Source organism: Carettochelys insculpta, chromosome 1 (assembly GCF_033958435.1).
Source record: "Carettochelys insculpta isolate YL-2023 chromosome 1, ASM3395843v1, whole genome shotgun sequence".
NCBI classification, from domain to species: domain Eukaryota; kingdom Metazoa; phylum Chordata; order Testudines; family Carettochelyidae; genus Carettochelys; species Carettochelys insculpta.
Genome location: NC_134137.1, coordinates 44,810,782 through 45,099,139, shown reverse-complemented (window position 1 = coordinate 45,099,139; position 288,358 = coordinate 44,810,782). Strand labels below are relative to the sequence as shown.

The 288,358-nt window shown below is 43.9% G+C and overlaps 3 protein-coding genes across 10 annotated transcripts; 1 reads left to right on the top strand and 2 right to left on the bottom strand.

The window, feature by feature from the left end:
• The first annotated feature begins 23,524 nt into the window (after window positions 1–23,524).
• GJA3 (gap junction protein alpha 3) lies at window positions 23,525–25,985 on the top strand. Its single transcript, XM_074982065.1, has one exon. The coding sequence runs from the start codon at window positions 23,525–23,527 to the stop codon at window positions 25,028–25,030; it is 1,506 nt and encodes a 501-aa protein (XP_074838166.1). The 3' UTR covers window positions 25,031–25,985.
• A 48,287-nt stretch (window positions 25,986–74,272) lies between these two features.
• ZMYM2 (zinc finger MYM-type containing 2) lies at window positions 74,273–270,608 on the bottom strand. Of its 8 annotated transcripts, none has more exons than XM_074985228.1 (26): window positions 270,477–270,608; window positions 269,509–269,565; window positions 229,738–229,849; window positions 227,930–228,431; window positions 227,575–227,668; window positions 219,858–220,149; window positions 215,069–215,234; window positions 213,466–213,678; window positions 189,058–189,208; window positions 180,709–180,824; window positions 152,948–153,064; window positions 142,546–142,696; window positions 118,482–118,654; window positions 112,540–112,705; window positions 111,139–111,173; window positions 109,773–109,902; window positions 109,506–109,621; window positions 108,453–108,624; window positions 106,109–106,216; window positions 102,244–102,338; window positions 93,897–94,065; window positions 92,770–92,921; window positions 87,940–88,054; window positions 85,330–85,581; window positions 84,816–84,936; window positions 74,273–80,643 (listed from the first exon to the last, which is right to left on the bottom strand). In XM_074985228.1, exons 4-26 carry the CDS (start codon window positions 228,419–228,421, stop codon window positions 80,451–80,453), a joined length of 3,789 nt encoding a protein of 1,262 aa, XP_074841329.1. In that variant the 5' UTR covers window positions 228,422–228,431; window positions 229,738–229,849; window positions 269,509–269,565; window positions 270,477–270,608; the 3' UTR covers window positions 74,273–80,450. The 8 variants fall into 8 exon arrangements, with proteins under 8 accessions (XP_074841329.1, XP_074841319.1, XP_074841281.1 ...); XM_074985218.1 differs by adding an exon at window positions 229,594–229,692 and having other exon boundaries at window positions 227,575–228,431; window positions 229,768–229,849; XM_074985180.1 differs by adding an exon at window positions 269,829–270,100 and having other exon boundaries at window positions 227,575–228,431; window positions 270,477–270,572.
• Window positions 104,388–104,798, bottom strand: LOC142008177 (histone H3-like). The gene has a single exon (XM_074985245.1). The coding sequence runs from the start codon at window positions 104,796–104,798 to the stop codon at window positions 104,388–104,390; it is 411 nt and encodes a 136-aa protein (XP_074841346.1).
• Window positions 270,609–288,358: the final 17,750 nt, after the last annotated feature.

The window sequence follows — 288,358 nt, the reverse complement described above, 5'->3', positions numbered from 1 at the left end:
GAACCGGAAGTGACTGTCTAGAAAGGAGTAAGGCAGAAAGGGATATAGGGGCTATAGTGGATCACAAGCTAAATATGAGTCAACAGTGCTGTTGCAAAAAAAGCAAACGTGACTCTGGGATGCATTAATAGGTGTGTTGTGAACAAGACATGAGATGTCATTCTTCCACTCTACTTTGAGCTTGCTAGGCCTCAGCTGGAGTATTGTGTCCAGTTCTGGGCACCGCATTTCAAGAAAGATATAGAGAGATTGGAAAGGGTCCAGAAAAGAGTGATAAGAATGATCAAAGTTCTAGAGAACATGACCTATGAAGAAAGGCTGAAAGAATTGGGCGTGTGTAGTTTGGAAAAAAGATTGAAGGGGGGAACATGATAACCGTTTTCAGGTATCTAAATGGGTGTCATAAGGAGGAGGGAGAAAACGTGTTCTTCTTGGCCTCTAAGAATAGAACAAGAAGCAATGGGAGGTTTAGGTTGGACATTAGGAAAAAGTTCCTAACTGTCAGGGTGGTCAAACACTGGAATAAATTGCCTAGGGAGGTTGTGGAATCTCCATCTCTGGAGACACTTAAAAACAGGTTAGATAAATGTCTATCAGGGATGGTCTAGACAGTACTTAGTCATGCCATGAGGGCAGGGGGCTGGACTCGATGACCTCGCAAGGTCCCTTCCAGTCCTAGTATTCTATGATTCTATGAGTAACCTAACTCCTGGTTCAGATGCAGGTAGCCCTATTACCAGGTGCAGGGTCACCATATGTCCCGTTTTGGTTGGGTCAGTCCCATTTTTAAGTGGGCATTTGTCCCATTTGGGCTCACTGATGTGATCAGTTGGCAACAGCAAACAGGACAAATGTCCTTTTTTTATAAAAAAAAAGGTGGGGTTTGTTGTGGACGGAGTGAGCTAAAATGTCAGCCCCTTGCGGGTGGGAGGCAGGGCCTGGGTGGGGGGCTCAGGCAGGGTTCCAGCCACCAGTGACCCAACTTCGTGGGGGAGGGTTCAAGTGACCAGCATCAGCCCTATGTGGGGGTGGGGGAGGAGGAGGCTAGAAAAAGGAGGGCTCAGACCAGCCCCACACAATGTCCAGTTTTCCCTTTGGGAAACAGGGTCACCTGTAACCAGATGCCAGTGGCAGCAACAAGGGTCAGATACAATCTCTGTAGAGGTTCTTATGTATCACAGTACAGCTTTAGCCCTCCTCTCACCCAGCATACACCCCCTATAATCTTATTTCAGGCAATTCCTTCCCTCCCCCAACCGCCCCACTGGGCCACTTCTCAAGAGTCTTTTGGGGACATGAAAGTGTTTCTAAATGATGTCACTTGACTTACTCCCTTGAAGAAAGAAAGAAAGAAAGAAAGAAAGGCTTGGTGTGGCTTCCCATCAACTCTACTTTCAGGAGGAAACAGGAGCTCTTCCTTCTCCTTTAATTCTGTCATGTTTCTCTTCTGCCATCTTCTGTAACTGTGTGGCATATCAGACAATGTTATTTCTATTAGCACATAAATACACAGTGCAGGACTCCACTAAACTATTGTGCCACATGTAGTTATATTGTCACTGCCACCCCAGAACTGAAAGCGTCCCCACTTAGGAGAGAAATAACGTTGTATATTTTAAAATGTATAAGATAAACCTCAATTTGTATTCAAGGCTAATTTATAAAATTCAGTCTTCTTGTATTTTGCATTCCTTTCATGATGAGAGAGGCATCTTAAGTTCCACCTAAAACAAAAACATATCCCCTCATCCTGTAACTCCTTTAACTTCCTTCCTTGTGCTTTAAGCCCAATATTATATCCCATAGATCTTTTTGTTATTGGTATTCTTCTCTTCCCCTTCTAGACACCATTGTTTGACACCTCATTCCCTTTCATGGCTTTAATTAGTATCTTTATGTGACACTGCTAACTCTAATCTTCTTCCCCTGACCGCTCCCCTCCACTTGGTACCATATTTGCAGCTAGTCAGGTCTCTCTGCAATTCCCTCTCTGACATCTGTCAAACTACCAGCTTAAAAACAACATGGCAAACAGGAAACAGTGATTATGTTTACCACAGTCCAACCTTTTCCTGCATAACAGCAGGAGAATTCCACATTATTCCCGTCAGCTAGTATGATGACTGCATTCAAAGCAAAAAGGCACAGAACAAATTTAAGTACATAACTTGGGCTATCAATCAATCCCAGTTAACCACACATTTGATTTAAAAAAAATAACCCTGCTTAAAAATTAATCATTATTAATCATAATTTTAATCAGGCTGTTAAACAACAGAATATGTATAGAAGCTTATTAAATATTTTAGATGTTCTACAGTTTCAACTATTTGATTTCAATTTACAACACAGAATACAAAGTATATAGTGGTCACTTTATAATTATAATTAATTTTTTAGGAATATTTGCAGTATGCAAATGATAAACAAAAGAAATAGTATTTTTCAGCTTACCCCATGCCAGTACTACATTGCAATTTTTTATTGTGAAAGTGCAATTTAAAAATATAGATTTTTTGGTTATATAACTGCACTCCAAAACAAATCAATGTAAAATTTTAGATCCTACAAGTCCACTCAGCCCAACTTCTTGTCCAGCCAATCACTAAGACAAATACTTTTGCTTACATTTATTGGATATAATTCAGCCTACTTCTTATTTACAATATCACCTGAAAATGAGAAAGAGTGTTCACATGGCACAGTTATAGCTGACATTGCTAGGTATTTACATTCCAGGTATGCTAAGCATTCACATGTCCCTTCGTGCTTTAGCTGCCATCACAGAGAACATTCTTCCATACTGATGACACTCACTAAAATATGATTTAATTACATTTGTTACTGAACTCTTTGAGGGAGAACTGTATGTCTCCTCCTCTGTTTAACCCACATTCTGCCATACAGTTCAGATTATGGCAGTCTCAGATGATGTTCAATTTCAGAACATGTGCACTGAAGATTTCACAAAATACAAAGAATGTGATAGTGGTACAGCATTCTACCACAGGTTTTAAGACCCTGAAGTGTTCAACTTGTTCAACTTATTTGTCAATGATCTAGAGAAAGGGGTAAGCAGTGAGGTGGCAAAGTTTGCAGATGACACCAAACTGTTCAGGATAGTCAAAACCAAAGCAGACTGTGAAGAACTTCAAAAAGATCTAAGCAAACTGAGTGATTGGGCAACAAAATGGCAAATGAAATTTAATGTGGGTAAGTGTAAGGTAATGCACAGTGGGAAAAATAACCCCAATTATACATACAATATGATGGGGGCAAATTTACCTACAACAGATCAGGAAAAGGATCTTGGAATTATAGTGGATAGTTCTCTGAAAACGCAGCGTGCAGCGGCAGTCAGTAAAGCACAAATAGGATGTTAGGAATAATTAAAAAAGGGATAGAAAATAAGATGAAGAATATCTTACTTCCCCTATATAAAACTATGGTACACCCACATCTTGAGTACTGCGTGCAGATGTGGTCTCCTCACCTCAAAAAAGATATATTGGCATGAGAAAAGGTTCAGAAAAGGGCAACTAAAATGATTAAGAGTTTGGAACGAGTCCCATGTGAGGAGAGGCTAGACAGACTGGGACTTTTCAGTCTAGAAAAGAGGAGACTGAGAGGTGATATGATAGAGGTATATAAAATCATGAATGGTGTGGAGAAAGTGAATACAGAAAAGTTATTTACTTGTTCCCATAATATAAGAACTAGAGGACACAGAATGAAATTAATGAGTAGCAGGTTCAAAACTAATAAAAGAAAGTTTTTCTTAACACAGCGCACAGTCAACCTGTGGAACTCCTTACCAGAGGACGCTGTGAAGGCCAGCACTCTAACAGAGTTTAAAAAAGAGCTTGATAAATATTTGGAGGTTAGGTCCAGAGATGGCTATTAGCAAGGGGTAATGTATGGTGACTAGCCTTTTGTCGAAGGCAGAAGATGGATGGCAGAAGACAAATTGCTTGATCATTGTCTTCGGTTCACTTCCTCTGGGGCACCTGCCATTGGCTACTGTCGGCAGACAGGATATTGGGTTAGATGGACCTTTAGTCTGACCCAGTATGGCTGTTCTTATGGTCTTATGAAGTGCCTTCTCAAATCAGAGTGGGATAAGGTGTGGAGCACGTTTTAAGATGTCTTAAAAGAGCAACAGTCCATTGCAGAAACTATAGAACCCAAATCGCCAACAAAGAAAATCAACCTTCTGTTGGTGGCATCTGACTCAGGCACTGAAAAGGAATGTGTATCAGTCTACACTGCTTTGGATTGCTATTGAGCAGAACCTGTCATCAGCATGGGAGCATGCCCTCAGGAATGGTGGGATGAAACTTTACTGCATGTGGCACATAAACATCTTGCAACACCAGCTACAACAGTGTCACCTGAATGCCCGTTCTCACTTTTAGGTGACATTGTAAACAAGAAAATAAGAATGGCCATACCGGGTCCCTCTAGCCCAGTATCCAATAGCAACCAGTGCCAGGTACCTCAGAGGGAACAAACAGAACAGCACAATCCTCAAGTGAGCCATCGTCTGTCACTAATTCTCAGCTTCTGGCAAACGAAGCTAAGGACACTCCTGGCTAATCGCCATTGATGGACCTATCCTTCATGAATTTATCTGGTTCTTTTTTGAACCCAGTTATAGTCTTTGAATTGACAACAGCGAGTTCCACAAGTTGACCGTGCGCTGTGTGAAGAAATACTTCGTTTGTTTGTTTTAAACCTGCTGCCCATTAATTTCATGTGGTGACCCCCAATTCTTGTGTTTTGAGAAGTAATAAATAGCATATCCTTATCTCCTTTCTCCACACCCGTCATGATTTCATAGACCTGAACCATATTCCTCCTTAGATGTCTCTAAGGGGCGCTGCCAGGGGCTGGTTCCGTGGGGAGCTAGGCAGGCACAGGGGGCCCCCAGCTGGTGAGGGGCGATGCCTCTCTCATGCAGGGCTGCGCAGCGGAGAGGCCCCGCCGGCGGCAGCCGAGGTGGCAGCAGCGGGCAAGCCAGGCACTAAATGGGAGGGAACGCCACAGACGGCAAGTGGCGCCCGAGGCACAGCTGCGCAGGGCGGGTGGCGGCGGCCCCTGAGCTGCCCGGGGGCGTGAACGGCAGCAGCGGCGCCGGTATGGGCTGCGCACCCAGCATCCAGGACTCGGACAAGTCTACCTCCCCGCACCAGACTGCCGCCCTCTCGCAGGGCACCGCTGCCCCCCTGCACGGCCTCTTCGTCAAGACCAACGCAGCCGACTCCATCCCCTCGGTGCTTGCCTACCAGAGCCGCCAGCCTCCAAATTGGTCCTCGTAAAGGTGAAGAAATGCCTCGTAAGCTGAAGTAAGGGTATTAAATGAAACTCCTCATAAAATCGCATTCTCGTAACTCGAATGGGCGTATCCTGGGGTATGACTGTATGTCTCTACACTCTGCTTCTTGTCAATTAGCCTGCAGGATGCTTAACCCTTTCGGGGCCTGTATAAGATTTGCTGCAGTTATATAACGGTGGTAGCAATAATGATTTGCATGATTACATTTTAATTACATAACGTCACAGCAGGTTAACAAGTTATTTACTGGCTGTGAGTTGTCTATTCATAGACCATAATTTTAGTGTGTAAGCTGTTCTGAAACACCCCACATGAACGCAGAACCCTTGCGAATGTTGAGACCCCACTGTACTGTTATTGACCTTATTCCGAATGGCAGACCAGGGGAGGGAATGATGATTTTTAAAGATGTGATTTTATAATCCTCAGCAACACATGAATGAAATTATTTTAAAACAAATTTTAAACTAAGGTCCTGTAGATTAATGCAACAAATTCAGAAACTGACAGTATATACCTGGGGTTGGCAAATGCCTGTCAAATGGCTCCATTATCACATGAAAGGCTCTTTCAGTGTTCTGTTAAGAGGTCTGGCAGGCTTTTTCACTGATAACTAGCTCCTCTCTGGAAGAAGCAGAGCCACAGAGTAGAGATCAGAAGACCCCGGGGTACCCCACATTTTCAAATGCCTTACCCTACACAACTGTATATTCCATGTATGGGCAAGGATGGCTCTGTGGCTGCAGAGGAAGTACACGGTTTTCACAGTCCATGCACGCAATCAGCACACACCTCTCCTCATGTGTACCTGCTGTACGTGCATGTCACTTTAATTATATCTGTAGGGGAAAAATTACATACAGAAAAGCCAGAGGAATCTGGAAACTTTGTGCATGGGCAATAGAAATGAAACCATCTTGTGAGCTCCACTTAGAAACCCAACGGGCCACATTCAGCCTGCAGGCTGCCCACCACCGGAGTAAGAGGCTTAGAAATGTGAAAGCTGGAACTACTTGTAATTAATGAGTTGAAAGCATATGTGATTCAATCAAATGTAAAGAAGTAATTGGTGAGCAATCCAACCTACACTCTGAAAAAGGTTATTGTGGACCTCACATCAACAAACATCTGAGCAACAGAACCCCATTGTGAAAAATGTGTCTAGCCACCATGTAAGGGATGGAAAAATGGATTAATCTTCATGATAACCCCTGGCCCCACAAGAGCCAAGCAGGGTTTCTTAATTGTACAAACGTGCAAGTGGTTTTGGAGAAAATGAATGCCTCAGAGCAGCTCAACTGCCTACAGAATGGATGCACATATTTAGAAACATGAGCACAACCCCAAGAAAAGGACCACCTCTTCTTGTTGCAAGCTGTTGCTGCCCTCCACAATAATGTTTCCTTGGCTCTGACATGCACGCAAATACAGATATGGATTACTGTTATGGTAAAGGACATGATTGAGATGGTATGAGCAGGATACGCCCACTGGAAATTAGGGGTGGAAACATTCTACTCAGACAGAGAGATTTACAATTCTACTGGAAAATGGTAAATTTTACCGCTGATGATAGAGCTGTAGACATTACTGTATTTGTTTCATTAATGTCACAAGCAGAAAGAAGGTGGGTTTCCCTCACTGTAGCCTGGGATCTTAATGTTACTCAGAGATGGAGCTCATGGTCCACAGGGTACTGGGTAGCAGAAGAGAACATACAATACAATTGGGAGCCTACTTAGAAGCACCTAGGATTGGCTATGAGTGCACCACAAGTACATCGCAGCCGCAGGATGTGTATTTAGAAATAACTGTCGGAAAATGTAATTATGCTATTAATCCATTTGAAAATGAATCTGTGATTGTGTAAGTGGGTGATAATTATGTATGCCTAAGAAGTTGGAGCTTGGTGCTCATAATTAATAATGTGCCGCACGTACCTCAAAATGACCATTAAAGTAGTTTTTGAGCTACATTACAGCGAGTGAAAGGTGTGATTTTAATTTCAAGAGCAGATTGTTTGGAATTTTGAGCCTGTCCAGTGGGAAGGCTACCACATTGACCCCCGGTGGATTGTAGATTAGTCCCTCATACTGGTAAAGACTTATGTTTGTGGCTCGTGTGTAAAGCATAGCAAATCAAGAGGAAGGGGAAGATTTTCAAAGGCATAAATGGGAGCTAGATGTTATCTTCAAAGAGTGTCTCTGGAAAATTTTCCCCTACATATTTTTTCACAGACTGGACTACAGTATGATGCTGCAAATTTACTATTTTCTTGGTTGTCTTTGATTCAAAAGCATGTGCTTCAGGCTGAGGAAACAAAAGTCAAAGAGGCCACAGTTTCAGAAAGTCTAAGTCCTTCAGAAACAGGAACAGACAGTAATTCCAATACCCCCCCCCCCCAAATTATGAAATAAAACAACCAATGACATTCTGAAGTACAGAGTTTACATTTTTATAGCTAAAAAATCCAAAAGAACCTAGAAACACAAAGCAGTGTAAACAAAACCAGTGTTTCAGACCAGCAACTAGAAAAAGAAATGGGTGCAGGAAAAGATCTCTTCACCTGAAAGGATCACCTCCAGATGTGAAGTTAATTCAGTTCCCAGATCCATTCAGTCTCCCCTTTCTCCATTAGCAGTTTCTGGCAGTGCATAATTATTATGATGTTTTCTGTTCTGTGGATAAAGGTCTTCTAGGAACTAGACTGAAATCACCAATTTATTTCAGCTAGGCACCCAAATAGCGATTGATCCTAGATATTTTGAGTGCTGGTCAAATTGAAACCTGTGACATACAAGTGAAAGGCCACAATGCAGCCACTAATTTATATCTAGGTTATGAAAACATACAAAGAACTACCCGTTGAAATGAAGGCTATGCTGATGCTACTGAGAGTGTTTTCCCCTAACACAAGAGCCGATGTGAGTCCTGGAGGCTGAACCGGTGGCCGCATATGCACTTGGCCTTCACAGGGTGGCGCTATTCGTGCAAAGTATAATGTTACTACTGAACAGACATGGGCGAGCCGGAAGTTTTCAAAGCATGTGCCTCCCGCGCTGTGCCGACGTAGCTCACAGACACGAGTGTATCGAAATAACCCCGTAGTTCTTTACTCCCCAGAGACCGGTGACAGCAAATACAAGGCGCCCGCTGCCCGGGGTCTTGGAGCGCTGCTGACAGCTGGACGGGGGGAAGCACGTTACCCCGGGAGGAAAGGCCAGGCCCCCCGCCATTGTCACTTGGCCATGAGGGGCAGTAGCTGAGGGTAGTGAACGCAACCGGCTGCCCCTGGAGACCCTTTCCGGGCCCCGTGTCCGAGGCACGCAGTGGACCAGGATGTGCAGGAGGCGCAGCCAGACTGCTGCCGGGGGAGACCCGTTCAGAGTGGGCTCGGCCCTGAAGGCCGGGGATCCCCCCTCCCCGCCCCATTGTAAGCGCTGAAACCATTCAGGAGCCGTTGGCCTCTGTCCCGCAGCCCCGACTTGCTGGGCTCCGCCACGCGTGGGCCCCCAACGGGACTGCGGGGAACCTGGCTCCACCCTTAACTCCCCTCCAACTTTCCCCGGCGCTGCGTTGGGGGCTTTGCCTTACCGGCTCCCTCGCGTTGCCCTCCGGCGAGCGGCCGCCACTTCCCTGGGCCGGGCAGGGGCTGGGCGGGGGAGCCGCGCCATGCGAGAAGCGGGGCGAGCGGCTGCATTGGGCTCGGGGAAGAGGGGAGGGGGAGGGAGGGCCGCCGGGCCGCTCAGCCTATGGGCGAGCCCGTGAACTCCAGCGGGCCCGCACTCCGGCATGGGCAGTGGCGTGGGACCCGGGCTAGTCAACTACGCGTGGCATCCCCGCGTCAGGTAGGGGCTAATCTGCACGTCCACCCCGGCGGCGCCTGAGCCGGGCCGGGCAGCAAGTTTGCGGGATCGCTGCGTTCCCCTTTTGCACCTCTCCCCGGGCTGGAAAGTAACGGTGCGGTGCCCGGGCCGGCTGCCCTGTAGGCAACTCACTTCCCAGCGCTTTTCACGCCCCAGGAGCGAGGGAGCGTCCCTCGCCTCCCCCCGCTCCCTTTAGACGTGGGAAGCGGTCGGGTGGACCCTTTCCTTTTGGGGGGTTCTTGTAAACGAGCCAGGGCCGGAGTCCCCTGCACGGCTTGATTGGTTTTTATTGCTTCACAGGAATGCACCTACCGCAAAGCGTAAGTAACACTGACCTGCCTGCCTCTGCCTGGCAACAGCAACCTGCTTTCTATAGGCGCGGGTGTGGGTTTTGCACGTGCAGCCTAGCGGGGGAACCACACCGTTGGCTATGATCAGACGCTAGTTTCTGAGTTTTCCCCATGATTTCTGGTTTCACCCAGCAGGGTGTGCTTCTTTAAAAATGGTGATGAACTAGGCTGCCTATGATTTGTTAGTTAGGCTCGGTAACGTTCCAATAGAGGTGAGGGGTTTGGGCTATGTTTTTGCATTATCTGTCCTATAGCTTTGCTATGTGTGTGTGTGCAACAGAGGTCCTGAGCCACTCTGCACTGGTCAGGGAAAGTAGTAGTAGAAAGGAAGTAGTGAGAGAGGCATTGGCCACCAACGGCCGCTGAGCCCATTGTTGTTGTGGATGACGGTGAAGAACAGCGGTACAGTTCCATGGCTGCCTCATTGAAGTGGAGATCAGGCCAGGGTTTACTCTGGGATATAAACAGACTGTCCCGCCTGTAGGTCTCTGAAGGAGTGTGGAAGGACAGTTTGAAGAGTTGGCAGAGATACCAGTGCAGATGGGCGCCAGAAGGGTGTGGCAATTGTCTTCATTGCTTTACAATGCAGTGCCAGTCCCAGGCTGCCAGTGATATTATGAAATGGGAAGGGCAAGTAAATATGAAAAGATGTTACAAGAGAAAAGGTTCAAAAAAGAACTAGGTAAACTCATGGAGGTTAGGTCCAGCCATAGCTACTAGGTGGGGGGTAGGAATGGTGTCCCTGGCTTCTATTTGTCAGAGGCTGGAAACAAATGACAGGAGAGGGATCACTTGATCACCTGTTCTCATCACTTCTTCTGGGGCATCTGGCATCAGCTACTGTTGGTAGATGGGACCCAGTAAGGCCATTCTGTTCAGAATATGCATCAGTTGACCTGGTACTAATTGCCCTGGCTCAGCAGTTTGCTTCCTGCTGAGATAAGCACCTAATGAGGGTGGTACCCAGAGACCCATAATGCAGGGTGTTCATAAAAAGCCTGTTGCGATCATGAAATGGTAAATTAAGCATTCTTTGGACATTGTTAGAACAGTGTTAGTATATTATATATATCTATATATATATATCTATATATATATATATATATATATATATATATAATATACTAAGTCATGTTTAGTTTCACGTAGCAGTACTTCAGCAGTGGTATTATCTCCTGAACATTATCTGTTTCGTCTTCCCCCTCTCCTCCACCTTCATTTTATTTACCAGAACTACTGCCAAAGTATAGTTGGAAGGCTGTAGCTATTCTGTGAAATAAGTTTAGCAGTAAGGTACATTTTAATTCCTTTTTAGTCTTGTAATGGTGGGAAATTCTTCTGCCAACTACCTATTTCTTTTAGCTTCTTAAAACATGCGGTAACATGGAAAACAAAATGTATCTCAACTGCTTTTGGCTTTTCTTCTTTCACTGATATCTTAATATTATTTTGACACATATAAATGTGTTTGGGTTTGTCTCTACACTGAAATTGTTTATTTGGAAAAAAATAAAACCACCTATAGTCTGAGTCTTCCTAATAATAGCAAAAGCCTGAAAGGTACTTTTATACATACAGACCCATTTGCTTACACAGATGATAATCTTTGATCTAACTGTTCCACAAAAGCTAACATTCAAATGTTCAAAATCCCAAAATGTAAAATACCTGCAACATTAATACTCTTTCAAATACCAGAAGGATGTGTGGTTCAAATAGGCAATGCTTGCTAATTTAAGACTTAAACAGTAACAGAGAGGCAGCCATGTTGGTCTGTACTCCAACAAAACAAAATAACAGAAATGCAGCACTTTAAAGACGAACAAATAGTAGGGCTTTTCTTTAGGCAGAACTTTGTCCCTGAAGAAATCATATAAGATCGGAATGTTACCTAAAATCTTGATTGATTGAATGGCATTGTAATGAAATGTAACCAAGAGGACCAAGCACTGAACTGAATGTTCAGAAAAAGTAAAATCCTGAAATAGCTATCTTAGAAGAAAAAAAATATATATATACAAATATTTTCTTCTGGTAAAAACATGCCTGAAAGGATTTGGAACATGGTCACTCAAAAAAAAAAAAAAAGTTAACCCCCTCCAGTCTAACAAAAACAAAACAATTAGCTCTTCTGCTTCTGTCCAAAATTGTAGCAACCACAGTGACTGTGAGCTGCTTTGATATGCCTTTCCCCTTTCTCATTTTTCCCAGGAACTCTGGAAGCTGTTATTGATAGAGGCATTGCACTTTTAACTCAGAACTCAAAGGCTACGGTTACACTAGCGAATTTTGTTGACAAAACCCCGCACTTTCACCAGCAGCATTCTGCCTCAGCCATGATTCTGTCGACAAAAAAGCTGTGTGGAGGCTGTGGGGGGCCTTCACTTGACAGACAGGGCATCCAGAATAATGGGCAGTCCTGTTGGCTGTGCTTCCGGGTGCTTGTTCTGTTGAGAGAGCAGCTGAGCATTCCAGCCACTCTGTCAACAGAGGGGAGCACTCTTCCGATTGGCTTTTGTGTGTGGCCGCACTCTGTGGACAGAAGTTTTGTTGGGAAATCTCTTCCGATGGTTACTTCTGTCAACAGAGTGCTGTAGTGTAACCAGAGCCCTTGCGTCTGCTGACCTTCCATCCTAACTTTCTGGATTATGCAGTATCTCTGCTCAGGGAGACTGTGCCTGTATGAGCATCTGCAGATGCATCTCATTCATGCTTCAGCCCTTCTAAAAGTAGATTTTAGTTTAATTTAAACTCCAAGTGTTCCTCCAGTCCCCATTGTTCTACATCTTTAAAATATAATACTTTGCCAATAAAATTCTTCATTCACAGGCAACAAACTAAAATGGCAATACAACGGTTTTTTTTGTTACTCTGAAGGAGATGAACATTAGACTTGTTCTATGGTTAAACACAAGCAAGTAGCAGAAACAGGTTAATGGGCTTGCTTCCTGAGTTCCTTGTGCCTCTCTTTTAGTCAGGGAAACCTCTCACTGTAGTTAATGGGCATTTTGCCCAAGTAAGAATGTCAGGAACAGGCTCAGAACTAGTAAAGGTAATGGTAAGGTCAGCTGAGTGGTTTGCTGTCACACTTAGATTTTTTACAAACAGCTACAAATATGATCAATCCAAACAGTGTAGTATTCCTTCTGAATGCAACTGAGGGTACTCTTAGCATGAAGGACTGAATATTACAATTTTAACATTTTATGTAAGTTTGCAAGTTGAATTTAAAGGAAAGATTCTGTTTACAACCCCCCTCCAGGAAGGACAGACATTTTGGTCCAGAAACATTTGTTCTTTGCATATAATTTATAGGCACTTCTTCACAGCTCAACTAAAAAAGTGTATTGACTTTTTTTCAATTATGTTGAAGTTGGCTGATCAGAAATATAATGATGCTGACAGGAAAAACCCTTAATTGTCAGTTGTATTGTGACACGCTGGAAACCTCGTGTAATGTCACATTGTAAACCAGTTCTACTCAATTAAAAATATGATATTCAACCACTGGTTAAAACTACAATGGACAGTGACTGAGCTTATCTGGTAATGTAACTAAAAATAAGATGTTAATTTCATTTTTCAAAATTCTTTTCTTGTCTAAATGCCATTTTCTCTCAAATGCATTTATAGAGAGATTAATGTGACAATCTAAAACAAATAAATAAAGATGTCAAAAAATATATAATTCGGAACAATGGAATGAGAGAAAAATTTAGATTTTATTTCAGAAAAATTCCTGACAGTGACATTGATTAGGTTTCAAAATAATCTTTCACAGAATGTGAAATAAGCCTAATTTTGATGTATTTAAAATGAGATTTGACAAAGGATTTCATATACACATATTCTCTATTTTTGGGGAGAATCCTACACTGTCAGAAAATAATGACCCTTCAGTTGGTTAATATTTCTAATTTCAAAGACTGTCAGTTTTAAAGATGTTTCAAGTGGGACTGATGAGGCATTTTGTTCTATAATGGACATAGCAATATAAGCCTTGACTGGTATATTTAATTAACTAAATGGTTCTGGGGATAAAACAAGAGGATACAATTCTGAGATTGTACAATTTATATGTACATACAACTATAAATAAAATCATGTCATACCCAGTCACACACAATGTACGCAATGTGATCTGTCATGACACCTTCAAAAAGTATGGCTAAAAGTGCTAATTTTCATTGAGTTATCTTTTCTGTACCAAATAATAAATATGATAAGAGATCAGAACTATAAGGCCCTACTTGGGTCACAGGATGATCCTCAAATAATTGTAGATGAGTTGCAGACAGGACATGGAAAAATCCCAGAAAAATAATAATAGACCTTTATTAATAGCAGTAATTTGGAAAAGCCAGAGAACATCACTTTGTTTAAGAAAAATGGGCTGGAATGATACAAACACTCAAATATTATGTTATGGCTGCTAGTTTTTTGAGAACCAGACATTTTGCTGCAAGTAGATTACATAACTTTTAAAAAGTGACTAACACAATATGAAATTTAGAAGATTAAAAGCCTTAATGCAAGTGCTGTAGAAATCAAGTCGTCACTTTACTCTTTCACAAGCACTGGATGTTAGTGTAATATTAATTGCAAAATTGTGGACTGTGCAAAGTAAGCTAATTAAAATAAAAAAAATTAACTTTGTAGAATCCGCAATATCATGAATGAAGTAGGGTCATACAGTAACCTCTTTCACATCTAGCAGCCCTGGGATCAGGAGGTTGCCAGAGATTCAAATATTCTGGATAATAGAGGCTTTACTTAGCAATGCATAACAACACTAAAGGAAAACAAGATTAGATATTAACAAACAAGAATGTATGCAGAGTATTTCATTTACCAACAACATTATTGTACTCTATAAACTTATACTGCATTTGCTGTATTTATTTGTATTTACTTTCATGACACTGTACTTATGGAAAATGTAACTAAACTTTACTTATGGCTAAAATGCCAGTTATTTGAGAGTTCAGATGATAGAATGCCGGATATGAAAGAGTTTACTGCATATATATTTTCTCTGGCTCTCTTCACCACCCACCCTGCCACACACTGGATCTCATACCATTTTGAAGGACCAATGTTTGTGTCTCAGAGAGCTGTGATGCTTGGACAGTGTGAGGATGGAATTTTCTGACTAAGTTTAAACGGTTTTAGACAAGTTCTTCTCTCCTTATTCATGCAATTACTATTATTAAACTAACATATAATACCATGTCATTGATTTTTTTTAAATCCAAATTCCTCAATAATTCTTTTTTAAGCAGAATGCCGTATTTTTCAATGGAATGATATGGATCAAAGGAACTACTGGTGAGTTCTTTGCAGTTATGGTACCACCAGTATTTTAGAAACATGTTGTTTCATTCTGAGCAGAGCAAGTTGAGATAATTGATGGCAAAGGTGACTGTCTCCATTACCACTAACACTGACAAAGCTACACATGCAGAGGTAGGAGACTGATGGGAGATCTAGGATCTGATTTCCAGAGGTTATGAGTGTCCCCAAGTGAACTAGATGCCACTGCTCAGCACCTTTGGAAATTTGGCTTCTAGCACATTTTTATCTCTGTAATGTACAGAGTACACAGGCACTGGTTACAGCTGCATTGATAAGACTGAACTGAGTTTTACACTTCAGGCAGGCATTCAGTCTGAATACATTTTCTGATAATACAGTAAACTCTTTCATATCCAGCATTCTATCATCCGGAACTCTCAAATAACCAGCATTTTAATCATGAGTAAATTTTAGTTGTTTTCCTTAAGTTCAGTATAGTGAGAGTAAATACAAATATATACAGCAAATACAGCATGGCTATGTCTAAACTGCCCTCCCCCTTTGCAAGGGGCATGAAAATGTGGCAGTTCAACAATGCAAATGCAGCATTAATTTGCATATTCAGCACCTCGTTTGCATAATACCAGCCACTCGCCAGTGCAAGATAGCTGTGTAGACAGGGTTCCTTTGAAAGAAAGCCCCATTTTTGAAAGCACCCTTCTTCCCAATTTTTTTCAGGAAGAACGGTGCTTTTGAAAGGGGGGTTCCTTTCAAAGGAATCCCATCTACACATCTGTTTTGCATTTCTAAAGCAACACTTCCAGAACAGCCAGCAGCTGTTATGCAAATGTGGCACTGAATGTGCAAATAAGAACCTAATTTTCATATTTGATCTGCTGTATTTGCATTCCCCTTTCGAAAGGGAGGGGCCAGTGTAGATGTAGCCTATAAGTTTCATAGAATCATAGAAGAGTAGGACTGGAAGGGACCTCGAGAGGCCATCAAGTCCAGCCCCCTGCCCTCATGGCAGGATCAAGCACTTTCCAGACCATCCCTGAAAGCCATCTATCTAACCTCTTCTTAAATATCTCCAGTGATGGAGATTCTGCCACCTCCCTTGGCAATTCGTTCCAGTGTTTGATCACCCTGACAGTTAGGAACTTTTTCCTAATGTCCAAACTGAACCTCCCCTGCTGCAATTTCAGTCCATTGCCTCTTGTTCTATCCTCAGAGGCAAGGAAGAACAAGTTCCCTCCCTCTGCCTTATGACACCCTTTTAGATACCTGAAAACTGCTATCATGTCCCCCCTCAATCTTCTCTTTTCTAAACTAAACAAGCCCAATTCTTTCAGCCTTTCTTCATAGGTCATGTTCTCTAGACCTTGGATCATTCTCGTTGCTCTCCTCTGGACCCTCTCCGATTTCTCCACATCCTTCCTGAACTGCAGTGCCCAGAACTGGACACAATACTCCAGCTGAGGCCTAACCAACAAGTTTACAGTATACAGTGTTACTGTTGTTGGTAAATAAAGTAATCTGCATACATTTTTGCTTGTTACTTAATATCTAAGCTTGTTTTTCTTTAGTGTTATGCACTGGTAAGTGTACCTCTCTATTATCCAGAATATATGAATATCCAGCATCTTTCCGGCCCCTTGGCTGCTGGATATGAGGGTTTACTTTATAAAGGGAAATCCATTCATTAGCTTGTGGGCTAGAATTCATTTTAAAGGTGTCCTTTAAGAAATTTTGCATTCTGTCAAACCATTTTTGTCCCCAGTAATCTCAGTCCAAGCATTGCCTATCTTTGAAAGAGGTGTTTAACAACACTGATGTAATGGGAAAGTATAGAAAATAAATGCATTAAGATTACAGGTAATTTCACCTTGTGTTCTGCATAAATGGAAGTTTCTTTTTCACCAGAGACTGAATAATATAATTCTCCTTCAGAGAAACTCACCAAAAACAACACCTACTTTCAACATGGTCACCATCCCCTATTGTTCTGGATAGGACTGAGGTGATAGGTTGCCCTTAGTAAAGATGGCCATCGCTCCAATTCACCATGCCCCCAGAATTCTCCTTTCTGCATCATGACAGCATAGGGGTCATCAACAGTCATTAGGACAGTGTGGTGTCCCAGGTCCCCCTAACCTTGTCCATCTACATGCGTATTTTTCAATTCATGTGTGGAATAAATTATGTGCACCAAGGCATATGTGAATGTGCACCAACAGGAGAAATGCAAACCCAGTTCTGAGTGTTCTGCTAGTCAGCTAGGTGGCATTAGAATCTCTCCTGAGTAGCAGAAGCACGTATCTTACACTGTTGGTTTCACTTTTACACAGTGTGCAGCGGCAGTCAGTAAAGCTCTGAAAACATCCACACAGTGTGCAGCGGCAGTCAGTAAAGCAAACAGGATGTTAGAATTATTAAAAAAGGGATAGAGAATTAGACGAAGAATATCATACTTCCCCTATATAACACTATGGTACACCCACATCTTGAGTACTGCGTGCAGATGTGGTCTCCTCACCTCAAAAAAGATATACTGGCATTAGAAAAGGTTCAGAAAAGGGCAACTAAAATGATTAAGGGTTTGGAAAGCATCCCATATGAGGAGAGGCTAGAGAGACTGGGACTTTTCAGTCTAGAAGAGAGGAGAGTGAGGGGCAATATGACAGAGGTATATAAAATCATGAATTGTGTGGAGAAAGTGAATACAGAAAAGTTATTTACTTGTTCCCATAATAGAAGAACTAGAGGACACCAAATGAAATTAATGGGTAGTAGGTTCAAAACTTATAAAAGAAAATTTTTCTTCACACAGCACACAGTCAACCTGTGGAACTCCTTGCTGGAGGAGGCTGTGAAGGCCAGCACTCTAACAGAGTTTAAAAAAGAGCTTGATAAATTTTTGGAGGTTAGGTCCATAAATGGCTATTAGCCAAGGGTAAAGTATGGTGCCTCTAGCCTTTAGTCAAAGGCTGGAGACAGATGGCAGGAGACAAATGGCTTGATCATTGTCTTCGGTTCACCTCCTCTGGGGCATCTGGCACTGGCCACTGTTGGCAGACAGGATACTGGGCTGGATGGACCTTTGGTCTGACCCAGTATGGCTGTTCTTAGGTCAATGGGAGGCAGTGTCCGTCTTTATCAAAGATAGCCTGTGGCCTAAGTTCCATTCAGAACAGCAGGTGATGGAAACTATTTTGAAAAAGGGTAATTCTGCATGAGTTTTTGCAAAGTAGAAGATGTAATAAATCAGGCTCTTCTGATGGAGGAACATAGAGACCCTAAATACTGATCTTCCAAAAATTATCTGTTTTACTGGGTGTATTCAGTAGAGAGCGCAGGGATGGGGAATCTTGCAGTGTTTGTGTGGGTGTACAGAGGAATGTGAGATACGGAAGAAAGGAAGGAATCTGATTTAAGGTTGATAGTATCTCCCAATGATATCTTCAAATCATTAGAATTATTAAATTCTCATTTCAATATTCATGTAGAACCATTTGAATATATTTTTTAAAATACTCTCAAACAAAATACATTAAAATTAATTATTTCCACAAAATTAATACTCTCCTTAATTAAAAGTATCCTCAGAACAAATATTATAAACCCAGGAAATTCAAAGGTAATATTAACTCTAGAAGAAATGTAAATGTCTTAAAGTACAGAAATGTACCATTAAGATACTTGACCTTAGAGCTACCTTGGAGTGATACTGTATACCTTGTAGTGTACTGAGAGAAAATAATTTTTTACAAAGTGTGTCTTTTCAAAAAATCAATATAAACACATACTATTATAGGTCCCTATTACTAACCATGCAGTATTAGAAAAACAGCTTGACATGCAAAAAGAGTTAGTGTTTTCACAAACAGTAGAATAGCTAATTTCTCTTGAAGACCTAATTTTGTAGTGATGAAAGGAAGCGAAAGTATTAGCACGATAAGGTTTTCTTAATCTATAAAATAATAACTGCACATTGTATTAGTGTATGTGAAATAATAATATTCTGAAAAACCACTGTCTTTGTAATAAAACAGGTATGTAATTCCAATCACAATGCTAAAATTGAACATATTTTAATTGACTATCTGTAAGATATACTAGAACATATAAAACTGTACAATTTGAAAGTATGTTTTTTTAAATGGAAAAAAGAGAAATGAGATAGTTTCCCTTCTGAAAAAAAAAGGCCTGGATAGAATCTGAAGTAAAATGTAATCTAGCTAACAAGTACAGGTTGAACCTTTCCATTCCATCACCCTTGATGTCGAATGAAAGAATTTGCCAAAACATGGGAAAGCAATATTGTCTAGTAGCATTGCCAACACTTCCACTGGTCACTGGGCTCTTAGAAGACAGGAGTAAATTAGAGCTAAACAACGGCACAAGAACACAGAGAGCCAGGACTGGTGGCTGGTAGTAAACTTTATAGGACCATAGGAAACTTGGCCACGCCCATGATAGGTGGACATTTAGCTAACTAAAATCATGCTGGATAATGGATGTTGCCTGACGAGAGTGTGCCAGACTAGAGAGGTTCAACCTGTATTCGCTGGCTTTGCTGTATTCCCTAGAGAAAATAAAATGGTGCATTTTACATATGTTTATATCGCATTGAGCAAAATAAGTTCCTGCAATGAAACAAGATGTTAATGTCTGTAATGATAATTGTGTACAGAAGGGCTACGTCTGCACTAGCCAAAAACTTTGAAATGGCCAGGCAAATGGCCATTTCGAAGTTTACTAATGAAGCGCGGAAATACATATTCAGCACCTCATTATCACGTGGGCAGCCGCAGCACTTCAAAATTGACGCGCCTCGTGGCTCATCCAGACGGGGCTCCTTTTCGAAAGGACCCCACCTACTTCGAAGTCCCTTTATTCTTATGAGCAGATAGGAATAAGGGGACTTTGAAGTAGCTGGGGTCCTTTCGAAAAGGAGCCCCATCTGGACGACCTGCGTCAATTTCGAAGTGCCACGGTCGCCTGCATGCTAGTGAGGCGCTGAATATGTATTTCAGCACTCCGTTAGTAAACTTTGAAATGGCCATTTGTATGGCCATTTCAAAGTTTTTGGCTAGTGTAGACATGGCCAAGCCATTAGATGTGTTGGTCTCAGAGAGCTGTCCATGTTAATCTGTATCTTCACGAAACAAAAAAAGCAGTCCTGTAGCACTTTATAGACTAACAATATTATTTATTAGATGATGAGCTTTCATGGAACAGACCCACTTCTTCAGATCACCTCTTGATGTTTGTCATGAAGGCTGTTACACAGATTTTGAAAAAAGCAGGACTTTGCAAAACACTGGACATAACCGCTACAAATCTCTGCAAACAAAACAAAGATAATGTGCTTTGTGTGTGTCAGTAAATAGACTACATTTGGCTGTGGCAATTGTTTTGCTAGTTGACATGTGAACAGCACACATCTATCAGGTGCATCTACACTTGCATTCCTCTTTCGAAAGAGATATGCAAATGAGGTGAATAGAAAGTGCAAATGAAGTATATTTGCATACTTGACACCTCATTTGCCTATTATTTAGAAAGAGCTTCTTTCAAAAGAAGAAAACCAGTGTAGATGCTGCTCTTTCGAAAGTAAACCCCATCTTCGAAAGAATCCTTCTTCCCTTCATTTAATGGGACCCTTTATTTAATGGGAAGAAGGATTCTTTCGAAGATGGGGTTCACTTTCGAAAGAGCAGCATTTACACTGGTTTTTTGTCTTTCAAAAGAAGCTCTTTTTAAATAAGAATATGCAAATGAGGGGACAAATCTGCACCTCATTTGCATTTTCGATTTACCTCATTTACATACCTCTTTCAAAAGAGGAATGCAAGTGGAGACACACCCATAGTAGGTAGAGTAAAAGCTTTGTTACTGGCACTCTTTTAACCAGAAAGTTCAATTAACCAGCATTTCTGATATCTCCCAATACAAATCATTAGTCTAGTGGCTGGGACCAGTTTACTGCTCAGCACATTATGCAACTGCATATTCTGCACTCTACTTTCATGCAAAAGTTGCAGAAGACAAGTAAACAAGCTAATCCCATGGATTTACTCAAAAAAGCACCTTCCAGGGTGTGTCACAAGGTCATTACAGTTTCAGACCATCTCCTACACCTACTACATCTACGATGATAATTGCTATTGATGGTGATGTCCCTGAGTCACTGCACGATCCTGATGTGCCTTCTGAATCATCAAAGAAAGTTTACATTATGTTCAGTATAGTTTGTATGAACTGCATTTGTAGTCACCTGGGTGCACACCAGGTGCTGTTCATAGTAGTATGTAGCGTCATAAGATAATTTACTGGAGAGAAAACTTCATACACATACGGTCTGCAAGAAACCAACCACTCCGCAGTGCACTACTAATACTGGATTGGTAAGAACCTGCACACTATTTCATACTTTACAGTATTCATTTTACTATATTCTAAGTCAGTGGTGTTCAAAAGAAATTTAACAGTTGCCACAGCTCCCACCAACTCTGAGGCCAGGCGCCTCCTCCCCCCAGCCAGGCGCCACCTCCCCCCCAAACCAGGTCCCCAATCCCTGCGCAAACCGCCAGTGACTCACTGGAGGTGCTGCTGGAATGGAGCTGTGCCGCGGGAACTGTCTCACGACTGGAGCTGCCGCTGCGTGAGCTGCAAAAGAAGCAGTCTCTGCTGCTGCTGCGACACGCTCGTCCCACCAAGTGGTGGGGTGCATGCATGGAGTAGACTGAGGGCACGCCCCATGTGCGGCTCTAATGAGCCACACCACAGTGTCCAGTTCACCACATGTGGTGAATGGAAAGTGTATTGGACACTATGGCTCTAATTCCTTGAAAACGGTATTCCACAGGGAACATATAAGTCTCAGTTAACCAGAACATTCAGTTAAGCACATCCCCCATGCTGGAAAACAGAGACTGTGCTGTATACAGGTTCTTCTTCATGCTAAGGAGTGAAGATTTAAGACTCATTTCTTTGTAGCTGATCTGATTCCACCATGTTCAAACTTCAATTTAGCTATTTGAGTATCAGCATCTTGAGAACTTAAAAACCAAACCAAAGGCTGGATGCTCAAGCTAATATGATAGTACACTGATGGTCTTATGTATGCAAATTACCTGCTGGGATGCCCATCGATAAAGGAAAAGAGAAGCCATGTGACACAGATATTTCTGAAGTTAGCCAAATGCACTGCTCTTTGCACTTCTTTAGATGGATGTTGATGTGTACAACACAAAGCACGGTGAGAAGTATCAAAGCTTTCTAGGCTAGTGAACTGCATTATACGCCTGCATCCCCATGGCAGTGAAACAAAAAATAATGGTTTCTGTTTTCAGAAGTGAAGAATGATTGTATATGTTCCCATTTTTGGTGCCCGACTTGACACCAGGGGCCTGATTTTGTGAAAATGTTCAGTACCTGCCCTCTGGAGACCAGGTCCCATGAAAGTTTCTAAAGTGTGCTACTCAAAACAGATTTGCAGAATCACTGCCTGCTTTTGATGGTTTAGGCTGACAGCTTTTTGCACTAAGAATGAGGCCATGAGGCCTTTCTTTGCTAGAATGATAACTTTATATAATAAAAACCTGGGTTCCAAATGGACAGTGTTTGGCACTTATCACCTCATTGAAATACCAATTCCCAGTTTGACAACAGACAGAATACTGGGGAAAATACCACTTATGCTAGTCATCCTGTCACTTCTAATAATGCATTCTGCATGTTTGAAGTTTCTTTTATCAGTGTTCCCTTCTGATTAAACATAAACAAACTGAGCTGTTTGATTTCCAAGAGAACATGCTTATAGTCAATGTAAGCATTCACATTCATAATTGCAGCATTAAATTGTGGGCAAAGACAAGCTTTTTCTCTTGTGTTTGTACAGCCCCTGGCACAAAGGGATCAGGGACTATGACTATATTAATTATTATTATTATTATTAATATTTTAATAATAATAATCATCTAATAGTGTCAGCCAATGTTCCATCTAATTTTTTTCAACTAGGTGGAATAATTTTTGTTACGTGCACCAAGGCAAATGTGGATGTGCACCACCAATAGAAACATGCTGCTGGCTGTGGGCACTCTACTAATCACCTGGGTGCCATTTGACTCTCTCCTGGGTGGCTGCCCAAGCACTTGGCCTACAGGGAACATCGCTGTCAGCCAAACTTTGCATAACTTGGCAATTTTATCTCATTAACAACAACAACATTAAGATTAAATTAAGATTTTTTGAAAATAATCAAGAACCATAAGATGCTTGTTCAGCATATCTGAGATAGGGGAACAAGCAGGCTGGAACTTTGATATTTAAATTCTTCTATTAGAAATCACAGGTCCGAGTCACAGCTGCTTAACACTCTACAGTTGATGCATGGTACAAACCAGGTGTAAGATACTAGCAAATTAGATTTCTCTGTTCACTGACACTGACGGTCACCTTTTACACATGTCTGTGTGAGTCCAAATACACACACCGACACATGCAATATTCTATAATAAGAAATATGCACCCCAGTTTTAATAGATGTCGGTTGACATGAAACATACCAGTCAAGTATTTGTGTAGGGAGTTATATAATTATCTACTTCTCTGTTTTCTTTTTATAACACTGCTATAATGTTCTTATTGTAGGTTAGAGCTCTGAGACAATGGGTGACTGGAGCTTTCTGGGGAGACTATTAGAGAATGCACAAGAGCACTCCACGGTTATTGGCAAAGTTTGGCTGACGGTACTATTTATCTTCAGGATCCTGGTGCTGGGGGCTGCTGCTGAGGAGGTCTGGGGAGACGAACAGTCGGACTTTACATGCAACACGCAGCAACCTGGTTGTGAAAATGTCTGTTATGACGAAGCCTTCCCCATTTCTCACATCCGCTTCTGGGTGCTGCAGATCATTTTTGTCTCCACACCAACCCTCATCTACCTGGGCCACGTGCTGCACATTGTGCGCATGGAGGAGAAGAAGAAAGAGGAGGAGCTCAAAAGACAGGGAAATAGCAGGGACAGCAACCATGAGGGGGGAGTGGCCGCACTAGGTGGCGGTGGAGGAGGTAGCACCAGCAATAAGGAGCCACCCCCAAAGAAGGAGAAGCCACCAATCCGTGACGAGCGGGGTAAAATCCGCATTGGGGGTGCCTTGCTCCGTACCTATGTCTTCAACATCATTTTCAAAACTCTGTTTGAGGTGGGCTTCATCGTGGGCCAGTATTTCCTATATGGCTTTGAACTGAAGCCGCTCTACCGGTGCAGCCGCTGGCCTTGCCCGAACAGTGTAGACTGCTTCATTTCCCGGCCCACTGAAAAGACCATTTTCATCATCTTCATGCTGGCAGTGGCTTGTGTCTCGCTGCTGCTCAACATGCTTGAGATGTACCACCTGGGATGGAAGAAGCTCAAGCAGGGCATGACCAACCAATACGGCCCTGATCCACTCCCTACTGCCATTGCACCAGCTACCATTGCAAGGGACGCCAAACCTGTTACTCTGCCCCTGCCATCGCCAGCAGTGTTCCCTGCTGTCCCACCGGCTCTGTCAGATTCCCAGGCCATCACTCCACTTCTCTCTTCATGGACTGTGCCGCCTTACTTTGCGGAAGCCACTGGCAGGCCACAACCAGCCACCACAACTTCCATGGCTGGCTACTCCGGGACTGCTCCATTCTCCAAGGAGAGATACAATACTGCCACTCCCATTCCAGCCTCCACCCCCATCCCAACACCTATGCAAGCCATCACCTCCTGCTTCAATGGCAGCAGCCAGGCCCTGGCTGTTGAGCAGAACTGGGCCAATCTGGCTGTTGAGCAGCAGAGGAAGCCACCGGCTTCCAGCTCAGCTGCCTCCTCTCCCTACAGCAGCACCCAACAACCGTCTCCAAAGCAAGAAGAGGCCAGTGAGCAGCCGCTGCCATCACCACCTCTTTTGCTGCCTGTACCAGCAGTCAATAGTAACAGCCGCAGCACCAGCCTGAGCAGGGGAAGTGGCAGCAAGTGGGTTGCAGATGGTGAAGAGGCGGTCACCAGGGTGTGGCCAGTGTCAGCTGCCTGCACCACTGTAGAGATGCATGAGCCACCACCGCTCATGGACACTCGGCGCTTAAGCAGAGCTAGTAAGTCAAACAGCAGTAGAGCTAGGTCAGATGACTTAGCCGTGTAGCATGGTCCCCAGCACTGGGAGAAGCAAGGTGTGATGGGGAGCTGCGCTGGGGGTGAGGCTGTAGGGTTCCAAACTTTGAAGCTTGCTGTTCTCGCACTCTGTGAGTTGTAGTGGGGATACACGTCTACATTTTCTAGTAAGTCAGGAGCGGCCAAAGTGCAGCCCATGGACCAAGGGACCAATCCCCTTGTCATTGACATCAGTGACAGAAATCTCAATGGCAGCCACATGGAGGGCTTGCACAGATAACAGGTGATGGTGGTGGCAGATGACCATATGGAAGCTCTGCCAAGAACAGTGCTAATACTGTTAGCCCTCACCTTCACTTTCACCCCATCTTATCTAAGAACTTCATGAGTGGAAGCCATGACTTCTTTCCTTCCTTCAAAACCCTGTGCAACCACCTCCTTGAAAATGAGCATGGCATGTTGCCTGCCAGCACCTGTCATCTCTGTGGACCAACCTGCCATAATCAAGCATCAGGGTGATGGTAGTCTACTCCATTTAATGCAAATTAGGGCATGCACTCATGGCAAACTGCCAATGCAACCCTGTTGGCTGGGTAAAGTTTGGGTTACCCCGTAACAGCTTTTATCATTCTGATCTTCATCTTTGTATTATTATTATAATAATTTTTTTACTCTGACCCATAAGGAAATGTTCAGTTTGCCCTCTGTCCAGTGTTTGCTAATAGCAACCACTCACTGTTTTTACACCCGTGTATTCCTTTAAATATGTTTGGTTATATTTTGAGATGACCTCTGAAACTGCTGAGGAGGACAGTAAACTAAACCACACACCTCATGAAGTACGACAAACAACATTTGTAAGCCAGAAAGAAAGGATTATGGTTTCAGTACATTGTGACCCCTTATGTTGCTCATGAAAACAGTAGGTTAAAGAAGGTTTCTGCATTTAGACTATTAGATTCATGCTTATATTAGCTTAAAGTAGTTGGAAAAATGCTTAATAGAAGCAAAACTAGAGCGCGTACCTTTACAGTATTTGAACATTTTTAGGATAAATTTTAATATGTAGTGTTAAATTACTGGACATTTACTTAGACATTTTACTTTGGATCTTTGATCTCACAGGAAAAATTAAGGGGAAACAAAAGTAAAGTCCAAGCAGCATTGCTTTCTGCTGTATGCTGTAAGTGTTTAGCCACATTCTACAACAATCTGTAATGTCTTACAAACTAAAACACAGCAGACACAAAATACACTGGATTGCAAAAAAGTGACTAGGATATCATGATGACATTTTAGAGATGGAAGTACCTATTCTGATTCCATAGAAATCAATGGCCGAATTTCTACTGAGTTCCGTAGGAGCAGAATTGTGCCCTCTTGTCTGATAGTCCTTATTCCATCAAAACTCCATTAGAAAGGAAGTAAAGTTTTGGGTGCAACACGGAATGTAGGATCTGGCCCATTTCCCTTAAAATGGTAAAGAAAAGTGATGGGTATTTTTTGAAGGAGTCAGCTTTTCATAAAAGAGACTCAGCCCCTCATTCCCATTGTAACAAATACTCACAAATAAGTGCAGCAGAAGTTTGCACTCCTGACAAAGGTGGTTAGAGATTTGGGAGTAAAAAGTGTTGAGAATCAGACCAGCTTTAGTGCTTGTGGTTGAAGAGATCATTTCAATTAGTTGAAGTTCTAGTCCTCTGGCTGCCATAAAGCTGTCCTTGCATTCAGCTGTGACATTCAGACTACCTGTCTCAGACCTGAAGAAGAGCTCCATGTAAGCTTAAAAGCTTGTCTTTTTCACAAACAGAAGTTGGTCCAATAAAAGCTATTACCTCACTCCCTGGTTTTTCCACTATCTTGGGACCAACATGGCTACAACACTGCAAACATAAAGCTGAGCTGCCATAATTAAAATAACCTAGCTAAGTTCACTTAATCAGCTTTTGCCTGTTCTAAGTGCGTTGGCCTGGCTATACAGGGCTTATGTAGGTGAAGACAAGATCAGTTCCTGATGTAGCTAAAGGCAACTGTTAACGTGTTTTCCTGAATGTGTTTATTTTATCAAACATCTAAAAGTGTTTCCCATCAATACAGGCTAAAGTGCTATTTTTAGTATTTCCTGAACAGACTTAAAATTGTTTCTGAACAACCATGGAGCAGGATGGGGCTCCAGCTTGTGGCCTGACAAGCTGACCTACTTGGGTGAGAAGGGGCTTCAGGATGCAGCTGTGGCCTGCTAAAAGTTGTGGAGCAGACACTGCATATACTGGTTGAAATTCTCTAGGCTGGCGCCCTGGGGACCTGACCGATGCCAGACGAGAGAATTTGCTGGACCACGGGAGATCAATATTGTCTAGCATATGACCAACACTTCCACTGCTGGGCTCTTAGCAGACATTTAGGGGTAAATTAGAGCGAAATAACAGCACAGAACATTGAGAGCCAGGATTGGTGGCTGTAAACAAACTTATGGGATCATGGGAAATTGGCCACACTTATGCTAAGTGGTTTTCTAGCTAACTAAAATCATGCCAGATTACACCTGTTGCCTGATGTGAGTGTGCCAGACTGGAGAGGTTCAACCTGTAATACAAGAAATTATAATAAAACAAGGGACCAAATGTCACACTCTTTTTTTTGTAGTAGCAATTTCTGCACCCCTCCTCCTTGCTTAGCCAGTAATGCTTTGTAAGGATGCAGACTACCATGTATAAACAGATATTTAGTAGTCACATTTGAAGCATCCTCTCATGAGCTGTTTTAAGCCATTAAAAAGAATTGGACAAGCTAAAAGAACTGTGTTCTCACAATTACACCCACGCAGCACCACTGAATCTAGCCCCACGTTAATAAGGTAATATTAGTGTACAGAAGGACAGAATTTAGCCCTCAACATTTTTAGATCTACTAACATAGATAGCTGTTTCTGAGTGTTGGATCATTATATTGCTGAAGTAACATAACATGCACCTCTATATTTTAATAACACGTATAAGAGAACTGCGTCAAAACTCATAGGGCCAATTTCTGTTCTCATTTACACGTGTAAAGAATAAAGTTCCTCTAGCTACATAATAAGGCCTTGACTCAAAAAAGCATTTTGAGCACAGGCTTTGCTGGAGCAGGAACACAGAGCAGAATATGACCCCTTGTTACAAGAAAGTCAGTAATCCTGCAGTCCTTATTCAGGTGAACAAAACCTGGAGTGAGCCCTTATTATATATAAAAGCGTAAGAGGAGAGACTGTTGTAACATGTTTAGAGTCAACTGATATTGAATCTGCCATTTGTGGTTAGCCCTGCACAGAGTTCAAAGAGTTTTGTGACATGTAGCATTTTCAAGTACAGTACAGCCTGCAGAGCTGTCCCCTTTGCAACAGACCCATTTATTTCAGTTAGTTAGGCTTGATGTACGGAAGGAATGTTTCAGCTCTACCTGTACCCTCTGGAAGAAACCTGATGTAATAGTTTCCTGACCGGATCGACAATAGTTTGAACTGAAAAGAGTAGGTAAAACAAAGCAAAGCCACAACTCACAGGTTGTGTTTCAACAGGGGCTTCTTTAACTTTTTCCAAAACAACTGTAAAATCTCAAGGTTCTTGATTAGCAACACTTTAAATTAAAGTGTTGTAAACTGTTTCTTAATTACAGTCGTAACTGATCTTGCAAGTTTTTGCAGGGGCAAAGCTTCTATTGATTTCAGTGGACATTTTGTCTCTTTGAATAAGGATAAGAAAAGTGGACAAATTTATTTGAAAACATAATTGGTGGGTAAATACTGAGTGCTTTCCTCAGTCTTTACTCACTGCTATTTAAAATCAAAAAAGAATCTACTTCAGGAATAAAGTAGCAACCTTAGGATTTGGCATGGTAGTCATAATACCTTAATGTGTTTATTGGGCCTGATCCAAAGCCCACTGAAGTCAGTGGGAAAATTTCCATTAACTTCAGTGATCTTTAAATAACACCCCATAATGCTATTGGACCTGATTCCTGCACTTCTTACTTAGGTAAATCTCCTGTTGAAATTATGGAGTTTTCCCTGAGTAAAGAGTACCAATGCAAGCCACAGAGGATAGAAAAGTTATGGGTTTCTTCAGTATGTGGAAGGTGACCTATTTATACCTTTAAATCTGTGAGAACATTTGTCTGAAGAACACATTTTTGAATAAAAATTAAAATCAGATTCAATATGTACCTTACTGCTGTCTGAAAAAAACAAACAGCAAGAAGCAACAAATGTGCAATTGAATAGCATCTGTGGATGGAAATATTTGTAAGTTTTTCAGATCATTTTGTCTCTCATACTTTGTTACATTTGTCTCAAAATGCAAATGGTAGCAGACACTGTAAATGGACCTGACCCAGCTGCACTTACTAATGCCTCAATCCTGAAAACTGTACATATCTAATTTTAAGGAGATACATAGATCATTACAGGACTGGGACATCTCTAGGCATCATAGAATCATTTCTGAAATTATTTCAAAGTTGAAAGAAGTACTCTTCTTCACTGCATGGATAGAGGGTGGCGTGAAACATTATTATGAGGTAATTAAAGTCGTAAAGATAAAAGGAAATGCTAAAATGTGCAAAAGAAAAGAAAAAAGCAGAAAATGTCACACATAGGCCAAATTACCAGGTATATACGGTTATATTTTTTCAGTAATTAGAAGACTCCATTAGCATTTGTTTTTTCAAAAAGCACTAGATTCCCTTAGTATATTTTTCACTATTTTCACTACTGAATGAGTAGCAAAAATACAAACATAAAATTTATTAGTACTTTATTATCACAAAAATTAATTGCTTTTTGGCCAATAGAATATTTGTATTGTTTTCTGTAGCTGGGCCTATTTAGTTAGTGCAGCTATCTGTTAATACCAAAAAAAATGAAGAATCAGAGGGGGAGCCGAGTTAGTCTGTATCTTCAAAAACAACAAGAAGTCCTGTGGTACCTTATAGACTAACAGGTACTTTGGAGCATAAGCTTTCGTGGGCAAAGACCCGCTTCATCAGGTGCATGAGTGGGGGTTCCAGAGGAGGGTCCTAATTTATAGGCTCATGAAAAGGAGGGAGTCCCAGTCAAGAGGAGGGCTGGAGTTGACAAAGTCAGTTCAGACACAGAGGATGTGGCCCATTATCAGCAGCTAATGTGCAGCTGTGAACATCAAGAGAGGAGAAACCAGGTCAATTCAGTCAGGGAGGATGTGGCCCATTACCAGTAGCTAATGTGGAGTTGTGAACATCAAGAAAGGAGAAACTGCTTTTGTAATTGGCCAGCCACTCACAATATAGGCCAAGTTCCTCCCTGGTATAACAGCAGAAGTCAACTGGTATGCATAGATGAAGTGATTGGTCTCACTCCAGAAATTAATTTGGCCCGTTGTGTTTGCCATACATAAAGTCATTCATTAATAATTAAGTGCACTGATGTACTGTAATTCTTTATATTATTTTTGTATGAATACCTAACAGGGTAGGATTACATAACAAAATAATAACCCCTTTAAAATTAATATTTGTCTTTTTTCCCAGTTAGCTCTAGAATGAGTTGCTCAGCTGGTATAAATTAGTAGCGTTCCATTCACTTCAGCTCAGCTATGGTGGTGTATACAAGCTGAGGATCTACCCCGCCTCTTTTTTTTTTTTTAAATTCCTTAGTCAAGATGAATGAAGCAGGGTGTTCTAAATGCATTTGTTTTATTTTACTCTGATTTTCTTTGCAAAATGTGTGCTCTGCTTATAACTTTGGTTTCCTGACGTTTACATTAAATTTTTTCTTTTGGAACTGTACATTTGAACTGAATAGACTGTTCTGAAACTAGTTTACATTGGTATAATACAATTAAAGCTATGGTGGTGCCAATGTGTTAATCCTAAAATAAAGTGTCTTAATAGAAACACAGAACTGTTCAGCTATAAGGCACTGCTATTAAAGAAAATTCTTTTCATATTATGAATTTGTACCAGTAATCTACACTGTCAGTTTCCTCCATAGGTTTAAAATATAGGATCTTGATATATGGTATAGAGGGAGGATATCATTATGGGAAAAATAAATTATTCACCATAAATTGAATTATCACAGAATGAAATGTCCATTTTACCATTATCTGTTTACTTTGTGTGTGTGTTTATGATGTTTAATGGCAAAACTTAGCAGAGACATCAGTTCTCCGTGTGCTAAATTGACAATACGGCTTGAAGTCTCACACAAAACAATATTTTAAAATAAGTCACTGCATTGTGTAAAGGATGTTGTGAAAAAATAACTGTTTTGTTTTCCAGATAAAAGCAAGGGTCTGGTCCTGCAAAAAAACTCTCATGAGAGCAGTCTTTACTCATGCAAGTAGTACTGTTGAAGGCAATACAATTATTTATATAAGTAAAAAATACCCATGTAAAAAGTAACTTGAAGATTTGGGCCCCAGATTTGTGTTAATATGCTAAGCTAATTCTTGAGGTGTAAGTCCTTTAAAAGATACGAAGCAAATTTGGGCATATTTGAACATGGGGAATATATTCGTATTGCCAGTTACAGTTTCTCACTATTAAAAGGGGTTGTTGTGTAAGAAGGCTTTACTTGGAGATTCCTTGTTGCCAAAAAGATGTCTGTCTTTTACATTAGAGAACCTCACCATGAAAGAAGAGAGTTTTCTGGGCAGTCAGGGACTTTTAATAACACTAAAAGCAGCAAACTCTTTCAAGTGGTGTCTTTGAGGAAGTGCCTTACGTATTCAGTTCTGTAAAAACAAGTTGATGTAAATGTTAATTTACCTCAAATGTTTACAAACCTGTTACTAAATAAATTTCTTTTTGTACCATAATATTGTCTCTTTTAGATTAAATGTATCATGATGTGTAAATGATCACTGAGAACGCTAAACTGCAGAGAGACCCAGTTAAATTAGATCATTTGGAGATACACATCTGATAGAGCTGGAAGAGACCCTGGGAGGTCATTGAGTCCAGTTCATTATTCAGTTTATCTGTGTTTTTTAACCATCACTCTCATTCAGCTGACTGAACAAGATCTGTGTGAAAATTAAAGGCCAAATTCTATGAACTATGCACATGCAGATTTTCCTCTAACTTCTCTGTAAGTTCTTATTGCGGAGGGGAAGCTAAGGGAAGCAATCCTGATTTCACCTCAGTCAGTAGCATTTTTCACATTGACTTCAGGGGGTTCAGGATTTCACTCTAGATTTTGACTGACACACACTAGTCATAATTCCTTCCACATTTCATCTTTGCTCCTGGGAGTTGTTAGGTCTGGGTGGCCAGCCTCATCCTCCCACAGCTACTCTAAACACAAAGTGTAGCCAAAGCTCTGTCAATTTCATGTTCCATCCCATCTCTTCTGCAAACAGCAAATAGCCCTGCTTAGTCTTGTGTACTTGCACAAAGGTCCACATAGTTCAAGCAGAGGATGTAAGTGAATTTTATTGTGTGAATGGAAGAATAACCTCTGTCACAGGCTAAGCAATGTAATATAATGGGTTTAAAATGTGATACTTTGGAGGCAGTTTGTCCAAGTGGTGCTTTTTCCTCTGAAGCAGAAGGGCCAGTTTCCAGAAGAGTAACTTTCAAAAGTAGCAGACTGGATGAGGGTGACAGCTGTTAGAAAAGTTACTGAGCGTTTGCCTTTTTAATTTTTTCTTGCCAATGTAGGTGAGGTAAAGTGACCAAATTCTGTTTGCCTGAATCAAATAACCTGTCCTGTTGATTTTAGTAAGGCAATTCACATGAGTGAGATGACCTGAATTGAGTCCAAAATGCCATTTACATACAATGAATACCTAGGCTATTGGTATTCCCAAAATCACTGAGCTGCTTCCCTACTTAACTGCCAAGATGTATGCATTTTGGAAACTAATAAGACTCTGGTCCTGCACTCTTTACCAAAATGATACCTAGAGCCACCCCAGCAGGGCCCCGACTGTAGACAGGGCCAAGCTGGTTGGTGGTGAATGCTATAGTTAAAAAAACAATCAGTGAGTCAGCCAAAGAAACAGATTTGAAGGCCAAGTTTCAGGAAGTGGGGGCAAGCGGGAGGGGAGATGACATCCTAGTACCAGTTTTCCTTTGTGGCCTTGGAAATAAGCCCAACTGGAAAAGCCTGTTGACTCAGACTCCAAGAAGCAGCATGCTGGCTGCCACCAGTGAGTGGGTGCAGGAGGATTGGAAGTAAGGTCTGAAGGCTTTTTCTGAGGACAGTGGGAAGAAAGATGAGGTCAGTAGTGATTCAAAGCCCTAAGGAGGATTCAGGCTGACTGAAAGGCCATAGGCCTCGTCACACAGCTCCTCAGATCAGAAAATAGAGGGGTGAACTACAGCATGCACGAGTGTGCAATGCTGCCATTTGGACCCTGTCAGCACAAATTAAAAGGTACCTAGATCCAGATAACTTAGTCCTGTTTGAAAGGCTTCTGGTCCCTACCTACATCAGTGATGGGGCTGAAAATATGGCCAAAGGTCTTGAAGACTTTCTTGGAGCTCCTAAATAGGAAAGGCCCCTCTGGCTTCAGGTATGATCCTGAGGAGGTGGCTAAGCCAACAGCTTATGAAAGCCAACCAGCAAGATTGTCTAACTTGGAGCCTACAGCTGACACAGCCTGGGTGGAACAGAAACAGGCTGTGGAACATGCAGGCTGTAATGGCTGGCAATGGTGGTTTTCAGTCAAGGTCTAAGAGACCAGCCTAACCAGAGCTTTATTGTGGGGAGTTGGGAGCTGAACCAGGATTCTGAGATGAGGACTTATGAACTGTTGATTTAAATTGCCAGTGGGACCAATCGCCACGGTAGGACCTGAGCTAGGCAGACAGGGTAACCCACAAAAGGGATGGAGCTTAGGGCAGTCTGCCCCTCCCTGCCCCAAGCCCTGTGGAGCAGTACTGTCATGGTGTTCCAAAGGGGCCTGGAGCTCTGGCCACTGCTGCTTCCAAAGTACAAGTGGTGGCGGATGGAGCTCCGGGTCCCTTTTAAACACCAGGCCGTTCTGCAAGTGCCTCCTTTCCCCCTTTCTCTGCTCTGTCTGTGGGCCCAGCAATTACTTCGGTCCTGAAACCTTATTAAAAGCGGACATGAGAGTTGGTCAGTGCGTGTGGCTCTCCTAGTCACAGTTTGTTAAAGCCACCCCAGTTGAGGGAAATGAAAGGTGGGGTACCCCTGCAATGCCACACAGAGTCATAAGGGGGCATGTGGGGACTGCTCACATCTTTACAGAGACAATTTTGGTCTCTGGTGGGCGTGAGATCAGTGGCAATAAACATTTTTCTGGATTTCTAGTTTTGACATACACAAATGGAGAAAATTTTGCTGTGCTGTATGCATTAGCAGTGTTGCTTCTCCCTGAACTCTGAGAAAGAGCATCTTGTGGGATGCTGAGTACGTGCATTATGTGACAGTTCACCTGTGGGAAAAAATTAAATTTTAAAATCAAATATGTATGATAATGTCCCTTGCTCCCCCCACTTTAGGAATTTAAAGGTTAGGATCAGCTGTGTGCTTGTGTGCCACGCTGGAGAGATTCAAATGCCACCCATTAGCAGAGAGTCCACAACTACTTATTTTTGTTTCTATATGCTATGCGCATTTTTGTGTGTGCACATACAACAAGTGATTCCACACATGCATGGAAAAAACCTGCACTTGGATGGGAAAGGTTAGAGAGAACATTGGTTAGGAAAATTGAGTAAGTTCTTCACATGATTTGGGCATAGTGTGGGTTTAACTCTTTTGAAATCCAAGTTAAAACTAGTCAGGCCAGTGGTAAAAACCAGTACCAGGTTTTTTTCTGCTACGCTTTTTGCTTTCGGTGAGTCAATGCCAATAATATTCTATCTTCAATCCTTTTGGTTTAAACAAAAGCATACTTTTAATACAGATATAGTAAAAATGAAAACAATTAGTTACTAATTTATCTTTCAGTCCTCCTTGTTATACGCTAAGAGGATAACTAATTGCATTGAGATTCATGAATGAGTAGCATCATTAATTGGTATGAAGAGATTCTAAAATACTGATTTAGCACATGGTACTTCTAAAATTGAATTATTTGAAAAACAGTAAGATGATGTAACTGAAAACTGTCTTGTCACACACATACAGGAGACCAGAGCTTACTTCAGCACTTCTTGAAGTTTGACTACTTGAACATGAAAATAATAGTCTTACCATATGGTTTTATGGCAAGGAAAGCCTAATATGAAGGCGCTGCATGTTGCAGGCCTTGAAAGCCCCACGGGTTTTTTAAAAAGCTGGAAGTTCTGTAATCTGGAACTATTTGGCTAGATGCCACTGGAAGTCTTTGCCACTTAGGAAGTGCACAGCAGGAATTTACTTTCCTGAGAATCTGAAGAGCTTAGAGGCTCAGCAGATAACACGATGGCTCCAAAACGCCAACCATACAGCTACCCTCTATATCTCCCTTACACAAAGTTCATCGGGGGTTGGATTAAAGAGCTTGTTTTGAGTTCTTGCCTCAAGACATACTTCAATACCCTTTTCACAGTATGAGACTAAGGCCCTGTCTATACCACCTCTTATGCCAGCAAGGCTTACCTGCCTCAAGGGTGTGAAAAATATGCCCAAGTAACATAGTTTTGATGGTGAAAGTAGGTGGTCTGAGAGGTTAGGCAAACACATACATGATACCTGCCTTAATTATGCAGATACAAGCTTAGTAATAAAGTTCATGTAAATTGTACAGGGCATGTACAGTTTTCCAAAGCTTATAATTGAGTCAAATAAAAAGCAGTTCTTACTTGAATATTCAAAGCCTGTTCTCCTCATTTAAGGGCTGTTTCCGTGCCAAATTTCAATTTTGTGCTTTAACTGATGAAAAGGTTTTCTTCAAACTTTCTGAACTTTGGGATGAGATCAGCCCTACAAAATTTTCACCCTAAAAAGGAGATTTTTCTGTTTTTCAGAAAGCACTGAAGACTATGGCCTATGCATAGACTATGGAATTGCCTATGCAACTTAAGCTGTTATGCACTTTTGCAAATCTTAACTTGCCATTACTTCCACTTTTTATGTAACTACAGCAAGAACTAAATGGCATCGAAACAGTATTAAATCGGTATTAAAGATTAGACAAATTAACAAAAGTGAAGAACTTCAGAGTGAACTGGATTTTACAGAACATACTGCTGAATGCTTCAATCTCAATCCAGAAAAGCGCTTAAGCATGTGTTTAAGTGCTTTGCATGATCAGGCCCCAGTTGTACAGACTTTTGAATCTTCATCAAGTGAATCATGTGTGTTAAAGAGATCTTATTTCATGTTAAAAGATTCATTGATGTCCCAGGGAAAATTTTTTTGTAATTTAGAAAATTGCTGTTTATAGAGGTCCAATGCCGAAACCCTTCCGCATGTTGGTAAGCAATCGGACACAAAGTACTTATGTTTCTTTTCTACATTTTTACTCAGGGATATTTACATGTCAGGAATACCGTTTGCTTGTTTTGAGTTTATCACTTCCTTTTGCGTAACTCCTTTTATATAACTGCAAAATCTTCTTCTTGGAGAGAACAATGCAGGACTGTTAAGACTGAGTGTTTTTCAGGAAATTTCAGTGCACTGTTGGAGTTGGTTCCACATGCCTACTGGCTGATTAAAAATCTAGCAAGGATTCTGTAAGGGTATTATTGGACAGAATTATCAGTGCTTCCCTTTGAAAATCAAAGATGCAGACACCTCTAAAAGAAGCAATTATTAGGAATATTTCTAATATTAAGAGATTTCCTAATAGTTTGTAATATTCCTTTTCTGGGCAATGTTATTCAAAAGAATATGAGGAATCAACTCTAGCAGTACGCAGTTACTTCAACCTTCTTTGACACTGAGCCATCCATTTTTACGTCTGGCCTCAGAAAAGAAAAATACGCTGATTTTGTCAGTTGATCATCTCCTTAAGGTGATGGAGAAGACAGTGCCCACATGGATTCTCATAGGTCCATCAGATGCCCTTGGTACCAGTGATTACAAGATATTGCTGATGTGTTAGGATCATCTCCTGTTGAGAGCTACCCTGTGACTCACTTGTCCATTTCTGTAACAACTCAAATAAGTTGCTACATGTGCCAGAGAGGTTTCAGCTGAGTTTTCAGCAGCTCTTCCTTTTAGATACTCTCTGTTACAGCCTGGGTGTTAATGTTAATACCACATCATTTTTCTCATACACTGACTTTCGATTCCACCAGACCACTAGAAACACACCAGGGGGCATTAACCTGATATTGAGAATGACTGTCTTTTGTCTTGACTCTTGGATAGGTCAGAGTGGGTAGCAGTGGCTGATGGTTCATCTCTCCCAAGATTTTTCATCTCTGTCCTTCAGATTAGTGTAGTGTTTTCTTGTTTTGACACTGTGTTCACCATTACCTGAACAGTAAGCAGAGAAAGAGAAGTGGTAGGTACTCTGACTCCAATATCGAGAAGACTCCCAGCTCTTTTTCATCTGACCCACCTGGTGTAACTGAGCACTTACCAGGACTGGAGCTTGGATGAAACAAGCTGACTAAAATAGAACCTAGAAGAGACAGCTGATGCTGGTGTAAGGGGGAAGCCAAGGAAGAAATGGTGGAGGTGATATGAGCCAGAACTAGTGGTCAAAGCCAGTCTAGAGTCTTGAGACAGGAGTAGAATCAAGCTTCATGATCTTGTGAGATTCTGGCTTCCTTTAACCTCCCACTGAAGCCAATGACATTCACCACCTGGTAGAACGAGGCCCTTAGTATGTAATTTTGGACAGACAAATGTGCAACTTGTGCCATTAGTAACTGATGTCAATTTTCAGTTGAATACACTGTGAAACAGCTGTACGGAATCCCCAGAACGTAGGAGATGGATGGTAGAAATGATTTCTAGTGAGAGGGTGTTACACCAAGAGCACTTTGCATTAGGAAAAATTGAGGTTCAAGGGAATGCTCATGGACTTGACAGAGACCTGATGGAAATATATTTATTCTACTTTAATTACATGTAACTTTGGCTAAACTGCAGTGACAAAAGACTAGAGTTATTGTCTAAAAAGGAGGGTGGCTATCCTTTACTTGCTGGCACAATGACAATTACAAAATTCTCCCCCTCCTTTTCTCTAACGAGCCACCCTGTTACCAGAGTGGTACCTGTTTGCCTTTGCATCATGCCTGTGGAAACCACAGGAAATATTCGAGGTAGCCATGTTAGTCTGTAACTTCGAGAACAACAAGTCTTGTGGCACCTTATAGACTAACAGATATTTTGGAGCGTAATATTGTCATAGGAAATATTGTTAGTGTAAAAGCGGTGGGTCTGAGATTAGTAAAACGTGTACCCATATCCTGTTTTTAAAAGTTGAGGTCTACTTCAGAAGCTAGAGATATGGGCCCAAGATGCATCAGGTATACAGGTGCCTGACTCCCATTAATTTCACAAATCCTACTAATACCATTGTTGTGGCAGTGACTTCAGAGGCACAGAGGAAATGCTTCATGAAATGAAAAATATTGTTAAAGATCAGGGAGAGAGATCTTCCTTCTCTGGCGTGCCCCAAATCAGTACAAAAATTACACAGCTTAACAACTAAGAGAGAGATGGATCAGAGCATCCTCTTCTGGACAAACCTTACTCTGCCACACCACGGTACTGCCAGCACGGGGGCATTCTGTGGCACTCAACAGTTGCTTCATCCAGGCCAGAACCTTCCTGCAAGGGATCTGCACAGATGGCTATGTAAAAATGGCTACAAGTATTGCCTATCACTCTTCCACTCAAGGCTTGGCATGAGGTTTGGCCTTGGAGGCTTACAGCCAGAAGGAGAAGGATATAGTTTATATATTATGTTTGAACAGAACTGGTCAGGCAGCTGCTTACCCCCTTACTTTGCCCTGGAGAGAGAAGCAAGGAACTCACCAAGTGTCACAGGTGGCTTTAGTCTCTCTCTCTCTGCCTCTTTTTCCCAATTTCATTGCTCTCTCTCCACCATTTATGTCTAATGTGATCCTTGTCACCTGCGTTACTCAGCTGCCTATTAACAGCACTTACCTGCTACCCCTTCCTCCCTTGTAGCCAGCACACTTTCCTCTGTCCTCCGTAACTGCCAGGCAACCTCCAGATTCCAACATTCCAATGCAGATTTAGACTGACAGTGAGTATGCACTGAATACACACTAATCATGTGGCATCATTTCACGGATACAACTAGAAAAGAAGGAATGTCACCAATGCAATGTAAAAATAATCTTACAAACAAGGGGCTGTTGTACTATTAATACCAAGAGTCTCCAGGAACTGGAAAACAGAAAGTGAGAGAAAGAAACCTAACAATAAAGTTTAAAAAGTGCAAAAGGAAGACTAACAAATCTGTACAAGTTCTGAGCACCTACACTGAATTACGTCAGAGGCAGCCAGGGGTAATGACAGAGGCTCTACTGGACAGATGCTGACCATAGATAGTTTGTTACTGATTCAGATAAAATAAAAATAATCATTTAAATGTCTGCTCTGCAATATGAAGTGGATCTGCAGAGGTATATGTGGATGATAAAGAGTTACGCAAAATTCAGATACTCTATGTGATTAAACATATAAGGAAGCTACTGAGAAATTACAAGACAGACATTCCACCATGATTTGACTAAATCAGTTACATTGCCAGTTATTGAATACTTCAAAGGACCAAGTACCTGCAGGAAGTGTAAAAGGTGGTATTAACATTAAGATAAGTAAACTCCGCTCACATGACTGTTTTCTTATGTTCTACAAAAATGCATATGACAGAGAAGGTATGAAGCAAGTGATTATAAATCAGCTGAAAGTTTGTTTAAAAATGCTTTGTCATTAGCACCATCTAGTATTAAATTATCAGTCTTATGGTGAAGCATAGGGGCCAATTAGTCAGCTGGTGTAAATGGGCAGAGCTATTCTGATGTCAAGGGATAATTACAAAAATAAAGGCCTATTCTACATCTATTTTCTAACCAACTCATATACCAGAATCAATGGAAAGAAGGGCAATAAAACAAAGATTTCTATGGTTGTCATGCAAGATTACTGCTCACACGAAAAGCGAGGCGAGCAGACTGCCTAGAAGTGGAAGATAACTGGAAACCAGCAAGAATTTACTCCTGGAAGAGAAGTACAAAGGTATATTATGGAACAACTTACCCTTAGTAGAAGTTTGTGTCAGACCTTCTTAGTTGGTTCATGCCCTGAATCATCAGCTTATAGTCTGTAACAGGCATACTGAGCAGACAACAATTTTGGTTAATGAAGTTCATATATTCTTAGATTCTGATTAAAACTGGTTTTAAAAATTTCCAAGCTAGGTCATAGACCTTTATAAGCACCATAAATCATTCTATTACTGCTGTGATTAATATATATGACAATGCATTTTTCCAGGAGAAAAGGACAACTTTTCAACTAAAGAGTATTTTCAAAGATTGAAAGCATTCTGCAGATTCAAGCCATTAAAAGTAGAAACAAGTTAGAGATTTCCATGGGCCTAATTTCTGTCTCACACAGGAGTAATTCCATCATTGAAGTCACTGTGTAAAACCAGGATGGGGATGTATATATTTTTCTGAGTTTTGATTTTTATCTTTCTAAAACAAATTAAAACCATGCCATAGAGACAGAGGAGAACTCAGCTTTAGTTTGACAAAGTTAAATGGTGTAAAAACTGTTTTGGTTTTAAATTTCTTTTCTGAGCACAGACTAAGAGTAATATGGTTGAATGATCAAAACCCTTAAAAGGAACTTACTGTTTATTTTACAGTAAATTCTTTCATATCCAGCATTCTATCAGCCAAAACTCTCAAATAACCAGCATTTTAACCATAAGTAAATTTTAGTTACTTTTTCCATAGTACAGTTTAGTGAAAGTAAATACAAATAAATACAACAAATCCAGTATAAGTTTACAGTGTACAATGCTACTGTTGTTGGTAAATAAAGTGCTCTGCAAACATTTTTGTTTATGTCTTAATATCTAATCTTGTTTTTCTTTAGTGTTATGTGTTGCTAGGTATACTTCTCCATTAACCAGAATATTTGAATATCTGGCAACCTCCCAGTCCCAGGGCTGTTGGATATGAAAGAGTTTACTGGGCATGGCTTATGTGATGATTTCTGCTATCTAAATTCTGCAGAAAACACAGAAGTGAGCAGTTGGGCCTGGTTTAGCTAAACAAGCTTGTCCTGGACTGGATTTAACTGTGAATCATTTGGAGAAAAATAATCCATTTATCAGGCCACTTACTCTGGCAATTCTATGAGGACTTGGAGTCTAACTTCATGTGTCCATTTTAAAAAATCCCAACTTTTGTGGACATCCTTACATTTTGTGCATTTTAGCTAGGCATACCCCAGCCTGAGGGACCTGTGCGAACCTCAGGGGTGGAGCTTCATGGTAGAGGGACATAAGTAGAGGTGGGAAAAGCTGCTGGATCTCAGACAGTCTATGCTTACAAGCTTACAGTGGCACTAATAGAGCTGTGTCCGACTAAGAGCGCTCATATAGCCATGATATGCTGGTGGGAGAGCACTTGCCCAGTTACAGTAAAAAATCAGTCCCTGCTAGTGAGTAAATCATTACTAAGAAAATGAATAAATGCCATCCTGCTAGCATGCCTTCCATCACTAGCCTCCATTTTTCCTGTCAGACTTTCCTCTATCAAACTTACCACACTTTGAAAGTTTTGCCTATGTGGTTTAAAGTTACAAACCTTGGAAAAGCACTTTTAGCTTAGTTTTGATGGCCAATGAGCTGGTGCCATTTTGTTTACTTGTTTGTGAAATAAGAATTCCTTGCAGCAAGAGATGGCCATAGCATATTGGCTCTGTGTGTGTGTGTGTGTGTGCGCGCACGTGTGCACGCAGATGCTCATAGAATCATAGGGCTGGAAGGGACCTCAGGAGGTCATCTAGTCCAGCCCCTGCTTCAAGCAGGATCAACCCCAACTAAGTCATCCCAACCAGGACCTTGTCAAACTGGGACTTAAAAACCTCATGCACATGTACCTCTCCTAGTGGCTGGGCCATGTAAAGAGGTTTGAATATGCTGCTACCTCCAAGATGATGGACTGGTCCTATAGGTCACAGAAGAGTAACTCATGCTTTTCAGTGGAAAGTTCTAGGGCTCAGTTCCCATGGATAATCTTGCCATGGTCATTGTTCTGTTGCTCTGAGGCTGAGTCAAGGAAACAAGTGCTTCCTGTCATATGAAGACTAAAAACTTTTGGTGGGTGTTAAAACTTGCTACAACTTGCATAAGGTGAATAACTGTTTTTTTCAGTTCAATAGCCAAAATTTACAACAATTAGTTCTGGATTGATCAGCAAATTTTCAGAATTTCAAATTACTTTGCAGAATGAGAACGTCACAGTATTTTAGTTGAATGTATGGCAAAGAACTATGGATAGACATGCAGTCTCCATACAGATTTTCAATCAAGTTCATTCATTAATAACGGGGGCTGTCCCATTGTGCTTTATAAAGATGAAGATAGTTGGAGGTACCCATCTCCTAGAACTGGAAGAGGCCTTGGGAGGTCATCTAGTCTAGTCCCCTGCCCTCTTGGCAAGGCCAAGCACCATCCCTGATATCTATTTGCCCCAATCCCTAAATGGCCTCCTCAAGGATTGAGCTCACAATCCTGAGTTTAGCAGGCCAGTGTGCAAGCTACTGAGCTATCCCTCCCCCGCTTTTGGAATGAGGCCTCATATAACTGGATTTCACTGGATGTGTATTTAGCATAGTACTCCTGTCTTCTCCCAGTTTTAGAGGCATGCCTTTTTTTTTAATTGGAAAGATCATTTGTTACTGTAAAGACTGAATGCCTAAAATATGCTTCTTCAAAGAAAAGAGGGAGGGACTTAAGTTAAGAGACTCTCTGGTCAAGGAAATAGATGGGTTGCAGAGAGCATACAAGATTGACCCAAATAATGAAAATCTCTTACATTCACTAATCAATGCCAAATATAACGAATGCCTATCCCACCAAGCTGAATTTACACTCTAGAGTGTCAAACAAAGACACTGCAAATGGTGAGATAAAGCAGGTGGATGACTTGCCAGAAGATTGAAGATAGAACTAGCAAACGACAATAGTTTTTCATTATTACAAGGAAAAGGGAGCATCAGCCTTAAACCAATAGCTAAAAATCATCAATTTAAGCAATTCTCTTAGACTTTACATAAATCAGACAACCCATTTGTCGCTAATAAATTTGACCATTTTGTCAGAAACCTACCTTTTAATACCCTAATTTCAGAACAAGTGTTTGTTTATGGACAAAAACTTAATAATACAAGAGCTGAAACAGGCTACAGACATATGAATTCCACAAGGTCCCTGAGATGGATGGCTTTCTAGCAAAGTTCTAGAAAACATTTTTAATCAGCTATTTTCTATCCTTTCAAAGGCCTTCACTGAAACATTCCAAAAGGGAACCATGACATGAAAACTGCTTTAATTACTTTAATATCAATGAAGAAACTGTGGTGACTTCTTCCCGATAATCGTTGCTGAACACAAATTGCAAACTAATTATAAAAATTTTAACAACATGACAACACCATCATCCCATCAACTGTACATACAGAACAAATATGTTCCATTAAGGCAGACTGGTTGCTGGTAATATAAGAAACCTCACTCCTAAAACCAAATAGGAAAAAGGGGCTTTTGAAATCAGGGGGGTCCTTTCAAAGGGCCCCCAGCTACACAGGCAGTGTTCATTGTGAAAGCGGCACTTTCGAATCATTCATGGCCACTGTTATTGCTAATGAGGTGCTGCATATTCATGTCAGCACCTCATTAGTATCGTCCAAAATCCCTCATTAATATGCCCCTTCCAAAAGGGAGGGGTAGTGTGGCCAAAGCCTCTGTGGCTTGTTTCCAACTCCCTGGACATAACAGCAACAAAAGGTTCAGTGGGCCTGACCCAGATTTTGTCTGGGATGCTCAAGCTGTATAGGCACAGTCCTAGGGTTTCAAAAGAGAGGGCAAGCTGGCGAGGGAGTGTATCTGTCTCAGTATCTACCAACTCAATACAATTATTAATGAGTTATAATATATATTAAGTGAGTTGGTAGATACTGAGACAGACACACTCTCCCGCTCAGAGGTGTCCTCTTTTTTGACGGTTCAAATATGGTAACACACACACACACACACACACACACACACACACACACACACACACACACACACACACACACACACACACACACACACACACACACACACACACACACACACAAATTTGGGATGTGACTCTGCCACACAGAAAAGACATTATCTACACTCATCAACAAGAGGACTGAGGTTCTCTCAGTTGGACAGTGTGTAAATATAGAAGATGTGAAGTCTACCAGGGCAAACTGGCCTCAAGCACCATGCCCCAATGTTCGTGAGGGTCTCCTTCAGCTTTTTCCCCTCTCTCTTGCTTTGTAACATCCAAACCAAGAGACTTAAAACCCAAAGAGGTAAAGAAGGATTTCTTCCCAGAAACAAACTAAGCTGAAATGAATTTAAAGCTCAAGAAAGAGTAACAGATCAGATACTTGCCATACGTCTTGTCCTGGGTGGTAGGAGGCAGGGTTACAGCTGTCATGCCCTTTAAAGTCCTCAAATAGGAACACATGGTGGACAGGGTGCATGGGTGGCCCTAGTAGACCTGTTATTTTAAAGAATTCAGACTTGTCTGCACAAGACAGTGGGGCCTGTGTTGACACATACTTATAGAACTGTAGTATAATCAGCAGAGAGTTTCACATGTCATCCTTAGACATAATACTAACGATTGTTTGAACTTTAACTGCACTATTTCTTCTGAGCATCAGGAAAAAGGGCTAATATCAAAATTACTGTGCCAGTCTCTTAACGCTTATGTTCTAAATTTAACTGTGCCACATGCTATGCAGCTGATGCTATTTTATCAATGGTTTAAGAAAGTGTTGTTTGCTACCGTGCAATTGGTTTTAGTAGAGCGTGACATTTTGTCATATGATGAGAGTATAACACAGTCTCATTTAAAATAGTAAAATCATTCAAGGCACAGCGCAAACAGGATGGGGGGGGCAGTTTGAATAGCCTCGTAAGACTGGTTATTACTAGAGTTGAATCAGCACACTTTACACTTTAAGCATTATAATGCCATTTGATGTAAGAAAAAATACGGACTACCTTTATTAGACAGATATGCCTCCAGCAAATCCAATGAAGTCAGGGGGCTTCATAAAAGTGAGGAGGGGTATAATCACTCTAAATATCTGTTGATTAAAAATGCCCAATATTCCTACATATCTATTAAACATGCACAATTATAACTCCAATGGATAGCAACGTTAATTATGGCCCTGCTTGTGTTCCCACTAAAGACTCCCATTGCTTTAATAGTGCATATCCTTTTGTGCCTGTGACCAGAGAAGAAGAGCCATAACAGAAAAAAATTCTAATGCAATTGTATTGGATTCTACTAGCTTACAATCATTTGTGAGGGAGTCTTCTGGGTAACAAGACACAATCAACTCACGTTGGCTTTGTTGATCTTTCAGACATGCTGGAAGGCCCATCTCCCCCCACCCAGTTGGCTGAAGAGGTTGTTGGCTAATGGTGATGGATGACTGTAGGGAATGGCAGTTTGGGGGGGGAAGTCTCACCTCTGGGTGATATTTGGGGGTTGAATTTTGCTGGTATTTTCCCCTGCCTTCTTGATGCTGATTCTTGTTTTGTTGTGTTGTTGCTTTGGATAATATCAAAAGGCACTCAGCAAAGAAAATGGGTGCCTTTTTGTGCGTTATAAATCATAAACAAACCTGCTATTTTAAATATTCATTCTAAATGAATATGTATTTAGAATCCTTGTTCCATAAACAATGTATTTTTAGTTTTTCTGTGAAATTTAAACTTCCAAAGTGTATGTTTTGAAGATGCTTATAAATATTAGCCTGGGCACATTTTGTTGATCATGGTCTGCCATGAGCTGCTTCCCTTGTAAGTCTTCCCAAGAGGCCTAGCGATATCACTGAGAAAGTTATGGTGGGCAGAGCATTTGTTGCTGAAACTAACTTCTGCAAGTCTGAGGCCACATCTACATTACTCAGAAGATTGACCCATTCATGGTCCATCTTCAGGGGTTTGATTTCATGGTTAGTAGGCATGCCTGAAATTGACCTAGCAGGGGGGCAGCAATCAACCTCTGTACTCCTCACTATTGTAAGGAGTAAGGGAGGTTGACAGGAGAAACTCTCCCATCGACCCTTCTCAGTGAGGATGGCCAGGTAAGTCGATTCTAGCTATGCGATTGCCGTAGCTAGAATTATGTATCCGAAATACACTACTTTTCATAGTGTAGACTTGGCCAAAGAGTATGTCTATGTGGGAGCACGAGCACCTGGTGGCCGGGCCTCACTCGCAAGGCAGAATGACCATACACTCCATCTTGGAATGCTATCATACAGCGGCGGGAAGGTCTGAAGTCAGGCCAGGAGAAAGAAATCAGAAAGTTGACAAGTAGTTGGAGAGTCCCCAAAGAGAACATCCTGACAAGCAGATAGTAAGCCCCCAAAGAGAACAGCTGGGGCTAGTAGCTGGAAGCCCCCCCAAAGAGAACATCTTGGTTGTACAACATCAGAGGGTCTCAGGGGAGGTTCAGAAAAAGACCAAGGACAGAGGAAATCTTGTAACATGTTCTAACAGGCCGGGAGGATAGAAAGCCCAAATTAGGTAACAAACGCTTTAATTGGCCAGGTATCGAACCCCCAAGTAAGAAACAGTATAAAAGGTGATTTAGCAGGAATAAGGATGTGGGCTCCTGGACACAAGGCGGAGGCTAGCAACTTCCAGTCCAGACAGCAGACCCCGGCCTGATCACCCGGACGTCACCACCATGAAAGGTCCCAACCAAGCCGTATCTCTGACTTGAAGGGCCGCTGTAACGTAGTTATTGGTGAGATGTGGGAGCATTGGATGTTATTGGTAAGTCACATGTAATTATATATAGTTATATGTAACCTAGTATTTAGCTTATGCCAAATAAATAACTATATATATATATATATATATATATATATATATATATATATATATATATATATATATATAACAAGTGTTAAGTAATTGTAGTTACAAATAAATAAATAAATCACTATTGGTAAATACCACTAGCTGGTCTAGCTGGGTCTGTATAGAGAATTATTGGGACTTAGAACAGCCACAGGGCATTGTGGTGTTCACAATCGGAGTGTTATTGTTCCTGGTACTCATAATACTGTGGAAACCTAGGTTTTAAAGTGAATACACTAAATCACATATTGCTGCTACACTATATCAGGCTGCTATAAAGGTGGGGTGGTTGATCCCGGGCCACCCGACTCCCCCCGCTGTATCACACCCCACGCGCACCCACGGGACCCGGAGTAGGTCGGCACATCGTCAGTCTACAGTTCTGGGAAGATCTACCTGGTCAGGGTCAATCTTCCAGAGTTTGATTTTTGTGCCCCTTGTACAGTGGCATGAAATCAAACTGCCTGTGGTCTGTGATTGGCCCCTGTACTCCTCACTCTCACAAGTAGTAAGGGAAGGCAAAACTCTCCCATCAACCTCCTTCAGTGTGGATGGCCAGGTAACAAAAAAAAAAAAAAGACCCTGGACTCAACCAACATGCATTCTTCACCGGAAGCTTCCCTATGCCTAATATTTTGAAGGGCTTGTTGCCCAAGAACTATGCCTCCTGTCCAGCTACAGATCAGTGGTAGACATCCAAGCAGGTGGCCTTCTCACCAGGATTTTTCTACTCAGCCCCAAGGATGCTGGAACAATTTTTGTAATGGAAATGCAGAGAACCATTGAACCAAACTGTAAACCCTGGGTATGATGGAAATCATTTCAATCTAAGGGGTTAACAGTACCTCCAGCATTGCTAGTCCCACCACCTACATTTCGACCTCAGTGGTGGGCCCCTTACCCATGGGGGTGGGGTCTGTGGAATTTTTCAAGCCCTACTTTTAATGGTAAAATCTGTAATTTTTACAAGTAAGGAACAAATGTGAATTAACTTGCTGCCTATTGGTGGCAAACAGATGGGCCATCTTTCAGTAGCTGTGTTAATTGAAATATACCCACACCAAACAGGATGGCTAAAGAGTTAAGGCTAAAATGTAGTTACCAAGCAGCTTTCTTCCTGTAATACACAACACTCTGTTATCAATATGCTGCTCAGCAAGAGGAATGTCTGACACTGAAGTGGTCCCAAGAAATGCAGTCTGCTTTGTTTCTCTTTCTCACTAATGCTGTCCTGATTTGTTTGTTTTAATGAATAGTTGCAAATCATCGGACGCCCCCATAGGAAAGCACATTTTGAGTTTTAAAACACCAGTTGTCATTTAGACTTTATTGCCTAAGTTATCTGTGGCTCTAGAACTGAGAACATGAAGGTTAGGAATTTCAAACTGTCCATAGATGTAAGCCCTATAGTTCCAAGGGAATGTGATTTGGCTACGGTGACCTCTTACAAAAATTACTTCTTGCCAATCCTGGATTCGCATAGTAGTGGGAGCTTTTATAATATCTCATTACTTATACATATCTTACATGAAATGAGAATAGCATCTTAGATTTACAGCAATTTTAATCTGAAAAAGATATCCCACAGTATTGTAGACTACAAGGTGCTTAGACAACATGGTCCAACATAATGCACTGCCCTGGGAATGGAGAAACTTGAGTTCTATTACTAGCTCTAGTATGTGGTCCTGAGGAAGTCATGCGATTGCCGTTTGCCTCAGTTTTTCCCTAGGTAAAGTGGGGATGAAGATACTTTTCTTGATTTATAAAGTGCTGTGTTATATACAGATGATCTTAAACATACATGGATTAGGTATACGGTACAGGAATGAGTTCTCTGACTGTCTGGAGTGGAGGCACTGTAGTAATTTAGAGGGGTTAAATGGACCCAAAGAGTCAAAGCTGTTAATGAGACTGTCACTGTTCGTCATTACACTGTGTTAAACAAGAGAGCTCAGCCTGCTTGGTGCAATGGCAAATGCACTGTTAAAAATCCTTTTAACCACATAGGGAAGAAGGAAAAAACAGTTAAAGTATTTGAAGTTTAAAACACACTTGAACCACCTAATCTGGGTGTCTGTGATCCAGGAACACCTGTGGCTCAGACCCCACCTCCAACCCCCCCCCCCCACTGTGTTTCTTCACCCTGCCTCTCTCCCAGACTCCCCATCTCCAATAACAGTTTAAATACAGTGCATTAAGGATTTCGCTTGAGAAGTTACACGTGTTCAGTACTCTGCAATGGTTTGTACATACGAAAACTTTAATAGTACACTTTGTTTACCCTTCATTAGGGCAAACACCCCGGTCTTGAAAAGTCCACAATCTGACACAGCCTATTTCCCCAGGTTGCTGAATTAAGGAGGTTGAAGTGTATTAAGTAAGGCCTTCATTTTAACCATATTCCTTGTTCCCTTTAGCTGGACAGAGTTTTTAGAAGGGGGAAAAAAATACTTTGTCTGACAGTCTCTTAGGCATGGTCTAAACCAGGTACGGGGAATCAGGGTTAGCTGCTAGTGGGCCTCTAGACAGTTTGTGACCTGAGCGTATGCCGCCCTGAAGCTCTCAGTGGCTGCAGTTCACCATTCCTGGCCAATGAGAGATGCAGGAAGTGGCCTGGCCTGACCTGCGGATGCTCAGGTAAGCAAACCATCTGGTAGCCCACCAGTAGCTAATTCCAATGCACCAAGTACAGCCCGCAGGCCAGAGGTTCCCCACCCCAGCCTAAAACAAAATTGGAGCTATACAAAACAGTTTATGTCCACCTAAATATGGCAGTATCTAGGCTACTCTACTCATCACAAATGAGATGCGTTGGAACAGAGAGGACAAGAATCTTAAGGCTGTGTCCACACCGGAGAGTTTTGTTGACAGAAGGGGCCTTTCTGGCGACATAACTCAGGGAGCGTCTACACACTCTTAAAGCATTCTGTTGATAGAGTCTAGACAGAACTCTGCATTTACCTCAACAGTATTATCCCTCAAAAAATTGAGGTATAACAATCCATAGACAAAACAAAAAAGCAGTCAAGTAGCACTTTAAAACTAACAAAATAATTAATTAGGTGAGCTTTCGTGGGACGGACACACTTCTTCATACCCTAGCCATTCTGGTATAGTGTATAAACTAGCATGGCTCCCTCTCTGTTTCCAATCCATAGACAGAGCCTGTCGACAGGAGTGCAGTGTAGACACTTCTGTCGACAGAGAGGGCTCCCAGGTAGCGGGCAGCCCTCTTTGCAGAGCTGCCATTCCACTTTCTGGCACCAGAGGGCAGTGCAGTCTGGTGGTTCTCTGTCGACAGAGCAAGTTGTGTGTAGATGCAATCCATTGAGAGAGGTTCTGTCAAGGTTTCCCTGGCAACAATAACTTCTGTCAACAGCTGCTTCTAGTGTAGGCGTAGCCTAAATGTGTAAAGGTTAACATACAGTAAAAGAAAGATCAGTCTAACAAAAGCATGTGATCAGCATGTCTGTTTAGAGCTATGGAATCAGGCCTGCCAATGGGAGGAGGGGGCAAAGAGGGCAGTTATCATGAGCCCCTTTGAAACAGTAGTGCTAAGTTGCTGCTCTGTGCACAGCTCTGAGGGAGCTTGGGGAGGCTCCAGGGCTCACTGCCCTAAGTCCCATCTCTTCTGCCTTCGGTCCCACCCCTATGCTGGCTGTTGGCTCTGCTGTCTGGTATGAACTACGAAGGGCACTTTGCAGGTCACTGCTCATGAACATTAAAAGCAAATGAGATAAAATTTAAGTCAATACCCAAAAAGACTTTTTTCCTCACTGGGTAGTTGCTGTTGAGAATTCTCTTCCTTCAGAGGAACTGAGATAATCTACTTTTTAGGTCAAATATTGCCCTCCACATCTGAGGGAGGCAGGGACACTAAGGCTAGCCCAGGGAATTACAGCCCAGGCATCTTGACTGCTGTACCAGGAAAGATAATGGAGTGAGTAACGAAGGAATGCATTTGCAAACATCTAGAAGATGATAATGTGATAAGTAACAGTGAGCAAGGATTTGTTAAGAACGGCTCATGGCAAACCACCCTGATAGCTGTCTTTGACAGGGTAAAACTCCTTGTGGATAATGGGAAAGTGATAGATGTCATATATCTAGATTGTAGTAAGGCATTTGATATTGTCTCATGTATCCGTCTCAAAAACAAACTAAGGAAATACAACTGAGCTGGAGCTACAATCATGTGGGTACATAACAGATTGGAAAGCCATTCCCTGAGAACACTTATTCGTGGTTCACTGTCATGCCTGGAGCTCATAACAAATGGGATCCCACAGGGATCAGTGATGGTTATGCTCAATATCTTCAATGATTTAGATAACGGCAAAGAAAGTATGCTTATCAAGTTTGCAGATGATACTGGGCTGGGAGGGGTTGCAAGTACTTTGGAGGATAAGATTATAATTCAAAATGATCTGGACAAACTGGAGAAATGGCATAAGAGAAATAAATGAAATTCAACAAGGACAAATACAGAGTACTGCACTTAGCAATTTGTGTCACACAGACAGAATGGAGGAGTATTGAAGAAAGGGATCATGGGGACCACATGCTGAATGTAAGTCAACAGTGTGATACTGTCACAAAACAGCAAATATTACTCTGGTATTAGCAGAAGTTTTGTCTTGTTAGGCAGAAAGAAATTTAATTTTTTGTTGTGTTATGTCATATAGAAAATGGGAAATATGATAAATTGATAAAAATGCCAGTTTAATAGAAAATACTTCATGCAAAATTATTGGGATTGTGATGCATTTAAACACTGACTGTCTCTTAGGCAAGTAAGGGGTAGCAAGACGCCTGTTAAAGGTTTGTTCACCAAATCAAGTCAGTGGAAATTCATACTTCTAAGTCGAATTAGTCTTTGCTAGACTGGCAGGACAGACAACTGGAAGTTGATTCAGGATTTGCTCCACAACCTGTCAGTGATTTAAACATTTATTTTTACACCCTGCAACAGAAGAATATCAGTAATTGTAGCGGTAATCTGTTACAAAAACATGAGGCAGTGAATTAGCAGTATGATATCAGTATACATGTATACAAGCTGCAATGGCCACATAATTTTTCCTTCACTAGGGTGTATTTTTCCCTTGACCCCTTCAAAGCAGAGCAGAATACAACAGGCACTCTTTTTCTGGTCTCTTGTGGAGATGCAACTCTTAGCTCCAACATGCTGATATCCGACTTGCCAGCATTGCTTTGTTGGCATTAGTGATGCAGCTCAGCTGTTGTTAAAAATAAATTAACTTCATATCTCTGCGGCATCTTCAGTGCTTTAGTTTGGGTGTGAATCACTAATGACCCTGTTTATGCGAAATAGACAGTGTTGCCTTTCAAGTGTGTGCTTGGGTGGCCACCCAGGAGAAATTCAGGTGCCGCTCAGCTGAGTAGCCGAGCACCCACAGCCACACACAGTGGGCTGCACATGTTTCTATGGGTGGCGCACATCACACTTGCCATGGCGCACATAAAATTTCTTCTGCCCATGCATGGAAAAAAATTAGAGGGAATGTTGGCCATCGGAGCAAGAAAACAGGTATTTCCCCAATGTGTAGAATGCAGTTTAATTTCATAACCCCCTGTACTAAGTTTTTTTAGCTCCTTCCTTGTGTTTGACATTTCTTTCTTCAGTTTTGTTTTCCTCACCACCTGCTTTGTGCATGTTATATTACAGAGAGGCCCATCAATGTCCATCATCACAAAGAGCCATGAAAGGAGCTTCTGAACCAGGGATTCTCTGTATCACTAGGCTCTCTGTGGTTTATGGACGCTAAATAGGCACATAGCTCATAAAAAGATTTTGCAACTAATGTAGAACTATATGGGGCAACCAGGAAGGACAAGAAGCTTATTAATGAAGATTCAGAAATAAGTGTTTCCAATGCAGTAGTTATAATTAAAGTGTCATTGCTTTTAAATGATCTCCTAAATAATGTGTTAGGAATAACAAAGGTTTCTTCACTGACCGTTTATTACATGGGACTTGATTTACCTAAAACTTTCATTATCTTTTTACATTATTTTGATAACTATTCATTTGTATTTTCTTCCAGGCCTGAACTTTTATGTATCATTATGTGCTCTTAAAAAGTAATTTCCCTCTGTTGTGATAATTGGGCCTTCAAATTTACCTTCATTGTAAGCTCAGCTGTAGAAAGTGAGTGAAAGTTCATAAAATCTTATAACAGTGTATAGGAGCAGATGCTGATAGGGGTGCAAAAGTGAAATAGAATGGGTTAGTCCAAACAAAAAGGCCTACAGATGTAACTCAAGGATTGTGTTATGACTGCAGCTGGTAAACAAGAGAAGGATGTAAATGCAAATCAATAAACCAGAATTTGTATGTCAGGTGATAGGGTTAATTGATGGGCAAAATAACGAAGGGATAGAAGCTGCAATTTTTAAAATTCCTATTGTTTTCCCTCCCTTTTGTGGATATTTGATTTGTTTCATCTTCTTAGGAAATGGGATCAAATTTTAACAACAGCTCCAACCCCCAACCCTTCTCAATTGACTTTTTCTGTTTTACCCAAAAGGACAGTCATTACCCTCTACTGTTGAGTCTACACTACATTCTGACATCAACTGATGTTCAAACTATTATCTTCTAGGGGTGTGGGACCTCATCCAGGTCCTGAAGAAGGGCAGTGGGGGTGGGAGGGGTGAGATCCAGGGCCTCTCAGCTCCATGCAGTGCCACACCAGGAGCACAGCTGACCCCTGAGCTTCTCAGGTCCCCAACCCCAGCTGGCCACAAGGGGGAATCTTACCAAGGCTGCTTAATTCTGGTGAGGCAATCCATGCACGGAGCCTGGATGACTGCTGTGCTCCAGGTGGAGATCATGAAGCCAGGAAGCTGTGGCCAGCAAGGCTCCCCACAGGGAGTGGGAAGCCTGGGTACCAGGCGAAGCCAGGAGCCAGGGTGGCAACGTGGTTGGGAGGGGAGACTAGGTAGCAATCTCACTGGAGAGCCAGAAGAGAGGCTTTCTGGTCTATTTCATGCTAAAATTGACAAGACAGCAAACAGCTGAGTTTAGCAATGCAGAGTCTTAGGGACCCTGCATCACCCTAACTACACTGACATAAGCCCTACGCCTCTCATGGCAGTGGTAGTGTACGGCGATCTAGGAGGGCACATATGTCAGTGGAAGCAAGGCCATAGCGAGACTGGCTGACTTACTTGACTTGAACCCTTGTCCTCTGAGTGGAGCATAGGCCATCTACAAGTCTCCACTTCACTCTGTCTCTGAACAAAACCTCCAGCTGACCCTAGGAGTACCTCAGTTTATTGCCCTTCAGTCTCAGTAGATCTTCTCCACATTATCCAAGGCCTTCCTCTTTTGCAGGTTCCATGTGAGAGCTTGACGGTCTATGCTGGATGATGGCTTTCTGAGAGTCTCGCCTAGCCATCCCCACTTTCTTCTGCTGATTTGAACATCAGGTGGTTCTTGTCCTCTCTGTTCCAAAGCTCCTCATTTGTGATGAGCAGTGTAGCCTAGGGACTTAGGGCAGTGAGCCCTGGAGCCCCCCCAGAGCTGCATGCAGAGCAGCAACTTGGCACTACTGTGGCGTTTCAAAGGGGCTCAGTGATAACTGTCCTCTGTGCCCCTCCTCCTGTTGGCAGGCCTGATTCCATAGCTCTAAACAGACATGTTCATCACATGCTTTCGTTAGACTGATCTTTCTTTTGCTGTATGTTAACCTTTATACATTTCAGACACGGTAACGTTCAATTTTTATTATTTAGATGAGATGTAGACATGTTTTGATATTATTGTGTTAACTCAATAATAAGAATCATATAGATCAAGTGAATTAGAAATCATAGAAAAGAATTCTGAAAGCAAATAGTTGAATTCCTGTCTTGCTGACCTTAATTTCCCTCCATTTCCAGAACAGAAGTGTGAGAATATTTCTGCTCTACAGCGGCCATGGTTTGACCTCCCACTGCTGTCATCGCTAAAGAGAGATAGAAAGCTTGTAAGAGAAAAAAAAACAAAACAAAACTGTATGTTTTGCAATCAGCAGCCTTTCATTTCACATGCACTTTTCACAAAGCTCTGTCATCAGTCACTAAAGTACAGTATAGAATATTACTTAGTGCATTGCCAGACGCTCATAGACTGAAATTCTGGCAAAGATGAACCAAAATCCCAGACCAAAAATACCCACATGTAATAAGCATGTGATGCACAGCAGTGCTTGGACTTTATCATTTGGCCCCAGTCATCTGAGCTGAATGAGGAATATAAAGGTCCATGTGCCCATCACATGATAGAGATCAGTAATCTAGTAGCTAATATTATGACCTAAAGTACAGCTCACTCCTTTTCCTACATGCCTGTATTACCCAAGTGTTTAATGAGCTAGAAGTTCACTTTTATTATATGATTCTGATTTTGTCAGGAAGGATAATTTTGTGGTTAAGATGTTAAGGCACTGGACTAAGACATAGATTCAATTCCCAGCTCTGCCACAGGCTTTCCATGTGACCTCAGGCAAATCACTTGGCCTCTCTGTGCCTCAGTCCTCATCAGTAAAAGAGGGATAATCATATTTTCCTCTCTCTTTCCAGTTTTGCTGTTGACTTGATCAGTGCTCTGTAAAGCCCTAATCACAGAATCATAGGGCTGGAAAAAAACTGCAAGAGGTCATCAAGTACAAAGAGAAGTTACTCACCATAGTAACGGTGGTTCTTCGAGATGTGTCCCCGTGGGTGCTCCACAATAGGTGTCGGGCTCGCCCGGCGCCGCAGATCGGATCTTCCAAGCAGTTTCTGCCGGACCACGCATGCGCCGGCGTGCGCCGCTCCCTTGCACACTCCTGGCCATGTGCGCGATCCGGTCCCCGCCAGTTCCTCGACCAACCGCCTCGGGTGCCCCTGCAAAACACTAACAGAGATCCGAAGCGGGGAGGATGGGCGGGTAGTGGAGCACCCACGGGGACACATCTCGAAGAACCACCGTTACTACGGTGAGTAACTTCTCTTTCTTCTTCGAGTGTCCCCGTGGGTGCTCCACAATAGGTGACTACCCAGCAGTAACCCAAGATAGGAGGTGGGTAATCGGATTATGTGCAGCTTGTCCCCGAGAGGACCGCTGTCGAAGACGGGTATCCTCTTGGAATACCCTGTGAAGGGCGTAATGTTTGGCGAAGGTGTCGTAGGATGACCAGGTTGCCGCTCTGCAAATGTCTTTTAATGCAACGCCCTTGAAAAAGGCTGTTGATGCCGCCACCGCCCTAGTGGAATGAGCCCTGGGAGTGGCCGATAAAGGAGTCTTTTTGAGCTCGTAGCACATTTTTATGCAGGATACAATGTGCTTTGAGATTCTCTGCGAGGAGAGACCTTCTCCTTTCGATTTGGGAGCGAGGGAGACTAGGAGTCTATCCGTTTTCTGGAAGGACTTGGTCCTGTCTACGTAGAAGGCTAGCGCCCTCCTCACGTCCAGGAGGTGTAGGCTCGCCTCTTCATTGGAGTTATGAGGCTTTGGATAAAACGAGGGTAGAACAATAGGTTCGTTAATGTGAAACTTGGAAGAAACTTTGGGAACAAAGGCTGGATGCAGCCGTATGGTTACCGCCTCCTTGGAAAAAACAGTGCAGGGTGGCGTTACCATGACTGCCACGAGCTCGCTCACCCTACGAGCTGACGTAATTGCAGGAAGAAAGGTCGTCTTTATTGTAAGGAGGCGGAGGGGAACCGTGGCCAAGGGCTCAAGCGGTGGTCCCATTAGCGTGGTAAGCACCAGGTCCAAGTTCCACGAAGGTGGAATCGGTTTCTGAGGGTGGTATAGGTTTACCAACCCTTTGAGGAACCTGGTAACCATAGGGTGGGCGAACACCGTGTGCCCTTCCTCCTCATGTCTGAACGCCGAGATGGCGGCAAGGTGGACCTTCAACGAGGATAGCGAGAGTCCTCCTCTCTTGAGGTCCAGTAAATACTCTAGTGTTGTAGGTATAGGCACCAAAAGGGGGGCCAGCTGTTTGGTAGAACACCAAGCCGTGAAGCGAGTCCATTTTTGCTTGTAGGTCTTCCTGGTGGAAGTCCTCCTGCTACTTTCTAGGACTTGCTGTACTTCCACTGTGCATGTGCTCTCTAGGGAGCTGAGCCATGGATTAACCACGCTTGCAGTTGCAGGCTTTGGGGGTGCGGGTGCACTATGGACCCCTGGGCTTGCGTGAGCAGATCCGGCGCCACCGGAAGAGGCATCGGTGGACGGTCCGACATGCGCAGGAGTAGGGGGAACCATTGTTGTCGATCCCACGTTGGGACTATCAGGATCATCCGGGCCCTTTCCCTCCTGGCTTTCTGCAAGACTTTGTGGATCAGCACTGTGGGAGGAAACGCATAAAGCAGGGGGACCCTCCACGGGATCGCGAACGCGTCCCCCAGGGACTCCCATCCCAGTCCTGCCCTGGAGCAGAATCGTGGGCACTTCTTGTTGTGCTGAGTGGCAAACAGGTCTATTTGGGGAAAACCCCATGCGTGGAAAATCGGCCGTAGCAGATCGGGACGGATCTGCCACTCGTGTGTGAGTGCAAAACACCTGCTCAGCTGGTCTGCCTTCACATTGTGCGCACCCGGCAAGTATGAGGCTTTCAAGATTATATTGTTGGCGATGCACCAGTTCCATAAACGGATTGCTTCCGCGCATAAGGCACGGGATCAAGCTCCTCCTTGCCTGTTTATATAAAACATGGTGGAGGTATTGTCTGTACTGATCCCGACGACTTTGCCTTGTATGTGGTCTCGAAAGTGTCTGCAGGCGTTGAACACTGCTCTGAGCTCCAGTACATTGATGTGTAGTGACTGTTCCGTGGGTGACCACAGTCCTTGAGTCACCTCTTCGCCCATGTGCGCTCCCCACCCTATGAGGGAGGCATCTGTAGTGAGAAAAACCGATATCTGCGGCTGGTGGAAGGGTACCCCTGTTATCAGGTTCCTGGGGTTTACCCACCATTGTAGGGATTTGCGCACCCCGGCTGTGGGCGACACCACCCTGTGAACGGTGTGTACTGCCAGTTTGTATACACTCGCCAGCCAGTGCTGCATGCCGCGCATGTGTAACCTGGCGTTCTGTACTACGAACGTCGCCGCTGCCATGTGGCCCAGCAGCTGCAAGCACGTCAAGACTGGCACCATAGGGCTGAAGGTGATGACCTGCACGAGGGAACCGATGGCCCAAAAGCGAGCCTCTGGTAGATATACTCTCGCTGTAACCGAGTTTATGCGAGCCCCTGTGAACTCTATGTCCTGTGTGGGGTCTATTTTTGATTTTGCCAGATTGATAACCAGGCCGAGTGAAGAGAACGTGTTTGCTGTGACGCATATCATGCGCAGAACCTCCCCCTTCGAGGCCCCTTTGAGCAGGCAGTCGTCCAGATACGGGAAAATAAATACCCCCTGTCTGTGCAGGTAGGCTGACACCACTGCCAAGGTCTTGGTGAAGACTCTGGGGGCCGAGGAGAGGCCAAACGGTAGGACCTTGTATTGGAAGTGTTCATTGCCTACCATGAACCAGAGGAATCGCCGGTGAGCCGGATGGATAGTTATGTGGAAGTACGCGTCTTGTAAATCGAGGGCTGCGAACCAGTCTCCATCGTCCAGTGCTGTAAGGATGGAGGCGATTGTGGTCATCCGAAAACTCTGCTTGCGCAGGTACCTGTTGAGGCCGCGAAGGTCTAAGATGGGCCTCCAGCCTCCTGTCTTTTTCTCCGTGAGGAAGTACCTGGAGTAGAACCCTTTCCCTTGCAGTTGCTCCGGCACTCTTTCCACTGCCCCTATGAGCATGAGATGGTCCACCTCCTGCCTGAGCCTCGGTACATGGGAGGCCTCCTGGAGGTGGGGCTTCGGTGGAGGTCCTGACGGTGGGAGCGACTGGAAGGGGATGGCGTACCCCGTGGCTATGATCTCCAGCACCCATTTGTCTGTGGTGATCCTTTGCCACTGGTCGTAGAATGGTCGGAGGCGATGGTGGAATAGTCGCTTCGGATGACCTTGTGCGATGATAGTGATGGCGCAGCCCTGGATCTGTATGTCAAACTTGTGGCCTTTGGCCCCGCCCCGAGGACGCATGGCTCTGTTGTGAACGTCGCCTGGGAGTTCTGTACTGCTGGTGCTGTTGATGTCGCCCTTGCTCGTAACCCCTGTGGTACTGGGGGCGCTGTTGCTGGTACTGGTACCGTCTTTGTTGAGGGTAGTACCTTTTCTTTGTGTATGGAGGGGTGTAAAAGCCCAGGGTCCTGAGTGTGGCTCTTGAATCTTTACTGGAATGAAGGACCGAGTCAGTTGATTCAGCAAACAGCTTCTGCGAGTCGAAGGGAAGGTCAACTATCTTCGCCTGCAGATCCCTCGGTATACCCGAAGTCTGGAGCCAGGACTCCCTTCGCATCACCACTGCCGTTGCTGTGGAACGTGCTGCTGTGTCCGCAACGTCCAGGGCGATCTGAACTCCCGTCCTCGAGGCCGCGTAGCCTTCTTGCACTATGGCCTTGAGGACCGGCTTTTTGTCCTCTGGAAGCGAGTCCATGAGGGAGGTTAACCTGGAATAGTTGTCGAAATTATGGTTCGCTAAGTGCGCTGCGTAATTTGCCATTCGCAACGTTAAAGTGGAGAAGGAGTAGACCTTTCTGTCGAACAGCTCTAGCTTCTTGGCATCTTTGTCTGTTCCCCCTGTCCTGAATTGAGATGTCTTTGATCTTTGTTGCGACGACTCCACCACCAAGGAATTTGGCTGTGGGTGGCTGAACAGGAACTCCATGCCCTTCGCCGGCACGAAGTATTTCTTATCCGCTCTCTTTTGGACAGGCGGAATAGTCGCAGGGGTCTGCCATATCGTAGTGGCGGACTCTAAGATCGCTTCATCAAGCGGTATTGCTACTCTGGAGGAGGCCGGAGGTCTCAAATTTTTGAGGAGTTTATGGTGTTTCTCTTGCACCTCTGCTGTCTGGATGCCTTGTGTGAAGGCCACCCTCTTAAACAGCTCTTGAAACTGTTTGAGATCGTCCGGAGGATGGACGTCCCCCGGGGCCGTAGCCTCGTCCGGGGAGGAGAGCGAGGAACCGCTGGGGTACGTCTCTCTGGACCCTTCCGGTTCCTGCTGGTGATGGTACACCCTCTCGCTAGAGGTTTGCGACGGAAAATCTCGAGGTTCCATAACCAGTCCCCCCTGAGATGCTTGAGTCTCTGTCCCCGGTCACAATTGCCCTCGGGGGTACGAGATCATCTGTGGGGATCTTTCCCTAGTAGATTGCCGATGGTGTCTATGCCCTGCGTGGTAGGGGCGACCATGGCAGTATAGGCACTGTTCTTGGGAAGGTGACCTAGACCACTCCCTTGGTGCATACCCTCTGCGTCTGGGGGAGGGAGATCGTCGAGACACTGGAGAGAGCGATTTTGCATAATAGTCCAGCGGTTCAAACCCCAGGAAGGGTGAAGGTGGTCCCAGCCAGGGTGAGGCTGGTTGCAAAAATGGAGAAGGGGGCTCCGGGTAGGCTAGGGGGGACCCCTGCCTTCTGGTTGGAGTCTGCAACATAAGCGGAGGGCTGTGAGAAAGCAACTCCACAGCCCTGTCCGGAGAGGGGCTGCAATGCCTCCTCTTGTGTGCAGCCTTCCCCCTCCCTGGAGGAGGTAACTCCGCCCCCTGATGCACAGGGGATCCCGGCCCCGTCCGCACCGTGCTAGGCACGCTCGAAGGCGGTGCCGCACGTGCGGTGTCCTTCGGTGCCTGCAGGCTGCGTGCCTGCACGCTCTGCACTGCTGGTTCCCCGGGGGTCGGTGCCGCTGCCTGCGGTGCCGCCGGCACCGGCGCTTGTTTAGCCGCCGCCCTGCCTGCGGTGCGGGGCGGCTGGCTGATTATCGGAGGCTGAGCCGCTTCCACGTGGCTCTCCGTGTCGCCGCCGATCAGCTGTTGCTGTGGCTGGGGGCTGCTCGTTCCTCCCGTCCCGCTCGCTGTTGCTGCCGGCAGGGATCGGGCTGGGGAGGCTTTCCTCCATTTTTGCGCTGATGGGGTGAGGGAGGCAGCTTTCCTTTTATGGGCCCCGGAGGGTCCCTCCTGCTGCGGCCGCTCCGGCACGTCTGGCTGGAGGGCCTTATCAAAAAGCAGCATTTTAAGCCGCATCTCCCTGTCTCTCCTTGCTCTGGCTGTTAATTTAGCACAGAAGGAGCATTTCTGTGCAACATGGGACTCCCCAAGGCACCTTATGCATAGACTGTGCCCATCGGACGCTGGCATCGCCTCTCGGCAGGACTCACATTTTTTAAATCCTGAAGAGGACATTGTTGGTGAGTCTTTCAGTTGTTAAACGGGTACTTAGCACCTTCTCTGTGCTGTTTTCCCCTTCCGATGGCCTGCCGCAGCAGGAGGGCTGATGGCCCTATGCTCCTGGCCTCCGGCGCTTGTTACTGGGACTGGATTGAAGCTGTCCCGCTTGTAGTTTGTTTGTTGCTTTTGTTTGTTTTTGTTTTTTTTTTTGCAAAATAACAACCGGCTAACTTGCAGTAGCCTAAGTACTTGAAAAACTTTAAAGAAAAACAGTTAAAGTCATTGAATACGTTACTTGGCCTTAGCCTAGTTCGGATTCTGTCTGCAGCCGACGGCGGTTAAGAGGAACTGGTGGGGACCGGATCGCGCACATGGCCAGGAGCGCGCAAGGGAGCAGCGCGTGCCGGCGCATGCGCGGTCCGGCAGAAACTTCTTGGAAGATCCGATCTGCGGCGCCGGGCAAGCCCGACACCTATTGTGGAGCACCCACTGGGACACTCGAAGAAGAACCCTCTGTTTAAAGCAGGACCAATCCCAACTAAGTCATCCTAGTCAGGGCTTTGTAAAACCAGGACTTAAAAACCTCTCAGGATGGAGATTCCATGAACTCTCTGTCCTTTGCAGCTAGCCTTCTGCATTCTTGTGGTGCCCCTCATATTATAATGGGTATGTGTCCTTTGTGGGATTCTGCCCACATACAGCATGTTGCAGTTTAGCAACCAAGTTTTGAGAAGGCTGTTTATCCTCTAGGGCAATGTCATCCATATGGTTAGTTTCATATAGCTGAGCAAAGTCCATCTAAAACCCCTGGCTGGGTAACAGAAAGGACTTCTTAAATCTTTGTACTCTGCGTGTAGCATAGGTCATCTACAAGTCTCCTCCACTTCACTCTGTCTAAGGACAAAACTTCTAGCTGACCCCAGGAGTACCCCACTTGTTGTCCTGTCTCAGTAGATCTTCTCCACATTGTCCGATGTCTTCCTCTTTTGTGTTTTCCTTGTGGGTTCCATCTGAAAACTTGATGGACTATGCTGGATGGTGGTTTTCTGAAAGCGTGGTCTAGCCATCCCCACTTTCTTCCCTTGATTTGAACATCATCAAGTGGTTTTTGTCCTGCTCTGTTCCAAAGCTCCTCAGTTGCAACCATGCCTTGCTATTTGATGCAAAGTATGTACCTCAGGCATCTATTTATGAATGTCTGTAGCTTGTGATTTGAAAACATTTTAGTACACCAGGTCTCGCATCCATAGAAGAGCACACTCTTCACATTTGCACTGAAGATACGTAGTTCCGTCTTTGCAGATATTTGTGAACTCCATATGGGAGAAAGAATCTTGAAAGCATCTGTTGCTTTCTGTATTCTGACACTGATATCCTTGTCTGTTCCTCCAGCTCTGCCCATAACACTCCCCAAATAGGAGAACTGCTCCACATCTTCCAGGTCATCCCCTCTCAGTGTGAAAGTGTTGTTTTTGAACTGGTTGATCCTCATTGTCTTGGTCTTTCCCTTGTTAATGCTCATCCCAGGCACTGAGGCAGTTTTGTCTAGTGTTGCGATCTCTTCTTCCATGCTTTCACATCAATTTGAAAGGAGAGTGACATCGTCAGCAAAATCAATGTCTTCTTGCTGTTTAAAAAGTGGACTAACACACAGATTTTACACCATACACTTCATTGTGGAATTGGAGCAACTGCATCATACTGGTCTGTCTCACCGTGCCTTTTCCCTGCCAACACCATGCATTTGTGTCGCAGCACATATTTTGAAACATATCAAAATCTTGTGATGAGTTTCAATCTTCAACTGATCTTCGAGCTGAGATGTTAGACAGCAAAGGGTTAATGCGAGTGCAGAGAGCACGCGTTGTTGCTTCAAAATTATTTTAAAATTGCTGCTGAGCTATTAACCGAAAACAAAAAATACTAAGTATGGCTGGTGCCCTGAACTTATTTCACAGCAGTACTGAATCTTGGAGTTCTATAAATAGTTAATATATATTAAGTGGTGTACTTTTGATCTTAATAACGGAGCTTAGTTTTCCGTTCTTTTTACTGAGACCAAATATGATCTATAAACAGTGCAAGAATTGTAAAGAATACTGAATCTATTACCTGCTGTAAAGTAAGAGAACACTAGTCCTAAAGTGAAACTCACTGAACAAACGTACAATTATTTTAACTTTGTTTTTTCCTTGTCTAAAATGATCACACTGTACTTGCTTAAACAAGACCATTTAAAACATCTAAATGTTGAAATAACATTTAAAAATGCAGTTGTCATCCATTCTGTTCCTCCCGTAGCCGGACACTTTGTTTTCTAATAAATGGTGACATTAGTTCATATCATGTGATTAAAAAGGATTCATGACACATTAGAGCCCATAATCACAGCCTATAGTCTCATTTTCACGTTTCTCCCTGGCACATCCTACTTGACCCTGCTTACTGAAGCACTTTTATTGTACTGACTAAAAGGACAAGGGATTGAACAGAAACAAAAAACACAGGGGTGAAACTTGTTTTTACACTCACAGTGATGTGTTCTGTACTGTTATAGCTCTAGATTAATAGAATTTGACTGTGGCCAACAGCACTTGATAGAAATCTCCGTCTTCCAAAAAAGCTTCCTGATGTGTTTAAAATGCATTCAAACAACCCAATCAGAGAAGAAATAAATGTTTTCCCAGAGATATAGAACGTCTACTCAAGACCACATCATATACCATACCACATAAACGATAGACTGCATTTACCATTACTGCTTAGTGTGGTTAATTTTCTTTTTTGCCCTGTGAAAAGTATATGGTGCTGATTTTAAAGGATCGATATCTACAATATGCTGTTGACTTACAGTTTGGAGAAGAAAGCCCTTTTATAGTTTGTGCACTTATTTTTCCCCCAAAGCTATGGCTTATAAGAACTGTTCAGTAACAGCCAGTGTTGGATTCACTTAACTACAGACTGGTTCTTTTGAAAATTAAGCCTTGTCCAAGGCTTGGGGGAGGTTTGTATACAAATAAATCAAAACCGTTGCAGTTGAGGTCCAACAAAAGTGATGCCTTAGGAAAACAAAGCTTTTGTGTTTCTGCAGAGTGGCACCTAAAGAAAAATAGACTTTTTTTTTAAATAAAAAAAAGGGAGAGAATCACATGACAAAACAGCATATGAGAAAGTAACAGAGAATGATCCAACTCTGGCATAACAATGAACAAATCAGATACAATGGTTGCTTGAGCTCAGATCCTGATAGGTTTGTTCTTTGGAGCTGTCAGGAAAGTTGACAAGCCAGTCAATTTCCCCATGGACCACTGACAGAATTCAGTTCTGTGTCTTCGACAGCTGTGAGCACAATGCGTTAATAAGAGCCTACAGTGGTGAGAAAATCATTGTAAAACTGCTATACTTCATAGAACCCTTGGAGTTCATGAGAGAAATCCATTCGAAATTATCTAGAGTATCATTCTGCTAACACAGTATATTTTCTAGGCGTTTGTCCAGAGAGCTTTCAAAAGAACTCCACAATGGGGTTTCTTTTCCTTACTATCACATTTCAATACACCTCCCTGTAAAAAAAGCTTCTCTAATATTTAACCTAAGAATTTCCATGTCAGTCAACTCTCATTACTTCACAATTATATTCTATGATTCTAAATAATTTATCTCCACCCTTGGAGTTGAAACCCTGCAATTTCTCCAACCCATGTTCTCCCATAGTTTCTAAACAAGGATAGTGCTAAAGCCCCAGCTGGGCTCCCCATCCAGCTCCGCATTGCAGGGCTGTGGGTCTCCTCCAGCCAAGCTACCTGCCGTAGCAGGGATCCCTGCCATGGTGTTCCTGACAGGTGTCCTGACCCCCACTGAGCTCCCTGCAGTGGAGGTCCTCAACCCAGGCTAGGTTCTCTGCAGTGGGGCTTGCAGCCCCACCTCTATGCTCTGGGGATGTTTCTGGGGCTCCCCAGCATGGACTGTCTGGGGGGCTCCTTCCATGTGCTCTCTGGTCCAACAACATCTGTGGTCCTGTTGGTCCAGGGATGTTGCCAGACGAGAGAGTTTCAACCTGTATTAGAAAATTGGTGACCCTACAACCTTGGCATGATCAAAATCTACTCTCTCCTTCCACCACAATGGCCCTGTGTCTAATTCCATTTACTAGACATAGACAGATGTCTCTAATTCCTACTCGTCCATCTCCTTTATCTCGGAAAAGGCCCTTGTCCAGATCCTGACCAGTTCTCTCCGCAACCTCCTCCACCCTGGTGGCCCGAACACCTAACTTGTTCCCCATTTAATCTATCCACAATGAAACCACAACCATTTTATTCACACCTGCACCTCCTGACTTCCAGGACACAGAAAACCAATGCACACTTCATTTTTTCCATGAGCCCTTATTAGTAATGAGATTTTCCCACCACCACATTAGCTTAGATGGACATTAGATTACAGCTCTTTGAATACATTCAGTATCTAACAGGCAAGATAGGTACCCAAAATACAATTGCTGGTCTTCCCTCTCCTCCTTCAGTAAATGGATTGTAAAGATGCACTTGTTGACATTAGCAGCCAAGAATTCATGCATTACATTTTACTTCAGTATGAAACTCTCAGAATCCTTCATTGCTTTAATGGTCCTGCATTTTCATACAGTTAACAAAAATATGGTTACATCCACCTTTCATAGTATATGGTGTCAATTATGTGGTTGCCATCTTTGTTAGGTACTGACTGTAAGCTTGGTGACATGACTGTCTTAGACATGTAACACAATGGAATAATGAGGTTTTCTTCTCAGCATCACCACGTTTGCTGGAAAAAAAAGATTTTAAAGCATTTTCCTTTCAGGGGAGAGGAGAATACCTCTTAACAGAAACATCTTTCATATACCCAATAAAATGTTAATTTAGGCACTTACAACACTAGCTACTATTCAGAGAGTTGATTTTAACCATGAGGTACGCATTTAAGATGAATTCATTGCAGACACACTCCTATAGCACTGAAAATCTTCTCCTTTGTTGTTTGTAATTAATTTTCAGCTATCTCAGAAATATGCAAAAAGTGCACTGTATTCTCTGTTAAATTCACAAGCTGTTTTGTCTGCTCAAAATAAAAATAAAATCCATGCTCACCCCCCTTTGATAAGCCACAATTTTTTAAACAGTTGTGAGACTGAACAGTTTCAAATGCTGTTGACAAATGCTTACAAGGTATACAGTAGCATTATTGGTATTCAACTGACATGTTTGTATGTTTATATTGGGATGGGTGGGTTTTGCCCCCTGCACGTGTGGTTACTGAACTCAACCAAAATCTATACAAAACCAACTCAGCAGAGACAAGATCAAAAGATACAGAAAATGGTGATTGTGTTCCTGAACTACAGCAAAAAATGGTGCCCAGAATGGGACACTGTACTCCAGTTGAGGTTCTACCAGTGCTCAGTGGAATGTAATAATTTTCTTACAGGAGTCCTGCTGATAACCTACCAGAATGATGGTGATATTTTTGTACCAGTATTACACTGTTGACTCATATTTCATTTGTGATCCTCTGTAACCTGCACATTCTTATTTGCAGTACTCCTCCCTAGGAGTTATTTCCCATTTTGAACTTGTGCATTCATTAGTCCATCCTACATCTAATACATGGCATTTGTCCTTATTAAATTTCATTCTATTTATTTCAGATAATTTCTCCAGCTTGTGAAAACAATTTTGAATTCTAATCCTGTCTGACAGAGAAACTGCTACTCTTCCTTGTTTCATATCATCTGCAAACTTTTAAAGTTTACTCTCCATGCCATTATCCAAATAATTTTTGAATAGAACCAGATCCAGCTTGATCAGTACCACTGATAACTATTCTAAAAGTAAAGTTTTATGGCCAATTGTGACCTCACCTTACAGCAGCTTCATCTAGGTTATGTTGCCCTAATTTATATATGAGATCATATGAGACTATCAAAACCTTAGTAAAGCTGAGCTATATCACATCCATTGCTTTACCCATATCCATAAGAATTATTACTCCATCAAAAAAAGGATATTAAGTTCATTTGACATGATTTGTTCTTATAAAATCCCTGTAGTCTGTGGCTTATCACCTTACTATCTCTTTTTATTAATTTTTATTATTATTATTATTTTCTCCTTTATCTTGCTGAATAATAAAGTTAAGCTAAGTGGTCTATAATTCCTGGGGTTGTGCTTATTCCTCAGTTTATAACTAGGTACTATAATTTGCCCTATTTCAGTATTTTGGGATATCTCTCCTGTCCTCCATGGGTTCTCAAAGATAATCACCAATGCTTCAGACATCTCTTCAGACAGTTCCTTAAATACTGTAGGTTATGCTTCATCAGGCCCTGCCAAATGCTAACTTGTCTAAGTAATTCAGAATCTCAGTCTCACACTGAACAACAAAAAGATGAAGGTGCTCCAGCAACCCTTTCTGATGGGACAATCTCATATATCTTCTGTTGAAGTCAACAGAACACTGCTGGAAAACGTAGAGCATTTCCCATACCTAAAGTCAACATCAACGCAGAAATACAGCATGGTCTGAGCTGTGCAAGCTCTGCTTTTGCCCACCTGAGACAAAGGGTCTTCTAAAACCAGGACATTCATGAGATGACAAAGCTCCTTGAATACTGTGCAGTGATTATTGCAATGCTACTGTGCACATGTGAAACCAGGACAACATACAAGCATCATTTGAAGGCACTACATCAAATCTGCCTCAAGAGAATCCTAATTATTTCTTGGGAGAATAGGTGCATGAACACTGGTATCCTGGAAGAGTTGAACATGACCAGCATTGAAGTCATTATCATTCACCAACAACTTCGTTGGACTTGTCATGTGGTTTGGATGTCTGATCATCGCTTTCTAAAATAGGTTGTTTTTGGAGTTGAAGGACGGATGGACGGACAGAGTGTTGAGAGCCAGAGGAGGCGATATAAGGCTCTGAAGGCACACATGGAAAAGTGAAGCATCAGTGTCAACACATGGGACAATCTTGCCCAGGACTGTCCTCAGTGGAGAGCAGTAGTAATCCATGAGAGGGTGGCACAATTTGAGAAGCCCCACTGCAGTGCAGAAGAGGAGAAGAAGAAAAGAGCAGCACAAACCGCCCTGTGCCCCTCCAACAGCTACCAACACCTGCCCCTTCTGTGATAAGATCTGCGGCTCCAGAATCCGGCTGAACAGACTGACAACTAGGAAGGACATGAAGACATCCTACTTGTTATTCAGCGACTGCCAAGAAGAACTTGTTCTTTTCCTGTTTTAGCCTCTGATCTTATCTCATTTTTGCTAGTATTCGGTATGCTTGATGTTCAACTGCTACTAATCTTTTTGGTGAAAACTAACAGTCACTTAACACTTCGTCCATTTCTGTATTTTCTATTATTGTTTTCCCCCTTAATTGAGAGGTATAGAAGTGCTGAGAGCCATTGAACCAAACCATAAAGCCTATATATAATGTACACCACTTCAAGCCAAAGGGTGCTACAGCACTCCCACACACTCCTACTTCCAGCACCTATGAAAAGGTATAAGGTAGGTATCTGAGACATGCAACTTGGTTCTGTGGAATATAACGATGTAACATATAGATGATGGCCTTTTGTATATATCCAAACCAGAAATCGTATTTCCAGCTCTCTAGCCAGTAATTCAAAAAATTTGATTACCTTGTTGTGATAGAGTGTACAGGCCGCACAGCAGGCAACAAAGAGTTAACAGATTATTTTAGGCTCAGCCAACCCCACCATGACACATCAGCAGTAATTGTTCCATCTACTGGAGGAATTAAAAAACAGGGAATCAGGTCACCACTGGGGTTATGAGGGGTAAATGGGGCAACTACTCAGATGCCCAGTGATTCAAAAGGGCCTGGGGCTCCTGCCCACCACCACTGCTAAGCCTCTGGAGTTCCTCGCAGCACTGAGGGCGGATTGCCCTAAGCCCTGCCTCCTTCCTGGAGTGCAGAGCCTCCTGCTCCACCTTGCTTGGCAGCCCAGCAAGCCCATTGGCCGTCCTGCAGGGAATTAGCATATTTGGATGGGAGAGCCAGAAATGAGCAGAACTGTGACCTACAGCTCCAGCTGTACAGAGCAGAGGGAAGCCTGAAGGCTCTGACACAGGTTTAGGAGAGAATGTAAATTTGCAAAATGCATGAAAATTGGCAGCTCAGACTCTCACCCAGCATTTGGCAGAATTTGAGTTGGTAGAAAGACCTGTATCAAGAGAAGTTTTCATAAATGTTTATAAACCACAGTCTCGAGCCCTTGCAGTCAATAGGCTACGATGCTCAGCTACGCTTGGATAGGGGAAAGCAGGACAAACCAGTAGAGTAGTTCATGGCTGTTAAGGGGGTCATTACAGAGAAGTCGTGAGACAGTTCTACTAGATCCAAATACCATAATCCTCTTGGCTAGTGTGAACTGACTGCTGCATCCCTTGACAACTCTTATATGACTTGAGATAAGGATTGCAAAATTGATTAAGCCATGGAGGTGCCAAGAACATCTGCTCCCAGAAAGCTTAGGTATGCTTCCTAACTCATGCTTCCTGCTTTTGTTCTTCAGGTTGGGAGAAACTAGGGTGACCAAATGACTGATTAATGTGTCACAAGACTTCCTTGTTTGGTGTTGATTCTAAATTGCAGACTGATTGACAACCTTGAAGTCCCAAAGACAGTCCTGGAAGGAGCTCTCATGGAAGGGGAGGAAAGGAGTGCATATTTCCCTCAACAGGTTGTTCCCAACACAGCTCACTAAGGCAGCTGCTTTCCTTCCAACCATCATGTACATACATCCTTCCCTTTCCCAGCCTGCAGACAGCAATATAATTTATTTATCTCTCCATCTCAATACTGCTAATCTAGGCCTGGTACTACTTCTCTGAGGATTCCCATACTACTGCCATTAAGGAAATACCTCATGATTTCCTCTCTTTTCTAAGGAAGTAGCCCACCCATCCAGGAACAGACATCTATAGCTTTCCCTGAGGGGATGGGGTACATAACTTGAGGTTTGCAGATGATATCAGAGGAAGATGAGGAGAAGCTAGCAAAAATAGTGCAGGTGCTAAATGAGGAAGGGAAGTGGTATGGACTCATTATGAACATTAATAAAACAAAAACAATGGCATTTGGAGGTATGGAAATAGGAAGGAAGGTCAATGTAGATGGGATTGAACTAAAGATTTTTCACTTATCTGGGGAGCAACATATGATTTAGACTCTAAGAAGGAAATAGAGACTAGAATAGCAAAAGCAAGAGTGAGTTTGAAGGCAATGGATAAGATCTGGAAAAGGTTATACAAGAGATGTTACAGCTATTGAGACATATTTGGAGAATGAACGATGAACAAAAAATCAAGACCCTGGTATTCAGCATAATGGACAGTTGGAACAGGAGGAACAGATCCCACAGAGAATGGGTAGACGATATAGTAGATTGTTGTGGAGTTATGGCTACAGAAACTAAGCCACTCTGCACTGGACAGGGAAAGATGGAAGGAAATAGTAAAAGAGGCATCAGACACCAACCCACGCTGAGCCCACGGTTGTTGATGATGACAGGATGATGACAGTGATGGGGCAAATCAGGAACCAGCTGAGCCAGGACACTTGTAACGGCAGCACTCACTCACTCGTCCATCAATTAGAAAACTAGTTGGCTTCTGCACTCCCCAACTGCAAGCCTCTCTTCGTAGCTGGAAGGTAAGGGCCAGGTACAGAGGCAGCAGAGAGTGTAGCTCTTGGAAGAGACTTTTTCCAGTCCTCCCACTTCAGCCAGCTACTGCTCTTCATGTTGCAGGACACTGCCTGAGAATGCAGCACAGGGTAAGGGAGAAGCTGTAGGACTAAACATGCCATGCACAGAAGACAGTAGGCTTGAAGACTCTGGGTAATGTTTTTTTAAAGATACATATGATGTTGGGTAACGAGTACGTTTACACTAATTGCCTAATCCTCTTTGGACCCTGGAAAATGCTTGGCCCCATTGTTATTTTATGGCAACAAATTTGTAGTATGTGAATTACACTGCATAGCAAGCATTATTTCCTTGTATCAGTTTTGAATTTGTTGCCTGTCAGCTTCACAGGACATCGCTTTTCATATATGTCCTTTCTACCCTACCAACTATCTCTCTCCATATGTCAGTGCCAGTTAAACTTTACTATTCATCCCATCGGCACTTCAGTCCCTATTAAACTCTGATGAGGAACTTTCTAACTGGTTTTCAAAATGCCTCATTTTCTGGGAACGTATCTGAGCCACAGGACAAGGATCTACTATGACTTGGACTAGCTCCTTGAACCTTTAAGATTTCAGGATGGGGATAGCAATGTTGGGAACTTGCATCTCCCACGGACTCTTCAATCCATCCCCACTCTTGAGTCTGCACTTCCCCAGCTGGCCCTCGCACCCCTGCATCCCACCCTCTGTCCCAGTCCAGAGGCTCTCATCTCCATCCCAGAGGCCAGCCCCTCAGCTAGAGCCTCATGCCCCGCCCCCATCCACGCTGTAAGACTCTCCTCCTCATCCCAGAGTTCACATCCCCACCCAAAGCCTCCTCCCTCACAACTCCTTGCCCCCACATCACATGAGTTTTGTTATGTGCACCAGCATCAAGGGGAAATGATAGCAGCTCCCAAGTACCTAAAATAAATTGTTCTCCTTAACCTCTGACATGTCAAGCACTGGACTTAAATTGCAGCAAGGGAGGTTTAGGGTGGATAATAACTGGAATAAATTCATCACTGGTGATAATTAAAAGCAGGTTAGACAAACACCTGCCAGGGATGGTCTAGAAATGGTGCTTAGTCCTGCTATGAATGCCGGGGTCTGGACTAAATGATCTCTCAAGGTCTGTTCCAGTTCTGTGTTTCTATATTAGCACCTGTAACAAACTGCACTCCCATCAAGGATGGAAAAAAATGGAGGGAAACTGTTGTATCATGTTCAGTTCTTTGGGTATGGACCACAAAGCTAAAATCTTTGCTGTGGCCAGGAGTAGTTTAGCACAATGAAGCAGGAGACATCACAGAAGCTGTTAAAATGTCTAGCTTTTCTGCCCGAGTGCTGAGTCAAGTTGGAGAGTATGGCATTACGGACATTTCAGGTAATTTATTTTTCGAGCTCCCAACTACAGCCATCCGACTGAACTAACCACCTGGTAATGAACCTCCAGACTCTGCACAAACAGAGCATACCTGCTGTGCACTGCAACCCAGCTATCCCTTCCTGTCTTTTAAACTCAATAAGGGTTGCTGTACACCCACTGGGGGCTCCCCACATGGAATCTCCAACAGGCAGTTTCAATTTCCTTGCTGCTACCCGAGTAGTACAAAAACCAGAGCTAAAAAAAAATCAAACCCTCACATCCCTCACTCGATTTTGTGAAGTGCCTAACATACTTCTGGGTGCTCACAAAAAGGCAAATATTAATTTGTCACAACACTTGTAGTGTTATTGTGTTAGAAATTTAGCATATTTCACCCATAGATTGGGTGTGTCAGAGCAGTGGATTAAGGAATTCTTGGTATAATCTGTACATCAAGCAAGGCAGAGGCCTTTCAGGCTGAAAGCTTTTACAGAAAAGATCATTTTCTTTAAAAAAAAAAATTGGCAAAATAAGAAAGAACTACACTAGACCAAACCCCTGTGGCATGGCAGATCTGAGATCATCTATCTGGACAAAGGTGTCACCCTAAACCCTGATAGTTAATTATTTTAAAGTTTTAAGAAAGATGTTTAATATCTCTTATAACTCTAGAGAGTCTTGTTTTCCACATAAAAGTCTAAACCCTCTTTGGATTTTGCTAATCCTTCATCTACATGACCATTGAGATTAGAGAACTGATATAATTGTGTTGTGAGGATCAAATACTTCACCATTTTTAAATTTGCTACTGTGTAAATCATTAAGTGTGCGTCTACATGGGCACAAATCTTCGAAATAGCCATGCTAATGGCCATTTTGAAGATTACTAATGAGACACCAAATTGAATATTCAGCACCTCATTAGCATTAGGACACTTCCAGCCACAGTGCTTTGAAAGCACACAGCTCGGCGCGGCTACACAGGGGTCCTTTTCAAAAGGACCCCGCACCTTTCGAAATCCCCTTATCCCTCTCACTGATCGGAATAAGGGGATTTCGAAAGGTGTGGGGTCCTTTTGAAAAGGAGCCCGTGTAGCTGCGCTGAGCCGCGTGCTTTCAAAAGCAGCGCCTTCAAAGCGCCACGGCTGGAAGTGTCCTAATGCTAATGAGGCGCTGAAAATTGAATCCAGTGCCTCATTAGTAATCTTCGCAATATGGCTATTTCGAAGATTTGTGCCTGTGTAGACACAGCCTAAGTGTTCACTTGTTCTTATGTTACAAGTAGGAGACCAGAAGCTCCCAACATGCATTCTCTTTAAGACTCATTATTTTTGAATAAAATCAATTAAACATGCCCAATTTTTTATCTATTTAAGAGAAAATTAGACCAAAATTAATAAACACAGAATAGGCAAAAATAGTTAATGAGCTAACATTTTAAAATTATGCAGGAAAAAAATAGAACTAAGATGTGTGCTTAGCATCATTCTGGTTGTCTGTCGACTTTCCTCCTCTGCATATACAACCCTTTTGTCTTTTTCTAAAATGCAAGCTCTTTGGGGGCAGAGACTTTTTTGTACATTTGTACCTAGCATAATGGAGCCTCTAAGCAGTACAGTAATACAAATAAATTATTATTACATTTTAGATTTTGTTTTTAGCCTTTTCAAAATCCTTTGCAAATTGTATGTTAAAAGTTGAGGTTATCAGCACAACTATTTTTGCTCAATTAAAAAGTTAATCTCTCTAACAAGTCCTCATTGAGCTTTATATCATAAGCCAATAACTACAAAGGCCTGGTTTTGCTTATATAACGTATATTTTCTTTCCACACTCAGAAGGTCAGTGCATAAAAATCATCATTTTAATAGAAAAACAACACTTTTACAATTTCAAAATGGAACTTTTCCTTTTGCACAAAATATTCACTGCAAGTTGTATTTACATTGCATCTTGCCTAGTGTTGCCACTCTAATTTTCTCAGTATCTTCAAGTTGCCATCTTTGTTTTAATTATTATTATTAAAAATATAGGTTTCTTTGGAAAGTCAGTTCTCTAGATAAAACTTCTCCTTCAAGCAGAAAAGACGACATTTAGCACAATGTGAAAAATGTTGAGAAGTGGCAGAACAGTTATGTCTTTAGGCTACCACATTACCAGTGCCCACGAAGTAAGGGGGCTCACACAGACAAGTACAAGCTGTATTGCTAAATCAGGTGAGCATTACCAGTTAAAGCCAAGAAAAGCAAGATACTTAGCACTTACTTTCCTCTTTACTCTGCACAAGATGGGGAAGGCGAGAGGAGAGGAACCCATTGAACAAATTATTGATGTAAGCCATCAACCTAGACACTTGGTATAAGTTGGCTATACATTCCTACACTTTAATTTATGTCTTCATGTTGTTCCTTGGAACCAAGATGGTTGAGAACTTGACTAGCAATTGTCTTCAAAAAGAACAAAAGTTTTTGCCCTGAACTCCTAATTATTACAAAATTGCACTTATTTATATATTTAGAGCTAAGGATGTTTATTGCAATTTGCATCACTATTAAAGCTTACAAATTATGCATTAACAGGTATCTAGAGGCATCATGTATACCTGATTCAATAGTTTACGATGTTTGATGTAAATACACTAACACCTGAATAAACATTATTGCTAATAATGGAAGAGCTCCATCTTCTGGAATAAGAATTATTTTTATGTCACCCATCTTTATACTGGCTTGGAGCTACATGTAAAAACTTCTATTTTAAAGCCTGCCAGAATTGTGTACTTTCAATTAGGGAATGGAACAGGAGTAGAAAATAGAAGAAATTTAGGGCAATAACATTATTTCTAATATAATTCAGTCATCATTTCCTTATGAAATAGAAAACAATGTAGATTAGTCTCCAGTATGTCATATGAGCAAGAGTCCTTATTTACTCAAAGGATATCCACAATCAGCTTCTGATTCAGGCAAAAAATACCGGGATATAATCAATTTAACCACAGAGTCAAACATTAGGTCCTTTATTGAATCAGGCCTAAAATGTTGTCCTCAACAGAGATGGATATAAGCCTGTTTATGAATCTTCACGAAATGGGATCTTCTACTGCTTTCAGCAAAACACTTAGGTATGTGCTTAACTAGTAAAACATTTAGGTTACAGTTACCCTAGCAGGTTTTGTTGACAAAATCTGCGGACAGTTTACACACAAAAGGAATTTTGTCAACCCTGTGTCAACAAAACCCAGTACATTTGCCGGCAGTATTTTGTCTCAAAGCTACGAGGCATACTTTTGTCAACAGATCCTAGTGATGGAACAGGTGTGTAAATGGCCAATGGGGAAGCTTTGTTGACAGTAAGGTCCTCCATGGCACTGGCCAGCTGGAGTACTGGGACGCCCTCCCCACAAAACTCTGACCTCTATGGTCAGTGCCTCTGTCCACTTTTAAAGAGACAGGCAGCTCCAGAAACCTCATGGCAGGAAGTTGGCCCCAGCAAGCAGCAGAGCCACATCCTGCCAGCTGCACGTGTGGCTAGCCACTCCCTGAGGCACTTAAGGATGAGCCAGGCCTTCCATGACACACCCCCCCACACACCCAGAGGATGTACCCCGAGGGTCCCAAGAACCACGCTGGGGTTGAAAAAGCAGGTTGCCCTACGGACACACCCTGAGCTGCAGGACCTCATAACCCTTTGTGGTAAAGAGGCCCTCATCCTGGACTCCAGTGCAAAGTGCAGAAACACACCCAGGGATGTTCACCTGGCCGAAGCCCTGGCAGGGCATGGACACCCATACCTCACCGTGCTCCCAGCCCCAACCCAGCCCTCATGGGGATGCCGCACCCCACGGTGGGGGGGGAAGGGGCAGAACCTGCGGCTAAGGCCACTTGGAGTGCTGCTCCTATGCAGGGTTGCAGCCCTCAACATCCCTCTCCTGAGAATGAAGCCCCCAACATACCCTGTCCCAAACTCCCTGCCTCCCTTGTACATAGCTTCCAATAATTGCACTGGGACAGAGTTTGGGTTAGTGATGTTTATTTTAACACCTCCCACATATCCCAAGCCAAGCCCCCCCAAACAGTGTTCAGATCCCCCCATCCCTCAATATAGTTACCCATGATCGCCCTTTGTAAATAGTTTACCTTATTGACTTTTTTATACACATTTTCATGTTGTTGTTTATATAAGGTTCTTTTTTCACCAACCTTGTGTCCTTCTTTATTGGGAAGGGGTCACAGAGGGGATGGGGTAGAACTGTAGGTCCAAGGGCCCCGCCGGGGGCACCTAGGGGTGTGTGTGTGTGTGCGCATCATTGGGAGAAAGTCACCAGTAGGACCTTCCTGATGAGGACCCTGTCTGTGTCCACCTGGTGGGCTGGGGCCGTGGCTAGCGGCTTGTAGGCATGGTCTACCTCCAACCCCCAACCCTTGGAGGAAGATCTCCTACTTCCCCTCCACTACGTTGTGGAGGGTGCAGCAGGTGGCCACCACCACAGGGACCAGGTCCTCCTCCACATCCAGGCAGGTGAGGAGACAGGAAAACTTCACGGTGAAACACCCGAAAGGGCACTTGACTGGGAGACACAGGTAGGCGTTGAAGAGCTCCTTTTTCTGGTGGCCAGTGTATGGGCCACATTAGCCATGGCAAGACACAGCACAAGGGCATCTCCAACAGCCATGTGCTCGTTGTCATCCCATGGCAGAAGCCAGAGTTCCTGAAGACCCTGACATCATGCGCCTGGCCTGCCCACACGATATAGATGTTGGAGAACTAACCACGGTGGTCCACCAGGGCCTGCAGGAGGCCTCTTTATGTAGCATGCCACACTGTAGTCCAGGTCACGGATTGATATGTGTGTCCTGTCAACTGCCCCCAAACAGTTCAGGAAGCCTGAGGCGTCAAATCCAGCTGTGGTTGCATCCAGGTTGTCAACTCAGATAAACCTCCCCAGCGGGATGCTGTTGGTAACCCTCACCACCTGGAAGCAGAAGAGAGTGAACACACACAGGTGGCGTCCCCTGGACCTTTGCGGCTTGCCCCTCCCCCTCCCGTCCCGTCCCGCGGGTCTCAGAGAGTAGGGTGGGCTTCCCCAAACTCCCCCCCCGGCTCTCCTCCCATTTGACAGGGCTCCATCCTTCCCCCTTCGCTGCCATACTAAGCCCATGGCCTGGGAGTGGCTTACCTGCATCAGGATGACCCTGGGGTTCACTTCCCCACCGAGTGGTAACTATCTGGGGTGGCAAGCTTCCTCACAGTGATGGCTACTCGCTTCTCCACTGGGATGGCCAGTCACATTCGGTGTCCTGGTGCCATAGTGCGGGGATGAGCCAGGTGCACAGATCTGAAAGGTGTCCTTTCTCATTCAGAAGTTTTGGAGCCACTGGTTGTCTCCCATTCCCCCCATCACTAGGTGCTCCCACCAGACAGCGCTGGTGTTGTGCTGCTACACCTGCTGTGGCATCCAGGGGGACAAGGACAAGCTAGACCACCGGGGCATCCTTATGGGCCTTGGGGTCCACCAGGTCCCCACCAGATTAAGTGAAAGGGGTCCAGCAGGATCAGGAGCAGGACTTGCAGCAGTTGGGCTGCTCCTGGTCCGTGCTGGCTGTGGCCTATGTTTGATCCCTGAGGGGAAGCATGCAGGCCTAGCCTGTGTGTGCCTCATAGACCACTGAGAGGCTCAGCTTTGGCGGGCATTGGCTGGGTTGTGCTTTAAGGGTGTGCCTGGCCATAGCACCAGAAGGGCTTCCCAAGCATGAGTTTGTTTGCAGGGCTTCCAGGCCCCCGTTCTGTCGACAGAGTGAATTGCTCTGTTGAACCACTTTGGTGTGTGACCATGCTGTTGACAGGGGTTTTGCTGGGAAACATCTCCTGATGGTGACCTCTGCCAACAGAGGGCTGTAAGTGTAACTGTAGCCTTATAGTTCAAATTTCTCTCTCAAAGTTGAGCATTATTTAAGTGCTTTGCTGAACTGAGGTGCTAAGCACAAGCTTAACTAAAAGTAGGTTGATAATATTTGTAGTTCCACTAAACTTGCTTAAAGTTAAATTTGTACTCAAGTACTTCACTGAATTGGAAACTTACTTCTCACAACACAAACATTAAAATTGTGATTATAATGCTTGAAATTTATTTTAAAACTAAGTGCCTTTTCTATCTCATGGATATTTTAGACTAATGCTGCTTGAAAAAACAGGCATTGTTTTAGTTACTGAAGTGGCATCACTGCTTGGAAAAAGGGAACATTTTAGGGCAACAATCAACAGACTAATGAACATCATATGTTAGATTATCTATTGATCGGTGCTGTGACTTGTTGCCTGCCTTTTCAGGTAATGGTATAACTGCAATAATTTTGGGGGACCTAGTGCAGATTCAGCCAATCAAAATAAAGAAAAGTTAAAAATGTGTATTTTCATCTGCTTTTCTATTATTAAATTCATCGGCTTTTCTATCTGAAGCTAATAAATACTCATGGACAAAAGAGAGCAGCAGAAATTTGAAGAAATTTCTTTATCAAAACAAAGCACTTGCAGCTTTATTTCTCTTTATAGAAGTAAGCATCCCCATGTCCATTCTTCTATAATAAGGAAAATGAAAAAGTTATGCCTCTTTGCAGGAAATGAATTTCATGGCAAAAAAGACACATAAAACAAATTAAAAAGGAATTTAAGAATTTAACAAAGAAAATTATTTTTCTTTCCTTCATCTCAGTAATTCATTCTTATCAACAGCTACTTAAATCATTAGGAATGCCATACTAATTATCTACTTGTTCACAGAATGCTGTACTATGATTTCTTGCATACTATAGGAAATACAATTGCACAAACCACCACATTACCTGCATTAGTCAAACAAGAGCAGGGAACAAACAAAACTTTAGAGACTAAACATATACAAGAGGAAATCAGATTCCTTATACAAAATAAATATTTTTCTTTTTTAAATTATCTTTTGACTTCCTGGAACTTCATGTGTCTTCTGTATCTTTAATGAAGACATTAGTTAAAAGAACTCTCACAACCCATAAATCAAATTTTAGTTGTATTTAAGTACAGCATAGCAACGACAAATGAAAAAAGTTAAAAAATTTAGCATGCCGTATTACTGTACGTAATACTGCATTAAACTCCCCTTTCCTAAGGCTAAGAAGGACCGATTTATAGAAATATGAGGTAACTAGCATTTATGCTTGGCAAAATAAAAATCGAAAAGAAAATTGTAGCACAGCCATCAGACATTTTTACAAAATAAATGTCTAGATGATCACATGCCTTACACTTATACTCATTTTTAATATATATTTTATTTGAAGGGGCAATTCAGAGAGTCACAAATAAGGAAAGGACACTAAGGTTTTAATAAGGGCAACAAAAAAAGTTGTTTCCACCAGCATAGAGTCACATTACAGTACACCAATATTGACAGCATTCTTTTTTGTCTATTTTTGGTACATAAGATGGAATCTCTCTACATAACCTTGTAAGGCTTCAGTAACTAAAAAGTAAAAAACCTATTAGTTTACAATTTATTTAAAAATCCTGAAAGACACAGCAAGTTCTAAACTTTAGTAGTGCTACCCACACACAACCATCTGGTTGAAGAACCCAGTAAAAGAGCCTCTCCTTTCAAGGAAGCTTGCAACAGTAGAGTTGTGCAATATGGATGTTTCTTACTACAAGAAAAAAAATTACACATGGCACATTCTCATTCATATTTCGCAATGTAAAAAGTTACAAACATACCTAATCAAATAAATAATAAAAAATGAACTTGAATGTGTTTGTTAAGTATCCTAAAACCACTACATAGAATAATGGCAACTTTCACTCACGGATTATTTACATGGTAATACCCAGGTCAGGGTACACTGCTACAAAACTCATAAAACAAAAAGTAAACTTGAAATGTTTTCCATAATAAAGGTCTAGCAGCATGACTATCTAATGCTGTTTTGTTTTTCCTGACAGCTTTCGGAAGTTTATTTTAATCTAGCTCTTCATCCAGTTCATAATTGTCTTTATCATAAATGTCTTTTACTAAAAGAACCCGTACGAGCATATGTTCCAAAGTGTTGCGGTCCAGTGAAGTCGAAGTATACCAGACAGGGCTATCCGAGGAAACGGAGCATTCCGGTTGTAAATAGAACACATCCATTCTCTGATTAAGATTCTGTGGGCTAACAGGAGAAAAAAAATGGTTAGAAGAGCCAAGGTTTCTCATGATGAATGTATAATATGTTTTGATTTTTAGCATCCTGTGTGTACAACTATAACTAAATATACACAACAGGAGTTGAGGATTAATGTGGAAAAATAATGCCCCTTTGTTTTGAAATGGAACCTTATGGTGGCATAAATTCCTTCAAGCATTCATATCCAGCAGAGGTTGCTTTTTCAATCTAGTTTTCTATAAACTAAAAACTATTTTACATTTTCTAAAATTAAGAGACAAAATAAACCTCAAAACCTCTTTTCCTGCTTTTTCTCCCCAAGGTCTGTTCTGTCATAAGGCTTTACCTATCTTGCTCTTTTAGCTCCTGATTCCTACTGAATGGGCCTGCTTGTTTCCCTTATGAAGTTATTTTGCAGGTTACTACTGATCCAGGGAAATCTGGTGAACACGGTGCTGTTGTGGTTCAGATGCAGCTCAGAATACTTTAAGCTAGTGAACAACACAAAGATGCCCATCTAGGAGAGTCTCAAAAAAATTGACAATTTTATTATGATGTTGTTAAATTATTTCCTCCCCTTTAATACCATAGATTTTAAGAGCCAATAATCCTGATACGTGCCTTTTGGGTCAAACTATTTAGCTGGCTATCCCAAAGTCTGTCAGCTGAAATCTGACAGCAGTTACTTTCCTGTTGTGATAGAAATAGATGTAATTGTTGGAAACTGTTTGGATTTGAAATACACTAGAACTTCTGTAATCCGAAAACCCAGACCTTGGCAGGGGGAGGAGGAACCAACTCTGAGCACTGCCACTGTCCTTCCCCCACAGCTGCAGGAAGAGAAGCAAAGTGGCTGTGCTTCCAAGGAGGCTGCTCCCCTGCCACTCCCACAGTGGGGTGTGTGTGTGTGAGGGATGCCGATGGGAGGCACAGAGCCACATGTGCCCCTGGGAGTGGGGCACCCCATCCCCATAACCCATAGAGCCCTCCATGGCCCAGAACATTCTACACTTTGGCATATCCTATTTCCCAGGGTTGTATTACATTTAAGCGTTTTAATAAGCTCACCTGATTCTCAACAATCAGACCTGTTTTATGTTGAAGCTGGCTATGAAATGTTAGCTGCTGAAAGTGAGTCATCCTTTTAAAATTACAGCTGTAGGTTGTCAGCTGATTCTCAAGTAACAGTTTCAAACCCACTTACAGAATATAGGGGGCCATTGGTTGAAAATTGAGAGAAGAGTTTTAATTATTGTTTTAAAGAGATTTTATAAAATAAACTTCAATTGAGCATTGGGTGAGGACATTAACAGGTGTGGTAGCAAACAAGAGCAGGGGAGACCACCTGCAACTCTAATGCGGGAGAATCACCAAGACCCATATGAAGATATTTTATTTTAAACTTGTGACATTATTAGGAAAAGAAGAGCTATTCAGGAAGCATCTAAAATTGTTTACTTTTCTCTTTCCTTTCACTCATTTAATTTCAAATCCACTTACAGAATATAGGGACCATTGCTTGACAATTTAGGGAACATATGTAATAGTAGTAGTTAACAAAAATATCTCTCTCCAGTATACAAGTATGTACACTCCTCTCAGTGTGTGACTTTAGTATCCAAGCAAACCTATTTTAGCAGGGAACGGACTATTTAATTGGAACTGGTTTTTAAATATTTAATATAACACTGTGAACCACTTTGAGAAACTATGGATGTAAAATTCCATATTTGAACTTTGTTTCTGCCATACATTCAAACTATATCCTCGCTTTTTAAGGATACAATGCAGTCTGCTAAAACATTTTTGGATTTATATAATACTTTGTATGGAACTTAGATTATTCACTTGCAGAACCTGCAATGTAAGTTCCCTCAGTTTGCATAAGAATGCAACATAATAACTGACAGATATATATATCTATATCACAGCAATTATCAGTCATGTCTTCTATTTAGAAGTTGAAAATGTTTCCCATTTTAAGTTCCTCAGTTTCCTACCATAGAAGCATTTTCAAAATATTCAACTTTTGAAATGAAAATTAAGTTTTGTCTCCCATGTTTTTTTTTTTAAATTAGTTCTTTTAAGGGAAAACATCCATCCACTTCTAAGTGATAGGTCAGTGACAAAATTGCTGATTCTTATTATGAAAATATTTTTACACATGCATTTTGCCTGGACTACAGCAAAACTATCTAAATGTGGACTTTATTAGCCATATAAGCAGTCTTCAAATGAGAATAAACTCCAGATCTTTGCAAAAAATTACTGCATAATATATTTGCACAATAGAATTTCTAAGTAAATTGTAACGAATGGGCAACTTATTTTCAATGGGATTTTTGTTTGACTGAAAATCACACAACTGAGCTATTAAAATCAACTCATACATTCACAAGCACAATAAAGATTACAGGGAAAGACATAACTTGCTCAAATTAATACTAATTCATTCTGAACAGATCAAAATAATACTTGTATGCAGCTGGAGTCTGTTAAAAGTAGAATTACAGCTGTTTGAGAGTCTTTTAATTACTAAGGAAAAAAACGTTAAAACATTTGCCTTCAATAAAAATAGAGAATATCTGCTTGGAATAACCATATATAGGTTGAACCCCTCTAATGAAGCACCCTCCAGACCTGACTGATGCCAGATGAATTTGCTGGACCACAAAAGGTTAATATTGTGTAGCAGCATTACCAATACTTCCACTGCTTAAATGGCTCTTAGAAGACATTTAGAGGTAAATTACAGTTAAATAACAGCACAGAACACTGAGAACCAGGATTGGGGGCTAGAAATAAATTTTATGGGTCTATGGGAAACTTGGGCAGACCCAGGATAAGTGGTCATCCAGCTAACTAAAATCACGCTGGATTACGGATGCTACCAGATGAGAGTGTCCAGATTAGAGAGGTTCAACCTGTAATAGCACCACAAATAAAAGGCACTACCTTGGTGTTGAGTATTGGAACCTCTCCAAGTTCAAATACCTTGTGGTTTTCTTGTATGTATTTCACATTCTTATTTAACATCCACATAGAGTAAATCAAAGGATAGTGGAGTTTTTTTTAGCCCTAATGTTTCTAAATCCCGAAAATCAGTACTAACTGAAAGTTGTTGCTATCACATGACTTCCTGAAGGGATACACAAAATAAGGCTGTTTTGTGAACCAATATGCAATACTAAAGCCGGGTCTAAGTAGCCGCGCCAACTTCAAAATAGCGCCCACCACGTCTACACGTGGCGAGCACTATTTCGAAGTTGAAATCGACGTAAGGCGGTGAGACGTCGAAGTTGCTATCCCCATCAGGAGATGGGAATAGCGCCCTACTTCGACGTTGAACGTCGAAGTAGGGCATGTGTAGCCTATCCGCGTCCCATAACATCGAAATAGTGGGGTCCGCCATGGCGGCCATCAGCTGAGGGGTTGAGAGACGCTCTCTCCAGCCCCTGCGGGGCTCTATGGTCACCGTATGCAGCAGCCCTTAGCCCAGGGCTTCTGGCTGCTGCTGCTGCAGCTGGGGATCCATGTTGCATGCACAGGGTCTGCAACCAGTTGTCGGCTCTGTGGATCTTGTGCTGTTTAGTGCAAGTGTGTCTGGGAGGGGCCCTTTAAGGGAGTGGCTTGCTGTTGCCCGGGAAGTGCTAGTCCGCCCTGTGACCCTGTCTGCAGCTGTTCCTGGCACCCTTATTTCGATGTGGGCCGCTTTGGTCTGTAGACGCTCCCCTGCAGTGCCTACTTCAATGTGGTGCTGCCCAACGTCGAAGTTGAACGTCGACGGCACCAGCCCTGAAGGACGTGTAGACGCTATTCATCGAAATAGCTTATAAGGTATTTCGATGTCACATACACGTGTAGACGTAGCTTAAGAGACCTAACATCAGTATCAGAGTCAAATGGACCTCCTGTTGGCAAGCCTGAGCAGAGACTCTCATGATTTAATACAACAGATAGAAAAAAAACATGCTCTGACCCCTATTTGGGAGTCCTTCCTACAGAACAGAAGGGAGAAATTCATGCTCTGTATTTCAGTGCTTTCAGTCCGGCACATTTTACAAGCACTATATTCCTTAATTTGTTTAACATTATTTTGCACTGTACCCTAATTGTCTCCCCTTCTGTACCCTAACTATTCTAAAAACACCCCTACACTATTACATGGAAACACTCACCTCTTAGATAGATAGCACTCAAACATTTTCACGGGACATCTAGCAGGATTTGATGTATTTTCAATTTGTTCAAACACTGGCTCATCATCTTCATGTTTCCTTTTTCCAGTAGTAATCTTATCTTTAAAAAGGAAAAAACCCACCTAAGCCCAAACTTGAAAACTTTAGCTAGTATAATTGTTTTCATTTAACATAATTCATTAGGGTGAATAGAAGTACAACCCAAAATACTGCAATGCAGTCATTTGCATCTCTAAACTGGAGATGTAGCCCACAGAAAAGGTTCTAGCACTTGACACAGAGGCTACTTAGATCAAAAGGGAACATTTAATGCAGGGACTGTGTAGTCTCTGCAGACCACATGCTCACATTGAAGATCCAGTAGCTGCACACTTCTCATTTTTATGCAAATGAGGTTCAGTTCTCAAGCTCCTGGCAAGGTGCCAAAGTGGCCCTCAACTGGGCAAAAATTTGGATGCCCATTCAATACTTATTTTGAAACCATCAATAGTACCTTCACTACCAGCTCCGCACAGAGAAGAAACCTGGTATCGAAGACAAGCTTTACTGTCCATCGTTCGAGGATTTTTTTTCCACTGTCGAAAAACAGTGCCAAAGGAAAGTCTTAAGTGCTGTTCCACTGTTTTCAGGCCAAAATATTTAGTGTTAAAGTAGAACAGTGTATTCAGAAGAGCAAATGGAGAGTGTGATCCGAGCTGTTTTATCCTCCAAAGATAATCTTCTTCAACTCGAGAAAATATTGACCCTTCCAGGAGTGGGGAAAAGAAAAAAAAAAAACACTATTAGAGAGAAAATACAATGAGGCAAAAACAACTCATATTCAAAAGAATCGGAAAGTTCTATCAATTACAAAAATGAAACAAAATTTTCAGTATTCCAAGTAACACTATCTGCACACATCCCTAAGAAGAGAAATGGAAGCCCACTGATTGAGGAAGACAACAGCAATTTCCACACAGGCAAGAAACAGATACAGTTCCTTTTTAGAACTATTTTAACAGGATTCTTCAAGTGTCACTCACATAACTGGTGCCACTTCATAAAGAAAGTGAGCAACCTTGGACCTTCAATTAAAAAAAAAAAAAAAAAGCACTTATGTTTGTGGGGTGAGTTTGAGAGTTTTTTGGCATATGTAAGGGTCCTGACTGACCCTCTCAATTTTACTCTAACTGAAGACAGAAGCCTTATCCAGAAAACACTTCAGCTACAGCAGCAGTTGCTATCTAAAGAGGCTACTGCAGACTTAAGATAACTGGAGGCAGGACCAGCCCAACCATATAGGCAAACCAGGCAGTCGTCTAGGACACCCTGCTTTAAGGGGAGCCAAATTAGACACAAGTGAACTTTTTCTGTATTTATAAAAATAAGTTCTCTCTTATCAATGAAAATATCAAATATTTTACTTGTAAATCAGGGCACCATTGCCGTGTCAGAAATTGAGTTGTATTATTTATTTCATATTGTGGAGCATGGCTGTATATGCAAATACAGTTAAAATGTGTCACAGCATAGCTTCAAAAGAGCACACCCAGGTTTGCTGCCCAAGGGTGAGGTCTGGCAGTTCAGTCATTCTGCCCTCTTGTGAGCTGTACTCCTGAAGACACTGTGCCCACGAAGAATTTGTATGTGTTGAACTTGCAACATTTGTTAAGCCCTGATTTTTGAACATCTGACTGCTAATGTTAAACTCACAATATGCATTCCTCTCCCTTCTTATTGCAATAACGTTTGATAATAACAATTCTGGCCTTCTGTTTCAATTTTTAATACTTTTAAGTAAACACTGAAATGATAAAATAAATTAACATTTACTAGGTGTATATTACTATGATGTCATCACATGTGCAGTGACTCACCAGGAAAGGTTTCAATGGGCAGAGAGCTACATGCATTCATAATTTTTCTCTTTTTGTGCATTTAAGTCCACATTTAATCATTCTTACTAATCATTTTAATTCATTATCTTTTAGTTTAACATAAATAGTCTTCTACTTTACTATCATTGTTCTCTACTTTGTTAATTTAGTTGGAAAAGTTGCTTAAAATTTCCTTTGGAAGGAAGACAGTTGCAGCAACTTGAAACACAACTGTCTATAGCGCTGAACAGAAATACTGTGTACAATTCAAAATGGTTAGAACTTTAAAAGGTCAGCTACTGGGCAGTTTACTCTATATGGTATAATTATGTTATGATTAACGAAAAGTAGAAAAAATCAATAAAATATTCTATATTGTGCATTTCAACTGTCACGTAAATAAAGGTAAAATTTCATTCTAGATGTCTCATTTTTCTCTATACTCAATATGTGCTTGTGAGGGGAGAGGGCACCAAGGTCATAGTCCACCTAGGGTGGCACAAACCCTTGGGATGGCCCTGACTGGAGGAAAGGGAGAAAGGAAAGCAGAATTTCCCTTCTTCCCATAAATCTGTGCTGGACAAATTCTAGGGCAGACTGACAGATCACAATCTCGAGAGGAAAGAAAGGAGACTGTCTGGGAAACGGTATTTTTGCCCCCTTCTCCTATTCACCAAGGAGCTGGAATAGCTTGAAAGAGAGGAAGAGAAACAACAGGGCTGTTCCAGCTTCAAAGGTGGAGTGATGGCCATAATTGCTACTTCGCAATTGCTTCCCCAGAGTTTCCCCTCTCATTCCCAGGGAACAGTGGTATGTCTTTCACCCCTAGATTCTGAAAAGGACTGAGATTCCTTTTGGCAAAGAGGAGGCACTACCCAGGCCTTCTGTTTTTTCCTCGAGTATGTGTACATGGCTAGTGCAGATGTTCCTCTCCTACACAGTAACTGATGCCTTAAAGGAGTGGAGGAGTACAGGTTCACCTTTGCCGCCATTTCCTAAATTGTCTTACTGTGGCTGCATCTTCTTTGCACAGCTGCTGTTCAGTAGGCTGGATTCATCTCTTACAATGATTTGGAGGAAGAGGGAGGAATGGGAGGCAGTTAGGTGAAGTGAATGATACCTACGAATTTACTTGTTTTAATTTTATCAATCACCAACACAAGGCTTAAAATATTTGTGTATATCTGCATTCCTCAGAATACGCAACTGCTAGTAGAAGAAGGTGCATGACAAAAAAAAAAAATTACCATCTGGAAGTATGCTTGGTTGCCAACTTCTAAGGATTTTATTTAACTCCTGCTCAAACCTCTGGTAGCTTGGATTAATAAATATATTGTCTTTTCGATTGCTTCCATACAAGTACTAAAAATAAGAACAAAGAATATTTGCTGTGTTGGGAGAATTAATGACAAAATAACTTCTGCTATGAGCCTGCGTTTCTTCTCATAATACATCAGAATTTTCCAATACTTTAGTTGTTACATGCTGGCTAAAAAACAAAGTAGTGTAACATTTAAGTCATATAACACTGAGTACAACGAAGTTACAGAGAAAAATATTGGATAAAATATTAAATATTAAAATATTGGTTTAATTAGAAGCCTCATGCATATCAATGAACAGGATATTTTTTAAATCTCTATAATCTAAAGTATTTATTTGTGGTACCAACACTTATTTTTCATTTTCAGTTAGGCCTTCATAATACACATTTTTAAGCAGGATGACATTTTAAACAAAGTGTGAATATTGACAAAAATAATGGAAATAAAAAATTACCTTTATTTCAAAGTCAGAATAAAAAAAAAGTATTTATTCATGACAATGATGCAGAATATTACAAGAAAACTGGCAGACTAGGCAAAGTGCCTGAATATTCTTCAGCCTAATGCCTAATTATCTTAATCCTCCTTATTTTACAGACAGAAGTGGTTGCTCTTTTGAACACTGACCAAAAATTAATTATAAGGGCTATGCTAGTATTGACATTATCCTCTCTGGAGACATTTCTAAGAAATGGAGTATTGGCTTCTTAAAACTTCCACTTCAGTATTATCTTAGCAAAAACCAGCCTGTTGCTAGTGATTACAATAAAAGTGACAGACTGAAAAAACATGTGCTCACTTCTGCAAATGGCATCTATTTCTGTACACATCCTTGAAATAACATTAAACACAGCCCTCATTTGTATTAAGCAGAAGTTCAGCATATCTTGACTACCTTATCATTTAGCTTTATAGAAAGAAAAAATGAATCTGTACACTTTTATTGAAGTCTTAAGTCTCTTAATACACAATACCTTATTTCAGAGAACCAATACATACTGGATACATTTACAAAAATAGTTCCATAAAAATTTTAAACCCTTACAAATATTTTCACTACTGAAGACATGAAATTTTCAATCTCTTACATTCTAAATCAGGTAATGCAACAGTCTCAAGAGGCTACCACAACTTATTTTTACCGTTGTTTTGGTTAGCACATTTATTTGGGTCTTGAACATATTCATGCTTTTTTCTCCAAGTGTCCCTTTAAAAATATTCTTATGTGCTTTCAAGGCACATCAAAATCAGAAAAACAAGTACAAGTAAGGGTTCTACATGACCCTCATTATGCTCAAAGCTAACCCCATCCCTGCAACACTCTCTAGTCCTGACAACAATGGTAATTCCACTGGAAGCCAGAAATATTCTCTATCCTTCTCCTTGCCTTCCTAAGCAACCTTTTTGGACAGTATTAGTTACAAATTCTGATACTAAGGCTATGTCTACACTTACCTGGAAAGTCGACAGCTGCTATATGATTTTTGATACGCCAACTGCAAGACAAAAATTGACTTTGCAGCTGTCAACTTCCACACCTGTCTTCACAGCAGAAGGTTGACAGGAGCGCTCCTCCTGTTGACCTTCCTTAATCCTCACGGCTCACAAGGAGTTCCGGGGTTAACGCTGACCCGGGAATGAGCCATTTGTGCATGGAAGAAATGACATTCCAGAAGATCAAACCTAAATGGTGGATCTTCCAGAGTTAGTGTAGGTGTAGCCTAAGTTACTAAAACACCGCTGATTTGATTTAGAGCCATGGAAAATTTTCTGGTATCTGCAGGATGGCTTAATACTGTTCTCAAATCATGACTTTTTTTTTTAATTATTATTACGGTTGTCCCTCGAGTAATGACAGGGCTGCATTCCCACGCACCCTTGCATAACTTGAATTTTGTGTAGGTTGGGGGGTGGCTTTTTTCCCCGGCAGAACGCATGTTCTACAGCTGAGGAAGCAGCAGGAGCACCTGGAGCTCCTTTAGAAAGGTAAGTCCTGGGGTTGGGGAAGGAGGGGCGTTGGGGAGCATTAAGCCTGGGAGCTGAGCAAGAGCTGCGTGTGTTAGGGGAAGGGTGAGCCGGAGCAGCGTGCATGAGGGGGAAGGGTAAGCTGTTGTGGGGGTTGAACTGCGGTCATGCATGGCTGGGGAGCTGAGCGAGGGCCAGGGGGAGCAGGATTTTGAGTTGCACTTAACTTGCATTAATGTAAGTTCAGCACAACTCGAAATCGTGCATTTCGAGGGATTACTGTATTTACCTGCCCAGATAATTTCTCAGCTTTCTTTCTCAAAGTTATTCCTTTGAGCCGAAAACAAAATATACTTTTTTTCTGGTAAACCATGTTGCAATCTCTCAATTTCAATTTCCTCCATAGGGCAGTTATCTGTTTTATTTGACCACCTAAGTCTGAAGATTTTTTCATATTAGTTTTGTTTTTATCATACTAACAAAATCCTTCAACAACTAATATCTGACATTAACCTTCCTGGCTTATCAAAGCTCCTTCTGTTCAAATCCTTTAACAGTTTTCCTGGAAGATATATTTATTCTCCATTCCATGGATTTCAATCTGTGTTATCAGCAGAGAGGAACGGATGTAATGCATAAGAAGAGAGCCAGGCTTTGTTGCGCACAGGGACAACAGGATTAAATTTAGTACATTATAAACTAAAAACCATTCTCAGTGCTAGGTCCCAGGAGAAAGTCTGAACCAACTTTTGCTTGAATGAAACAAGGAAAGAGGATAATTGAAGATATCCTCAAATTAGAGTATATTTCCTTACAAGGCACAAAATCTGGAATTGCCAAGATGCCTGCTTGTCACTGTGACTGCTTGTGTGTACATCTCTCTTTGTGAACTCTAAGTTCTTGAAATGCACAGGAAGACATGGTCTCTGCATTGAACAGTGTCTAGCACAACTCTGGGCAACAAAGAAGAGTGAGCTGGCTGCAGGGCTCATCTCAGTGGGCTGCAGCAGCCCATAGCCCATGGGGTTCCATCAGCAGCCCTCTGAAGATTCACAACATTGCAGCTTGGGAAGGGGAGGGAAGGAAAAGAATGGAGACTAAATGAATCTGAGGTGCTCCAAAAGTGTTGGGATGGAGGGGGAGGTGTAGGAAGCGCAGGGCTCCAGTGTGTGAGGGGGAGGGAGGCAGACCACAGGTCTGGTGGGGACTGCAGGTGGAGCCCCATTGAGCTGCATGCAGGCTGCAGGTCAACCACAACTGATCTAGCACAACTGGGCCCAAAACCACAATGAGATATACAGGCACTATTTCAATTGACATATCAAATACACACAGACACAAGAGTTGCAATGGCACGATCAATTAAGAATGCTACTCCAGTATCACAATATATTATTTTTGTGTTAGGTTTTCTGGATTCATGTCCATGAAAGACAAATAGTTTACTATGAGAACTTAAAATTAAATTAGGTACGTAATTAATGTTGGCAACAGAAATTCTAGGTACGCTGAGGAAACAAAAGAACAATCTGCAGAGAGTAGAACTATTGGAAGAACACTTTTATAAGCAGATGGCTTATTTTTTTAGTAATGAATATGTTTTAAATTTAATAAAAAGTTCTGGTGTCAGAGTGATAAACGATAATGCAAGGACAGTGACAGAAAGCAACCCAAGATTAAACATTCTCTTAAACATGTAGCACATGTTGTCAAATAAAAGATAACTTCTCAAATATCAGCCAAGAGGAAAAGACATCAACTAGCTTCCACTAGGGAATAGTTGGAGACGTATGTTTATGATGTTTTTAATGGTTAAACAGATTCATTATTTGATTCTAATACCTTCCCTTAACAGTAAGGTAATTCAGCTAGTGTGACAGGTGGTTAAAGAAGAGGTGATGTTCTATATTAGACAGATACATAAATAACGTTTGGACTGATTCAAATTTTTCAGCATTATAGTTTTCAGCTCAGAATTTAGAATTATTTAATCGACAGCCTGCTTTCTGCACCACAAACAGAAATAAAATTGAGATGCTCCTCTCTTTCAAAATAAAAGTTACAGATCATCTTTTGCTAAGAAGCAAAGGGTCTTTTATTGTCTTTGAAGAAATTACATTGGCTTTTCTGATTTGAAGTATGATGGTATTTTAAATCACTTTGTGTAACTATTAAACCTTTTTACATTCCACAAAATAAGGCAGGCTAACAATAGCGATCAGTATTCAGCAAAGGCAGATTAGCCCAATAACACTGCCCCATACAGCTGTCTCCTCCATCCACTAATGGATAAATTAGTCATTGTCATGATCAATATTGTCACAGTTGGTGAAAATTCTAATTTTCTGCATATATACAGTTAACTGATTAATTCTGCTTCATCATTATGTCATCTTAGGCAATCCATTCAAGCTACAACATTTGAAAAATTACTTGTGTCAGACAAGAGAAAATACAGCAACCTTTAGCAGAAAGTTGGGCAGGGGCCAGGGGAAGGACTTGATGACCTCCTGTGGTCTCTTCCAGATCTAGCATTCTGTGATTCAAAGTTTATAATTATCACCTTACACCACCCTTTTTTTTAAATTTCCAGATGTATGTGCAATTAATCATTAAAGCACACCCGTTTTCCACTATGTAGTTTATATCATCTGTGCACTCCAGTCTAACAAAGATCCTATGTTCATAATGCCTCCTAGTCAGCTAACCAATAAATCCACAATTTCTTAAGCATGTCAGAGTCAAATCATTAGTTCTGTTGTCTACTGCCTCTTCTAGATTACTAACCTCCTGAATCCCAAGACACAGATAATAGATGCTGTCAGGTGTATAGCTCTCTCCATTTGGTCTTCGAACTTCATTGACAAAACGTGCCAACCCATGGTCCAGCTCAGCTACAGTATGTGATAAGAGATCTTCCTTTAATTTCACAGACTTTGCTGTCAAATAGAGATAAAACAAATAGAACATTAAGGAATATTAGCATTACTTTTTATTGTAGGCAGATGGTTTACATGTTCTCTGCACAAACTAATGAGTTCTAGCGCTGTACCCGGTGTATTTGATCTATATTACACAACAAAGCCACCACATTCAAGGCTACACTGACTACACTGCATTGCTCAGTGATGAGAAAATATTACCCACCACAGAGAATTGACTATCTTGCACAGCTGAGAAAAAAATGGAGGCAGACAATAGCTCAAGGTATTAAAATATAGGGAGTGGGTAAAGGAGGTTTCAGGAAGAGTAGCTGCATTTCTGGAGATCCAAAAGTGCAAACAGCTGTGATAAGGCACATTAAAAACTAGTGAAAGAGGAGATTTAAGTCAATATTGATCCCAGAGGTGCCTTGCAGAAAGAGCAGATGCAGTCCATAGCTGCCAAGTCCACTGAAGCAGAGCCCCACATTCAGGTAGAACTTAGAATCTGTGCACTGCCAACTCCATCCCCAGCCTAAGGTCTCTTAAAGTGTGAAGAACTAGGATGCCCATACTGTGCAGTTTAGGAGAGCCAAAAGTGGCATGGATCCTGGGGCTCGTTGAGCAATAAGGAGAACCAGAGGGCTGCTAGAAAAGTAAGGAGCCACAATAAATACTGAGAGCTAGAGCGGTCCATCCTGTTTCACACCAGGAGCCCAAGACCCAGGACTTGGCATCTAGTGCAGGTAGCATCTTCAGGAAAAAAGTTCACTTGTGGGGACTTGGAAAAGGAATTTAACATCCATTTTCAGCAATAAATAATCCTGTTGTAATCAGGATTTCATTCAAACTTGAAAACAGGTTATGTTTTGTCTTAAGAATTAGTTAAAAGGTGTGTTTTGTCTTAAGAATTAGTTAAAAGGTGAAAAGTTCATTAAAATATTTGTTTTTATAAAATATTAAAATTACTTAAAATATGTGGGAAATACTTACTTGATTTCAGTTCCTCTAATACCGGAAGATCTTCATCCAGGCTCCTAGTTTTTACCCAGTGTTTCCACGCATTTACACCATATGCATATTTGAAAGGAAAACTACACTCTGAATTCTCAGAGCTATCATCATGAGACTGGTATTCTGACACTGCTTTTCTCTTCACTCCCTGCCATTGAAATAAGTCTGTGAATATTACTGTTCATTAAACTGATCTAATAGTCAGTAACATTACCCTAAAAACTAAGCAAACAATATTAAATTGCCAGCTAGATTTTGAATTATAAAACGAAAGTAGCAATATCTGTTTCATCCACCTAGAGTCAGTAGATGGATCTTAGCCCTATATTAAGAATAGTTTTACCTGTACAGACTCAGGTACTTCTAAGACACCTAACAAAGTGGTATATAAGATAGATGAAGTTAAATGGAATTTGTTTAAAAAATGAAATAAGCTGATGCGTTAATGTCTAACAACAAAAAACCCACACTTCTGGCACCGCCGTTCACAGGGTAAGATTACAAGATTAATTTTCAAGTCCTCATTGTGCATGTATGCAAATCAGGAAGTTAGAGGTGCAACTATAAGCTTTGTGTCCATCACTCATTTTGTAAACTGCAACCAAGAACAGGGAGGCTGGACCTGACCACATCTGAAAATATACTGAATAATGAAACAATAATTCCAGCTTGTGCAGGCTACATATTTAAAATTAGTAAGCAACCTATAAAGGTTTTAGAAATGCTAGCATTAATAATTTTTTCTTCATCATTTTAAAAAAAATGCTATGAAACAGTTTGCTAGAGTACTAGTTTGCTAGTTCTTGTAATCCAAACACTACACGTCCTGGTGCCTGTGCATCACAAAGAGAAATGGACTGGAAAGAGACTATGCACAAACAAAAATCTGACTAAATTATTTTCAATGCCTAAGATGAGTGAAATACAAGAAAGTTATGATGAGCATAAACAATGGAAGGCAACACTTTCATGACCAGGATGTATTAGTACCATACACATAAAGATATTTGTTTACAAATATTTATTAATAATATACACTCTTTCAGTGTATATTTCATTTTGCACACTAAAAGCAGGATTTTCAAATAAAATAGCGCATCTTTATTAAAACTGTGGTGTTAGAGAAAAGGAAGCCAAATCTTATATAGTTAGAAATCTTGGGATTTTCCTTTTGTAGACTGGTGACAGTTGGTATACTTGTAATCCCCCCTCCCCACGTCTAGTGATATTTTAGTAACATTTTGACATTTTCTTCCAAATCTCTCCCTCCAAAAAGTGGTTTTAATGCTCATAATGCACTTTCTTTTCACTTCCCCCATTATCCCATTTTATAGCTTTTTGATATTCAAATAGGGCGACCATATCTCCCTGTCCCAAATACTGGACAGGGAGATACGGAGAAGGTGGGAATGAGGGGTGACTCCACCTGGCTCCACCAAGTCCCAGGGCTGGGAAGGAAGTGGCAGCCACCAGCCCTCCCCAGGAGCCATGGGGAAGTCACAGCTGCTGGCACTCCCCGAGCCCCAGGAGCATCAGAAACATGACAGCTGCCCACGTTCTCTCTGCTTCCCCAAGGCTCAGGGAAGTGACTCCTACCAGCAGCTGCCCCTGCACAGCTGCTGGCGGAAAAGGTCAGCAGGTGGAGGGCCAAATACTGGACAACGACTCCCTTTTAAAAAATAAGTAGGGACACCTTTTTGGCATCCCAAATACGGGACCGTCTCCCCTAATACAGGACAGATGGTCTCCCTATATTGAAAGGAATGGAATAATTCTAAGGTACCATACTAAAATCTCCAGGACAGGAATTAAAACATGTGACAGTGTATCAGTAGGGTAGACTCAAAGAACGGTGTCAACAACAGTGTCTATCTGACTTACTAATCACCAGAGCGTGCCATATATGAGGCTAGTCAAAAAAGACAAAATCACTCAACAGTAACAAATATTCTTTAACTGATGTGCCCACCTACACCCCCCTCCCACCCAGCTCTGCCTCATGGATAACTGACACAGATGGACAAACCCTGCACCATTCTTTCTCTACTGATGAGAACTATAAAATACAGTGGAGTTGGGTGGGCTGTGGAGTACTGTTAGGGACCACACCTGAAAGAACTTATTCAGCAAAGCTAAACATTAGGAGAGCCTGAATTTATACCTGGGCAGGACAAAGATCTTCAGGAAGTCTCCTAAGCTTTTACTTTCTGTTGCAGAGGTCTGAAGGTGCAGCAGTACCAGCCCACTCTCCACATGGGTCTCAAACAGTATCAAAACACTGCTATGGAAATCTGTAGTGCAGCAAGCTGGGCATCTGCACTTAACTTCACAGAGCACTATGCAGCTATTGGGGAACGTGATTCTGATGCAGTCTTCAGCTCTGCCGTATTGTCATCCATAACAGACTTGAGTGGGACAACTAGCCTTGGGAATCATCCACCATGGAGCATCCCTAGGGGCACTTATTGAAGAAAAGGAGATTACTCCTCCAATGCAGTGACTAACAATGGTTCCCTGTTATCACAGTCAGGTTTAGGGCAACTGCTCAGGAAGTGAATCAGGTAATTTATGTGAAAAGCTGAGATACCCTTGGGGATTAACTTGGGGTGTGATCTAAGAGTAATACTGTCTCCCCCTACTCCCCAAATTGCATAAGGGTGCGTAACAGGACAGCTGTCTCATACTAGCACAATAAGGGGGTAAATCAATCCTGGGAAGAAGGCTGGGAGCCAATCAGGACCCAGTTGGGCCCTATGAGAAGGGCACCAGCACAGGAGGAACTCATTCTCGCTCCAGCTCTGGAGGGCAAGGAAGCTGTATGCCTGTTGGCATTTCGCAGGGGGAAGGAGGATGGTACCTTTGACCAAGCAGTGTTGGGAAAAGGCAGGGTGAGCCACGGGAGCTCAGGCCTGAGTTAGGGTAAAGGACTTTTGTACTCCTGGAAGGCAGGCTGCTGATAGCGTGATGCTGGGGAAAATGCAGCAATTCCATATATGTAGTGCTTCCATGAAAAGGGAGGGTGATCTAGTGTCTCCCTGTTGAGGTATGTAATTTTGTAACATACCCACTGTACTGTCTAACAAGACTTCTTTGTGCTCCTTTGATTAGCGGAAGAGAAAGAGTGCAGGTCTTCCTGACCACTGTAAGCTTTAGGAGGTCAATGTGAAGAGACATCTACATGGACAACCACTTGCACTGTCTCATAAGACTGTGGTGATGTGTGCCTCATTCTATGAGGGATGTGTTGTTAGTGAGTAACAATGACAAAATTTATGAGAAAAGGATCACCATGTAGGACATTTCCTGGGTCCTTCATCTTCCCCCAAGCTGAACCACATCTGGAGTCATATCATGGGAAGTCTGACATGAGATACCATGGCTGTGTCTGCCACTCTATGCCCCAAAAGGCAGAGGCAGAGTCAAGCTGATATTCTAAGACTGATTTATACGGCCTCTAAGAACATGACCAGGGTGTAGAACTTGTACTTTGGCAGAGCACCCTAGGCTGTAATGAGTCAAGACTGGCTCCAATGAACTCTAAGTAGAGCTTAGGGGATGAATGTTGATTTTTAGACACTGAACTGGAGACTCAGTCATATAAAACAGGCTGGTGGGCCTCACTGAAGGAGCAGGCTCTGAGGAGACAATTGTCCTGGCAGGGGTGGACCACAACCCCCAAAGAGCATAGGTGAGCTGCTGCTATAGAGACAACCCTGGAGAATACTCTCAAAGCAAATGAGACATCAAAGAGGCATATGCTGTATTGTTAATGGTCCTGACCCAGGGTAAGGCTATGTCTACATTAGCATGTTTGTTGTTATAACTTATGTTGCTTAGGGGTATTGTTTATTATGCTGATGGGAGAGCACAGGGTAGGAATACAGGATCTCTCATAGTGGTGCAACTGCACTGGTACATCTGTGCCGCTGTAAGCGCTCTATGATAGACATGATCTAAATCTGAGTAATCAGCTGCAGCAAGGTAGACTCAATATATGGAAACAAGCATGCTGCATGTCAAGAGCTGTAAACCAATGCCCCTGTTCCAAAGGTGGGATAACCCCACTCCTACTGTAACCATTCTGAGTTTTTGAGCTCTGACAAATTTGTGCAGTGCTGTAAGAGCCAGTCTCCCACCTCTCATCTTTTTGGGTCTCAGGAAATAACAAGCAGAAACCTTTGCCCCCTGGATATAGAAGTACAGGTTCTATGGCTCACAGAAGCAGGAGGTGATCTACTTCTTGTCATAATAAACTTCCATGAGACAAATCCCTCAAGAGGAATAGGTAAAGGTGTTGGGGATAGCTTACCCATTGGCTGGATATTTATTCCCAATTACAGAATGGAGCGAGGCGGTACCCACATGGGTGTGATGGGTTGATCAGCTGCAGTTGGTGTTTTAGGAAGCGCTTTGACCAAGCGGTCAAAAATGACATTTTGAGGTAGATGATAGTGAAAATGAAGACTGGGGGCCTAGCAGTTTATGTTTGGACAATCTGGATTTTTCCTTTGAGGCTCATAACAGCATTGAGTTGGAAAATGTAGAGCGTGGGATATATGCCTAAGGTTGCAAACTAAATGGCTGGAGAGAAGCCCTGGAGACTTCGGGTGTTTAGAGGGATGTGTCAGTCTTCTCAGCAAGCAATACGATGCCTTTGAAGGTGTCATCATCACCATCATCAACCATGGGCTCAGTGTCTGTTGATGTCTAACACCTCCCTCGCTACTTCATTCCATACTTCCCTGTCCAGTGCAGATAGGCTTAGTTTCTGTAGGCTACCTCTGAACCAATCTACTATATCATCTACCCATTCTCTGTGGGATCTGCCTCTCCTATTCAAACCGTCCATTATGCCAAATATCAGGGTCTTGATTCTTCATTCGTCATTCATTCTGCAGCTACATCCGAATAGCTGTAACTTCCATTGTATAACCTGCAGTAGGCTCTCTTTTGGCTGTATCTTCCTATATAATCCCTCATCGGTGACCTTCTGAATCTACCCAGTTCTCAGGATCTTTCTTTAACAACTCCTCTCAAATGCCAATATCCTCATCTTTGAATCTTTTGTTAACACCCATGTCTCACATCCATACAACAAGCTGTTGAATACACACATTTTCAAGATGCTCAGCTTCGTTCCTAAGCTAATCGCTTTGCTCTTCCAGATCTTATCCAGCGCCTTTAAACTCGCTCTTGCTTTCACTATGCTAGTCGCTATTTCCTTCTTACAGTCTAGATCATACATTATGTTGCTCCCTAGATATGTGAACTTCTCTACGTTCTCTAATTTGATCCCATCTACACTGGTCTTCCTTCCTATTTCCTTATCTTCAAATAACATTGTTTTTATTTTATTGATGCTCATAATCAGACCATAGCGTTTCCCTTCTTCATTTAGCATCTGTACAGTTCCCGCTAGCTTCTCTTCATCTTCTTCAATGATAACTATATCATCTGCAAACCTAGGTTGCTGATTTTCATCCCATGCACCGATATCCCTTTTCCCTCTTCCTTGATCTTGCCCGTCACTCTCTCTAGGTGCATGATGAAGATACTCAGTGAAATCGGATCTCCTGGTCTTGTATCTCTACTCATTATAAACCAACTTCCCAACTCCCCACATGTTCTCACCACTGCCACCGCACTGTCATTGATATCCGTCAACAACCGTTTCAGTCTGCTATCCACTCCATATGACTCCAACACTGCCCAAGTTACTTCACTTTGGCTATATCTACACTAGAAGCATCTGTTGACAGAAGTTACTGTTGACAAGGAAATCTCAACAGAATCTGTCAAGAGATTGTATCTACACACAACTTGCTCTGTCGACAGAGAACTGCCAGACTGCACTGACCTCTGGTGCCAGAAAGCAGAATGGCAGCTCTGCAAAGAGGGCTGCCCGCCACCCGGAATCCCTCTCTGTCGACAGTACTCTGTCGATGGGTTGTTATGCCTCAAATTTTTGAGGCATAATACTGTTGAGTCAAATGCAGGGTTCTGTCAAGAATCTACCAACAGACTGTTTTAAGTGTGTAGACACTCCCTGAGTTATGTCTACAGAAGGCCCCTTCTGCAGACAAAACTCTCTAGTGTAGACCCAGCCTTTCTGATCCATACTGTCAAATGCCTTCTGAAAATCAATGAAGCAACTGTAGATGTTCTTGTTCTTCTGTCAATCTTTCCCACTCTCAATCTTAGTGCCAATATCTGCTGTATGGTACTTTTATCTTTCCTGAATCTCGTTTGCTTGTCTGCTAGACGTTCTTCTACTTGCGATCTCAGTCTCTCCGCCAGTATCATCAGCAGCAGCACCTTCTCTAAGTGACTTGTTAGGGGAATTTGTTCAGTGCAACGTCACTCTTCTTACCAACGTTCCTCCTTTATCCAGGCTTGGGCCTGGCATGGAACCCTTGAGGTTTCATGATACACTTGAAGGGAAGGTGCTTTACTGTAATCTGAACTTCTTTAGGGAAGACAGAGAGGTACACCCACAATGCTCACCACATAACCCCGACTGAAGAGTAACAGAAGAATATTCTATTCTATTCTAAGTCTATTCTTTCCCCACTGAAGAATAGACCTGGCTGCTGCATTAAGTGCTGACTGGAACACTGTATGGGATACCACCCTCTGGCCAATCACTGGATGGCTCGCTATTGATCACACTTGCAGTGTCTTCTTAGAAGCGGCTCAGTTTCTCTCCTTGCCTCTGTATGGTAGTACTGTTGCTTTGGTGCCTATGCCCACCAGGTTTTTAGGTGCATCAATGGTACCTGCCAGTTATGGACTGATGACACCAAAATGTGTTGGTGATCTTCTCTGGCTAGCTCAGGCCTCACAGCTCTTTTCTGTAGCCTTACATAAGGGGTCCACAGTTTTCTTTGACCCATACTTCTTAGATGTTAAGAAAGAGAAACTAAAGAAAGCTCTGTAATTAAGAGAAAAGCATTAACTACTGAAATGCTAAGAAAGAGATAATGATCTGAAGAAGGGACTCCTGATAGCTCCATTTCTAGCCAAAGTTAGCTGAGAAGGAACTAAGAGGAGTTCACCTGTGAGTGATGTTTAGCCTTGTGGCAGACGTTGGGGTAGGTCAGATTAAGAAGGAAGTTCATGTATGGGCCAAATGCACACTGCTATTTCTGATCAGCAGGGCCAGGATGCAAGCATACCTAGAGTGGCGCAGGTACAGGGATACTACTCAAAGGAGGCTAGAAATTGCTGTATAGAGAGAAACAGCAAGTGAAGAGCATCCCAAACACTGCACCTTCTTAAAAAGGCAGCACACAATCTATCTCAATGGCCCCACCTGACTTACAGGATACAGGGACCAATGTTCCTTTAATTTTCTTCACCTCCAGTAGAAACACATGCTACCAGCTGTCAGAACTATGAGTATTCTGCTAGTCAGCTTGGCGGCCTTTGAGTCTCTCCTGAGTGGCTGCCAAGAGATTACTTGACAGGTACACTGACAGGGACATTCATTAAATTTGTCTCTCATGTACACATGGTCAGAGCAGCCTGAATTCTGCACTTTTCAAGTTTAGAAAAAAAAAATCTGTGCAAAATATACTGTGCCCTGCAAAGGTCAATTTTTGACAAATCTCAACTGCCTACCAAAATCGATTTTCACCAAACCATTCCAAAGTACTTCTCAAGGAGGGTTTTCCATCCAAATTTCAGCTTTTCTAAACTCAACCACTGTCTTTAGAACTGTTAAATTCAGAAGCATTTTTATTTTTTAGTTTAAAAAATAGGGAGGGAAAATATATTCCCCAACTTTCATAGTCAAAATTGACAGAATTGGTTTTGCTCAGATTTTCAACCAAGCCTGGAAAATTTCAGAATAGAAACAAAGTCTGGGAAAATTCTGAGCAAATGAAAAATATTTTTAGTCCTTACTTACAGTGGTAGCTTGATAAGCGAATACATTTATATTATTGGATGAGCGAAGTGAAACCCTATACTGAATGGAATTTCTTGCACGATCAGTAAGTTTGGCCATCCCTGATTTAGTATTTCCACTTAAAAGAGGCACAAGTAAATTATTTGTACAAGGCTACGCAAGTAAGTGGCAAAGTGGGATTAAATCCCAGAAATTAATGGAAGTCACTCTCCTCACTCTGTCTGATGATAAATCTTGAGTAAGTATTACAGTGAATTAATTGTATGGCACTGACTTAATGTTACTACTTGAACAAGTATACTATTTCATTCCAAATAAATTAGACATTAGCAATAACATCACCTCTCACAGTGATCTAAAATGTAGACAACCTACTGTGTATACTTTTTTTTTTGTATGTGAACCGTGATTTAATACCTTCTTTTTGGATCGAGGTCTTGGCTGTTCCTCATATTCTTCCCCAAAGACGGGAGGCAGCAAAAATTCATTTTCTGTATCAAGCTCTTCAGCGGCTGTAAATATATTAGAAACTTAAGTTTCGTAACACATTTTTGAAAGATTACATGGTTCAAAGTGTGAATTGCATAAACCTACATATTATAAAGGAGTCTAGTAGAGCACAAAGATGACAATGGACTGCTAGCAGTTGGTGCAGTAACAGATATAGGATTTCTGGAGAGGCAATTCATTCTTTTGGTATTTTATATAAAATACCTATTTCAAAAGCAAATACATGAGGAAGAAAAATTTCAAATGGTCTGTTACATCACTAAGACTATGTGTAATTCTACTAACTGTGATGTGCAACCTATTACTTAAATCTCTACATCAGATAACTGAAAAATAGCTAATTTAATGCTGAAGTTTTAAAAAGGTTCTATAGATAATCCTGGAAATCATAAACCTGCAAATTTAACTTTAGTACAAGGCAAAATGATTGAGATTATAGTGAAAAACAGAGAGTAGTTAACAATGGTTTGTGGTCTTGCTGGAGGGCATAACAAGTGGGGATCTGCAGGGATCAGTTTGGGGACCAGTTCTGTTCAACAGCTTCATCAACAATTTAGATAACAGCATACAGAATATGGTTATAAAGTTTGGGAGGTGACACCAAGATAGGAGTGGTTGCAAGTGTTTTGGAGGGTAGGACTGTAATTCAAAACTATCTGAATAAACTGCAGAGATGCTCCTAGGTAAATAATATTAAATTAAATAAGAACAAATGCAGAGCACTCTGCTTAGGAAGGAGCAATCTGTTTCACAAATGGGAAATGACTTATTGAGGAAAGTGTACAGCAGAAAGGGATCTCGTGGCCATAGTAGACTCCAAACTAAGTATGAGACAAGGGTATGATACTATTACAAAACAAGCTAACACGATTCTGAGATGTATTCACAGGTGTGTTGTAAGCAAGACATGAGAAGTAATTCTTTTGCTTTACTCTAAGCTGAGTAGACCTCAACTGGAGTACAGTGTCCAGTTCCAGGCACCGCATTTCAGGAAATATGTAGATAAACTGGAGAAGGTCCACAATACAGCAACAAAAATAATTAAAGGGACTAGAAAATATAACCAATGAGAATTAAAGAACTGGGTTTGTTTAGTATGAAAAAGAATGAGAGGGAAACATGATAACAGCTTTCAAATACCTAAAAGGTTGCAAGGAGGAGGGAGAAAAAATATACTCCTTAACCTCTAATAACGGGACAAGAAACTGTGGGCTTAAACTGCAGGAGGAAGTCTTAGGTTGGACATTAAGAAAAATATCCCAACTGTCAAGGAGGTTAACCACTGGAATAAATTACCTAAAGATACTGTGGAATCTCCATCATTGGAAAGTATTAAGAACCAGTTAGACAAACACTAGTAAGGCCTGGTCTGGATGGTGCCTGGTCCTGCCAGGAGTGCAAGGAACTGGGCTTGATGACTTCTCAAGGTTGCTTCCAGTTCTAATATTCTGTGATTTACCAGACACACAGATGAACACACTGGCTGTGTCTACACTGGCACAAATCTTCGAAATAGCCACGCTAATGGCCATTTTGAAGGTTACTAAAATTCAAGTCTCTTCTGACTGAACAGCTATACTCCATTGAAAGCAAAGTCCTCAACTGTACTCTGTAATTCCCTAAGGAAGCCCAAGAAGCATAACCAGTATTTCCTCCTTGTGCCAATTCTTGGTGCCAGTGTATACAAGGATATGTCTGCAGAATCAACTGCTGCCTGAAGCACGGTTCCAACTTTCTCACCTCTAAAACAATGTGAAAGGAGGCAGTCTCGCTGCAGCATCTCATTCACAAAGTCCACCAATTGGCCAAAGCTACCTCTCAAAGTCCTTAATCAGAATAAATTACTAAAAAAACAGTAAAATCCTAGGAACAAGAATAAAAACAGTTTTTCTGTGAAATCTGCATGTCAACAAGAAAGAAAGAACTCCTACTTGGACCATGCATCAGTGGGAAGGAGCTGAAGATATGGTTGGTACTGCCCTACCACATCAGGCAAAAATCACAAGATGGTCCCAGGGCACATGAGTGGTTGTTGGGAGTTAGGGAGTGACCTAAGCCCTCTCCCCGCGGATGCAGTGAGCCAGCTGGATATCCTTAGGCACGATAGTGACGTGCTTGGTAGGGATAGCGCACAGGTTGGTGCCCTCGAAGAGAGCTACGAGGTAGGCCTCGCTCGCCTCCTGGAGGGCCATGACAGCCAAACTCTGGAAGTGCAAATCCATCTTGAAATCCTGGGTGATCTCCTGCACCAGGTGCTGGAAGGGCAGCTTACGGATCAGCAACTCTGTAGACTTCTGGTAGTGGCAAATTTCCCACAGGGCTACAGTGGCAGGGTGATAGTGATGAGGCTTCTTCACCGCACCAGTAGCAGGAGCACTTTTTCGGGCAGCTTTGGTAGCGAGCTGCATACGGGACGCTTTCCCACCAGCAGACTTACAAGCCGTCTGCTTAGTACGCGCCATCTTCACAGTAAGACACTACTCCTTGGCTAGAGACAAGAATGTGGAACAACAGATACTATTTACTTTAAAAAAAAAAAAAAAAAATCCTCTGGCTCCAGGAACCTAGTGCTTAACTGTTAATGGAATACAATAGGGATCATCACTTGAAGATGATGACAGAGGTCTATACATATGCTAACAGTGTGGAGGAAGTGAATAAAGGAGTTTTATTTCCCCCCCCTTCACATAATAAAAGAGCCAATAAAATTAATAGACAGAAGGTTTAAAAACTAACAATGAAGTACTTCTTTACACAAAGCATAATTAATCTGTGGATCTCACTGCAGGGGATACTGTAAAAGCCAAAAGATTAACACAACCAAGTTCACAGACGACAGATCCAAGTACACAAACACTAGCACCCTGGAAGAGTTGAACAAGAGCAACATTGAAGCCATTGTCATTCACCAACAACTTCATTGGACTGGTCATGTGGTTTGGATGTCCAATGAGCGTCCCCCAAAATAGACTGTTTTCAGAGTTGAAGTAAGGACAGAAGAGCACTGGGGACCCACAGGAAGTGATACAAGGTTGTGCTGAAGGCACACAAGAAAAAATGCAGCATTGGTGCCAACACTTGAGAGAACCTTGCCCAGGACCGTCCAGAGTGGTAATCCGTGAGAGGGTGGCAGAGTTAGAGAGATCCTGCCACAGTGCAGACGAGCAGATGTGAAAAAGAAGAAAAGAGCAGCAAAAACTACCCCACAGCCTTCCAAGAACTACCAGCACCTGCCCCTTCTGTAATGAGATCTGCAGCTCAAGAATTGGGCTGATCAGCCATCAACAGACTCACAAGTAGGAAGGTGACATAGAGGTCCTACTTGTTATCAAGTGATCACCAAGAAGAAGTAACACTTGTTCTTTTCCTGTTTTAGTCTCTGATCGTACCTCATTTTCACTGGTATTCAGTAAATGGAGAGTGATATGAAGACATCTTACTTGTTACTGAGTGGCTACCAAAAGAGAGAGAATTACTCAAGATGGCCAGGAAAGCAACCCCATGCTCCTAGTGCCACTACTTTTCCAACTGGCAGAAGCTGGGACTGGGTGACAGAGGATGAATCACTTAAAATTACCATGTTTCCCCATATTCCCTCTCAAATACCTGACATTGGCTTCTCTCAGAGACAGGATACGAGGCTAGATGAACAAGTACGGGTGTTCTTATGTTATAATAGTACAGATCACAAACCAAAAAAAACAACCTACAAAGACAGCTCAAAAAGACTATTTCATTCAATATATATGAGTTGAAAGAATAGCATAAATACCTCTTGGAAAGTCAATTTCAATATCAAGGTCTGGTTCATATGGAATATCAGGCAAGCTTGTCTGCATCTCTGTATTAGACGTTAGCAGGTCTGTCTCAATTATTACACCTGTAATTAAATAAAAGAAAACAATATTGTTTAACAGTTAATTTTCATTTTGTGGCTGCGTCAAGACAGTGCAGCAACTAAACTCCTCCTCACATACTCACTGCCAGGCAGGATGATGGCAAATCACCAGCCCAGGTCTTCTACTTCTAGAGCTCTCTATTCTGCTTCTCTAGTGTGGTTTCTTTCCATCTAGAAAGATACCTGTTAGCTTACTCTGCTCTGTTTAATTATGAAGAATCTCTTGCTGAAGTGAAGGTTTGGGAAAGCACAGAATTGGGTAATGTAGGCCAGTGTTCCTTAAACTATGTTCCGCAGGACGCTGGTGTTCAGTGTGCACCCTGCAGGTGTGCTGTGAGCATTTAGAAAAAATAATTCAAAGATTTTGATATCGTACGCTGATGGCATATTATTTTCTGTTATGAAAGCCAGATACTGTTACTTCCTCATTGTTATTATACCCAATTAAATTACTTCATTTTGGTTTTGCTGTATATGATGCTATTTTTTCCTTTTGTTTTGGTATGACAATTTTTTTTTTTTTTAAGAAGAAAATTTTCACAGGTGCCCCTGCATAAAAAATATTAATGTTTGGTGTTCCACAGTCTCAAGAAGTTTAAGAAACACTGATCTAGGCTGTCTCAACCAGCCACAGAAAGCTACTTAGCACAAAACAGAAATATAATTTCTCTTTCTGTGGCTTTGCCTGCAACAGTACAAATCTAGGCTTCTTTATAGCAGACCTTATCCAAACAGAAAAAGAAAACCAAAACCAAGATGATAAACCAGAAAAGGAAAACAGCAGTCTTTGAACTCTGCTCAAATTTCTGTCAGAAATAGAGCTCTGAGCACAGAGAAGCTCTCCACAGTCCAAGGCAAAGCATACAAGTGCTCTACAGTCAAAGAGCTCTGTTTGCGTATGTTCTGCCAACAGCATCTACTGAAAATGCAAAGGGAACTTAAGGTGGCAACCTTGCAAAATTTTTCCAGTGAAACCTTCTACTTTCTAGTTCAGATGGTGGCCCTGACTAGTTCTGCAGCCTTATAAACCTCCTTTATTATTCAAGGCTTAAAACTTTTGTCCATATCAACTCTGGATACTTTGAGGAAACAGTTGAAGCCAAAAAAGCTTCTGGAGACCTCCTTAGGTTATTGTTTGAAGGCGAAATTGCAGTTTTCCTGTAAAATTTAGAAGGCACATAAATATATGATGATACATGGGGAGAAAAAAGTGTGTATGGCAGGAAAATGAGGATGCCTCACAGAGTCTCTCTCTGCCTTCAGGTGAGCTGCAAAGGGGGACAAGAAGAGAGTGGGAAAGCAGTTTCACTGTCATGGCCCCAGAAACTGCAGCAATTGCTTCTTTACTCTGCTTCAGGGAGAGAATCTGCTCTTGAAGGTTTGTAGCTTCTAAGGCCAGAAAACTATTTTGACCATCTAGTCTGACACCATGTATAGGAAAAGCCACAGAACTTCCCCCAAATAATTATTGGGGTGCGTTTTAGAAGAACATGCCATCTTCATTAATAATCTTGATTTATAAATTTAAAATCCATCACAAACCATGGTATATTGTTCCAATGGCTAATTACTGTCACCGTTAAAAATTTACACCCTTTCCCTAAGCTAATAAAAAAAATAACTGAAGGTGCCTGCTAGAAAAGTGCTACTGCAAGAACAACAGTTAGTTTGTTCTTTGTTTAGCCTCCTTCGGCTGACAGATGAATGGTTGCTGGAGCAGTTGCAGAAGCCACTTTCCTGTGTTGGTAGCTATAGAACGAAGCAGCAGTCAAACTAGAGATGTAAAGGAAGGAGCCCTGCAGAGTGAGAAAATCCAGGGTGACAACATGTCTGTCTCCTGGCTTTAGCAGCAGCTGAGGAGGAAGAGTCCAGCTTTTACACGGCTGCCAGCCAAACCATAGAACAGACTTCTAAAAGTTCCCTTCCTCTCAAATACAGTGAAATATTCCAGAAATTTGTTTGAATAGGTAATATTTCCAATTAAATTTGGAGTTCACAAATAGCAATTTTGCATCACAAATAGCAATTGATGATGATGATAGGTCCTGTTGTGAGTGTAGGGGACTGGATCTGATGGCCAGTCAAGGTCCTTTCCAGTTCTACAAGATGTGTGTATCACCATGTTACTTTACTTTACTACACTACTGTAATAGTACAGCACTGCATCCAGACAGAGGCAAAAAACTGTGGATTTAAAGGCCACAGCAATAATACATACTGTTCAGATCTGTAGTCTCTGTTTTTCCATCATCTTGAGGCAACATCTCAGCTATATTCAGTAGCTCAGCCTCCAGAGCATTTGAAGGAACTTTACCCCTTAACTCTTCTATTGCTTCAAGGATCTTCTCATTGCTGTCCAGAGTGGTGGGGAGAAAAACTGGAACTGGCACCTAACCAGACAGGAATGAATAACCCTTTGAAAATTTAATTGTTAACAAAGGATTACAATGTAGAGTTAGAGGCAGAAGCTTTACATCTATCATTCAAAAGAATTAAGAGGCCAGGCCACAGAACCATAACATCCATTTGGGTCTAGCAGAAAACCCAACCGTTGACTAAGACAGTTGAAAAACAATGAATAGAGATGATCACAAAGGGAAAAAGGAGGGAACAGAAATGCCACAAGAAGTAGTACAATTTAGTGGTGAGAGTAAGGAACAGCACCATGACATTCCTGGCACCTAATCCCAGGTCTGACTCCATCTGTCTAGTGTTTGTGGCCTTGGATAAGACACTACCCTCTTTTGGTATCCTTAAGTTCCCCATCCGTAAAATGTGGAAAATTCATTTACATTTCTAGTCAAGGAAGTGTTGCAAACATTATCACTTGGGCACATCACTTTTAAAATGGAACGATAACTATTAAGAAGCTTAACTTGCTAGAAAATTTGTAATCCACGCCTTATCCTGATTTTCACTGCAAACCCGTCAATCCCTCTTTGCTTCTACTCCCTCCTACAAGTCTTACTTTGCCATCCTTCAGGCAATTTTTCACTTCTCAATCATGCAGCAGAGATGCACCACTCCAAACAGTTGCTGGAGCAGAACAGCACTCGAAGAGCTTGCATATATGCAAGTATGCAGGTTGCATACTGAAGAATGGGGAGGAATATGAAATGTCACTGGCAAAGCACTGCTTTACCTAAATAAAAAAGTTCTGAAGCTCCATTCAAGTAATATGGTGCTAACGAATGTAAGGTGAAAAAAAATAAACAAACACCACAAATTATTTTCTTAGCTACATTTATCTTTAAAATAAGGCATGACTTACTGGAACAGGAACCATGGCTGGAACAGGAACATTTTGACTGTACATATGCATAGGCACCGGAACATAAACAGGTACAGGAACAGGCACTGGGACATATTCTTTCTTCCAATCATCTTCTATAAAAATAAGCCAAATATTGATAGACACTTACAAAAGCAGCTTGGAAAAGTTAAACTTTCTATAGCATATTCCAAGCCAACATAACCCAAATACATGAGAGGTGAAATGAAGGAACCGGCACTTCTAATAATATTCAAAAGTATTTACCTGTCTGACAACATTTTGTCTGCATGTGAGGTTTACAGTATGTGGCTTTTGTCATTGTCAAAGGTTTGCAAAGAATTGCCTTGTTCTTCATCTCTTTGTTAGGTGTTGGAGAAGGGGGTGGTGCTGAACCCTACAAACAAGCAAACAACTGCATCATTATTGTTGTGTTACATTTTTTGATTTCACATACCAATGAATATTTGTGCTCTAGCATATATAAATATTGGAAGAGAAAGCAAATGCAAAGCAAGACTGGTGGCTGCTCTTTAGTTAGAAGTTTTTTAAGACTTACAAATAGATATTACAAAATTATAAAACATTTAAAAATAAACAGTAGTTGGCAGCATACTCCTTAAAAACGGAAAGGCTTTTAGTTGCTTTTTTATTCTAAAATTGAGCATAGAATCAGTGTGCCTAAAAGCAATTTTCTATGGATGTGCTCAGAAGTTTTTAATCAAGGTGACTTGTGGCTGACATCCACAATTAATACAAACACCTCAAAATGTTTAACTCACACATTTATACATAAACTAAACATAAATTAAGATACTTGATTACGTGTGTTTAATATTTAGTTCTATGAAAGACAATGTGTTTTTTTCCCTAAAACAGTAAGGAATCCAAAGAGGAAGGAGCCAATCTAGTCAGGTTGGAAAATAAGCACTCTGAAAGTCTCAACAGAAGAGATCAAAATGAATTAGTGTAAAATTAAAGGTAATCTGGAGGAAGGGGTCATTATTAAACCCCCTTTTTGTGACAACCTAATACAACTTGGTAAAATTCAAACGAGGTTACTCCATACTCCATTCACACTCTGCCTTGTTTTCCACTACACAGACACAAATCATTAAGAAAGTTACATTCTGTTATTCCTAAATAGTCTCAACAACACCAGTGAGACCCTGACAGCAGTGACCAAAAGTTCTGATAATTACTATTTGAATAGATGCCTTAACTTTGGATTTTCTGTTTTTCAAAAATGGGTCACAACCTTAAAATGCTAATTAATCAGTGTTTCACTCCCCCTTGTACATTTATCATACATACTTATTTGTGAGGAATACAAAAACATAGAAGAACTATGTGTTAATTATCTTTAAAGGGATATTCTCACAAAACTCAGAAATAAAATGCATAGCACTTTGTTTTAATGGAAGAGGTTTAAAAAGACATTTTTAATAAACTCATCAATTTAGTTTCACTGGTCATAACAAAAAAAAGACACCCCCCCCGAAAAAAAAATAGCTAACCCTGAAAGCTGGATTAACATTTTCTAATTTAGTCATTTAAAAGTGTTACTTATTTTGTTGGTGTTTAAAATTGAAGATGTAATTTTAATGTATCTCATTACATTTTATATACTTACTGTAATTTTTGTTCTGGAAGTCTGACAACCCTGATCTAAAACATAAAGAGATTCAAAATTAATAGTGTTTATTTTATCAGTTTATGAGTCTATAAAATAAACTTGCAACAACAAAAATTAAGACAGTTACTATAATCCTGGTAGCTAGCATCACAGCAGTCGTGCTGACTGCTGGTTTATTACAATACCAGACAGGTGGAGCCAACTGTCTGTGAGTCTTGTGCCGAATCCTAGGCCCAGCACAAACAGACAAATATCTCTTGAACTAAGCTGGTTTCCAAATCCACAAAGTTAAAACAATACAATACCAAAGACTAGTCTCTTGATCTGGTTTAAGACTGCCTTACATAAATTTATCTTAAATTGAGCTCAGTTAAGCGTGACCACTCAGATTTAAAAGTGTACTCACAAAGAAGCTGCACCAGTTTGAATGAATTGATTTAAAAACTAATTTAATTAAACTGATATCACTTTTGTGTGCAGACAAGCCCCTAAATATTACTATGATCCTCACGTGCACATGAGCTTCTTGCTCTAGCAAAGGATTTAGCTGCCTCCTTGTTAAACATAGAGTTAACACAAGTCAAAAATGTGGGTTTAGTTCTCACTTGGGAAAAATGTTTTTAACTAATCCCTGGTGCCACCCCTATCCCCATGCTCTGACGACACTTGAAAAAAAAAGACTCCAAAGTACTAGAAAGGACAAACTGGGAGTGAGGGAGGAAGAGAAGGCTCCCTGTACACTAAACACCAATGTTAAATGTATAATTACACTGGAGCTGAAGGGAAGCTAAAATGAGCATCTCTGTGTTCTATTGTCTCATCTTCTCCTGAGATTACTTGGTTTCTTTAACCAGTGTTTGGTCCAAGAGATGCACTTCAAACTGTGACTCTTAAAGTACAAGTACATTTTCTATATGAACAAACGTACAGTAAAGGACAGTTATTTAGCATGCTCTAGTGGGAATCAGTCCGTTTTCCCCTTTAATATTGTACAGAAATTGTGTTGAATTTTACCCATGCAATGTTCTGACCACCTGTCCACAGAAGCAGAGTATTTATTGACAGGTTACTTTTTTTTCCACCTTCAAAACTGTCAATAAAATGATAAGCTAACATTAAAAATCAAACATAATAAACAAAGTTCTGATAGTAAAACATGTTTGGACAATGTCTATCACAATGGGGCTAGTGTCTGTAGGCTTTATCACAAGAAAAAGGCATAAAAGAAAGCAGAAATAGATGAACTTAACAGTCCCTCCTTTGTAAATACAAGCTCATATTACTTTTAATTGTCACAAGTGAAAATATTGATCCACAACTGAAATATGTAAAAACAAAACCTTTCAAAAATCATGATTGCATAGTTCTGCTATTTGTCATCTATTAAACATCACATACCATAATGTAAATTTTCAGGTCCTTTTTGTGTTGTCATATTAGGTTCATTTTGCTGACAGTAGAAACGCAGTAAGCAGTGCTGATCACAGAAATGTTTCATTTCTCCACGCCACTGCACTTTTTCTTTCAGAGTTCCTTGAGACTTACAACAGTCACACCTGGCAGCCTTAACAAAGGAATATTTTGATAGTTTTTAAAAGAAAGAAACCACAGAAAAAGAACTGAACATGTGGTATTTTAAACAAGATATGTAATGATGAAGCTATTTATAATTGATGCTAGAGGACTTTTAAACAGTTAATTGACACAGCTACTTTGTCACTTCCACAACTGCTGTTACCTTCCGATTTGTACGTAAGGACACATTACTCATTTAGTTTTCAACTCTATAAAACTGAAAAAGGGTGAATAGGCCTCATTTTGTTTACATGCTTTTAAGTCCATAAAACTAGCTCATCTCTGCATATTCAGCAAGATATTTGTGTGTCATGGAGCAATTTTAATAATAAGATCCGCTGAAATACTCTGCAAAACAAGAGAGAGAACAGATTGAGACCTCCGTAAGGGTTCTTTCCAACCCACACTGAAATAGTAATTAAAGCAGCAATATTTTTGTCCAGTGTCTTGCATTTGAATTATATTGTAAGCTCCTTGGTGCAGAGACCTTGGTTCTTAATCTACTTTGTACTATAGCAATAATAATAAATTTATTATAATATTAATATGATTTTTAATTTACATTTCTACAGTTTAAGAGCAACACATAGGCTGTGTCTACACTTAGGAAAAAAACTTTGAAATGGCCATGCTAATGGCCAGATCGAAGAATACTAATGAGGCACTGAAATGCATATTCAGCACCTCATTAGCATGCCAGCGGCCGAGTGCTGCAGTTAGCTTGGCTTTGTATTCTATTGGTACACCTACACCAGGTGGAGTGACAACTTTACTTGGGCATCTACTCCAACAAAAGATAGGTTTCCTTCATACTAAATAAAACTTCCAATGAAGCGTATCAGTCACATTAAGTTATAATCCAAACACTGATAGTGCCAGTTGCAGTCCCTCAGCAAACAAGCAAATCCTCCAATACACAATCCTCTTCACATTTGTTGACACCTACATGCTAAATGACACCAAAAACAAGTGTATGGGTTTGTTTGGTTTTTTGGAGGGAGGAAGAATACCAGATAGATTTGTTGAAAGAAACATCCTGGAAAACTCAATTTAAAGCAGCCCATAGGACAACAGATATAACTTGTCAAGTGACATGTGGTCCTTAAATTACATGGGAGGTTCTGACTGCTGAGGAATTGCAATTTGCACCATCAGTGTTCAAGGAGTAACAAGAATTAATTGGCCTCGTGTCATTCTCAAGCACAAGAGAGAATAAGTGGTATGCTCTAATGTAATATTGTGTTTACGTGTATCAAGCACATGATTTAGTCTCTTCTGCTTGAACTTGCTTGGAGTCATTCTCTGGTAACCCTGTGACAATTTCTGCAGAATATAAGATTGGAGCTAAGATTCTGAAATATTAAATGTAAGGTACCTATCCATGGACTTAGGAATTGAATTTTAGGCACCGGTTTTCAAAAATATTTGCATTAGAAGCATTTCTAACCCTTCTGGATGTAACTCAATGCAACTGCTCTTCAAGAGCTAAAAGAGATTGAAATGTTTATTCTGAGAGTTGCAATCTTCCCCTTTCTCCTCAACAGGTGTTCATTCTCCTCATGCTAATATTACACTAACTTCTCATCTTACCAGTTGAGCACAAAGATCCATCTACTTTGCACTTACAGATGGAGTGTGATGATCGCAGCACACCTTTCTTTCCACCTGACTTCTCATTGCAAATATAAGGAATCAGATCTTGAAAAACATGAAGGAAGTGTTCTTTCTGTAGATAAAATTTACCTTGCTTTCCCCTCCACCCCAGCAAAATCTTTGACATAGTGGAGCATGGTACCCTCTAGTACTAGTTCTTATTTACTTTCTACGCATACTTCGTTTCTATTTCTACCCATCATACTATATTGTCTTTACACCTCAGCTACTATTTTCACACCCATTATTCAAACCCATGTAGCTTCCTATATCTTTAATAACTCTTCCTTATAAACACCCTCTTCCTTTCCTGGAGCCAAATAAATTTGCACTATTGTCTCAAACAATTCTGTTTCCTAGCTCCATTTTCCCTTCCCTCCATCTGCCTCTATCTAGAACATTGGCATTGTGGACCTGGAATTACCACAACTTTTTGCAAATCTGCATATCATCACTTTCCCAAGATTGATTGTCTGTGCTTCAGCCTTGGCTCCACCACTACTGAAATCTTTATCCATTCTTTTCTTCCTTATCAAATCCTATTTCTCTAATTTCAGAGTACACAAAACATGGTTGCCTGTATTTTCACATGTACAGAGTGTAAACTTATTGTTATTCCCAGTCTCAAACTATACTTGCCCACATTGGGCTTGAGGATAGCTTTTTTAGTTTCTATTTTAAAAAACATATGTGGTTCATGGATTTGTTCCAAGCTGCTGTGGGAACTTTTTCTCTCTTTGCTTCCCCACTTTGGTTCATGCTACATTCACTTACTCTCCTCTGACTCTTCATAAGTCTACGGATGCATTGCTAATGCAATCTCCATCTTCTGCACTTTGCCTTCTGAAACAGTTTGCCTATGTCTTCGCCCTTGCAAGTGTCAATCTCCTTTCAAGGCGCAGTTCAAGAGGTATCTTTTCTCCCCCAGCAATGTTTCAATTTTCAACCTACTTTTATTTAATTCTTTAAACACTATTCAACACTAAAATATTTTTATAATATTGCTTGTATAAAAGATCACACCCAAAACACAGCTGTGGTATATGGAATGCATAGTTAATATTTGAAATAATTCCTCTCAGTACCTTTGCTGTTATCATACATGGTTGGCCAGTGGTAAATTTGGATCACCTCTAACTATGGGCACAAGAGACATGCACTGTCGGAAGCAGTGACGGGGAAAAAAAACCTCTTTTTCCACAATTCAGAATTGGAGGTAAATTCTTTAAGTTATCATGCTTACTTTTTTCAGCCAGTATTCTTTTACAGTAAAAATCAAATTATTTTACTGGAACTGTGGCCAAATGTCACAAATCAACTAAGAATAACTTTCATATATCTCATCTACCAAGATGTTCCTTAGAATGATATCCAAACCACTGTTTTTGTATCACTGATTGATTAAACTGATTAGCATAAAGGGATTCAATAGTTTACGGAGCTGGCCTCAGCATAAAAAAATCCTTCACTTTCAGATCATCTTTTTCTTAATGGATAAATACCTGTACCTCAAAAGTTATTACTAACATTTGGCACTGACAAGCTCATAGGGCTTTCAGCAAAGGATGATGATGAAGGCTGACCTAGTCTCACCCTTTGAATCTGGGCTGAGGTATGACGGAATGAGGGTACATCTACACTGCCTGGTAGAGTGACCGGGTAAGCATTGATCTTCAGGTGTTTGATTTCACGTGCCTTGTGGGGACATATGAATTGAACTATCGGGTATCAAGAGCCAACCCATGTACTCCTCGATCTTGTGAGAAGTAAGGGACGTCGACAGGAGAAAAGGGAGTTTCTCAGTGAGGATGGCCACGTACATCGATCGTAGATAAGTCAACTTCTGTAGCTAGAATTGTGTAGTATAGACCTGGCCTAAGATAGGGTAGGGACCATGACCTATGGCTGCCTTTGCCATAGTTGCTATCTGAAGAGAGCATTTCATCCTCCAGGGCTGCTATTCTGAGTGCATTTCATGGGAAAACAGAGGCCCCTGCCTGCTATTTACAGTACACATGACAAATTTTTCCAGTTTAAAAAAGTAGACAACAAAGAAAATGGAGATAAACACTTGTTTAATTAACAATGTTGGTATTAAACATTACTAGGTCATTACTAATTTTACTAACTAAATATACTTAAATCTACTGAAACTCCAGTATAACACTGGACATTGCATAAATGAAACTAACAGCTCAAACATAAAGTACTATTCTTAATTTTTTTCTTCCAAAAGACAAAATATCAAATGATGTACAAATCGGGGGGGGAGGGGGGGGGAGGAGGAGGGGAGAGGAGTTATCAACATCGGTTCATTCGTTCTTCCTACAGCTTAAAATTTTATTTATCTGTAGTTAGAAAAGGATATGAACTAATAGTTAATATTAATACAATGTAACTGTAAAATGTGAAAAGCAAGATACATTGCATCACTTTTTTAAAATAAAGAAGGCACTTCACAAGGGTAGGCAGAGACACTTTCAGCAAGATGTACAAATTTCCAAAAATCTATGAATGTATGCATGTCTCCCCCATGAAGAAACCCAAACTTTATAATCATAACTAAGTTAGCAAAAGGCACTAAGCAGCACTGAAAAACAATGCAACTGAAACAATTAACAATTCAACAGTATTTTCTAACACTAGTTTTCCCTCTGAAATGTGAAATCCCAAAATATGAAAAAACCCTGAAATTTTAAGACCAAAAGCATCTAATTACCAGTAAGATTGCTTAAATTACATTGCCTTTGCCACACCATGGTACCAAGGCAAAAGACACCATAATATAACATTCTGTCCCTTCTATCACAGAAAGAACAGTAATTCTTCCAAGCAGACTCATTGGACCATCTGAGGCATGCCCTTACCACACAGAAATGCATTTGAAGTAATAGTTTAAAGAATTCCCAAACCCAAATCCCATCTCCCTGCAAGTTTAGATATTTTAAGACAGTCAGGTAAAGGCTGAAATAGATTTTTCATATCAGTAGGCACTTTTTAATATGGGATTAATGTCACTCTCTTGCTCTGAGTTTAAAAACATATTCATCCACTTAATATAACATATGAAATAAAGTCTGTAGTAAGTTTTCTAAAACCTGCAGGCAGTTTTTAAGCCTCAACATTTCCAATGAGACAACAGAAGGGGAAAAACCGCCACAACAAGATAATCTGCAGTAATATTGTTACAGGAATTCCTAACTGGACCCTACATATGTTATCGTACAGTCTTTATTTAGAATATTTGGCTGTAAATTCCATAAAAATATCAACTCTGTCTTCAAATTTGGTTCTTTTTGCCGGCTTATCTTTGATAACTGGACTGTATCTGGTCTGCTAACATTCCTTGTGTTTTATTGTCTTACTTCCACGCTGTGTTCACAGTTTTGGAAAGATGATGTATTTTGTAAGCCTTTATTTTCTGCATTTGCATCCACAAGTGTAGCTCATGTTTTTGGTATTTCAAAGTAGTTTTCCAGGTTGTTCACACCAGAGATCAAATACTTTATTCATGGTGCCAATGGCAGGTTAAACCCAGTCCAATTTCACTTTAACTCTTTCCCAAAAGACCTTAAGGCATAATCTTGTCATAACAAAGTAGTTAAACATTCAGGGAATTAAAAAAAGAAGGCACCACAGTTGCTTTACACTTTTGTATTCTTTGCACTAGAAAATACCTAACAATTAAAGCTTCTGAATTTCACAAACTGAGGAAGAAGGGGACAGTCTAAAACAGGAACAAAGACCACGAATTTAGCTAACCTAATCTATCATCAGTTTACTTGAGGTGCTAGTCAGCAACTATTAATGTTTTTTCTGCACCATTCTGAATATAAACTAAAAATCATTTTTAATTGGCAGAAGTATCATTTGAGGATAAAAACTTTTTTGCAACTGTAAAATAAACACATTGCAGTTCTTTATTAGTTTGCTTAGTAAACTACTTGGCGAGAAAAACTTGGATAACGTGGCTTATAAATTGTGAGAAAACTGAAATGATGGAAAGAACATTTGATTATTGTGTTGCACAAGCTATGCTGAAGTAAGCCACATTTGCTATACTGGCCTTGGCTTTACTTTGAAGCATTTGTCAGAAATTCTAAGTTACTTGCCTTGAAGTACCAGTCTTGAAATTTTTTAGAACATTCTTCACTGCAGAAATCTCTTACTACACCATCAAGTTCTTTAGTTGCTCCTTTTTTACAGAGCTGTGAACAGTAATTGCAAGTAACACATCTCAATCCTAACCGTCTTGCAAAATCTTGTTTATATAGCAGCTTGCATCCTGGAAATAAGTTTAAAAGATAAAAGAAGACCTTAGAAACAGTTTTTATAATTTTTAAAACTGAAACCGCACTAATAAGCATCAACTTCTGTGCTTCAGACAAATTCAGATTACACTGTACACTATTGTCTGAACTATCAAACTTACCTGAATAAATCCCCTGCACAATTTTAAAGTTCCATATAATTCCCTTATTCTTATCTCACAATATGTAACACTCTGTCTGCTTAACAGCATGTAAAACACAAATATCACAAACCCAGTTTCACAACAAGAAGTGATACTTAGTTTTGCCTTTTTTGTAAGCCCCCACAAAAAATCCTTTATTATGAATATGTCTCTAGATCATGATAAAAAAAGACTCAGATGTAGGGTGATGGAAGTCACATGTCAGCTAGCTCAGACCCATGGGCCTGGACTGTAGGACAATACAAATCTGAATGTGTAACGCTGCAATTTTATCATTTTGCAGCCCAACCCCCCCAAACCCAAATCAGATCATCCAGGTTCAGTAGCAAGATTATCAGCGCAGTCTAGATACACACTTGTGTTACAGCTGCTCAAGTGCATTTCCTTAGAATGCAAACAACAAAAAGCAAAGCATAGACTATGACAATTTTCAGACCTATACAATACACTGAATTTCAAGCCTCAGCTTGCTACCATAACTACATTCAAACACATTAGCATTTCAATTCTCTATGAAACTGTTCCTTTTCTTTCAACAATACTATCATTCAACACACAGAACAAAGAACTGAAAAATCACACAGCAACAGATAATCTGAACACAAAGCTAGCAATTGGTTATTTTGTCACATAACTCACAACATATACAGGACACCAGAAGAATGTATGAATTTTAACAAAATTCATTACGGTTTTGTTTGTAATGCCATAGTACTTCAGATTTTTTTGCAATTTATAATTTAGCCATAGCTGCAAGTACTCCATCAGCATGCTGCGTCTGGATTCTTCAGTCATCTGGTACAACAGCAGAGAAAATTCTTCCTGCATTTCCTTTAAAAGGAGGCTTTTAATGCATGAAATATGAAAAAGATTATGACAACAGCCACTGTTACTTATTTTTAATTAAATTCTACCTTTTATGCTGTCCGCACATTTTCAGTTTTCAATATGCCACAGAGTTCTTGTGAACTCTGTCATGGAAAGCTGGAGGTTCCGTCAGGTGAGTAAGAGATATTTGGGTTTCTGACATGAGGAGAAGCAAAGGTGGCAGTTGGGATTGCTGGATAAATACATTAGCTGCCACATGTAACCGATAAAATGATCACCACAAAGAATTAATATAAACAATGAAATGGTCAGCTTCACACTCCAAAGTTAACATTCCAGGACTGAGTGAGGACTGAAAATTAGGGATGTAAAATCTTTTTTAATTGGTTAAACCGTTAACCAGTAGGTTTAACTGGTTAACAAATTAAAAGGGAAGGGTGTGCACCTGGGGAGGCTACTCCTGCACAAGCTGGGCTGGCCCTTCTACTGTGGACAGGGGCTGCTCCAGCCAGGGTGGAGTGCTCCCACCCATACTGTGCCAGGGACTCAGGCTGCTGCTGCGGCCTGCCTGTGGCACTGCCACAGACGGTGAGTGACCGGACTGGCCCTCGTCCACAGTGGCAGATGCGCTGCAGACAAGGATACTCTGAATGGGCAGAGTAACCTGGGTCTCCTGCATGAGTGCTCCAGTGAATCAGGGAGCCACTTCTCAACTCTTAAAGTCCTGATTTTGAAATCCTTAAAAGTTAAATAGGGCACCAAGATTCCATTTTTATAGAAGGTTTAGAGACTGCAACCACATTTTAAGGCACTTCTACCAACTGTAATATACCATCATATAATACTACCTTGTATTTAATGAGTCGTTAAAGGCATTTCCATACTGCAATAAAAATTCATGGCTAGCTCTTGTAAGCTAACTTGGGCTCAAGCTGAGGGGCTATAAAACCACACTATAGACATCGCGGCTCAGGATGGAGCCTGGAATCCAAGAACCTGCAACAGGGGAGGGTGCCAGATCTTGGGCGCCAGCCTAAATCCTGATGTCTACACTGCCATTTTGTAGTCCTGGAGTCCAAGCCCCGTGAGCTCAGGCCAGCTGCATCTGTGGCTTGTCTTTTATCACAGTATGGATATATGCTAAGGCACTTATATCCACAGTAATGTTTCTCTACAAGCCCTGGCTTTCAGGGATGGGCAACAGGAGAGATAAGAACACAGGAGGGATCTGCTGCCCTGGGGAAAGCACAAGAGAGATGGGTTCCCCCCACCTCTCATCACTGAGCAGGTACCCAGGACACACAGACTATATAGGGTGTGCCCACAGGGTAAAAGGAAGCCCTGCTGAGGCTTGCCAGTGCCTTCCCCAATGATGCATACCCCCCACAGATCTCATACTGGGACAGGAAACTGGAGCCAAGGTGCATGGCACCAGCGAGAGAGGGATGTAGCCAAGTGACAAACACTGAGCTCAGATCAGGAGTCATACACAGCCTATGGATTTGGGAGGTTTGGCCCTGATTTGGGTAGGTCTGTGTGCTAAACTAGTGATCACCATAGTGGGCCAATATTTTTATGGCTGACTAAGAACACTTCCTCAGCTCTTGTCCCCAAATGCCCCTTCTCTAGTTGCATTACACTGATGGCATCTCGAAAAGAGGACATTCAAGAATTCCACTGGAATTTCAACAATTTCCACCCCATCATCAGTCTCAGTCTGGACCAATACACACAAGAGATCCACTTCATGGACCTTGAAGTGCAAGTAAGTGATGGTCACAAACACCACTCTAGAGTAGACACCTACCACTAGTTATACTTATCTACATACCTCCAGCTTTCATCTACAACACACACCGTCTATAGCTAAGCCCTAAGATACAACCTCATTTGCTCCAATCCCTCAGACAGAGACAAACCTTTACAGATCTCAAGCAAGCATTCTTAAAACTACCATAGCCATGTGGAGAAATGAAGTAACTGACAAGGCCTGGCAGGTACCCAGAAGTCATCTACTACAGGATAGTCCAAATGAGTATCATAATAGAGCTTCACTAGCCATTACCTACAGTGCCCAGCTAAGAGCTCTCCTACAAATTATCTGGACCTACAATTTATCATAGATAACAATCCCTTGCTCTCACAAACCGTGGTAGGCAAGCCAGTCCTCGTTCACAGACAGATCCCTAACGTGAGACACTCATCACCAACTCACACCACACAACAGAAACATACTCTGTCCACCATCTACCCTAGTGACACCATCACAAGAACTAATAACATCAGCTATGCCATCAAAGGTTCATTCACCTGAACATCTAATGTGATATATGCCATCATCTGCCACCAATGACCCTATGTCACGTACACTGGACAAACTAGACGGTCTCTACACAAAATAATTGACCACAAATGAGATATCAGGAACAGTAACATACAAAAACCAGTGGGGAAGCACTAACTTCCTGGACACACAACTGCTGACTTGCAAGTTGTCATTCATGCGGGGAAGGTGGGGGGAACAATGCAATGTAAAACTGCTGAGCTGGAATTCATATGCCCTTTTCTGAACCTTTTAAAGCGCCAATGTATCTTTGTCGAGATGAGATGACCACATCTGTACACAATATTCAAGATACGGGTGTACCATCGATTTATACAGAGGCAATATGATAGAGAATAAGACAGAGATGATCCCTTTTCAAATGATTCCTAGCATTCTACATGCTTTTTTGACAGCTGCAGCATGTTCACTGGATGTTTTCAGAGAACTATCCATAATGACTCCAACAGTGCCGTAACTAGCTAATCCTGAGCCTGAAGCAAGAATATAAACTTGCACCCCCTCATTTTATCTATTCATAGTTATTTCATACAAAAAGGGAAAACACATAAGTAATTAATTATTATTATTATTATTATTATTATTAACAACATTATTTTATTACAGCTGAGATCTGCATAATCTATTAATGCATATATATCTTAATATATATAATTATAATATAACCTATAAGCATAACCTTCATATTAATACATATAAAATATCACCATGTCAGGTACTATTAGGTATTTATCTATAATTGTACTTTGCATACTTTTAATAAGACAAACTCATCAATAACTGCATTAAAATTAATATTATTTGCTACCTTGTGTACTATTGATAAAATGGATGGACCTATTTGATAAAAACTTTCCTGAACTGGGGATGCTCAAAGGTAGTTCTTAATTAATTTTAATTTACTGAAGCTTCTTTCTCAAGTAGCCACAATAACTGGCAAGCAGAGAAATATTCACAGGGCGACTTCCAAGTTTGGATAAGATCAGGCCAGATTATAGTAATGAATTAACTGCAGAAGGTCCAAACTAATTGCAGATGAAATGTTTGGCAACAGTGCTAATGCCTGCTGTTTAAAACTCTGAATTTGATGAAATTTCCAAGCCATTCAAATTGCTGTCATGTAAAACTTAAATCTACTGCTGCTTTTTGAAGATTAGCAGTATCCATTTTAACAAAGAACCACCTGAAAGAAAATCAAAATCCCAAGATCTCATTTTAGTGCTTTATACATCCAGTTTTATCACTCTTTATCAATTCTGTCAGTTCTATCAATCCGATCACTCAACTGGAGTTAAATGATCTTTAAAAAAAATTCTCATATGTTGATAATGCACACATTATTCAGAGCAAATCCCACAACTCCTCATCAGACACAGAGGGTCCTGGTGAAGTGGAACAAATGCAGTTCTGCCACTGAAAGGATGAGGGGAGAATCTGAGGTCTCCACATGAGGATTCCACACCTCTGCACGTGCACAGGGATTTTCTCAATGTACGCTCTTTGTGCACTGGCTATCCTCCATTGTAGAGAGAGAGCACCAGCAGCAGAGGCTATTACTGCCATTGGGACATAGCAGTGCCACAGAGCAGTTTCTTGTCATGAGGCAGCCTCAGGAGACAGTGCCACAGTTGAGAAATCCAGGCATAGCACAATTCTTTGGGTTGTGTGTTGGAGTAAGAATTTTCCCCACCAATTAAAAAAATTAAATGAAAAGGCTTTCTGTGTGTTCTTCATTTTTCTCATGCAGCTTATTATTAAATTGTGAAGCAAAGCCATGCTGATTTCAGAAGCTGTAATTTCCCCTACTGAGCTGAAGTAATTTAGCCAGAAAAACACCTTCAAGATACAAAAGCAGCTCAGGCTGGACTCACCCTTAAAACTGTAGCACGGAACGGAAGTCAATGACCAAAAACAACCCCCCGCTTGTGCCTTTTTCTTCCCTCATCCCTCAGTCCACCTTTCCCTCCTTCCTCCTCACCCCCCACATCTCTGCTTTCTGACCCATGGCATTGTCCCTCTCGTGCTCTCTCCCTTCGTCCTCTTTCTTCCTGAAGGTTTTTTCTTTTCTGAGAATAGAGATGACTACTTGGCATATTGCAGTACCATAGGACAGCTATATCATGTTTTTCTTTCCCTTTTTAACGTTTTTGTCTTACGCGTGCTGACCCCAATTTGCCCCCATCCCATAAGGATCTTGCATTTCTCTTTATTTATTACTGTGGCCCAGATACTCAGCCAGTGTAAATTACAACAGTGACATCAATGGGACTAAACAAATTCGTAGTAAAGAACCTGCTCCATCGTTGTAATGCATTATTTGTTCATCACCTAGAGGGTTTGGGCTCCGTATAAGTCCCAGTATTAGACCTATCTCGGCTCCAAACATACACTTTATAAACACAGGCTTCAAACAGAGCTTTGGATCAGATCATCATCAGGAAATTCTAGAGCTAGCTCAGATTCTGAATTGCCCATTATAAGATCATTTCTACGAATGGCCTCCGGCCGTCTCCCATTAATGCTGAATCAGACACTAACTGTTGCCAACTCCTGCAATTTTTGTTGCAAGTGAAATTTGAGGCTGGGGCTGGTCCCCATCTCCAACCCTTCTACCAAGTTCAGAGGGGGAGAACCCCCTGTGATTGGCTGCCTGCCACAATTACCAACCTCCTGGGGAGGAGCCATCAACCAGAACTCTTGTAGGAAGAGTGTGCTGGGGCTGGGAATGGACAGAGTGGGTGAAGCAGTGTTGTCAATCTGACAGTATTACCTTGAAGCATCCAGGAATTAGAGATTATTAATCTTTAATTAAAAGTTGTCATGTGATGAAAGCTCAAGGAATATGTGCAACCAAAACTTGTAATGCTAACTGGCAAAGAGCAGGTGGAGATACACTCCCAGTACCAAAGCAGGGCCCACTGAACCTTGCCCCTACATGTAGAATCTAGAAGGAGCAAGAGGAAAGGGAAGAGCAGGTGAGGGCACTGACAGATGGGGACTGAAGTTAAACGGATGTGGGGTGAGGAGAGGCAACAGATCGGGACTGGAGTAGAACTGTGGGGTGTGTGACTGACAAGGGAGGGAGCTTCAGCTGAACTGATGGGTGGTTAGAAATAAATTTGTGTAAATAAATAAATAAGTAAATGAATAAATCTGTACAAAGTTCTGAACACTTTTCCTTTTATGTGTGTGAGAAAGGGGCATCCCTGTCAAGGGCCTGAAGGGGTGTGAATTTAAGAAAAGTCTGTGTTGAAGGAGGAGCATGGGGTTGGCCAGCCTGTAACCACGAGAGCTTAACCATCCACCCACTGCCTCCTGACTCCATCAGCTGTTTCACAGGAGGGGGAGGGTGCTGAGGTAGAGCAGCCAGGACACCTCTCTCTTTCCCCCTGCAGCTTCCCTGTGGTGCTGGAGCTGCAAACCCTGCACCAGGGCAAACTCCCGAGACCTAAATTTGCCTTGTACCACATATCTGGGAGTCAAGACGAAGGTGACAATTGGCCCCAGCCTCCTCCAATGGGGTTTTAACTTCACCTGTGTCACAGCATTGCCTTTTGCCCCTCTGCACCCATTCAGCTGTGCACCTGAAGTTTCTGCCTCACTCACCTTGCCATTGTTACGAATCTGGACTCCAAGATCTCTCTCGAGTGGTTATTTTGTATGTATTATTGGGATTATTTTTTCCCAATGTGCATTATTTTACATTTATCAACATTAAAATTCATTTGCCATTTTGTTGCTCAACCACTAGGTTTTGTGAGATCCTTCTGAAGCACTTCACAACCTGCTTTGTTCTTAGATCGTTTGAACTGTTTAGTATCAGCAAATTTTGCCACCTCACTGTTTACTCCCTTTCCCACACCATTTATAAAGAAATATCATTTATAAATAGATTGCATAGGATTGGTCCCATTACAGACCCTTAGGGTACCCCACTAGTAACATGTCTCCATTCAGAAAACCTACCATTTAGTTCTACCCTTCGTCTCCTGTCTTTTAACCAGCTTTCAGTCCATGAGAGGACTGAAAAGAGGACTGTTTTCCCATGACAATTTATTTTACTTAAGAGCCTTTGGTATGTGACCTCATCAAAGGCTTTCTGGAAATCTAAGTACACTATATGCACTCATTCCCCCTTGTCCAGAGGCTTATTGACTGCCTCAAAAGAACTTTAATAGATTAGCAAAGCATGATTTCTCTTTACAGAAACTATGTTGACTATTACGTTTGTCCACGTGTTTGACAATTTTATTCTTTACTATAGTTTCAACTAATTTGCCTGGTACTGATGTCAGACTTATTGGTTTTTGATCGTCAGATCACCTCTAGAGCTCTTTTTAAATATTGGCGTCACATTGGCTATCTTCCAGCAAACAGGTACAGAAGCCAATTTAAAGGATAAATTACAAACCACAGTTAATAGTTCTGCAATTTCACATTTGAGTTCTTTCAGAATGCTTGGGTGAATACCATCTGATCCTGGTGATTTGCTATTAAGTTTATCCATTTGTTCCAAAACTATCTCTAATGACACCTTAATCTTGGACATTTCTTCAGAAGTGATACCTAAAAAGAATGGCTCAGGTTTGGGAATCTCACTAACATCCACAGCTGTGGAGACCAAAGCAAGGAATTCATTTAGTTTCTCAGCAATGGTCTTACCTTATCTGGTTGTTTAGCAGGTTTCCTGCTTCTGATGTACTTAAAAACATTTTACTATTACTTTTGAGTTACTAGCTAGCTGTTCTTCAAACTCCTTTTTGGGTTGTCTTACTATGTTTTCACATTTAACTTGACAGAGTTTATTGTCCTTTCTATTCTCCTCACTGGGATTTAACTTCCACTTTTTTATCTTTTACAACTTCTTTTACCTGGTTGTTAAGCCACAGTGGCTTTTTTTTGGTATGCCTCTCCAGTTCTTTCTCTAACCACAAATCTACACATGATCTGTAGAGGGGATGCAAGATGTGCAATAAAGATAGGGACAACAAATCTCAAGGAACCTCCAGTTACAGGTAACCCTTTCTCTCTCCCCTAGTTGAGGATGGACTGAATGGTTATTGGCAAGGAGCGTGCTATGCCTATTGTCCATTCAAATACAAGACTGTGAGGTCAAGTGGCCCTGGGCTGGGATGCTTTATCATGTGGTTGTGTTGAGTCAGCAGGCCTAACAATAGTTGGATATCAATGGGATGACAGGATGAAATGCTCATAAAATGCCCTGGCCAATTGGAAACAATGAGGATGATCTGTGCTCTTTCATGACTGATCCTCTGCAACACTTTTAGTAACAGCAGGAGGAGAGTCAAGGTATACACATCCAGAGCAACACAAGGTTATTGCCCTTAAAGCCTCTGCCAAGAGCCATTCTGGGGCAATAGAGGAGAAGCTTCCTGTTTTCTTGAGAAGCAGACATCTTAGCAACGTTCCTCACTGGTTAAGAGGATGTTAAGAACAGAATTGTAACTTTCCCATTTGTGGTTTGTTGGAAAACTATGTGTTGTGACTTTCTGATAGTGAATTCTACATGCCCAGTAGATATACAGCATTGAGAGTAACTGATAACTGATGCACCAATTTCAGAGGTCAATAGTTTCTAGACACAGGGAAGAATCACATCCCCCACCCCCCCGCCCCGCTTTTTTATGTAGGAAACAGCATTCATATTGTCAGACATTACTTGGATATGAGGGGACCGAATGCACAGAAGGAATGCAGTGCAGGCCTGAAGTAATGAGCAGCTTGTCAGCTGGTGCAGTCTTGGAGTACTGTGCCCTGGACTTTGTGCTACTTGTACCATGAAGGAGTGGAGCGCCAAATATAGGAATATGAAAGCAACTCATTTAGCTAGTATGATATACTTTATCTCAGCTTTTTTTGTGTAGAGGCACTACAGGCAGGTGTAACGCACCAATCTGGTAGGTACTAAAAGTGGCACCCTCCAGGGGCTAGAGGGCTATAGGCACCACATTTCAAGAACACTAACAGAGAGGGAGCCGTGCTAGTCTATACACTATCAAAACAAAAAGCAGTCAAGTAGCACTTTAAAGACTAGCAAAATAGTTTATTAGGTGAGCTTTCGTGGGACAGACCCACTTCTTCAGATCACAGCCAGACCAGAACAGACTCAATATTTAAAGCACAGAGAACCAAAAACAGCAAGCAAGGAGGACAAATCAGAAAAAGGCAATCAAGGTGAGCAAATCAGAGAGTGGAGGGGTGGGGGGGAAGTCAAGAATTAGACTGAGCCAAGTATGCAGACGAGCCCCTATAGTGACTCAGAAAGTTCCCATCACGATTTAAACCATGTGTTAATGTTCCGAATTTGAATATAAAAGTCGGCTCGTCCACTTCTCTTTCCAAAACAGTGCGATAATGTCTCTTCAGTAACACACATACCTTGAGGTCACTGACAGAATGCCCATTCCATTAAAATGTTGAGTAACTGGTTTGTGGATCTGGAGTGTTTTGATGTCTGTTTTGTGCCCATTGACCCTTTGTCTAAGGGAGTTAGAAGTCTGTCCAATATACAAAGCATCTGGGCATTGTTGGCACATGATGACATATATGATGTTAGTAGAGGAGCATGAGAAAGTGCCCGTGATTCTGTGAGTAACCTCGTTAGGTCCAGTGATGGTATTTCCAGAGAAGATACGTGGACAAAGCTGGCAGCGGGCTTTGTTGCAGGGAAAGGTTCCAGGACTGGTGTTCCTGGGGTATAGACTGTGGCTGTTAGTGAGGATCCTCATGAGGTTGGGAGGTTGTCTGTAGGAGAGAACAGGCATGTCACCCAGGGCCTTCTGGAGTGTAGCATCATGATTAAGAATAGGTTGTAGGTCTTTAATAATTCGTTGCAGTGGTCTGAGTTGGGGGCTGTAGGTGATGACCAGTGGTGTTCTGTTCTTGGCTTTTTTGGGCCGATCCTGGAGTAGCTGGCCTCTGGTCTCTGGTCATTTCAAGAAAGATGTGAAGAAATTGGAGAAGGTCCACAGAAGAGCAATAAAAATGATTAAAGGTCTAGAGAACATAAGCTATGAAGGAAGACTGAAAGAACTGGGCTTGTTTAGTTTAGAAAAGAGAAGACTTAGAGGGGACATGATAGTGGTTTTCAAGTAACTCAAAGAGGGCTGCAAGGAGGGAGAAAAATTGTCCTCGTTGGTCTTTGAGGATAGGACAAGGGCTTATGGGCTTAAACTGCAGCAAGGGAGCTTTAAGTTAGACATTAAGAAAAACTTCATGTCAAGGTGGCTAAACACAAATAAATTACCTAGGGAGGTTGTGGAATCTCCATCACTAGAGATTTTTAAGAGCAGGTTACAGAGACACCTATGGGGGAATGGTCTAGACAGTGCTTAGTCCTGTTGAGGGGGCAGGGAACTGGACTTGATGACCTCTTAGGGACCCTTCCAATTCTAGTATTCTATGATTCTAGGATGTCAAATAGGCCCTAATATGTGTCTTCGACCTCTTTGAGAGGCATGTGCAACCACCTTCTGCAACAATGGGTACAATTTGTGGTTGAAGGTTGAATAGAATTACGATGAAGCAAGTGCTTCATCTGGTGAGGTTACACAGGTGCTTGACAGAACTGCTTATTTGATCAAGGGCTAAATTAGTACACGTCCAGGAACTGATACAGGTGATTCTGGCTAAGATCACTACTAGATTTTGGAAGCCAACAAAAGGCCAAACGACAGTAATTTGTACCAGTACTGAGTCATGCTGTATGCAGACCTCCATATGTGACAGTCATCTGTGGAGATAAGCATCTGCTACATCCACTGAGGCAAGGAAATCCCCTTGAGACAGAGGTGATACTGTCAAGGCTAGAATTTACATCTGAAATCTCCTTTTCTTCATTTTGTGCCATCTCAGACACAGAGAGCTCTGATGTCCCTTGTATGTTTCTCAATGATGACTATAACTCTTTCCTCTGCAGGAACGAGTTCTACTGCTTCTATATCCAGAAGGTGAGAGCTTGTTCAGTCCCAGACCGTGCTTCAAATGTTTGCTACCAATGAGTAACTGGATAAAGTGAGGGTACACGGACCTTAGTTACAGGGAATTATCCAAAATTTGTTCCTACTTTCACATACCTGTCCATTGTAGAAAGGGAACTTTTTGAGAAATAAAATATCCTCCTACACTCAAACTAGGCAAGAGGCATAGTTTTTCCACAATCACAATAAGATTAAAGAAGCATGAAGTTTGGCTATCCTCTCTGATTTTGGTATGTTTTCCATGGTTCTGGGATTTTCCTCTCATTTGCCTGTCATCCTTCCTCTGTTAATTCTGAGATAAGCATTGACAAAAGAGCGTGACTACTGCTGGATATGTAGCCCCTTCTTCCAGTAATTTGTGGAGAAGGAAGGGACTGTTTGAGTTTGGAAGTACTGCCTGCCATCATCTTATCCAGCTTCCCTTCAAGTTGGTGAGGGGACCTATGAATCTGGAAAAAGCACTAGACGTGTTTAGAATGGGCATAATGGTTTAGGGGTGTATCCACAGGAAATTCACTGACAGATGACATGGCCCTGGCTGAGAACCTTCATGTGTCTATGAAGGCATCTATAGTAAAAGTTGTTGCTAAATTTGTCAAGTGTTGACATGAAGCTAGGATGGTCCCTGTTGTTCAGGATCTTTAGGTCATCCAGTCAGAACACTGTAGCTCTTGCAACCACAGAGTGGTAAAGGATGCTATGGCAGTGACTAAGAAAGCCTCAAAATTGAGCAAAAGGGAGTTGTGTCTTTGGGCAAGAAATCCCTATTTGATGGTATGGTCATATCATTTGCTAAGCAAACATATACTGATAATATTTCTGAGGGTATTTTTCAGTTGCTGTGTTTTGCAGTTATTTGTGTACCAACTTAAATGGTTCCTTTCCTTGTCAAAGCTTTCCCTTTCTCATGAAAGGAAGGGTAAAGGGGAATTGCTGTCATAAGCTGGGATTTGGCTAGTAGGTATTTGCCTTAAATGGCAAAGGAATCAGGTCAGGATCAAAACAAACCATGACTAACTGCTGCACAGGGGCTGCCCTGCAAAGTTTAACTGACACTATAACTGAAGAGAAGGCAACAACACTATGCACCACAGAATTATGGGAGATGCTAGACTACAATGCAAAATGTCCAGAAGGTTAGAGCAACTTAACCCTTCTTTTTTATGAATTATAATAGGGTCTTTCATTATATAAAGAAGCCACCAATTTGACATGCTATTTGGTAAGCACCATACACACAGGAATTTCCCTGTTTCTATACTACATATTTCATACTACATACATATCTTGCAACATTTAAAAAAGAATAAAGCAGCAACAGATTTAAAATTGTTATGGAAATTAAAATGCCAACATCTTATTTTGTTTGATAAAAGTATACATCTTAACACTCCTTCTTTCGTTGTGTCAGTCTAAAGGAATACTTCCAACACACCAATGAGTATCAGTCTGACTCGCTAGATTCCATGCTACCAACACCAAAAGAAGAATTCTATGTGGACTCCCCCTAAAGGGTGTAATGACAGTCTAGATTCCTATACACAATGCTTCCACAACCATGCACAGACTGAAATTATACACAAATATCAGCAAATGAAATACAATCTCAACTGTGCTGAACACTATGCTGTCCAGAGTCTCAAAAATAACTGTCATTGTAATCAAGCCAGCTGACAAAGAGGGTGCTTTCATCATCATGATTAAGTCAGACTATGAACAGGAGGCAGCTAGACAACTATCCAACACATTTTACAAACCTTTTTCCTCAGATCCCACTTTAGAATTCCAAAAGAAAAAACACCATCTACTGAAAGAACTCCCTGCCTCTACTTGGGACCAAATTCACTCAGACACACCATCTGAGCCCCGACCTGGATTATTCCACTTACTACCTAAAATCCACAAACCTGGAAACCCAGAACACCCTATCATTTCAGGTATGGGCACCCTTACTACTGGACTGTCCAGCTATGTAGACTCCCTCCTCAAACCCTACGCCACCAGCACTCCTAGCTATCTCCGAGATGCCACTGACTTCCTGAGGAAATTACAAAACATTCGAAACCTTCCTGACAATTCCATCCTTGCCACCCTGGATGTAGAGGCTCTCTTTACCAATATTCCACATGAAGATGGACTACAAGCTATCAGGAATACTGTCCCTGACGTTACCACAAAAAATCTGGTGGCTGACCTATGTAACTTTGTTCTCACCCACAATTATTTCCAATCTGGGGACAATTTATACCTCCAGATTACCAGCATTGCTATGGGCACTCACATGGCCACACAGTAAACTAACATTTTTATGGCTGACTTAGAATAATGGTTCCTTAGCTCTCGTCCTGTTACCCCCCTTTACCTGTGATACATCGATGACATCTTTATCATTTGGACCCATGGTAAAGAAACTCTGGAAGAATTCCACAGAGATTTTAACAACCTGCATCCTACCATCAATCTCAACCTTGACTACTCAACATGAGAAATACATTTCCTGGATATCACAGTACAAATCACTGACAGCCACATCAACACCATTCTCTACCGGAAACCCATTGACTGCTACACTTACCTGCATGCCTCCAGCTTCCATCAAGCACACACCACATGATGCATCATTTATAATCAATCCCTTAGACACAACAGCATCTGCTTTGATCCTACTGATAGAGACTGAAAACTATAAGACCCTTCCAAGCATTCATAAAACTTAATTACCCATCGGGAGAAGTAAAAAAACACATTAAGAGGGCCAGACGAATACCGATAAACCAGCTACTTCAAGATAAAGGCCCCAGAAGATCAACAACAGAACGTCACATGTCACCACGTATAACCCCCAACTCAACCCCCTGAAATGCATAATTAAAAACCTACAACCTATTCTGGATCATGATGCTGCATTCCACAAGGCCCTAGGCGGCAGGCCTGTCCTTTCCAATAGACAACCTCCTAACGTGAGAAAGATTCTCAGCAGCAACCACAGGCTACACCACATTAATACTAATCCTGGAACTTTTCCTTGCAACAAACCCCACTGCCAACTTTGTCCACATATTTATTCTGGGGATACCATCACTGGACCTAACCATGTTAGTTACAACATCAAAGGCACATTCTCATGCACGTCCAGCAACATTATATATGCTATTATGTGCCAACAATGCCCTAATACTATGTACATTGGACAGACTGGGCAAAACCTTCACCAAAGAATAAATGGGGACAGAACAGGCATCAAGAAACTCAGTACACATAAGCCGGTCAGTGAACACCTCAGTACTGTGGGCCATTATGTTAAAGACCTGATAAGTTGTGTACTGGAGCAGAAAGAATTTAAAAACAGATTAGAGTGAGAAATTTGTGAGTTGGATTTCTTATTCGAATTCAACACATTAACACTTGGTATGAGCAGAGACATCAATTACCTCACACGTTACAAGGACTGTTTCCCTTCCTTTGATGACTGTAATTATCTCAGGCAGGACAAGTAACATCCCACATGCCCCTCTTATGTATTTGATTTGTCAGTTTTTATTGCCTTTTTTTTTTTTGGTCCTCTGTATTTATAAATGTCAGTCTGTATTGGAAATGAGATTGATCTGATGAAGTGGGTCTGTCGCACAAAAGCTCATCACCAAATATATCATTTTGTTAGTCTAAGTGCTACATTTCTGCTGTTTTGTTTTGTTGAAGTACAGACTAACACAGCTACCTCTCTGTTACTACTCCACAAGCAGTTTTCTGCATGCCACCAAGGATTCTGCATGGCATTTATCTTCTTTTAAAAGGTAAATTATTGCAAGTAAAAAACTGAGGGACATCTTTTTGTGGTGGCCACAGGAAACATAAACCAGGAAAAAGTAATTGAAACAAAATGGAAAAAAAAATTTTGAACATTTTCTGAAGACTGACTGTAATGAGATGTAAAAGACAAGGCAGTAATATACAGGAGTTAGTCAGATGTCTTCCTCCCTGTAATTTACATTTTTATAGTCAAAGATGAAAAACAACATGCATTTAATTTAAAAAAAAAAAAAAAGGAGAGAGCGAGAGAGAGAGAGAGCGTACGAACTTTTCCTCAGTACAGTTCTCCATCTAGTGGTCAAACAAAAAAATCAGAACAAACAAAAAAAACAGTATGAACCATTTGTTATATCATATCATATAAGTGAAGGTATTTTTAATAAAGTTAACTGACAAAAAACTATTCCAGCATAAAGAAGAGTGCAAAAATTTTGTAATGAGCCACTGATCTTTCCATAAACTGCTGACATTCTCCATGTGTAATTAAAATAGAGATTTAGGGACTTTCCACTATTTAATACACCTATCCCTTGATTTACAACATTTGTGCTTTACGACTTTTCACTAGAATGAACCATGTAAATGTATACCTATTTTTCAATTTACAAACACTATTTTCACTATAATGAAGAACCAACCTTTGTCCAAGCAATGTAATATATATAGCTTGTGCTCTGCTGGCAGCTCCATTATTGATTTATGAATTTTTACCTTATGAACAGTTTTTAATCGAACAAATTATGTTTGTAAATCAAGCGACAGGAATATACATAATCGAAGATTTCTTATATGAAAGACAAGAGTCTGTAGAGTTACAATTCAAGACATTTCATTATGCATTGTGCTAAAACTTGAGGGTCTACCCTATTGGGAAATATAAAATCTGAATATTATGGTTAAATCTGGGCTGCGGTTAGAAACAAGGGCAAAAATTTAAGTATTTTATTCAATGGATGTGCAGCCAGCAGACATTCTATGTCAAAGCCCCTTAGTTTTCTGAGAAAAGTTTATGCTGTTTTAAACTCCTGTTTGCTTTGAAAAAAACAACACCACAATATTGTTGAAGTTAAGCTGGATACTGTTTGGCTGAAGAAACTACAGAAACATTCATGTTGAGCTCTTATTTGCACAATCTTTATATCTTAATGATATTGAAGGTGGGAGGGGGCAAAGTATTACTTCATGAGAATTCTGATGCTTAAACCTCGAACATTCAACAATCTTAGAAGTCTTTTTCCTATTCAAATCCTTTGACCCTACAAAGAAATAGGAATCAGAGAGAAGCCACACCTTGTTCAGAAATCCTACCTAGAGACAACAGCTAAGTGGTACAGACTCAAAAACTTAACGGCATCATCATATGAAACAAAGCCTTCTGTCAAATTTGAGATAATTATTTTAACCTCATCTAGCTTTGCCCTTTCAGAATAAGTCAGACATGAAGTGTCTTAAAAAGAAAATTCCCAGATAAGAATACAGCTTTCCTTCTTCAAGATTGTTAAGATATGTAACTGTGTGATGTTAACAGCAGTGAGGACCATTTCTAAATGAAACAGAGATTAGTCAAATGAAGATTCTCGGCTTATCTACAAAGCTACTTAGCATGCAGCAAGCCAGGCCTGCCACATATTAACTAACTACATGTATCCTCTTACCATGTCCTACAGAACTTCAGAGACACAGCAACAGAATTGATATTGTCAGTTTCTGACAGTCCAGCATGCTGCATGTTCACTGCCCACCTTGCTGTGCACTAACACAAATCCGACATCAGACATTTGAACATACATAAGCCCATAGGGAAAAGCAGTCATTCTTCCACAAAAGAATTTTACCACAAGATTACAGAGGGAGACATCTGAACTGGGATTCACTTGCAAATTTGATGTATTCAACCTAGGCCTTAACAGAGATCTCAACTACCTTATGTATGACACAGACAATTTCTCCACCTTTAGTATTTGCACAAATGGGACACATGCTACTCAATTTACTTCAACTGGCTGTACTAGTGACAGGTAATCCTCTCCCTCCCATATAAATCCTAAAAACTATTTATCTACTCCAACCAACTGAAGAAGTTGGGACTTACCCATAAAAATGCACAACCTAATAAATATGTTAGCCTCTAATGCGCTACAGGACTGCTTGTTATTTGTGAAGCTACCAGACTAACAAGGTTACCCCTCTGAAGCTATGACAACACAGCTCTGAGGGTCCATATGGAAAGAAGTTACCGAGTCACAGCTTGTGCTTATGGCAAGGTGTTCTCAATGCAGTTCAGAAAACATGTACTGAAGGCTTGTACTGAAGGCTAAGTTACAATTCTGCACATTTCCTTAGATTTGTTCATTCTGTCTTCAATGCAGTCACTTATCTGTTGGAAAGCACAGGAATACCTACAATTAGGTGTGCTTCTTTTGCTTCAGGCTTCACAATAAAGCTCACCTAATAAACTATTTTGCTAGTCTTTAAAGTGCTACTTGACTGCTTTTTGTTTTGATAGTGTATGGACTAGCACGGCTTACTCTCTGTTACTATTCCACTTGTTACTGAGGTTTTAAAACTCATTTTCCCTTGAATGCAAAATGGCACTATAAAGTCACTTTAACTGTCACCAGTCATTGGTAGCCAGATTTTCTTGACCCTTCTATTGTTCAATTTACGCAATAGATTGCCATTCAACATTCCTGGAGTGCATGGGATTTGAACAGACACATCCACACCACACTCATGAAAAAGCTACGACACAAATACCAATTCAGGTCTGAGGACAACCTCATCTGGATGGAAGGTTTCATATTCTCACCCAGGGACAGACCCTATTTTTCCAAATCTCTCTTGATCAAAATAAGGTTTTGGAATGAAAAGTAGAGAGATACCCCTTCATGCTGCTAGGATCACTATTCCAGGGCCCCAAAAAATAAGTAAGATTCCAAACAAATGATGAGAACAAAGATGCTGCCCTCCACAATGTCAAGAAATCCTGTCAGAAAAGCCCCTGGCAGGGTGTTGAGAGGCCCCCAGCCTCTGGTGTACTGCAAGGTCTCCTTGGTGACAGGTCATGCCCGATACATTAACAAAACACAAAGTTTTACTTCGGAAATTTCTTCAGAAAGTGATTTTAACTTAAAATCAATACATAGCCATCCATTTAATCTGAGGGGGTAACTTTCGGCAGGAAAAGACTTCTGGAAAAATCCGAAGTCTCCGGACCTGTCAGGGGTAGTTCCCTGTCAGGTCCACACCCAGCCCCCAGACTCATGAATAATTCATGAGCTGGGTGTATAAAAGAAGGTTGCTCACCACAGATGGGGCCCTTGGGGAAGGCCTTGTCTTATGACTTGGACCAGCCCCTTTCAGTAGCCCCTCGGGATGAAGCAGATGAAAAATCACTTCGCACTACCCTGAGGGAAAGCATGCCACCGGACAGACAAGCGGCACTGAGGGGACCTGGATTGCTGCACCAGGCATCGCCTGCAGCTCGCAGCTATAACATCGTGGCGAAGCCCAGCAGTGACGGCAATGTACCACATCACCTGACACCGCTCCCCAGAAGGGGCTGACTGGACCAGGACCGGCCCTCGCTGCAAAGAGACTTCTTTACCGGACTGGACAACTCATCAACTAAGCAGCTGTGAGCTGAGGCTACAAAAGAAAGGCCGCTCCTGCTGCTGTATCCTTTCAATATTGACTCTCTTTCTCTTTACTCCTATTCACAGTTACTGATATTACTGTTTATTATTGTTAATTATTACTGTTGTTATCGTTAAGTATTAGGTATAGTATTATTATTATAAGTTTATTGTTTAGTGTCTCTTAAAGACCTTTTATTGCTGTTAACTTTGTACAATTATATATACTTACAAATTCGTTATAAGTTATTATTGGTGTCAGGGATTAGCAACCCCTGAGCCGAACACTTATAACTAAGGGGTGCTAGGAAGCAGCAGCTCCACACCCCCTTTAGGTAAACGCAGGGGGTAGCAGGGCCCCCAAGCGTATTATACTTGAACACAGTATTATACTGTCCTATTTTTGGGTCCCTGGGGAGTAGTGCCCTCAGTGGACTTAACTGACAGCAGGGATTGTTGTCCAGTTTAAACAACACCCTGTCGGTCATATAGAGCAGTGTCTCCCGCACAGGGGCACACTAGTGTATATTCTTTGGTGCTTCTTCGGGCAGTCTGTCAGAAGGCATGGGAATGGCACTTGTATTCATCTTTTATGTAAGTAGATGTAATTAACTGGATTAACTATAACCAAAAGGGTTTTTTGGTGAACACTTATAATAAACTTCCACTTTGTTTTTTGCAACAATTAATTACTCTTAGCCTCCATTTTCTCTGGGTCATACAGGGAACTGCAGTGACCTAACACCAGGGGACGCCCTCTAAGGAACTTTATTAGCTACTGCTGACACCTGTGGTTCTTTTAATCCGACCACCGTGCTAAATTGCCCTGGGGTCCTTTTAATTCAATCAGGCATCTCTGTGTCTCATCTTTAAAGCAAACTGTTTTTATTAAAAGAGGGAAACCCACCAGGGGTCGTTACACCACAGACCTAGAGCCATTGTTAGAGCCTAGGTCTGATACAGCTTGGCATTTTTGGTCGGCTCTCGCAGCACCCTCATCTCGCGGTTGCTTGCCACATTCGGCGTCTCGGCAGCGGCTGCGACACACAACATCGTGGGATGGAAGTAAACAGCACAGCCAGTCAAGTTGTTCTGTGGCTAATCAAGTGTATAACAGCTAAAGTATGTTTCTTGACAGCAATTGCTTTGAAACCCGTAGATCAGCAGCCTTGCATTAATTCCACTAAGTGTTTACCCTCTGTTGACTTTGCTCAGACGACTTTCATAACATCAGTATCTGTTTAATTTCTTCGAGGAAGCTAGAAATGTGTCCATATCTTTGTGACTATCCAAGGCAACAGCAGTTCATGCCTCCAAACTCTCAATTAATAAAAGCATATTAAAATTTATTTTTTGATTCCTTCTTAACCCCCACATACACACACCTCATGTCAGAAGACTTGCACTGAACTAGATTCCTGTAAAATGATTTGCATTGGGATTATATCCAAGAACAAATTACTTGCCTGTCCTTTGTGGCCAATCACCATCTTCACAGCTTATTCAGCTCAATTCTTCTTATAGTAATTCCCAGGGTATGTCTACATTGCACACTAAACCTGAGCTCTGACTCAGGTTTGAGTCCCAGGCCAGCTTCTGTCCACATACACACCAGTCTGACTCTGTTCAGCCAGCACTTAGGACCCAGGTCCCTATGAAAACGGGAAGGGTGGGTCAGGGCCTATCTCCCACTGTAATTTGGGTCCAAGCCCTGTCATTTTGCAATGTGGACACCAAAAAAGCTGCAGACCCATGTCAGAACATCTCAGTAGCAGAGTATGGATGTATTACAAGGCTGTAAACCTAGGCTGAACAACTGTAAACCCAGGTTTAAGCAGCAGCGTGAACACTCCCACATGGGTTGGGAAATACTGAGAGCAACAATCCTAAATCCAAAAAATGCGCATTTATAGTGCAGTGTAGACACACCCTCAACTGAGCAGCAGTAGCTGTACTTAACTTCACCAAAGTTAAACTGACCTTTTTGTTCTTCAGGAGCGAACAGGACTTCTGAAGTTCTCATTATTTTACCTGGATATTCCTGTTCTATTTATAAAACATGTTGGATGCTGGAACATTGGATCATCATCCAGAGTGAAACCTGGGCTACTGAACAACAGTGTCCCCAGAATTCTGCAATCCACGGAACCTTTTACATTGTTTCACTGCAAGAGCAACCACTCCCTACCTATTCACACATAGCTTTTAGCATGTAAATTATTCCCAGCTATACTGTCCCTGTACTTAGCCAGCCACTTCTGAATTACATTGCAGAGTGACACCAGTACATCCCACACTTTCCCAAACTTTCCCAGAAACATGCATCCTGTATTGCCTAGCTTTTTCTTTCTGGACAATACAAGCTCATAAGAAGTCAACCATTTTATGAATAGAAAATAACATGCACAATTCTGTTATCTCAAATAAAGTTTCCCAACCCCATCAATCAAAAACACTGGTTGTAACAAACAATAAAACAAGTTTATTAACCACCAAAAGATAGACATAGCCTTAAAGTCTGCACCCTAGTTTTGTCGGAAAAACCCACAGAGCAGCTACATGCAAAACGTGCTTTGTCAACGGACTTTCAACAAAGACAGCATTGTGCCTCTCTATGTTCAGGAATAACGCCTTCGCTGACAATTTCCTGTTGACAAAAAAGCCATGTAGACACTCCAGTGACCCTTTTGTCGATGGACAGGGTTTCCAGTTCCCCGGGCGGCCATGTTTGCTGCACTTCCAGTCGGCCCTTCCGTTGACCCAATGACTGGGCAGTCTGGCTGCTATCTATCAACAGAGCAGATTGCTCTTTCGATCAGCTTTTGTGTGTGGACATGATCTGTTGACAGAGGTTTTGCTGGAAGATCTCATCCGACAGTAACTTCTCTCAACAGATCAGTGTAGTGTACACATAACCTAAGTGTTTATAAGTAATGAGGCATTAAAAAAAAAAAAAAGGTGAGTTGGTTAAAAAGAAATAAAAGGTAAAATACAAACTAATTTAACAAGTTAAGAAAACAAAGCAAAGGGATTGATCTCTCTCTCTCTTATCACATCTTCTCTTGAAGTCTTACTGGATGGATTTTTCAGGCAGGATCCCTCCACAGTCCAATGATGCTTCCCTTATTTTCAAGTGTTCCTGCTTATTTCAAGTGCGTTTCCCACTCCCCATGTTTCAAACTTGCTAACTTTTCTGGCAGCTATTATGGAGAACAGAAATGTAACTTTCAATGGAAGACGGGACACAGATCAGGTGGGCACTCGACTAGCACCTGAGGGCTGTAAAATGTCCCATAATCTATATTTGAGCTCCTGAATTTCAAGTTACACCTGCAGCTTGGATACCACCTGTGCAGGAGTTCCTGATAGTGCCTGAATGCATCAAATTGAGACAAAGAAGAAGATGGGGAAACTGCCTCATCAGGGGAAGATGATGAAATTGCTCCCAGTACCTCTGGATCTGGATCGCCTTTGTCCTCCAAATAGGCCAAGCGTACCGCATGGACTTAACTAGGAGATGCTACTTCATGTTCACATACCAGTCTCAGGTGCCCCAGCATTACCAGTATGAGCAATTAAATGGAGCGGAAAAAAGAACAAAGGTGGATTTTTTTTGTTTGGTTTAAAGATTTATAGAGTAAAAGAGCTTTAACTGAAAACTGGATCCTACTACCTGCTCTACTTGGAGACAACAACAGATATTTTGGAGCATAACCTTTCATGGGCAAAGACCCACTTTGTCAGACGCATGAGTGGGGGTTCCAGAGGAGGGTCCAGATTTATAGGCTCATGAAAAAGAGGGAGTCCCAGTCAAGCAGAGGGCCAGATTTGACAAGGGGTCAGAGTGGGCCACATCCTCCATGACTGAATTGACCTAATCAACCAACTTTGGCCCTCCTCTTGACTAGGACTCCCTCCTTTTCATGAACCTACAGATTTGAACCCTCCTCTGGAACCCCCACTCATGCATCTGACAAAGCAGGTCTTTGCCCACAAAAGCTTATGTTCCAAAATATCTGTTAGTCTATAAGGTGCCACAGGACTTCTTGTTGTTTTTGGAGATACAGACTAACTTGGCTACCTATCCAATACTTGGAAGCAGACACTTCTGGGCAGTTTCCAAAATTAGGTTACATCTGCTTACTGCATCAAAAGACCAACATGGCTCTAAAGCTTAACTATCTCGTTTATGTCCCTGAGGCATACTGAAGCACTATAAGTATGACTCCAGACAGAAATGTAGTTCTGTGTGTCTTTTGATATCCTAGTGCTCAGTAGGAGGTGCGACAGCATTCCAAATCCATTCAATGTGTAATCTCATCAATTGTGGCATTCTGCGACAGCATACTCAGTAGGTAGGAAAATGTCTACACAGATTTAATTACTTAATTTGATAGACATGTCCAGTCCCCAGCATGGGGTGGTACTATACTTCAGTTGTCTTTAGGCTGATTGCGAAAATAAAATAACTGACTTCACAGTTATAACTGGACATCATCAAATGAACAAATTCTGGCTCACCTTTCCAAGGCAGTGCCACTCCCCTCTCCCCCTCCATACTCTATGTCAATATAATTTCCTGGTGACTTTTCTTTTTATTTTGCAAGGTTGTTGTAACCATATTTGTCTCAGGATAAGAAAGGTAGGTAACGTATCTTTCACTTGATCAACCTCTGTTGCTGGAAGGTACAAGCTTGAGGTTCCGAGAGAAGAAAAGGAAGAGTTCTCTGAAGCTCAACAGCTTGTACCTTCCACCCATAGAAGTTGGTCCAATCAAAGATACTACTTCACCTACCTTGTGTTTTTCTTTTTTCGAAAGTGAGAATAACAGGGTAGCTTGATTTCAACCACATTTAGAGAACAGATTATGATTAAATTCTTATTTATAGTTAGTAAACCAAACTGACCTCACCTTCGGAGAAAGAGAGGCCAGAAGGAGAAGGACCTTGTCCCAGGTCAAATACTAATGAATAAATTAGTATGGAAGTATTTTATTTATATATATAAAATGTGAAATCTCATCATAAATCAAAGGTAAACAGACAATAAAAATAAATCAGTATTGTAAGAAAGAAAAATACATACCTTCGCTACAGAATGGTCTTTTGATACCAGAGAAATTCACCATTTCATGCAGTGTTTTTTCCTCTTGGCAGTATTCACAGTATGTAACTATGCAGTGGAGTTTCTTATAATCATCAGAACAAGTTCTGCTACAAAACTGGTATACTTTGTTCTAAACACAAAATAAAGTATAAAAAAGGGGTTACGTATTCGGATTTGTATAGTGTCCACTCAACTAGAGCTCAGACCTTCCTGGCATGCATCCCTCTCCAAGACATCTTAGAGCCACAACATAGCCCCCTGTTCACACATCCTCAGTGAACCATTTATGGTGAACGTTGGGGTTGCATGTGGCGCCTGGCATGGCAGACCATAAATGTTTGCGCAGCCATGTGGCCCAGCAGAAATAGGCACATGCCTGGCTGTTGTCAGATGGAATGCAGATAATGACATAATGAGCTCAATGAGCTAAAATTGTCTAAAAGACAAGAAAATCCTTGTATGGGTCAAGTCAAGCACTCCTCCAAAGAATTCTATCCTTAGTGGAACTATTCACACATTTTGTCATTGACCAGTAGTTCCAAGGAAGCAGCACGTAGCTTGCAAAACAGTGGCTTCTTGATGGACCTGCTCCTTGGAGCTGCCTTTGACCAATTAGTTTTCAAGGTAAGGGTAGATCTGGATATCCCAGTGCCTAAAATAAGCCACTGCTATGCACCTAGTAAAAACCCTGTGTGCTGTAGCCAGGCCAAATGGGATGACCTCAAACTGCTAGTGGGCAGACCTCATTGGAAATGGAGGAAGGGTCTGTGGCCTGGAAGAACTGCTATATAAAAGTATGTACTCTTCAGCCTCCCAGACCCAGGGAAGGAATAATAGAGGCCAGGGAGACGATGAAAAACTTTAGTTTTCTTTAATTGCATGTTGAAATCTTACAGATCAAGAGAGGGGTGTAAACCACCCTTGGCATTTGGGATTAAAAAAAAAGTACCAGGAATAGAACACCATATTTGCATGGGAGTGAAGTATCCTCTGCCACATCCAGTTGCAGTGCCCCCTGAACCTCCTGAACAAGGAGACTTTCCTGAGCCGCATTCCTGAGAGGAACAGGGGGTTGGAAAGAAATTGGAGGTGTAGTCTTGAGACATCATGTTGAAGACCCAGCAGCCCAAGGTTACAGCAGTCCAGGCACAGAAGAAAAAGGAAAGTTGGAAAAAATGGGTAAATTGGATGCAGGAAACAGTCTGGAAGGTCACCCTCAGCTGCACTTTCAAAATGAATTCTTGGTCCTTATTTGATGAATAAAGCTCAACTGAGTGCGGGGAAGGGGCAGATGGCTAAGGTGGAGTCTAAACCCCTTGGCCTTTCTGTGCAGTTGGTTAGGCCAGGACTATCTACTTTGTCCCTCAACCAGCTGTAGTTTGAACTGCTTAGGTGCCGGTCCTGGGACAAAAAGCCCCAGGGTTTATAGGGTAGTTCAGGAGTCCTCCGAACCATGCAGCTTGCTGTCTGTCTGTTCTGCAAACACAACCAGGCTGTCAAATGGGAGGTCCTGTATTAACTACGGTACCTTGGGGGACAAACCAGAGAGGACCAGGCAGAAAGTTTGCCACATGGAGATGACGGATGCTATGGTATGGGCAACAGAGTTTGTTGCATCAGACGTCATTTGAAGGGACACCATAGCTACGTCTACACGTGAAGCCTACATCCAAGTAGCCTATTTCGATGAATAACATCTACACGTCCTCCAGGGCTGGCAACGTCGATGTTCAACATCGACGTTGCGCAGCACCACATCGAAATAGGCGCTGCGAGGGAACGTCTACACGTCAAAGTAGCACACATCGAAATAAGGGTGCCAGGCACAGCTGCAGACAGGGTCACAGGGTGGACTCAACAGCAAGCCGCTCCCTTAAAGGGCCCCTCCCAGGCACACTTGGACTAAACAGCACAAGATCCAGAGAGCCGACAACTGGTTGCAGACCCTGTGCATGCAGCACGGACCCCCAGCTGCAGCAGCAGCAGCCAGAAGCCCTGGGCTAAGGGCTGCTGCACACGGTGACCATAGATCTCCGCAGGGGCTGGAGAGAGAGCGTCTCTCAACCCCTCAGCTGATGGCCGCCATGGAGGACCCTGCAATTTCGATGTTGCGGGATGCGCAACGACTACACGTTCCCTACTTCGACGTTGAACGTCGAAGTAGGGCGCTATTCCCATCCCCTCATGGGGTTAGCGACTTCGATGTCTCGCCACCTAACGTTGATGTTAACATCGAAATAGCGCCCAACACGTGTAGCCGTGACGGGCGCTATTTCGAAGTTAGTGCCGCTACTTCGAAGTAGCGTGCACGTGTAGACACGGCTCATGGCTGCAGCCATACCCTCATCAAGGAGAGCTCAGAATTTTTTCTGGGAACCTTCCAGGAAGGAGCTCTCAAACTTGACAATGCTTTGCCACATACTGAAGTTGTAGTAGCCAAAGAGGGACTGGTGGTTGGCCACTCTCAACCCTATACAGGAAAAAGTAATAAACTTTGTGTCCAAAAAGATCCAGCCTCTGAGTCTTTGTTCTCTGGGCAAAGCCCCAGTTTCCCACACATTCCCTACGATTAACTGCCTCAACCTGGAAGTGTTACAAGCCAGACGCCAGAGGGATATCCTAAAATAATGCAATCCTCCTTCTCAGATACCCTTGGCTCCAGTCCATTGAGCTCCCAGCAATGCTAGTTGTCCGTTCAGATGTTCCTGCCAGGGAGCAACTGTCTTAGGGGGTCTGCACAAGATTAAGGTATGCCTCATATCCTGCTGCCAGCACCCATAATCCAGTGTTGACAGTGCACACTGCTGAGTTTGCCTCCTTAGCTCCAAGGAATGACGACTCCAGGTGGACAAGCAGTGGCAGGACATCCCTCACAATGGGGAGTGGTGTCGCTGAGGTGAGGTCAAGCAGTAAGATGACAAAGACCAGTTTTCCCCAAGACCTGGGTACCACCAGGGCCAATGCAGGCAGCACTGAAAGTGTTAGCAACTCCTAAGCAGCCTGGAGGATTTTAGGCATATACCATCCCGAGGCCCACATCTGTGTTTGGACGCTCAGGTAAAGAGCAGGGTGGGCTGCATCACTCAACTTGAGTGGAGGCCCGAGTTTTCTGAAGGGGGAAATCAACTGCTATGCATGGGCCTTTGCAGGGAGTAGCAGATCATCCTCTAAAAGCCTTAAAACAGCAAACTGAAATACTAACACTAAATTACAGGTTCTACTTCTTGCTAGTGTTTAACCTTCATCTGACAAAGAGCACCAACCATTCCATGAACCTTAAACAGGGTAAGCAAGAAGGAACTGAAAATCGGGGGATTTGGTGGCACCCCACACCAGGCCATATAAAGGGTACCCCAAAGGGCACCAGTGCCGGTCCTCTATGGATTATTGCTGAGGGACACACTTCTGGCAACAGTGCATATGGTGAGCACACACACCTAACATGGAAATGGACAAGAACAAGAATTCAAAGAACCCAGTCCCACCACGCTTAGAATCCATGTAACTGTGGTTATTTCCTAAACACTATAAAAGAGGGATAATTTGCCCCTAAGTGGGCTGGAAATTGGTATGGAAGTTGATGACTGTCATGCTGACTTTCACAGGACAGCCAATTTGGCTACTCGCCTAAAACTAATGGAAGATTTGAAGATGTAGTACTTCTCCTTAATTTGCCCCTATCCCAGACACAATACACACTGAAAATGGGGACTACTATGGCAGATGGCTATTTCACGTGAGAGACAGCACTTGAAATTTTGAGAAGGTGGTTCCAATTATGTAACTAATCTAGTACTAAGGTTTACCACTGACTGTGACTACATAAAGAAAGAAAGAAAACTCTCAGACAATACATAAGGTAAATATCACATAGAACGTGCTAACTCAGGATATGGGTAGTGAGAGGGCACTGAGAAAGTTTAGGGATGCACCATCAAAGCCACCACCAAACCCTTGGAGAAACAACAAGGGGCAAAAAGGAGCATACATCACCCAATTGGTAATATTAAGTAAAACGCTCCAGCACAGGCACATCTGCAACTATTTGAAGAATCAGCAGACTTCAACTTCGACTACTGAGGTGAGGCTAGAAAGTTACTTTTTTACTATAAACTCTAGATCCTTCAGTTTTTTAAATGTATACATGATATTGAAGTACATGCACATGGATGCACACAGAAAGGTTACTCACCGTAGTAACGGTGGTTCTTCGAGATGTGTCCCCGTGGGTGCTCCACATTAGGTGTCGGGCTCGCCCGGCGCCGCAGATCGGATCTTCCAAGCAGTTTCTGCCGGACCGCGCATGCGCCGGTGCGCGCCGCTCCCCCGCGCGCTCCCGGCCATGTGCGCGATCCGGTCCCCGCCAGTTCCTTGACCAACCGCCTCGGATGCTCCTGCAAAACACTAAACAGAGATCCGGAGCGGGGAGGATGGGCGGGTAGTGGAGCACCCACGGGGACACATCTCGAAGAACCACCGTTACTACGGTGAGTAACCTTTCTTTCTTCTTCGAGTGTCCCCGTGGGTGCTCCACATTAGGTGACTACCCAGCAGTAACCCAAGATAGGAGGTGGGTAATCGGATTATGTGCAGCTTGTCCCCGAGAGGACCGCTGCCAAGAGACGGGTATCCTCTTGGAATACCCTGTGAAGGGCGTAATGTTTGGCGAAGGTGTCACAGGATGACCAGGTCGCCACTCTGCAAATGTCTTTTAGCGCAACGCCCTTGAAAAAAGACTGTTGATGCTGCCACCGCCCTAGTGGAATGAGCCCTGGGCGTGGCCAGTAAAGGAGTCTTTTTGAGTTTGTAGCACATTTTTATGCAAGATACGATGTGCTTAGAGATTCTCTGCGAAGAGAGACATTCTCCTTTTGATTTGGGAGCGATAGAGACTAGGAGCCTATCCGTTCTCCGGAAGGACTTGGTCCTGTCCATATAGAAAGCTAGCGCCTGCTCACGTCCAGGAGGTGTAGGCGCACCTCTTTGTTAGAGTTATGAGGCTTTGGATAAACAAGGGTAAACAATAGGTTCGTTAGTATGAAACTCAGAAAGAAACTTTAGGAACAAAGGCTGGATGCAGCCGTATGGTTACCGCCTCCTTGGAAAAACAGCGCAGGGCGGCGTTGCCATAACTGCCTCAAGCTCGCTCACCCTGCGAGCTGACGTGATTGCGAGAAGAAAGGTCGTCTTCATCATAAGGAGGCGGAGGGAAACCGTGGCCAAAGGCTCAAACGGTGGTCCCCTTTTCGCATTAAGCACCAGGTCCGAGTTCCACAGAGGTGGAAGCGGTTTCTGAGGGGGGTATAGGCTTACCAGCCCTTTGAAGAACCTGGTAACCATGGGATGGGCGAACACCGTGTGCCCTTCCTCTTCGTGTCTGAACACCAAAATGGCGGCCAGGTGGACCTGAAACGAGGATAGCGAGAGTCCTCCTCTCTTGAGGTCCAGTAAATACTCTAATATCACAGCCATAGGCACCGAAAGGGGGCTAGCTGTTTGGTAGAACACCATGCCGTAAAGCGAGTCCATTTCTGCTTGAAGGTCTTCCTGGTGGAAGTCCTCCTGCTACTTTCTAGGACTTGCTGCACTTCCTCCGTACATGTGCTCTCTAGGGAGCTGAGCCATGGATTAACCACGTTTGTAGTCGCAGGCTTTGGGGGTGCGGATGCACTATGGACCCCTGGGCTTGCGTGAGCAGATCCCGCGCCACCGGAGGGGACCTCAGTGGCCGGTCCGACATGCGCAGGAATAGGGGGAACCATTGCTGTCGATCCCACGTTGGGACTATCGGGATCATTCAGGTTCCTTCCCTCCTGGCTTTCTGCAACACTTTGTGGATGAGCACTGTGGGAGGGAAAGCGTAAAGCAGGGGGCCCCTCCATGAGATCGCGAAGGCATCCCTCAGGGACCCCCGTCCCAGTCCTGCCCTGGAGCAGAATTGTGGGCACTTCTTGTTGTGCTGAGTAGCAAACAGGGTCTATCTGGGGAAAAACCCCATGCGTGGAAAAATCGGTTGCAGCAGATCGGGACGGATCTGCCACTTGTGCGTGAGTGCGAAACGCCTGCTCAGCTGGTCTGCCTTCACATTGCGAGCGCCTGGTAAGTACGAGGCTTTCAAGGTTACATTGTTGGCGATGCAGCAGTTCCACAACCGGACTGCTTCTACACATAAGGCACGGGACCGAGCTCCTCCTTGCCGATTTATATAAAACATGGTGGAGGTATCGTCTGTACTGATCCCGACTACCTTGCCTTTCAGTTGGTCTCGAAAGTGTCTGCAGGCGTTGAACACTGCTTTGAGCTCCAGTATATTTGTGTGCAGTGACTGCTCCATAGAGGACCACAGCCCTTGCGTCACCTCTTCGCCCATGTGTGCTCCCCACCCTATGAGGGGGGCATCTGTAGTAAGAAAAACCAATACGTGTGGTTGGTGGAAGGGTACCCTTGTTAGCAGGTTCTCTGGGTTTACCCACCGTTGCAGGGATTTGCGCACCTCCGTTGTGGGCGACGCCATCCTGTGAACAGTGTGTGCTGCCGGTTTGTATACGCTCGCCAGCCAATGCTGCATGCTGCGCATGTGTAACCTGGCGTTCTGTTGTACGAAACGTTGCTGCTGCCATGTGGCCCAGCGGCTGTAAGCACGTCAGAACCGGCACCATAGGGCTGAAGGTGAAGCCTTGCGCGAGGGAGCCGATGGCCCGAAAGCGAGTCTCTGGTAGATACGCCCTCGCTGTAATAGAATTTATGCGTGCCCCTACGAACTCTATGTCCTGTGTGGGGTCTGTCTTTGATTTTGTCAGATTGATAAGCAGGCCGAGCGAAGAGAACGTGCCTGCTGTGACACATATTATGCGTAGTACCTCCTCCTTTGAGGCCCCTTTGAGTAGGCAGTCATTCAGATACTGGAATATAAATACCCCCTGTCTGTGCAGGTAGGCTGACACCACTGCCAAGGTCTTGGTGAAGACTCTGGGGGCTGAGGAGAGCCCAAACGGTAGGACCTTGTAAGTCGAGGGCTGCGAACCAATCTCCATCGTCTAGTGCCGTAAGGATGGAGGCGTTTGTGATCATCCGAAAACGTTGCTTGCGCAGGTACCGGTGAGGCCTCGAAAATCTAAGATGGACCTCCCCGTGAGGAAGTACCTCGAGTAGAACCCTCTCCCTTGCAGTTGCTCCGGCACTCTTTCCACTGCCCCTACGAGCATGAGATGGTCTACCTCCTGCTTGAGCCTCGCTACATGGGAGGTCTCCTGGAGGTGGGGCCCCGGGTGGAGGTCATGGCGGTGGGAGCAACTGGGAGGGGATGGCGTACCCCGTGGCTATGATCTCCAGCACCCATGTGTCTGTGGTGATCCTTTGCCACTGGTTATAAAATGGTCGGATGATGGCCTTGAGCACTGGTTTCGTGCCCTCTGGAAGCGAGTCCATGAGGGAGGTCAACCTAATGTGGTTGTTGAAATTATGGTTCGCTAGATGCGCTGCGTAATTTGCCATTGGCAACAGTAGCGTGGAGGAGGAGTAGACCTTTCTGCCCAACAGCTCTAGCTTTTTGGCATGTTTGTTTATTCCCCCACGTTGCGACGACTCCGCCACCAAAGAATTTGGTTGTGGGTGGCTGAACAGGAACTCCATGCCCTTCGTGGGCACGAAGTATTTTTTTTTTTTTTTTTCGCTCTTTTGTGGACAGGCGGAATAGTCGCAGGAGTCTGCCATATCATAGTGGCAGGCTCCAAGATTGCGTCATCAGCGGTATTGCTATTTTGGAGGAGGCCGGAGGTCTCAGATTTTTGAGGAGCTTATGGTGTTGCTCTTGCACCTTTGCTGTCTGGAAGCCTTGCGTGAAGGCCACCCTCGTAAAACAGCTCTTGGAACTGTTTGAGATCGTCCGGAGGATGGACGCCCCCCGGGGCCGTAGCCTCATCCGGGGAGGAAAGCGAGGAACCGCTGGGGTACGTCTTTCTGGACCCTTCCGGTTCCTGCTGATGATGGTACACCCTCTCACTAGAGGTGTGCGAGGAAAAATCTCGGGGTTCCATAACCAGTCCCCCCTGAGATGCTTAAGTCTCTGTCCCCGGCCACAATTGCCCTTGGGGGTACGAGATCGTTCGTAGGGATCTTTCCCTAGTAGATTGCCGATGGTGTCTATGCCCTGCGTGGTAGGGGCGACCACGGCAGTATAAGCACTGGTCTTGGGAAGGTGACCTAGACCACTCCCTTGGTGCATACCCTTTGCGTCTGGGGGAGGGAGACCGTCGAGACCCTGGAGAGAGCGACTTTGCCTAATAGTCCAGCGGTTCAAATCCCAGGAAGGGTGGAGGTGGTCCCAGCCAGGGTGAGGCTGGTTGCAGAAATGGAGAAGGGGGCTCTGGGTAGGCCAAGGAGGGGGGGGACCCCTGCCTTCTAGTTGGAGTCTGCAACATAGCGGAGGGCTGTGAGAAAGCAACTACACAGCCCTGTGCGGAGAGGGGCTGCAATGCCTCCTCTTGTGTGCAGTCTTCCCCCTCCCTTGAGGAGGTAACTCCGCCCCTGACATACAGGGGATCCCGGCCACGTCCGCACCGAGCTTGGCACACTCGAAGTCGGTGCCGCATGTGCGGTGTCCTTCGGTGCCGGCAGGCTGCGTGCCTGCGCGCTCTGCACCGCCGGTTTTCCAGGGGTCGGTGGTACCGGCGCTTGTTTAGCCGCCGCCCTGCCTGCGGTGCGGGGCGGCTGGCTGATTATCGAAGGGTGAGCCGCTTGCACGTGGCTCTCCGTGCCCCCGCCGATCAGCTGTTGCTGCGGCTGGGGGCTGCTCGCTCCTCCCGTCCCGCTCGTTGTTGCTGCCGGCAGGGATCGGGCTGGGGGGCATACAGGGCATTCCGGCGTCCGCACCGAGCTCGGCACGCTCAAGGGCGGTGCCGCACGTGCGGTGTCCTCCAGTGCCGGCAGGCTACGTGCCTGCGCGCTCTGCACCGCCGGTTCCCCAGGGGTCGGTGCCGCTGCCTGCGGTGCCGCTGGTACCAGCGCTTGTTTAGCCGCCGCCCTGCCTGCGGTGCGGGGCGGCTGGCTGATTATCGGAGGCTGAGCTGCTTCCACGTGGCTCTCCGTGCCGCCGCTGATCAGCTGTTGCTGCGGCTGGGGGCTGCTCGCTCCTCCCGTCCCGCTCGCTGTTGCTGCCGGCAGGGATCGGGCTGGGGAGCATACAGGGGATTCCGGCCCCGTCTGCACCGAGCTCGGCACGCTCGAGGGCGATGCCGCATGTGCGGTGTCCTCCGGTGCCGGCAGGCTGCGTGCCTGCGTGCTCTGCACCGCCGGTTCCCCGGGGGTCGGTGCCGCTGCCTGCGGTGCCGCCAGTACCGGCGTTTGCTTAGCCGCCGCCCTGCCTGCGGTGCGGGGCGGCTGGCTGAGTATTGGAGGCTGAGCCGCTTCCACGTGGCTCTCCGTGCCGCCGCCGATCAGCTGTTGCTGCGGCTGGGGGCTGCTTGCTCCTCCCGTCCCGCTCGCTGTTGCTGCCGGCAGGGATCGGGCTGGAGATACTTTCCTCCGTTTCTGCGCTGATGGAGTGAGGGAGGCAGCTTTCCTTTTAAGGGCCCCGGAGGGTCCCTCCTGCTGCGGCCGCTCCGGCACTTCTGGCTGGAGGGCCTTGTCAAGAAGCAGCATTTTTTTTTTTTTTTTTTTTTTTAAAGCCTGAAGAGGATATTGTTGGTGAGTCTTTGTGTTTTTAAGTGGGTACTTAGCACCTTCTTTGTGCCGTTTTCCCCGTCCGATGGTCTGCCTTAGCCGGAGGGCTGATAGCCCTAGCTCCTGGCCTCCGGCGCTTGTTACTGGGACTGGCTGAGCTGTCCCTCTCCTAGCTTGTTCGTTGTTGTTTTTTTTTTTTTTTTTTTTTTTTTTTACAAAATAACAAACGGCTAGCTTATAGTAGCCTAAGTGCCTGAAAAAACTTTAAGAAAAAACAGATAAAGCCATTGAATACACTACTTGGCCTTAGCCTAGTTGGATTCCGTCTGCAGCCGACGGCGGTTAAGAGGAACTGGCGGGGACCGGATCGCGCACATGGCCGGGAGCGCGCGGGGGAGCGGCGCGCACCGGCGCATGCGCGGTCCGGCAGAAACTGCTTGGAAGATCCGATCTGCGGCGCCGGGCGAGCCCGACACCTAATGTGGAGCACCCACGGGGACACTCGAAGAAGAATCTCTTAGTTATAGGTTTAACCTAATACCCAATTTTTCCCAATTAAAATATTAAAAAGAAAAGTTTTTCAAACTTTTAAAGTCTTCCCCACTATTAAAAACACACACTTAAATAACATATAGGTTTAAAGAACCCTTTGCAGGCAACCTATTTGGCAAGCACAAGTATCCACTCTCTACTTCTGCTTCACTATTATCAAGGAACTTACCTCCCATTCCAGTATTTCTGGCTTTGAACAAAAGGAATTTTTGCAATAATTGCATTTCAGCTGAATGTCACTTGGAGAAACAAACTGGCCATTGGTTGAAGACTGAACACCAAGAGTCTACAAAATATAAAAATACACACATCATTGTAGAAAGTGTTTTCTACAAATTCATATATTTCTTACTTAAAATATGTTTCATTAAAGTTATATTGCTTAAATGATAACATGGGTTTTTAATATTATTTAAAGCTTTCCTTGTAGAATGAATAATAGATAAGTCTTTACACTTTAGATACATTCTCTCCACAGACTTGACATTCATTCTCCTCCACTGGCTTTACAGGACTTTTCCCTCATATTCATAATTTCCCACTCTTGCTCTTGTTGTAATACATTTGCTTAACCTCTGTTGATCTTCAGTCTTGTTTCCCATATTCTTCAATCTACTGCACTTAATATCCAGGAGCTATTTAGGCTTTCTCCTTACATGTACATATAAAGCTGATGTACACCCCTCCCTCCCCAAGTCACTGATCAGTTGATGCAACTAATCACAGACATGTACCTTATAATAAACATAATTCCCACCTACAACAATGCTTATATCAGGGGTTTTGTAAGAAAGGAATCAGATAAAGTAATATGTTTAAATAACTCCCCCTTCAAAAAATAAAAAAAAAGGCAGATCTGTCTTGCCCTGAAGCAAAGACCTGAGACTGGAGAGAATGTATCATATCTTAAACGGTCAAACTTGGATTCTAGCAGATGAAATGAGAAAATAAAGGCAAGAGTAGAGGGCTATCTACATCGAATACCCTGTATCCAGTTCCCAAAAAATACTGGGAATACAAGTTGTGTTCCAATGGAATCAGCAGATATGGCAAAAAGAGACACTAGCTCAGGTAACCAGATATCAAGCTATCTGGGGCTTTCAGATTAAAAGAGACACCTTGAATTCCATCTGGAGGTGTACAAAAAGCCAGCATCACAGCTGAAGAACTGGTATAAAATATTTCATGCATCTAAAGCCACTTAGAAGAAAAAATCCATTCTTTAAGAGCTGTAGCTTTCCATTGGTCTTAGAGACCCATTATAAACATCATCAACCTCTGCATATCACTAGATCAATCACCAACTAAGCTGGCAATATTCTCTGTGCTGCAGTCAGGCCAGAACCTCACTCTGAAGTGATCTCAGAAAACTGAAGAAACATGAGATAGCACTTAGCTTCCTCACACCTACCTTCTTAACAGCCTTTCCCTAAAGGCAAACAGACAGGAGAGTCAGTCTGTAAAATGTTTTTTTAAGACTTTACTTTTACAAAGTAGGAAACCAACAAGTGTTTGGGATAAGAAGAATTTACTCATCTCATGCAGGAACGATGATTCTGCGAGATGTGTGTCCCTGTGGGTGCTCCACTCTGGGAGTTGGCACGTCCTCACATCAGCTATCAGAGATTCATTATTAGCAGTAGTTTCCTGTGCTATGCATGCACCGTAGCACCTCCTTGTGCTTTTGGCATGCATGCGGCAGACCCCTCCATTTCCTTTCTACCCATGCTAGTAAAGCAAGGGGCTCCAAAGCAGGGGAAGGAGGGAGGGCAGTCGACTGCCCATGGGGACACACATCTTGAAAAGCCATCTTTACTGCGCAAGGTGAGTAACTTCCTCTTTTTCGAGTAGTGTCCCTGTGGGTGCTCCACTCTGGGTGACTATAAAGTAATAATCCATGAAGACAGGTTTGGAGCCCTGTCACGACCACAGTTGACAGAGTTGCCTATCCCACTTGCAAAGAAGCGAAAGAGCATAATGTTGTGTGAAGAGGGATGGAGTAGGAGGGCAGGTAGGAGGAAGTGACGTATAAGGGATCAACTATCCCTGGGTGATGAGTTCCAACACCTATTTGTCTGATGTTATGCTGGCTTACTGGTGGAAGAAAGAGCGGAGGCCATAGTGGAACTGTGGGTGACCTGCAGATAATAAAACTGGAGTGGGAAGATCTTCTGGAATCTCGAACAAAATCTCAAAACTGCAGTTTTGAGGCAGATGGTTGAGCACGGAGGCCTGATGTTGTTGATGCAGTTGTGGATTGTGCTTTTGAGGCCAGTGTTTCTGCCTGTAATTAAAGGACTGTTGCTGCCTGTACTGCTCGCTCCCTGGGTTTGTGATATGTGGAATTCCTTGCCTGCTTAAAGGGAGGGGAATATATACCCCTCAAAGTCGCCTGGGAATCCTGCATACAGTGAAGGAGCTCATTAGATTTTCTGCAAGCAGATTGGTTTTGTCAAACAGAAGATCCTAGACCTTTTCTGAAGCTGCCTGGGGACATCGAAAGACTGAAGCCATGAGGTTCTTCACACGATGGCAGAAGTAGTGACCCTGGCTGCAGTGTTGGCCACGTCCATGGCTGACTGAAGCACCATACGTGAAACAACATGTCCCTCCTGGACGACATTAAGGAGGAGAGGCTGCTGTAGTTCAGGGAGGTACTGGACAAACTCCTGCAACTTGGAATAGTTGGAATGGTTGTAAATCAGCAAGTGTAGCAGCATGGTTCACCACTCAGAGAAGTGTACCAAAGAGTATGCTTTCCTCCACATGATGTCCATCTTTTTATCATGGGGCATAAATTTAAATGTAGGCTGCTTCGATCTATGCCATACAGCATCCACCACAAGCGAGCTCAGAGGTGGGTTTACAAAAAGCAAGTCCATACCCCCCGAGAAGATAAAGTATTTTTGTCAGCTTATTTATTTGTGGGAGCGATGGAAGCCAGCACTGCCAGATGATGTCCATGGGGTCCCTGGTGGCATTGTCCATAGGCTCCTGGAGGAGTTATGTGGCTGAAGAGTATGCAGCAGACTGTACTGCTTTTCCTGAACCTCCTGGGAGGTCCTTGTCCTGAGCTAAAACAACTCTTTTGAAGAGTTCTTGAAATATTTTGCTGTCATTTGGAGGAGGCACGATGAAGATGACAGCATCACCCGGGGAAGAAGAGAAATTGCATACTGGGGATCTGTCCTCATCTTCTCAAAGAGTCTTCCAAGCCCATGTGTTGGGGGGTTTGTGGCTGATGTAGTGGGCTGAGGGAAGGCAGGGGGGATCCCTGGATGTAGTGGAGTGCACCATGTGGTGTTGTTTCCTGGAACAGCAGGACTCCCATGAAGCACATCGACCAGAATAGTGCAGTGGTGGATATGGATAGGGATGGGAGAACCAGGGAGGAGGTGGAGGCGGGAAGGAAAGAATGACAGGAACCTCATCCCAATGCTGTATGGAATGCATGGGGCTTGAATGCTGAGAAGAAAAGGTGCTGTACTGGACCAAGCCTTCCTCACTTGGAGGAGGTGATCTGGCACCAAGTCCCTGGGAGAGAATGAAATGGTGCGAAGAACAAGGAGAAGGCAGCAGAGAAGGAGATCTGTGCCATGAAGAAACTGATGGTACTACAGCCGATGCTGAACGAACATGGGACGTCGAGTAGGTAAGGACCTCCTCGGTGCCACGTGCACCGATGCAATAGAGCAAGCCAGCAAGATGGCTCAGTGCCATGTCCAGCACTAAATGAGCACAGGAGGGCAAGGTGATTTCCTCAGTGCCAAATCTGGTGCTATGTTTAAGTGGAGTAGTGAACCAGCACAGAGTTCTTTGGTGCCATGTCTCGTGCCAATGACAGCATGGGTTTTTGCAGTCGGCTTCTCGAAGGGGGTAGAGGAACATTTATTGTTGATACCTCTAGCATCAGGTCCCAACTTAGGATCAATCTGTGGCTTACAGGATAGCAGCTGCAAGGACCTCTCCTAGATGAAGGTCTTCAGCCTGATGGCTCTGTCCCAACAAGCCTTAGCAGTGAGACTGAAACAACGGGGGCATTTCTGAGTTTGTTGTGCCTCCCCTAAACACTTAATTCAGGACAATATAGGTGGGTGTAACATCCCTGCAGGAGAGACAGCGTTTGAATTCAGGGGAGCCCAGCATGGGGAGAAGAGTGATACAGAGGTTTAACAATGATGAACTTAAAAAAAACCCAACAACAAAAAAACCCCACAAGGGTAGAAAAGCTTGGAGAATTTTGTAGAAACAAAGAAAAACTGCTAACTCTAACTACAAAGAGAAGTTACTCACTTGTGTAGTAATGATGGTTCTTTGAGATGTGTCCCCATGGGTGCTCCACAGCAGGTGTCGGGCTTGCCCCGGCATCGCAGATCGGAAAATTTCCAGCAGTCTCCATCGGGTCGCGCATGTGCCCATGCGCGCCGGTCCTTCGCGTGCCTTCAGTCACGTGCACGATCCGGTCCCTGCCAACCACCCCGGATGCTCCTGAAAAACACCAAACGGAGCTCCGAATTGGGGAGGAATGGATGGGTAGTGGAGCACCCATGGCGACACATCTCAAAGAACCATCGTTAATACACAAGTCAGTAACTTCTCTTTCTTCTTCGAGTGGTCCCCGTGGGTGTTCCACAGTAGGTGACTACCCAGCAGTGACCCCAAAGATGGAGGTGGGTACCCGATTTATGTGCAGCTTGCCCTTGAAAGGACTGCTGTAGATAGGCGTGTATCCTCATCGAACACCCGGTGCATGGCATAATGCTTGGCGAAGGTGTCGTAAGATGACCAAGTCGCCGCTCTGCAGATGTCTTTTAATGCTACTCCTTTGAAGAAGGCCGTCGATGCCGCCATCGCTCTGGTAGAGTGAGCCCTGGGCGGAACTAGCAGAAGGGTCTTACAGAGCTCATAACACAGTCTTATGCAGGATACAATGTGATTTGAAATTCTTTGTGAGGATAGGCCTTTCCCTTTCGACCTGCGTGCGAGACACACCAGGAGTCTGTCCGTTTTCCAGAAGGGCTTAGTTCTGTCTATATAAAAGACCAACACCCTCCTCACATCTAGTAGGTGCAGCCGCGCCTCCTTGCTGGAGTTGTGAGGCTTAGGATAAAACAAGGGTAATACTATTGGTTCGTTAACGTGGAACTCTGAGGAAACCTTTGGAACGAAGGCTGGGTGTAATCGTAAGATCACCTCTTCCTTTGAGAATACTGTGCAGGGCGGCGTTGCCATTATTGCTGCAAGTTCGCTCACCCTGTGGGCTGACGTAATCGCGAGAAGGAAGGTTGTCTTCATGGTAAGTAACCAGAGGGGTACCGTGGCCAATGGTTCAAAGGGTGGTCCCGACAGCGTGTGGAGGACCAAGTCCAAACTCCATGACGGTGATAGTGGTTTCCAAGGGGAGTACAGGTTTGCCAGCCCCTTTAGAAACCGTGTGACAATAGGATAGGCAAATATGGTTGGCCTTTCCTATTTGTGTTGAAACGCTGATATAGCTGCGAGATGGACCTTTAGTGAGGATAGGGAGAGTCCGTCTCGTTTTAGCTCCAGCAGGTATTCTAGAATTACAGTTATAGGGACGTCCAGAGAACCTAACTGCTTGGAAGAGCACCAGAAGATAAATCATTTCCACTTCTGCGCATAAGTCCTTCTGGTGGAAGTCCTTCGACTGCACTCCAAGACTTGTTCGGAGGGAGTAAAACATGTGCCCTCTCAGGTGCTGAGCCATGGATTAGCCACGCCTGTAGGTGGAGTCCTTGAGGATGTGGGTGCACTATGGACCCCTAAGCCTGCATGAGAAGGTGCAGTACTACCAGTAGCGGGAGTGGCGGGCGGCATGACATGCACAGAAGCAGAGGAAACCATTGCTGTCGGTCCCAGGTTGGGACTATAAGTATTATGTGTGCTCTCTCCCTTCTGGCTTTCTCTAGAGCCTTGTGGATGAGTGTTGTGGGAGGGAACGCATAGAGTAGAGGGCCCTTCCATGGAACCATGAAGGCATCCCCCAAGGATCCCTGACCTATGCCTGCTCTGGAGCAGTACTGGGGGCATTTCTTGTTGTGAGTGGCAAACAAATCAATTTGGCGAAACACCCATTTGTGAAATACTTGTCGGAGCAGATCGGAACGGATCTGCCACTCGTGCGTGAGCGCAAAGCATCTGCTTAATTGGTCCCCTTCACGTTGCAGGCACTGGGTAAGTATGAGGCTTTTAGCGTTCTACTGTTGACAATGCACCAGTTCCACAACCAGACTGCCTCCGCACATAGCGCACGGGATCTGGCCCCTCTTTGTCGATTGATATAAAACATTGTGGAGGTGTTGTCGGTATTGATCCCGACTACTTTGCCGTGCAGGTATTTTCGAAAGAGTGTGAACGCATTGAACACTGCTCTGAGTTCTAGTATGTTTATGTGCAATGTCTTTCCCACGGGGGACCATAGCCCCTGAGTTACTTTGTTGCCGATGTGCACTCCCCATTCTATGTGGGATGCACGCGTTTTAAGAAAAATCGCAATTTGTGGTTGGTGGAAGGGCACCCCTACTAGCAAGTTCTTGGGATCTGCCCACCATGCCAGCGATCTTCGCACCTCCATTGTGGTCGATACTGCCCTGTGGATGGTATGACTATTGGTCTGTAAACGCTCGCCAACCAATGCTGCAGGCTTCGCATATGTAGCCTGGCATTTTGTACCACAAACATGGTGGTCGCCATGTGCCCCAACAGTTGTAGACATGTTAGGATTGCCACTGTGGGGCTGTATGTCATTACTTGTACCAAGGATTTGATGGTACGGAAATGGGCATCAGGCAGGTACACTCTTGATGTAATAGAGTCTATGCGTGCCCCTATGAACTCTATATTTTGCGTGGGCTCGATCTTTGATTTCAAGAGGTTGATAACTAGGCCCAGCGAGGCGAATGTGTTTGTAGTGATGTGTATCATGCGTAGGACCTCTGCCTTTGAGACCCCTTTCAGTAGGCAGTCGTCCAGGTACGGAAAAATGAACACACCCTGCCTGTGTAGGTAAGCTGATACTACCGCCAGCGTTTTGGTAAAAACTCTGGGCACCGAAGAGAGACTGAACAGAAGAACTCCGTATTGAAAATGCTCCCTGCCTACTTTGAAGCGGAGATAATGTCTGTGTGCCAGGTGGATTCTTATATGAAAGTACACATCTTGTAAGTCGAGGGCTGCAAACCAGTCTCCATCGCCCAGTGCCGTGATTATGGAGGCAATTGTAGTCATCCTGAAATGCTGTTTGCGCACGTGTCGGTTGAGGGCTCGTAAGTCCAGGATTGGCCTCCAGCTTCCTGTCTTCTTCTCTGTTAGGAAGTATCGTGAGTAGAAACCTTTCCCTTGGAATTGTTCTGGTACTCTCTCCACCGCCCCTCTAAACATGGGATGGTCTACCTCCTGTTTTAACCTTGTCTCTTGAGAGGGGTCCTTGAGGAAGGACTGGGTGGGAGGTTTCGGTAGCGGTAGTGATTGGAAGGGGATTGTGTACCCCGTGGCTATTATTTCCAGTACCCATTTGTCTGTCGTGATGTTCTGCCATTGAGAATAGAACGGTTTGAGCTGATGGTGGAACATGTGCTGAGATTAGCATTGAGAGATGGTCTTGATATTGCAGTCCTCGACATACCCGTCAAACTTGCTCTCTCAGGGCTTGCCCAGAGGGTGCGCGACCCTGCTGGGGACGTCGTCTGGGGGCCCTATATGGTTGCTGCTGTTGGTGGCGCCCTTGGTCATAGCCCCGTTGATATTGTGCACGCTGTGGTTGATAAGCGTAGCGCCTTTGTTGGGGGTAAAACTTCTTCCTCCTGTACGGTGGGGGGGGGTATATACGCCTAGGGTCCTAAGTGTGGCTCTTGAGTCCTTGCTGGAGTGTCGGAGTGTAGTTGAATCTGCGAATAACTTTTGTTTATCAAACAGAAGATCTATGATTTTTGTTTGCAGATCTCTGGGAATACCGGACGTCTGGAGCCACGATTCCCTACGCATTACCACTGCTGTGGCTGTGGAGCGTGCTGCCGTGTCCACCACATCCAGGGCAATCTGAACTCCTGTTCGTGAGGCCGCGTAGCCCTCCTGGACGATCGCCTTCAGCACCGGTTTCTTGTCCTCTGGAAGGAAATCCATGACCGAGGTAAGTCTGGAGTAATTGTTGAAGTTGTGGTTTGACAGGTGTGCCACATAGTTTGCCATTCTCAGTAATACGGTAGAGGAGGAGTAGACCTTCCTGCCGAACAGGTCTAATTTCCGCGCATCTTTATCTGATCCTCCTGATTTATACTGGGGTATCTTGGATCTATGCTGTGATGATTCAACCACCAAGGAATTTGGCTGGGGGTGGCTAAACAGGAATTCCATGCCCTTGGCTGGAACAAAGTATTTCTTATCCGCCCTCTTATTTGTAGAAAAAAGCAGTCAAGTCGCACTTTAAAGACTAGCAAAATAGTTTATTAGGTGAGCTGTCGTGGGACAGACCCATTCTTCAGACCATAGCCAGACCAGCTATAGTCTGAAAAAGTGGGTCTGTCCCATGAAAGCTCACCTAATAAACTATTTTGCGAGTCTTTAAAGTGCTACCTGACTGCTTTCTGTTTTGACAGTGTATAGACTAGCACGGCTTCCTCTCTGTTACTATTCTTATTTGTAGGTGGGATGGAGGCCGCAGTCTGCCATATGTTGGTGGCTGGTTCCATAATCACTTCATCTAGTGGGATGGCGATCTTGGATGAAGCCGGGGGTCTCAAATCTTTTAGGAGTTTATGATGTTTCTCCTGCACCTCTGCTATTTGAATGTCCTGTGTGTGTGCTACCCTCTTGAAGAGCTCTTGGAATTGCTTAAGGTCGTCCGGGGGGGGAGATACCCCAGGGGACAACCGCCTCATCTGGGGAGGATGAAGAGGCGTCGCTATGATATACCTCCTCTAATTCCTCTGGTTCCTGAATTTGTTCATATGCTTGCTCTTTTAAGGGTTCTGAAGGAAGGTCCAGGGCCTCTGGACCAATTTCCACCTGGGAAAGCTGTGTTCCTCTCACAGAGTGAGACTGTATGAAGGGGTGTTGGTGAGCTGCGGGTGGGGATCTACCCCGGGTCTGGACACCCTGTACCGGTGTTCAGGATGGTAAGGACGGCCATGACAACAGGGGCAAAGGCCCGGTGATGGAGATCTGGACCACGATTGGAATGTGCACACATGGTGCCTAGACGAGTGTTACCTCCGTGATCACGTTGACAATGGCGGAGATGTTCTGTGATAGTATTCATCGGGATCCGTACTGGAGATTGGTGAAGGCTGCCTAAGCCAGGGGGATGGTGGTTGAAGAAACGGGGATGGAGGTCTGAAGCAGGCTGCTGGAGTTGCTGACTGGTGTGATTTGTGTATCTCAGGGGGTGGGTGGGGGAGCTAGGCGATAATGGCAATGCAATGACGTCCGGAGATGGGCTACGGTGCCGGGTTTTGGCTTTTGCTTTCCTCCGTCCTTGAGGAGCAGGTGCCACCCCCTCCAGTGCTGGGGACCTCGGCACCATTGTCGGTGCCGTGCTCGGTGACGCTATGCACGGTGATGTGCGGGTAGCTTCCTCCAGCACCGTTGGATCCCGTGCTGGGTACCCTTGCTCTAGTGCCGTCGGTGCTGCCGATTCCGGCGCCTGCGGAGCCCTCGGTGCCAACTGCTTAATGGTTGGAGCCCGTGCACAGCTATGTGTGCTGCCATCTTCCCGCTATGAGCAGCCAGCGGGTCAGGGCCCTGTGCTCCGCTCGTCCTGCTCGCGGATGTTACCAGCAAGGATCAAGCTGGGGAGAGCTTCTTTTTCTTTTGCACAGAGGAGGTTAGGGAAGCTGCCTTCCTCTTGTGCAACCCTGACGGCCCCTCTTCATGGGGCTTCTCTGACGGTTCAGGTTGGAGGGCCTTATCAAATAAAATCATCTTCAGCCTCATTTCCCTGTCCTTTCTGGCTCTGGCTGTAAGCTTAGAGCAGTGAGGACACTTTTGTGGAACGTGGGTCTCCCCGAGGCAACGAATGCACTTGCTGTGCCCATCTGAGGCAGGCATGGCCTCGCACCATGACTCACATTTCTTAAACCCCGGCGAAGACATCTCTGCCCAGGCGTTTAAGTCTTTGAACGTTAATAGGGCACTTAGCAGCTAATCAGTTGTGGAACAGATAGCGTTCGCGGCCCTTAGGATAGCGGACCACCTAAGGCGGCTGCCTCTGTCCTCTCTTCTCCCCCTTTTCTTCCCCTCTCTTTTTCTTTTTTTTTTTTTTAATTACTATATATGCATCTAACAGAACAGCTTCAACAGTGTTAAACAAACTATCAACTAATAACCATTAACAGTAATAAACACAGTTTTCTCTGTCTCAGGCATTGGAGCCAGAGCGGATTCCGTCTGCAGCCGTTGGCGGTTGAGAAGGAACTGGCGGGGACCAGATCGCGCACGTGACCGAAAGCGCGCGAAGGATTGGCGCGCATGCGACCCGACGGAGACTGCTGGAAATTTTCTGATCTGCGGCACGGGGGCGAGCCCGACACCTACTGTGGAGCACCCACGGGGACCACTCGAACAAGAAAGAGAAGTTACTCACCATAGTAACGATGGTTCTTCGAGATGTGTCCCCGTGGGTGCTCCACAATAGGTGTCGGGCTCGCCCCGGCGCCACAGATCGGAAACTTTCCAGCAGTTTCTACCAGACCGCGCATGTGCCGGCGCGCGCCGCTCCCTTGCGCGCCCCCGGCCACGTGCGCGATCTGGTCCCCGCCAGTTCCTTGACCAACCGCCTCGGATGCTCCTGAAAAACACCAAACAGAGATCTGAAGCGGGGAGGATGGGCGGGTGGTGGAGCACCCACGGGGACACATCTCGAAGAACCATCGTTACTACGGTGAGTAACTTCTCTTTCTTCCTCGTATCCCCGTGGGTGCTCCACGATAGGTGACTACCCAGCAGTAACCCAAGTAAGGAGGTGGGTAATCAGTTTATGTGCAGCTTGCCCCCGAAAGGACCGCTGTCAAGAGGCGGGTATCCTCTTGGAATACCTGGTGTAGGGCATAATGCTTGGCGAAGGTGTCATAGGAAGACCAGGTCACCGCTCTACAGATGTCTTTTAACGCGATGCCCTTGAAAAAGGCTGTTGATGCCACCACCGCCCTGGTAGAGTGAGCCCTAGGCGGGGCCAGTAAAGGAGTCTTTCGAAGTTTGTAGCACATTTTTATACAGGACACAATGTGCTTCGAGATTCTCGGTGAGGAGACACCCTCTCCTTTTGACCTGGGAGTGAGAGAGACTAGGAGTCTGTCCGTTTTTCGGAAGGACTTAGTTCTGTCTATGTAGAAGGCCAACGTCCTCCTCATGTCCAGGAGATGTAGGCGTGCCTCCTTGCCGGAGCTGTGAGGCTTCAGGTAAAACGAGGGTAAAACTATAGGTTCGTTAAGTTGGAACTCTGAAGAAACTTTCGGAACAAAGGCTGGGTGCAGCCATAAGGTTACCGCCTCCTTTGAGAATACTGTGCAGGGTGGCATTGCCATGACTGCTGCAAGCTCGCTCACCCTGCGAGCTGACGTGATTGCAAGGAGGAAGGTTGTTTTTATCGTAAGGAGACGCAGGGGAACTGTGGCTAAGGGTTCAAAGGGTGGGCCCGTTAGCGCGCTGAGCACTAGGTCCAAGTTCCACGATGGTGGAAGCAGTTTCCGAGGGGGGTACAGGTTTACCAGCCCCTTCAGGAACCTGGTAACAATAGGATGGGCAAACACCGTGGGCCCTTCCTCTTCATGCCGAAAAGCCGATATAGCGGCGAAGTGGACCTTCAGCGAGGATAGGGAGAGCCCGCCTCTTTTGAGGTCCAGTAAGTATTCTAGTATTACGGGTACAGGCACATCAAGGGGAGCTAACTGCTTGACAGAACACCATGCAGTGAATCGAGTCCATTTCTGCTTGTAAGTCTTCCTGGTGGAGGTCCTTCTGCTACTCTCCAGGACTTGTTGTACTCCCTCCGTACATGTACTCTCTAGTGAGCTGAGCCATGGATTAACCATGCTTGTAGGCGCAGGCCTTGAGGGTGTGGATGCACTATGGATCCCTGGGCCTGTGTGAGCAGGTCCAGCGCCGCCGGAAGGGGAAGCGGTGGGCGGTCCGACATGCGCAGAAGCAAGGGGAACCATTGCTGTCGATCCCACGTTGGGACTACTAGGATCATGCGGGCTCTCTCCCCCCTGGCTTTCTGCAAGACCTTGTGGATGAGCACTGTGGGGGGAAACACATAAAGCAGGGGGCCCTTCCACGAAATCGCGAATGCGTCCCCCAAGGACCACCGCCCCAGTCCTGCCCTGGAGCAGTATGGGGGGCACTTCTTGTTGTGCTGGGTGGCAAACAGGTCTATCTGGGGAAACCCCCATGTATGAAAGATCAGTCGTAGCAGATCGGAGCGGATCTGCCATTCGTGCATGAGTGCAAAGCGCCTGCTCAGCTGGTCTGCCTTCACATTGTGAGCGCCTGGTAAGTACGAGGCCTTCAACGTTATATTGTTGGCGATGCACCAGTTCCACAGCCGGACTGCTTCTGCACATAGGGCATGGGATCAAGCTCCTCCTTGTCGATTTATATAAAACATGGTGGAGGTATTGTCTGTATTGATCCCGACTACTTTGCCTTGTATGTGGTCTCGAAAGTGTTTGCAGGCGTTGACACTGCTCTGAGCTCCAGTGTATTTATATGCAGTGACTGTTCCGTAGGGGACCACAGTCCTTGTGTTACCTTGTCGCTGATGTGTGCTCCCCACCCTATGTGGGAAGCGTCGGTAGTAAGAAAAATAGAGATTTGTGGTTGGTGAAAGTGTACCCCTGTTAGCATATTCTTGGGGTTTACCCACCATTGCAGGGATCTGCGCACCTCTATCGTGGGTGACACCACCCTGTGGACAGTGTGGGACGCCGGCTTGTAGACGCTCGCCAGCCAATGTTGCAGGCTGCACATATGCAATCTGGCGTTCTGTACCATGAACGCTGCCGCTGCCACGTGGCCTAGCAGCTGCAAGCACATTAAGACCGGCACCGTGGGGCTGTATGTAATGACTTGCACCAGGAAACCGATGGCGTGAAAGCAGGCGTCGGGTAGATAGACCCTTGCTGTAATAGAGTTTATACGTGCCCCTATGAACTCTATGTCTTGTGTGGGGTCGGTCTTTGACTTCGCGAGGTTGATGACCAGGCCCAGCGAAGAAAACGTGTTTGCTGTTACGCGTATCATGCGTAGTACCTCTGCCTTCGAGGCCCCTTTCAGTAGGCAGTAGTCCAGATATGGAAATATAAATACTCCCTGTCTGTGCAGGTAGGCTGACACCACTGCCAGGGTTTTGGTAAAGACTCTGGGGGCCGAGGAGAGGCTGAACGGCAGGACCTTGTATTGGAAATGATCTTTGCCAACCATAAAACGGAGAAAGCGTCTGTGTGCCGGGTGGATCATTATATGAAAATACGCATCGTGTAAGTCGACGGCTGCAAACCAACCTCCATCGTCCAGTGCCGTGAGTATAGAGGCGACTGATCATCCGAAAACGCTGTTTGCACAAGTACCGGTTGAGGCCTCGAAGATCTAAGATGGGCCTCCAGCCTCCTGTTTTCATCTCTGTGAGGAAGTATCGTGAATGAAACCCTTTCCCCTGGAGTCGCTCCGGTGCTCTTTCCACCACCCCTATGAACATAAGATGGTCCACCTCCTGCTTGAGTTTTGCCTCGTGGGAAGCATCCCTGAGATGAGGCCTGGGCGGAGGTTTTGGAGGTGGGAGCGACTGGAAGGGGATCGCGTAACCCGTCGCTATGATCTCCAGTACCCATTTGTCTGTGGTGATCTTTTGCCATTGTGAGTGGAACAGTCGGAGGCGATGATGGAACATTAGTTGGGGATGGCATTGCACGATGGTAGTAATGGTGCAGCCCTCGACCTGTCTGTCAAACTTGTTGCCTTTGGGCCTGCCCCGAGGATGCACAGCTCTGTTGGGAACGTCGCCTAGGAGTTCTATACTGTTGCTGCTGTTGATGTTGCCCTTGGTCGTAGCCCCGTTGGTACTGAGCACGCTGAGGTTGGTACGGGTATCGCCTTTGTTGAGGGTAATACTTTTTCTTTCTGTATGGAGGGGTATAAATATCCAGGGTTCTGAGTGTAGCTCTTGAGTCCTTACTGGAGTGAAGGACCAAATCAGTTGACTCTGCAAACAACTTCTGCGTGTTGAAGGGGAGATCAACAATTTTTGCCTGCAGATCCCTCGGGGTACCCGATGTCTGCAGCCAGGATTCCCTGCGCATGAGCACTGCCGTAGCCATTGAGCGTGCCACCGTGTCCGCTACGTCCAGGGCGATCTGGGCTCCCGTCCTCGAAGCTGCATAGCCCTCTTGCACAATGGCCTTCAGCACCGGCTTCCTATTTTCCAGAAGCGAATCCATGAGAGAAGTAAGCCTGGAGTAATTGTTGAAATTATGGTTCACTAGATGTGCTGCACAATTTGCCATTCTCAACAGCAGGGTGGAGGAGGAATATACCTTTCTGCTGAATAGCTCTAGCTTCTTGGCATCTGTCTGTGCCCCCTGCTTTGTACTGGGAAGTCTTTGATCTCTGCTGAGACGATTCTACCACCAGTGAATTTGGTTGTGGGTCACTAAACAGGAACTCCATGCCCTTCGCCAGGACGAAGTATTTCTTATCCGCTCTCTTGTTTATAGGTGGAGCGGAAGCCGGGGTCTGCCATATGGTGGTGGCCGACTCCATGATTGCTTCATCGAGCGGGATAGCGATTTTGGATGAGGCTGGAGGTCTCAGGTTTTTGAGGAGCTTGTAGTGCTTCTCCTGCACCTCTGCTGTTTGGATGCCTTGCGTGAAAGCCACCCTTTTAACCAGCTCCTGAAACTGTTTGAGGTCGTCCGGGGGAGCAACATCCCCGGGGGCCGTAGCCTCATCAGGGCAGGACAAGGAAGAACCACTAGGGTAAGCCTCCTTCGAACTCTCAGGGTCCTGCTGTCGGTGGTACACCCTCTCGCTAGAGGCTTGCGAGGGAAAATCTCGGGGTTCCAAAATCAACTCCCCCTGAGACAACTGTGTTTCCGTCCCCGTCCGTGAGTGCCCACGGAGATATTGGACGGTTGGGGGGGACCTGCCCCTGGGTGTATGCCTGTGGTGTCTATGCCCAGCATGGTAAGGGCGACCATGGCAGCACGGGCACGGTTCCTGGGGTGGAGACCTGGACCACTCTCGAGCTGCATACCCCTATGTCTGGGAGAGCAAGATCTTCTCGATGACTGAGACAATGGTGAAACTGGTTTGTGATAGTACTCCAGGGGGTCAAATCCCAGAAAAGGCGAAGGTGGCCCGAGCCATGGTGACACTGGTTAGAGGAATGGAGGAGGCGGCTCTGGGTAGGCTGGGGGAGACCCATGTCTTCTGGTTGGTGTGCACAGCATAAGGGGAGGGCTTGTTGAAAACAGCCCTGCAGCCCTGTACAGGGAAGGGCTGCGGTGCCGGGTTTTTGCTGCTGCCTTTCCCCTCCCCTGCTGGGGATCTCGGCCCCACTGTCGGCACCGTGCTTGGCACACTTAGCTGCGGTGCCGTGCGGATAGCCTCCTCCGGTGCCTGCAGGCTGCGTGCCTGCTGGCCCTGCACTGTTGGCGCTGCGGGGATCTGTGCCGCTTGCAGTGGTGTCGCCAGTTCCGGCGCTTGACTGGACGCCGCTCTGAAGGCTGTGCATGCCGGCTGTTTAGTAATCGGAGGCTCAGCCTCTGCCACGTGCACTGCTGCTTGTTTGTGATTGTGGCTGAGGGCTGTGTGCTACGCCCGTCCCGCTCGCTGTGGCTGCCAGCAGGGATCGGGCTGGAGAGAGCTTCCTCCGTTTCTGCCCTGAGGGGGTGAGGGACGCCGCCTTCCTTTTTTGGAGCCCTGTGAGTCCCTCTGATTGAGGCCTCTCCAGCACGTCTGGCTGGAGGGCCTTATCAAACACCAGCATTTTCAGCCACATTTCTCTGTCCTTTCTGGCTCTGGCTGTGAGCTTTGCACAAAAGGAACACTTCTGGGTAACGTGTGATTCCCCCAGGCACTTAATACATTGACTATGCCCATCGGAGGCCAGCATAGCTTTGCGGCAGGACTCACACTTTTTGAATCCTGAAGAAGACATCACGGTGAATCTTTTGAGCTCTTAATAGGGTACTTAGCTCTGTCTCTGTGCCTGTTTTCCTCTCACGGACCCCAGCCTGCCGCGGCAGGAGGCCTACTGGCCTTCACGTCCCCGCATTGTCTCCGCTCCTCCCTCTTTTACTAAAGCTTTCTACATATATATATATATATATATATATATATATATATTTTTTTTTTGCAAGAAAAAGAAACCAACAATCTAACTAAAAACTCTAAGTACGCTGACTCCGGCCGCAGCCTGAGCGGATTCCGTCTGCAGACGATGGCGGTTAAGAAGGAACTGGTGGGGACCGGATTGCGCACGTGGCCAGGGGTGCGCAAGGGAGTGGCGCGAGCCGGCGCATGCGCGGTCCGGCAGAAACTGCTGGAAAGTTTCCGATCTGCGGCGCCGGGGCGAGCCCGACACCTATCGTGGAGCACCCACGGGGACACTCGAGGAAGAACTAGTTGTTCTATTTGCAAAAGGGGCGAGAGTAGTCTGCTGAGAATAGCAAAGAAGGAACTGAAGGGACAGCTTGCATGCCAAAAGCACAAGACAACGCTACGGCCCATAAGCGGCGCAGAAAATTACAGCTAACCAAGAACCTCAAAACACCAAATCACCGGAGCAAGGAAGCACCAACACCCAGAGTGGAGCATCCAGGGGGACACTACTCCTAAAAGAAGGTTTAACGTCAAACATTAATGGACTCAAAGACTGCTCCAGCTGACTTTACAAGTCATTCTGGTCCAGGATTTACCTCGCATTTATCAAGACAGCTCTCCCTGAACCTTCGAGCTCATACAGATATGTTTCACTGTCACACAATTGGCCAACACTGGCCCATCTTCCTCAGGCAACATACCAAAGTATACCAGACTGGTACAAGGCCCACACTGCACAAATGCGACATCAAGAATTTGCATGAGTATTCTCTCTGATATAGATGAGGCTTCACAGTAAAAGTGGCCTACCCTCAAACAGAAGAGGTGATCCTTTGCTTCCTCAGACAACTATGTCGTCATAACTTGAATCCAGAGCAATGTCCACAAACAGTACTGCATGCAAGTATTTCAGGACCTGTGAGTCTTCATAGCTGTCACGCTGTTCAGCACAGATCCTTGCAATATTATGTAATGGGTTTATTTAAAAACTGGATCACATTTTGGCTTGTAGTACTACCTGCTTTAAATGGTTCTATTCTGCATTGGCAGATGCACAAATACTATCATGAATACGACCTACAACTTGCTACATCCTCACACTTGCAGATGCTATGACAAAGTCAGCAGCTCCTTTGGCACATGCTACTGGACTGTTGACAAAAGTTTATTCTGATAAGCAATCATGCCTCTGGGTGCTGGTGCTCAAAAAGTTACATAGTATGATTTTTTTGAAGTTGAAGCTTTCTTGCTCTGATGATTTTTTCCCTCTTATTACTGAAAACGTTCTCTTATGTTTCTCTCCAAGATCCAGAGGAAAATGTAGGTTAAGCCCACAGCCACACTACCACGGAAGATCAACCTGCTCACGGTCGATCTTCAGCGGGTTTCATTTTGCATGCGTGAAATGATGCTTTCAGGGGAGCAAAGTCAACCCTGGAACTCCTAGCAAGAGGCAAGGAATAAGGAAGGTAGCCGGGAGAAACGCTCCCAACATTGACAAACATCAAAATTGACCACCAATAAGTCAATTAAAAAACAGGAGCTCCCCCAGGTAAGCACCCCACATCTCTAGCCTTAAGTCCCTTCCCACACTCTAAGCCCTTAACTCCACTGCCCAACCCTGAGCCACGTTCTGCACCTTAAGTCTTTAAAACTCCCTCACAGATCCCGCATGCCACTCCAGAAGAGTGTTCCCTGTAAACTGAGTGCAGGACAGATTAAGGTGCCACCAGCCGATTAGCAGAGCATCTACAGCCACCCACAGTGGGCAGTATGTGTTTCTATTGGTGGCACACATCTCAGATACATTGGTGAACATATAAAAATATATTCTGCCCACAGCTGGAAAAAATTAGAGCAAACACGGACCCAGGCCCCCAGCTCTGAGCTCCCTACTATACATTAGCTCCCTCCTTGACACCACAAACCCAACCCTGAGTGCCTTCCTGCACTACATCTCCCACCCAGACTTCCCACATCCACCCCAAACTCCTGCTTAAGACCACTACCACATGCAAAATCCCTTGGCCCCGATCTGAAGCCCCTTCATGCACACCAAATGCCATACCCCAGGGCCCTCACTCCCCCCCAGAGGCCTCGTCTCCCCCAAACATCTCAGCCTCATCCTCACCAGTGATCGTCCACGTGCATATCACCTCCATATTGGTGCACATAAAATTCATTTCACACATGGACATTCAGATTAGTGGGCACATACTGGATAAGAAATTAACAGGTATTAAAACACCATGCAGAGATAGATGGTTCTTTTTATCAGAGCTTCAGAATGTGGGAGCTGAAGCAACTGACAAAGTTCTGACAACTCCTGCGCAATAAGTATGTTAGAAATGACATGTGTCCATGACCACTGATCACTTTTCTTTTTGACAACAAAGGGAGGGCAAAAGAAAGATTTAAGGAAATGCAGGGAAAAAAAAAATCAGCCTGTGTGTCCCTGTTACTTTTTTGCTGTGTTAAAAAAGGACTTGAAAGGATTTTTAAGGTACTTTCTTTCCCCTGTTTCTCTTTTACAAATATGTTAGAAATTCAGGCCCTCTCTAGGCTGGAAGACTCAACTAGGTAAGTAGCAAAATGGTAATATGACAAAAGAAAATTCAAGAGTGGAAAATGGAGGGGAATTTTAGTTAAGACTATTCAAAATTTGCTTTTAATTAATATTTAAAGCACAGTCTCCCAAACTGGGGGGTGCATATGGTGACCCAGCCCCCCCCCCGTCATTTCCCCCACCCCAAGAAAGATCTGGTCCATGATTCCAGCCCTCAGCCCCTGCCATTTCACATGGGCAACCCGGTGCAGCTGCTATAAAAAGCAGGCAGCCAGGGAAGGCCCACATGAAGCTAGCTGCCTCCTGCAAAGGCGAGTGAGTGTGGGTTCGTAGTGAGGGGGAGGAGGATGGGGTTAGATAGGGGGCTGGCAGTGCCTGGCTTTGGGAGAGGGGTAGGGTTTGGGCAGGCAGCTCATGGGCAGCTGTGGTGGCTGGCCCACAGGTCAGGGCGGGCAGCTTGGGCGGATGGCTCTGGGAGCGCAGGGGCTTGGGCCAGCTGTGCGGGACTCAGGCAGGTGGCTCGGGCAGCTAGCCAACTTGGGCTGCGCCAGGCACCCACAAGGTGGGGCCTGTGCCATTAGCCTAGATGGTCCATAGTCGGCCTCCCAGGATTTCCCAGCTTATGAAGAAAATGCAGCAGCATCTTTCACATTAATTTAATTTGTTTCTGATGTTAAATTATGTTATTATTAAATTTTTGGGCCAAGAAAAAAACTATTTGTGATTATTTTTAATTTTAAATAACATTTTTATATCAAGATTTTGTGTTTACTTGAAATTACTAATCGAATTTTTTCTTAAAAAGGGGTTAGATGATGGTAAAGAAGAGGTGGGGGTGGGTGAGAGTTTCTTAAAAATCAAAAGTGGGGCATGATGCCGAAAAGTTTGGGAACCACTGATTTAAAGTTTAAGTACTGAGGTCTAACAAGAGATTCCCAGGGAAGATCATAATTCATTCCTGATATTGCTAAAACAAACAAACTATTTTTTAAAATAATAGTCCTTAAAGCTGTGTATAGCACTTCACTGAGCTCATCTAGAACACCGCTATACCATCTACAATTAAATCCTTCTTTAAGGTCTAATTCTGTCATGTGTTTACAATGGCTCAAGTGGACTTGTAAGTTTCTTATTGACATTACTTTCCCATAACTCTATCTATCCTTACATTGCAAGCTGTTGAAAATAAATGCCCCCAGCTGTTGAAAGAAAACGTCCTTGAGTATCTGGAAAAATATCTAGCACATAGTGTGTGCTTCAGTTAGATTAAAGCAGCAAAAAAGGGGAACGAGCCCATTTAAAAAACAACTTCTGCAGATCACCTTTAATACAATAAATGACAAAGCAACTGTTAAAATATTATTTAAAATTATACATTTGTACCCTTCTTTGCTGAGCCAACAATAATATTTTGTGCCACCTGCTCAAGGGCTCTCACACAATACAGAGAACATAGATGAGACAATCAATAAGCACAATCAGGCTTCCAAACAATCAACAATCCATCCAATCAACAGGTGACAGAGGTAGTGCCCTAAGCTGGCTGTCTGTCACTAAGAGTGGAACAGGAACAGTCTGGGATTGCAGTGGGAGGACTGAAACAATAACACATCTGCTAAACCCAGCATTTATATTCTGCACTGGCACATGACAAAGTGCTGAATAACAAGGAAGTTAGATTTGCTTTTAACAAAGGCAGTTAAATTGCAGTGGGAAAAGGCAGCCAAGGCAACAGGAATGAAAATGGAGAGCACTTCAGTGACTCTTGTTCCTTCAACGGATTGGTGACAGGTGGTAGTGTTTTTCCACACAAAACGATCCATAAGGTCACTTGGTTCCACCAAATCACCAGTCAGAAAACCAGACTGATCACACCTCAATCAGCAGTTCTTTCAGAAGATCAATTCAGGACGTCCACGCTAGAAGAGGAGCAGATGCAGGTTCAGACCACAGTTTGGTCATGATAAAACTCAAGTTCAAGCTCAAGTGGTACACAACAACAGTGACCAAGCTGGGATTGAGATTCAAAGTGGATCAGCTGAAGGCTTTAGAGACAAGAGCCGGTTTCCAAGTGGAGCCCTCCAACAGATATGCACTCTGGCAACCTCATTCCGAAAGATGCTACCTTGGAACAAATTTGGGAACAGACCAAAATAGCTGGAAAGAAACCTGTGATAACACATTGGGAAAGAGGACAAGGTGTCGCAAAGAATGGACCACAGCAGAAACTCTGAGAAAAGTGAAGGAACAAAAGGACAGAAAATCAGCAGAATAACAAGAGCAGCCAAGTTGGAAACTCAGAGACTGTTTTCAGAAGCCATATAAATTAAAAAGGCTGTAAAAGAGAACAAGAAGAACTTTGTGGAAAACCTTGCACAACGAGATGAACAAGCTGCAGGACAGAGAAACTTGAAACAGCTCTATAACATCACATGGAAGCCAGCTGGGTCATGGCATACAGTGGATCAGCCAGTATAGGATAAGGAGGGGGCATGTGTTAACAAACCCAGGTGAGTAGCTCAGTAGATGGAAGGAACACTCTGAAGAGCTACTGAACCGCCCTGACCACACTGAACCTCCCGAGTTACTACCTACAAATATACTGCAGCAAACTAACAGCAGCAGCAGAAGAAATCAAAAAAGCCACTGCTCATCTCAAAAGTGGAAACGCACCTGGTACAGACAACATTCCCACAGAAGTAATCAAGACAGATAGTGAGACATCAGTCAACATGATGTATATTCTATTTGGGAAAATATGGGACACTGAAGAGATTCCAAAAGACCAGAAACACGGCTACCTTAACAAGCTTCCAAAGAAAGGCAAACTGAAGGAATGCAAGAACTGGAAGGGCATCACATTACTGCCTATTCCAGGAAACGTGTTCAATAGGAGTCTCTTGGAGAGAATGAAGACAGAAATTGATAGAGAGCTCAGGGTATAACAGGCTGGCTTCCAAAGCAAGAGATCCTGTATTGAAAAAATAGCAACTCTCAGAATGATCACAGAATAGTCGCTTGAGTGGAACTCCCCCTCTACATAATCTTCACAGACTTTAAAAAAGCCTTAGACAGTACTGATAGAGACACTCTGCGGAAACTCCTGCAACACCATGGCATCCCATCCAAAATTATTAACTTGATTCATTCAACTTATGAACCCTTGATATGTCAAGTTGTTCACAATGGTGTCTTGACAGAATCCTTCAGCATACTGCCAAGAGTGGAACAAGGGTGCCTATCATCACCTTTTCTTGACCACAATCCAGTCGGATTATGAACAGGACAACAGATGGGCCTCAACGAGGCATTCAATAGTCACTTTTCAAATACCTAGAGGACACTGACTTTGCTGATGATGTCACCCTTCTTTCACACCAACATGAAACCATAAAAGGAAAGGTCACACAAGACAAAACTGCCTCAGTGCCTGGACTGAGCATTAACAAGGGAAAGACCAAGACAATGAGGATCAGCCAGTCCAAAAACACCACCATCACACTGGGAGGGGATGACCTGGAACATGTGGAGCAGTTCACCTACCTCATGTTAAGGTCATAGACTGGAGTAACAGATAAGGATATCAATGCAACAGATGCATTCAAGTGTCTCCATCCCATATGGAGTTCACGAATAGCATCTGTGAAGATGAAACTGCAGATCTTCGATACAAATGTGAAGAATGTGCTCTTATATGGACATGAGACCTGAAGTACTAAAAAGTCTTCAAATCACAAGCTACAGACATTCATAAACCCTCATGCCTGAGGTACATCCTTCACATCAAATGGCAAGAGTTGGTCACAAATGAGGAGCTTTGAAACAGAGCAGGCCAAGAATCAACTGACATTGAAATCAAGAGAAAAAAAAGTAGGGATGGCTAGGCCATACACTCAGAAAACCATCATCCAGCACAGTCCATCAAGCTGTCACATGGAACCCAAAAGGAAAATGCAAAAGAGGAAGACCTCAGATAACATGGAGAAGCTCTACTGAGACTGAAGGGCAACAACTGAGGTACTCCGGGACCCAACTAGAAGTTTTATCCCAAGACAGAGTGATGTGGAGGAGACTTGTAGATGACCCATGCCCCACACAGAGTACAATGATTAAGTAGTAGTAATAGCAGTTAAATTGCAGTAGCAATTGTGTATGGATGCATGTATAACAAGTCTCTTAGGAGGTCGAAACAGTAGTTAGCACATAAAAGTTTTTCTAGTTTTGAAAAAGCTAAAATGAACACCGCAATTTTTCTTCCGAGACAACTAATGTAACCTCACCTCCCCCCCGCCCCTCTTCAACATGCATAACATCTGTTTCTTAGAAGAGCTAATTACCAGTCACTTTGCCATTCATGATTGTTCCACAAACCAATCTAAACAATGCTACAGCATGGGTGTAGCATTTTGGGCTGTAATGCAAGAAACCTACAGGCCTGCATCTTGTATGATTTGTAAAAGCAACTTAATATAGATATTTGTAACATTTGGCAAAGATAAAAATAGCCTACCGGTTACCCCTCAACTTTGGGGAACCGAATGGGTGCCCAAACAGAAAACTGAATCTGTTTATTCAGTTTCTAGATCTGGTTTGTAACCACTGGGTACATCACACAACATGGAAGTTACAAGTAAGGCCAAAGATAACAGTTTCAGGAGTGAGAAAATTCTTATTAATACATGGACATAGGTGTCATAACATTAACCTATAGAGTAAGCGTACATGAACATTTAGTAGAGTGAAGAAATAAGATTTGGACAAGACAGGTTGGGCCTGAATTAAGCAGTGCCAGGGCCCTATAAAATAACTAAACTAGGAATCACATGGGGGATTGTTCATTCTTCAGCTTCGATCGTCAATCAGGCTATGAGCTCAACTTTGCAGTATAACTTAGTCACTCAACTCTCTACCTGTTTGAACCATCAGATTCAACAGGCATGGCAGGGGTGAGGCTGGTCTGCTATTTCTTATCACCAGGTCTTCAGGGAAGGATGTGAGGATCACAGAAATGTTATTATAATGTTATCACAAGGACTCACAGAATTGTATTATTGTCTTGCAACCCTAGGTTTTACAGCATTTTTTTATTCGGTCATTTATAATTATTTGGTATCGTCCTTAATTTTTGCCAAGCACCCCAAGAGTCCTTTTCTGAAATAGAACTCTGTGTTCTCTCACTCTGTAGCCTGAATTGGGACAAGAATCTATATATATATTCTGGTCAGATTCCGTCAGTAGTGAGCAATAACGCCTGGCCCATAAATTCAAGTTAACACTGGGAAAGAAAGAAAGAAAAACTATCTCCATTATAGCCTCAGCACAGGAACGTCAAATATTCTTTCTAAGACCTTCAAACTCAGAGCATGGATTTCCACCACCAGCATTCCAACCCCCATCACATACATTCCATGATAAAGGACAAGAAAGAACAGCATATTATCTGGCCATCAACAAAATAGGTGACAAGCTACAGGACTCAAAATCTGGAAGACTAGAAAAGAGAGGTCAAGATGTGACAAAAGATACAACTATTTAAATGAGGCACTTGATCCCATTCAGGACTGATACTACTGGCAAGATGACCTGGTGAGCTCATACTGCAGAACCACATCTTCATAAAGAAGAAATTTCCTACCTCAGTTTCCCTGAATGTAGAGTTCAGATAGGAAAAAAATAAATAAAAAATAAAAATAAAAATAAAATAAAATCTTCAATTGTCCCGTTAACGGTACCACAATGTTGGAAGCAAACACCAACATAATATGGTAATTTCATACCTAACCCTGAAACTTAGTAGATTCAGCAGACCAAGAAGAACATTTAAGATGCATGGAAAGGCCAAAAACATTTTTACATAGTGTTTCACCAGCAACTACCTATGGAACAACAGTTTTGGGTAAATATGCCTGTTCTTCTCTCAGACACAAGGATGAATGCTTACATTCAGCTGCTCACTAAAAGAACAGTACTTATGTACTTGGCATAAATCCCACAATTCAACTGTTCATATGCTTTTAATATGCTAACAAGAATTTTCATTTGGAAATGAAAGGCTTACTCAGAATATATAATGAGAATGGAAAACATAGCAGCTTATCTTAAGAGTGAAAGAATAACAAAGGCATTTTCTCTTACTAGTGCAGAACCACCCATGACTCGTAAAAAGCAAAAATCATAGGTGGGACCCTAAATCCATTTCCCTTCTACAAAACTTTCAGTCCTTTAGGAGTAAAAGCAAACTGTACAGAGTGGCTAGATGACAAATGCTCATTTATAATTAATATTAATTCACGTCAAACTCATTTTAAGTGACTAAATCCCAATGAGAGGATTCATTTAAAGTCTACTAAAGAAAAAAAAACAGATAAACTACTAGGCAAATAATACCTATTGCTGTTGAGATGAGTAAAAAGTGAAGCTAAATTTATATTAGCAAAACATTAAGGAGATTCAGAATTGTTATATTAAATCAATTAATTAGTCACATGGTCTGCAGTATTATTGCTCACATAATTCATTAAATAAGAAAATAAGTAAATTAATCATCCAATGCTTGAAGCATTGCACGTTTATTTTGGTTGCCGAGTGTCAAAGCCGCCTTCTGTCAGAGAATCTTTTATTTTTCTAATAAAAATCAAGCAGATTCAGAACTGTCTGCTTCCACAGCTAAAGGACACCACCTTGACTGGAGAAGTGAAAAAAAACAGTTCTCTCATTTTGAGTTGAGTACCATGCAGATCACTCTGGTGTTCGAGATATTGGGAATACTTCATGCCAAACCTGTGTTTCAGATCTCTGTCCTTCTACTTTGAATAAACGCCAAGGACGGGAACATGGGTGAACTGCCGATAGATATTATCAACTCTTCCTTCAAGAAACTTGGCTTCTATTAAGTAGTTAGATGACCTAAAACACAGGTCTGCAACCTGCAGCTCTGGAGACGCATACGGCTCTTTAAGGATTTCTTTGTGACTCCCAAGGCTATAATTGCAAAGTTTAAAAAAAACAAACAAAAAAAAAAAAACCTCCTGATTATTTTTGATGAACAGTGAACATCTAAAAGCCCAACAATGAACAACTCCTACCCAAACAGCAAACAATATGGGATGCTGTAGCACTGGATAACTCTTCCTTTAATATATGCAGTGCATTCTGGGAAATACCATATCTGTATTTTGATCATGCTGCTAATAAAGTCTTGATTCTGAAAAGGAAAAGAAAGCTTGCAGTATTCCTGCTCTGAAGGGCAACACATTTTAAGAAAGAATACTGAAATTAAATGTGAAGTAAAATCGGCATAAATAAAAGTAGGTTCAGGAGTAAAACTCAGGAAGATAATGGTAAAAACCCACACATGTAAATTGTGAGGAAATAAGACTATATAAAACATTTGTGAACATCCTGCAGTAAACAGGATCACATTTGTATCATATTTGTATCACATTACAAATCACTGTGTGCGCACTATTGTTAAAACAGGGTTACAAAAAAGCATGGTTTGATATTAAGGGCTGTTGCATGTTTATATGCATTGCAGCTCTTGAATTACTGAGTTCGTTTTTTTTTTTACCGAATTTGAAAAAACATGGCTTTTCCTGATATTTTGGTTGCCAACCCCTGACCTAAAGTTATGACCTCAGGTGGATGATTTAGCCACTAGATATTAAGTATCTGACCCTCCATCCCTGACCAAAGCATTTAAAAGATTGAAGCAAAACACCTGACAATATGTGGATGCCTAAAATCACCTTACTCCACGTTAATCTGGACTGGGCACCAATGTTTCCTCTAATCTTTTCCATCCATGTCTGAAATAACATTTTTATGTGCACAGAGGCATGTCCCAATGTGCACCACCAAGAGAAACAAAAAGCCCAGCTTTGGGCACTCTACTCATCAGTTGGGTGACATATGAACCTCTCCTGAGCAGCCACGCAAGTGCACAGCTTGCAGGGAACACTAACGGGCACACACACTGAAGCGGTAGCATTGGCACAGCTCCCAGGCAAGAGGATGTTATCCAACAGCACTGCTGGTTACCATCAACATACTGAAAATGCTATAACCCATGCCTCGTGCTAATCCTCCCAACAGTCTTGCATCTTGGTCATTTCCACCTACCACTTGGTAAAATGGAATACTGCAGAATTCTATGCGAGAGCTCGTGAGGCTGAGAAGCAAGTACTCAAAACAGTTTGGTATCTCTTTGGATAGAGAGCTACAGAAGGATAACCTTGTAAGCTTCTGTTCAGTTTTACAGACCAGGCGGCATTTCATCAAGAATACTGAAAGCAGCTGACAGATCTACAAATGTGCATGGTTACAGGCTCTTCCCAGGCATTTACTAGAGACAGGGACACAGGTGAAGGATAAATTGCATATCCTACCTGAAGAACAGAGTAGCAGATAAGTATGCCCTGGCATAATTATCGGTAACCTGTTTATTTTCTAGGTACAGCTGAAGAAGTTACTTTTCATCTGTAAGTGCTCAGCAGCACTGGATGTATCTATTTCAGAGAAAATCTCTATTGTCATGAGATATTGCTGTAGTTACAATCACTGGCTCTCCGTATCAGAGGTGTTCAAACAAGAATGGCCCTCAACTTTGGTATTTACTTCCCACACTTGGTCTGAGGCAGAATGTATCCACTTCCAATACATGCTACAAGGCTCATCTCCATACCCACCCCACCCCCCCTTTTTTTTTGGAGTGGGGGCCAGGGGCTCAAAGAGATGTGTTGAGAACTCATATCGGTGGATTGCTGGGGTGTATTTGTTGATTATTTTCAGATTTTTTAGGTTTTGAGTTTTATTCTTTATGACACTGTACTTTTTACATTATGTCAAAGTTGAGTATGGACTAATATAGGAAATTTTTTAATCTCAGTAAAAATCAAAATAAGCTATATACAAGCCAGATTTTAATATGCACATATTTAACACACACACACAAATATATATATATACATATATGTATATATATGTATATATATATTCAGGAAGGAAAAGATTTAAACACAACAGCTAACCTGAAATTTAGCTACACAACTGGAACTGCAAAAGTTGTACAGTTTTCCATCAGGCATTGTGGCTTGATATTGAGGTAAAGAGGTTCGTTTACAAAAGTGGCAAATAATTTCCATACCTAAAAGAAAAACGTAGTTTACAAAGAAAATAAATACAAGTAGTAGTGTAGAAATTACCTGGGTTATAATTTACCACTACCCATCATTTTACTAAGGTAAAACCAAAACTTCAAAATTGAACTTTCTTATTAAAAAAAAACCAAACCAAAACAAAACAAAACACTACTGGTTTCTGAAAAAAATGGCTACTCACCATTGTAACTTTAGTTCTCCGAGATGTGTTACTCATATTTATTTGACTTAGGTGTGTGTACATGCATGCATGGCCATTGGAAAGTTTTTCCCTAGCAACAGCCAGTCAGGTCAGCTGGGGTACCCCATGGAGTGGTGCCTTAGCAGAGCCTACATATGATCCTGTTAACCTAACTCCCCCACCTCAGTTCCTTCTTGCTGGCCACTCCAACAGTGGGGAAATAGGATGGGTTTCAAATAGATATGAAGAACAGTTACAATGATAAATAACTGTTTTTTGTCTTCTTTCGCCATGTCTACACGAGCCCAAAACTTCGAAATGGCCATGCAAATGGCCATTTCGAAGTTTACTAATGAAGCGCTGAAATACATATTCAGTGCCTCATTAGCATGCGGGCAGCCACGGCACTTCAAAATTGACACGGCTCACTGCCGCGCGACTCATCCAGATGGGGCTCCTTTTCAAAAGGACCCCGCCTACTTCGAAGTCCCCTTATTCCTATGAGCAGATGGGAATAAGGGGACTTCGAAGTAGGCGGGGTCCTTTCGAAAAGCAGCCCCGTCTGGATGAGCTGTGCGGCGGCGAGCCACGTCAATGTTGAAGTGCCGCGGCCGCCCGCATGCTAATGAGGTGCTGAATATGTATTTCAGCGCTTCATTAGTAAACTTCGAAATGGCCATTTGCATGGCCATTTCGAAGTTTTGGGCTTGTGTGACACGGCCTTTGAGTGCCTGCTCATTTGAGTTAGATGATTCACAAGCATAACCCGACAAGAAGAGGTCTCAAGGACAGCAACACCAAAGGCTGCATCCCATCTAGATTGCTACACAATAGCACAGTGAGACTTAAAATTGTGTACAGAGGACCACGGTGCATCTCAACAGATTTCTTAGAGAAGCACATGAGCCACAAAGGCAGTTGAAGAGGCCTGAGCTCATGCAGAATGCGACATAACAGGCAGTGGGGAAACCTTAGTGAAGTCATAGCATGTCTGTATACAGGACATGATCCAGGAAGATATGAGCTGTGATGAAACCATAAGTCCTTTCACGTGAGGTCTTGCGGAAGGGCTTGGTCCGGTCTATGTAGAAGGCAAGCGCCTGCCTAACATCGAGAGAGTCCAGCTGTTGCTTCCACTGGGAGCCGTGGCATTGAGAGTGAAAAACAGGAAGAAAAACGTCCCGGCTACCATGGAAGCCGAAGACCATTCAGCAGGAAAGTCGGGTGAGGGTGGAGTTGGACAATGTCCTTATGGAACAACATGTACAGGGGCTCTGACATGAGGGCCCAGAACTGAGACACCCTTCTGGAAGAGGTGATGGCCTCCAGAAAGAGATAAAGGAGGAAACAAATTGCCAAAGGGTTGGCGGGGGGGAATAACAACCAGTCTGAGGTCCCAAGCTGAAACCAGCCCATGAAATGGCAGGCGAAGTTGGTTCATGCCCTTGAGGAAGTGGCCCCCCTCACCTGGTTGAAAGGCTGAGACGGCTGCCAGGTGAACCTTTAGTGAAGAAGCAGCAAGGTCTCGCTGTTTCAAGGAAATGAGGTAGTCTAGCACCTGAGATACAGAAGTAAACACAGGAAGGTGGTCATGCTGGCTACACCAGCAGAAAAGCATGTCCATTTGGCCAGGTATGATCGCCATGTAAGTGGCTTGCGGCTGCTAAGGAGGCAAGACTGCTCGACAGGGTTGAACCACAAAGCCACCATGGACCGTGGATCTATATGGTGAGGTCCGGAAATAGAGGGAGACAGATGGGCAGGAATAACGAGAGCTCCAGCAGCATGGGATACCAGTCCTGACTAGCCCAATCAGGGGCTATGAGGATCATATCTGTCTGGCCCCTGCAAACCTTGAGGAGTTCCTCGTACTCAAGGGAAAACTGAGGGAAGGCACAGAGTAGCCCTGGAGCCCACAGAATGAGAAACATGTCCATGAAGGAGGGACTGAGAACCCAGAAGGGGCAGAACTAACAACACTTGCAGTTGCTCCGGGATGTCAAGAGGTCCAGACAGAGAAAGCCCCACTTTTGGAAGATAGAGTGGAGAATGTCCACATAGAGCTACCACTTGTGAGGAAAGAACTGTTGACTGAGGTGGTCTGCCAGCTGGTTCTAGACCCCTGGGAGATAGAACGCCTCCAGCTGAATAGAGTGGGCATTGCAGAGCTCCCACACAGGTACAGAATTTTGGAGCAGAGTAGGAAGGAATGTCCCCGTCCCCCCACACACACACCCCAGTAGAAGTAATATGTGGCCACAGTGTTGTCTGTTCGGGTGACTACACAAGTGGCTGCGGAGATGAGGTAGAAAAGTCAGACAAGTGCGGCAAACAGCCCAGAGCTCACACACGTTGATGTGCAAAGAGAACTCCTCCACTCACCACATCGCCTGAGTGGTAACATGTCCCAAGTGGGCCCCTCAGCCCAGAGCAGACACATCCATGATCCAGGACAGGGCAGGCTGTGGGGCATGAAAGGGAACACTGACAAAAACGTTCTGCAGACACAGCTACCAGTGTAGGGCATCGGAGACACGTCGGAGCACCCTGATTATCATGTCTATGCTTTCCTGGGCGGGACAATATGCTGAGTCCAAACATACCTGAAGAGGATGAAGTCTGGCAACAGAGCCAGGTATGTACACACTGCTTTCTATCCCAGTAGGTGGAAGCACACATGGACTGTGGTGATCAGGAACTCGGACGGGAGCAAAGGAGTTGGGCGACAGCCTGGAGGCAGTGACCAAGGAAGAATGCTCTAGCCAGGATGGTATCAAGGACCTCCCTGGTGAATACTATGCACTGGGTTGGTATCAACGAGGACTTTGCCAGATTGTGCAGGAGTTCAGTGTTTCCCTGGTGAAATCGCCCGACCCTGCATCTGGTGCAACTAACAACCCCACAGGAGCCAGTCATCCAGACATGGGTAGACGTGAAAGCTGTTGCAGAGGAGGAAGGCCACCACTGCTATACAATTGGTAAACACCCTGGGGCCATGGAGAGCCCGAAAGGAAAGGCTGTAAATTGAAGATGCAAGCGGCCCATGGTAAACTGCAGTTATCATTGACAGGAAGCTCAGATGGAAATATGGAAATAAGTGCCTTTTAAGTGGAGAGTGGTGTACTAGTCCTCTGGATCCAGAGAGGGAATAATGGTGCCTAGCAAACTATATGAAACTTGTGGGAAATGACAAGCTTGTTGAGATCCAGGATGGGCCGCAGACCCCCTTTTCGCCTTTGGAACCAGGAAGCAGCAGCAGCAGACTCTCCAATTCCTGTACTGAGGGGACACCTCTTCCGCTACCCCAAAGGCAGGAACGACTGCAACTCCTGGAAAAAAAGCTGCTCATAAAGAATACGTGAACAGGGATGGGGTCGAGGGTGTGTGTGTGTGGCGGGGGGGGGGGATGTGAAAAAGAATGGAATGGGATGGTGTACCCAGAAGCAACTGTCCTGAGGACCCATTTGTCAAATGTAATGTCTGACCAGGCCAGGAAGAACAGATAGTCTGAGGAATGGAAGGGTAGGATCCAGTCGTGTCTGTACTCTGATCTCACGCACACCTTAAAAGGAATGTTTGACCCTGAAGGAAGATTTGGACTGGCTGCGACCGGCCCTGGGCTGCTGATGAGGGAGCTTGTGACAAAGGTAGCAGGGCTTGCACTGCTAGAAATCTGAGCAACCATGTGGTTGAAAAGGCTTGCACCGTAGCTGCCGTTTGAAAGATTTCCTCTGCATAGGAGGGGTGTTCATGCCCAAGGACATCATAGTACTATGAGAGTCCTTGAGACTATGAAGGCAGGAGTCAGTTTGCTGTACAAACACCACCACACAATCAAAAGGGAGATTGTGAACTGTTTGCTGGACCTTTAACAGGAGGCTAGAGGGCTGTAACCAGGCCACCCAGCACACAGCAATACCAGAGGCAACAGCCCAAGCTGCCATGCCCCCCCACATCTTAGTGCCACTTTACTCTCCTGCATAAGGGCAAAGAATTCCTCCCATAAGTCCTCAGGTAATGAGTTTTTGAACTTGAGAGCCACGACCCAGGAGTTGTAGTTATACTGGATCAGGACAACCAGCTGGTTAGCCAACCTGAGCAGTAAGCCCCCCACAGAGTACACTGTTGTCCTGAATAGGTCAAAGTCTTTGGACTTCAGGGCCAGAGCCTGTTGAACTGGACACTCCCACTCATTTACTACATCCACCAAAAAGGAGCCCGGGAGGGGCCATGGAAGCAAGCGAGGGAAATACAGGTACAGGTTGAACCTCTCTAGTGCAGCAGCTTCAGGACCTGTCCATTGCTAAACAAGAGTATTTGCGGAACCACGGGTGGTCAATTTTGTCTCGCAGTATTACGAACACTTGCACTACATACTGGGCTTTTAGAAGACATTTAGAGGTAAATTACAGCTAAGTAACATCACAGAACGCACAGACCCAGGACTGGCAGCTGTAAACAAACTTTCCGTGACCATGGCAATCTTGGCTACACCCATAATAAGTGGTTGCCTGGCTAACTAAAATCATGCTGGATTATGGATGTTGCCAGACAAGTGTGTTGGATTAGAGAGGTTCAACTTGTACTCACACCCTTTGACAGGCACGAAGTAGTTATGCTCCACACCAGGAGCAAAGGGAAAAACGGAAGCCACTGTTTGCCAGATAGTGGGGGCAGTGGATGATGATGATTTTGTTCAACAGGAGGGCCACATATGATGGTCCCTCCAAAGTGAGAATGTCACATGTAGGGTCAGTAGACTTAGCAACTTCCTCCACAGGGAAGTTGAGGCTACTAGCTGAATCCTAAAAGAGGTCCTGGAACACACAGAAGTCTGTGGGCAGAAGCCCAGAGACAGATGCACCAGACATCACCTCATCTGAAGAGGAGGTAGAGGAGGCCAACAGCCAGCACCAGGTCCTCTGACAGATCAGGTGGAGCATCAGAACCTGCCTCCAGAGGAGTAGAAGGATGAAGGTCCAAAGATGGGAGACTGACAGTAGCCTCAGGAACCTGAGTAGTAGCTAAAGTATGAAACAAAACAGGAGACATAGGCTACGTCTACACGTGCAGCCAACATCGAAATAGCTTATTTCGATGTTGCGACATCGAAATAGTTTATTTCGATGAATAACGTCTACACGTCCTCCAGGGCCGGCAACGTCGATGTTCAACTTCGATGTTGCTCAGCCCAACATCGAAATAGGCGCAGCGAGGGAACGTCTACGCGTCAAAGTAGCACACATCGAAATAGGGATGCCAGGCACAGCTGCAGACAGGGTCACAGGGCGGACTCAACAGCAAGCCGCTCCCTTAAAGGGCCCCTCCCAGACACAGTTGCACTAAACAACACAAGATACACAGAGCTGACAACTGGTTGCAGACCCTGTGCCTGCAGCATAGATCCCCAGCTGCCGCAGAAGCAGCCAGAAGCCCTGGGCTAAGGGCTGCTGCCCACGGTGACCATAGAGCCCCGCAGGGGCTGGAGAGAGAGCATCTCTCAACCCCCCAGCTGATGGCCGCCATGGAGGACCCAGCAATTTCGACGTTGCGGGACGCGGATCGTCTACACGGTCCCTACTTCGACGTTGAACGTCGAAGTAGGGCGCTATTCCTATCTCCTCATGAGGTTAGCGACTTCGACGTCTCGCCGCCTAACGTCGAAGTTGGTGCCGCTACTTCGAAGTAGCGTGCACGTGTAGACGCAGCTATAGTGACCTGCACCTCACGGTATTCCCAGTGTTTCCAGAACTCCTACTGGGAAGATGACAGAGGTCCCCAAGGCCAGAGCTGTCAGACATGAGTGAAGCCCCTTGGAAAGAAGCACATGAGGCCAGGCAGGAAGGTCATGATGGGGCCGACCCTGCAAGAGCCATTGGAGAAGCATGGTCAGCATTGATCTTAGAGTGAAAGCTCACAAGATTGACAAAGTGAGTGAGAACAGCAAGGAGCGCAATATCAGTGCCAGGATGAGAGGCAGTGCCAAGAGCCAGACTGGTTCTGAGACGGAGACTGGCATTGAGAAACAGAGCAGTACTGTGATGACAGGATGTGGAGAGCCGAACCGGCACTGAGACAGGGACTGGTGAAGTGAATGAGACCAATCCCCTGGCAAAAGGCGGTACTGGGGGCAGAGGTGGTGCCACGATGAAGACCAGTGTCGATGGGGAGAGAACAGCATCAAGAGCAGCAACAGAGACTGAACCTATGAGTGCAACTGGTGCCAGTCATCAGACAGACAACACCATGAACAGCCATGTCAAGACTCTGAGCAGGGCCAGGATGCCGAGCAGTTGGGCACTTGTGCCTGAACAGGTGAGGCCAGGAAAGCAGACTTACATCTGGTGATGCGACAAGGGACAGGGACCTCATTCTGCATTGGGGAGCTCATCATTTTGATAAGTTCCTGCACTGCCTGGTGCGTATAAGGCATCAACAAAGACCCAGCCAGCACCCGATCACCTCTGGGTGAATCCAGGAGGATCAGGCTTGGTGAGCATGATGCTGGGGCATCATCTATGCCAAAGAATTCCGAGGATGACTGAGCCAGTGCGAACACCAACCACCTTAGGTGTCTTGGAGACACACACCAGAGAGTGAGAACAGTGCCAGGTCAGAGGCTTCGGGTGAAATGAACACTTTTCCAGCACTGGGAACCGAGCCACAGATGGCGTGCTGCACACCGAAGGAGGTACGGACCTCTGCTGTGGAGAAGTGCAGATGCCATGAGGAGCTGACAGAACCAAAAGTCACACTCCTTTTGAGTCTAGGGCTTGAAGCCCCTGCAGATGTGACACTGATCTGACTGATAAGTTTCCCGCAAACAAAAGCGGGAATCATGAAGGTCACTCACTGGCATGGACTTTAAGTAGTCAGTGCACTGGTTAAAGCCTCGAGGCGTCTTCATTCCCTTAACCTCAGTAGGGGAGACGGTAAGAGGAGACTTTCCCTATCTGAAGATTGCCTAACACTAACTTACTAGCATAACCATTCTTCTAAAGACTATTATTTACAACTACTTACACAAGAAAAGCTAGGGAGCTGGGGAATAGGAATAGGCACTTAGCCAGAATACCAACAGCCTCAGGAGTGGTAAGAAAGGAACGGCGGGGGGAATTGGGTTGATAGGATCACATATAGGCTCTGCAAAGGCACCACTCCAGGGGGCTCCCCAGCCAACCCAACTGACAGTTGCTAGGGAAAAACTTTCCGACAGCTGTGTACACTTAACTCAAACAGATGTGAGCAAGCACTCAAAGAAGAATCTCAATCACATATGAAAGAAAAAAAATCATTCTTCCTGATCTTCTTTGTTAATCCTCAAAGTTAAAATATTTTCATGTTCCTATAAAAACCTTACAATTAGTTTCAATTTAATAATCTAAGTAATTCACTCTGTCTTGCTTTCCCACTCAGACATCTTGACAGATATATATGCTCATTTCCAAAATAAATATCTTAGTTCAATCATCTTTAAATCTCTTGAAATAGACATACTGGCAATGTCACATGCACATGGACAGAATTTATTCAATACTGCTTGGTATCAAATATGAACAAGTACCTACATGCATGAAGACCATACTATATCTGATCATGTAGCATCACTAGTGTACACTATTCATTATGTTTCAGTGTTTTCCCCTAGTAACCTACATGTCTCAATACAGCGGAAAACTTTTTTTAGAGAAGAACAATTTGTGAATCAATAAGCTGAAATGGAGACAGGGTTGCAATATTCCAAATGAGAGATTACTAGAACTGGGACTAAGACATTACAGGTCTAGAATGTAAAAATATAATTTTCTTTTAAAAATATGTAAAAACACTCAGATACAATAGTGATGAGTGTAATTTAAAAATCAATATAAATTATATTCTAAAACAGAAAAACAATCAATACAAAATGAGCCTATTTTTGCAAATTTTATATCTTTTTCTTCACAAAGAGAAATAAACAAATAGAACATGGAAGGCAATTTTTTTAAAGTCAAGTCTACTCTTATTGGTGATGAAACACCACCATCCTTTTCACTTACTTTGTGATTGTGCATATTGTGAATTGTGTGTGTTCATGCATGCAGTTGAACAGTATGGCTCCATGTATCCATTAGGTCCTATGCACTGAGTCATTTCAAAAAACCTGCACTGAGCTCTGCAACCAGTACAAGTTGTTAATTTGCCATATTTCTAAAACATAAAAAAAGCAAAACAATGCATTAGTTATGACTAAGATATAGTACAACATGTATACAGGAAGATACATTTTCTGCTATTCTAACTTCTTTAAAATCTTCCTGTATTATAGGAAAAAAATCTAGAACAGAGGTTCCCAACCTTTTCAAGACAGCAACCCATTCTGACAATTCAGTAAGACCTTGTGACCCAAGGTAATTCAAATGGGGGGAAGGAGGTTCTCTTCTGGAATTTTTTTTTAATAAATCTTTATTCACACCCCATTCTCCACCCCCAGGTTTAAACCTCTCACAGCCCCCAACAGAGCCTCCCCCTGCCCCTCAGGGCTTAAGCTCCTCATAGCTCCAAATGGCGCCTTTCCCTCCAAGACTAAACCCCACAACAGCCCCAAACAGCCCCTTTTCCCCCAGGCTTAAACCCCTCACAGCCACAAAATGTGCCCCCCCCACCTCACAAGCACTGCTGCTGGCCCCCACTGCTCCTTTGCCAGGCCACCGCCACCTCCCCTGTGCAGCTCCCTGCAGCCCTCCTACTCCCTTCCACTACCTGCAGCACTGGCAGTTCCCTTCCATGCCACGCTGAAATGAGACTCAGTTTAATGGTTTAACAGCCAGACCCCTCCTGCTGTCTGTTAAACCAATTAAACTGAGTTTAATTTCAGCATGGCATGGCAGGGACTGGGAGCCAGAGTACTGAGTGGGGGGAGCTGCCCAGCTAGCGACCACTAGAAAAGCTAACAGCAACCCATGTTTGGGTCCCAACCCACCGGTTGGGAATCCCTGATGTAGAACATTTCCTTTGGCAGGAAAGGAGGCCTTAAGCCAAACATAAGCAATTTTTAAAGTTTCAGGAGTATCAAAAACAGTTTTGTGAACTGTGTAAGAGTCTAGGTAAGTTTGAGTGGGTACAATAATTTGGAAGGAACCATATTTATCCCCTACCTGCTAGTGGATAATAGTGTAGTGAAAGATGGGTGTCATTTCTTACAGAGAAGTAGAACACAGAACTGAAGTTTAAAATAGGGAGGAGTACTCAAGCCTCCAAAAAGGACTTCACCCATGCAGGTATAAATGGCACAAGCAATCAGGCACCAAAACAGAACTCGCTATGACAGATGGAAAGTGAAATTTCATGTTAAATGCTAAAAAATAAATATTAAAATGCTTTCATTCAGTTGAGCTAAAATACATGGATGATATATAGATAGGCTAGTAAAGCTGATTTCATCTTAAACAGCTACCAAGGCAATTTTAGATATAAAATTACCAAGCTCTTACACAACAGTATCTTATAGAAATACCCTCTACTTGACCTTCCACCCTGAATGATTCCTGGAAGACTATATATATTTTAGAGGGGTCAAAGGCTTTGCTGAAGCTGCCTGCAGTTTTGATATATCATGGGTACTACAAATATTGTTGCAGCCGGCAGAACTAACAGTACTGTTAGAGCTGAAAGTTGCTGGTTCTGACTAATCCTCAAGAGTGAATTTCTCTTAGCATTAAAATATACTGGGATTCCTGTCCTGGTGCAACTGAGCCACATCTGAAGGAGTTTCTATGTACCTCAGCTGATCACCCAATAACAAGTTAAGACTTTGAGGACCCAAGGTAATTACAGCATGGCAAGGGCGACTGACTGATCTGGACATCCCTCATTCCCTCAGTAGCATCATTCCACCCCACAAGAATACTCTCAGAGCACGCACATAAGTCAAACTAGGCCAAGGTAATCATTTAGTGAATAAAAGCACAGCTGCCAACACACAAAATGGACAGTGCTGATGTCACATATGAATTCCTACGCATCGCACAGTGCGACCGGGATCCAAATGTACACAAACACAACAACAAGGTACAGAACAAAGACAGCATCTTCTCTCTAGCAGAGAGCAGTGATTCCCAGGTGACCACCTTGAATTTTTCCTTTTAAAAATTACTGATCCATATGCACCAAGTTGGATGACACCCCTTTGACATTTTAGATATCTAGAAGCACTTGGGGAAAAAAATCCATTTGCTAATTTTGTCAAGTTGCCCAGGCTTGATGGTAGCCTTTTTCAAGGAAGATTTTTACATCATTTTTTCCTAACAGTTTCCCAAAAAATCATTCAACACCCAAGTGCAGGGGAAAGAAGTCCAATGAGCTTTCTGCTTCTGCTTCAGACAAGAGGCGGATGTGTAAGGACATAGCAATCCTGTTTGCAGTGGGAACCTGGTTAGGGTACTTCTGGCTCTCTCAGTCTTTAAAGAGTTTTCATCAGTTATTCAGTCAACTTCACAAGGCTAGCCAGCCACTGGAGAAACTTATGAAAGGTTGATTCTTTCAGAGCAGAGTCTATAATATTTTCTGGCATCTGTAAAATGCTTATGTACACACGTGCACACACAAACACATACCACCAGATCTGGTGATTTTATTTTCATGGATAACAAAGCCTCATGGTATTCCAAATGGTTAAGTTTTAGGATCTGTGCTTAACAGTTTAAGGCAAACTATGTTGTCGATCTATTCTGCCTAAAGAATGTCTGGGTCTGTATTGACATGGACAATCTTAGCACCAAAACAGAAGGGATTCAAACACAGGCTTCTATTTAGAGAATCAATCCTTTGAAGGATTCCAAGCCAATTTCATGCCTAGCTTACAGGAAATTTTCCTCAGAGCCTTTTAGAGAGTTCACACATTGAAGGTGACATTTCTGATCAGACATCTGATACTCCACAAATTATTTCAATTCCCAAGCACAAAATGCAGCCATGTTCACCTTGAGGAATATCTGTAAGCACTACTTCTTAAAACCATGTACAGCACAATTAAAAGACCTCAAGTCAGAATCTATGCAGAACTGGAAATCAGGAAGAAACAGCACTGAGTAACTACTAATTAGTAATTTCCAAGAGCACTGTGTAAATACTCTAAAGTCTATGCAGATAAGAGCTCAAAGGTTCTAAGCAAAATCTGAAAGCACAAATGCAATTATGCTAAAAGGGGACTTTATAGAAAGACCTGGTCCAGAAGAAAGTATGCAATGTGCCAGCAGCCTACACAATCATGATGGTCCCTTATGGCCTTTAAGTTTATGACAAATCACTGTGGAATGCACAGGTTTCTCAACTGGAAGAAATAAAAAACAGCACTAGAGACAGTACAGGTGTCCCAAATGGCTTCTGTATTAAACAGCACAATTCTGCAACATTACAAAAACTGGCTTCTGCTGATTCTGCAATTCTACGAGTGAAGACTTACTGTAAAATGTAACCTTTGCAGTAGAAATGGATGATGGAACCTAACTTTTTATTAAAACACAAACAAGATTCTCTCTCTCAAAGTTGTGAAGACAACTGTCAAAATTCAAAAACATAAGCTGTAAGATGTACCGTGGAAAGAGATCTGTGGGTTATAGGGGCTCATAAGCTAAATGAGACACAAGTGCAACACTGTTGCAAAAAAAGTTCTCATTATGGGAAGGATTATCAAGAGAGCTGCAAACAAGTTGCAAGAAGTAAATCTTTTATTCCACTGTGCACAGTTGAGGTCTCAGGGGGCCTCATGTATCTAGTTCTGGCTGTCATATTTCAAGAAAGATATGGACAAATTCGAGATAGCCCAGGGCACCAAAAATAACAAAAGGTCTAGAAAGCATGATCTAGGAGGGAACACTGAAAAAACTGGGTTTGTTTATTTTTCCCATTCCTGTCAGCGGTGTGTCTCAGAGCCGTTTCCTCTCCCGCTTTCCTACTTCAGGCCTGGGACTCCAACTCTTGGCTTCAGCATGGCCTGACTTACCGAGCACCACAGTCAAGAGGAAAGCAGCAGCATGAACCTGTGGAGCAAGGCAATGGAAGGGAGCTCAAAGCAACAGGATGGCAGGAAGCAGCAGGGCCCAGAGGGACAATGGAGGGGAGGAAGGGTCAGAGGGGATCCATGGGGAGCCAAAGGCACCAAACTACAAGTGTACATTGCTTCATTTTTGAGTCTGCCAAAAAAAAACCTACATAAATTAAAATGATTTGGACATGTACATTTGCATATTTGTTTTTCCTAAAGTTAATGAAGTATTTTAAGAAAATTTGACAGAGCAGTCTCAAGCAAGAGCTGGTAGCTATACTTTGAGGCCACGAAAAAAGTGTTGTGAGAACCCCTGGCCAAACAGTACTCAGCCCTACCACAAGTGCAAGGTATTAGATTAGGTGGACTCTCAAAGTTCCTTCTAGTTCTATGATTCTATAAATATATGAAAAACAATTTCCTGCTCTGAGTTAAGCAGTTTCGTGGGAGATGGGGGGAATAAAGATACAGTCTGGTTCAGATGACAATTCTGATAGGAATTCAAAGTATGGAAATAGTAAAACCTAGTCTTTGAAGAACACTGTAAAATAAGGATGTCACCAAACCCCAATTTCTCAAACTCTCTCAGCCAACGTAATGGCTATTAGAAAGGCCATCTTCATAGATAGGTTAATTAAGAAACAGATCATCATTGGTTCAAATGGGAGTCTTGTAAGACTTCTGAAAAATAAACTAAGATCCCAAGCCAGAGTGAAGGGGAACTGTTACTTGAAGTCCCAGGCCATTCATGAACCTTCCAGTTGCAAGGTGAGCAAAATCCTTCCAGTCTCCTACTTCCTTCACCGGGGGAAAAAAAATGGTTTCCTACCTTCCCAGAACTTTTGTTCTTCAAAATATGTTGCTCATATCCATTCCATGAAGTTGCATGTGCATTGCATGAACACTTGGTGGATGGTTTTTCCCTTAGCAATACCCACCGGGTCAGCTTTGGAGCCCTTTGGAGTCACGTCTTCATAGCATTACAACAGGTCCCTGCCAACCAGCCATTTCTTTAGTTCCTCCTTGCCACACTATTCCAAGGTTTAGGCAAGGTGGTCTTGGAATGGACATGAGCAATACATCTGAAAGAACAAGTTACAGGAAGGTAGGTAACCATATTGTCTTGAAGTGGTTTCTCATGTCAGTTGCAAATAGATGACTCCCTAAGCACCTCCAAGGAAGAGGGGGTCGAGTTCTGCAAGTAGCAGACCACCACACTGCTCTACCAAACGCAGCATCATCCCTGGCCTGTTGCGCAATAATGTAATGTGATGTAAAAGGTGTAAATTAATGGCCACAGAGCTGCCCTGCAGATGTCCTGGATGGGGATCAGAAGTAAAAATGCTGCTGCATTGCCTGCCCTCCAGTGGGATGTGCTGCTTGTGCAGGAATTGGTACATTCACTAGGTCACAGTATGCCCTGACTCAAGCAGTGATCCATGAGGAAATTCTTTTTGAAGACAATGGAAGCCCCCTCATATGCTCCACAAATGCAATGTACACTGTCAGAGTCATAGTAGTACATAAAAATTATGTAAGTATATACATTTATAATACATATTTAATTACAATAAAAAGCTTACCCTTTTACTTAGTGGGACTTCTGCAATTCTTGCTTTCAACAATCCCCTGCAACTTGATTTTCTATTCACCTATGTTCACACACAGCAATTCTCATAAGGAGCGGTCCACCAAAAAGATTCAGTGCAGAATTTCACAGGAGTATCGAAAAAACAGACTGAAAGACTGGTCAAGACAATCATCCAGATTAATTTTAGGGATGCACCTAAATGTTGGGTATTTAGCCTTTGCTACAATTTCAAGCAAGTAAGGGTCTCCTCTGTCTTCTGCGCAGATTTCAATTTCTCATCTTCCAAAAGTCCTATTTCCATCTGGCATATTAAGTCAGTGACTGAAAGAGGCGTCAATCAACTCCAGCACTGAATGGGTCAAAAAGAAATCTGATTTGAGGTCTTTTTTGCTGCAAAACTTGGAATCTTTCCTTTAAACTACCCGTAAGATCTTTAACCATGCTTGCATATCTTGTTGTCCTCCATTTCAGGGGTTCTGCTGCATCTTCTTTTAATCTGGCTTGAAATGTAACATTCAGGGAAAGTGTAGCTAGCAGCTCTCCCTCAAGCATTTATCTATGAAACAACTATTGTTTGTTCATGAATGCAAATTCTCTTTGCACTAGATCACACAGCAACCAGAATTTTCCTTGTAGCTTGAGGTTTAGTTTATCCAAATGGAGCAACGTGTCTGCAACAAATGCAAAATATGGAACTCATCCAGGATCTGTAAGCTCTGGGTGTATTCTGGGTTTCTCTCCCATCAATAATTTTACTGATTTCAGGAGTGTTGGGTGGTATTTTTTGGTCTTCATCCAGGACTTCAATTAGATTTTGAAAATATTTTTGAGCGAATGCAATTTGCAACATGCTAGACAGGTTCCATGACGATCAAATTTGAGATTTTCAAATAGTAGTTTTTGCTCATAAATACAGTGAAATGTTCAAAATTCAAAAGACGTTTTACTCAGACCTACAAATGTTACCTTCCTACATTTATAATTATCACAATACAATTCCTACCAGGCCACACAAAAAAAAAAACCACCACAGGCCCAGACCCAGCACACTACAACAAACACATCATTCTGACTCACTCTTAAAATGGCCTTTAAAAGTCTCTCTGAGCTTTATAGTTCCATATTCAGTTCCCTAAGAGTCCTTGTTCTGGCTGTTCAGTTTTTAGCAGACAGCCACACAAACTTTTCCCTCCACCTCACTGGAAAACTTCCACACCTTTGCTTTACATATAATATGCAGGACAAAGCAAGTAGTACAGTCACTCCACTGATGCAAGTATATCCACTGTGTCCTGAAAACTGCTCAGAGTCGTAGTAAGCAATTCATGGCCCTGCACGTCTGTGTGACCACTGCATTCCAGGATTGATTTCCTGACTTCCAATTGATTCCTGACTGATAAGTAGAAACCTAGCATTGAAAGTTTCCACACTGTTATCACCATTCACTTTTCCACAGCTAATGCACCTCTTACTTTGATGTCCTTTCATTGGCTGGAGGGAGCTCCAAGCATAGATCCAACATGTCCTTGTACATCCCATGTTCTGCAGACACTGCTTCTCTTCTTAAACAGGAATTACAATGTGATTCCATCACTCAGTGCTTGTTTCTTGAGCACAAAATCAGCACGCTACCATCTGCAGCTAATCCATGAACACCAACAACCATGTACAGCAACCCCTGTCCTGAAAAGAACAATCATGTTTCCCCACACACTTGGTTATTCTTGTGGCTCTGCAAACACTCCAGGATTGCACATCTGGTGCTTGCAATGCTCGTGACAATGATGCAGAGTTGTGCAGGCTACAGACTTCTGTCAGAGATACCAGACAGTTAGGAAGACCATGCAGGATTGTAGGATTTTGAGAAAAAGGCACAAAAAGTATGTGATACAAGTAACGTAAAATGGAGACAGCTGCACACTCGAAGTTGACCGCATGCTACCAGTCACCTGAAGGGACTCATTTCACTCCCATTGTGCATTACCAAAACTTTCCAAAAGCAAATTACCAGCTAAATACTGCAGTCTCCACTTAGCCTTCCTAAATCTTTATTCTATATTAGCAAAAGTCACTCCACACTGAGATGAATGCTGCAGACCCTAAACATGCTCAGTAAGAATTTAGATTTCCAAAAGGATAACCTGGCAAAGAGTCAGGTATGTGTGTGCATGGCTTAGCAGACTCACAGCTCTGGGGTAAATGAAAACAGTGAACATATATAAGATTGCTGGCTACTGACCATGTGTAGTAAGGGGTGACAGACAGATTAGTTAACTGAGCCAGTAGCAGGTCACAGCCCAATCATACTGGTCACAACTTGCTTCAAAAGGTCAGAGCTGTCAATCATAATTCTAAGGTAACAGCAGATGCTAATACATGCAAATTGATAATTCCTTAAGGGTATATATGAAGGTCCCAAAAATAGTACAGCAAGGTCCCCACATTCATGAACTTAAGGTTCGCTAATTCAATTATTCACGAGCAGGGCTGCCACTTCCCCAGTGCTCCAGGAAGGAGCACCAGCAGCTGCCGCCTTGCCAGGGCTCCAGGCAGGAGAGCGGGCAGCCGCTGCCTCCTTGCTGGGACTCCAGCTGGGGAGCACTGGCAGCTGCTGCCTCAATGGGGCTCCGGGCAGGAGCCCCAACAGCCAGGGCTCCAGGTGAGGAGTGCTGGCGGCTGCCATATTCCTGAAATTCAATATTCGCGAGGGTTCTCAGTACTGAACCCTCGTGAATGTTGCGACCCTACTGTATGAAAACCCTGATATTTAGAGCAAACCAATCAGTCGACAAAGAGAGAAAGAGAAGTTACTCACCTGTAGTAACGATGGTTCTTCGAGATGTGTCCCCGTGGGTGCTCCACAATAGGTGTCGGGCTCGCCCGGGGCCGCAGATCGGAAATTTTCCAGCAGTTTCTCCTGGATCGCGTATGCGCCGGCGCGCACCGCCCCCCTGTTGCCCCCAGCCACGTGCGCGATCCGGTCCCCGCCAGTTCCTTGACCAACCGCCTTGGATGCTCCTGAAAAACACGAAACAGAGATCCGAAGCAGGGAGGATGGGCGGGTGGTGGAGCACCCACGGGGACACATCTCGAAGAACCATCGTTACTACAGGTGAGTAACTTCTCTTTCTTCTTCGAGTGGTCCCCGTGGGTGCTCCACAATAGGTGACTACCCAGCAGTAACCCAAGTAAGGAGGTGGGTAATCGGTTTATGTGCAGCTTGCCCCCGAGAGGACTGCTGTCGACAGACGGGTATCCTCTTCCAATACCTGAGGCAGGGCATAATGCTCGGCGAAGGTGTCGTAGGATGACCGGGTTGCCGCTCTACAGATGTCTTTTAACACGATGCCCTTGAAGAAGGCTGTTGACGCCGCCACCACCCAGGGTGGAGTGAGCCCTGGGCGGAGCCAGCAAAAGGAGCATTTTGAAGCTCGTAACACGTTTTTATACAGGACGCAATGTGCTTAGAGATTCTCTGTGAAGAGAGACCTTCTCCTTTTGACCTGGGAGCAAGAGAGACTAGGAGCCTGTCCGTTTCCGGAAGGACTTAGTTCTGTCTATGTAGAAGGCCAACACCCTCCTCACATCCAGGAGATAAAGGCGTGCCTCCTTGCCGGACCTGTGAGGCTTCGGGTAAAACTATTGGCTCGTTAAGATTGGACTCCGAAGAGACTTTTGGAACAAAGGCTGGGTGCAGCCTTAAGGTTACCGCCCCCTTTGAGAATACTGTGCAGTGCGGCGTTGCCATCACTGCCGCGAGCTCACTCACCCTGCGGGCTGACATAGTTGCAAGGCTAATGGTTCAAAAGGTGGACCCGATAGCGTGCTGAGCACCAAGTCCAAATTCCACTATGGTGGAAGCGGTTTCCAAGGGGGGTACAGGTTTCCCAGCCCCTTCAAGAACCTGGTAACGATAGGATGGGCGAATACCGTGGGCCCTTCCTCTGTATGCCGAAAGGCTGATATAGCAGCGAGGTGGACCTTTAGCGAGGATAGAGAAAGCCCGCCTCTCGAGGTCCAATAAGTATTCTAGTTATTACAGGTATAGGAATGTCAAGGGGAGCTAACTGCTTGGCGGAACACCAGGCTGTGAATCGAGTCCATTTCTGCTTGTAAGTCCTCCTGGTGGAGGTCCTTCGGCTACATTCCAGGACTTGCTGTACTCCCTCCGTACACGTGCTCTTTAAAGAGCTGAGCCATGGATTAGCCATGCTTGTAGGTGCAGACCCTGAGGGTGCGGATGCACTATGGACCCCTGAGCCTGCGTTAGTAAGTCCGGCGCCACTGGTAGAGGGAGCGGTGGGTGATCTGACATGCGCAAAAGCAAGGGAAGCCAATGCTGCCAATCCCAAGCAGGACTATGAGTATCATGCGAGCTCTCTCCCTTCTGGCTTTGTGCAAGACCTTGTGGATAAGCACTGTGGGGGAAACGCGTAAAGTAGGGAGCCCCTCCATGAAAACATGAATGCGTCCCCCAGGGACCCCCGCCCCACTCCTGCCCTGGAGTAGTACTGGGGACACTTTTTGTTGTACTGAGTGGGAAACAGATCAATCTGGGGAAACCCCCACGTATGAAAAATGCGCCGTAGCAGATAGGAGCGGATCTGCCATTCGTGCGTGATTGCGAAGCGCCTGCTCAGCTGATCTGCTTTCACGGTGTGAGCGCCCGGCAAGTACGAGGCTTTCAACGTGATGTTGTTGGCGATGCACCAATTCTACAATCGGACTGCTTCCGCACATAGGGCATGGGATCGTGCTCCTCCTTGTCGACTGATGTAAAACATAGTGGAGGTATTGTCAGTATTGAATCCTGACTACTTTGCCATGTAGATAATCTCAAAAATGTTTGCAGGCGTTGAACACTGCTCTGAGCTCCAGCATGGTTATGTGCAGTGTCTGTTCCGCAGGGGACCATAGCCCTTGGCGTTACCTTGTCGCCGATGTGCGCTCCCCATCCTATGTGGGAGGCGTCGGTAGTAAGAAAAAGTAGAAATTTGTGGTCGGTGGAAAGGCACCCCCACTAGCAGATTCTCGGGGTTTTCCCACCACACCAGGGATCTGCGCACCTCTGTTGTGGGCGACAGCACCCTGTGGACAGTGTGGGATGCCGGTTTGTAAATGCTCGCCAGCCAATGCTGCAGGCTTCACATGTGCAGCCTGAGATTCTGTACCACAAACGTCGCTGCCGCCATGTGGCCCAGCAGCTGTAAGCATGTTGAGACCGGCACCGTGGGGCTGTATGTGATGACTTGCACCAGCGAACTGATGGCGCGGAAGCGGGCATCGGGTAGGTGCACCCTTGCTGTAATAGAGTTTATGCATGCCCCTATGAACTCTATATGTTGTGTGGGTTCGGACTTTGACTTTGCGAGGTTGGTGACTAGGCCCAGCGCAGAAAATGTGTCCGCTGTGACGCATATCATGCGTGAGACCTCTGCCTTTGAGGCCCCTTTTAGCAGGCAGTCACCCAGATATGGGAAAAAAAAACACCCCCTGTCTGTGCAGGTAGGCTGACACCACTGCCAGGGTTTTGGTAAAGACTCTGGGGGCCGAGGAGAGGCCGAACGGAAGAACCCTGTGCTGGAAGTGCTCCTGGCCGACCGTGAAGCAGAGGAAGCGCCTGTGTGCCGGGTGGATTGTTATATGAAAGTAAGCATCTTGTAAGTCGAGTGCTGCAACCCAGTCTCCATCGTCCAGTGCCGTGAGTATCAAGGCAACTGTGATCATCCGAAAACGTTGCTTGCGCAAGTAACGGTTGAGGCCCCGAAGATCTAAGATGGGCCTCCAGTCTCCTGTTTTCTTCTCTGGTAGGAAGTAGCGTGAATAAAAACCTTCCCCTGGAATTATTCCGACACTCTTTCCACCTCCCCTATGAACATAAGGTGATTCACCTTCTGCTTGAGCCTCGCCTCGTGGCAGCATCCCTGAGGTGAAGCCTGGTGGGAGGCTTCGTCGGTGGAAGCGACTGGAAGGGGATCGCATAACCTGTGGCTATGATCTCCAGTACCCATTTGTCTGTGGTGATCTTCTGCCACTGGGAGTGGAACAGTCTGAGGCGATGATGGAACATGAGATGAGAGTGGCATTGAGCGAGGGTATTGATAGTGCAGCCCCTGACACACCCATCAAACTTGTTGCCTTTGGGCCTGACCCGAGGGTGTACGGCTTTGTTGAGAACGTTGCCTAGGAGTTCTGTACTGCTGCTGCTGTTGATAGCGCCCTTGGCCGTAGCCCCGTTGATATTGAGCACACTGTGGTTGTAAGCGTAGTGTCTTTGCTGAGGATAAAATTTTTCCCTCCTGTATGGGGGAGTATAAATGCCCAAGGTTCTAAGTGTAGCTCTCGAGTCCTTACTGGAGTGAGGGACCGAGTCGGTTGAGTCTGCAAACAGCTTTTGTGTATCAAAGGGAAGGTCCACGATCTTCACCTGTAGGTCCCTCGGGATACCCGACGTCTGGGGCCAGGATTCTCTACGCATGACCACTGCTGTAGCCGCTGAACGTGCCGCTGTGTCCGCCACGTCCAGGGCAATCTGGACTCCTGTCCGCGATGCTGCGTAGCCCTCTTGAATAATCGCCTTTAACACCGGCTTTTTGTCTTCCGGAAGTGAATCCATGAGGGGAGTAAGCCTGGAGTAATTATCAAAATTATGGTTTGCTAGGTGTGCCCATAATTTGCCACTCTCAATAGCAGGGTAGAAGAGGAGTATACCTTCCTGCCAAACAGCTCGAGCTTCTTAGCATCTTTGTCCGATCCCCCCAGTTTGTACTGAGAAGCCTTTGACCTCTGCTGGGACGACCCGACCACCAAAGAATTTGGTTGTGGGTGACTGAAGAGGAACTCCATGCCCTTTGCCGGCGCGAAGTATTTCTTATCTGCTCTCTTGTTCGTAGGCGGAACAGAGGCCGGAGTCTGCCATATAGTAATGGCTGACTCCAGAATGGCTTCGTCCAGCAGAATAGCAATTTTAGAAGAAGCCGGGGGTCTCAAATTTTCCAGGAGTTGGTGATGTTTCTGCTGCACCTCTGCCGTTTGAATGTCTTGCGTGAAAGCCACCCTTTTAAACAGCTCCTGAAACTGTTTAAGGTCATCTGGGGGAGAGACATCCCCGGGGACCATGGCCTCATCTGGGGAGGATGAGGAGGAACCACTAGGGTAAACCTCCCTCGAACCCTCGGGCTCCTGCGGTCGATGATACACTTGCTCCCTGGAGGATTGTGAAGGAAAGTCTCGGGGTTCTAAAATTAACTCCCCTTGAGACAACTGTGTTTCCGTCCCCGATCAGGAATGCCCACGGGGGTATTGAGCAGCCGGGGAGGACCTGCCCCTGGGTGTAGGCCTGTGGTGTCTGTGTCCAGCATGAAAAGGACGACCATGGCAGCATGGGCAAGGGTCCGGGGATGGAGACCTAGACCACTCACGGTGTGTGTACCCCCGATGTCTGGGAGAGCGAGACCTCCGCGACAACACAGATAGAGGTTCCGGATGGACCGGTGGAGACACAGGCCTTCAGTGCGGCGTGTGTATCACAGGGGGAGGGCTTGGTGCTAACAGCAGCGCAGCCCTGTCCAGAGATGGACTGTGGTGCCGGGCTTTTGATTTTGCCTTGCCCCTCCCCTGCGGGGGATCTCGGCCCCGCTGTCAGCGCCGCGCTCGGCACCGTCAGCTGCGGTGCCACGCAGGTATCCTCCTCCGGTGCCTGCAGGCTCCGTGCCTGGCGCCCCTGCACCATTGGTGCCACGGCGGCCGGTGCTGCCTGTGGCAGTGCCGCCGGGTCCAGCGCTTGCCTCGCTGACGCTCTAGGCGCCGCGCGTGCCGGCTGTTGTATAACCGGAGGCTCAGCCGCTGCCGCGCGACCACCTCCCTGAGTATGCGGCTGGGGGCCGTGTGCTCCGCTTGTCCTGCTCGCTGCAAACGCCGGCAAGGATCGAGCCAGGGAGAGTTTCCTCCGTTTCTGCACCGAGGGGGTCAGAGAAAGCTGCCCTCTTCTTATGCAACCCAGAGGGCCCTTCTGGGTGAGGCTTCTCCGGCAAGTCCGGCTGGAGAGCCTTATCAACAAGAGCATTTTACGCCTCATCGCTCTGTCCTTCCTGGCCCTGGCTGTGAGCTTAACACAGTGAGAACACTTCTGGGTAGCCTGTGATTCCCCCAGGCATCGGATGCATTCGCTATGGCCCACGGAGGCCGGCATAGCTTCACGGCATGACTCACGCTTTTTAAAACCTGAAGAGGCCATTGCAGTGAGTCCTTTACTGTTAATAGGATACTTAGCACTTAATCCGTGCCCTTCCACCCCAAATAGTGATCACCGGCCTGCGGGGCAGCGGGAGGCCTAAATGGCCTTCACGTCCGCTCTTCTCTTCTCCGCTCCTCTCTTTTTTTTTTGCTGATATTCTTTTTGTCTTTGCTTTCTCTCTCTCTTTTTTTTTTTTTTTTAATAACCAAAACCAACAAATGACACGTAGAAAAAATCCACTATTTAATCTGACTCTGGCCTTAGCCTGAGTAGATTCTGTCTGCAGCCGATGGCGGTTGAGAAGGAACTGGCGGGGACTGGATCGCGCACGCAGCTGGGGTTGCGCAGGGGGGCGGCGCGCGCCGGCACATGAGCGATCCAGGAGAAACTGCCGGAAGATTTCCGATCTGCGGCGCCGGGCAAGCCCGACACCTATTGTGGAGCACCCACGGGGACCACTCAAAGAAGAAGAAAAACATCTAGACCAGAGTTTTAAAAGAGCATTTTCACCTGAAGACTACAGTGAATGGGAATACCACTCAAAACAAAGCTGCTCTACAGAAGTCAGAACTATTGCAGAAAAAAACACCAGGGCAGAGCAAAGCAAAGCTGAATGACTACGAGCTCAAAAACAGTAATTTTAAAGGAATACCAGCAGATTGATAAAGTAAGCTTGCCAGTTAGCAATACAGTTTTAGTGTAGTATTTAATATAAATATATTAAAATTGTGTGTATTTTACTTGTATTTTGTTCATGCAAAACAAAATTTAAATCCTCTGTCAGTAATTTGTTACTAATCAGACACTTGTAATAAATGGTTTTGCCTTCAATTATCTGAGCCATATGCTGGGGGGATCAAGCCACTGTCCTTTTACTGTTAAAATGCAGCTGGTGGAGCATCCTCCACCTCAACCCCTGCATTCTCCACCTATCAGACTGGAGTCAAGAGGCACGGTAGTGAGCCTCAGGGCTTCTTTTCTGTGGGGCACCTCTTCTAGGGCTCGGAGCCTCAGCAGAAGCTCTGATCCCTGGCAGGCAAGCCCCACAGGGATGATGCTCCAGCAGACACACACAAATGAAGCCCAAGTCCCAGCATATGTACCCAGCTGTTGAGTTCAGAAACCTTATCATATGCCGCTTGGAGGACTGTTAAGTCTGATCCCTGCTATTACTATTGTAGTCTGAATGTTCGAACTTTGCAATAAAGGACCAGTGCCAGGAATTTTGTGCTTTATGACTTTTAGACCACATTGTAGTAAGAATTAAATCTCTACTAAAATGAAATAGTTACCTAAAACAAAAAGTGGCTTTTTTTTTTTTTTTGAAATAATACTGCCTGTACCAATTACTTTATTGAAAGGTTATGTCTGTGTCCTTCAGTGCTTCTTTACCAACTCCAGGAACCTTTACCTTGGGAAAACAGGTGCAGGGGACAATACACAGGATATAACAACAGCTCCCCACAATTCATTTTCCAGGTAACAAGCCAATGTGTCAGACAGTGGTGACTTGCACAAAGGGATACCAGTCCATATTTCAATGCTCTCTCCATTGATACAAGCACTCATGGTGAGCATGCACATTGTTGACAAAGGGAACCAAGTATGCATGTACATAGTGACTAAACTTCAACTGGCATAATTTAGTAGTGTAGACAGGGCTACAGTGTTAGTAGCACAGTAGTAGTATGCAATCTAGTAAAAGTAGGAACACTGAATTCTGCCAAGTTTAGACTGAGCAAGCTCAGATGAAAGACAGTTGATATCATGACCAAGACAAATGCTCTGGTTTGTGTCCAAAGATGATCATACCAGGCCAGTGCTCAAAGCCAAACAACAATCCTAAAGCACAACCACTTCCATGTGATTGTTTTCTATGGATTAGGTTGTGAAAACAAGGAAGACTGATAGATACAAATAAACAAGAATCAAGAGGTGTCACTTCTCGTTATACATAATTATCCAATGGACCTACTGGGGGTTGTTTCAACTTCTGTAATTGCTTCCAGTAACTGTCATTCTTTGAAATGATGTAGACACATACTCCATTTCAGTATGTATGTACCCAGGGCACTGGAGTTGGACAAACTTATCCAGCAATGCCCAAAGAGAGCTAATGCATGTGTCTTTGGCCATGGCCCCTCCCTAGACTACATGAAATGGGACTGCCCTGACCCTCTCTTGCTTAACACCAAACACTTGGAAATGAGTGTCTGTTGCAAGCAGTACAAGGGTTGGTCATGCAATAAACATCTATATATCACATTGCAAAAAACCACCGCTATAGTAAATAACCATTTCTTCTTCTTCAAATAAATGCAGCTGTGTATTCCACTTACATGACTCACAAGCAATACAACCTCCCATTCCTAGGAGGCAGGGCTCAAAAGTGTAACTAAAGGACCGTGGGACTGCTCTGTCAAAGATTCTAATCACCTTGGAAGATGCAGTTATGGCATGATTTGTGAAGGCATGTATCAATGACCACAGAGCACCCCCGAACATGTGCAGTAGGGAAATATCACCAATGTACACCATGGATATTGCTTGCACCTTCACACAATGAGCTCACATACACTGAGGCAGCACAGCCAGGACTACTTCATGTGCCATCTTGATGCAGGATGTTATTCATTTGGAGCGCTTTAGCTCAGTCAAAACAAAAGGCTAAACATCACCTGACATTTAAAGTATGGAGGCACTGCTGTTCCAGCTATGAAGGCAACTTAGGGTGAGAAAAAACCACTGGTAAATATATCGCATGGTTCAAACAGAACAGAGATCACTTTAAACAAAAAATTTGGGCTTAGGTCAAAGACAAAATTTTTGGACATAGTCAAAATCACCTTTGAAGAACTGTGTATAAGGAAGCTCTGCCACGAGAGCTCACAACTCTCACACTCCCCCTGCAGATGATGTCATTACCAGGAAAGCAGTTTTCCTACACAAGAGTGCCAAGGAACAAGATGCTAGGGGCTCAGAGGACCCATCAGAACCCACTAGGGTTGTGTTTAAGTCCCACCAGGGAACCATTTATCAGCTTAGAGGATGTACATGAAGAAACCCTTTTAACAATCTTGTTACCATGGCATGGAGAAGATTATATCTTATTGTTCAAGTAGTTCATACCAGTTATCACTATCAGATGCACTTTTGGTTGTTAGTGCTTAGGCATAGTTCACGGAAGGTGTAGCAGATATTCCAAGATGTCCTGGATAGAAACCAGTATCATTTGCTTTCTGAAAGCTAAACATCAAAAAACACTTCCATTCCACTGAACAGGCTATTCTGGTAGACAACTTTTTGCTGTGGAGCAGGATTTACTGGTCAGCTGTGGAACATCAATCTTTCTCCTTGTTCATGAAGTAGCCACACCATGAGATGCAGGAGCTGAGCACGGGATACAAGCTATAACTGTGATTCTGACTTAAGTCAGAATGCAAAGTGATATGGGAGGCTCAGATAATGTCAGAAAAAAATCAGAGAACCAGCACTGTCTCAGTCACACTAGGAGCAATGAGAATGAGCTTAGCTCAGTCCCGGATCTTTAGGATGACTGGAAACGAGGGAAAGACACACAGGAGAGCAGAATGACAATGAAGATGGAAAGACATCAGACAGGGTCCCTGAATTGAGGCCCATCAACAGCAGAATAGAGGTTTCCTTTTGTCAATTGTTGGAATGCCCCAAGCTTTGATGATGAGTGAACTATACTTCTCTTAGAGGAAACAGCTATTGGAGTAATGTTCTCCACAATGCAGAAGTTCAACCATCTGATTGCCTCTAAGCAGAGTGACTTAGAGTTTTCTCCACCATTTTTCTTCAATAATACACTGCAGAGGTATTGCTGGTAAATATGTGAACAACAGTGTGAAAAAACCTGACATGCATCAGACATGGCTCAAAGCCCCAGCAACCTGAAAACTCCTGCTCTGACCACAGTAGTTGCACTTCCAGTGACCACTGGTGCACACCACAACACTTCAGGGAGGCACTGGTAATATCAGACTCACTTGGAAAGGGCTAGACAAAGGGGATGCCTGGACAGATACTTTCTGGATGCATCCACCACTGCAGGAAGTTCAGGAGCAGCAGAGGAAGATGAATCCATCTGTCTAAATGATATATAGCAGGACAGTACACCATCCTGAGCCACATTTAAAAGGAAAAAAACCACAAATTTTGTACAATGAACCACCAATGTGCAAGTGGACATGTGACCCAAGAGTCTCAGAGATGACATCGAAGACAGAGATTGTAAACAAAGACAAACAAGGCAAACTGTCTGAAAATAGCCAATCAACCAAAATGTTCCCAACCTGGAATGTGCCAGAGCTCCACTGAACTAGATTGTGTTGGAGCCAACGCTGACTTCTCAATGTTTAGGATGAGACAAGGATGACTGAGCAAGCAGAGTGTGGTGCCAACAAGAGTCAAAACTTGCTCTCTGGATCCATTGTCTAAGTCTTCTGAGATGCATCGTAACAACTATAGGTTTTATAAAAACCATGTGTAACAAAGGATACACAATGCAATAAATTTGTCTAAAGTGGTCTTCCAACACAAGAAACTTAGAGACTTCTGTGGTCAGCAAAACACACATGACGACTATCCTGAAGGTTCAACGCAGAAAATCAGTCATTGTGACTCAGGGACATTTTGACCAAGTGACCACTTGGAACCTCAGGTATATTTATTGAGAAAGATGAGGTGTGTTGTACCCCTCCCTTGTATTTGCACATTGAGAAATATTAGTAGAAGACATGACCCCCTATGTTTTGATAGAACTTCCTTCACCAGTCCATAAACCAGCAGAAAACAGACTCCCTTGAGGAGCAATATCCAGAGGTCATAGCTGATTCAAGGAGGGTGCCACCAACACGCAGTGTGACTCTCTTGGGGCAGATGGATGTCAAATGTCCATCAAGTTGTGGGTGGTCTCTTGAAAGAGCTGCATCTGTATTTCGAGGGAAGCAGCTACACCACACAAAAGATCTTGTTATGGCTTATAATCTTTCGGTACCACAGCAAAGAGTAAACCAGATAGCACACTCCACAGACAAAAAATGATCCTGAACTAAACCAAAGCCAGATCCTGTTGCAGGGCTGACAGGACAAGACAATTCTGGAGGAAGAAGTACAGCTGAAGCCTAAGACTTCAGCAGATAGTCACCACTGCAGACCTAGCCAGCAATCTCACCTTTGAGCCAGACAGAGTGAGAACCACACAACTGAGAATCATCCCACAAACTCTGAGGCTAGTAATATAGATGTGGCCTTGGTGGCCAGCCCAGCAGATATTTAACCAGAGACCTCCTCCCCAACACAAGATGCAAGCCAATCCCATATTGACCCATCAGCAGCCATCAATGGAGAGTTGGAGGGTGATAAACCTGAAGAAACAGAGGACTCTCAGGATAGCAGATATAAGGTAGAATCTATGTCCCTCTCAGATTTCTTTGCTTCCCAGCAGAAAAATGACTTTCTGATGAGGAAGCAAATGGAAGACACAAGAGTAGTCATACAACCCTGTTGTGTGCGCCCAGGGCAACCATCAGGGAGGTAAATCATCGTGGGCACAGAAGGTGGGAGTGGAGAAGACCTGACTTGTGACTCCAACCCTGCCCAGGCTTAGCTGCTCATCCCAGCTGGGCTGGAGGGGGCGAGCAGGACTCCCTCTTGCCTACATGGCAGCCACAACTGGATCAGACATGCCCTAGATTTCTGCTGCATTGGTACTGGACTCAGTGGATATGCAGAGTTAATGATACCAGGCTTCTAACCTAACTACTCAGTACAACTTAAGGGATGGATACACTTGAATCATCATACATAGTAGAACCATTTCTGTATCTGTCCACATTTTTCCATGGGGAGATAGAAGTGTCACCCCGAGACAAAGGGCAACCTCCGTTAAGTCTCATGTGACCTTTCCCTCAGCACTATTTCTTTATGCAGTGGCTTGCTCCAGACTGTAGGGCAGCAGTGCTCTTGAAGTGCCTTGTCCAAAATTAGGTTGCATGACCTGTTCAAGCAGGCGATGCTTCAGGCAAAAGTCTTGAGCCGCCTGAGTCAATTTCTTAAATCATCTGCAGATCACATCACACCACACTCACTGATGTAGGCCTCACTAAGAGCAGGCACCACGTGTGGGGATCACTGATGGGAATCACTCCCTCCACACAACGGATGTTTAATACAATAAGGACCACCTCAGGGAGGGTCAAGAAAAGCGCTACCTCAAGTAGCCAGGGAAGGGTCTACCACCACAAGGCACAAGCACCCCTCTCTGTACATCCTGGTAGGCATCTGTTTTCAGCTCCACGGTGCTGGACACCCATACATTTAAGCTGAATACACGGCTACATCTACTCAGTCATCATCTTGTTTTATTCTGGTAATTCGGTTCCATTTCTTCTCTAACTTGCTCTCTGTCTCTTCCAGTGCTGGAGAATATGAACTTCAATAAAAGACAAGTATGAGTTCAAGGTCTACTTTGCTTGGAAGAGTCTTCCAGGGTTAACAACCATTTTCAGAAAGTTTTCCTGAAATTTAATCTAATGGTGTCCTTTACTTAATATCACCCCTTTTCTCGATTATACCCACTTGTGCCACCATACATAATGGTGGTCCCTCATGGGGGTCAGCTCACTTTAAATACTCATACCTAGGCAGTCTGATCAAGCTCTATTTTGTTGGGTTTTTTTAATCTTTCCTCGCTTTTCTACTGAATATTCACTTGTACCTTTCCCCAACTGCTCTTTGATTTAATAGATACCTTTCAAGAACTGATGCACACAGTTTCACCAGACCTCAATAAAAGAGGAGCCCTACAGCTGTGGAGGGGGGAAAATTTTGCATGCTGTCCCCACCCCCCCACAGCAAAATATCTCCACTCCCATTGGCTGGTTTCCAGCCAATAAGAGTTTATAGAACTTGCTCAGGGCAAGGGCAGCAAAGACAGCCATACAGAACAGCCAGTGGGCTGGGGCTGCTGGCAGGCAGTGAAGCCTGAGTGTGGGGCTGACCAGGAGCTGCTTAGATAAATGCAGCCCATCCACAGCCTGCCTCTGACACTGCACCCCAATTCCCTCCCAGACTTTGAATGCATTCCTACACTACTCCCCTGGCCACAATCCTTTGCTTCAGCCTTACCCCTTGTCACCCAGATTCTGCATCCCAACCCTCTGCCCCAGGTCACCACCCAAACTCTCTGCATCTTCCTCCACCCACTTCAGGTCAGAACTCTCTCTCAAACTTGGCACCCACTCTTACATTCCTCCCCCGGGATCCTTGCCTCCCTCTGAGCCCCTGCACATCAATACCCTGCCCCAGGTCACAACCACCTCCTTCACCCAAACTCCCTCTCAGACCCCCACACCCTCTCCTGAACTCCAGTCCACTACCCCAAGCTCCCTTCTGCATTCCAGACCCCATATCCCCTTGACAGAGAAGTGCAGCTCTTGACTACTTAAACTCTGAGTGCCTCCTTCCCTGTCCCCCCCACCATAAAAAATTGTCACCCCCCCGTTTTAGTATGTAACATGAAGGACAAAAAATATAAGAGTACCAAGGTCCTAAAATACCATTTCCAAAAATGTCTTACTTATTTAGTAACTTAGGTTAATGGAACTTCACCCCCGCAAGCTCATTCGTAAGTTTGACAAGGAGACAAGAGTTTCTGGCAATTTACCAATGCCCCTGTAATTCCAAAAAAGCATTGCCTCATCTTTCCTTGTCTTCCTAACCACCATAATTGAAAATGAAAGACCAGCCACACCAAATCATTACCCATATTTCCTGGATCTCTACCACCAATCTCCCTGCCAAGAGGCATAATATTTTGGTCTGTGCATAATTTCACTTCAATCTAAAAACGCTGTACATAAGTTATAAAAGCTAGCTCCAAACATTTAAAAATAATATTTATTTCACACATAAAGAATTAAGTAAGTAGGCACAAATATTGTCATCAATTCTACTTTACTAGTGCTATATATTTATAAAAGATCAATTGAGATATAACAATGACAACACATTATAACTAATTTATACAAATCTCAGGAAAAAAAATTAATCACACTTATTATACAATAGCTTTCACATAAGCGGAATATACTCACTAAAAATTTTAAGTATACTACACAAGATAACCAACAAAACAAAAAACTAATATGGCCAAATGTTCCCCATCATCCCTGTACTATTGTTTTGACAAAAGGACTTCAGAAATTTGTCCCTCCTTTCCTACTGTGCACTCCCCAATAAAATAAAAAAGTGGTCTAATAACAAACAAAAAACAAAAAAAAATATTTAATCTAAAATTACTCTTAGCGCTGATTGAGTTTTCAAGCTCAAAATTTCCTTAAAAGAATTAATTGTGACACATTCCATTTAAAAATACTTCGTGGAATAAGACAATATATTTCTCTTAAGAAGCACCCCTATTAATCATTTTCAAACTCTTTTTCAAATGAAAGTTAAAACTTCATGCACACTGTTAGAGTTGTTATAAAATTAATTATGGCCTGAAACATTTTGCCGTCCTAACCATATACCATCGGCAAAATTATACTATTCTGGAACTTACCTTATTTAAGCAAGAATTTTAAACCCATCATAAACTTTTTATATTAAGTGAAACACTACTACAAATTGCATATGGTTACAAAAACCTGCATGGATACAAACTGGCCGTAAAGATTATTTTTTTCCACAGATCATTACCATTACCTAATACTTTCACAATATAAAAATATTTTGCTGGTACAAGTCTGCCGATGGCAATGGATGCAGCAAAATTATCTGCGTCAAGAAAAGAGATTCACTTCAGAATCATCATGCTATTGCATAATGCTCACTACTAACGTGAAGCTCTTCACTAATAATGAAATTCCCCAACCCACAACACAGTGCAACATCCTGTCAATGCCATTCCAACTCATCTTCTCATTAGCATATGGGATTTTAATATATGAATGCAATATTACAAAAATATCTAAACAGACAGATGACAAAGTACACTTTGCAATGAATGTATAATAGAGAATTGTTGTTCCACCTCTCAATTCCATTCTCATCTGGCATTTCATCAGTGCATATTTTTAGGTTGTGTGGAACAGTCCCAAGTTCAAAGTTAATCTTGTGTCTTTTGTTCCTTCATGAATGTTTTTTCAATGGTTTCTCCAAGTCTTTCCATGGCTTCTGTCTATGCCTACATTTTTATTATCTCGAAAACCTATTTTGCTCTTTTTTGGTTTAGCTGTGTGATAAAACAATAAGGCTTGTTATATTTTCAGGTGTGCTGTTCATACATGTATGTATATATTGCCAGAAATATTTGAGTTTTGTACAAGCTCAAGGAAACAGTTCAAAAAAAAGTAAAGGCAAGAAGTACTTGACACTCAAAAATGCAATAGCAATATAGAACAGAGATCGAATATTACAGTGCTTTTATTTAATCAAATATAATGAAACTTTGTTAATTCAATACTGGGTTCCCTGATATTTCATCAGCTTCTAACAGGGAAAAAAAATCATAAAAGAATCCTGAATGCAAATGGGCACACAACCATCTCTCCCAAACCAGCCTTAATAAAGTAACATATCAACTCATGTATATAAAGGTTAACTCCAAACCTACAAAAAAATATAGGTATGTCTTGCAAGTGAACATTTATGTCAGAAGTCCTAAAACACAGACCCCACATGTTGAACACTGCATACAGAAGGCCATCATGACCTCTCAGATAAAACATGCACACTATAGAAAAAAATTTCTACACTATATCAGCCCAAAAATAATAACTAACTTATGAATTATCCTGTTAAGTCAGGAATAGCTTCAAACAGCACTCCAACCTTCTCACTAGTGATAAGTGATGGCTGACCACTGGCTTCTAAAGCAAATGTAATGGGCAAATGTTCTCTTCAGTATAAAAGAAATTGTAAATGGAAAGGAATGTAAAAAAAAGGCAAGAACTCTTTCAGATGCTACACTAATTTCAAGAGCACATGAAAACTAAGCAAAGGAGGACAAAAAATCTTTCCAACTTTCACACATGAAGGAATGCAGGTAGTGCCTAGCTTTGGACTTGGGAAGGCCTACACTGAAAAGGAAAAAAATTATATCCATTGTACAGACAAACAGTGTGATTGAGGGAGTAAAACAGTCATGCCCAGCGGGCATGGCATATGTAAGTATTTTAGCTGTACATACGTAAGTAAAAGTGCAACTCAGTGAGCTTCTACATCTCACTGAGCATTACTGGTTTGCACAATAGTTATGGAATTGTCATGCTCGCCATAAGTAAGAATGAAAGCCTTCACTAGAGAGAAAGACACTTTATGTCACTGGTATTTTGGAAAAGACACATCTACTTTTGCATTAAGAATCTGTGAGTACACAAGTGCACATGCATAAAAAATGTGCACAGGTTAATCAGTTACATCTTCTAAGCATGTTCATATTCTGTATTTAGAGGGTCTCAAGTAAATGCCAGCTAATCAAGAACAGAATGCATCTCAGCAGTAGTCTTTGTTTCGTTTTTTAATTGGTAAGGTAAATTTGATATCTTACAAATAGAAATAGTTACCTGTTTATATTCACCAACACAGTTTTGGCAGCAGAATCTTTTCTGCTGCCCGTCAATCGTAAGGACGTTGTTTCCTGCACCTTTACTGGGCAAGTACTCCCCACAATGCTCGCAGCAATTCATTATTAAACCATTCGCCATTCTGTATCTATTGAAGCAGTGGTCACTACAAAGCTTGTGAGTCATGTTCTTAAAGCTAACTTCATGTCGAATCTATAAAGAAAAAAAAAAGTTCTTCATCAGTACATTACACTTGACAAATCACAATTTAGAAGCATATCTGGTTCAGATGGAACCCTACAACACGTGCATCTGAAATAACTACAACAATAAACTGTCTTGTTGCAAAACTTTAGACCCAGTTCTTGTAGCCCTAGAAGCTAATCCAAGATGATATTGGTGGGATTCACACAAGATTGCTCTAGAGAACAGGGAGCTAATTTACATAAATTTGCCACACCTGTACTTTATAATTTGTTGGCAGTAAGCACGAATTTTAATATATTTGGCTTTTAATTCACATGGCTGTCTTGGCTGCATTGCTATGCAAACTGGGCCCAATATTTGCATCCAGAACATAGTAATCCCAACTCAGTAGAATTTAAACAAGAGCATATTGTACTATACAAACCATCTGTACACAACTCAGAAGGATTCTCCAAAACATGCAGTTAGAACAGAGAACATCCTGAATTGTTTTGATGGCAACATTTGTATGCTATATACTGATCAGTATCAAATACTATTGAATATATGCTTTGAGAGCTCTCAGAATAGTTATCGAAAAATGAAATATGAAAGGAACAGTAAACAGTTTCCGGTTCTCTCTCTTCTAGAATGCAAAAACCAGAGGACATCCATTGAAATTAATTAAAAAAACTGACCAAAAGCACAACACACAGTCGACCTGGGGAACTCACTGCCCTGGGATGATATGAAGGCCTCAAGCATAACGGGATTAAAAAACGAATTAGATAATTTCCTGAAGGATACAGCCCATCAGTGATTGTTAACCAAGAGGTCAAAGATGCAATTCCATGCTATGGCTGTCCCTAAGCCTCTGACTGCCAGATACTGGAGCTGGATAACAGGAAATGAATAACTCATTAAGTGCTCTGTTCTGTTCATTGCCTCAAGCATCTTACACTAGCCACTGTCCGATGACAGGATACTGGGGTAGCTGGACTATTAATCTAATACACCGTGACCATTCTTTGCTCTTCTGGAGATCAACAGTGATCAATTGAACAAGGTTTCATAAACATTCAAAATGACTAGCTATCTAAAGAAAAGCCTTGCCTGTAGTAAATCAGCAATGGAAATTAACTCCAAAACATTAAACAGCTTGACAACAAAAACACCAGTAATGCACAACTGTCTTCTTAGGTTTCTTAAATTTAAATATTCAATAAAAAAATTTGCAAAAATTATTAAAAACAATTATAAAGCATGACTGAAGATGGAAAGAGCTATAGAATTAATTACTATGGAAAACCTGGACAACTTTAAAATAACAGATATTTTACACCACTCTTTCCAATTAACATTTTAATAAATGTTCTACTAATTAGCCATTTAAGAAACCAAAAAAATTCAACCAGACCTCAGTTAGTTTACCACAAATAGTGCATCTTGACTTATTCAAGATTCCTTTTGAGGGATTATGCTTGTCTTCATAGAAGGACAAACACGATGTACTGCAAAACTCCTGGAAAGACTCACTGGAATCAACCTGAGCAACAATGGTGCCTTTCATTGTTGTTATATCTCTGAAAGACAAAAGTGCTAGATTACAAACCTTTTTTTTTTTTTTTTTTTTAAACATAGACTTTTATAAAAATGTAATTAATTCTACACCACCACCCCCACACCACCCCTGACTATGCACTTTTAATTTCTTAAGATTCCAAACAGCTTTTGGTTCATTGCTATTTTCAAGATGGCACCCACTGTACTGATATCAATGAAACATTCCATCCATTGATTGTAATACTACTTTCTAAAACAAAAACAATTATGACTATTACTACACTAACATTCCAAATAGGCCTTTAAAACAAAGTAATATCTGTTGTATACACAAGAGAATATCAGGCTATATATTTCCCTATACTGCTTTCAACATATAAAATACAGTATTTCTAAAACTGCTTTTACCAACGAGCAGTTACTGGTTGTGCATATCCAACTTATTTTACATGGTATCTGCAAAAGATTAAAATTTTAAACATAAAAAGCTGCTTTTAACAATAAAAGTGGTTAAAAAAACCTAACTCAATCAACCAACATCTACTTCCTGCACCTCAAAAACCCATACCAATGTTTCAGCACTTTATTATTTTGGAGGGGGCTCTCTTCTTTTGTAATACAATACTGAAAGAGCTTTAGTTTTAGCTGCAGCCAGAAATTTTTGTTACAAGCAAAACTCTACTCTGACTTTGCCTGGTGTGCTTGGATATTACAATAGATCGTTATACATAAAAATATTCACAAGTAATTAAGTTGGCTAAGGAAGTTCCAAATTAGCAATTTAAATAAGAACAATCTCGCCATAATTGACTAAACATTCAATTCAAACAGGAAAATTATTTTTGGACTAACCAAAAGAACAGTAATAAATTACTATGAAGTATTTCTTCCAACCTTTCCTCATTAAAAGCCACCTGCACTATTGTGTTCTGGATAGTTCGAGACAAACTTGGTCATAGTCTTCACGCTTCACTATGCGCCTCATTTTTATTGTTTGTTCTGCACGCCAAAAATAGCCAGGCAGAATAATAATTATTTACCAACTTTTGATTTAATCAGATATCTAAAGTTACATTAAAATTTTCCTCCATAAGCTTGGTTTAAAACCAGTTTTCCCAGCAAAAAGTTTCTAGGAATCTGATTATTTCAACTCATTAGATTACTTGGTTTTCAGATGCAAGCAGAGTTTACAAGCTACTACTAGCTCCTATGATGGAAGATTTCACATACTTAATTTCTTCTGTATTGAAGCAGAAATCCAACACCAACTGAGCTGTGCTGGTGCAGCCTTTGCTGTTTTTTTGTTTTTAAACCACACAGGGTTTTTGAAGATCATGACATTCAAGCTCCTTTTTTTTTTTTTTTTTTTCCTTTTTCTTTTTAATCAAGCCATTATGCTCCCAGCAATGCTGTATGGGTCTGAAATCTGGACAATCTACAGCCATCACTTGAAAGTCTTTGAGAGATGTCACCAACACTGCCTCTGAAAGATCCTGAAGACCAAATGGGAAGACAGATGAATCAACAGTAGTGTTCTGGAAGAGGCAAATAGCACAGGCAGCAAGGTAATGATCATCCACTAGCAATTCTGCTAGACTGGTCATGTTGTCTGAATGCCAGACCATCGCCTCCCAAAACAGGTTCTGTTTTCTCAGTTGAAAGAAGGATACTGTACCACTGGGAGGAGAATGGAAACATTATAATGACTTGAAGGATAACTTAAAGAAGTGCAATATTGACATTGACATCTGGAGACACTCATCCAGGATGGCTCAAAATGCACAAAAGTAATACATGATGGTCCTCAGCATTTTGAACTTGCCCGCTGACAAGCTGAGGAGGACAAATGGTGCAGGAGGAAGGTGAGGCTAGCTTTCAGTCATGGTCAACAGCCTCCTGCTGCACCTGGAAACATTGGTCTTCATTGTAATAGAACTTGTCGATCAGGGACAGGCTTTATCAGCCATCTGAGAATCCACAACTCCCATGGACGATGACCATACTCTGTAACAAGTGACTGCCATCATAATCCGTAATAGTTGCTGACAGAACAACATTCATCAGATGACCAAGCTAGATAATACATAGCAACTCCAGTTTCTGATAGAGTTTAATCTCCCATGAAAACTAAGCCATGTAAGAAACTGAATCTGTATTAGTTACGGCCAACATTTCCTAATAATCTTTTCCATCCACGTGGAGATTTTTTCCATCCCTGTGCAGAATAATTTTTATGTGCACTAATGCATGTGGGAATATGCACCATGCACCAGCAGAAATAAAAATAACCTACTGTGGGCACTCTGCTAATCATCTGGGTGGCATGTGAATCTCTCTTGAATGACAGCACAAATGCACAGCTTACCAGGAACACAGATTGTGGCCACGTTTTCCCAAGTTAGCTGGTACATCTTAAAACAAGTCAGTTATTGCTGTGTTGACAAAAGAGCTATCAGCACAAAACAATGTGGGTTTATTCACTTTAAAACAAAAAAAAAAAAAAAAAGTCAAGCATCTGATAGTCCAAAGTACCAGGAGACTTGTCAAATCAGACCACATTTCCATCAATTTGTTCCATCAGTTTAGATACCGAAGAATCATCATTTTCTTCCACATACTTATGAATCAGGCTGTCTGCAACAGGAAGGATTTTTGCTTCTGGACAGTACCGTCACAGAGACACCAACAGGCACTTCTGCAATTAGCTGTGAATGTCCAGCAAAACAAAGAATACGGACAAATCCACTGGCACAGTCAAGCTGTGCTATCTCTTTCACTAAAACGCTAGTGAAAGCTCCGGGTATTGACTGTTCATTCCATAGCTCACTTTCTTCTTTACGTTTCATGTCACTTGCTTCCAACACAGTCTGTTATTCTTTCAGTGTGAATACTGACCACAACGATGCAGTACTTGCAGCACAATGCATCCTCTTCACTCTTGTCTGTACTTTTCTTGAACGATTTTAAGTACCATTTCTGGTTAGTATTTTTAAGTACAGATCAGCATTTTTACCCCATGTTTAACTCTTTACCATCTCTATTCGTGGAGGACTGATTGCTTAAATTTAAATAAATAAATGAAGATATGCATCTCATAGAGCTGAGAGGGACCTCAGGAGGTCATTTAGTCCTGCCCCCTGCCTTCTTGGCAGAACTAAGCACCATCCCTAAGAGATTTTTTTTTTAAATCTATTTGCCCCAGACCCCTAACTGGCCTGCTCAAGGATTGAACTCACAACCCTGGGTTTAGCAGCCCAATGCTCAAACTGCTAAACCATTCCTCCCCACTAAATCAAGACAGACAAGCACCACTCTAAATGAATGCAAAGGCATAGCCTGGCAACACACCTCTATCAACCAATCATAGTGTAACTTTAACACAGTTGGCTTTTCTGACCTCCATCATGTGTGCAGTCTCAGTTTTACACTGCAGAACTGCATCAAATCTCAGAAATGCAAGATGCAACGATCATATAAAGCATTAGTGTGTAGCCAAAATGAGTAATCCCCCCACAACCAAATAAACAAACAGATAAATTTAGTGGATTTATGATTGATGAGTGGGTGTACATCAGTAAAAGAAACAATTTTAAAAACCTACTGATATATTTGGGGGGGGGGCAGTAATACAGTAAAAATTAAAAATACAGAACACTAAGTCTAAATATAATCACCTCTGTAATACTGCCCATATTATACTGCTCTGACCCCTCAACAGGATGACTGTCTTATGCCCTCATTCATGCCTTCACTATTTCAGCTCTGCTTTCTATAGCTTCCGCAAAGCACCATTCTCCAGACTTCTGCAAGTGCCCATGCCTTTATATTTACAAAGAGAAGTGGGATCCATCATTTCAGCTCCATTTCCACTGGTTCCACAGTGACTTTAGGACTGAATTCTCAATTCCCAGGTATTTGCAGCAGGCCATTTCACAGGCTTGCAGGCTTCCTGTTCCTCTCCCTTTCCCTTCCACGCACTGTCTAGGCCAAGGTCTTCCCACATAAGTACCAGTCAATGAAACAGTCTTTTTTGTGTTTCTCTGACACGTTTCCAGTTCTCTACTATTTTTCCCCCTATGCATTTGCCTCTTGATTTACTCTCTTTTCTTTCACCCCAGAAGCATTTATACAATAAATTTTTACACAGTTTTTTGTAAACTGATCCCATATTGTTCACTGTACTGATTCCACATTGTTCTCCCCTATAGCAACTTTGAAGTGTCAAACTTCAAAGTGCCGGCACGCTGTGTAGCTACGGGCACTTAGAAAAGCCCGAGCTACGTTGAAGTGCCTTCAGTCCCCAAAATTGTGAGGAGGAAAGGCACTTCGAAGTAGCACGGGCACTTCAAAGTGCCTGCAGCTACATGGCATTCCGGCACTTTGAGGTTTGATACGTTGAAGTCACTGTGGGGGAGAATTTGCCTTATGAAGTGCTGCATATACATTGCAGCACTTCATCAGTAATCTCCCATCACTCTGATTACCACGTCCCCTACAAAAGTTGGGGGCAAGTGTACACGTAGCCTGCATGGGAAAATATTTTTGTAGTCAGATCTTGCAAGTGTCAAATATTTGGTTATTAGAAACAATCAGATATTTTTGCATTTAAGTATTAAGGGAACAAGAAATAAAACACCTCTTACTTTTTGCACATAACACAGAGTTTCTTTGGAGCTGGTTTATGTGAGAATGATGAGAGGCAGGCAGTGGAACAAAATAGGTGAGCTGATCCTTTCCGCTGGTATGCAGTCTGTCCCTTCTGCAACGGCTTTTTACAATTTGCACATGTGACTTTAACCTGTTTAGAAGGTGGTGGTTGTTGTTGTGCAGAAGGCTGAAATATCTGTTTAGGGAGCGAGGCCACTGGTGACAAGGAATCCACACCTGGTTGCTTCTGATTTCTAGGGAACGAAGCTGACTGGGATATCCAGGAATCTTAAAAATACAAAACACACAAAAAACTAAGAGGAAAGACATTTTCCAATATGCAAACAGATTTGATTGTGTTAGGATATTTGCTAACATGTGATTAAGAGAGAGAAGAATTACTTAAAGGCATACATAAAAATTTAAAATCACATGATTTGGCTTGGTCTATACTAGGGGAGAAAGTTGATGTGAGATACGCAACTTTAGCTACGAAAATAGTGTAGCTGGAGTGGATGCACTTTAAGCCAACTTTCTCCACCATCCCCGCAGTTGACTTTCCTTACTCCTCACAAATTCAACAAGTACCAAAGTTGATGGGAACGGCCTAAACATTCAATTTAGTGACTCCCTACATAGATGCATTAAATCGAACACATGAAGATTGATCTCTGCAGTGTTGGCACTCTCAAGTGTGGATGTACCCTCAGTCAGTACATTTAGAAAAACGGTACTATTCTCTGCCATCACAGGAAATCCCAAAACAGGGGAGTATCTCATGATGCTCATTTCCTAAGCCTGAAAGCACCAGAGTGCTTAAAACAATTGAAGCTGTTAGCAAACTAGGTGTTGAACCTGTAGACAAATATAAAAATCAGCCAACTGCCATTAAAAATTAGACAGAAAAGTCAAAGCAGAATTCCCATTTTACAGATTATCTATGAGAAATTTCTATTTTCTAAACTTATTGCTGAAGAGGTTTATAAATTTGTACCAATGAAACATCTGTCAATCGTTGGTTGTTATCAAAGATACCTGTCAACTTTTTATTTTGAAAGCAAACTCCTGGATTTTCAGTAGACAGAAATATCACTTACAAAAATATTAGAATAAGGTGAAAACTGTTCTGATTTAAAACTTTCTGTATTACAAAAATACTAGACTTGCAACTTCTGAACTAGTTTTCCAGACCAGTGTCTCTGGCCCCAAGTCTGGCTACAGGATTTCTGTATAATAATTCAAGACATGCAAAAGTAGATTCACACCAATCATTGTGTTTACCTATATCATAGCTCCTATGCAAAACAATTCCTATTTTACCTTAACACCTATTGCAAGGCAACAGCCATCAGCTAAGACAATGGAAATTGACACGCTAGAAAAAAAATGAGTTCTCAAGAATTTGGTCTTCTCAGTAGGGAACAATAAACTCAGTCCAAGTCCTTGCAGTACATTGTTTCTCCCACCCAGTAAATTGCTCTGGACAACACAATCCCAGAGTACAGAGACACTTGTATACAGTCGTTTTATAGGTTAGCATGCTGCAGGGCTGTTTGCATCACAATTCAATTTGTCCCATAGGAAAAGAACTAAAAAATAGCATCCTTGTGTCTACTGAACTGAATTTTAAATATCTTGCTTAGGTCCAGAAGACAACATTGTGGCAAAACCCGCTTTTTAGGCAATTCTCTGGAATTCAATCTTCCATTTTGATTACCAAAGGTTTTACATCCTGACAATGCAGAAATTTTCCACTGGATGCCAAGAGTGAGAAGTGTTCTTTTAAGAATGAAAAATTTTGTTAAAGTGAAAATACAAACAACATGCTATCAGTATATCAGTAACTTCGGCGCATTCTAGCTGAATGTTTCATATAACTGATACTACGGCCTGGCATGTATACCTTAGATACCATGATCTAAATTAGCATGAATGTGGCATTTATCCTAAGAATGGATATCCTGCAAACTGCACTGTGGGATTCTAAAAGGTCTGTGGCATCACTACAGTTTGTTCTACTATCAGCAAGTTAGTTTAAATGCATAAACGTTTTCAGTGACTCTTCTTGCACAGCTGGTATCAAAGGAGCCACATGGAAACAACAAAAATAAAATCGGTATGAACATTATACAAATTTCCGATTCTTCATTCCTGCAGTTTTTAGGTGAAAATGACTACAACTTATTCTTGATGCTTTCTAATGAATCCATCAATCTAAAGAAAGTCTACAGTATTTTCTAATGAAGCACTATATTTCTAAGAAAAGAGTAAGTTTTACTTAGTTTGCTGCACAATTCTCAGATAAAGGGTAACTAAAACGATTAGGGGGTTTGGAATGGGTCCCATAAGATTAAAGAGACTACGACTTTTCAGCTTAGAAAAGAGAAGACTTAAGGGAGGGATATGATACAGGTAGAGATAAGATACATAAAATCATGAGTGGTGTGGAAAAAGTGAACAAAGAAAAGTAATTTACTTGTTCCCACAATATAAGAACTAGGGGACACCAAATGAAATTAACAGCCAGCAGGCTTAAAAAAAAACACAAAGAAAGTTTTTCACACAGCATACAGTCAACCTGTGGAACACCTTGCTAGAGGAGGCTGTGAAGGCTAGGACTATAAAACAGTTTAATAAAGAGCTAGACATATTCATGGAGCATAGGTCCATTGATGTCTATTAGCCAGGATGGGTAAGAAATGGTGTCCCTCGCCTTGAGATGGATGGCAGGAGAAAGGAACATCATTATTCATTCCCTCTGGGGCACCTGGCACTGGCCACTGTCGACAGACAGAATACTAGGCTGGATAGACCTTTGGTCTGACCCAATATAGCAGTCCTTATGTTAACAGACTCTGGGCATATTTAAATAAATTATAATGTTCGTGTCTGGAAATCCAGGGTACTGTTTGGGATCGTTTGTTTGCAGCCCCAGTTGTTTTTCATGACAGCAGCCAAGAGTGTCCTATTTACCAGGCATGCAAGATGCATTAAATGTAAGTAAGCTATTAGAAAGCTTCAATTAACATAAAGTGGAGGGGCACCAGGGAGTACAAGGGGAAGCAGCAGAACACAAAACAAAACAAAACAAAAACAAACATTCTCTTTGACCTGTCACATCTTTAAAGAACATGTTCACACTGAAAAATTGGATCTGCTACCACAATACTCACAGTTTAAGGAAACTCACACAAAATGTAAACCCCTCACCTTTCCTTTTTTTTTTTTTTTAAATACTGCCAATTATCTTAGACTGACATATATGTCTCTAGAAAATACCTCAGACCAAAACATTGACACTCTCCCTTTCTTGCATGTTTGGAATAGGAATCCATGTTGACTTCTTTCCATCCAGAATACAGAAGCATATGCCCAAACGGCTAATGTACACGTGACTAAGCCACCGGTATTACTTAACTGATGATTCATGGGTCATATGGTTTGCACACTTCATTTTCCGCAAGACTCCAATTTGTCACTCACACCTCCCAGTCCCTTCCACAAGTCTGCAATTGTCCTCAAGATTTCAAGTGGACTTCCCTCTTCTGTGTAATGGAAACACCATGAAGTGTAGAAACAGTGCCAAACCCTAAAATGAGACTTCCTGGTCTTTTCCTCTTTTGTCTTTAAGTCCACTGTTTTGTCCCTCACATTTACACTCCTTTCACTTTATCCTTCTCATCCTTCAGTCTCATTATTTTCTCCACCCTCTTTCCCCCTATACTGCTAGCCTCCTTCTAAAAATCATTCCTGAAGCCCAATTTCAGCCCCAAAGAACGTATCCCCTTCATTGGTTTACTCCCATGTTGTCCCCAAGTCTCCATTATTTCAAGATGCTCTCCACCCCACCCTATCAGTGCTCTGTTTAGGCAACATCCTCACCTACTATCTGCCTGCTTTAATGCTCTCTTGTGATTTATGAGTAGTCAGAATGATATTAAGAGAGTTTGTCGCTCTCAGGCACTCTTCTTAGAGGCTTCTCCCAAAACAAACTTCCTTTAAGTATTAAGGCCACCTTGCTTTAGAGTTGTAATGGATTTCATACAACTATGGACTGGACTGGACATGCTCATCACTGCCTTGTTTAGTGCCGACAAAGATGACGACCTTGGGGGAACGCTGTCTTCCTGGTCTATAGGCTTCTCCAAAATATCCGCTTCACATAGTGGGGTCGAGAGTCATCAAAGGCAGAGCTACTGAGGGAGGATGCATGGTGCCGCATAGCCACGAGTTTCCTATAGTGCTGCAGCACCGAAGATGTCCCCACTGGGAGACACATGGAGGTGCTGCATACAGTGCTGCAGGTGAATACACCATTGTCGGAAGAAACACTGGAGCAGAGGTCAAGGGCCCAGGAAGTGGTGCTAAAGATGCCATGGCTGGTGCCACACATGAAGGGGGCAGGCATGCCTCAACCAGAGCAGCGGCCGTGAATTCAAGGAGATCCCAAGTGGCCTCAAATGTGTGCAGCATGGAGGGAAGATGGAAGTCTTCTTCCACCACCAGTGGTACCAGAGAGTCCACCAACACCAGAATCGACAGACCTACCCTTAGGGCCAGAGCTAATGGTGCTGGGATGGAGGGACATGGCACAATATGGGCTGACTCAGTGCTCTTGCTTGACGTCCTTGAGAGGAAACGACACTAGTTGGTCCTGTTGTATGTCCACAGCAATAGAGAGTGCCAGGAGGATAAGCCTGTCCTCTGTATAGGGGTCAGTGCTGGTGATCCCTACATGCATCCAGGAACGGAGCTGAGGCTGACAGGCTGCGCACCAATGGAGTCAAGATCTCTTCCCAGGGCTGTAGCTTAAGTGCCAACTCAGTGAGGAGAAATTTAAGCTACTGATCTCTCTCCCTTTTAGTTCTTGGATTAAACCCCCAATAAATTCTACACTTCTCTTGCAAATGATCTTCTCCCAAACAGTTTAGGCAGACAGCATAAGTTTACTGCGCTTAGCACATGGTTTGAACCCTGGAGATGCTGGAGCACAATCAGAGGGAGAACATCCCCCACGAACTATCTATCACTGGTGAAAAACAAAGAACTACAAAAGGCTACAAAACTAGGGACCCAACAACTTGCAGAGCAAGACCTCAGAAGCTCCAATAATCATCACTGGCAGCAAGAACGAGCTTAAGGATGTCAGGTAGGCAGGAATGTATGTTCTGCTGGTGAGACATTGTTGCAGGGGGTGTCACTGTCAAACCCCAACAGTGCTACTACGCAAACTCTCCTGACAATGTATGCACATACATTGGAAAGCACATGAGCAATCACTTAAACATGGATTTTTGTGTGACTGGTGTATCAATTATTACCAGAAAATTGCACAAAAATGGTAATGCATTCTTCCAAAGAGAATTCAAAACTTGAGGGGACTGTCCAAGTTATTTAGAGACCTCTAGCACAAAACAAAAACTCTTGTTTTGAGCTTCCCTTTTTTGTTACAGTAGACACGACTGACTCATAAGACTGCCCAAACACCAGCAAACTACAAATCTTTTCAAGTTGACATGTGTTTTATAAGTTAGTCAGGAAACACAGCACTTCCTTTGGTTTTATTTTGAGAGAAGCATTTCGTTTTACATTAGTATATCTACAGTACTCTATAGAATGCAATAATACACTTTAAAAAGTTTTGGTGATATGTGAACTACAGAATGCTGCTATCAAGATACTTGTTGAGATACAGAGGCTACCATTGTATCTGGGAATTACAAAATTAATATATTGGCATATTTTGCATGGTTCTAACACATCTGGGTTCCAACTGAACGTTTTACATCACCTCTGAAATGATCCCATCTAGTCTCTGAAGTTAAGAACTTAATAAAGAAATGACAAGAATTCGTACTTTTGCTATTGGGTTCATTTGAGATGGTTTTCTACAAGGCTCATTTCATAGGGCAGCAGTGCACTCACTGACACTGACAGTACTTCATAATGCAATTCTAAAGCATTATTTTTCAGGTGAGCTTAAATTCTGCAGAATGTAAACTCTAGAAAACCTCAGTTGCAACGGTTCCCTTTTGCTTCTAGAACAGTGATTCTTCACCAACAGTTTGTGAGCAATATATGGCTTTTTGCAATGTAGCCTTCAGTTCTTCAAGGCTCCCTCCCAATCACTAACTGCCGATTCACGGTGCTTCTGTAAGGAGTAGGACCAGAAAGGGGGGCAGGTCAAAAAGTTCTCCAGGCCACTAACTGGTCAGATCTTTTCTTCTGAGGGGCCCTGGGCTGCAGTCGCTAAAGCCCCTGCATTCATCCAGCTAGTGAGGAGTTGACTCTGCGTGGTTGTTTCCCACCACTACCATCGTGCTGGGCTGGAGATGTGCAGTGATCAGAAGTGTTGACTCTCCAACCATGCACTACCATCTGATCAGGAGAAGTACTGACACTCCATCCATGCGCTCCCATCGCCTGCAGGCTCTACCCCTACAGATCCCACTGGCCTGGAATCATGGCCATTGGGAACTGCAGTTGTGCCAGCAGGTGCAAGCAGCATGCAGCACCATCTCCCCTCCCCGCCTCATGCTGGCTACTTCCAGGAGTGGCGGGGGGGCCTGACCCTGCCTCAGCCCTGTTGCATCACCTAATGGGAGCTGCATAAGGTAAGTGCCCCAACACCACAACTCAATGGCCCAGTCCTGAGCACCCTCCCATGCCGTAGCTCCCACTCAGGCCCTACAACCCGAGCCAGTCTCCAGCCCTGAGCCCCCTCCTGCACTCAAACTGCTCATTCCCAACCTCCCTCACTCCAGAGCCCACACCTCCAATCAAACAACTCACCCCCACCTGCATCCCAATGCTCTATCCCATCCTGGAGCCCCTCATGCAATAAATATATTAGCTAAAACTTAAGTTTTTGTTGTATTGAACTTTTGAAAAATTTTTAAATAATTTATATTAACAGTTATACATTCAGTATTATTTGGGGGGGGGGGCGGGGTTTGAGGTGGTACACAAAGCATACAATAGTCATGTGGCTCTTCTGATTAGTGGTGGTTGGAAATATGGCTCCCAAGTCACATCACCACTGTTCCAGTGGAAGCTTTGTTATTTAAGTAAAGTTTACTGCTATTCCTGCTCTCAAACAAAAACAAAATTACGTCCAGCGGCATATAGCACATACATTTGAACATAGGTAGCTCTGAAAGGCAACATATGAGTAACCACTAATACTTGTATTAGGAGAACACCCAAAAGCCACAAGCAAGGTAGGTCTCATTCTACCAAACAGTATACTAACAGCATACAAACAAAAATTACAAAGAGCTTACATTTAAAATGCCAACTGCTTCTATAATGATTCAATTAATATTTAGGATTTCACACTTAATACTTCTACATATTAAATAGTATCCGAAGTCTGTTACACATAAAAATGTTCATTGTCTTTTTTGAAAGATTACATAGTTGTACACAAAGTATTAATTATGGGCAGAAGGGGGATTCAGTTTGCTAGCTAGCTGATATCTAAGATAAGTTTACAGATTTATATACTTCATCTCACTGACTGAGCAGATTCTAGCAATGCACAAATAAAATGACAGATTTAAAAAAAAAAAAAGTCCTTTTCTAAGAATGAAATTAAAAGCAAATGTATGCATATTAGAGGCTATGTGATTTATATATAAACAAATTAATATTTTGGGCTGTTCGCATTTTACACATTTTATAAACTTGGAAAAATATTTAAAGCTGACTTACCAGGACTGTGATGAGTTACAGATTCTCCATTTTGAAACACATCTCCAGCCACATTCATTCTACCCGGATTGAAAGGTCCTACACCAGTCTTGGTCTGTGAAGTTAAAGATGGGGTGTATGTTTGTATATTAACACCAAAATTACTTGACTGCAGTCCGTTAGATACATCTCCCAAGTTGGTATTCTGCAGTGATGTTACATGTGTAATCATTAAGTTCATGTCACGCCCTTCAGTATTTTCTAAATGACCATCATTCACAGAGCTCATACCTGTTTCTAACGTGGTAACATTAGCAATCTGAATTTCAGAGTCTGGTTCTGTGGTTATACCACTACTACCTATTCCTGCATTTACCTTACTTCTTGAAAAACTGGAAGCTGAGAATTCCATATCACTGGATCTGTTTTTACACTCGGGAAGTCTTCTTTCATTAAAACTGGAAGCATTCTTCTCTTGTCCTTGATTTGTTTCAATATCTTCTTCGTCATCTATAATTATAGTCTCACTTATACTTCCCTTTTGCGAACTTAAGTCTTTTGAAGGAGGAAGCATTTTGGAATCATTTCCTTGAAGCTCATCACTTTTTGATGAAATAAACGCAATGTTTCTCTGATCTGATATTATTGATGTAGAAGTCTGTGGAGGTTGTATAGGTTCAATAAAAACAACATCATCATCATCTTCTATAGATGCGTTTGGAAATGCATTAGGTCTAGTAACTAAACTATTAGTTGGACCACCAAAAGTATTTCCTATATTTGCAAGACCAGTTGCCATGGCAGTAGTTCCTAGTAAACCAGAAGTACGTTCAGAGAGTTCTAATCCTCCCAGAGAACTTCTGTCCATTCCAGAAAAGCTGTTTTGTAAGTAAAAGAGAAATAAAAATAATTTTGATACAAGATTTAATTCCTTTACATACCAAGTACTTCAGAAGATTTAACAAATTAGTTTTTTTTTTTCTTATTTTCTCTTAACTAAATCCTCTTATTGGCAGTGCAACTTTCTCTTCCAGAAGAGCTTACTCATTATGTTACCCAACCACACTCCCACATCATAGAACACATTAGTAACAATGGAAGTCTATTACCTTTTTCACAGAACTTTTGCAGGTAAGTTTAGCAAAAAAAATTGTCGGAAGCATCAACAGAATTTAGCACAACTGTAAGCTTTTCGTTGCCATTTAATACATAGGCTTCCCAGCCTCATACCCTACGCCTCTCTTGTATGTACAACACACCAAACAGCATTGCCTCTGATCAACTGCAATGCAAGCTCAAAAGCACAGATATTTTAAATATTGGGTTTTATTCTTCTTAAAAATGGTATGAAAAAATCTCAACTTGAAATGCACAAATTGTGCACCTAGTAAAGGAATTGCTTTGCATGGACTAACACTCTCAAGGCATCGGCTGACCAAGACTAACCCACAAACACACACTTTCCACACCACTCTGAAGAAGGAAGGAAGAGGGTAAGAGCCTTGGGATACATGGAGGCTAAAGAGAAGAAATGTACCACCAGTTAAGGAGGGAAAGAAAATATTGACTCTGCCAACCTTCAACTCTGACCACTGCAAGGAAGCAGTGCAAAACAAGGCTCATTTGAGGTCATGAATCCTCTAAAAGTCTTCAAAAAGTTTTAAGAGATTCACTTATCTCCTCTCCTCTCAGCATCAGATGCTGCTGAACGTTCCTTCATCCACTACTCATCTCGCACATGGCATTTATTTTTCAGACGGTTAATCTGTGGTTTTGAGAAGGCTACTGGGTTTACAATTCTTGTGGATACTGGCACGAATACAATTGTATTCATAATACACCAAATTAAATTTCAGGCCTGAATATTTGCTTTTATGTCTCATATAAAATTAAATACATCATCAGGGGCAACAGAAAAGCCTTAATAGAAACAGAGGACATTCCAATAGCCACTGGCAAATGCAATGTATTAGTGCTGCTGTAGGCACTGGAAAGAACATAAAGGTAACTAGCTGCATGACACTACACTCAAACACGTACCTGAATTTACACGTGTGATACTGTCAAATTTAAAACTAGTATTCGGTCATAAAATACACAAAGGTGGATAAAACGTCTTTGTGGATTTCTGCAAATAACCTTTCAAAAAGGAAGAGAGGAGAAGTATTATTCCCCAATACTCACCCATCCAGAAATCCACTGCAGCCCGTTTACCTTAATTAGATGCTCCCAAGTGCTCCAGTGTAGGGTCTACTCCTCTTATACCAATTAACTTGAAGCCCTTGGTTGAAATGTTCTGAAACAGATAAAAAAAAAAACACTCACATGACCCTTACATACATAACAACAGGTTGTCCCCCACCCAAATTCTTATCAACCAGAATAAAAAGTCTGTATCCTTCATACCAGCAAACGGGTTAAAAAAAAAAAAAAAGTCTCTCTCTGTATAAGAGATGCTATCTAGCTCATAGTACTCAGAACTGTTGTGCACTGGTTGGGTAACCTATTACGTAATAGTGCAATCACATAATGCTAACAATCTGCATTAATATGAGTGTAGCTGTCCCACATGATAGATAAAACTGATTAAACTAGATTGTCCCAGCCAAGAAATGGGAATGGAAGCTGCCATTTCTCCCAGAAGGTATCCATTCCAGATTTTACACTAGGCATAGTTTGTATGTGGTTTAGCTGATACTATATTGATACATGGAATCATTCCCTGAAAGGAAGTGGAGAAGATTGCAATTATTTTAAGCAAAGGATGCTAAAATCTGAGCAGCTCTCAGGGCAAGTCTACTTTTAAAAACCTGCAGTAGTTGCTGTAGCTTTTTAATAAAGATGCTAATACACTGACCAGATAAGTTTCTACCATTGGCATAATTAAACTACTGCCCAAGAGGCAGTAGCTATTTTGCTTAGAAAAGCTCTCCCATTGATACTGTCCATATGGGGGATAGGTCAGGTCAGGGTGTGTGGATTTTTCAAACCCCAGAGCGATATACTTGTACCAATATAAGTTTATGGTATAGACCTGGCCTCAAGAAGTTAGAATGCAACACAACTTTTTTATTTAAGTGAAAACTTTTTTAAGTGAATCACTGACAGCTTTAATCAAAGCAAATTCTGGAATAATAAAAGTAATAAACCCAAAATCACTTTAATTTCTGAAGGACAGGATCAGTTTTTAATGTCTAGCTGAACAAACAGCAATTAAACCATTAACAATAACAGACACACACAAACATAGGTGGAAGAGACAAACATTAAGTCAGATTTCCAGCACAACATACACATCTCACTATTTTAGCTCTTATTTGTATATGGCATCATATATATCCATAAAATGGTCAAAAGTAACATATTTGGGTTGAGAATGGACTCCCAAGTCAGGGTTTCAACCCAAGTTACATCCATGCCCTGTGTTATTAAATTAACACACAATATCATATGCTGCAGATTGAAAATGTCAAACTAAACTAAATTTGGATTTATTCTACATGCCTTGTACCAGTCAAAGTTTTCCAGACTCAATAATAAAACTAAAGCAGCACTGTAGGCTGTCCATCCTATGCCTTTAGCCATTGCTTTAGCGTAGCCCTAACACCAGGTACAGAATGGGGCCAGAGGAAAGAACGGTGAGTGCAAAACAATAAAAATATGTTATTCTATGTCTACACAGCAGCATTAATTCAGAATAAGCTATTCCAGAAAAGATTTTCCAGAATAATTTGTTTTAAAAAAGCATGTCTACACACAAAATGCTTATCAAAATAGCGCTCAGCTATTTCAAAATAGAGTCCAACAAATAATAGAGCCTGTTTTGGATTACAGCCCCTGAAAGCACTCAGAATAGCCCATTCCCTGTTTATACCTATTTACCTATTTCAGAATCGGTGCTATTCTCATAGGCCATGTCTAGACCTGGTATAAGCTTCAAAATGGCCATGTTAACAGCCAAATCAAAGAATACTAATGAGGCGCTGAAATGCATATTCAGCGCTTCATTAGCTCACCTCCGGCCACGGCACTTCGAAAGTGCCGCAGTTTGCTCCCGCGCAGCTCGTCTACACCATCCATAGGAATAAGGGGATTTCGATGTTGGTGGGGTCCTTTTGAAAAGGACCCCAGTGTAGACGAGCTCCGTGGGAGCAAACCACAGCACTTTTGAAGTGCCGCAGCTGGTGGCATGCTACTGAGGTGCCAAATATGCATTTCAGCACCTCATTAGTATTCTTCGATTTGGCTGTTAGCATGGCCATTTCGAAGTTTTTACTAAGTGCAGACACGGACATAGAACAAAGTTTAGAGAATTCAAAATTAGCCGTCTGCTATTTCAATATTTTGCTGTAGCGGTTTTACTGTGTAGACGTTTGCAAAGTTATTTCAGAATAGCAGCCGTTATACCAAAGTAACTTTTCTGTGTAGACATACCCTTAGCATCTTGGGATTCTTTATTTTGGTTTGTTTTTTTGTTGTTGATTTGTTTGTTTATTACAGTAAACAAGCTTTCATTTAATAAAAATACTTAACATTGGGCTTTTTGCAATGGTAAATATTAAACTAACGCCTCCTTGCCTATTAATCACACTTGAACAAATACTGTCTCCCAACAAAAGCAATTAGAATCACCCTAAGAGTCAAGACACACACCCATTAATTCCTTTATGTGTTATTAGCTACAGATAGAGTCAAATCACTGTTCCACAATAGCATTTAATATCACAAAGAAATCAATCAGCTTGAGATGTGGCAGCTCTCTTGAAAAGCTAGTCTAAAGTTATCCATGATGGAACAAGGATTAATTTAATCCATTGCCTTCATGGTCTTCCTTCACCTTTTTCCAATGAGTTATTCAAAGCAAGACTGTACCAGTAATTTTCTCTGAACCATGATCACATGTGAGATAGCAAAACTGTTCTTGTGGAAAGTCCTATTCTTGCCTCTACCAGACTCTATACAATTCTGGCATTTCAATGCTAGAAAGGTGTTCATAAATTGTAGGAAAATTAGAAGACAAAAACGAGCAGGTAGAGATGCAGCTATATTAATAAAAATTAAAGACATGTATAAAAATATAATGTGACCAAAAACTGGTCAGAGAAGAAAAACAGGAGACTGTACCTTTCAAACGTGATGAAGATAGGCAAAATAAATATAGGCTAGTAGAAGGTAATAATCTTCTGAACAATAAAGTCTACTTAACCATGGAAATACCACCGCTAGAATCACATAAAACGTGATTGTTTTATCCAAATTACCAAATGGTTTGTACAATCTTATACAAATAGATGGAATTAATTAAACCAGTAAGCCTTTCTAATCTATTTTTCCCCTCCTACAGATCTTCTCTAGAAGAAATATACACTAGTTCAGCTTAGAGCAACAATAAGGCTGGATCTTACAGCCTTTTGAGGTAAGGTGGAGACACCAAGACCACTAAAGAAAGCTGGAAACAGTCTTAAACCCCACCCGTAAAATACAACATTCCAGGTCTCCTGCTGAAATAGCCTTTAACCTTTCTTGCTCAAATTGGGTCCCACCATCTGCCTCATATCATGTTTACTTTATTTTTCATCCTGAAATGCATTAGAATTCCAACTACAGTCAGACCTAACACGTGCTTGTCAGAAACAGATTTCAGTCTAGTGACGACAATTAATATTTTTATTGTTTAGATTGTTTTCTATTTTTAGCTCTTTTTACCCTTACTGAAAATTGAGGGGAGTGGCGGTAGGGCTCCCTGCACAGTCAAGAGGCCCAAAACAACAGGTTGTCAGGTAAAGGAGGATGACAAGCTATCAGCCATAGGGCTGAACAATTCTTGAGTAGGAACAGTTTTGATGCTCCCAGCCAGCAGGGAGGCTGTAGTGCTGGCATGACAGACCAGAAACTTCCCCATCTTCCCCTGACCAGGATTGTGAAGAAGAGGTAGGGTGACCATCTGCCCCTTTTGTCCCCTCAACAGTCCCTTATTTAAGCTGTCCCACAGGCAACCCAACTTTAAGGAAATGGGCAAATTGTCCCATGTTTTGTGGGGCTCTGTTCCCCGGCATCCAGTGTCTCAGGGCAGCTGTCTCTGCTGCCAGGAAGCCCCACTGCAGGGCAACTGCCCAGTTCCCTGGCACCCTGTGCCTTGGGGCAGCACCCCCACTGCCAGGAAGCTCCTCAAGGGAGGCTGCCCTGTGCCTCAGGGCAGCAGTTCCTGCAGGGGAACTCCTCCATAGGGAAGCTGCTCCATTACTTGGCAGTCCATGGTGTCAGCCCCCGCTGACAGCAAGCTCTGCCATCAGGCAGGGGCCTCATTCCCTGGTGCACAGCTCCCACTGCCAGGGAGACCCTCCATGGGAGGCTGCTTTGTTCCCCAGCACCCCATGCCTCAGTGAGGCAGCCCCTACAGCAGGGAAGCTCCTCTGTTGGGCGACTTCCCTGACCCCCGGCTTCGAAGCTATGAGGTCCCTATTCTCAGCACCCCTCACCCCACGCTAAGATGTTGTCAAACCCCCCATCCTCTGGTCCCCCCTCATCGGGAGGCTGTAGAGCCCCCATCCCCACTATAGAGCAGCAGCCTCCATCGCCAAGGAGCCCTGACATGATTCCAGTACATCTCTGGAGTCGAGTGTTCCATATTCACCATGGAGCAACATGTTCACCCTAGGAAGAGGGCAAGTACCCTGTCCCCAGGGAGGCCACCCTGTACTGAATAGCTCCTGCCAAGGACACAGCTGTTGAACACCACAGTGTCCTCCCCTAAAGCCAGGAATGCCTTCCCCTTCACACACAAGGTTGGGAAGGTTTCTGCTCTGTCCAATCAGGACTGCAGGCTTCCCTGAACCTTGCACCTACCTTTTTTTCCCTCCCTTTTCGGAGCTCAGAATGGTACTAATACCAGAGGGTATTCTAGGTGCATAGAAGCTCTGTTCAGAAAGTTGAGTGAATTTGGGATCTGGCATTTAAGAGGAAGGTAAAAGTCAAGCACCTTTATAGAAAAGTCTGAGTAGCTTCAAGCTACAGTGTGCATGGACCTTTTGCCCTATGTGGATACTGACAGCCAAACTCACTGCTGATTGAGATTTAACAGTTTTTGTTACTGGAAGGCACAGGTTCCTATTTCTTAAAAAATTTGAGACCCTACTCAGTGCATGAGAGGTGTGTGGCTGATGGGGGCAGTAAGCGGATCCGCAGGCAAAGCCCCCATGGAAGGCAGATTGGCCACCACTGTTTTACGCTCTGCAGTGACTAACAGTAGGTCTGTGTGGGAAATACAGGGCATTACTTTTAACCTATTTAAAGAGTGGGAAAGGATTTATTTACACTAGGGTTTGTAAAACTTATTCAAAACTATTTTAAATTTAGATTAAAAGCTCTGATTAATTGCTTTTTCACAAAATTCCACTGTCGCAACCTGCCCCAATCCCTCTCTCTGGACAGACACCAGTCTCGTGAGTAAACCCAGCTAATGGCTCCAACATGCTTTTAAGTCACCCAAACCTCCTCCACACCCACAGAACAAGTAGTGACTAGTCACTTTTTCCAGGAGTATGGGACAGCTTCCATGTAAGGAGAGGTTAATGAGACTGGGAATTTTCAGCCTAAAAAAGAGATGATTTAAGAAAAAAAAAATATGATAAAGATCCAGAAAATCATGGCTGGTATGGAGAAAACATACAGTAATATTTACTCCTACACATACCAAGAACCAAAGGTCACCCAATGAAATAAAAAGGCAGCAGGTTTAGAACAAACAAAAGGAAGTACTTTTTCCACACAACACACAGTCAACCTGTGGAACTCAATACCGGGGTGTTGTGAAGTCCAGAAGACTGTAACATGGCTCAAAAAAAGCGATCAATACATTCATGGATCATAGGTCCATCAATAGCTATTAGCTAGGATGGTCACTGATGCGATAACATGCCCTGAGCGTCCCTTGTCCTTGTCAGAAGCAGGAAGTACCATCCACGCCCACAGGATGGATCACTAATAACTGCCAGTTCTCTAACGCATTGGCCACAGTCAGAAGACAAGACATTGGTCTAGACCAGTGGTTCTTAATCTGGAGTGCATCTCTCAGGTAGGCCAGAGCTCTAAAGCCCTGCTGGCAAGCAACCAGGGAGCTTGCAACCGGGGGGTTGCAAACAGGGTGGTTGCTAACAGGAGGGAGTTTTGAGAGGGGCTCTCCTGGGGAAGGAGGGGGCAAACTACAGCACCTTTGGATAAGTGGCTCTCTGGAGTGTGTGGGTGCCTGGGTTTGGGGGTTCTGGGCCTGGGTTTGTCTGTTTATTTGGTGTTTGGAGTGCTGAGCTCTGCGTGTGTGTGTTTGTTTGAAAGGCCATGTGCTCAGGCTGCGTGCGGACTGGCTGAGCGGTCATCAGAGGGAGGGGCTCTCTCAGGTAGGCCAGAGCTCTAAAGCCCTGCTGGCAAGCGACCAGGGAGCTTGCGACCAGGGGGTTGCTAACAGGAGGGAGTTTTGAGAGGGAGCTTAGAGAGGGAGCTTAGAGGGAGCTAAGGGACCCGCTGCAGCATGAGGAGCAGTGGGGGACGAGATCAAGGGATGTCAGTGGTGGGCAAGTGGTTTGGGGGCCTCTGGTATGGCTGTGAGGATGGCAGCACCCACAGAGGCTGCTTGCAGCGTGCTGGCTCAGATTGCATGGCTTCCAGGCCCAGTCCTGCGCTCTCTGTATGTATGCACCACACCAGATCTGTGAGGCTCCGGGGACAGCCGTAGCCAGACGAAGAGTTAGTAGCTTTGGGTGGGACTCAGGGTGCAGCTGAGCAGCGAACAGGGGGCAGCAGCTAACAGGGAAGGGAGTTTGTCTCTGGGAGTTCACCGAGGGAGGAGCCCCATGTTTGTTGGCCTGTTCATGTATGGTGTTCCACCTGTGCCCTGCAAGGCAGCACTATCAAGAAAAGCAGTCTCTGAAGAGAAGAGCCTGACGAGCGATGGGGGAAGGTGGACCTGGGGGCACTGAGAGCAGCTGGGGGGAGAGGGGCCAGTGCAGTGAGGAGGGCGGACATGGGAGCAGATGGGGGTAGTGGGTTGGGGGGGGTCCTATGGTGATGGTAGCTGGGGGGGGGGGAAAGGTGGGGAGGAGGGTCCCGGGGATATGAGGTCATTGCTCCACAGGGAGCTATGGTGACTTGTGGTGACAGGGAGGTATGAAGTAGGGGGATCTTTAACCACATTCTCCACACCCCACTGCCTTGTGGGTTATCCTGGGAAGGAGAAAGGCTAACGGAGTAAACCCTGACAGAAAATCCAGAGTGGAGTCCGAAGGCAGTTCGGTGTCAACTTCTGGCACTGTCCCGGCAAATCCTGCAGCTGAGCTGGTACCAGACATGGAGGTTATCCTCTCCTCTGGACTGTATCAGTAAAGCCGAGAGAGGGACACTGGTGTCTGGGCAGCCCAGAGTCTCCATAATAAGTGCCCAGGCTTGCGCCCGCAGAGGTACTCCAGCATCACTGAACAGCGTTGCATCAACACGGGAGGCAACAGATACCGGTTATAAGCTCTTGCTCGATTGGCGTAGAGAACGAGCGCCAGGGGTTGCCTTTGACGGTGGGAGAGATCCCTGCATCTCACTGGACAGTCACCGCCCGCCTCAAGCTGGGCAGCCCCCAGCCACAGGGTACTGTCCCGCCACAGTTCTCCTGCCTCGCTAGGTGCGTGAGGCTTAAGGTTCCTGAACCTGACAAGTGACTGAAATTTGGGCACCAGGCAAACCAATACGAAAATCAACAAGAAATGAGAAACATCAACAATTCCAGCTTGCTTGCTGGAATGTGCGGACCATGCTGACCGGCTTGACTGAAGATCTTCAGGCCATCAGTGACACCCGAAAGACTGCCGTCATCAACAAGGAACTGAAGAGGCTCCGAGTTGATATCGCTGCACTGCAAGAGACATGACTCGCAGATTCGGGATCTCTAAAGGAAAAGGACTACACCTTTTTCTGGCAAGGTAAAGCCCAAGAAGAACCCAGAGAGCATGGTGTTGGCTTCGCTGTCAGAAACACCCTTCTGCAAATGGCGGAATTAGTCATGGGCAGATCAGAAAGACTTCTTCGGATCACGCTACAAACTTGTGCCGGTCCTGTCCACCTGATCAGCGCTTATGCTCCAACCCTGTACGCCACACCAGAAGTAAAAGACAAGTTCTATGACATGCTTAGTGCTGCTGTAGTGCAAACACCTGCTCGTGAACAACTGTATATCTTGGGTGACTTCAATGCAAGAGTTGGAGCTCATTGGGCCTCATGGCCTTCCTGCTTAGGACACTTCGGTGTGGGGAAAAATGAATGACAATGGCAGCATCTCCTTGAACTGTGCACGTACCACAATCTGTGCATCACAAACACATTTTTCCAAACCAAGCCACAGCACAGAGTGTCGTGGAGACACCCACGCTCAAAGCACTGGCATCAACTAGACGTGGTCATCACTAGGCGTAATAACCTCAAAAACGTCCTTCTGACACGCAGCTATCATAGTGCTGACTGTAATACAGATCACTCGCTAGTTTGCTCCAAGCTCAAGCTGAGACCCAAGAAGCTGTACCGCTCTAAACCTGCTGGAAGGCCCCGCATTGACGCCAGAAAGACGGCAAACTTGGAGAAAGCTGAAAAGTTCAGAGAGACCCTCCAGGAAAATCTGCGCAGCGGCCCTGGGGGCGCCGATGTGACATCCAAATGGCAACATCTGAGGAATACAGTTTACAACACGGCCTTGTCAGTGTTTGGAAGAAGAGCTAGAAACACGAACGACTGGTTCGAAGCTAACTCAGATGAGATGATTCCAGGCATTGAAAAGAAGCATGCAGCACTCCTGGAGTACAAACGCTCACCGAGCCAGAGTACGCAGCAAGCACTTAGAGAGGCCAGAAGAACAGTACAGCAGACAGCCAGGCGCTGAGCCAACAACCACTGGCTCCAGCTATGCAGCAGCATCCAGATCTGTGCTGACTTTGGTAATCTCAGAGGAATGTACGAGGGTATGAAGAAGGCATTTGGACCCACCCAGAACAAGATGGCACCTCTGAAATCCAAATCTGGTGAAGTCATCGCTGACAAAGCCAAAACAGATGGAGCGCTGGGTCGAGCACTACTCCGAGCTGTACTCACGCGAGAACGTTGTGGTTGATGCAGCCCTCGATGCCGTCGAGCTCCAACCAGTAATGGACGAACTGGATCAGGAACCGACTGTGGATGAAGTGAAGAGAGTCATCGACAGCATTGCAGCAGGAAAGGCCCCTGGCCAGGATGGTATACCACCAGAGGTAATCAAGTGTGCCGCAGACACACTCCTGGAACCCCTACATGAGCTACTGTGCCTGTTCTGGAAAGAGGGTGAGGTTCCACAGGATATGCGCAATGCTAACATTGTAACGTTGTATAAGAACAAAGGAGACAGAAGCGACTGCAACAACTACCACGGAATCTCCCTCCTAAGCGTCACTGGTAAACTGTTCGCTCGCGTCATCCTTGGCAGACTCCAGAAGATTGCTGAGAGGGTGTACCCCGAATCGCAGTGTGGATTCCGCGCAGAGAGGTCTACCGTTGACATGGTCTTCTCTCTAAGGCAGCTGCAGGAAAAATGCAGGGAGCAGAGGAAGCCACTCTACATAGCCTTCATTGACCTGACGAAGGCCTCTGACATGGTCAGCAGGGATGGTCTGTTCAAACTGCTCCACAAGATAGGCTGTCCTCCACAGTTACTCAAGATGATCCAGTCGTTCCACGAAGACATGAGAGGAACCATCCAATATGACGGCGCTTTATCGGATGCTTTCAGAATCAGGAGCGGCGTCAAACAAGGATGCGTGCTTGCTCTGACATTGTTCGGGATCTTCTTCGCACTCCTCCTGAAGCATGCCTTTGGATCTTCAACAGAGGGCATCTTGCTGCACACAAGATCTGATGGGAAACTGTTTAATCTTGCAAGGCTGAAAGCTAAGTCTAAGGTGCGGGAAGTCCTCATCAGAGACATGCTGTTCGCAGACGATGCTGCTGTAGTGTCTCACACAGAAGACCAGCTTCAAAAACTGATGGATCAGTTCTCCAAAGCATGAAAGGACTTTGGGCTTACCATCAGCCTAAAGAAGACAAACGTACTCGGTCAGGATGTTGCTGAATTCCCATCATACAGCATTGACAACTATACCTTAGAGGTCGTCCACGAGTTCGTTTACCTCGGGTCCACCATCACTGACACCCTGTCGTTGGACACTGAGCTAAACAGGAGGATCGGAAAAGCGGCCACAACTCTGTCCAGACTCGGCAAGAGAGTGTGGAATAACAACAAGCTGTACACTCACACCAAAATGCAAGTCTACAGAGCCTGCATCCTCAGCACCCTCCTTTATGGCAGCGAGACTTGGACCCTGTATGCCCGCCAGGAAAAGAGGCTAAACGTCTTCCACTTGCGCTGCCTCAGGCGCATCCTTGCAATATCATGGAAGAACAGAGTGACCAACACCGCCGTCCTCGAGCAAGCTGGAATCCCAACCATGCACACCCTCCTCAGGCAGCGTCGGCTCTGCTGGCTTGGCCACGTCCACAGGATGAATGATGGAAGGATTCCAAAAGACATCCTGTATGGTGAGCTAGCCTCTGGCAAAAGACCTCACGGACGCCCCCAGCTGCGCTGCAAAGATGTCTGCAAGAGAGACCTCAGAGAGGTAGACATCGAGCTGGACAACTGGGAAGAACTAGCAGACGACTGCGGCAGATGGAGGCAGGGGTTACACAAGGGCCTTCAGAAGGGCGAGATGAGGATCAGACAGCTAGCAGAGGAGAAGCGAGCGCACAGAAAGCACACTAACGACTTGCCAGACACTCACCACATCTGCAAGAGATGCAGCAAGGACTGTCACTCTCATGTGGGCCTTCATAGTCACAGTAGACGCTGTAAATGAAGTCCTCAAGTAAAACTATAAAGGGCGCAATCCATAGTCTATGCAGACTGAAGGATGCATGTCCTGAGATGCGTGGTGCCCTTTCTCGGGGTATGAGACACGTCAGATTTTTTTACAATGTAAATCACTGAAAATACAAATTGAGCACAGGCACGTAAGTGCAACTATTTTGTTTCATCAAACCCTACGTATGAATTCAGTTAGCTGCTAACTGTTAGTGCATCGGTTACAATTTACTTCCACAGCAAAACTCCACAACATCTCTGGGTAGTACTTGTGTATTTTTGTATGCCTACTGTACTATTATTTGTGGTGTAAAAACATAAATCTATTTTACATATATGTAATATGATTTTAAGAGTGTATGAGCCCCGCATCTCCATTTTTGATTTTTAAGAAGGGGTGCGAGAACATATGTCGAGAACCAAATGGGTGCAGGCTGCAGTAAAGGTTAAGCATCACTGACCTAGCTGGAACTGGTCTGACCCAGTATGCCCATACTTATGTTCAGTCTTGGGGGTGGGGAGGTCTCCTTAGGCCAATTCCCAGTTGCAGGCACCTCTACCCACAAAAGACCTCTGCATTCCTCCTTTGGGACTTTGGGCTTTGTAACCCAGCTGACTCAGACTCAAGAACCTTCCAAATGCTAATATATGTCTCACCAGCTGTCTGGGGAAGAATGCCCCTTGCTGTGGGGTGCTCAGAGCTTCTCAATTAACACCTTCAAGCAACAACATCACAAGCACAGAATATTGGGCTTAGCAAACGAATTTCTTAACCACTGGCAAGTTACTCATAACAGCACTTCAGGCTTACAGGTCTTTGAAAAGACAAAATCCCAAATGCAACCTACTCCTACTCTCTGATCTCACATATTCTGTAATTCAGATGCAGACAAAGGATGGTGCAGAGGCCAAATCTGGACCACTGTATGCTTCTGTCCAGCACCCAAACTCCCACCAGGGAGTGGGTTCAGAACAGCCTTGCCAGGAGGAGCCAGCCCAAGTCTCGAGCTGCGCAGTGAGCACAGGCAGCTTGCGTGCCACTCTCCCACAGCCTTAGCTCCTCATGTACCTGTGTACTGTGGCACCAATGCTCAGCTCCAGCTGAGAGGTACAGCTATAGTGCCACCAGCCTCAGTGCTCTGGGAGGCGTGGTTAGATAATGGGCGGGGTGCAGGCCATGCCTGGCTATCTGAAAGGCACAGCTTCCCACAGTCTTCCCTACTTGGCCCTCTATACAAATTCTATACCTGGATGTGGCCCTCAAGCGAAAAAATTCGCCCACCAGTCTTCTCTGTAAGCTAAGCATTTGGACAGACATCCAGGAGAGATTTAGGTGCCGCTCAGCAAATTAGCAAAGCCACCCACCGTGGGCATTTGTGTTTCTACTGGTAATGCACATCCACAAATACCTCTGTGCACTTAACAAATTTTATTCACAACCCCCATGGTTGGAAAAAATTGGAGAGAACACTGTTGCCAACACCTGCTTTAACTTCTGGATTTAGGCAGCACCATTTGGCTATGAAGCCTTTCTTGCCTCCTCTCTCTCCTTGGCCTGATCTCCCAGCATATGGCAGTGAACACTACCCTTTTAAAAAAAAAAAAAAAACAACCTTGGACCTATTTTGGCCATCTGCCCAGTCTGAGGAATTCCAGCCATCTTTTCCCAGCCAGGCTTCTGGGTAGAATGTTCATTATTCTTGTACGTGGGCCAGCTTCCCACATAGTAATTCAACTCGGTGTTGAACCCCTACTACAAAATGGATGCTCTAATCCCCAAGGAATGTACAATACATCATGGAGGTCACACTCCAAAATGAAGGTTATAGTACAAAGTGTAACCTCTAAAAAGAAAAGGTGTCCTCACAATAAAATGGAGGTCAGAATCTGACACACACATGCCCACTGCATCAAAATGTTAATAGTTAATATAGCTGAAATTAGCAAAACCGTTACAGGCAAAAACCACAAAATATTATAACTTAAGACCAGGATGCTACAAATTCTTAAGCAACTTACTTTAGCCACATGAACCGCCCTATTAACTTAAATGGAACTACTCTTACATTTAAAGTTAAGCATGTGTATAAGTGTTTGCACCACCGTGAATTAAACTGCTGAGAAACTAAACAAAAGTAGAAAACACTCACTTCAGCAATTACAGACTGTAAAAATAAGACAGGAAAGAACCAGTGATGTGCAAATAAAAAAAATCTGTTTTTTAAATAAATATAGAAAATTCACTTATTGTTCTCCACCTTGCCTATCTATTTGTAAATGGCCTGGATCTTTTCTCACGCAGCACTATCACAATGACTCCAATGGAAGTGTATCAGCCTTTAGAAAGAAAATGAAGAGTCGGTCTCTGCAGGAAGACCTTGACTTTTGAATTTGCTCCAGTCACTGGTAAGTCTGTACATGCTGCAAAGTTCATCATTTCCCTGGACTTTTAGGGAAGAAAATAATGTATTAAGTTGGGGCTTATTTTATGTCAATACTGTATATACAATGAGCATCCCGAGCATCTGATGCACATACTGGTTGTCATATGTGAAACTACATAAAGAAAAATAAAAAGCAGAAATACAGAGAAGCTGCAAAACAGCAAAATAAGTGGGTAGCTTTGTGCAATGAAAATACTTCAAAGCAATCAATCAAGTTTCAGTTTGACTCAGATGTACTAAAAAAAGCAAAAAAAGTGATGCTGACTGGAAGCTCAGAATTTGAGATCATGAACTTCAGTGTATTCTGAATATCTCAATGGCTTTGTAAACTGCCTGTAGTATGCACAATGAAAGTTATCTTCATTGCACTGTTAATGTCAAGTGCAATATATGAATGAAGTAATCTGGAGCTGTGTCCGCACTGAGTTTTCAGGTTCACTTGAACAACCTACACCAGTTGTACTCCCTATGAGCCAATGTTAAAATGGCTGTTCTGCCTATGTAGACAGAATCAACAGCACTCAATGCCTGTTGCAGCAAAGCATGCCACACCCCTTAATTATATCACAGTGTTTAACTCTTGACTCTGAGCCACACTGATAGATAGCATAATCATTTTCAATATGAGTTGAAGGGAACAAACAACCTTTAGCAATGGTGGCCAATGTAGATGAAAATTCTAGTGCAGATACAAATTAATCCAGGTGAGCCAGGTTAACCACCTTAAAACGTGTATTCTCCCCATTCTCAGGGTATCCAATGTAAATTTAGTCATGAAAAGATGTTGGCCAGCTACAATCTGAAATCTTCTATCCATAAGTAGCATATAGCAAAAGAAGAATTGAGACCTAATGGATGGGAACCACCAATAGAAGGGCTGACAGGAGGACAGAGGTCAGAAAAGGCAACGAAGTATGACAAGCATGCAATGACTGAAACCCCTCTACATAGGTTAGTGACTTGATGACTTCTCGCGCTGAACTGAAAACACAGGAAGATGCAGAGATGCTATTTGATCCCTCTTGATAAAACCTAACCAGTAGATCTTATCAAGGAAACTAAGTGAATGGTTTAAGATGGGGTGAGCAAACTTTTTATGTCAGGCCCCACTTTTCATCCCTGCAATTATCAGGGGCCCTCAACCTGTCTGATGTAATCCAAGCTGATGAAATTTCAGTTATGTTCATATTTAAAAAAAAAAAAACGAAACAAAAAAAACCCCACACTTGGCACATGTAAGAAAATAAGTCTGTAGAATGCAAAAACTTTAAATCGGTATATAACTGTGAATACACATGCATTAAAATGGTAACATATTTCAACATTTTTAATGAGATGGACGAGCCTGAGATTCCGCAGCTGACTGTGCTGCACCCCCCTTCGGAAATTTCACACACACCCCCACAAGGAGGCTTACACAAAGACAGACCTGGGAATGGCAAAGAGGTATCATAAGCATTAGATATGGGTATGTGAGTCATCCATACCCAGATAAATATGAGCGATGCCCCTAAGTTTTAACTTCTAGATATACTACTTAACTGCTCTGGAGAGATCACCTCCAAGAACCAGAGGATTTTTCAGTGTACAACCTCCTCTCTTTACTGATAACTTCATAAATCAACAGGCACAGCCATATCTGACATGGATTACAGTCGTTTTGGAAACTGAACTAAAACAAAACTACTTATTCTATTTGGCCAAACAGATGAACATGCCAATGATGATCACTGATTCAAATATAGCCTAAAAATTGCTGAATGAGGAGGTGAAAGGCTCCATATTCCACCTCCCAAAACATTTAGTCCTCTAATAAAAGAGTACTGCTGCATTAGTTACCAGTAATTAACATAAAAAGGGAGTCACACCGTATTTCACAATTACCAAGCCATCCCAGTTTTTAGTCATTGCTAGGATGCTGCAAATTGTGGATATCCACAGCTCTCTTTTTGCATATTGAGAAGTAGATACAAATTTTGCACATGAAAATAACAACCCTGCAACTGGAAATGAACACTCCATCACTCTGTGCAAATGTTTTCCTCTGGGCAGACCACTATAAAATACAAGTTCTAAATATATCTTTATAGGTAGCAGAGGTAGCAGCCCAACACCTTAGGTGCAGATAGCTCCATGCTGGGTGTCTGCTTCAGGCTGATTTTTAAATTTCAACTAAAATGCTTCATTCTTCTCTAAGGATAAGGCTAGGGGAAACTGCAGCAGGAATCCTACACCCTCATTCACTACACAGCCATAATTCAATCCTAGAGCATATAATGAAGCAGAGGACTCCAGGAAAAAGTAAAATGTGATCATGTAATTAAAGATTATCACATGAATAAAAGGGCTGAAGTTAGATTGCACAGGAAACCTTAACTTTAGCATTTCCTAATTTTTGAATGCTTGGCTTTTCAAGCCTAATTATTTCTAAAGTTAATCTGAAAGTGGGGCAGGGTACAGTGGTTAAGTGGCCAAATATTAAAGTGAGACCACCAAACTATTTCACTTCTGACAAAATCAGAAAATTTGAACCAAAGATAATTTATAAGACTAAAGGACAATGGATCACCCTATGTTCATGGCAGATGTCATTGCAGAGCCTTTGGCCATTATCTGTGAAAATTCATAGAGACCAGGAAAGAAGGACAATCCAGGGAACTACAGACCAGTCAGCCTTATCTCAGTCCCTGGAAAAAATCATGGAGGGGATCCTCAATAAATCTATTTTGGAGCACTTGGAAGAGAGGAAAGTGATCAATAGTAGACTCACCAAGGGCAACTCATGCCTGACCAATCTGATTAGCTTCTATGATGAGATAACCAGCTTTGTGGACATGAGGAAGTAAATGGATGTTATATGCCTTAGTTTAGCAAAGCTTTTGCTATAGTCTCCCACAACATTCTTGCCCATAAGCTAAGGAAGTATGGATTGGATACATGGATTGTAAGATGGTTAGAAAGCTGGCTTGACGGATGGGCCCAATGGGTAGTGGTCAATGGTTTAACGTCTGGTTGTCAGTCAGTTTCAAGTGGAGTGCCCCAAGGATCAGTTCTAGGGCCGGTACTGTTCAACATCTTTATTAATGACCTGGATGAGAGGATGGATTGCACCCTCAGCAAATTTGCGGAAGATGCTAAACTAGGGGGTTAAGTAGATACATTGGAGGGTAGGGATAGGGTCCAGAGTGACCTACATTGGAGGACTGAGCCAAAAGAAATGTCATGAGGTTCAACAAGGAGAAGTGCAGAGTCCTGCACTTAGGATGGAAGAATCTCAAGCACTGATACAGGCTGGGGATCGACTGGCTAAGTAGCAGTGCAGCAGAAAAGGAGCTGGGGATTACAGTGTATGACAGGCTGGATATGAGTCAACAGTCTGCCCGGGTAGCCAAGAAGGCCAATGGAATTCTGGGGAGCATTAGAGAAGCATTTACAGCAGATCTAGAGAACTTATTGTCCCCTCTACTTGGCACTGACAAGGCCACATTTGGAGCACTGCATCCAGTTCTGCCCTCCACTCAAGTATAAAAAGGATGTGGATGCACTAAAGAGGGTTCAGTGGAGGGTTACGAAAATGATTAAGGGTCTGGAGCACATGACCTATGAGGAGAGGCTGAGAAATTTGGGCTTATTTAGTTTGCACAAGAGAAGACTGAGGTCATTTGATAGCAGCCTTCAACTTCCTGAAAGGGGGCTCTAAAGAGGATGGGGAGAGACTTCTCATTGACAGTCATGGCCGAGATGATTTAGTCAGGACTGATTCTGCTTTAGGCAGGGGACTGGACTCAATGATGACCTAAGATCCCTTCCAGCCCTAGAATTCTATGATTCTATGTTATCTAGCACCCTTTAAAGTAAGATAGCCAACCAAGGAAGTTTTGTTTTGATGTATAAAGTAAGGGATGTGAACTAGTACTAGGAAGTCTAAATTGCATGAGTGTCAAATGTAGGCAATCGCTGCTAGAATGTTGTGTCCAGTTCTGGTATTTACAGTTCAAGAGGGATATTGGTGAATTGGAGAGGGTTCAGGAAAGATCCAAAAGTACTGGCAAACATACATTATAATAAAGGATTCATCTTTACAAGGACTTCAGAGTGTGCTAAGTATCTACACAGAGGCCAGAAATTTGATAATGTATTCTTCAATACAACAGAGGCAAAACAAGGCCCAGTGGTGAGAAGGTGAAGCAAAAAACATTCAGACAATAAATAAGGTACACAATTTTAATGGCGATGGTAATTAACCACTGGAACAATCTGCCAAGGGCTGTAGTAGGATTCCCCTCTATGGCAACTTCTAACACCAAATCAGAGGTTTTCCTAAAAAAGGAATTTCTGTCTGAACCAGAGCACATCTCAAGAGAAATTCTGTGTCCTGTGATATGCAAGAGGTCTGATTAGATCATCAGTGTTCCTTCCTCGATTTATAATCTATGACTCTCAGAACGTGCTCGGCTCACTTTGAAGCACAGCAGCACTCTCCAGCTATGAAACTTGCTTTCTGTGGGTACTATTATCCAAACAGGTGATTCAAGGGGGGAATCTTTACAGGTTCTTCTTATTCAACCACTACCAGGTGGGGTGACTTCACTGCAGTCAGATTACATAAAACCATATATTATGGGGTATGGGCAGTGGCCAGTGGATTTAAAAAATAAAAATAAATAAATAAATAAATAAATAAATAAAACAATCTGTTGTGGATTTACATCAAAACCCTCTCAGGTTCATTATCTTGATGAAGGGTGAGCAAACTTGTTATGTCAGGCCCCACTTTTCATCTTTGCAAATAGCAGCCCACCCCCACAACCTGTCTAATGTAATCCAAATCGATGGAAATTTCAGTTATGTTCATATAAAAAAACCTTTTGGAGTGTGTAAGAAAATAAGTATAATAGTTTTTACATTCTACAATCGGCACATAAATGTGAATACACATATATAAAAAATAATTTTGATGAGATGAAGGAGCCTGACACCCAGCAACTCGCTCCCTTTCCCCACCCCGACCTTGTGCACCCCTGATCTAGACAGTTTTGTATCCATGTGTCAAGAAGATATTTGGAAGGACTGGCTCATATGCATCAGTTATTTAACTTGTCAACAAAGTGATATTTCAAGATGTTCCCTATCACAGTTGTAAGGATCCCTATACCGACAAATCAACCCCGCACTCTAACAATAGGCTAGGTATACTATAAATCAACAGGATTTAATTAAAAACATGTAATTTTATATAATGCTGATAGGGTGCCAGAAATATGAAAATCACCATTCCTCCATTTAAGAATTTAAATACTAGATACACATGAAGAGAAGAAAAGGGAAGCAATAAAAGTAGTGAGGCATAGCATGAGCCCACAAAGGCTTGTTTTTTTTTTCTAGAATGGTAAAGATTCTATCTAGCTTGGTTGCACTAATCAGATAACAGGAGAAGAAGCCTGGTCATAAGAGAGAGTTTAAAATAAGACATACAAAAGGGTGTATCACAAAATTACTGACTCCTTTAAAAGGAGATGGGTCAGTAACAGCTGCTGGTGGGATGGGATTAAAGAGACTATTCATTTAGTTTAATGAATATCTGAACATTATGAAAAGGACTAAAGATCAGACCAGGGAGCCGAAGCACACACACAGCAGATAGGCTCCTATGGAAAGCCTCAATCCAGTGTCTACAGAAAAATGGTGCTCCCGTGGCCAATACTCTTATCAGAGCACAAAATGACCCAAAAGAACACAGCTGAGGAGGAGCTGAGACCAGAACTCCAGGGGAACCAGAGAGCAGAGTGCTCTACCAAAACCCAGAAAGACTTAAAAAGGCAAACCAAAAAAGAGCTAGGAACAAGGCCCAGAGGAGGGCATGAGAGAAGCCACTCAAAGAGCAGAAGAACATTTGTTGGGAGCTTTTAGTTTGGTCTTTTGATATGGCACAATGTGGGAGCTAAGTTTATTTTTGACCTGGTTGGAGGGCTAAGCCACCTCTCCAACACAGACCTGTGTGTGTGAAGTACCCAGGAAACAGGCACAGAAAGCCAGTTGAACTACCCTTGACTAACAGGAGGGACTCTAGAAAAGGCAAACCCCACATCAGGTTATAAAGGAACCACATGGAAGAAGGCCTTGAGTCACCAGTAAAATGAGAGCACAAAAGGAAGAAGTTAGTCCTGCAACAAAGGGAGAGAGAGATTAACAGCAGGAAGATAAAAGCAGAGAAGCTGAGTGGGAGCCTGTTTAGTGTCACTGTCCAGGAGTGAATGGATGATCAGAGGAATAGAAAACCCAAGTTACGAGAGGCTAAACAAAAATCAACCTCTTGAGTCTCCTAACCGCAAGAAGGCTAAAGGGAGGTATAACTGTTTTCCATACATACATACAGAGTGATAAATTTTAATAGCACTTAAACTCGTCAATATGGACACAAGAATAAATGGACATAATCTGGCCATTTAATAAGTTTAGGCTTAAAATTCAACACAATGTCCTAATCATCAAAAGAGTGAAGTTCTGGAACAGACTTCAAAGACTATGTCTACGCTACCTCCCTACTTTGAAGGGAGAATGATAAGTAGGATATTGGGAATTTATTAATGAAGTGCTGTGGTGCATACGCAGAACTTCATTAAGCAAATTCCCACCCCGCGGCAACTTCGAAGTGTTAAACTCAGAAGTGCCAGCTCGCATCTAGCTGTGGCTAACCCACCGGTACTTCGAAGTTACCGTGGGGGGGGAAATTTGCTTAACGAAGTGCTGCATATGCACCACAGCACTTCACTGATAAACTCCCAACACCCTACTTACCATCCTCCCTTCAAAGTAGAGAAGTAGTGTAGGCAAGCCCAAAAAGGAATTGGGAGGTGAGTGGGGGGGGGGGATGAAAAATCTAACTGGCTTCTATATTGAGTTTGATAACAAGCGTGTGGATGGGATGAGTGGCTACATGCTGTTTTAGGCAGTCTGGTCCTATCTCCAACAGCCAACAATGGGATGGTAGACTGAGAGGACTCCAAGTTACTACAGAGAATTCTTCCCCAGGTGTCTGTCTGCTGGGTCCTGTTCACATAGTTGGGGTCTAACTGATCGCATTTGGAATCAGGAAGAAATATTCCCCCAAGTGAGATTGGTGGAGACCAGGCAATGGGATGCAGCCTTCTCCTGCACCATAAGGTATGGATCACTTGTAGGTTTAAACCAGTATAAAAGGTGGATTCTCTATAAATTGAGATCTTTAACTCATGATTTGACGACTTCAGTAACTCAGACACATGCTAAGGGTCTATTACAGGAGTGGGTGGGTGACGTTCTCTGAGCTGCAACGTGCAGGAAGTCAAACTAAAGGATCATGGAAGTCCCTTCTGGCCTATGAATCTACAAGACTACATCTGGTGCAAAGACCAACAGAAAATCAGAGAAAGAGTCTGAAGAAAGGGTAGATGCGGCCATAATTTTTTGCAGCAGTATCTTTTGGATGGCAAGAGCTTGGGTTAATGCACCTGAGCACTCAATTTATAAACTGAAAAAAGGAAGATTAAACAGAGAGGTTTCCAGAAGCATAAAGGAGGATGTTACAGGTTGCACCTCCCTGGTCCAGCATGATTGGGACCTGAGGGGTCCTGAACAATAGAATTTGTCAGACCAGAGGTCTGCTGACAAGCTGCCATGGGCCCCCCATGCTGCCACAGGCCCCCCATGCTGCCACAGGGCAGGTGGGGGGCTCTAGTTCCTGCACTGCCATGGGGAAGTGGGGCTCCACTTTCATTCCGGACCCAATCCGATCTCTGCCAGTGCTGGTTCCAGGTGGGCTGCCAGACACTGGCCTGCAGATGCCAGTCCTGCCCAAGCTCTGAGACTATGTGCCTGGAACAAATGCTGCCAGAGGAGAGTATCCTGGATTTGAGAGGTGAAACCTGTATTTGAATTATTTAAACACACAACTGATATGTTTATTTTCAGTTCGTAACATTGGTCTTGAAGTATTTTATGAGGTACAGTACAGTAGACCCCCCCTGACTCATACAGAGGATGCATTCCTGGCAACCCCACATAAGTTACATTTTCGCATAACTCCGGGAGCCAGGAAACTGACCAGCGCAGCAGCACTGGTCAGCTTCCTGTCTCCCTTGAGTGGTGGGTAGCTGGGAGCCAGGCTCCAGCTCCCCACCACTCCCAGGGAACACTGGCTGTAAAAATTCACCCATTAATGTGCGTATCAAGCCCAGAGCTCTTCTAGAGCTACTCAAATCTTGTATTAAAAGATCCCAGGTGATGGAAAATCCACCATATCCCTTCATAAATTGTTTCAACTATTAATTACCCTTACAGATTAAAATAAACTCAAGGCAATCAATTGTTACACCTGTGAGTGCTATATCAAACAGCTTGGTTATCACCCATCTTCTCAATCACATATTTGTAAAACTCACTAAACTCTTCTTAGCATGAGTTTCTTATTATAAAACATGGTTTTCCACCCCTCAAATCATTCACATGGCTCTTTTCAGAAATTTCTCCAATTTTGAAAAAACTGAGTGATACCAAAACTACATACAATATTCCTCCTACTTCTGTTCAATATTTGTTTGTCCTTGTCTTCACTAGGAGATAAGGTCAAATTTAGGGAGACTTAGGTCGATTTTCTATGCAATCAGTCAATGCTACAGAGTCCATTCCACTGACTTTAAAGGCTCCTTAGGTTGACTTTTGTATTCCTTTCCTTTTCATGAGGCCTACCACCAAAAATCGACCATGCATGGTTGACTTTAGGGTACTGGAAACAGAGTGCTGTGAAATTTGATGTTCTTGCCTCCTGGAGGTGTCCCACCATGTCCCAGGGTGACCACTCTGGCCACCACTTTCAGCTCCACTGCTCTCCAGATGTGTGGAAAACAACCTTGGAAAATCTGAATTTCATTTCCTGTTTGGCCAGTGTGGTAAATGGAGCAGGCAGCACACCTGGTCATGAATTCCCAGGGCTGCACATGAGCTCCAGCATGGAGCATTCAGGAGATACAGTACCTTACTGCTGTGTGAGTGGATGAAACTGTGCTGGCGAGCTATGAAGCAGAAAAAGAAACACAGATACACACCTCTATGCCAAGATCTCGCAGGGCACAGTGGAAAAAGTATACACCAGGGACACCCAGCTGTGCCACATGAAAATAAAGGAGCTCATGCAGGTGTAACGTAAGACAAAGGAGCAAATGGATGTCTGGGTTACCACCACAACCATGCCACTTCTGTGAGCAACTGCATGAGATTCGGGGAGGGGTGGCGGCAGCGCAGCAGATGGATGACAACCGCTGTCACCAGTCAGTCAGTCAATACCTCCTAAGAGATTTCTCTGAAAGCCTCTGCTAGCAGCAGGGAAGACATGCTGGATGAGGAAGAGGATGACAAATGGTCAACAGGTGAATGGAGCAGCTGACCTCATAGGACAGCCAGGAACATTTTTTAACTTTGTATTTCATCACCTGCTCCCAGGATGTTTCACAGCTGGACTCTGACGGAGGGGTGGACACCTCTGTTTGAGTTCTCATTTTTAATCATGCTATAATTCAGTGTGAGTTGTGATGGGCACTGTACCTGCACATCCCAGGGCCCCCAGAACGACTTGTTATCATGTCTGGGGATGGAACATCAATCCTCCTTGCACATCTCCACAAAGCTCTCAGAGAATACTCTAAGTCTTCTCACAGGGTTTCTGTGGAGGCCTGCCTTATTCTGACCTCCAAGATAGGAAAACCTTTGCACGGCAAGCCAGTACTAAGTAATCTGGTGTCACTGCATCACAGAGCAGTGCAGCACACCAACCAGCTTTCTGCACACATTCAGGCAGCATCCATTCCTTATAAAGGTTTGTTATTCTAATGGAGGCTAATTCCTCTCATGGCAACCCAAAGGAAGCAGGGGAAGGAGCATTAAGCTATTATGATAACCCAGGCTGCTCCACCATGCCTGGACAACCCCAACACTCTCCCTTCCCCAGACTCCTGGGGAAAGGGTAACTTTCACTGTCCCAGCCACAGGGGCAGAGGAGGCACAATAACCACAAGAGCCACACATACAGCCACAACAAAAAAAGCACAAAAGTCACATTATCATGCCCTGTCCCCCTCCCATCCTCTCTTCCTTTCCCTGGGGCCCTGGGGTAAGGGAAAGCTCAATGCCCCAGCAAAGCAGGGATAGGAAGGATGCGGAGACCACAACTGCCACAGCCCCTAAGCCGCCAACTCCACCTGCTTGCAGCACACACAGCTGCAGAAACTGCTTTTGGAATCAAAGGCTTGAAAGCATGCCCCAATCTGTGCCTTACCATGACTGGAGGCAAACCAAGTCAAGCAGGTCCCTTAAGGTCTCTCTGTAGTATCTGCTGCACAGAGAATGCTTAAAAGCCAAAATTTGTTCTTACATAGAACATCCCTATTTTGTACCACAGAGGTTCCTTCATGAAATTCCTTTGTATGTTACAAAACTTCTTATCTACAGTAAATCTATCTCCCTAATGTCGCGTATTCAGTTGTTTTGTTGTTGTGTGCTCAACAGTGGGCTCATTAACCACCCCCCCACACACACACACATTCCAGCTGTTAGACTGGCACAGACCTGAAGGAAAAAACAAACATGGGAACATATGTTCCTAGGACACATGCAACAAACCCACATGGATAGGGCACAGTTAAATGAATGGCAGAGAACCACTGAAGGAGAGAAGTGTGGATTGAGACAATGGGAGAGCGCTCAGAGTGCATGAAGTACAGACCCAAGAGGAAATGTTTCAGCTGATGAGGCAGCACAGAGCTCCTAAGGTATCTGGTCCAAGAGCAATGAGGCCCACTGCAGCCTGTGATGAACCACGTGCCCTCCTCATCACGTTCCTTACCCACCTCCAACAGCACACCCCAAAATGCAGGGGGGTGGGGGAGGGGTGTCAAGGGCAACCTTGCATTTCACTCTGAGGGATGCTGCTGAGAGCAGAAGGCTGACATTTTCCCACCTGTAATGGCAAAGTTCCTCTTTCCCTTGATTATCCACCCCCGAAACCACTTCCATGAACTCCTCTACTGTCCTCTGAATAAAACACAAATTAGGCTCACAAAAACAGCACCTTCATTGTTTGCCTTGCATGGGCAGGGGAGTGTTTACAAGATTTACAGGCAGCATCTCCTTAACAGCAACAGACATTACATGTCACTGGCTGGTCATTCATAAAGCTGTTTTTCAAAGCTGCCCTGATTAGAAGTGCCCCCTGCTGTCATCTCCTCATTGCTCTGATGTCTAGCTGCTCATAATTAGTGGCCAGATGATTTGCATCAGCCCTCCAGCCTGGCATGAAATTTCCCCCCTACTGTCACATAAGTTATGGAGCACACAGCAGGCTGCCACCAGGAGGGGAATATTGCTTTCACTTTTAAATGGCTACATTATACTCTCATTCTCCACTTGCTCAGCCTGTAGTTGAACTGCTCTTTACTAGAGGGTCCAAGCTGCCTCTGTAGGACTTCACGAGCTAAGTGAGCAAGGGGTAAGCTGGATTTCACAGAACACTACTGGCATCTCCATGTCTCCTGTGGTGATCTTCTGATCTGGGAAGGCGGCTCCATTCTGCAGCTTACTGAACAGAGTTTCTAAAGATGCACATCACGCACTTTTCATGACCTTCCCACACTGACGTTAGTGAATGACCCTTATGATCCACCAACACGTGCAACACGATGGAGAAATACCCCAGTTTATGTATTCTGTGGTAAGGTGGTCTAGAGCCAAGATAAGGATGTTATGTTCCATCCATTGTCCTGCCACTCTTAGGGTACCCCATAACAGCAAGACCATCCTCTACTTACTGCACATTTCCCAGAGTCACTGTCCATTGTTGCAGAAGGGTATTGATTGTCTTGGCTACTTGAATCACAGCAGCCCCCACTGCAGCTTGCCCACTCTGAACTGATTGCCGACTGATCAGTAGCTGTCTGGCATTGCAAGCTCTCACAGCACTATTACCATTCGACGCTGAACCATAAGAGCGGGTCTCATTTTGGTATTACTGCACTTCAGGGAAGGCAAAAGCAATTGGCAAAGTTCCGTGAAAGTGGCGGAAGTTTTGTATCCACTGCTGATTGTCCCATATCTGCAGAACAATGCGGTCCCACCGATCTGAGCTTGCTTCACGGCACCAGAACTGGCACAGCACTGCATACAATGCATCGAGTGCAGTCAGCATCTCCCCATTACTCTCCCACAGTGTTTCACATTCATGTATGTATGTGCCCTCCTCAGAGCTTTCATTGCTCTGAAGGCCGCTCAGTCTCTGCACACACTGCAGGGCAACGTGTGAGGGTCTCACAATACTTGCCATAACAGTTTGAAGCTGAACAGACTCCATGCCAGCCTTGCAACATTGTTTGCATGGATATGAGACAAGGGGATGAAAATACTTTCCGCCATTGCTTTCCAAGAGGAGGTGGAAGAGAGAAGTGCACTAGGGGAGGCTCTCTCTCTCTCTCTCTCTCACACACACACACAAACTACCTGCAGAACTTTTTTTGTCCCCTCAGAGACTGGGACAAAAACCCACAATGCAAGGGGGCAGTCAGAACCGTGGGACAGGTATCCACAGTGCACTGCTGATGGAAGTCAAAGCTGCCTACCCTAATGGGGATGGCACTCCATCGACTTCATCTGCTAGTGTGGACATGCATCCTCCAATTTATAAAATGAACCTTAGCAAATTCAAACTAATTTCCTAGTGTAGATGTAACCCTGCTTTTATACATCTAAGAAACGTGTTACCTCTCTGGCCTTAGCCACTCACTTGGAACGTACATTTACTATGATCCCTTCAATAATTTTCAGGGTAATTACCCACCACCATCAGGTACATGTGGCCTACATTCTTTGTTCCTGTTGATATGACCTTACTTTTAGGGACTAATCTTCTCTCTTCTCCTGTCCCAGGTTTTTCTATCTTTTATGAAAGGAAGGCACCATAGGTTAAGGACAGAAGTAACATAAGATTCTGTTAACATCGAATTGTTAAATACTTCTAAATAAATGTTCTTTAAGCAAGCCCTACTACTAGACTAGACGTTACACTGGACAGTGTCAGAGGATCCAGACTGTTGCTTATATGGCAGATACAGATATTATAAATTACTATTAATTATACATATTATACCAATTATCTGTTATTAAACACCAGTGCCATATAGATCATATTGGAAAGATGAAAAAAGCTTTAGTTCCACCTTCTCCACTGCCTCCAAAGACTTTTTTGTCCAAATTTCCTTCCTGAAAATCCTTCCCAAATCTAAAGTCAAACTCTTCTTGCAACTTATTTTTCTACACATCAAAAGGTGAACGTGGGCTTGGATAGACTAAGTTAATCAGAAATACAGATAGAACATAATTGACAAATATTTCCACTGATAATCACTGTTTATGGATAAGCAAAATAAGAAATATGCTCACAGGTTAGAGCATTGGCCTTGTAAGCCCAGGGTTGTTAGTTCAGTCCTTGAGAGGTCCTTTCAAGGATCTGGGGCAGGTTACATTTTAAAAAAAAAAAAAAAAAAAAAAAAATCTGTGAGGAATGGCGAAAGGTCCTGCTGTTAGTGAAGGGGTCTGGACTTGATGACCTCTTAAGGTCCCTTCCACTTCTATGAGATATGTGTATTTCCATGTGTCAAATATGCTGTTTGACTTTGGTTTAAGGAGCTTTACTCAGCACACATACCTATAAAAATTATTTAAAAAAATGAATTCTGCCAAATCTAGCAGTAAAGAGCTCTAAGACCATTTATGTATGGTTTACAATAGTTTTAGCCTTCTAAAAATAACCAAGATGCCTCATGATCCTTTGAGAGGACATAGTTTTTCCAAAAACTGAGTGAGAGGGTAATAACTCATCAATTCAACTAAATATCTGACGACTGCAGAACCCATTCTTTAAATCTAAATAAATAAAACATCTTGAATTTATGGAGAGGTCAACATAAAAGGAAATCCATCTAATGTGAAATAGTACATGTCACTACTAGACTATTAGCCTATGTGCATAAAGATGATAAAATATTTAGTGTGTAACTGAAGAGTAGGCTATTAATCTGAAAACAAAGGTTATACAGAATGTTCCAACAGAAAACTAGACCTCTTCCCCAACTCCATTAAAAAAGAGAGATCTAAGTAATAGTGATCCTTTATCAACATATTACCCATTTTAAATCACATCATCAACCTAGCTCCCTGATGCCTTACTCACTGACTAGTGCTCCATCACGTATGAACATAAAACCAAAAAAAAGTCTCTTTCCCAGAAGCCTACAATGAGGAAAGTATTGGTCAACCTGACATGCAACTGTCTCAGCCCAACAGCCTCGCTACCATCAAGTTTTCTGTAAACATCACAGCAAAGGAGAATTTTAACATAAGATAATCAAATACAGTTTCACAAATGCCTGCAGGGAGTCTTCCCCAGGAGAAGCAACACAGAACAAAAACAACACTTGTCTGAAAACTTAATAAGCGAGCAATGGAGACTGTCCAAAGCGAGGCTGGACACCTTGATAGTCCATAACATGACAAGTAGGTTGGGGATTGGCCAGGCAAATGAAGACAAGCAGTTTACGCCAGATTAGGTAAAAAAGGTGGAATCAGTAGAGAGATGCAAACAGAGGGGTAATGTGATCTAAATGATAGGTTAAGAAAAGTGTTTTTATAAGAGCATTCCAAAGGGATACAGACCTGACAAAACTGCATTTGTCCAGGCCAGAGATAAATATGTTGCCATAGTGAAGATGTAATGTGATAAGAGCCTGCTTAAGAGTTTAGCTAGATGGATGAATAATTAAGTCCATATCTTAGCGATATTATACAGAAAAACCCTAAAAGATTCAGGCATAGCCAGATCTTAGAAAGATGTCCAAGCCAAGGATGCACTGAGCTCCCAGGCCTGAGCAGCAGGAAGGATAATGATGTAGTCCAAAATCATAAAGAAAGTAGAGAGCTTGGGGAAGATTAAGTGCTCTGTATTAGTCACACTGGGCTTGAACTGATAACTAGACATTCACAAGGACATGTCAGCAATGGATTTCAGTTGAGGCAAAAGGAGGTAGGACACCATAGAGGTGGCACTTGAATTTGTGTTTCTAGATGAGATTACCTAAAGATAAGATGTAGAGGGAGAAATAAGAGGACCGGGGCAGATGGCTAGGAATACCTCTGGCCCCTCAAAGCTGAATGTGAGAAATGAGAAAGATCCTCTTAAGGACATTCTGAAGCAATGATTTAAAAAGACAGGTTGAGAATCAGCAGAGTAGCTACAGAAGCTACGGAAGCCAAGAAGAGCTCAGACAACTGTGGCAAAGACAGCTGAGGACAGAATACAGATTCTCAGATATGGCGAGGAAGAAATCAGAGACTTTGCCAAGAGCAGTTTCAGTGGAGCACAACGGACAGAAACCACAATCAAGAGCACCAAGGATGGAACTGGAGAGTACCTCCAGGAAATTATTGGCAACAGTGCATTCAATGAACTTAAACAGAAGGGAGAAAGGGGGCAAAGTTGAGTCAAGGGAGGGTTGTTAAGACAGGAGAGACAAGGGCATGTTCACATGGAGGGCACATGGAGCCAGAGGAAAGAGTGGGAATATTTGTACTATTTTCAACAAAAGAATTAAATAAAGAAAAGTGGCTCCACATTGTAAGCGCACAGAGGTTGAGTGCCCCAAAAGGACCAAGTACAAAATTTCTGAGCACCTGGCTCTTTGTATAGCCCTTTTCAGACCTCTCAAGTATGGCATCTAAAAATCACGCATCATTGAGCAACTACTGGCTAACACTGGAGTTTCTGAAAGAGTTTGGCCAGAGATGGCAGAAATGATTTTAGGTTCTGACAGTCCTGTGATTTCTCACACAGGTCTACAATAAACTCTTTCATATTCAGCATTCTATATTCCGGAACTCTCAAATAGCCGGCATTTTAACCACAAGTAAAATTTTAGCTACATTTTCCATGAGTTCAGTATCGTGAAAGTAAATACAGCAAATATAGTATAAATTTACCATGTACAATACTACTGTTATTGGTAAATAATGTAATCTGCATACATTTGTTTTTTAATATCCAATCTTGTTTTTCTTCAGTGTAAAGCACTGCTAGGTATACATCTTTATTATCCAGAATATCTGAATATATCTGGCAACCTCACAGGCCTGGGGCTGCCAGATATCGAAGAGTTTACCATAACTTGATTCACTACTTGCTGATATTGTATAATAAAGAGGTGGTGCTGTGGAAGTCCCATCCCTGACATCTTTCCATTTCAGTTTTTCTGGGAAGGATCTAGGAATAGAACATGATGATGGCTTCTGAGCCAGCATCTGAAGTGACTCAAAGAGGAGATGAGATGAAGATGGACAGATGCAGACACTGCAGGATGTATGTCATCCTTGAGGGATATCTATTCTCAACTAATTCACTCTACTTAAATACCAGCTGTATCGACTTTCATGGATCAAGGATAGCACAACTGGTAAGAGAAGCTTTAAAACTAGGAGGTATGGAGAGTAGGTTGGAGAGACTCGTGAACCCTCCATGCCTGTCGTCAAAATAGGAGAACAAACCAACCAGACGAAGACATTGTGATGTTCTTTTATCTTTTACAAGGTAAGAGTATGAACAGCCCACAGAAAAAGTGAAATATTGATTGCAGTAGTAGTTACACTTAATGAAAGGGCTATAAGTTATATGACTAGAAAACCAGACAAGGGCTAAGGGAAACAGTTGAACGACTGCACAGCCTAGGCAATATAATGAAGGAACTGGGATTAGTGGTCCAGAAAATCAGTGTTGTAGGGATTACAGAAACATGGAAGAATAGGATTCATGGCTGGAATACAGGATTAAAGACCATGTTCTGTCTGACAACGAGACAGTAAAATGTGGTAGGGTCTGTTCAGGTCAAAATCGCTTTGGGATGGATTATAAAGGAGGTTCCATGTGAATAGCATTAGTCATCTACTATGGACCCTTAAGGACATATGTGGATATGAATATAGAGCTCTAATTAGAGAGAAGCACTTCTGAGATTTGTGTCATAATAAAGAGACCAATATCCCAGGCATAAATTGGAGAATAAATTGTAGCCAGGTATTACTGGTTGTGATGGATGACTATTTTCATTAAGCTGTTCCTGAATCAGGAAGTGCCAATGCAATTTTAGACTTTAGTTTTGGTGAGGACAGCAGAGAAGAACTGGTCATACAATATATAAACTTGCACTGAGGGATAACAAGTTGGCTCAGTTTAAAAAAAATCTGGAAGGATAATCAATACCAGCTTGATCAATTTTTTTTTTTTTAACTCCAAAGACCAGAGTAAGAACATAAGGGAATTAGTTACAAATAGTTCAAGAACTTAAATATGGAGTAGACTTGGAATTTCTTCAAACCAACTATACAAAAAAATTGTAAAATTTGCATACTAAGCAGGAGAGAAAGGGGACTAACAGAAATAGGCTCAGCTTCAGACTCTGCTGCATAAATACCCAGCTCAAAAAGGGTATTAGGAGCAAGCAAAGAGCACACAGGAAATGGAAAAATGTATTGATCAAAGAAAGTTACATTGTGGAAGTTAGCCATTCTCAGTACATTCCTACATTTTGTCTAACAGTCAAGTTAAATTAGACCTTGCCAAGGAAATTAACAAGAGGGCTTTTAGTTATATAAATAAAGAGAGACTAAGGAAGGAAGAGGTCAGACCACAACGCAGAGCAGGTAGGAAGATTATTTCTAATCTAGGCATGGCCCCAAAACAAAAGTGAGTATTTTGCCTCCATTTTCAGTAAGATAATAGGGAACATGTGTGAAGTCAGTACAGCTGATGATAAACAGTGTCTAGAGATGGACACTATCACATCTAAGGTAGAAGAAAAGGTTTAAAAGCTTGATGCACTCACAATAAGAGCACCAAATAATTTCCATCCCAGAATGCTGAAAAAGCAGGTACCCAAGATTGTCTACATTGTATCAAGGTTTTATAATAAACATCTACTCAAAGGCATACCATATGACTACAGAATGATTGACATCATGCCTAGGTTTGAAAAAGTGAGAAGTGATTCGGGAGACTTCCTCCATAATATGTGAGGCTTTAAAACTGTGAAGAAAATAATAATAATGTGCATTAGATCCACTTATCTCTATGAATCTAGGTTTACCAAAGATTGATCATGACAGACTCACCCAATCTCCTTCTTTAACAGAACAACTGACTTTTATAAATAAAGGAAATATAGTAGATTTAATATACTTAGACTTCAGTAAAGCATTTTTAGCTAAATTACGGAAGATGAGGATCAATACAAGAATTCTGAAGTGGATGAAGAACCGACTAAAGGGGAGAAGAGCCGCGTTAAAAGACTGGATGAAGGTTATGAGTAGCGTTCCTTAAGCTTGTCTTGGAACTAAACTTATTCAACATTTTTTCCTAAATGAGCTTGGCATAAGAAGTAGGAATGTGCTAATAAAATGTGTTGCTTGCAATAGGTAGGGAGGCATCATCAATATAAAGGAGGATCAGAAGATTATACAGGACAAGCCGAATTACTTTGAGAACTGGAGTGACAAATGAAATTCAATAACGCAAAGTGCATGGTCATGTACTTGTCATTAGAGTCTCAGATTTCTGCTACAAACAGGGGGCTCATCAGCTGGAAATGACAGGGGATAAGAGAAACAAGAGTGTATGAGTTATCAGGGGATGATTACAAGCCACCATTGTGATGCAGCTGCAAAGGAGGCAAACATGATCCTAAGATGTATCAGGTGAGTCACTTCCAGAAGAGAAAAAGCACTATTAATGCCATTGTACAATGAATCATAAGACCTCATTCGGAAAATGGTTTATAATTCTGGTCACCCATCCTCAAGAAAGATTAATTCAAACCCAAAGAAGTGCAGAGATCTACTAGACTCATGAGGAGAATGAAGGGCCTATTTTATGAGAGAATGGAACAGCTTAGTTTTTTTAGTCTAGAGAAAAAGAAGGCAGAGAAGTGATATGATCACCCTCTATAAATACATCTGGGGATAAATACCAGGGAGAGTGAAGACCTATTTAAGCTAAAAGGACAGTGCTGGCAAAAGAACAAGTAGATATAAATGTCATTGAACAAATTCAGGCTGGAAATTAGAAGAAAGTTTCTAGCCCTCAAAGGAGTGAGCTTCATGAACAGTCTCAGGAGGAGGAAGCTAAAGAATGATGCGGATGTGCAGGGAATTAGTTTTAAGTCCGTGGGATGTATTTGTGAAGCCTGATTGTATGATGAGGTTGCTTGTGATAAGTAGGACTCAGCAGCTCCAAGACTCCCTTCAGTTTTATGTCTCATATTCACATAAATTCATGCTTCAGAATTTCAGCAGGCCAATTGAAGAGATTAGGAACCAACATACCACCACAAACACACATTTTTTGTTTCCTTCCTTTGAAGCATCAAGGATTGTCACAGCTGGAGATGGAATATTAGGTGAGGTGTCCCAGGACTCAGAAATTGCATGAAGCATGTTCTCTCTCAGATACTTGGCTCTTAATCCCATGCTCAGGGTCTAGCTGATCGCCATATGCAAGGTTAGAAAAGAGTATTCCCCGGGGCAGACCTGCAGAGATCTGGAGGGCATTCAGCCTTCCTGTGAAGTACATGGGTCATGATCACTTGCCTGGCTTAGGGAGTATGTCGAACTTAATCATTTCCCTACCTTGGCCAGGGCCTCACAGGTTGGTTTCTCCTGTTCTCTGCCTGTGACACAGATGTCTAGTTTCTGTCAGCTGTAATACTTGGATCTAATTTCAGCTGTTGGGTTTAGTAAATAGTTGCTGGGGTGGCATTGGTGGCCTGGGAAATACAGGTCAGACTAGATCATCCTTTCTGATCTTAACCACTATGAAAACTGATCCTAATCAGAGGTATATATGAGAAGTTAGCATAATAATTTTTAAACAGGCATGTATATCATTCATTACCACATTGTTAATGTAACCCAAATTATAAAAATCAAATAAATCCTTCCCAATATGCCACTCCAGTTTGCACTTTTTTATTGGAGGGAGAAGGAGGGGGGAAAAAGAAAAAGGACAGATGGTTCAATTTATGCCTCAATATGTTGTTGCAACTGTAATTATAACTCGCCTTTCCCTCATCCCTTTTGCTTTGCCACATTTATGCCAACCTCAAATACCAGCTTGAACTCTTACAACAGCAATCTTCATGCTTTCCACTGTGATGTATCATGCAAATAAAATGCACTCCCTGAACTTATGCCTGGCCCCTTCCCTATGTTAATGATCTCCTTTTGGTCCAACTAACGGTAACTAAGTCAGGTGGGAGCAGAGCGGAAGGACAATACTTTTTAAATAATTTGATGTTGTTAAAATGTGCACATAACTAATTCATAATATTATTCTAAACTGAGGAAGGAAAAAGAAGGGAGTAACACTTGTTTTTCTACATTCTCCTGCAGATGAAAAGTGACAAATGGAAGATAAACACTTTGGCTGTGTTTACACTTACCAAAAACTTCGAAATGGCCATGCTAATGGCCAGATCGAAGAACACTAATGAGGTGCTGAAATGCATGTTCAGCGCTTCATTAGCATGACGCTGGCCACAGCACTTCGAAATTGCCGCGTTTTGCTTCCGCACGGCTCGGCTACATCAGGGTCCTTTTCGAAAGGATCCTACCAACATCGAACTCCCCTTATTCCTATAAAGGGATTTTGATGTTGGTGGGATCCTTTCGAAAAGGACCCCGGTGTAGCCAAGCCGCGCGGAAGCAAAACGCAGCAATTTCGAAGTGCCACAGCCAGTGTCATGCTAATGAAGCGCTGAACATTCATTTCAGCACCTCATTAGTGTTCTTCGATCTGGCCCCTAGCATGGCCATTTCGAAGTTTTTGATAAGTGTAGACGTAGCTTTTGTGGAAGTCTTTCTAGATAGTTGTATGGTACCTTTCACACTTTACGGCTCCTGTCTGGACTGAGAGCTCTGGTGCAATCACCATAAAAATAAAATATTTCCAAGTAACCCAATAATAACGCATTTTCAGTATGGACAAAAATGAATGAGTGACATATTTATTTAAATGAACAAATTTAATAGTCCATGTATCTAAGTTTTGCAGACTGATTTATTTCAAGAAATGTATTAAGCATTCTATGAAGAGGCAATACATTTAAGATCTGAATGTTCTAGAGTACAGGCTCCCAAACTGTGGTACGTGCACCTCAGGGGGAAAGCAAGACATCTGTGACAGGTACATGGGAGAAATTGTGTAAAGATGGATTTATTCACTAATTATTTTATATCATTTTCACAATAGGTTACTCACGAAAAACTTTAAAACTGCAGAAATTGTAGTATAAAGTAAAAGCTAATTTATATCTACATATACCAATGAGAAAACAGAGAGCACTCACCTCCAACCATTGTATAAGCATGGTTCAGTTGCCCAGCAACTGTCCAGTTTAACTGAGCTCAGAACTTAGTGGGATGGGAGGTAGTCCAGTTGCATACACTGCTCTACACATCTGTACATAACAGTGAAGTATGAGCAAATGGCTAAAGATAGGCAGCATTAAAAGCACACAGTCTCAATGATGAGTAGGGTAGAGGAATGTGGGCATGCAACAAGTCAAGTTTGGGAACATCTCTTCTAGAGATCTAAAACAGTGCATACCTAAAGAGCAATAGCCAAGCAAGATTTAAATCTTAAATTTAAATTCTGAAGTGAGACTACCACCCCAAGTATGACAGAATCATTATACAGTTATTCAGTGTGATTCAAGGCATGATGGGAACAGGAGAGAGTTTAAACATTCGGTGCTATCACCCACACAAGATTCTCTTTCAAATCGGTTTAAGTGTCAAGTCTATATAGACTATGCATCAGTCTGAAAATGATCCTTTGAGTACAGAGTTTAATGACCTTGATTCATTTTGAGTATGTTGAACTACTCAGACATGCACTGCCTAAACTATAAACATGAACAGAAATAACTTTGAAAATATTTACCAGTTAAAATAATCTGAGCATGCACTGGTACAAGCGAACCCTGTCAAAAGGGCCCCAAATTAGACACCTGTCAGAAAGCAGCCTCATTGTTTCAAGACCACGGGAATTGCTGTATCATATCAGAACAGCAGTGCATCTAGACCACTATCCTATCCATGATCAGCACCAAATGCTCCAGAGGAAAATCCAAGAAACCCTGTCAAGGATAATTATGAAATAAGTGTTTATAAAAAGTATCTTAAGACAACTACTAACTGACAAGAGTTAAGTTTAATTTTTTTAGACGGAATAAAAACTTTGTGTTTCAGGACATATGTAACTGTGGATGTTCTCATATCAAACACCCTTTTAAAAGGATGCCATAAAACTCTTGAACTTAATTATATAATTAGCACTGAGTTTCACAGATTATTAATCAAGTTTTGTCTTGTAAACTGACCACTTCCAGAAAATGGAAGTGGCCACAAACTGCAAAAATCATTCTTAAAGTACATGTAAACTGAGTTTAATCAATATATCAAGGTACCAAGTGGCAAAGGGCATGAAAGACATACCATAGGCATCTTTGTATTAGGGATTTTAACGGTTAACTGGCAGGAGACAGCCTCAATGGTTGAAGCTTATCACTTATGCTGCGGGCAAGGGATTGCTCCAGCTCCCCCAGAACACCCCTTGTCCATGGCAGGCCCAATCCAGGAGTACAGTGGACAAGGATGCTCCAGTCCAGGAGTACAGTGGACAAAGATGCTCCTGGCTACCGCAGTCCTAGTCCATGGCAGGGTCAAGGCACACCGTTGGCAGGGGAGCTCCAGCCTGGCCAGAGCAGCTCCTGTGCATGGTGGGCATCAGTTCTAGCCACGCCATGCCCCCAGACTTTAATCGATTAACGAGTTACACTTGATGTTTAACCAGTTAATTAAACAAACAGGATTTTATACCCCTACTTTGTAATCCTAGCCCATTTCTTAACTTGTTTCAAGAGAAAGATTTCTCCTAATATTAAACCTCAAGTGACTTAGAAGTGAGCTTTGGTCCTGCATGAAGAGCACAAAGGACAAGCAAACCTAAGGACATACCAACTTCCACTTTCAGCAACATTTGTTTAGTAGGCAGCCTGTAGGCAGTAAGGAACAGAGTTCAAAGGAAACTTAAGTCTTCCATCCTTAAGAAATGTACAAAGCTACAGGCTCCAGTAAAGCAACTAGACTAAGACCAGGGTGCCCTTACAAGCTTATAGCAGCACAGATGTACCCATAAAGCTGTGCCACTGTAAGGGAGCTCATACAGCTGCACAGTGCTGACAGGAGAATTCTCTCCTATCGACATACAGTTCAATGAGCAATGGTGGCCAAGTCGGCAGAAGAATGTTACCCACCAACATAGCTCTATGCACATGAGTGCTTATGCCAGCAAAATTTAACATAGCTGACGGTGGTGGTTTTTCCACACACTTGAGTGACAAAAAGTTTTGCTGATGTAAAGTGCTAATGTAGACAAAGCCTAAATCACTGAGAAAAAATTGGCTCAAAATACTAAAACAAGCTGCAGCAAACTGCTTTCCAACAGGAAACAAAACTGAACTCTGTTAATCAAGAGTCATAACACATACAGTTACAATCTACAAGTGTTTTATCCAGCTGAAGGAGATGGGTTATCTACCAACAGCTCTGCGCTCACTAGACTCCCTGTACCACAGCCCTTCATCCTGCTAGAGTACTTTACACAGAATTAATTTGGCATCTGAGGAAAACCTCCCTTTGGGAAGAACATCTAATATAAAAGGCCTGCTCTGCACAAGTAAAAGATTTTGTACTATACTTTCATTAGTATCAGTACTAGCCCCGATGTCCTTGATCAAATTTCCCATCCCCCTATTGTCCACTGTGTCTCTTGGTTTATCATCTACCATAAAAGATGAAAGCTAGATTTCAATAGTTCTCTGTACAATACATAAGGTTTTCGGGATAAAAGATGCCACTGCAATGTAAAAATGGTAGTACTGGACAAAGTACGATAAATAAGTCAGTATAGCATCAACAAAATCCACTAAAAAAGTTGGAAAAGAAATCAAGGGAGACCTTGTTCCCAGATGCCGTCCCATACATTTTGCACAAACTCAATTATTAGAAGATACAGAATTTCACATTGACTTTCTTTTTACACACTTATTAAAGCAATCCCTCCCAACGTTTTATTCCAAAGAGAAGGCACCAGTAGAAGGGAATGAACGATTTAGGGTCAATGAAGAATTAGAAGTGACTTTGTTTATTAAGATGGTTCAGTACAGGCTTTGAAAACATGTATTTGCACTATACATCTGCCTTGAGAACACCATGGTGGTTCAAGGTGTTTGGTTCTTGTTGACAGATTTATACAGGAAGGAGTATTATACATGGCTATTCTTGTCTTCTAGGCTACCCTTACATCGTAGTGTTATTTCAAAATAAGCTATTGCAGAAGAGATTTTCCAGAATAGCTTATTTTGAAATAGTGCAGCTATACACAAAATGCATTTTGAAATAGTGCTCAGCTATTTTGAAATATATAAACACTTAGTGCCTGTTTTGAAATAGACCATTGGATGCACTATGGCTTATTCTGAAATAGGCTCTACTTCCTATCTACAAAGCCCACATTTCAACATACCTATTTCTAAATAGGTGCTGTCCTCATACAGTGAGATTCATCAATTTCAAAACAGGATGCCTGCTATTTCAAAATTCGTTCAAAATAGAATTTGCATTGTGCAGAGGCTGACAAAGTCATTGTGAAATAGCGGCTGTTACTTCGAAATAACTTTGCTATGTAGACATGCCCCTAGTTAGCAGCCATGCAAGATAGTCATGAAAGTGTACTTGTCCAGGCACAAAAACCTATTTGCTTTCCCTTTGCCGTTGTGATAGCAGTAGTGATAATGGTAAATTATCTAACTAATTATACTCACTCATAAAAAAAACAAACCAAAACAAAAACCCAACTTGCCTTGGGTGAGGCAAGTAGAATTTTGCAGCTCTGACATAAGGTAAGTTACTCTGAACTTAGATATACAGCATTACACACTATAAACAAAGACTATACTGGAATATATAATAAATCAAAGCTGAGTCTGGGAGGTAGCCTTATATCGCAGGCAGACAAGAAACATAACAACAAACACTGTACTGTAGCAAATTAGATATTATGTTAGAATAGGCTCTTTAACAGAGGCTGTGTGAGTTCAATGATTACTGCTACTGCTCATTTTAAAACTTCACAATAAATCAAAACATGAATGCCAAATGATTAGAGCTGCAGATTTATTTGGGGCGCTACCTATGTACATAACACTCAAGAGTGCAAAGTAAAGATACTGCCTGTTGCTACTGAAAACTCTCTTTTACTACCCTTTGTCCCATTTAGATAGTTAACAAGATGTAAATGTTAGGAATATTTTCAGATATGGAATCCTTCTATACAAAACCGAGTTTACTGTCCAAAGTATGTAGAGAGTTTTTGTTTTGTTTTGTTTTGTTCTGGCTTCCCCACGTTTCCTAACAGAGACGTTGCACGGCATTCAATAGATCGTTGCAGCGGCCTCTAGTGGGCGAACTGCGGCACCGACAGCAATCAGTCTCGTGAGCTCTGGAAATACATTGTGTCCACAGACACTGTATTACTTTAGCCTTCATTGCGCTACTTTGCAATTTTGGGATGCCTGCTTCTGCAGAGCGCAGGAAAGAACATTACTAAAAAGGTTCAAACCTACGACAAGTTACAACCCGAACCTGTATGACTAGAGATCAGTAGTTCTCTCTCCTTAGGTGACCTAACACCCAAAGGAGAACACAATCTGCTTTGAAAATCCCATACAGATGAGACACTGAAAGGGTGACCAGCTGTAGGTTTCCCAGGTGACCTCAAGGGCTTGGGGGAAAGAGCAAGGCAGATGGTTGCTTAACACAGGAACACTGCTGTGAAATGAGAAACGCCAATGGCACCCGACAGAATCACCCAAGCAAAATGCAGGCAGCAAGAACTGATCCAAGTACACAAAGGCCAGTCATTGGAATAGGCTCTGCAAATTACTGTTTTGTGATTTTTTTAGATCTCTGCCTTCCCCCATACTCCTAACAGGCAGGTTACAGGGAAGATATAAAAATTAAAGATGGCTAAATGTGTCACGTTGTGTATTTTAAATGTACAATCTAAAACTCTAGAGGGCAGCCGAAATATGCCCTCCCCGCTCCCAGGCTGAGTAACGTGAGCAGCAGCAGGAGGAGCCCGTCGTCTGCTTGCTGGAGTTGGTATTGCAGGAGCAATGCCTGCAGCAGCGCCCACCCCGAGGAGGAGCCGCCTCACAGCCATTACTGGGGCTGCGCCCCAGGGCGGCAGCAGCTGCAGCACCCAGGCATGTCCTCCCGCCCCCCCCCCCCCCGCCATCCTGATCGCTCCTCCTCTTATCCCGTACTCCGCACCACAAGGGAGAAGAGGGTTGACCCCTCCCCATAGGCAGGCCTAGTTGAGGCAGAAATAGATACATAAATACCACTCACAATGGAGCTCCTCTCCTTGCTGGTCTCTGCCAAGGCTGCACCAAACTGGGCTGGAGCCTAGGGGAAAGGCACGGGGGTTAACATGCAGCCGTGGGGGAGGGGGAGCCATCACTGTCCCCTTTGCCCCAGTAGGTATTACCTGAATTGCCCTCCACACCCCTCCCGCCTCACACATGGCCTTCCCAGGGGGTTATGGGGTATCACCCCAAGGGGACTCCCACCTCCCCCCTGAACGGAGAGTTGCACGGATCTGCCCCGGGGCCTTGCCTGGGGAGGTACAACTAAGCAGCAGCCCAGCAGGAGAGGAGGGGGATGATTACCTGCTAACTTGCCCCAAGAGCCCCTCAGCAGAGCCCCCTGGCGCGGGGGGCACGAACAGTCACCCTCTGTGCCGGAGTAACGCCCTTGCGCCCCGCACGTTCCTCTAGCAGTTGCCCCGGGTCTCGGATTTGCCCCCCTGCAGTCGGCCGGCAGCACTGCCGCCTCCTGTCCGCCATTAGAGACACCCAGCCAAACAATACGGGAGGGGAGCAGCGGCGGCAGCAAGATCCGCGCAGCGCAGCGCCGGGCAAGGGAGGGAGACACCCGCGGGCTGCAGGGGGCGAGGAAACAGGGCAGAAGAAGGGCCCAAGGCCCGCAGGAGCAGAGGGCGGGTTAAAAACAGGAGGCGCTTAAAACTGAAATACCCCTTTCCCCAAATGCCCCTGCGCCCCCGCTTCTGCCCCAGCCCGCCTCCAAGCTACCCGCTTCGCCGCCACCAGAGCGGGCTTGTCAGCTGGGCTGCCCCAGTCCTACCCCGCTCTCCCTCCGTGGCGAGAGGCGGCAGCAGCGACGCCACATCGGGGCACTTAGCCCGGGTGGCTGTGAGGCACGGCGGCTCCCCTCCCATCCCCGCCCTGGGGGCAGCTCTGCACCTCCAGCTGCCCCCATCCGCCCCTAGCGTGCAGTGCTCCCCATCCCCACCTTACCCAGCTCCCCACCGCTCACAGGCACGGGTCTCCCCCTCCCCCCGGTCACACGCACTCCGCGCTACTCCTCCGCCGCCTCAACTCTAACTCGGTCCAGTCCCGGGCTAAGCGCAGCTGCTAGCGAGGGGAAGGAGGAGCAGGGCCAACCGAGCTTGGGGAAGAACGGCCTCTCTACCCTGCCCATTGGCTCCCACTGAGGGCGGGCTTTGGAGCTAGGCAAGCCGATTTGACGAACCGCCCGCCCATCAGACCATCATGCAGAAGGTTGGGTCTAAAAGCTGTCAATCTTTCGTCTAACCACGCCCACCGTTCTTCCCACTTTGATCCATCAGGTTAGAGACACCCGAATTTCATTGCCCACTTGCAGCAGCCCTTCCAATACCCGGGTAGTGGGGCAGGGAGGCGACGGGGCTCTGTTCCGATTCCCAGGGCTGCTGATTGGCAGTAACTTGCAGAAGTTTGGGTGCAAGGCTGGCCACACTCACCCAGAGAACTGCTGGGGTGGGGAGAGTATTTGCTCTCCCACCTTGTGCTGTCCCCTTGGGCAACAGCCCCAGCCCTAGGCACGGGGTAAGCACCCCACGCTCGCCGAGGACAGGGCGGGCAGAGCTCGTCCTCAGCTTCTCCCAGGTTGGGCCCCGCCCCTCGACAGGGCTGTGGACCTGGGGCCATTTCCATAAAGGGCAGAGTGTGGCTAATGGGAAGCCTCCCACGCAGAAGAGCGAAAGAGCGCACAGTTCCCTTCCTAGGGGCAGAGCCTCTACCCCTGTGCCCCACTGAGGAGCCTCCTCCACGCCAGACTCCCGCCGACTTCCACCCACGCTGCAGGAGGTGAGCCCTGCAGCAGCCGCCATGGCTCCTGGAGGAGCTGCTGGTGGTGGTGGTAGTGGTGGTAACGTCCTCCATTTTGTCTGAAGCTATTGCAGGGAACTTGGGACCAATTCAAGCCAACGGGAGGCTCAGAAAAGGGCCAGTTTGACGCGCCTCTACCCTGGAGTGACACACGCGGGACGCCCCAGGCAATGCCCTGGGGTGATCCGCAGGGCTCAGCGCGCCCAGGGCGGCAAGCCACCGAGAACCAGGCGCTCCTCGCTCCCTCTGCCAAAATGGAGGCTGCGCACTTCCTTTGCGCGGCTACTTCCCCCTCTCTAGCCACGGGACTCACACCCGCTTATTCGAGGACCTGGCACGCTCAGCCTCCTGCGCGGCTGGTTAAGCGAGCCCTTTTCCCCCAGGCTGCTCCCCCCCATCCAGAGAAGACGCGCGTAGCCTTGTCTTCTTCATCCTGCGTCAAATCGTGTCCACCAAGCTGTGCGATACCCGCGCGCTGAGTGCCTCAACGTGCCTGTGGAAGGAGCCCGGATCACTCAACCTCCTTTCCCCCTCCTCCAGCCCACCTCTGCAAGCCTTTTACCCAGCAAGCAACCACCACGGCATGTGCGCGGTAGCAGGAGAGGCTGAAGGGCTGGGCTTTTCTCCAGCCCTTGGTGTATTGGACTAATAACTTTCATGGGGAGGAAAAGACTAGAAATATTAAACTGCCTTATTTTGTCATAATACATCTAATTCCCACCTCATAAGGGACCCACCTTGAGATTCAGACATTTGTGACACCATTACCATATGGTGGTGGCACTGGTGGGAAAAGTGGAGTGGTGCACCTCATTCTAGTAGTAAATGCCCTAAAGACAAAAGGAGGGAGACCATATGTGTGCCATGATTAAGGGCATTTTTGGGACAATGTCAAAGCACCTTTTTTGTGCTTGAAGCAAGGAAGAAATGAAGTGATAATGAGAAAGGTGTAACTCAACAACTGTGAAGGAGTGATAATTTTAATAGCCTTAATCACCTTCCACAGTGAGGGGCTCTCTTGAATTTATATTGTAAATGGTTTGAACCAAAATAGAAAAATCTTCAGCTGATTAAATATATACAAACCAGATAAATGTTTAAAATTAAACAAAAATCAAATATATTCTCCTAGTATGACATTTAGGGTTTATTGGCTCTCTGGGTGTGAGACTCGATGCAAATTTAACTTATTCTCAATGGTTCACATATTTTGGCCACCTTGTTGCAGGAGAATAAATGTGACTCTGGTCTATGTTCATTAGAACATCCTTTCTCTGAAACTGCTTAAGTACATGCTTAATTTTAAGTAGGGCTACATCTACACAACAGCAATCCTTCAAAAGAAGGTCTTCTGGAAGATCTCCTCCAAAAAACTTATTTAGAAAGAGCACATCTAGGCACTGAAAAAGAGGATCGAAAAAAATCAGTCTGTTCTTTTGATAGACAATGTCCCCACAGCCCCTGCTAGTTCAAAAGAATGAGCCAGGGATCAAAAAATCCAGTGCCATGGGGATGCTCTTGAAAAAAGGGCCCCCAGGGCATCTATACACTTTTTTTCTGAAAGAATCTTTCAGAAAAAGGCGTTCTTCCTCATCTTTGAGAGGAAGAGGGCTGCCAGCAAAAGTTCTGCATTCTTTTGATTTAATATTGGCGGGGGGGGGGGGGGGGGGGAATGCATTTTGTATGTAGATGCTCCATGGGAGTTTTTGAAAGAGCCCCAGCTTTTTCGAAAAAACTCACCAATGTAGATGTAGCCTAGGTGTTTAAGTCCTAATGAAGTCAGTGGGACTTAATTGTGATAATAAGTGCTGTTTTGTTTTGTTTTTTTTTTGTGTGTTTGTTTTTTGAATAGGGATGGACTTCAGCATCTGTTCAAGTGGCTTCCAGAATCAGGATTTGTAGATGGCGTCTATAATTCTATTTAATCAGTCAGAAGATCATTGAATGTTCTGCCTCTACAAGAGACCTAAACTAGCAACAGAATGTGGGTGCATCACACATTAGTACAGATCATTATCATGAGGACACCAGAATGTAAACTTTAACTTTACATTTGAACATTTGTGTTTGCAATTTTAGAAATGTTTGTATTTTATTCTGGTGTTTTGTTAGTCATAATTCCACTAAATGATCACAAATCCTAGTTTTGGATTCACTGTCTTGTTACTCAGGCCTGGAAAAAAGCCTGGCATATATCAATTATCTTTTAATTAGTTTTTTCGACTGACAGCAGTGAAAAGTCACAGTGTGGCATAGACACCTATATTTCACAATTCAAGCATTGTTGTATCTAGTTTTATCTACAGATTCAGGGTGAAGCTGACCTTATTTTAAAACACCATTAAAATTAATCAGTTCCATCTTTTGGTTTGAAAGCACTTGCTCTAGCTCAAAAACTATTAAAAAAATTACACTTCTTTATTTATCTCTTCATAAACACCATGGATGTGAAATTGATATATTTATACTCTCCATGCTACAGCTCTAATGGACGGATCTGCTGTCAGCAGCTTCACAACAAAAGTTCTAATTTATTGACTGGAAGTAGATAAATTCACCAAAGCTGAACCAATAGTATAAGTAATGACTTAGGTGAAGAATTATATTCTTTTATGTCTCGTGAAGTAATAGTGTAGCAACTAGAAGTTCATTTTTGTTATCACTGACAAGGAGAAATCAAATGTTTGGCATGTTTTAAAGTGTTTAGGCTTTCACAGGAATCCTGATGAGTTCATCAAGCCAGCTTGCAATCAGGTGTAATAAATTGTGGGATTGGAATGTACATATTTTAAAGCTTCCTCCAACTCCCGCCAACATTAACAAGACAAACAAATGGTTAGACTCTTGCTCCAAAATTTTAAAAGTGAATATTCCATTTATTCAACGACTTCCTTTGCAGTCTAAACACTATTAAGATTGACAACACTGTAACTAAGAACAGAATCTGGCCCAGAGCCCTCTAGAACTGTGACTGTTTTCTGGGAGGAAGAAGGAATATTTTGATAAAATACAAATCTACCAATATTTGGCATATGTGAACACTTGGAAAGTGATAGGGAACATGAAGCTATATACAATATAGACTTCAGTCCTACAATTTTACTGATAGAGTACAGATTTACTTTAAAATATGAGTACTCTGACAAGCTTCAGTGAAAATGGAATAAGGCACCTTGTACAATTAGTAACAAAAATAATTTTCTGTGTGCTAATTCTGTTTTTCTTCTTCTATCCATCTCCTTCACAAGCCCTCTGTTTTCAGTCTCACCTTCACTGCTTCCATTCTTCTGTCCTTCCTCTCATTTCCGGTGCTCATTTACTTTTCTCTTCTCTGTTTTCCCCCCTTCCTTATTTTACACTACTTGCTTGCTCTAATTTACTCAACCTATTCTGATGTGCTATTCCTCACCCTAACCACACACACTCAAATATGTAAAAACAAAGGAAGAAGAAACAGAAGCTTATAAATTCCTTTGGAGAGGAACGGGGGTTTTATGTGTGTTCATATCATGGGCTACAGGTCTATGATATGCGTCCCCACATGCCCAATATAAGCAGCCCAATGGCTGCAGCATTTACCGTCGAGCATGTCTGTGGTTACAGATAGTGGAATGGCCTTCATCTATGAAGGCTAGCTGCAATATAATGAGGGAGACCCGCCAAATAAGTAACTGCAGACAATCTGGGGACAGTATTGACAAGATGTGGTGGAGCAGCACTATGGGAGAACTGCTGCCCCTGTAAAATACCAAAAAAGCCCGAGGATGGTACTGGATATGGTAAATGCAGGCGGTGATTAAATTAACCTGAAGCAAATCCTAACCACAGAGGCAAGCAATTGCCCAACCAGAACAGATTCTGGAAAGGCAGATGACCCCAAGGACATTTGCTCACAGAAGCTATTTGGGGGCCTCACTGAACACTACCCCTGGTACCACCAGACATGGAAAGGCAGGAAAAATAAGCCAGCTACATTGGAAAAGTTGCCCGCTAAGTTGGAATCCAAAGAAGAGTGACATTTTACAATGCTGTTGTAACCTCTGACAGGTAGACTCAAACCTGGGACCTCTAGAGCTTAGTGCATAAGCCGCTACAGTTTGAATGAAAAGCCACCTTCCTTGCAGCTAACAATATAATGGCCATTCAGGCTTTCTCTCTGTTAGTGGGCTGGGTCCCCCTACGATGGGACAGTGGGCATATGATTACATAAGCTACATCTACAATACAAAATAAAGTCAAATTTATTGAAGTCGACTTTTTACTGCTAGAGTTATAAAGTAAAATATATGTGTCCTCAAATGTCCAGAAAGTTGACATAGCATGTCTCCATTACCTTAGCTAGATTCAACATTATCAGCAATGCTTTGTGGTTACGTATCCCACAGTGCCTGCAGCCCTGTTGCATTCTGGGTTTTTGTGCCAGTGTGTTATAGGAAAAAATGCACTGCAAGTGCTTGTGGGTGTCTGATGTCATTATCCCAGAGTGCAGTGCCCTCCCACCCCCAGGCTGTTGGAAAACAAATTTCATGCCATTTTTGAGCTATTTTCCCAAAGCCTGCCCCAAGGCTCACACCATTGCATGGCACTAGCATGGATCCTGAACAGCTTATACCCATTGTACAGTGTGTTATGGCTAATTCCCAAAGTGTTGTGCAGTATTTTATCAGACAAGGCCAGTGGGACGATGAGGTGGATGAGGATGAATAGGATGATGATATTGAAGAACTGGAGACTGCTGGCTGCCCTGGATGTATTGTTTGCAGTGGAGCGCTAGTTCTGGAGACGTGAAAGCAGGACACACTGGTTGGACTACATCGTTTTGGAGGTCTGGGATGACCAGCAGTGGCTGAAGAACTTCCACATGTGCAAAGCCACTTTCATGAGAACTTTGTGATTTGCTGTCCTCCATCCTGAAGCACAGAAATACCAGAATGAGACCTGCTTTGACAGTTCACAAGCAAGTGGCAATAGCTCTTTGGAAGTTTGCAATGCCCAACAGCTACCGGTCAGTGGGAAACCAATTTGGGATGGGCAGATATACAGTGGAGGCCCCGGTGATCCCCATAGCTAAGGCAATCTGATGTGGAAGACTGTGACTCTGCAACACATGCAAGACAGAGTGGATGACTTTGCTGCCATGGGGTTTCCTAACTGTGGTGCAGTGATAGATGGGATGCGCATCCCCATCCTGGCCTCAGAGTACATAAACCATAAGGGGTACTTCTCCATGATGTTGCAGGTGTTGGTGGATCACAAAGATTGTTTCACTGACATCTTCATGGGATGATCAGGAAAGGGGCACAATGTACACATCTTTAGAATGTACGGTCTGTACAGAAAACTCCAGGATGGGACTTTCTTCCCAGTCCAGAAGATCAAGACTGGGGAGGTGGAGGTGCCCATAGTGATACCGGGTAACCCTGCTTACCCTCTGCTCCCTTGGCTCATGAAACCATACACAGGCACCCTGGACCGCAGCAAGGAGCACTTCAACTACAGGCTGAACAACTGCAGAATGGCAGTGGAATGTGCCTTTGGCCATTTAAAAAACAGATTCAGGTGTCATTTGGACCTTTGCAAACCCAGCATCCCCTCCTTGACCATGGTTGCAGCATGCTATATTCTCCATAATATTTGTGAATTAAAGGGGGAAAATTTCATGCCAGCCTGGGTTGCAGAGAAAGATTCCCTAGGCAGTGCTTATGCACAGCCAGACACAAGGGCATTTAGCCATGTACATGCAGAAACAATGGCAATCCTGGAGGCTTTGAAAAATAGCTTTCTGAATGAGCAGACAGCCACGTGAGTCTGCTGCATTTAACTATTGTGATGCCACCTCCCACAATGATGTGTGCTTGACCTTTATGAAAGCATTGACAACTGGACCTCACCCCATGAGAATCAATAAATGACACCATGGTTTTCACAGAAGCATTATTTTTATTTAGAGGGTGACAGTTAAAGGGTAAGAAAAAGGAGGGAGTCCTGGCATCACGTGTGATGGAATGTGAGCCTTGTGCAGTGTGGAGAGGTCCTGGGAGTGGACTGCGAGACTGTCTCTGCCCTCCACCACAACTCCCTGCCCACGTTCAGGGCCTCTGATGACTGGGGGTGTGTCAGGCAACATCAAGGGGAGGCCAGGCAACAGGGTGAAGAGGCCACATAACTTTGAGTCCTGTAGTGGGTGTCCCTCTGTAGTTCCAGCATGGACCACAGGATATTCGTTTGCTCCCTGACAGCCGTCAGGAGCTCTGACAAGTCCTGATTCCTGGATTGGAGAATGCTTTGTTGAGGCTGCAGCATGCTTTGTTACCACTGAGGGCTCCACTTTGTGTCAGTAGTGGCTTTGGCTCACTTCCGGTCTACCTTTTCAAGCTGCTTCAGAATGAGGCCTTGTTTGGACCTCTTCCTGTGGTGCATCGCAACAGCCTTGTCTTCCCCACTCAACCCACCTGTTGAAGACAGTCAAGGTCAAAATTTAGGTACAATTTTTAAATGTGACACAATGCACTGACCCATCCCATGAGTGGGTCTTTGTTGGATAATCACTGCAACTTTTGTTTTCCAAGGCCACTTTTTGCTTCTTAAGGATGACAGTGAATCAATCTCAGCAGAATAGAAGCCATTAGCTATCAAGACCATTTCATTGTGGACATGGTAAGATCCTGGTGGCTTAAGGATGGTGGAGAGGTTTGAAACAAAGCCCTGTAAAATGTAAAGCCAGGAAAAAAACTTGGAGTGGCTTTTCATAAATCCTATGCAGGGAAAAAGCCACTGAAAGCCCATGCTGGATATGCTAGGATCCAGGAGTGTGGTCCACACAGCCCAGCAGCCACGTTGCTGAGGGGAGGATGCAAGCCTGCTGTCTGCATGGCAGGCTGGGGTAGGGGTGGTCAGCCCTAGAAAATGTAAACTGCAGAATAAAATGTTCTCAGTGGCTGCTCATAAATCCTTCGTATCTGTGTAGTTGTGGCGGGGAGCCATGGAGCTCTCCATCAGCTTGATGGGAAGGGAGAGGGCCAGGAGAGCCTGTCAGCTGCATGGAGGTGGGAGACGGAGAGCCAGCCAGCCACCTGGGGCAGCAGAGCAATTCTGGGAAATTTAAATGGACAGGGAACAGGGCAATAATATTAAGGGGACAAACTTTAATGAAATTTCCCATGCTTCTTCTTGGTTGCCAAAAGACACATCATCCTAAGAATAACAGAGAGTGAAAAAGAAAATATGCTCATATTGTGTGAGCACAGAGCTGGAAAATTTGCCAGAATGCTATGTGGTGCCATGATGCCAGATTACTTACTGGTTGCCTGGCTTGGCAAGGTGTGCTATTGAGGAAGCTAGAATAAATCAGGCCTCCCCAAAACCCTCATGAGAAAAATAAAAGACCTTTATGGAGAGATCCAGAAAGAATGAGTGCCCATCCCCAGAAATATGAACAAGCTGTTCTAAGGGGCATAGATCCACTGCACCTAATCTGTAACCCCCTTCTAACAGTTTAAAAAATATACTCACCAGAAGAGTCCTCTCCAGCATTGCTGGACCCTGGAGCATCAGGTGCCAATGAGGAGACTGGCTGCAGGGTGATGAAGAGCACCGGGCTCTCAGAATCAGTTTCCTTGGACATCTGCTGAGTGACGGTATCCTTCTCTTCATCAGCCTCCGCCCTCTCAGCTCTCACTGGAGACCTGAGGATGGTCTCCTAAAGAGTCCATGCTACCCAGGGGGAGTGTGGTTGGGTCCCTCCCAAGAATGGTGTGGATCTGCTCATAATAGTGACATGTTTTGGGCGATGTCCCAGATTGCCCATTGTTTTCTCTTGCTTTCTGATATGACTGCCTGAGCTCCTTGATTTTGACCTGGATTTATTGAACACCCCTGGCATACCCTTTCTCCATTATCCTCTGGGAAATCATCCCATAAATGTCTGCATTTCTTTTGCTGATTCGCAGTCTGCTCAGCACAGATTCATCACCCTGCACATAAATGAGATCCAGGATCTCATTATGGCTCCGTGCTGGGGCTCTTTTGCAACCCTGGGAGCTCAGATCAGAACTAGAACACTGAGGACACATGGGCCGTTTCTACACAGGCCAATTCCTTCGGAAGTGGCAGGCTAATACACAGAGCTAAAGATGCTAATGAGGTGTGGATGCAAATTCCCCATGCCTCATTAGCATAACGTCATGTGATTTGGAGTCCGGAAGACCGTTCTTCTGGACTCCAAAACACCATGTAGAAGCGTGGCCTCTGGGGGGGCTTCCAGAAGAACAAGCTTCTTCTGGAGGCCTCTTCTTCCCAAAAATTTTCGGGAAGAAGGGGCCTCCAGAAGAAGGACTTCCTTCCGGAAGTGCCCCCGGGGGCCGCGCTTTTACACAGCATTTTGGAGTCCGGAAGAACAGTCTTCCAGACTCCAAATCACATGATATTATGCTAATGAGGCACAGGGAATTTGCATCCGTGCCTCATTAGCATCTTTCATTCCGTGTATTAGCATGCAGCCTATGTAGAAACGGCCATGATGGCTAGATGCGATGTCTACTGAGGTGTGCTATCCATGCTGGTCAGAAAGAAAATAAATTCAAATTCCCAGGCTTCCTGTTACCTATTTTCTGCACACCTGGGCTGCGTCTACACGTGCACGCTACTTCGAAGTAGCGGCAGTAACTTCGAAATAGCGCCCGTCACGTCTACACGTGTTGGGCGCTATTTCGAAGTTGAAATCGACGTTAGGCGGCGAGACGTCGAAGTCGCTAACCCCATGAGCGGATGGGAATAGCGCCCTACTTCGACGTTCAACATCGAAGTAGGGACGTGTAGACGATCCGCGTCCCGCAACATCGAAATAGCGGGGTCCTCCATGGCGGCCATCAGCTGGGGGGTTGAGAGATACTCTCTCTCCAGCCCTTGCGGGGCTCTGTGGTCACCGTGGGCAGCAGCCCTTAGCCCAGGGCTTCTGGCTGCTGCTGCTGCAGCTGGGGGTCCGTGCTGCATATACAGGGTCTGCAACTAGTTGTTGGCTCTGTGTATCTTGCACTGTTTAATGAAAGTGTGTCTGGGAGGGGCCCTTTAAGGGAGCGACTTGCTGTTGAGTCCGCCCCGTGACCCTGTCTGCAGCTGTGCCTGGCTCCCTTATTTCGATGTGTGCTACTTTGCCGTGTAGACGTTCCCTCGCTGTGCCTATTTCGATGTTGGGCTGAGCAACGTCGAAGTTGAACATCGACGTTGCCAGCCCTGGAGGACGTGTAGACGTTATTCATCGAAATAGCCTATTTCGATGTTGCAACATCGAAATAAGCTATTTCGAAGTTGGGTGCACGTGTAGACGTAGCCCTGGAGAGCAGCGGTGGTGAAAGCGGTCAGACCAGACACCTCTAGGGCATTGTGTGATACCTATGGAGGCCAATAAAATTGATTTAAAGTAATGCTGTTTCCACACTAGCATTAATTCGACCTTTTAAATTCTAACTTGGTGTTACACCACATTGGAGGGGTGGGGTGAGAAAGCTGACCTTAGCACTCCTTAAAACTGACCTAATGGTGTTTACAGTGAAGACAATCACATTGTAAAATTAAGCTAAGTGCCTTAAAATCAACTTTATGATGTAGTGTAGACATAGCCTAAGTCACACCAGTTATGGCTGGATTACCACAGGGAATTTAGGGGCTGCAATCCAGGAACACAGACTAAGAGGGGCCCTGCAAAAATTAGTCCATTCAGTGTTCACCAACCATTGACTGGTTGATCCTGGAGCCTCTTCCAGTCAATCGCAATCTGTAGGCCGCTAAAAGTTCAGCAGCACAGCAAAGCTCAGGCAGGCTGCCCATGGCTACGTCGACACGTGAAGCCTACATCGAAGTAGCCTATTTCGATGAATAACGTCTACACGTCCTCCAGGGCTGGCAACGTCGATGTTCAACTTCAACGTTGCGCAGCCCAACATCGAAATAGGCGCAGCAAGGGAACGTCTACGCGCCCAAGTAGCACACATCGAAATAGGGATGCCAGGCATAGCTGCAGACAGGGTCACCGGGCGGACTAGCGCTTCCGGGGCAACAGCTAGCCGCTCCCTTAAAGGGCCCCTCCCAGACACACTCAGCCTGCACAGCACGCGGTCTGAGGAGCCATAGGCACACAGACCCCGGGAGCCGCAGTTATGGACCTCCAACAGCAGCAGCAGCAGCAGCAGCAGCAGCAGCCAGAGGTCCACCCAGCCCTCCCGGCAGGAGCAGGGCTTGCCCTGCTCCGTGCCATGCAGGAGGCAGCTGAGCACCTCCTTGCCCCAGAGGAGGAGATGCCCCCAGGGCAGCAGGGCTCAACCCCTACCCCTGCAGCACCCCACCCCCCGCCTCACACCCCGGCGGCTGTGGAACTACCCCACCAGCACTGACTGGTGGGAGCGGCTGGTGCTTGGGGAGTGGGACGACGACCACTGGCTCAGGAACTTCAGGATGAGCCGGCAGACATTCCTGGAGCTGTGCCAGTGGCTCACCCCCGCACTCAGGCACCAGGACACCGCCATGCGGCGTGCCCTCACAGTGCAGAAACGGGTCGGCATCGCTGTCTGGAAGCTGGCCACTCCAGACAGCTACCGATCCGTGGGCCAGCAGTTTGGTGTCGGCAAGGCCACCGTCGGGGCTGTCTTCATGGAGGTAAGCGAACCCAGGGGGGGAGGGCAGTGCAGGGCAGGAGAGGCCAGGGCAGGGCAGGGCAGGGCAGGGCAGGGCCACGCACACCCTGCTCACCCCTCATTGGTGCTGTCCCATGTGCTTTCTCTGCAGGTTGTGCGTGCCATCAACGCCATGCTCCTGCACAGGCTCGTGAGGCTGGGGGACCCAGATGCCACCATCGCCGCCTTTGCCACCCTGGGCTTCCCCAACTGCTTCGGGGCTCTGGATGGGACTCACATCCCCATCCGCGCCCCGCATCACAGTGGAGGACGATACCTGAATCAAAAGGGCTACCATTCTGTCGTCCTGCAGGCCTTGGTGGACAGCCGGGGACGTTTCCAGGACATTTACGTGGGCTGGCCTGGCAGCACCCACGACGCCCGGGTTTTCCGGAACTCGGGCCTGTGCCGCCGGCTGGAGGCGGGGACCTACATCCCGCAGCGGGAGATCCCTCTGGGGGACACCACCATGCCCTTCTGCGTCATCGCAGATGCGGCCTACCCCCTCCGGCCGTGGCTCATGCACCCCTACACGGGCCATCTCTCCGCTAGCCAGGAGCGCTTCAACGAGCGCCTGAACCACGCGCGCCAGGTGGTGGAGCGCTCATTTGGCCGCCTGAAGGGACGCTGCAGATGTCTCCTGACCCGCCTGGATGCGGGCCCCAACAACATCCCCCAGATTGTGGGTGCCTGCTGCGCCCTGCACAATTTGGTCGAGAGCAAGGGGGAGACCTTTTTCCAGGGCTGGGCTGCGGAGGCCGGCAGGGCACACATCCAGCCACCTGCTGCCCCCAGTCGGCAGGTGGACCCCGAGGGGACCCGGGTCCGGGAGGCCCTGCGGGCCCACTTTGATGAACAGGCCGCGGGGTGAACTCTGCCCAGGCCCCCTACTGCCCGCCCCTTCCTCCCCCACACTCCTGCCCCAACGCCTACACCATGGAGCACCCCACCGCCCCCCCCCCACTTGTCCTGGACAAATGACAGCACGCACTTGTGGCTGAACGTAAACTTTTTTTTTTCTCTCTGAAGCTTTTTTTTTTATGACTGTAAATAAATATGTGAACCACAAACCAAAAACTATGTACAAACGTTGAACAAAAGCAATATGTACAAAAATAAAACAATACAAAGAAACAACTGTCCACAATAATAAAAAGAAAACCAGGGAGGATAAAGGGGAGAACTATTTACATGGGGGGAATGGGGCAAACTGGGGGCCGAAAAAAACAGGGTCCAACTATATACAAGGGGGGCGGGGCACGTCCCGGGCCCCTCGCCCCTATAGCCCGGCACCGGGCGTTGGCGGCCGGGAGCCCCGCAGCGGTCGCAGCCTGGTCCGTGGCTGGGTGGGAGCGGGCTGGACCGGAAGGTACGGTGGCCAGCGAGTGTCAGGTGGCTCCAAGGGTCCCTCAGCGCTCCGGCCCTCGCCGGTGGGTGGCGGGGCGACAGCGGACGGGACGGCGACGGGCGGAGCAGCTGGTGTTGGGGCTGCAGGAGCAGGCAGGGCGGGCGATGTCGTGGCCGGCGCGGCATGGGGGGCCAGCTAGTCCACTAAGCGGTTAAATGTGTCCATGTAGGCCCCCCATGCCTCCTGGCGCCAGGCCAGCGCCCGCTCCTGCAGCTGGAGGTGCTGCTCCGTGACCTCCAGCTGCCGACGGTGGATGGCCAGCAGCTGAGGGGTCCGTCGCCATCGGTGGTTGGTGGCGCGGGGTCCGCCGTCTAGCCCGCCGTGGGGCCGGTTGGTCCTCGGCCGAGGGGCTGCCCTGGAGCGATGGTCCCGGAGGGCTCTCCGGGACGACTGACGCCTCGCCGGCGCTCTCTTCCGATCCTTCTGATGGTGCAGGTGCAGGACACAGGAGAGGAGTGGGGGAAGAAGAATGGAGACAGGCGTTAGTGTGGGCCCCGAGCCGTGGCCTTTGTCCCCTCAGCCCTGTGCTGCAGGTTCCCCATCCCCGTCCCCGGGAGATGCTGCTGTGATGGATGGGGTTCGGGGGTCCCCCTGCCCTGCACCCCGTCCCCTGGTGGGAGCGACTCTCACTTCACCCTGCAGGGTCTGAGAGCAGGAGAGGTTTCTTAGGCCACAGATGCCCAGTTTCTGCCAGGAGTGACAGCACCAGCTGTCGGAAGAGACAGTCCTTCCAACCCATCCTGGGGAGAAGACCCCAAGGGGTGGCCCTCTGGGATGCAGCTTTCCCCCTCCTCAGGCTGGCTGCCTTCCAGCTCCCCCTTCCCCTAGCCTCTACCTGTGGGCCCCGCCCTCGCCCCCCAAGTCCAAGCCAGCTCGTCTCCTCCCTCCTGTTTGTTTAGGGCAGAGGTGTCACCTGCCAGCTGTAGCCCCAGGATCCTCCTTTGCCCCTGGGAGCTATTCGGCTCTTGTTGCTCATATGTAGCCTGAGTCTCCCTTTGGCACTCCCCCCACTCCATCACATGCTGCTGCTGTGGGGTGGCCTACCCCCTCCTCCCGGGGGCCCCTCGAGGTTCCGCTCCCCCCTGGCCCAGGGATGGGGCATGGCACTGTCATGCGGGGTGTGGGGGGGCAGGGGCTGATGGATGCAGTGCTGTGAGGGCCATGGCCCTGGTGTCCTTGGGGCCATGGCCATGTGAGCATGTGGGGGGCCCTGGACACATATCTCTTACCCCCGCCCCTCAAGCCCAGGGGTGTCCACCAGACGGGGGTACCTACCTGTCGGTCCGCTCCCACGGTCCGGAGATCCCCGGGGGGCGGAGGCCCTGCTGCTGCTCCGGGATGGCAGGAGGAGGATCTGCAGCCCGGATTCTGCAGAGGAGGAGCCCCTCTCCTCCTCCTCCTGCCGCGATGTCCTGGGGGTGGCCTCCGGGGGGGGCCCCTGGGGTGCGGGGCTTACCTCCGGGACGGACTCCGTCTGCAGGGCCTGCTGGGGCTCGTCGGCCGAGGTGTCAAGGGTGGCTGGAGGGGAGGAGGTGTGCCGGGAGCCCAGGATGTCCCTGAGCTCCCTGTAAAAGGGGCAAGTGACGGGGGCAGCCCCAGATCGGCTGGCCGCATCCTGGGCCCGGGAGTAACCCTGCCGCATCTCCTTGACCTTACTCCTGACATGGTCAGGAGTGCGGGCAGGGTGACCCCGGGCAGCCAGGCCGTCGGCCAGCCAAGCGAACGCATCCGCGTTCCGCCTCTTGCTCCCCATTACCTGGAGCACCTCCTCCTCGCTCCAGAGCCCCAGCAGGTCCCGCAGCTCGGCCTCCGTCCAGGAGGGGCCCCGCTGCCGCTTGCCAGACTGGCTGCCCTGGCTCCCCTTGCGGGGGGTCCCCTGGGGGGGCTGGGGGGGCTGCCAGCCAGCCATCGCAGCTGTGTGGGGGACTGAGGGTGGTGCAGGCTGGCCGCGTGTGCAGGCTGCAGCCTGCACGTTCCCTCAGCTTCCTGCAGAGGAAGGGAGGGGGAGGGGACCTTTAAGGGGCCGCTCCACGCGGCCACCAGTGAGCTGAGGGGCTGGAGAGAGCATCTCTCAACCCCCCAGCTGATGGCCGCCATGGAGGACCCGGCAATTTCGACGTTGTGGGACGCGGATCATCTACACGGTCCCTACTTCGACGTTGAACGTCGAAGTAGGGCGCTATTCCGATCCCCTCATGAGGTTAGCGACTTCAACGTCTCACCGCCTAACGTCGAAGTTAACTTCGAAATAGCACCCGACGCGTGTAGCCGCGACGGGCGCTATTTCGAAGTTAGTGCCGCTACTTCGAAGTAGCGTGCACGTGTAGACACAGCTCGTATGTTGTGGCCCTGTGCTGCTCCCAGAAGTGGCTGTTGGCTGGCATATCTCTGCAGCTCCTGATGGAAGGGAAGAGGTGGCAGCTCAGGTGTTGACCTTGCCCCCATACTCAGCACTGTCATCACAGTTCCCAGTTCCTGGCTAATGGGAGCTGTGAAGTGGGGCACCGGTGGGCAAGGGAAGTGCACAGAGACACATTGTCCCCTCCCTGCTTCTGCACCACTGGACAAGAGCTGCCTGTGGTAGACAGGGGAGCCACAAAAATCTAAAAACCTGGGGCCCACAGGAAAGTTAATTCAGCCCTGATGACAGCAAAAGATGGAAGGAAGGTGGTGATTGACAATGTCCATACTGGAGACATCACTGAAGAAGAAAAGGGTATTGCTGCAATTAATAATAATAAATGAATAATAAACACAATTAGCAATATCGCCCAGTCCCCATAACAATTTAATCTCTTTGCATTCTGTAATCATTTCTTCTACCCTTCTCTGTTTTATTGAGCTGCAACAGGCTTTTAAAGTGATTTTTTAGACTGATCTCCTCATGACAGGAATACAATATTATGTTTGTACATATTTATACAGTCCCTAAAGCAATGACTTCCAATACTGAATGGGGTCTCTGGGCACTAATACAATTTGAAAAAAAATGAAACAGCTTTCAATAATACGTTACCTGAGTTTTTCATTTTGGATTCTAAGTAGACTTGTAAGGGTTAGATTTTTGAATTAGTAAGGGTGCGTCTACACTAGCACTCTATTTTGAAATTAATTTCGAAAGTGGGCCCAAGTTCGAAAGAGGCTGCGGAATGTCTACACGCCCAACAGCCTCTTTTGAAATTGTTTTCCGCAAAAACGGGCCCGAATTTCGATTGGGAAGAGCGGCCCCTTTCAAAATCAATTTTTGAAATAATGCATGTGTAGACGCTCCGGGCCCGCAATTTCAAAATTGCGGGCCTGCCATGGCGGCGGCTCCAGGGAATGCGGGAGACATGCTAGCAAGCCCCGGTGGGGCTCTATGGTCCCTTGGCCAGCCCCTTAAAGCTGCACGGCTCCGGAAATCCCGTGCAGGAAGCTGAGAGCGTGCACAGGGCTAGAGAAGCACGAGCTCAGCCCTATACATGCTCTAGCAGCTGGACAGATGCGCCACCCAGCCCATCAGCAGGATGGCGAGCCCCCCACACTCTGGGGCACCCCAGGAGAAGGTCACCAGAGAAGAGCAAGGGCCAGAAAAGGAGTGGTCTGTCCTGGACAGAGGCCAACGTAAAAGACCTCCTTGGCCTCTGGGCGGAGGAGGAGGTCCCGCAACGCAGCTGTCTTTGAGCGGCTGTCCCTGGGGCTGTGGAAGCAGGGACACCCCCAGTGCACAGCCGCTCAGGTCTGCTCCAAAGTAAAGGAGCTGAGGCAGGCCTACGGCTGGGCCAAGGAGGTCCACAGCTGATCGGGGGCTGGGGCTGGCCCGAGGTGCCCACACTACCAGGTACTGCAGCAGCTGCTCGGCATGAAGGACGTCCCAGAGCTGTCGGTGGTGGTGGACACATGCGGGCCGGACACTGACCGGGAGACGGACCTGCTGGAACAGCCAGGACCCTCCAGCCAGACCACACCTGAGGGGCCAGGGAGCGACTTGGAGGAGGGGGGTCCGCTAGTCATCGCGGTCAGCTCTGGTACCTCCAGCCAGGTGCCCTTGAGGCCGGTGTGCCCGGAGCTGTTCTCTGGAGCCCCGGGTAGGTGACAGGTGGATCAGGCAGCCTGGGTGGGAGGGACCTATCCCACAGACCCCACCCCATCCCAGACCCAAGCATGGTGCCATCCAGCACCCGTACCCATGGACAGCACCCTAGCCCTCCCAACCGGGGAGGGATGCAGGGGCCAAGCCACAGCCAGCAATCACCCCACAGACGAGGTCCCGGTGGGCAAACGGGAGCCCCAGGTGGGGGTCAGCAGGGGAGGCGCCACCTCGGGGGATGGCCCGGGGATGGCGCACGTGGAGCCCCCGGGATCAGGTGACAGCTCTGACGGGTGGCCACTCTCCACTTGTGTCTCCACAGCATTGTCCTCTGAGGGTCAGACCACACCTGCACCACCATCGGACGGAGCCAGAGAGCCCTCCTGCCCATTGCCCCAGCTGCTGCCTGGCCAGACTTGGAAGGCCTGACGCCAGCGGCACTACGACCCCCCAGGAGGTGGCAGAGTCCCACACTGCAGCCATCTAGGAGCAGACTGCCATGCTCCAGGAGTGGCTGCACATGGAGCGGGAGGACAGGGCCTGACGGAGGGAGGTCTGGGCCGAGGTGGCCACAGCCCTCCGATGGCTGGCCCCCCAGCCTCCCCCCAAGCCACCCACCCGCCACCTCTGAACCCACTCCTGCTGCCGCTCCTGAACCCCCTTCCGCTGCTGCCCCCGAACCCATTCCTGCTGCCGCCCCCAAACACACCGCCCTTATCCCACCCACCCTCAGCCCATCTGCCCGTCTCACCCTGAGCCACTGGCTGATCACCAGTGCCAGCCAGGAGGGGGATCCCCTCCCCAGACCCCCCGCTTCACCCAGCTCACCCCATTCTTCAGCCCCTGGCTGACCCTACCTCCCCGTCCTTCCAGCCCTCTCCCAGCC

Excerpts from the sequence above, each read along its gene's own strand:
- LOC142008177 (XM_074985245.1), bottom strand. The coding sequence starts at position 104,798 with ATGGCGCGTACTAAGCAGACGGCTTGTAAGTCTGCTGGTGGGAAAGCG.
- GJA3 (XM_074982065.1), top strand. The coding sequence starts at position 23,525 with ATGGGTGACTGGAGCTTTCTGGGGAGACTATTAGAGAATGCACAAGAG.
- ZMYM2 (XM_074985173.1), bottom strand. The coding sequence starts at position 228,421 with ATGGACAGAAGTTCTCTGGGAGGATTAGAACTCTCTGAACGTACTTCT. Across the intron at positions 102,339-106,108 it reads TGAAATTGACTTTCCAAGAG|CCGCTGAAGAGCTTGATACA; the intron begins GTATTTATGCTA and ends ATATATTTACAG. Across the intron at positions 80,644-84,815 it reads GAGTGCTATCTATCTAAGAG|CCCACAGAATCTTAATCAGA; the intron begins GTGAGTGTTTCC and ends TTCTCCTGTTAG.